A 211,907-nucleotide genomic window follows, 5' to 3' on the forward strand; every position below is an offset into this window, starting at 1 on the left:
ACCTGAAAGCAAGATGAGCGCCACAACCCCATAGTCACTTTTGACAGGACTTAACCATCCATGGGTCCTTTACTTTTTTTTCTTCCTTCATGCCACCCCAGAATAAGGGGCAAGCTGGGCTATGCACAGCGCACCCCCATCCTGATACTGGCCAGCGTGGGAAGCCCCCGCCGCAGATCCAACCCCGAACCAGTGTGGGGACAGGGTAAAGGCTTTCATAGGGGTCTTCATCCCCTCCTTGAGGGCTCGATCCTGACAATGCGGCTTTGCATGGGTCTTCCCTGCAGCGAAGGTGGTTGCAAAGAAAAGAGGCACATTGAAGAATGAGCATTGAACCTTCCAGCTGGTGAGTGGAGGATTCAATCCTGCTGGCGTCTGCTTCCCAAGTTCGTTCCTTGCTGGGAAGGAACTGACAGCCTCAGACCACTCTGGGCAACCTGATCTATTCCAGGCTGATCTGGGGCTTTGTCTCAACCCAACTCGGCCCAAGGCCCAGATCACACTCCATTGGCCTGATTCAGCTCCAGCTTAGGCCCAAATCACTGTACAGTCCTGGTGGCAATCACTCAATGAAAGTAAAGGGGTATGCTTCATGGTTGAGAAGGGATTCGAACGCAGGTCTCTTCACTTCTAGTCGAACCGCTTGGCCACAATGGCTCTTTACACTGAAAAGTCTGTGTGCCGTTGTGGTTAGAGTAAGGTAAAGGTAAAGGGACCCCTGACCATTAGGTCCAGTCGTGACCGACTCTGGGGTTGCGAACCAGAGCAGTGCACGGAAACGCCATTTACCTTCCCGCCAGAGTGGTACCTATTTATCTACTTGCACTTTGACGTGCTTTCGAACTGCTAGGTTGGCAGGAGCTGGGACCGAGCAACGGGAGCTCACCCTGTCGTGGGGATTCGAACCGCCGACCTTCTGATTGGCAAGTCCTAGGCTCTGTGGTTTAACCCACAGTGCCACCCGCGTCCCATGGTTAGAGTAGTAGAATGGCTTTATGAAAATCAGTTTTATTTTATATTTTACATTGATAGTCAGCCCTTCACCACGTGGTCCCAGGGCCAAAATAACTAACCAAAATACAACAGAAAACATGGGAGAATGTCTCATTTTTCCAGTCTTCAATTCAGTTCTCATGAATTCAGCATTGGCTTGCGATTCTTTTAAAATATATATTTATTGACTTTTCAAAAATACAACTTCAAGGAAGTCTAGAGAACGTACAGATCAGAAAAAGAAAAACAGTAACTATGTGAAGTGCAAATTCAGATTAAATCATCAGCGTTGGAAAATAAAGCATTTCCCCCCCTTTAAAAGTCCTCCTGAAAATCCACCACCATTTCAGTGTCAATTCCTGCTAATATACCATTTTTGTTTTCAGTTTCCCGCAACGTGCATTTCTGTAAAACATTTTCCCATAACACAATGCATTTTTGGTATGTTGTTTTTACTAATATATATGATTACACACACTCTTTACCATAGGAAATGCATTTTTGAGGGGGGAGGGGGTGGCTAAATTCTTTTGAAAAGTTGGAAGTAAATGGGGAGAAAGAGAACATGGAACACAAGTATTTTAAACAGATGAAAAATAGGCCTTAAAGATATGCAGGATTGCAGCCCGAAATCAGTAAGGGACGTTCGCGAGAGAGTTTTGCTCCGCACGCCAATCCTACAGCCCCATCACGGCTGGATTCATTTTCTTTCACTGAGGGGAAAGATGGCAAATTGATACATAAAGCAAGCCGCAAGAGCTGCCGCTGACCTTGACAAGGAACCAAAATAAACCGGTTATCAACAACACAAAGCAATTTGAAATTTCGGGTTGGCCGGCTGCCTCCTTCCTTCCCAGAATGAATGAACTCAGTAGGGAATTTGCAAGTGAGTTAAAAAAGCAGATCGCAAGCTCTTTATAAGGAGTGGAAGAAAACAGTCTTCATCTATGGGCAGGTTGGGCTAAGATCAGTATGTGCTGAAAAGAAAATAGAAATCACTATGCTTGGGGGAGCTGGCAAGACGGGGCATCGAAGGACCCCTCCCACTAAGGCCAGACCACAGGACTTTTTTCTCCCGCTGAGCACCAAGGCAGGATTCTGCTATTCCAGTTGCCCCCACTCTGTTCATCAGGCTGCGTAGGAATGGGTGGGTCTGTCTGTTCTGGTTTCTCCTTCTTCTCCACGCTTACTTTCCGCTCCTCACTTTTCCACAGCACGTGGCCGGGGTTTCAATTTTTTAAAAGTAAAAAAAAAAATTGCTTCTGAAAAACGCCTCAGCGTTTATGCACAAATACATGCATGCTTCTCCTAAATAGACACATTTTCTGTGCAATTCTGCCACATTATTGCATACATTTTTTCCTAAGGAGATGCATGTTTATTTTATTTATTTACTGTCAGGGGTTCAGGAGCAGAGGCAAGGGCAAGGGAGGAAACAGAGAGCGAGGGGGAGGAGGCAGAAGAAAAGATGAGTGATGACGACGACCCGAGATCTCCGAGTCTTTCCAGTGAATCAGAAGATTCACAGAAAGGAGCACCAGTGGTCAGGGCAAGGGGGGAGCCTAGGGGGACACCCCAGGAAGATAGAGCCAGAGGGGACTCCGAGGAGAGCAGTTGGAAATCGGGACCAGCGTCACAGCCAGAGAGCAGGGAAGAGGAGGAGCGCCAGAGATCAAGCGCTGGCAGCTCGCAACAGGGGGGAGGGCACGAGTCAGGAGTGGCCACACCTCCATCGGGGAGCGAAGAAACGGTCAGACGGAAAGTGGAAGGTTGGGCGCGCGCGCCAAGTTCAAATGCACAGGAAAGTGACGCAGTAGGCAGCCAGGAAAGGGAGCCAGGTCCTAAAGCCCGGCGCAAGGAGACAGGGAGTTCCGGGGGGTCGGCGTCAGAAGAATCCCGGAAGGAAGAGACCCCGGGGGGCAGAGGGACCCAGAGGAGAGCAGTCAGGCGGAAAAGGTGGAGCAGGGCTAGGATATTAAGTTGGTGCACAAGGGGCGGAGACTCAGACGGAGCTTCGCCGATCTAGCCATTAGACGTAGAGTTGCACGCAGCAGCTTGGGAATGGAAACTGTAACTCAATAAAGACTTTTACTTAATGACCGCTGGCTAGCGTGATCCTCTGTGAGCTAGGATCTTGAAGCAGCTCTGACATTTACGTAAAAGTTTTCTATTCCTCCTTTCCTCTAAGGAGCTTAAGGCGGCACTCGTAGCACTCCTCCCCATTTTATCCTCACGACAGCACTGCAAGGCGGGTTCGGCTGAGAGTGAGTGAGGGGCCCCAGGTGAGCTTCATGTGGCTTAGGGGAGATTTGAACCCTGCTCTCCCAGGTCCTAATCCAACACTCTAACTTCAGGTTACAGACTCCGCTAACCCAGTAATAGTACCTCGGGTTAAGAACTTTGCTACAGGATAAGAACAGAAATCGTGCTCCGGTGGTGCAGCAGCAGCAGGAGGCCCCATTATCTAAAGTGGTGTTTCAGGTTAAGAACAGTTTCAGGTTAAGAACAGACCTCCAGAACGAATTAAATACTTAACCTGAGGTACCACTGTATTGTTATTGTTATTATTACTATGCTTACATAATACTTCTCCAGATGTTGGGGGTCTACTGCTGCCTTCTCCCATGACTGTTGGCTATAATGGGTAGCGTAATAATAATAATAATAATAATAATAATAATAATAATAATAATAATTTATTTTATTTATATCCCACCCTCCGCAGCCGAAGCCGGGCTCAGAGCGGCTAACAACAGTAAAATGATACAACATTCTAAAATCATTTCATTGTAAAATCAGTTCAAATCAGATTAATGGCAACCATTGGGCTAGAGTTCTGTGAGGATTGCCAAAGGAGGGGGTCAGGCTGTGCCCTGGCCAAAGGCCTGGTGGAACCAGGAACCAGTCCAAAAAGCATCTATATCTATTTTTATTTTATTGCATTGATATCCCACCTTTTTCTCAAAGGAGCTCAAGGTTCTGTCCCATCTCCATTTAATCCTCACAACAACCCTGTGAGGTAAGTCAGGCTGAGAGACAGTGACTGGCCCAAGGTCACTCAGTGAGCTTCATGGCTGAGTAGGGCTTTGAACCCAGATTTCCAAGGATGTAGTCTGACTCTCTAACCACTTCTTTCTTCTTCTTCTTTGGTGATCACTCGCAGCCGAGTAAGATTGTCTTCCATAAACACGGCTTTAACAATGAGTCCGTAAATGACTGTGGAGGCCAATTCTGGACCCACACGTCCTTCCACAGTGGGGACATTGGTTTCTGGGCAGGAGTCCATCACGGTGTGGATTTGCCAAGCGTGCCTTCCTCTTAGCACGTTTCTCCCTTGCGTTCTGAGTTCGAGTGTCTGGGACATTCGCAGGGAAACCAGAATGCTTGTTTACAAAGCTATTGTACTACCAACCTTACTGTATGCTTGTGAAACATGGACCACTTACAAACGCCACCTCCAACTTCTCAAAAAATTCCATCAATGGTGTCTCCGGAAAATCTTACACATTACTTGGGAAGACGGGTGAACTAATATCAGTGTACTGGATGAAGCAAAGATCACCAGTGTTGAAGCAATGATTCTTCAACGTCAACTTCATTGGACTGGTCATGTTGTGTGGATGCCTGATTATCATCTTCTAAAGCAACTACAGTGGTACCTCTGGTTACGTACTTAATTCGTTCCGGAGGTCCGTTCTTAACCTGAAACTGTTCTTAACCTGAAGCACCACTTTAGCTAATGGGGCCTCCCGCTGCTGCTGCGCCACCACCACGTGATTTCTGTTCCCATCCTGAAGCAAAGTTCTTAACCTGAGGTACTATTTTTGGGTTAGCGGAGTCTGTAACCTGAAGCATATGTAACCTGAAGCGTATGTAACCCAAGGTACCACTGTACTCTATTCCAAACTTAAAAATGGAAAGCATAATGCTGGTGGTCAACAAAAGAGGTTTAAAGACTGTCTCAAGGCAAATATTTAAAATTGTAGTATAAACACCGACAACTGGGAAACACTGGCCTGTGAGCGCTCCAGTTGGAGAACAGCCTTCTAACCACTACACCACACTAGCTCAACATGGCCTACCCCTGCCGTCCTACAACCACCTGAGTATTCACTCTGGATGTGAGCCCAATAACGTCCGGCAGGCCAGCGGCTTTCAGGTTGGAAGGATTCTGGCTCGATAAACCTTCACACCCCCGGAAAGCACCCTCCAAATGTTTCGATGTCACTTCTCAAAATGCAGGAGTCCTGTTCCCCCTTTGTACCTGGCCCTTCTAAGCGGCAGCCCACATCTCTTCGCAACCTCTTTCTTTCGGAGCGGTTATCAGTTTTATTTCTCCAAAGGGGGAGTTGTTTGGGCTGACGTGGAATGGACCCGGTAACACATTGTACCATTCTCCCTCCCTGCCTCCCTGCTTGCAAGCTTGGTATTCCGAGTACCTTATCTGAGCAGAAAGAAAGTCCACGGCGGGAGAGAGGCAGGGCAAGAGGGGAACTGGAGAGACGGGGCTGGCCTCCCCTTTCCGTATCTGCTTAACAAGCAAGAGAAGCAGAGAACTGGGCAGACTCATTCCGATCTGTTTCCCTTTTGATTAGAGCCTGTCAGCCCATCAGTCAGTCCATCAGTCTATCAGTCACACAGTACAGTGTGTGATGGCCTGGGATTCAGACTCAGATGCTGAACCTGAGGGATCCCAGCCTGCACAGGATTCCCCGCCTCCAGAACCAGCTGAGCCGTGGCTGGGGCATGAGCCTGAAGGGTCCTCACCTGTGCTGGGTCCTCAGGTGCAGGCATCAGCTGAGTTTGCTCTGGCTCCTGAATCATAGAATCATAGAATCATAGAATCATAGAATCATAGAATCATAGAGTTGGAAGAGACCACAAGGGCCATCGAGTCCAACCCCCTGCCAAGCAGGAAACACCATCAGAGCACTCCTGACATATGGTTGTCAAGCCTCTGCTTAAAGACCTCCAAAGCAGGAGACTCCACCACACTCCTTGGCAGCAAATTCCACTGTCAAACAGCTCTTACTGTCAGGAAGTTCTTCCTAATGTTTAGGTGGAATCTTCTTTCTTGTAGTTTGGATCCATTGCTCCGTGTCCGCTTCTCTGGAGCAGCAGAAAACAACCTTTCTCCCTCCTCTATGTGACATCCTTTTATATATTTGAACATGGCTATCATATCACCCCTTAACCTCCTCTTCTCCAGGCTAAACATGCCCAGCTCCCTTAGCCGTTCCTCATAAGGCATCGTTTCCAGGCCTTGGACCATTTTGGTTGCCCTCCTCTGGACACGTTCTGAGGTGATGGAGGACCCATTGCCTGCAGGTGCTCCACTCTCAGCCCCATCAGGGGAGGCTGAGGTTGCCTCTGGGTCCGGTAACCCTCCAGCCTCTCGTGACCTACAGAGGCTCAGGGCAGAGAGGCAGAGGGAACTAAGTTCCCACAGGAGGAGTGCTCACCTCCAGGCCAGGGGAGGCGAGTCACCAGAGGATTGAGGCCGCCCTATGCCTTGGGGCAGATGAAAGCCGGCCAGCCCCAGTCCCAAGTTGCAGGAGCAACATTGTTGGTCGCTAGTTCCTGCCTGAGCCCTGTCCTGCTTTCCTGCCTGAGCTCCTGACCCGCCCTGGCTCCCTGCTTGCTTGCCTGTTCCTGACTTCGCCCGACTCCCTGCCCTGCACCCAGCTTTAGCTACTACGGACTGCCTCCATGTTGCACCTTTGACCATGGACCGGACTTGGACCTTGCCTCTCGGGTAACCCACGAGAGCAACACACAGTGGTACCTCAGGTTAAGAACTTAATTTGTTCTGGAGGTCCGTTCTTAACCTGAAACTGTTCTTAACCTGAGGTACCACTTTAGCTAATGGGGCCTCCCGCTGCCGCAGCGCAATTTCTGTTCTCCTCCTGAAGCAAAGTTCTTATCCTGAGGTGCTATTTATGGGTTAGCAGAGTCTGTAACCTGAAGCGTCTGTAACCCGAGGTACCACTGTACAGGGAAGTCATCTAATTGGCTTGACAGACTCCCCATCTGAGGTTTCGAAACAGGTTGCAATGGTGGGAGTAGAGTCTAGTCCAAGCAATTTCTGATCTTGTTCTACTGCCTCTCGCGAGCCAGGAAAAAAGAGTACAGGATAAAAGGAATGAAATGCTTCATGTTCAGCTGGCTAGCTATCAAAGACGATGTAGGGAAGTCAGAGTGAACAAAGACAGGGCAGGGTTAGCAGAGGTGGTTCCAAAAAGCCGGCCCTACCATTGGGCGGAAGGAAGTAGTCACCTCAGGCAAATGGGCCTTGAACTTTGAGGTCTTTTGGCCACCAGGATAGAAAAAAGCGAGGGCCCTTACCAGAGAAGAACGGCAAATGAAACTATTGGACTACGCCGAAATGGCAAAACTGACCATAAAGCTCAGGAACCAGGACGATCAAAACTTTAATAAGGAATGGGGGAAATATACAATTTTCCTTAAAGACTACTGTACGCAGATGAAAACATTAGCGTGATTGTAATAACACTTGTAATGTAACGAGAAGTATGGATACAATGGAGTTATAAGAAACACACACTTGGATTACAGTGGTAACTCGGGTTAAGTACTTAATTCGTTCCGGAGGTCTGTACTTAACCTGAAACTGTTCTTAACCTGAAGCACCACTTTAGCTAATGGGGCCTCCCGCTGCTGCCGGGCTGCCGGAGCACGATTTCTGTTCTCAACCTGAAGCAAAGTACTTAACTTGAAGCACTATTTCTGGGTTAGCGGAGTCTGTAACCTGAAGCGTATGTAACCTGAAGTGTATGTAACTCGAGGTAAAGGTAAAGGGACCCTGACCATTAGGTCCAGTTGTGACCGACTCTGGGGTTGTAGTGCTCATCTCGCTTTATTGGCCATGGGAGCCGGTGTACAGCTTCCAGGTCATGTGGCCAGCATGACTAAGCCACTTCTGGCAAACCAGAGCAGCTCACAGAGACACCGTTTACCTTCCCGCCAGAGCGGTACCCATTTATCTACTTGCACTTTGATGTGCTTTTGAACTGCTAGGTTGGCAGGAGCAGGGACCGAGCAACAGGAGCTCACCCTGTCGTGGGGATTCGAACCACCGACCTTCTGATCGGCAAGTCCTAGGCTCTGTGGTTTAACCCACAGCGCCACATGCGTCCCTAGACCCATTGAAAATAATGAACCTGAGTTGGTTAACTTCAATGAGTCTACTCTGAGTTCTAGCACGGGCTACACCCCATATCTTTCCCCTTTCTTTCTTCGCTTCCGCTGGGCCTCAGAAGAGCAGAGAGTTAATCCGAAAGATTCCTTTCTCCCTATGAAACACTGCTTCATTAAAGTGATTTTAAATGCATGCTTCACAAACCTGGTTGACCTTTCCAGCTATTTGATCATTTTATTAATCCTAAAAGCTTGAAAGGATCAGTCCAGGGGAAACGGATCTCAAAATCAAAGACCGTTGCCAAAAGAAGGGGCCTGACCTTTTTCCAGGGTGGGCAGGAGAGTTTTGCAACCAAGAAAAATGCCACCTATTTGGGGGACATCGTTCATCTGCAGCCGCCCAAAGATCTCGGAGGAAGGCATGACGTTGGCCCCTGAAATAGCCTGAGGCAGGAATTCACTCAGGCAATAATAGAATATTCTGTCTTTCCTGGTAGCAAGCTTCCCTCTGCCCCAGCCATAATAAAAGAGCTGCAACTGAGATACGACGAGTACTAAGCCTCACAGCAGAAATTAGTGGGCCGTGAAGAAGATAAAATTAAAGAATTCAATTAACAGAGCCAAATCTGGATAACTGCGGACTCATATGTGGGGTTGCCAACTTGAATAAAATATTAGGGGGGCCCAGGTATGCCCTGCGCCACAAAACCGAGCCCATAGACCATTTGAATGGCAATGCCCATTAGCTTTGTGGGTGGGGGGCTGGCCCCCTCAAATATTTTATGGTAGGGAGGGCACTCAGTCCCTAGGACTTGGCTCCTATGCTCTCATGTTTCTGAAGGGAGAGCAGCCATGGCTTGTTTGTCCCAGAGTTATCTTTGTGGTAGGGATGAGGAACCTGTGGCCTTCTAGACATTGTTGGCTGGAGCTGATCGGATGTCAGAGACTAGTATGACTCTGAAGAGGGAGGAATGCCATCACAGACAGAGCAGCCTTTAACAGAGGAAGAAGGGGAAGATTTATCCCCCCCCCTTACTTCAACATTCCCAGAAGCAGAGAGACCAGCAGATTCAGAGGCCATACAGTTGGGGAAAGAGTTGTACAGTTTTGAGATAGTAGCTAGGCAACCAGGAGGGAGAGAGGGTTGTATTAGCCCTGTCCCTTTCTCTCTCAGTAAAGGTTGTCCACTGGGACAACTACGACTGGGGTTTGAACCCTAACTGAAATGAATCTAGATATTCAGTATCCTCCAAGAAGCTTGAGGCTGAATTACTCTCTCAAACCACTACAGTACTCTTATTTATCAAAAGAGAGGCTTTTTCCAGGGGTGGAAACAGCATCACTTCTTGAGTGTTCAGACCCCTGGGATCTCACTTGTGGGGTGCCCTACGGTTCCGTCCTCTCCCCCTTGCTTTTTAACATCTATATGAAGCCGCTGGGAGAGATCATCAAGGGGTTGGGCTGGGTGTTCATCAGTATGCAGATGATACCCAGCTCAACCTCTCCTTTAAATCACAACCATGAAGGCAGTGAAGGTCCTGTGTGAGTGTCTGCAGGTGGTTGGAGGATGGATAGTGGCTAATTGTTTGAGGTTGAATCATGACAAGACAGAAGTATGGTTTGGGGGGGGACAGGTGTGGAGGACTCCCTGGTCCTGAATGGGGTAACTTTGCCCCTGAAGGACCAGGTGCGCAGCCTGGGAGTCATTTTGGACTCACAGCTGTCCATGGAGGCGCAGGTCAATTCTGTGTCCAAGGCAGCTGTCTACCAGCTCCATCTGGTACACAGGCTGAGACCCATCTGCCCGCAGACTATCTCGCCAGAGTGGTGCATGCTCTGGTTATCTTGGACTACTGCAATGCTCTCTACATGGGGCTACCTTTGAAGGTGACCCAGAAACTACAACTAATCCAGAATGCGGCAGCTAGACTGGTGACTGGGAGTGGCCGCAGAGACCATATAACACCGGTCCTGAAAGACCTACACTGGCTCCCGGTACGTTTCGGAGCACAATTCAAAGTGCTAGTGCTGACATTTAAAGCCCTAAACCAGAAGGAGCATCTCCACCCCCATCGTTCAGCCTGGACACTGAGGCAGAGACGTGAGAGGGCATCAGAGGATGGGGGGAGGAAAGAGGGACAGAGGCCAGTGTTGCCCACAGCACCCCTGACCGTCATTCAAGTCACCCCAGGGTGCCACGGCACAGGGGTTGAAAACCACTGCTGTAATCAGTTGGACCACTGCAAGCATTTTGTCTATGTTCTCAGGGCACATAAATGCTCTTTTATAAGATGATTTGGCCCATGTGAGAGGCTCCCATACTGTGGCTTGTCCCCATGGATTAATCTATGGGACTGCAATAATAACACTCTTGTTATTTTGGTTGTACAGTGGTACCTCAGGTTACAAACGCTTCAGGTTACACACTCCGCTAACCCAGAAATAGTGCTTCAGGTTAAGAACTTTGCTTCAGGATGAGAACAGAAATTGTGCTCCCATGGCGCAGCAGCAGCAGGAGGCCCCATTAGCTAAAGTGGTGCTTCAGGTTAAGAACAGTTTCAGGTTAAGAACGGACCTGCGGAACGAATTAAATTCTTAATCCAAGGTACATGCATCCAGGCCATTTTTCGGTCCTCTCCTTCTTGCTTCTCCCAAACAGAACTGCAGTTTCTCTAGATGCATTATTCATCTCCAGTTATTGGAAATGGGCTGCAAATCCCCCCCCCTTTTGGTCTTGATGTATAAACTTTGCCTAACAACAGCGGAGGGTTATATTCCTGGAAGATCTCTCTCTTGATTATTTATTATTTAGACTATTTTGGTTCCAGTGTCTCACCAGTGCAAGCAAATTGAAGAGAAAATCCTTCTCCAAAGCGATTTCCTTCCTTCCTTTGCTCAGATAAGAGATCTTACCCAACGGCTCCACGCCGAGGTTTCGGTTGTGTGTGCAAATGTACCGAAACGTGACTGCTAACTTGATCAATAGTTCAAAAAGCAGGGGATTCTTCTGTTAGAAATTATTTCCATCGGTTGATAGTCATATTTAAAACATAACTCAGATGCATATGGTGAGAGCGACACAAAGAGATTTAGTAATTCATTCATCCCTCTTACCATTCCAAGGTTCTGCTTATCCCAACAACAATATTTACTCAGGCAGATAATAAGGCTTCAATGTAAGTTGACTTTATTACCTTCAGTGACGTGAAAGGATCGGTTGCCGGGTGACCTTGCATCTAGTTGGTGTTTTTTTATTATCCTAGACCATATATCTATATAATCTAGAATAGCTCTGAGAGCAGAGAGGAGGAGCTAACCTGTTGAATTACTTCTGATTTGGGAAGTTGCCCTCCAGGGAAAAAAACAGAATCTGATTTTTATTGTTGTTTTGTTTTTTAAAATGCCAGTCTTCAGAATAAGATCAGAGAGGGGTTTGTGCAGGCAACAAGATCAATCCACCTCTGAGAGGGAAATACATACTCTCCCTTGCTCACATGTTGCGTGCTCCTTAACAAACCTATGAAGCGTGATTTGAAAATCTAGGATTAGACCAAGAGGACTTAGGAGGAGGGAAAGAAACCACCACAACAACCCTCTGAGCTACTTAACAGAAGTAGCTCAGTTCAGCTGTCCTACTCGGCTGGAGAAGCACTTGTTTTGTCTCCTGGGGGGCCCACTTTGATGTTTACACTGGAAATCCAAGCTTTTAAAATCAAGAGAGCATGGAGGAAAAGGAAGACACCGGAGCTTTGGAAAACAGAAACGTTCTCAATGGCCCTCTGTACAAGGTGGGGGAAATTATGCATTTATTTCTTTTAATTTGGCAACAGAAGACTCCAGATAAGGACAGGAGGGGGCAGTGAGGGGGGGGGGCTGGAGCCTGCTCGCTCAAAATTGTGTACAAAGTCAGGGAGGTGAGGAACAAAAGAGGGGGACCAAGGAATCTTGAGTTGGGAATGCTGTGACTTAGAGAGAGGTAAACAGCAGAGTTTTGTTTTATTTGCTGTACTCTAAACTATATATATATTTTAAAACGTACACTTTGGAAGCAAGCCGTTCAATCAGAGCCCGGCAGTCTGACTGCGTATATACAACCTCTGAACAAAATAGTGTAAACAGTGCTATTTTAAATAAAAATAAAAACCCACAGAGTAATAAAACTTTAGAAGGCAAGGGAAACTGTAAAAGTAAATGCTGAAGTTGCTGTCACATTTGTGGCAGGGTTATCTTGGAAGAAGGAGCAATATTTCTGTAATTGTGGGTTTGGGTGATTTCTTTAGAATTTTCTTCAGAATTTATGTACTATTTTGTTGCATTTCAGCCCTGCCCAACAAATCATTTGATGTAAAACTGAAGTTCTAACCCCACAGTCAATTTTAAGGATCAAATACATGCCTTGGAGCTTCAAGTAACTCTGAGATTTATAGCTCATTGTTTGATTGTAGGAAGAGACTGTGACAGAGAAGTGGGATATTTGCCCGAATCCAAACCTTCAACAAAATTTAACAAAACTGTTTTTAGGTGTCATTTTTCTTTTAGTCCCGAACTTTGTTCCACTGTATCTCAGGGTAGTCTAAGAACCGAATAAAGGGTGTGGTGTCAGAAAAAAACCATGTACTTCCCCAGATCCATGGGGCAATTCTTATAACCACATGTTTACTCTCATTTACCTTCGCTCAGACCAGAAAAAACATCCTAGTGGTAAAAATGAACAGATTTCTTGGGGTGTTGTTGTTGTCTCAGGTGCTTTGTGAACATTTTGTTTCTGTGTAAGTCAGGGGTCAGCAACCTTTTTAAGCCGTGGGCCGGTCAACCGTACCTCAGACCATGTGAGGGGCCGGACTCTATTTTTTTTTTTTGGAGGGGGAGAACAAATTCCTATGCCCCACAAATAACCCAGAGATGCATTTAACTACTTATCAAACCTTTATTAGGCATTGTGCAAATAAAACCATAAAAGAGGAAATAACATATAAAAGCTTTGAAATATATATAAAAGGCAGCAGTTGGCTACATACATATATATATATATATACATATAAAATCAGTGGTTTTCGTTGTTAACCTGCTCCTTGGAGGACTGCTGCCAAAAACTCGGCTACCCCCGCCGTTACCCTTTGGTCGACGTCGGATAGGCAGAATCCCACACATTCACCTTGCTGGGGTTCCAGACCACCCAAAAGGGGGGACAGCACGCGTTGACGTGGGATACTGTACAATGGGCAATGGAAGAGAATATGCTCTACAGTGTCCGGGACATTCATAGAACATCTGCAGAATCTCTTGTTTCTAGGAATGTTTTGATATCTTCCCCTGACAAATGCTGAGGGAAAAACATTCAAACGGGCCAGCATAAAAGCCCTACGTTGGGCTGGGATTATTAATTTAGTGACGTAATTGGCTCTGCTGTCTAGGATATTTAAATCATAGAATATGGGGGAGCAAATTTTGTTTACAGCTGCCATAATATTTTGTCTCTCGACATCCTTTAGTCTAGTTAGGATATTATGGAAAATGTATTGCTCATTAGAATTGTACAGGGGCTCCAGCTCGATGCCTAAAGATTCAATCTTTTTTTCGAGGTACTGATACCATCTTGATTTATAGGAGTCTTTGAGCAAATCAGCGAGCAGACTTGATGGAGGGCAGCGAAAATGGCAGCGTAACCAGTACTTTATTGAGGTGGACCATGCCCAATATTCCATTGTGTGTATGCCTATTTCTGCACACATTGTTTCATATTTGATCACAGCTGGGAGTCCAAGAATACGTCTCAGAAAGCTGGAGTGAATCTTTTTTAAATCACTGTTATATGCTTGGACCCATAGCGGGATTCCATAGAATATCTGGGATTGCACTTTTGTTTGAAATATCTGATTGGCCGCAGGAATAAATTGATTACCTTTCTGATAATAAAAACGGGCAACTGCTGATGAGGTACACTTTGCCTGTTTTATGGCATTTGTGCGATGATTTGCCCACCCTAAATTGCTCTGGAATAAGATTCCCAGATACCTATAGATTTTCACTTGTTGGATTTCTTGCCCTCTTATTTTCCATTTCTCTAATTTCCAACCATTCGAGAAGACCAAAATTTTTGTCTTCTCATAATTTATAGAGAGTTTGTTACATTCGCAGTAAAGGATCAGAGAAGATATAAGACGTTTCAGACCCAAGCTCGTTAATGATAGTAGGACAGCATCGTCTGCGTATAATAAGAGAGGAACTGGTTTCTGATTAAGTTTAGGGGCATGTGATTCTATTTTTTGGAGGTGATCTGGCAAGTCTGATAAAAATAAATTAAATAGAAAGGGAGCGAGAATACACCCTTGTTTTACCCCTTTCGAGTTTGGGATGTCTGATGAAAGGTGACCTTTGGTGTTAAGTTTGACTTGACAGGTATTGGAAGAGTATAGATTTTGTATTAGAATCAATAAGCGTTGATCAATTTTTAATTCTGCGAGTTTCCTCCACAGCTTTGGGCGGTCAATTGAGTCGAATGCACCACGAAAGTCTACAAAAGCAGCATATATCTTAGATTGCCTTTGGGATCTATATTTTTCAACCAAATGCATAAGTATAAGGCAGTGGTCTAATGTAGAGCAACCTTTGGAGAAACCTATTTGTTCTTTCCCTGGTAAATTTAGATTTTTCATCCAGGTAAGAAGTTTAGATGAAAGGTGCTTGGCGTAGATTTTCCCTATCACTGATAATAGGCTTATCGGTCTGTAATTCCTTGGTTCTTTTGGGTCACCGTTTTTAAAGATTGGGATAATTATTGATCTTAACCATATCTCAGGTATGATCCCATATTTATCTATGAGAGTAAACAATTGAGCTAAGGGTTCTGCCCACCAATCTATATAGGTCTTGAATAATTCTATTGGTAGACCATCTGGCCCAGGAGATTTCCCCGATTTGAAATTTTTAACTATCTCTCTAATTTCCTCTTCTTCTACCCTTGGCCACTCCTGGAGTTTATTGATTTTATTTTTAGTGGTCTCATTTCCTTTGAGTTCACTGTGTAGATTGTTAAATACAGATGTGAAGTATTGGGACCATTTGGATTCTGCAATTGGTGGTAGAGTTAGTTGGTTTTCGGCTTTCAATCCTCCGTACACCAGGTTCCAGAACGCTTTGTTGTTTTTACTCTGAATTGAGTCGAGTAATTGTAGCCATTTTTGGGTTGCATATTTCTGTTTCTTTTCGGCCAGAATGTAATGGTATTGTCTTTTTTCATCAAGATAAGAGGGCTCTAGTTTAGCGCGATTATTTTTAAATGTTTGGCGCAGCTTTCTTTTTAGCTGGAAACATTCATCATCAAACCAAGGGCTAGCGCTATGTTTAAGTACCCAAACTTTAGGTGGAGTACTAAGCTCTACAAACATTTGGAAGATTTCATTATAAATTTTCGGAATATCACTGTAGGGATTAGTGGTCTTTAAGTTGGATAATACTTGTTTTCTCAGGTTGGCTGTAAGTTTTTGCCCCACTGCTGCACTCATTTCCTGGGACCATTTTAATTGGGTCATTTGTTTGTATTGAGAAGGTTCTATGATATTGTACTTGGTTATTTTGGTTTCGTCCTTTAAGTTAATAGACAGCAATAATGGCTGATGGTCGCTTTCAGTACGCGTTCCAATTTTGAGGTCCATGATTGAGTTTATAATATTATAAGGGACAAGAATATAGTCGATGACACTGCATCCTCGGGGGGAGAAGTATGTAAACTCCCCGCTTCTATCGCCTTTTGTTGAACCGTTCACAATCTGCAAATTAAAGTTGTTACATAATTCAAGTAGGCGTAAGCCTTCGTTGTTTACAACCCTATCTCTGGAGAATCGTCCTATTTTCAGGGCATGTGCGATATCATTATCAGTATTCCAATTTAGTTTGCTACATAGTTGTTCATTGTTGGTTCCCGCTCTGGCATTAAAATCACCTGCTATTATCAGTGAGGCATTTGGGTATTTATCGATCAAATTTTCTATATAAAAGGTTAGTTGTGACCAATTTTCACTGCTGCTGTTGTTTTTGGTTGGGGGGATTTAAAATAAAAGCACACATTCTACTCATGTAAAAACACGCCGATTCCCGAACTGTCCATGGGCCGGATTTAGAAGGCGATTGGGCCAGATCCGGCCCCTGGGCCTTAGTTTGCCTGCCTCTGGTATAAGTGGATGAACTTAAGGGGCACTGTTTACTCTTCTTGTGCAAGCAACAATTTCCTATGCGTCTCTCTCTCTCTCCATGTAATTTCATCCCTGAAAGTCTGTGTTAGCAAACCTCTTTCTGTACGGGTAATCCCAATGACGTCGGTGAAACTACTTCAGAGTTATAGGGTTTGAAGACACCGGATTAAGGAACCATCATCAGGAGGGCAGCTGGATTGTACCTGTTTATTCAACGGTGCTGGCTTTGTGTGTGCGTCGCCTTGGGTTGTGTAACTAGAATTGCCACCTGCCTGGTTGCAAAACTGCAAGTAGCCGTTCAAAATGTGCATGTGAGTTCAGCGATGTTGCATCTCAAAAGAATTAGTGACCGGTTCCTCCTTGTACGTACCTTTGGGAGAGATGGTCAGCCTGGCGTTCTGTGTTTCTGCCAAATCCTTTTTCTGTGCTTGGCTGTGCTCCTAATCTAATCCGGCTGCTTATAACAGCCGTGTCCTCAGCTCACCTTTGAGTGGCAATTTTGACAGCTAGTTAAAAAGAGAAACACACCAAAAGGTGGCGTGTGAAAAGAACCCCTCCCCGAATTATTTCCTATGTGAGAGACAATTGACAAATTGCCGGTTTGGGACAGGTTAAAGTGTTTCTGTTAATCTCATCCTGTTACATGACTTGAAAAGATTGAGTTTGCAAGAACATATGGTCTTGTCCAGGGGTTTTATTTCTTGTTCCCCTGTAAAATAATAATAATAATAATAATAATAATAATAATAATAATAATAATAATAATAATAATAATAATAGTAGTAGTAGTAGTCATAATTTATTGCTGAATGAAATGCTATAACTGCAAAGATGTGGGGCTAGTTATGCATTGATCCCCCAGGTATAGCAGTTCAATAATACAGTGGTACCTCAGGTTACAGACGCTTCGACGCTTCAGGTTACAGACTCCGTTAACCCAGAAATAGTACCTCAGGTTAAGAACTTTGCTTCAGGGTGAGAACAGATATTGCGTGGTGGCGAAGCGGCGGCAGCAGGAGGCCCCATTAGCTAAAGTGGTACCTCAGGTTAAGAACAGTTTCAGGTTAAGAACGGACTTCCAGAATGAATTAAGTTCTTAACCTGAGGTACCACCGTACTGTGTGTGTTGTACTTCTTGGAAGTAAAACTGGTGTTTCCTGAAGACAGCACTAGAAACAATGTTTATTTCCTCTTGGGTATCCAAGTTTTTCTCTCATAAGCAATGTGATCCAGCATCCACAACTTGAACGTAATGGCTAAGGGTGATCAAGTCTCTGGCTTCAGATGACGCCTCAGCCGTGAACTTGGCGAGGGACTGTAATTATAGGCACATTTAGGACTCCACATTTCTTATTGCCCCATGCTTTCTAGGCATGGGTCTGAGTGGTTTTGACTTTACCCATTGCTTTCCCCCAGAAAACCCGATTGCTATTTGTTCTGATTCAGTGCTAAACTGCAGGTTTGCCCAGGGGAAATCAACAAGGCAAATGGAAGTATTAAAGAGCCCTAAACTGGGAGGACAATGATGACAGGATGAATTTGTCAGTTCTCCCACTGACAGCCTAAGGTGACACCACGAAGGTGAAGACGATGCTGTCAACTGGGCTGCTGTCGGTCCAAACTATGTTAATTGCTGCTTCGAAATGAGCTTTGACGTATTTTAATTATTGTTTTAATTATTGTTTTTAACTAGTTTGTTTCTGCTACCTTGCATTTTATAATGTTGCTCTTAAATATTGTCAGCCGCTTTGAATCCCAGCATGGGAGAAAGGTGGGCTATAAATATGTTTTAAAGTAATAATTTCAGTTTCTCTCGTTTTCTATATTTTTACAATCTTTAGTTTGGTTCTCTCCATCAGCATTCCCCTCACCCCCAAGTCCTCAGGAAAATTCCTTAGCATTTAACATCTCCCCTTTAACATACATGTTTTCACAAGCAATTTCCCCAAATATAATTCAATTTTTTGTATGCTATTTTCGCTTCAGTGAACACTTCCCCGACTCGTGCATTTTTGTACCCATTACTTAGTTGGAAAATTGCGGTGCCAAATCTGGAGAAGCACAAATTTCAAAGGATGGTGTCTGCGTTGTTTTGAAAACCGTAGGTTAGGCTGGTTTGCATTAAAATGAGAATCAAATCAAATTTCACCCCTAGTCTCGAATAATCCCCACTGAATTCATTGGGGCTACTGTGTCAGTAGGCTTCAGTTTGTGCTCTTCAGTTTGTGATTCGGACAAGCTGTTGTTCTTCTAGCCATTACTGCTACATAGAGGGCCAACAGTTTAGATATCAGCGGGGATGTGTGTGAATGGGATTCTGATTGAGGTTTAAATTAGGGTGCGGTTTTGCAGATGTGTGCTTGGACATGTGCGAAAGAGAGAGATTTCAGATTGGGGGAGGCACAATTCAAGGTTCAAAGGCCTGCTGTTAACATATTCTGCCCTGCTAGCTGAAACTAGTGGAAGCAGAACTTCATCTTCATAAATACTGAAGGCGCTTGTAGATTGTTTAGATAAGAGAGTTAGTGATTAACCTCCTGAAATATCTGATCCTGAAGAATAACAAACAAAATGCAGTTCCATTTCCATGGCTTACCGGAGAATTAATGGTTTAGATGTCCAACTGCGATGTTTTGATATGGATTTCAAAGCAGACACCTCCCCCAACATCCTCTCCCACCCATGATTGAGACCTTGGCACAGGGACAGTCAACGTGGAGCTCTCCAGTGTTGCTGGACTGCCGCTATCAGCATCCCTAACCCTTGGCAGTGCTATCTAGGGGTGATGGGAGCTGTAGTCAACAACACCTAGAGAGCACCCCCTTGTCTATCCCTGCCTTAGAACTTGATGGGGCCTACTGAACAGCTCAGCACTGCAATACCTCAAAGACCTCTTTCCATATGAACCCTGATATCATCTTCTGAGGCCCTCCTCCATGTGAGGTCTGGAGGGTGGCAACACGAGAACAGGGCCTTCTCTGCAGTGGCTCCCCATCTGTGGAATGATCTCCCCAGGGAAGTTTGCCTGGCGCCTTCATTAGACACCTTTAGACACCAGGCAAAAATATTCCTTTTCAACCAGGCCTGTGGCTGATTGACATCCAATGCCATTTTAAAATGTGTTGGGTGTGTATGTGTAATATTGGATTGCCCTTGTTTTTCTTTTTAATGTGCATTTTGTGTTTTTATATTGTGATTTTATGTTGTGAACAGCCCCCAGTACCTGTGGCTATAGGGCAATATACAAATTTAATCAATCAATCAATCAATCAATCAATTAATGATATTGAAAACCGTGCCAATCCCTCTTTGTACAGTCCTATCCAATATTCTGCCTCTCTCGGTCATGCAACAGTAAAATGGAATATTTTACACAGTTCACCTCCACAATGTTTCACAACACCTTTCATCCGGGTTAATGTCCAACTCCTCCTCAGGTACTTTTATCAAGGTTTTCAATCTTTTTCATTGATTTGGTTCTTAATTTGACAATGCTGAAAGGCACCTATTAAACAGAGCTTGCAAAACAGAGCTTTTCATAGCTTGCTGTGTATGTTGCTCCTTTCTGTAAGGGTTGTGTTTTCTCATGAACGTCTTAGGCCTGGTTTGGATAAAATGTTAAACCATCATTTAGCATTAAAGGAACGAACCTGCTTGAACCCTAGATGTAGGGGCTCTCTTCCCTTAATCCAGGCATAGGCAAACTTGGCCCTCCAGCTGTTTTGGGACTACAACCCCCATCATCCCTGACCACTGGTCCTGTTAGCTAGGGATGATGGGAGCTGTAGTCCCAAAACATCTGGAGGGCCGAGTTTGCCTATGCCTGCCTTAATCCCACACAAAAACGAGGTGGAGATGGGAAACATCCACTTCCTCATTTCAACTAATCACAGTTTCTAGTATGTCTAACACAAGAACGGTGGTTAGTCTAAACTACAGTCTATTGAAACATGTATACAGGGCTGCCTTCAGATGGTTTGGGGGTTGCATAACTCCATACCCTCCAATATTTCTCCGATGGAAATAGGGACATCCTAAGGAGAAGCGGGACATTCCGGGGTCAAATCAGAAACCGGGACGGCTTCTGTAAATTTGGGACTTTACCAGGAAAAAGGGGACACCTGAAGGGTCTGATTAGCAACCCCTGGGTTGTGATATAACAACTGCAAGTCTGACCTAGCTGTGCCCCAGAGATTCTGGTACCAGCTCCAGGTGGATGCAAGCTCTGCACAGCCTTGACACAACGTTCTCCACATTCCTGTGCTATCCAGCCAGCCAAGGATTCGTGGCTCTGAATCTTCTTTGCATTTGAAAGATGATGCCCCGACCCCCATGAAAATATCCACAGTGGGGCCTTTAAAAAAAAGAACTGAATTGATGTTAGCGTTCTGTTCCACAGTTGTTTGAAACGTCTGCTTTTTGTGTTTGAAAGGATGAGGTAGCTTGGCCCCTTGAGAGCAGAGCCCAGAGCAAACAAGGTGATCTCACCCAAGAATACACAAGGCTACACTGACCTTCTGATCGGCAAGCCCCAAAGGCTCCGTGGGTTAGACCACAGCGCCACCTGCGTCCCTTTTTGGGGGTTCAGGTTGTTGAGTTTTTTCAGGCAGGAGGTAAAATGTTGAGCTTTTTTAAGGGGAGCCACAGTTGTTCAGCTTCTTTGGGGGGAGCCAGTGATCTACCACAGACGTCCAGTGATCCACCTGTTGGACATGCCTGGAGATGAACGATGGTCGACGGCTGGCAAACCTTTATTGTCCACTGATTGTCTCCGTTGCAAGCTGTTGGGGACAATTACAGGAAGCAATGGTTGCATCAACTGTATTGTCCTGATGCAATTGTGCGTGGCTTTCCCTTTTGAGAGTGTCACCAATCTCAAAAAGCCTTGGCAGCTTCTGAAAGCGTTAAGACAGATGGCTCATCTGTTTGGACACAGCCATGTGGCAGCTTGGAATGGGTGTGTGTCCAGGGCACATAGATTGCCTTACCTCGTTCCTTATGTACAATGAATCCTTGCATTGTAAGGTTGCTATCTTAGGGCTGACAAACGTCCGGATTTTCCAGGACATTACCAGGATTTCAAAGGCGGAATTGGCGTCGGCGGGTGGGTGGGGATTTCCAAAAGGCAACACTTTGTCCTTAGGCAAATATATATATATTGTAAGCTGCCCAGAGTCTCAGGGGGACAACCCAGTCGGATGGATGGGGTATAAATAGTAAAATGATGGTGAAAGAATAGGATGTCCCTATTTTCATCGGAAAAATGTTGATTATGAGCTACAATTCCAGAGTGGCTTAACGGTCAGTTCCTCTTCCCAGGGAATTTTGGGATTTGTAGCTATTCGTGAGCAGAGAAATTGGTGGGAACATATCCCTGAGGTTCTCCAGAAGATGAAATTCTCCAACGATTTCTTGGAGATGGGTACGGACTGCCTCTTCGCAGTGGCACAACTTTTTCACTTCTCCCTGAAGTTCCCCCCTTCTCTTTTTCCATTTCTGTTGCTTCAAGTGGCAGCAGCAACAACTATCTTGGCAGCCTCAATTTACATCTTTTCCTTTTTTTATATCATCTTTATTAGTTTAACACATAAACATATATACATAGATAACAAGTCATACAAAGGAAAAGCGAAGAAAGAAAGGAAAAAAAGAAAAGAAAATACAGTGTATTACAATTAAATAAAAAGTTATGAACGTAAAACTTCCAATCATTCTCATTATACTGCTTATATTGTCTATGTTTTCTCGCACAGATTTATATAAGTCCATATTATTCTTGTATAGTCTGGTAAGATATCTGTCAGAGCTGCCCGAGGTCCCAGCTCACAAAGGACCAACGCCAGTTTGTTGTTATATACAAAAGTCTTTATTGAAGTCCAGTTTTGCTTTCACAGCCGCAGCATGCAGCTCTACGTCTGAAACTCTAGACCGCTGAAGCTCCGTCTGAATCTCCTCCCCCCAGACACCAGTTTAAGACTCTAGCCTTGCTCCACCTCTTCCTTTGCTCTTTCCTCCTCTGGCTCCGCCTGTCAGCAGGGGTCTCGCCCTTCCTAGACTCTTCTGACGCTGAGTCCCCTGAGTCTTCCCCCTGCCTCCGGCGGGCTTTAGGACCTGGTTCCCAATCCGGGTTTTCTGCTGTCCCACGCGCCTGTACCTTCGAACTTGGCGCGCGCGCCCAGCCGGCAACCTTCCTCCTGACCGTTACACTGCTCCTGTTACTGCTTCCCCCTTCGGGGAGGCTAGCTGGGCCTGACCTCCCCTCCGTTCCCCCACTCTCCGTTAGAGGCGTGGTCAGCCCTGACTCATCTTCTCTCCCTGCTGGAGGAGACGCTGGCCCTGCCCCATGGGACTCTTCCCCCCCACTACGCTCTGGTGGGGAAGCTGGTCCTGATTTCCAGCTGCTGCTTTGGGAGTCCCTGCTGGCCCCTTGTTTCTGGTGTGTCCCCCCTGGGACCCCCCTTGCCCTGACCATCGGCGCCTCCTTCTGGGAATCTTCCGATCCGCTGGAGAAGCTCATGGAATCTCTCGGGTCACTGCCATACTCCCCTACGCTGCCCTCAGATTCTTCCCCTTCGCTCTCCATTTCCTCTCTCCCCTGTGCCTCTGTTCCTGAGCCCCTGACAATATCTAATATACTTTTTGCTTACAAGTATCAATCTAGTTCTGCAAGTATATTGTTGTTTGTACAATACAATTTTAGATATTCCTTAAATACGTTCCATTCTCCATATACTTTCTGGTTTGAAACTCCTCTGACTCTTCCCGTCAGTTTTGCTAGTTGTAGGTACTCTATCATGAGGGTCTGCCACTGTTATTGTTGGTAGTGTTTCATTTTTCCAGTTTCTTGCCACTATTGTTCTTGCTGCTATGATGGCATACATAAACAATGGTCTTATACTTTGTTTTAATTCTGTTGATAGTGGCAGTTGCAACAAATATCTTGGCAGCCTGGACACCAATTTACATTTTTTCCAATGCCCTGGACTTAAGATAATTCTGGAGCATAGTGGGGAGAGAGGCAGTCACCCACCCCTCCAAAATAGTGGAAAATATTTGCAAGGAAGTTGCAGCTTTGCAAATAAAATCCTGCAAAGTGGCCTTCTTTTTCTTTTCTTTCAATTTCATTTATGATTTTCAATTTTACAAGTTTTCCGCCTTCGCAGTCACAATATATTTAATATCAACTTCCCTCCCTTCACCTTCCATGGTTCAGTTCGTTTATCCTTTACTGCTGCATATTCTAAATATTCCATTTTCTGGTCTCTAGGAACTTCCAAATTGGATATTCCTATGAGAAAGGCTTCTAGTCTTTTAACAAAGGACCTTCTGAACATTTTTTTCATCTCATTGTACAGCGGTACCTCGGGTTAAGTATTTAATTCGTTCTGGAGGTCCATTCTTAACCTGAAACTGTTCTTAACCTGAAGCACCACTGTAGCTAATGGGGCCTCCTGCTGCCGCTGCGCCGCCGGAGCCCGATTTCTGTTCTCATCCTGAAACAAAGTTCTTAACCCAAGGTACTATTTCTGGGTTAGTGGAGTCTGTAACCTGAAGCGTATGTAACCTGAAGCGTATGTAACCTGAGGTACCACTGTATATCATCTCCCAGAAGCCCTTAGCCATTTTGCATGTCCACCACATATGGTAGAAAGTACCTTCCTTCTCTTTAGATTTCCAACATGCGTCTGATTCTGATTTATACATCTCAAAGTGGCCTTTTTTTAAGGGGATGAAAACAAGAAAAACACCAGAAATGCTCTCAGAAAAATGCCATCTAAGAAATTTCAGCTCAGCTCTAATTATAGAGCACTCAAGATGTCCTGGGGTGCTCTTCGCTAGAATCATAAAATCACAGAATTGTATGGTTGGAAGAGATCCACAAGGGTCATCGAATCCAACCACCTAAAAGGCAGACTCACAGCTGAAGAATCCTTGACATATGACCATCCAACCTCTGTTTAAAAAAATCCTGCGAAGGAGAGTCCATCTGAGGTAGGCTGTTCCACTGTTGAACAGCTCTTACTGTCAGAAAGTTCTTCCTGATGAGAACATGTTTCAAATAAAAACAACAATGCCGAGGTGCTTAAAAAAAATTAATCAGCTGCACAGATTTGGCTCTCACACACAAAAAGCCCAAGGAATGTCATTTGGCTCGAGATCAAGCATGGAAAGTTCCAATAAAAGAAAAAGGAATTTGTCTAGGGAAACCGTCAGCGAAGGGAACCAGAAGTGGACACACACACACACAAACACACACACTGATTCATAAGGGAGATTTAGAGCTTGCAGTAAACCCAGAATCCTTGCAAAAATGAATGGTGCGAAAATGCTCATGTCTTCGGATCTAACAATGGAATCCCAGGTTTTGTTGCCATTCCAGTTTGTCTGGTTGGTGGCTATTCATAATCTAGGCATGGGGAGGCTGTGGCCGTTCAAATGTTGGACTGCAACTCCCCTCAGCCCTGATCATTGGCCATGCTGGCTGGGGCTGATGGGAGATAGAGTCCAACCCCCCCCCCAGTATCCCACCTTTCTGCCAAGAAGCTCAAGGTGGTGTGGATGACTCTCCCCCTCCCCATTTTATCCTCACAACAGCCCTGTGAGGTAGAATAGGCAGGGAGACTATGATTGGCCCCAGGTTACCCAGTTAATGTTGTAGCTAAAGTGGGGACTCAAACCCAGGTCTCCTTTGTCCAACACTCTAACCACTACACCACATTGCCTGTCAAATTTGATCATCTAGCTCATGGGTAGGCAAATTAAGGCTCAGGGGCCAGATCCGCCCAATTGCCTTCTCAGTCCGTCCCGTGGACTGTCCGGGAATCAGCGTGTTTTTATATGAGTAGAACGGATCCTTTTATTTAAAATGCATCTCTGGGTATTTGTGGGGCCTGCCTGGTGTTTTTATACGAGTAGAATGTGTCTTTTTATTTAAAATGCATCTCTGGGTATTTGTGGGGCCTGCCTGGTGTTTTTACATGAGTAGAATGTGTCTTTTTATTTAAAATGCATCTCTGGGTTATTTGTGGGGCATAGGAATTCACTCATTCCCCCCTCCCCTAAAATATAGTCCACCCCCCCCCAAGGTCTGTGGGACAGTGGACCAGCTGCCTGCTGAAAAACTTTGCTGACCCTTGATCTAGCTGTTAGGGGAGAATAATCTACTTTAATGGTCTGGAATTGTGGGTCACTTTTTGGATTGAACATCAAAGCATTTCCACTTTCTCGTTTAAAACTGGCAACCTTTTTTGTATAAAAAAAGCCTATCCATGCTTGTAGATTATTAGTTACATAACAATTTTTCTTCCAATTTGCTAATGTGTTCCTAAAAACTGAAGAAACAGCAGAAATAGCTCTGCCCCATGCTCCCTGTTGCTGTATTTAGAATACTGCATGAAGTCTCTTCAGCTACATCAGGTTGTTGCAGGATCAGACCCTGCCCCACAGCATAATGCTATCCTATGGGACCCTGCCATGGTCAACCCTCCCTTAGGGCCCTTAGTGGAGCTTGCCTGCATGCGACAGCCATGATTTCCTCCCATAATGTCCCAGAAGTTGAATTGAGTTCTGGGTCATCATGGTGGGGAAAACATAGCTGTCAAAAGAATATGGGATGGCTGCCATGCTTTCCTCACCACAGTTTGCATGCATTGATTCACTTTCTGGGAGGCTGTCACAGGTCTGTTATAGGAGCGCGCCCGTCAGTAATCATGCAGTTCAAAGATGGAGTGAACTCTTTAGTAGCAGAAACACAACCTCCACATACTTGGTTGAGTGTCAGGCCTAATAGGCAGAGCAGCTCATTCCTGGTGGTCTTACCCCATGATAAGGTAAAGGGACCTCTGACCATTAGGTCCCGTCATGACCGACTCTGGGGTTGCGGCGCTCATCTCGCTTTATTGGCCGAGGGAGCCAGCGTACAGCTTCCGGGTCATGTGGCCAGCATGACTAAGCCGCTTCTGGCGAACCAGAGCAGCGCACGGAAACACCGTTTACCTTCCTGCCAGAGCAGTACCTATTTATCTACTTGCACTTTGACGTGCTTTCAAACTGCTAGGTTGGCAGGAGCAGAGACCAAGCAAAGAGAGCTCACCCCATCGCAGGGATTCGAACTGCCGACCTTCTGATCGGCAAGTCCTAGGCTCTGTGGTTTAACCCACAGCGCCACCCGCATCCCTCCTCCATGATAGGTAAAGGTAAAAGGCAAAGGACCCCTGGACAGTTAAGTCCATTCAAAGGTGACTATGGGGTAGCGGCATTCATCTCGCTTTCAGGCCGAGGGAGACAGCTTTTGACCACAGACAGCTTTCCAGGTCATGTGGCCAGCAGGACTAAACCGCTTCTGGCAGAACGTAACACCGTGACGGAAACCAGAGCGCACGGAAACGCTGTTTACCTTCCCACTGCAGCGGTACCTGTTTATCTACTTGCACTGACATGCTTTTGAACTGCTGGGTTGGCAGGAGCTGGGGCAGAGTAAAGGGAGCTCACTCTGTCGTGGGGATTTGAACCACCAACTTTCCGATCGGCAAGCCCAAGAGGCTCAGTGGTTTAGACCACAGCGCCAACCATGTCCCCCTCCATAATCAGTTGCCGAGAATGAAAGCCCCTGCCTCTTCTCCAGGGCTTTTCCTGAGCAATCAGAGACTACGCCGACATGAAGCCAACCTCTCCTCTGCCCTTTTCATTCCTCTTCTGGTTCTGGGAGACAAGGGGAGGGGAGATTGTTGCAGCAGGAGGGGAGATACCTGCAACTCTTCAGCAGCCTGACTCACCTCTGCTTTTTTGCTTCTGTCTCTGCATCTGAATCTGGACTGCTCTCTGTTACAGACTCTCCCAGCTCACTAAGCCCTGTGACCTCTTCATCTTCTGGCACCTCCTTTCCCCAGTCTTCTCCCTCTCTCCTCTCATCCCTGTGTCCTGAGCCGCCTTCTCTTGGTGGCTCCCCAGCTGGTTCCTCCCACCAATCCTCTGTGTCCAACCAGTCCATGACAGAGGCGTTGTCAAAAATAAAGATGGCGGCTGGCTGGTTATTTTGGGGTCTGTCTGTTGTGAAAGAAGGCCCTAGGCAGACATCTGTGGTGAGCCCTGGGCAGCTGCCTGTGGATGCCAGTGTCCAGTGTTGGCTTTGCACTGTTGCAATGTTCTCTAGTGCAAAGTCTTGTGCGCTAGTGGACAGGTGACTTTTAGTGTTGTGCAACCGATGAACCCAGCATACCTCTTGCGCTGGCAGAAACTTTTTGCACAGACTTACCAGCAGGCTGTTTATGCACCCTCTTGTGCAACAAACTGCCTCTTTCCATATGAACCAATCTGGACCCCGAGACCCTCTTCTGAGGCCCTTCTTTGTGTGCCCCCTCCTCGAGAGGTGTGGAGGGTTTGCAGCACAAGAACGGGGCCTTCTCTGCAGTGGCCCCCCCGTCTGTGGAATGCTCTCCCCAGAGAAGTTCGCCGGGCGCCTTCTTTATATACCTTTAGGCACCAGGCAAAAACGTTCCTTTTTAACCAGGCCTTTGGTTGATCTGTTTGACATCCTATAACCTTTTAAAATGTGGCTGGTGTTTTTTTTGGGGGTTGAGGTTTCTTGGGTTGTTGTTTTCATTCTGATTATATATGTTGTGATCTTTTCTGTGAACCGCCCTGAGACCTCCGGGTATAGGGCGGTATATAAACTCAACTAATAACAATTATTATTATTATTATTATTATTATTATTATTATTATTATTATTATTAAAAAAGTATACCGCTAAGTGAGTTAGTGCTGCATTGGTTATAGCCCACTGAGTTCTTATCCTTTAAGATCCAGGAGCTTTTCTCAGGTCAGACCTGAGTTTCTCAATAAGTGAGAAATCTTGGGGTTTTTTAGGCAGATTTCACAGTGGATGTTAACTTGTTTCCCTGTGCTCTTTGGCCCTCTAGATTCAGAGAACTTTTCCAGATCCATGTGGCATCAGATTGTGTTAGTTTTGTGTGTGCTTCATGACTGTGTGTGTGTGTGTGTAAGTGTAAGTAACCCCTTTGCCCCACCGCAGGAGTCCCTTGAAGTAGGGAACAGAATGAACCGCTTCACCCCTAGCAATTTTCTCCCTGGTAGATTATTAGGCAGCAGAGATCTGTGCTCTGTGGCTTTTGGGGAGGTTATGTTGCAAGCTGAGTGTGTTAGTTGCATAACCCTTTGGATTTAGGAGGCATAACCAAAACTGTCATTTTGCTTTTGCTGACAAAATAAGATTGCCGTTCTACTAAACTTTGTTCCGTTACAAGAACAGTGGGCAGATGCATGCTCCAATTGCTCCCATTTAGCAGGGGCGGCCCCTAGTTTCTGGTATTCCAACCCCTGCAGGTTACTTTTTTCAAGAGGTACTCAAAAGTACACACTACCAGCACCTCTTTTTGTTGTTGTTAAAAAGTTGGGCTCTTACTACAACATGGTGAGTACTGGCAACCCATTTTTCTAGGGGGGGAAAGCAGTGCTAGTCCCAGTTTTTTTTTTCTTTTGGGGAGATGTCAAATGTTTCTTTTAAAATTGGTGGTTAGTGTCAGTTCCTAGAGATCGCTCTGTGCTGAACTCTGCTACAAGAGGGCACAAGTCCTCAACGGATGGGTCAGGATCTACTAGTGAGTTGCGGCCTGATCCATGGTGGGTCACCACAACAGCAAAGGTGTGGCGATCTGTCGTGGAACAATCCCACTGAAAAAGTTAACAGTGGTTTACCCAGACCTTGTCGCTGCTTGCGAAGGGTCCCCCATGACAATTCAAGCTTCAGTGTCCCCCAAAATATAACCATAGGCGCCGACTCCATGGGGCCTGAGGGGGCCCGAGCCCCCTCAAAAAATCGTTTGGGGGGGCTCTGCCCCCCCAATAATCTCGGGCGCCCCTCCAGCAGAGCGCCGCCGTCCCCCGCCTCCTCCCCACCTGCTCCCTCGCCAGCCAGCCAGCCAGCCAGCCGCGCGCCCTAGCCGGAGAGCCCCGGCCGTCCCCGTTGCGCAATCGGCTGGATCTCCCTTCAGCAGGCCGTGCTCACAACTCGGCCCAGGGACCCCCCAGCAGCGGATCTCCGGCCCAGCTGAAGAATCCGGCAACAAGCCCCCTCCTCCCCAATCGCTCCGCCGAAATACGCTCCAAAACCCCCCAGATAGGCCGCCGGCCGCCAAGTCTCGTGGCGCCCTGAGCGAGGGTCTCTCCCCAACACCAACACCTCGAACTGTGTTCTCCCGGCTACCCGAGCGAACCAGCGGCAGGACCCCGGTATGGGCCCCCCCAATATTTTTTATAAGTCGGCGCCCCTGTATAAGTCTGCCACTGGGTCAGGGAAAGCCTGGCAGGAATTCAACAGGTTCAGCTTTTCTGCCCATGAAAAGAAAACCGCTCAGCGTGTTCTAGGCTTTGCTGGAAAATATTGTAAAATATTCAGGTGCTTTATTTCCTGCCTTCGATAATGACATGCCACTAGACGGCCTGTGTTTGGAGGGTGGTGGGAAAAAGTTATTAGAGGCTTCAGTTTCCACTCCCACCACCCTTGTGGATACAGTTCACACTTTATTCGCCTCTCCTCACACGTATACATCACCCGTGGTGGTAAATCTCAGCAGCCCCTGGCTGAAATTTAAACGTGCTAAGTGAATGCATCACAATAATGGCACAGTTAGAACCCAAGAAGCTTAGTTTTGCTACAGAAGCCGAAGCTGGTGTGCATCGCATATTCTCTTAGGACAAGGAGAAGCCGTTCAGAAAGAACGAACCTCGCAAAAATAAGTACAGTGGTACCTCAGGTTACATACGCTTCAGGTTGCATACGCTTCAGGTTACAGACTCCGCGAACCCAGAAATATTACCTCAGGTTAAGAACTTTGCTTCAGGATGAGAACAGAAATTGTGCTCCGGCAGCACGGCAGCAGCAGGAGGACCCATTAGCTAAAGTGGTGCTTCAGGTTAAGAACAGTTTCAGGTTAAGTATGGACCTCCGGAATGAATTAAGTACTTAACCTGAGGTACCACTGTATAGGAATCGAGGGCGCCTTGGCACAGTGCAATGCGAGCCCAATTCTCCCTTATGAAGAAGGACGGTTGTTTCATGGTAGAGCCCCTGTTCTGCAAGCAGTTCGACCCCTGGTATCTCCAGGCAGGGCTGTGGAAGACCCCTGTCTGTAACCCTGGAGAGCTGCTGCCAGTCAGTGCAAGCACAACTGGGCTAGATGGACCAGCTTTCTATGTCCCCTTGTTTGTACGCAGATTCACAGCTGACTCGAGGATTCCCTAAGAAGGTCCTTTGAAGACGCAGCGGCTGGTCCTCAGTAAGGCCAGCAGCGCCCATCCCACGATCCATTCACGTTACAGTGGTGCCTCGGGTTAAGCCAGAGACTTGATCACCCTTAGCCATTACGTCGAAGTTGTGGATGCTGAATTGCATTGCTTATGAGAGAAAAACTTGGATACCCAAGAGGAAATAAACATTGTTTCTAGTGCTGTCTTCAGGAAACACCAGCTTTAATTCCAAGAAGTACAACACACACAGTACAGTGGTACCTCAGGTTAAGAATTTAATTCATTCTGGAGATCCGTTCTTAACCTGAAACTGTTCTTAACTTGAGGTACCACTTTAGCTAATGGGGCCTCCCGCTGCCACCGCGCCGCCGCCACACAATTTTTGTTCTCATCCTGAAGCAAAGTTCTTAACCCGAGGTACTATTTCTGGGTTAGCGGAGTCTGTAACCTGAAGCGTCTGTAACCTGAAGCGTCTGTAACCCGAGGTACCACTGTACTAAACATCTTCAGGGCTAGGAAGCGAATGCCTTAAAGGGGTTAACTCAACATGCCACATGTCGCAACATCAGCCTCTCCCACCCTTCCCTTCGAATTAAGCTTTAATTATATGGTTCTCAGAGAAAGTACTTGCCTCCAAAACCTTTCCATCTGTGCTTGGTCTCATTTCAAGGCACTTGCTATGTTCACTGGCCTGCATGAGGTAGGCTGACCACTTATGCGTCGCTGAAAAAGAAGGTCCGGATTTGCATAAAATTTGTGTGCATATATATATATATATATATATATATATATATATATATATATGCAGGTTTTGGTGTCTTCGGGTGTCTTCCCGTGTAAGAGTTGGGGTGTCTAGGCGACGTTTCGACGAGGTCTCACTCGTCATCTTCAGGCTGGTGCTTTCGGCTTCTTGTTACTGGAACAGAGCAGGATCTCAGTGTTTGAGTTCCTATAAATACTGTTGAGGGGGTGTGGTGTATAGCCTCCAACGTTCTGGGCAGAGAGGAAGTTCCCAGGTTAGTGTGCCTTTTCTTCTTTTGTTCGTTAATTACTTGAGGGATATCTTGAGTGATTTCTTGAGTGATATTCTGAGTACCACTTAGGAGGGTCATTAGGTGTGGATTAGTTGCTAAAGCTTTCGTGTCTTGACCTCTTGAGCTTGTGAAGAGTTTTTCTGAGAAGATGGCTGTACTGCAAATAGAAACACCCTCACAACATGAACAAGCGTGACGACACGTCCCGCCTGCCAGACATCTGGAAATTAGCCCTCCCCACAAAAACCGACACCAGAACCAGAGGCACACAGAACGCCATCTCCAATCAACCACACCAGACCCAAACCCAGACCCTCTCCACAGATAAATTACAGACACCATCCAGTAGCCAAACCATAGTGGCACCTCCGGATGCTGCACCCCCCTGCAATCCCTACACAGATCTGGCTGGCACAGGGCACAAAACCACAGCTCGCCCCTATACACGAAGCCAAGCCAGAGCACAACTATTTGCAGTACAGCCATCTTCTCAGAAAAACTCTTCACAAGCTCAAGAGGTCAAGACACGAAAGCTTTAGCAACTAATCCACACCTAATGACCCTCCTAAGTGGTACTCAGAATATCACTCAAGAAATCACTCAAGATATCCCTCAAGTAATTAACGAACAAAAGAAGAAAAGGCACACTAACCTGGGAACTTCCTCTCTGCCCAGAACGTTGGAGGCTATACACCACACCCCCTCAACAGTATTTATAGGAACTCAAACACTGAGATCCTGCTCTGTTCCAGTAACAAGAAGCCGAAAGCACCAGCCTGAAGATGACGAGTGAGACCTCGTCGAAACGTCGCCTAGACACCCCAACTCTTACACGGGAAGACACCCGAAGACACCAAAACCTGCATTCCTGTACCCGTGAAAATCTACGAAAGCAAATATATATATATATATATATATGCAAATTTAGGAATGATTATTGCAATTTAAAGATAAACACAAGACATTTTACCCAGATGCTTACTGGAAGTGCAACAGCAGACATCATTTGGTGTATAACTTAAGGGTTAGTTCTGTTACCGTTAATGTCCGCTAGCCAAGAGGGCTATGGAGTAGAGATGTCGCTCAGAAACCAGGCAGAGTAGCCTGATCTTCACAGAGGCAGGACGCGCCCTGATTGGCCGTGCATTTATGAGGGAGTTTTTCCAATGTATGTTTGGCTGAATGTCTCCCTGCTATTTACAAAGCCTGAAGCAAGCAAGAAAAAGCCCTTTGTTCCTTTCTCCTCAGACTAGACATGCTTTTATTCAGTTTTCCTCAGGAAAGCGTTATCGGGCTTTCTTTTCTCTCTGGGCTCATTCCGCATTCTTTAAGCGACTTTGATAACAATGCCAGCTGTTGATGGGCAACTTCAAGGCTCTCCCTTCTCATAACTCTTTATCTTTAAACTGCATTCTGAACCAAGCAGTCCTTCAGACAGGGGATGCCTTCAGACGGAGGACTATCTCAAAATAAAGCATTGTACTCTGTAAACTGAGGCACGTGGGCACCCAGCTATGCAGGTGTCTGACCTTGACGCTCTAGCAATCAGTAGCCCAGGAAGCTGTGCATTTTTAAAAATGTGACCAGGGTGCAATGAAAGCTTAAATGGGTTTTCTCTGTGGCCTGGAAGGCAAAGTAGTTCTCTCAACTGCCCACGTTCCAGAAGGTGTAGAAGCAGTGATCACATTTTATTGATTTCTATTGTAAGCTATCTTGGTGATCCTTTGGGGAGGCAGGAGAGAAATCAAATCAGTAGCTTCTACTCTAGACTGAGGCCCCATCTGTACTACACATTCAAAGCGGTTCCACACCACTTTAAACAGTCATGCCCTGGGGACCGCAGTTTGTTAAGGGTGTAGAGCAAGGCTGTTTTTCAGCCGGAACTTGCCGGAAGTCAGTTCTGGCACCTGTCAGTTGGGCGCCATGGCCATTCTAAGAGAAAGAAGGAGGTGTTTTCGGTGAGTTCTGGCACCTCTTTTTCCAGAAAAATAGCACTGGCGTTGAGTATTGTTAAGGTAAAGGTAAAGGGACCCCTGACCATCAGGTCCAGTCGTGGCTGACTCTGGGGTTGTGGTGCTCATCTCGCTTTACTGGCCGAGGGAGCTGGCATACAGCTTCCGGGTCATGTGCCAGCATGACTAAGCCGCTTCTGGTGAACCAGAGCAGCACACGGAAACACCATTTACCTTCCTGCCGGAGCAGTACCTATTTATCTACTTGCACTTTGACGTGCTTTCGAACTGCTAGGTTGGCAGGAGCAGGGACCGAGCAACAGGAGCTCACCCCGTTGCAGGGATTCGAACCGCCAACCTTCTGATTGGCAAGTCCTAGGCTCTGTGGTTTAACCCACAGCGCCACCCGTGAGTATTGTTAGGAGACCTCTATTCCCCTCACATAGCTACAGTTCCAGAGTGGTTTAACAACCAACCCTCTGTGAGGGGAATAGGAGATCTCTCCCAGCACCCTTAACATACTACAGTTCCCAGGATTCTTTGTGGGAAGCCACAGCTGTTTAAAGTGGTATGGGACTGCTTTAAATGGATAGTGCACATGGGGCCTGGCTGAGGTCCAGCTAACAAAGTCTGGGAGTTTTCTTTGCCTTTGGATTGACACCACTTTCAGCTTCAAATGTGCACAAAGTTCAGACATAATGTCTCGAGCCCCTGTTCGGTTTACAAGTTTGGCTTGCTCTGTATTTACTAATGTTCTGCTCTTTCTGTCCTTTCTCCCTCCTTCTCCTCCCCGTTGTCTTGCATACCTGTACTTTGTCCCCAGCAAAAGCGGGCAGAATTCTTTTGAACTTCTTAACTCTGTAGGAAAAACAACCTCCTTACTGTCCTTGGGAGAAAGGTCTATGCATGATAATACATTTCTGGAGCCGTTTAAAGCACTAGAACTTTTTCCCGCCCCTCCTTCGATGCAATGTGGTGTTTGTGAGCACATGCGGTGCTCTTGAGGTCTTCCCCTGGTCCCCACCACTCACGGCTCCCTTGGTCATGAGATGGGGAATGTGGCTACCTTTTAATCTCTTGAAAAGGTGTTGTTGTCGTCATCATCATAATCATCAATAACACTGGTCAACAACAAATTTGTTGTTTGCATTTTTTCAGTTGATTTAGGACGAATCTGATGCGCTGAATCCAAAAATCACATTGGTTTTGCTCAATCAGGTCAGGTTTTTGAGCTATGGCCACATGTCTTTTTTTACGTTTTTGTTCACATGTATGCTTGTGTGGAGCATTTTAGAAGAAGTTGGTGAGGGTAAAATGCCATGTTGAATAATTGTTTTGATTGGAAATGATTATTTTAATGACAAGAAGTATTCAGGTCCGATAGTTCTGGGTGATTATGTCGAAAAGGGATCAGTTTGAAGTCATAAAACCTCGAAATCTTCCATAAATTGGTGTGGCAAAGCATAAAGTTGCTTACCATGCTTATTTTGGTATTAAACTTGGTGACCAGGATAAAGCTTGGGCGCCACACATGGTGTGCAAGGCATGCACCGATACTCTACGTGGGTGGACCAATGGCAAGAGGAGTCTGAACTTTGGAATTCCCATGGTTTGGAGGGAGCCGACAAACCATGTCACTGACTGCTACTTCTGCGCTGTTGATGTGACTAGGATCAACAGAAAGAACCGGAGCAGCCTCAAGTATCCTGATCTTCAATCAGCACGTCGTCCTGTAGCTCATTGTGATGAAATTCCAGTGCCTATCTTCGGAGAACTTCCTGACATTAGTGACGAAGATGCCTCCAGTGTTGAAGGACATAAAGAAGTGGTTCTTGAAGATGATGCTCCACATCCATTTTCCCAAAAGGAGTTGAATGATCTAGTTCGTGACCTCAGCTTGTCAAAGGACTCTGCCGAACTGTTGGCATCCAGATTGAAGAAAAAAACCTCCTCTCTAACAGTGCTCGCATCAGCTTCTTCCGCAACAGGCATCAAGAGTACCTCCATTTTTTCTCGGAAGAGAAGGACTTGGTGTACTGTGCAGATATTGCAAAGAAAGGAACGTCATCAACGACCCTCTGGTGTACAGAGACAGGATACTCTTCCCACCGCTGCACATCAAGCTCGGCTTAATCAAGCAGTTCACCAAGGCTCTGGACAAGGATGGTGACTGCTTCACTTACTTGTGCCAGGCTTTTCCAGGATTGATCATGGAGAAGTTGAAAGCTGGCATCTTTGACGGTCCTCAGATCCGTCAGCTCATCAGAGATCCAGAGTTCGGAAACTCAATGAACAAAGTGGAACTGGAAGCGTGGAAGGCATTTGTTCTGGTAGTGAAGAACTTTCTTGGCAACAATAAGGCCAGAAACTACGCAGAACTTGTCAACAACATGCTCACTGCTTTCAGAAACCTGGGCTGCAACATGAGCGTCAAGATGCACTACCTATTTTCACATATGGACTGGTTTCCTGAGAACCTGGGTTCAATGAGTGACGAGCAGGGGGAGAGATTCCATCAGGACATGAAAGAGATGGAGACCAGGTATCAGGGTCGCTGGGACGCAGTCATGATGGCTGACTACTGTTGGACTCTGAAGAGAGACCTCCCTGCCACTGAACATTCCAGGAGTTCCAAGAAACGGAAGTTCAAGCCCTGAAGTTTGAAAAATGGTGAAGCAACATGCAATTTACGTGTACTTACCTTTATCAATGCCCACCATTCAGTTTACAGTAAACCTGACCTGATGGAGAGAAACGGATGCCATTTCCGGATTCAGCCGTGCAAAAATACCCTAAATCAGTTGTAGAAATCTAGACAACATTCAAAAAGTAAAAAATTGTTGCCCAGTGTAATAATATACTGCCCATCTGACTAGGTTGCCCTAGCCCAGGGGTCAGCAAACTTTTTTCAGCCATGGGCCGGTCCACCGTCCCTCAGACCATGTGGTAGGCCGGACTATATTTTTTTGGGGGGAAATGAACAAATTCCCATGCCCCACAAATAACCCAGAGATGCATTTGAAATAAAAGCACACATTCTACTCATGTAAAAACATGCTGATTCCTGGACCGTCCATGGGCCGGATTTAGAAGGCAGTTGGGCCGGATCCGGCCCCTGGGACTTAGGTTGCCTACCCCTGCCCTAGCCACTCTGGTTGGCTCCCAACAAAATATTAAAACCACAGTAAAACATCAACCATCAAAAACTTCCCTGAAGTTCTAAAAATCAAAACATTGTTTATCTTTTTTGACATCTGATGGGAGGGCATTCCACAGGGCGGGTGCCACTACCGAGAAGGACCTCTGCCTGGTTCCCTGTAGTTTCATGTCTCACAGTGAGGGAACCGCCAGAAGGCCCTCGGAGCTGGATCTCAAATGTCCGAGCTGGATGATGGAGGTGGAGACACTCCTTTGGGTATACTGAACCGAGGCCGTTTAGGGCTTTAAAGGTCAGCACCAACACTTTGAATTGTGCTCGGAAACGTACTGGGAGCCGATGTAGGCTTTTTTAGGACTGGTGTTATATGGTCCCGGTGGCTGCTACCAGTCACCCATTTAGCTGCCGCATTCTGGATGAGTTGTAGTGTCTTAGTCACCTTCAAAGCTAGTCCCACATTGCAGTAGTCCAAGTGGGAGATAATCAGACATCGAGCTGAAGGAGGAAGTTGGAAGCATGCCACTCTTTCCTACTTCCTGTTCCGGCTCTATGTGCTTTTCAAGGCTCAGGTCCATTCTCCCTTGGGAAATCAAAAATGTGTGCATGTTTTATCTCTCTCTGGATGGGGCTAATTTGGGGGCAATGGGAGAAAAGTGTCCAGAGGAGAACCCATGGCATTTTCTCAAAAATCCAAATTTGCTCACGGGCCTAAAAAGTTTGCCACCCGCTTCTTTAAATCTTCTGATATCCCCTGCATGCCCTACAATGCCAGTATTTTCACTGCCTTCTATAAAGAAGGTAAATAATTATCCCTTTCCTTTACAACTTTATTGGATAGGGACAAGAAAGAAATTAAATTTTGGCAAGCATTTAGGGTACACAGAGGCTGCAGTCCTAAACACACGTACTAAGGAGTGAGCGTCATGGAACACAGTAGGATTTACTTCTGAGTAAACATGCAAAGAAATGTGCTGTATATATGATTCTGTATATATGATTAAAGGCAGCAAAGCAGGGGGATTAGTGAGGCGGCATGAGTTTATAGTAAGTAGATGACAGGAGTAAACAGAGTAGTTTGCATCAACGAAATCAAAAGCTTTATGGCATACTTTAATTATGAGACTCCAGAGTGAATTCATGTGTGTGTGTTTTAAAATACATTTTCGGGATGTGGTTTATATAAACTAATTGCATGGGATATAGTCTTCTGAAACTGTGTAGAAATGATTATTTCTGTAGAAGGGAGTCCCGGATTTGGGGTGTCTTCAACCAGTGCTTTTTCCTGGGGGTTCTCAAGAGTACATAGTACCAACACCCTTTTTTCTAGAAGAAAAGCACTCCCTTCAACTATTGCTGGACCCAGCAGAATGTTGCTATGTTGTAGAGATGAGTGAATCAGTGTATTTCCAATTCTTGTCATTTTCATATGTATAAATTTCACTGCATCCCATTTCCAACATCAAGCTGTGGTTTGTTTGTTTGTTTTAAAGCAGCGGATTTTGCATTTAAAACTCGATTTTTCCTAAAACCTATTTTGATAGGGTTTCAGAGCCAAGAGTTGGCTCAGAACATTCAGGAAGAGCTAAAACTGCTAGATAACTGAATCCTAATCCTCACGTTAGTCCAGGAAGTGAAGGTTAGGTCAGTCCATACTGGAAATGCACACAGATGAAATGCTTTAAGTATCGTGACCCTCCACAGGCTATAAAATAAATACTGTGTACATAAATAAAAGGGCTGGTACCCATTGCGTTCTTTCTGGGGGTACTCAATGGTACCTAGTACCGGCACATCCCCCAAAGTGTGGCACTTACTGTAACAATGGTGATTCCTGGCACCTTTCTTTCTTTCTTTCTTTCTTTCTTTCTTTCTTTCTTTCTTTCTTTCTTTCTTTCTAAAGCACTGCTGGTATCAGAACAGGAGCTCTCCATGCTGCAACATTTTGTTGCAGGTCTCATATGATCCAGGTTGGAATGTACAGGAACCCCGTCTCTTAAAGTGACTACGGACTGTGTTAAGGAATTGCATTTACTCTTAAAACTTCATGTGCTTTTTGTTTTAAACTGCTTTTAATATTGTATTTTTAAATTGCTGTGATCTGTCCTGGGACCTTGAGCTTTTATTTATTTGTTTAGCCCCTCCTCTAAAGAGCTCAAGATGACATATATATATATTATATGAATGAATCTCTGCAAAACAAAATCCCAAAGCAAGTTAACAACAAAAACATATATAAAAACAATTTCAATACAGGTTGGGAGAAAAAGCTCCACTTCAAAGGCTTGTTTGAAAATGGAAGGTCTTATCAAAAGATAATAGAGTCAACTCCTATCTGATATGTGAAAGGAATTCCAAAGGGTGGTTGTCCCATTTCTTATTTTATTTTTAAATAATCCTCACAACTATCCTTCAAAGTAGACTATATTGGTTACCTTTTCTGATCCAGAATCCAGCTTGAACCCCAACCTGCAACACAGAATCCACTTAGCAGTGCAAAAATAAAATATATTATGTCGTTGTCTTTTGCCTTTTCTTTCTAAGGTGACTCCTGTTCATTTGGTTAGAAAGCAGGCTATGGAGGCACATGACGCAGGAACCTTGTTGAAGCTAAGCAGGCCTGGCTCTGGTCTGAGCCCTGGAAGGGAGACTCCCTGGGAACTCTGCCCCCTTGAGTTCCACAGAAGAAATGCAGGATGGAAATCGAATCAATCCTAATTTCAAGTTATTAATTATGTGTGCATGCATTAAAGCAGACTTGGCCCTCCAGCTGTTTTGGGACAACACCTCCCATCATCCCTAGATAACAGGACCAGTGGTCAGGGATGATGGGAATTGCAGTCCCAAAACAGCTGGAGGCCAAGTTGGCCATGCCTGCATTAAAGGATTCATACCCTGCCTTTATAGTATTAAAAAACCACTTGGGGAAGCTCACAGTTTTACTGTTCTGTATAACAACATAATGCATAGGAGAGGGAGGGTTGGTTCTGTTGGAAAACCAGTGGGACAGTGATTTGCTCAAGGCCACCCTGATGAGTTTCCTGTCCGAGGAAGACGTCTGAAACTGTGATCTAAACTCATCCAGTTCCAATGCTTTAAGAAGGAGGCGGGGAATCTGGGACTCTCCAGAGGCTGTTGGACTCCAATGCCCATCATCTTTTTTAAAAATAATAATAATTTTGTTATTAGATTTTCCACAATGATAACACAAACCACAAAGCAAAATGATACACAAAAACAGAAGAAAAAAGGGAACAATAAACAGATAAACAATAACAACGAAATTAATTCTTCACAAATCCAACCTTTTAAACATCTTGGTTGACTTCCTCAAATCCCTCCCTTCTGAGTTTCCTTGTAACTAAAAGTAACAGCTTTCCAATATCATTCTTAAACTAAAACAATTTCCAATTATAGTCCATCTTATTCACTTTCCTTAACATTCTAAATCCCATTTATTTAATTATAACTTAGTTTAATCCTAGGCCTATTTGTTTCTTTCAAGTAATTTCTAATTTTCTATATTACGTTTATTCAAATAGTCCTTAAATTTCCTCCAGTCCTCTTGAAACTCCTTTCTGGTCGCGGATTCTTCCAGTCACGTCAACTAGCTCCGAAAAGTCCATCATCTCCAACGCCCATCATCCTTGGCCATCAGCCATGCTTTGCTGGGGCTGATGGGAGCTGTAGCCCAGCAGCAAGTAGAGGCCACACGTTCTTCACTGGTTGCTCTATCCTGATCGGCGCAGCTCTTCTCCTTTGCCCTGGATAACACCCCTTCTTTCTGCATTGTTTGTTCCACTTTCCTTTTCCTTAAATGCAGCCTATTACAGCTTTGGATTTCAATGGGTTGTCCTGCACTTCATCAGCGTTTGTGTACACTATAATTATGCAGGTTTCCCCAGGGAACATAACCACAAGTACCTATCGCTATCACTAATCAAAACATTCAGGTAGGTGGCAATTATCCCTGGGAAAAGAACAGTAAACCCAGGAAGGTTAAATTTAGAGGACATTTCTAACCACTTCAGAAGATGCCGGATGAAATTGGCAACTTTCCTGTCGACTGCTGGGCACTTGCTGAGCTGTCGGAACAGTGTGTGTTGTGTTGCCTGCCCTGCCCTGGGCTCCCCATGCTGACCTGTTGGCCTCAGGTGTGGAGGGTAGGGGCAGAGGACGAATTTGCATTTCACTTTGTGTTTTAACTCACCAAGTCCGCAATTCCTGAAGCACGTGAGCTAGCGCAACAGTTATCCTTTGGAATTTGCATTTCTCTGAATTTTGTAATTCTCATGCAAAATGTGTATACTAGGGAAAAGTGTGCATGGGTATATTACAGAAAAGAAAATGGAAAAATGCATTCTATTAGGGTGGTTTGTGTGTGTGCAAAAATATGTATATTAAGCAAAATTGCAGAGAACTGTTCCGTATTGTGTAGGAATCGGGCCTTTAGTTGTGCCAGCACCTATCTTCTGGAATACCGTCGGAAAAGTGATTGTTTTAAAAACAAAACAAAGTGATTCCTTTTAAAAACAAAACAAAACTGAAGCCTTTAAATAGAGATCATTATTCCAAACTATCTATGTATTGGATTCATTTCTATGGTTTTTATATAAGTTTGATGTGCAAATTTCTCCCAGTCTACACATTTTTGTGTGCCATTTCACCTAATATACACACATCTGCGAAGTATATCTCCCCTAATATTTATATTCTCCTTAACATGTATTATACTCTGTACACTAATATACTCCTTATTAAGTGCATATCACCTTTTCATTTGCACATCACATGACTTAGATGGAGGACTGCACTGCAAAATCTGGAGATGCGTGGATTTCTAAAGAAGGGTGTATTTTGGTTCACGTAGCGTTTCAGAAAGCATAAATTCATATTCAGACTGAATCATATTTCTTTCCCCATCCCCAAGAGTCTGCTTTGTGCTTTGTGTTAGCTGCCACTACTTATGTGTTTATTTTCTTGTTTTCGGTTTTAATCACATGACGGGTTTTCTTTTGGCCTGTGGCTAAGAGAAAAGGACCCAGCCCTTTTAATACAATCTTGCTTCACATCTGCCTCTTTCAAAGAGGAGTCATGAGTGCCGAAGGGAGGAGAGCTTCTAAATGGGTGCGATGACACATAGCTCCACTTCTCCTTTACATCTGTAGGTGTGGCATGGGATGTGCTGGACCGTTTTCTTGCCTCGGTAATGGACTGGATGAGAGCCAACAAACTGAAGCTCAATCCAGATTAAGGCAGAGGCACTGTTAGTAGGGGGTTCCCTAGACCAGATGCGTGGGAGGTTGCCTGCTCTTGCTTGGTTTACGCTTCCTCTGAAGGAGCAAGTCCATAGCTTGGGGTTATTTTGGGATCCCTTGTTGCCCCTTCCTTGAGGATCAGGTGACCTCAGTGGCATAGAGTGCCTTCCATCAGCTTAGGTTGGTGGCCACTTTTGGACAGGGATAGCCTAACTTCTGTCACTGTGGTAACCTCCAGGTTAAAGGTAAAGGTAAAGGGACCCGTGACCGTTAGGTCCAGTCGTGACCGACTCTGGGGTTGCGGCACTCATCTCGCTTTATTGGCCGAGGGAGCTGGGGTACAGCTTCCAGGTCATGTGGCCAGCATGACTAAGCCGCTTCTGGCAAACCAGAGCAGCGAATGGAAACGCTGTTTACCTTCCCTCTGGAGTGGTACCTATTTATCCACTTGCACTTTGACGTGTTTTGGAACTGCTAGGTTGGGAGGAGCAGGGACCGAGCAACGGGATTTCACCCCATCGCGTGGATTCGAACCACCGACCTTCTGATCGGCAAGTCCTATGCTCTGTGGTTTAACCTTAACCTCCAGGTTAGATTACTGCAATGTGACGTATGTGTGGCTGCCACTGAAGACCGTTTGGTAACTTCAGCTGGTGCAGAATTTAGTGGCCAGGTTGCTCACCGGGGCAAAATGGTTTGAGCATATAACTCCAATCCTGGCTGACTGCACTGGCTGCCAATTAGCTTTTAATACAAAGTGCTGCTTTTGACATAATAAAGCCCTAAACAGCTCAGGACTGCAAAACCTCATAGACCGCATCTCCCTATATCAGTGGTGGCCAAACTTGGCCCTCCAGCTGTTTTGGGACTACAACAACAACAACAACAACAACAACAACAACAATAATATAGCTAACAGGACCAGTGGTCAGGGATGATGGGAATTGTAGTCCCCAAACAGCTGGAGGGTTTGGCCACCACTGCCCTATATGAACCAACCTGGAACCTGTGATCATCATCTGAGGACCTTCTTTGTGTGCCTCCTCCACTAGAGGCCTGGAAGGTGACAACTTTTCTGGGCCTTTTCTGTGGTGGCTCCCTTCTTGAGGAACACTGGCCCCAAAGAAGCTCTTCCGGCACCTTCATTACATAGCTTTATAGATGGCCAGGCAAAAACATCCCTCTTCTCCCAGGTCTCTGGGCAATTAATCAATATGCAGCCTTTTAAACCGGGAGAGGTGGTATTTTGTTTATTATGGTACTCATTTTTGTGTTTTTATATTGTAAACCACCCTGTGATCTTTGGATGAAGGGCAGTATAGATAATAAAAATAAAAAATAATCTGGAATAATTGAATGAAGGAATTGAGCCTACAAAATCAAGGGACCAAGAGGTGGGTGGTGGTTGCCAACTTGCCAGAAACGCAAACAAACAACACCCAGCCTGGTTTGCTCCCAGGGAGGCAGGCCTTTTGTTAGGGGGGGGGGGACAGAACCTCAGTTAGCTATGTATTTTTACTAATTTTATTGATTTGCCCCTCCCTGGCTATACCCATATCTGCTCAAGTGCCTTTTAAGGAGCAACTTGATCTGTAGAGATCAGCAAGTAAACAGAACGTAAGAGGCCTGCTGGCTCAGCGTAAAGGCAGTGTGTTCTCCTAGTGGCAAATCAGATGTCTATGGGAAGCCCATAAACGGGATCCTTCCCTCTTGCGATTCCCAGGAATTGGTTTTCAGAGGTATAGCGCCACTGACAGTGAAGGCACAACACAGCCACTGTGCCTAGCAGCCACTGAGAAGTCTTATCCAACATGAATTTGTCGAATCCTCTCCCAAACCAAACCAAGTTGGTAGTCATCACTGCCACCAGCGAAGTAGGGAACCTCCAGACAATTCTGGACTCCAGTTCCCATCATCCCTGACCACTGGACAGGTTGGCTGGGATTGATGGGACCTGGAGTCCAACAACATTTGGAGGGTGTCAGGTTCCCCATCCCCAAGTAAAGCTTTTTACACTGGCAATCTCTGCCAATTAAGCTGTTTTAAAAAGGCCAGGGGGCTCGTGTATGTGTATGTAGATATATATGAAAATCTGGCAATACTATTCCACACCCCTAAAAATTATATTTTAAAAAATATTATTGCTGCAGGCTGCAAAACAGCAACATCCTATAAGTCGCAGCGAATTTAACCTGGTTTACTCCCAAGTATTCAGAGTATTGAAACCAGTAGTGCAGTGAGACAATTCTAAACTCTGGATTTCTTTTTTTTGGGGGGTGTGTCTTTAGATCAGGGGTGGGGAACCTCAGGTCTGGGGGCCAAAGGCCACTTCTCTGTCTTTTGAGACTCTTCCTAGGCCACAGCCCTTTCTGGCTTTGTAGCGGGGGTGTTTTTTGCCTGGCTGGAATTTGTCCTTGAACTCCAATCATGCCTCTTGCTTCCTGGGTTGGAGGGTCCAGAGGGTTGTGGAAATGTGTGTCAAAACCAGCCTATTATAAGAAGCTAAAATTGGCACCCATTGCCCCCTCCCACTGGCATACAACCCTCAGAAGGTTCCCCTCAAGGGAATGTGGCCCCAGAAAGAAAGAAATTTCTCCAACTCCTGCTGCAATAACTGCTAAGATGTAAGAACATTTCTGCTTCCGCAGGCCTATGACTGGCTATGTTTTCCTGCATTTCATGGTGGTTACGTGTTTCAGATGGGTTTTTATTGTTAATGGTATTTTTATTACAGACGTACTCACTGCCTGGGGCTCATTTGAGAGGAAGAGCAGGATAGCGATGCGACAAAAGTTTCTTTTATTTTTTATTACCCACCCTTCACCCCAAGCTCCAGGGCAGGTTACAACACCCAAGCACAATACTAGAAACTGTTTAAAACAATTATACCACCTTAGAATCAAAGAAATGTAGCGTTGGAAGGGACCCTGAGGATCATCTAGTCCAACCCCCTGCAAAGCAGTTTTCCCGTACAGGATTGAACCTGCAACCTTGGGGTTATCAGCACCACACTCTAACCAACTGAGCTATCCAAGCTCAGTCTTCTTCCAGTTTTCTTTATTTCTATCCCTTCCTTCTTTTTCTCTTTCTCTTCTCTCTCTTTAACTTTTGTTTTCCTTTGGTGTCCTCTGCTCTGGGCCATTCTGAGCGTCCACAGAGGAAAGCAATGGTTGATGAAGGACCCTGAGTGAGAGGCAGGGAAGGGAAAAGACGTCTGCAGACTGAGAGAAGAAAGGAAAGCTGCCAGGTGAGAGCTGGGAGGGTCTACCACTTTCTGTGTCAGGCAAAGGCAGACCCTCCAAGTGTCCCTATTTTCCAGGGGCAGTCCCGGATTTGCAAAAGCTGTCCCGGGTCCTCATTTGATCCTGGAATGTCCCACTTTTCCTGAGGACCATAGCTGTCAACCTTCCCTTTTTTTTGCGGGAAATTCCCTTATTCCAGCGCCATTTCCCACTCCTATCCCGGATTGTTAGATATCCCGTAGACTATCCCCGCGACAGGTGAGGCTGCTGATCCCTTATTTTCGAGGCTGCTGATCCCTTATTTTCAAATCTGAAAGTTGACAGCTATGCTGAGGAGGTCCCTATTTTCACTGGCGAAACGTTGGAGGGGATGGAGTTATGTGACCCCAGAGCGAAGGAGTAAACAACCTTTCGAAGCCATCTGAAGGCAGAACTGCTTCAGGTTAGACTCCACTGACCCAGAAATAGTACCTCGGGTTAAGAACTTTGCATCAGGATGAGAACAGAAATCGTGCTCCAGTGGCTGGCGGCAGCAGGAGGCCCCATTAGCTAAAGTGGTGCTTCAGGTTAAGAACAGTTTCAGGTTAAGAACGGACCTCCGGAACGAATTAAGTTCTTAACCCGAGGTACCACTGTATAGGGAAGTAGTTTTTTACGCTTATGGTTTTTTAAAAAAATATTTTTATATATGTTAAAAGGTGCCCAGAGGGCTGGAGAAGCCCAGTCAGATGGGTGGGGTATAAATGAACCCAAAATTATGGAATAGGACGGCCCTATTTTCATGGGAGAAATGTTGGAGGGTATGGAAGGGTTAAGCGCTCACCCTGGCCATTTGATCCGCACTGATTTCAAGCGCGGATTTCAACAGCCAGGGCCTGCTGCTCGCTCCGCTGAGCGGGGTCAGGATGGGGACCCCCGGGCGTTTACCCCAGCAGCCCTGCCCCGGGGGCAACCGATCCCCGCCCTCCTACAGGCCGTGCGTAAAAACCTCTCCAGCAGGGCCAGCTCCGCCTCCGCTTCCTGCGCTTTGCTTTGCGCGCCAGAGGGCCGGCCGGCCGGCCGGACAGCCAGCCCACCCACCCACCCCCAGGCCGGGCAGGCAGGCAGGCTGCCGATCCGTAGCAGCAACGGCGGAGGCGCGGGCAGGAGCGAGTGCAGAAGGAGGAGCCGCGCAAGGAGCCGGTTTGAAGTTCGCTCCTTCGCCGCCAGCCGCGCGCGCCGCGCCACATTGGCCCTCTCCGTTCATTTGCATTGACGCCAGTAAAGGCTGGAGGTCAGCGCTGGCGGGGGCTTTTATTGGCTGCGACGCGGCGGAGCCTGCCGGGGCTGTCAAACTCCCGGGCAGATCTTCTTCTTTTTTTCCTCCCCTTCCTTTTTTTCTTCTTTCCTCCCTCCTTTTCTTCTTTTTCTTCCTGGAGGTGTTTGGTTCTTACCGGAGGGAGGGTGCTGAAAAGGGTGAGATCGTGCAAGCCGGGAAGCCTCGCTCGCTACTGGGGAGGAGAAGGCGAGGCGAGTGCGCGGCTGGGCTGCGGAATCGGCGGCAGCTGCAAAGATTTCGCCGGGAGCGCCGCCGAGAGAAGCAGCAGAAGAGGGAAAAAGAAGAGGCGAGCAGCCCCCACGCCCCTGGGATTTTTTAAAAAAATATATTAGAAAAAGAACCCTCTCCGCTTCCCTCCTTTCTCGCCATTTTAATTCATTCCACGCAGATCGGAACTCCCCGCTCTCCTTTTTCTGCTTTCATTTTTCACTCCTTTTTTTTTAAAAGGGGGGGGGGAGCGCGCGCTCCGTTTTGGCGCAGAATAAAAGCCACATTTCAAAAACACACACAACCAAAATGGAAACGGAGGAGGAGACCTCGGCTACCGGCTGGAGAATCTCGGGTTTTTTTTCTTCCTTGTGAAAAACTTAACCTCTGTGTTTGTTACAATTCCTGCTGCTCTTCTGGGGGAAGGGAAGAGAAGAGGAAGACGGAGAAATCCTCGCTCCTCTCCTGGGCTTGACCCTGCCCCTGCTCCACCCCCCCCCCCCGCGCGCGCCTTCTCCCAAGGGTGCAGTTATTAAGATGCTCTCCATTTCTACGGGTCTGCTTTTGCATCGGCGCTCGTGCCTCGGGTTGATGCGCTCCGTTTGCAAGCTTCCCTCTCGCCTCTTTTTGGGGTGTGTGTATTTGGGATAAAGGGGGTTCTCGGTGCCCCTTGAATGGAAGGCCGTTGCTGGGTTGAAAGAAGCGCCTTCTTTTTTAACCCTAACCTTCCAGGAAGAAGAGTTAGTCCGGAAGAGAAGCCCTTTCCGAAGAAAAGAGAGGAAGTAACGTGTGAATGTCCGTAACGCGTTTCCAGGTTTTCAAGCGCAGCTGTTGCGAAAGAGGTGGTGGAGGAAGAGGAGGGGGAAGCGTTTGGCTAGGAATGTGAATTTGATGGGCCCTTCATGAGGTTCCCACGATAACATCAGAGGGGGCTTTATTCGCCCCCACCCCCCGTCCAGGAAGCCCCACTTGGGAACTGATTTATTTTAATCTTTTGGGTGGAAGGCAATATCCGACCCACTTGTGGGGGGCCTGGAGGCGGGGGGGGGGGCTTGGGGTGTGGAAGGGTAGGGCTGGGGGGGAGAGCCCCCACCTACTTCGATGTAATTTGCAATACACTAGGAATACAAACGTGGGGGGAAATACTTCTCTCTTTTTTTGGAGGTTTTAAGGAGGGAGCCGAGAATTAGTACATTCTGGCATGGATCTGGCTTCTAATTAAACAGGAAGACTGAGGAGGGGGGCTGGGGATTTCCCCCAATTTTCTATCTCTCTGCCCCCCCTCTTTCAACTGACTTTTTTTTGGTGGTGGTGGGGTTTGCCAGTTAAACGCTGCTCCCTCCAGTCCTTCTTTTTAACCCGCTTTCTGAGGTTGAGATCATCAAGACAATCAGTTTTGTAGGGTCAAAAAGAAGAAGGGAGGGAAAGCCCCTCCGCGCGCCCCCCACCCCAATTTCTCATCCGCCACCAGCCATGCGCCTTTGGGTTTGGGGTTTCTGCCTAAGGAACAGCTGACGATGTGGAGTGAAGCCGTGGATCAGGAACCAGATACGAACTATTAAGAGAAAGGAGTCACCAAGGAGCCCGTTTTCCCAAGAGTAAAAGAGGAAAGGGGGAAAAGAGAAAAAGGAGACGAGGTAATCTTGAGCACTAGCGGCTTGAAACCGCCACCATGGGCTGCGCTCCCAGCATCCACATCTCAGACAGCAGGGTGGTTTATCACAGTAGCAAAGAGACGGAGGACTCGAACTCGTCGTCGCAGCAGCAGCAGCAGCAACAACAACAGCAAGGCAACCCTGTGTCTGGATTATTCATTAAATCTTCCAACACCTCGACGTACAAGTTGAGGACTAATCCTTCCAAGAAAGACAAACAGGACAACATGGAGGGAGAGTCTCGCACCAGCAGATCCAGTGTTAAGGTAATGGAAAAAGTCGAGTCGTTTGGTGGAAGGGGGACGCCTTGTGGGTTCCTGTACTTTTCTCTTATTGATAGATATATCGAACAGGATATTGGCCCGTCTGTGGAGTTGGTTTAGGTTGGTTGGGGACCTGTTTATCTGAAAATGGCTACTTTAGCGGAGTTATTTATCTCCCCCCCCCATTCATCCTTTTGCAAACAGAATTAAGTTTTAAGGGTTACACTCTCTGCCCTGTAGCAAGAGGTGCAGAAAATCTATCTATCTATATATGCCAATTTTATATTGTTTGAACTTTCTTGGGCCTGCATGTGTCTAGTAGTGTAAGAATGTCACAGTAGCAAAGCTATTCTTATTTTATCCCTGCCACCCCCTGGCCCCTTTTAAGTTACCAAGTTTTTGTGGATTTAAGCAAAAGTTTGTTTTTAAACCCCTCCTCCCCGACCTGAAACATAATGGATTAGAACTGTTGATTTAAGACACTGATTTTTTTCACACGCAAACGAACACAGAGGACGCTGGCCTTCTGAACTTTTGCAAGGATTTGTGAGCGTTCGTGTGCAGACCAGGAACAAAATTCACCAAGGTTAACTATAAAGGTGGTCAGAAGGGGAAACCTGTAAAAACCCGGTTGGATTTTTGCAATAAATGTGTGGTTGCCTATTGTAAGATGTTCCAGGTGAATTCACTATGTAGAATTTACAAGCAAGTTTGTTTAGGATTAGGGTAATCAAAACCACAAAGGTCATCCCACAAGAACCGAAAGACAAAAAGGCACTAGGAATATTGACTCAACTAAGAAAATAAATATTTTTAAGGATCAAAATAGACGTACTAATGCCTGCCCTGTTCAAGGTTTACAGCCCAGTTAAACTGCTATGCTCAAAATAATAAAATGAATTATACTAAAGCTTGAAATATTGATTTCAGTGAATACTTGATTTCAGTGAAACCTTATTATTCACTTTTTAAAAGCTTATTTAATATATACCTCACCTTTTCGCCAAAGTGCTCAGGGTGGCGTATACAGCTGTGTCCCATTTTTATACCTGCAACAGCCCTGACAGGTAGATCAGGTAAAGAAACTGGCCTCAACTCAGGCCTAGGGGAAACGGTGATCTAAACTAAGCAGATATTAGAACTTGGTTGTATTTGAGCTAAACTGAGCAGCCTGGGTGCTGCATTGAACTGGATTTAACGTGTGAATGAAGATGCAAACTGTCTTAATTTCAACTGCTTCAAGCTGTTTGCTGAAGTCTAGGTGGTTTGTTTACCAGGCAATTCTGTAGGGACCATTTGCTGTCAACATCCCCTTGTGTGTTTTCATACTTTAGGGTATTCTGTTGCAATGATCAGTTGCAATAAAACAAATCAAGAGCTAGAGATGTCCGTGAAATTACGTACTGATTTTAATTCTAGGTGTGCATACTAGGAAGGGAGGAAGAAGGTGGTAAGCTTAGATTATGAAACCTAAATGCAGTGCTTTTTTCTTAATTTTTTTTTTAAGGGGTACTCTCATTTTCCTCCTCATATTGAAATACTGCCCATCAATGAGGCCAGACTTAGATTCACAAAATGTTTAGGGGTATGTGTACCGCTGCGTCCCCCCAGGAAAAAAAGCATTGTCTAAATGTAAAGCCTGTTGCTTTTTCCCATGTAGGACGAGCCAGGTGGCTGGTTTTATGTTGAGCAAAGTGTGTGTGTGTGGAATGGCTAAAATCCTCATGCCCAGCTCCTCTCCTGCAGTGTTCAAAATTTCCCAGGCACCAGGTGCATTTAGCTACTGGTGTGGGACCAGTTGCGACTACATGGAGATTTCTGGGTACTTGGTTGGTGGTCACTAGGGGTGCCAACTTGAATAAAACGGGGGGGGGGTGTCCTAGGTAAGCCCTGCCTTTCATAATCGACCACACGACACAATTTAAATGGCAATGCTCATCAACGGGGGGGGGGGGGCAGCTCCCTCAAATATTTTTTTTTGGGGGGGGGGACTAAAGCACCTAGGCCTCTAGGAGTTGACTCCTATGGCAACCACAGTTTTAAAACCTCTGCCTTTCGATTTCCACTGTGTGTTTTTCTCCCTCTTGCATACCGGGCCAAGTGAATTGTTGGCCACAGTCAAGCAATGTTGTTGAGATCATAGAATTGAGCCTTGGAAAGGGACATCTTGTCATTTAGTCCAATCCCCTGGCGAGTAGACATTCCGTTGCGGCTCTCACAACCTAGGTTTAAGGTGCTCTTTGGCACCTAGCTTGTATATCTTGAGTTTCTAAGACTGCTCTGCTGTACGTAATCAAAACTGAAGCCCCACCCCTCCACTGCCAAAACCAGCTTTAAAGTAAAGGTAAAGGGACCCCTGACCATTAGGTCTAGTCGTGGCTGACTCTGGGGTTGCGGCGCTCATCTTGCTTTATTAGCCGAGGGAACTGGCATACAGCTTCCGGGTCATGTGGCCAGCATGACTAAGCTGCTTCTGGCGAACCAGAGCAGCACATGGAAACACTGTTTATCTTCCCGCCGGAGTGGTACCTATTTATCTACTTGCACTGGCGTGCTTTCAAACTGCTAGGTGGGCAGGAGCTGGGACCGAGCAAAGGGAGCTCACCCTGTCACGGGGATTCGAACCGCCGACCTTCTGATCAGCAAGCCCTAGGCTCTGTGGTTTAACCCACAGCGCCACCCACATCCCTAGCGTTAAAGTACGTAAAGCAAAAAACATTAGGTGATCCAGTCTCAGGGATCACGCTTCCATGGAATTAAGTTCCGATTAAATCAGTGTGGATTTGTTGTGACTTTTAAGCAAGGCTCTGATCCGCTGCAACTGAGTAAACCCCATCAAACACAGTTGTACTTGCTTCTGAGTAAATGTGTAGGGCCAGAGCGGCAATCCTCTATGCCAATGAGGTTGATCAGAACTTAAGCCTAAGATTCATGTGTTGCAAACTCTGATCTTGGCATGTGAAAGGGTCAATATTTTTTTCTTATTCATTTGTTTATTTATTGAGGGGATAAAATAGTTCTCAGGCTTCTTGCGAGATCGCTAAGGATTTGTGTGGCATCTCTTAGCATTTTTGCTTTTCATGGCTGGTCACTGAGTGATCACGAGAAGCTCTTAACGGAGAAGTAATATAGTTGTGTGTAGGTGACTTTTGAAATGTATTTTTGTCTCAGTTTTACTCACTTTTCCTATAAGCCTTCAAATATATGAAGAAAGAAGAAAAGATAGCAAATATTGATATATGACAGACATACAGTTGAGTGAGCAATGGGTGGGGTGGACTTATATATTATAAACGTTGCATAAAACATCTTTATCTCTTGTACTATTTCCAAGTCGAATGGTGAAATTGCAACCACTGTGGTAAATGAAATCAAATTAGGTATACGACCCCAAAACTCTGAAATGTGTGTTTAATTCTCACCCGCCACCTCTCTTATTCAGTATAGGATTGAGGATTTAACCGTTTTAAAGATTGCAAAGATCACCAGGGCAGATGCGCACCACACATTTAAAGCATATCACTCCACAGCAAATGGCTTTCCTCTAAAGTATCATGGGAAATGTGGTTTGCTATCTCACTGGGAATTGTAGTTCACTGAAACTATAGTCTCCATGATTATTTGGGTAGGTGGGGGGTGGTCATGTGCACTTAATGTGCTTTAAATGTGTGGTGTGAATTAGCAGAGACTGTAATCTTGCAGTAAAATTTAGAAGGGGCTCTCTGGTTGATTTCAGTCTGAATTCAAGATACTACTTCTTAATGGATTTAAGGCAGAGATAGGGAACCTAGTCAGGGATGATGGGGGATGTAGTTCACCAGAGGTTGCAGGTTCGATCCCCGAATGGGACAATTTACATACTCCTATATTGCAGGGGGTTGGATTAGATGATCCACTCTACAATTTTACGATTCTATGACTACCGTATTTACGCGAATCTGATGCGCCATCAAATCTAATGCGTGCCTCAGTTTTCAAAACCTTGAAACCAAGAAGGTATTTGCCATGCCAGCGGTGTTTTTCAAGTTTGCAATCGAATCTGATGCGCCATCATATCTAATGCGCACCCTAATTTTTGCAATGTGATTTGGCCAAAAAAAGGTGCGCATTACATTCGAGTAAATATGGTATGTCTATATCTATATATGCTGCCTGATGAATTGGGAGCACCTTTTAAATAAGATGGGACGCGGGTGGTGCTGTGGGTTAAACCACAGAGCCTAGGACTTGCTGATCAGAAGGTTGGCGGTTTGAATCCCCGTAACGGGTTGAGCTCTCATTGCTCGGTCCCTGCTCCTGCCAACCTAGCAGTTCGAAAGCACGCCAAAGTGCAAGTAGATAAATAGGTACCGCTCCGGCGGGAAGGAAAACGGCGTTTCTTTGTGCTGCTCTGGTTCTCCAGAAGTGGCTTAGTCATGCTGGCCACATGACCCAGAAGCTATACGCCGGCTCCCTTGGCCAATAAAGCAAGATGAGCGCTGCAACCCCAGATTCGGTCACGACTGGACCTAATGGTCAGGGGTCCCTTTACCTCTACCTTTAAATAAGATTGGTTAATTGATTAAACCTTGAATCTCCAGAGATGATACCTCATGTCGGTTCTTTGACGAGAACAAGCAAGGCTAACATACTCTACTCCTTTCCTCTCCTCTCTTTAAACAGAATGGGTTTTACTCATGAGCTAAGTAGGAGAGTGTGGGCTTTATTTATTTATGAATGGTGCATAAAATGAGTTTGCTCTTTATTCTGTACTGCATTCACGTTGTGCTCCTTTTCGCTGCAGTTGACATATAATGTACACGACGGTGTCTAACTTGACTGCATGCATCAGTGAAAGGAGTCGCAGCCTCATCTCCTGCTGTTTGCCATGTCACCAACAGCTGAAAAGTAAAAAAGAACAAAGGGTCTTGTGGCACCTGAAAGACGGGACAAATTTATTGTGCCATGAGCTTTCGTGGGGAACCAGCACAATGATTTGGCTTTAAAACCTGGCAGAACCCGTGCAATAACTTGAGCCATAAAAAGAGAAGGAGTGCATAAATAACATATGTGAGCCAGGGATTGTGACTTATTCTGTATCTATTAATTTGATGTGTCTGTTGTCAGAGAATCTATCCCAGACCAAATGGAAGGGTGGCTGTGTTTTTTAAATGCACATTGTCATTGCAATATGAATGCTGTTCCATGTAACTTCATAACCTTTATTTTATTTCATTTTTAAAAAGCTCATAATATTAATACTCTAATAGCAAGGCCTATTATTATTAATATTTCGCCGTGAACGGCCGGGAACCAAAATGTCAAGTGTGGGGTCAGGAAGGCGTCCTCTCTGTCTGAGCGCTCGTCCATAGACCGGCCTGCGGAGGGCCCTCCCCAACATGACGATATCTAACCTATTTAATTATTTTTAAAAATAAATAATTATTTTTTTAAAAAAATAATTTATTTTAAAAAATAAAATCATTCAAGGTTAACAAGGAACAGCTTATTTGGGTTTGGTCCATGCATCAGTCAAGTTTCTACAGTGGTACCTCAGGTTACACACGCTTCAGGCTACATACACTTCAGGTTGCAGACTCCGCTAACCCAGAAATAGTGCTTCAGGTTAAGAACTTTGCTTCAGGATGAGAACAGAAATCATGCTCTGGTGGTGCAGCGGCAACAGGAGGCCCCATTAGCTAAAGTGGTGTTTCAGGTTAAGAACGGACCTCCAGAACGAATTAAGTACTTAACCCAAGGTACCACTGTATTTTAATACACAGAAAAAAATGGGTCTGCAGAGTCTCAAGCGGCATCTTTTTCCCCTGTCACCTGCTACCTGACTCTTCCGACTTGCCGCGTCAAAGACTGAACCTGGGACCTTGCGCATATATAAAGCAGGCACTCTGCCACTTCGACAGCCTTCCTGCTGCAATCGTCTGTTCTCTTGACACATGGTGAAATCCAAATGGCACACATTAGACCGCCAGGTGTGTAAATGTCTTTGGCACTGTCGTTCTTGGCATCGTGAAAGCCAGGTTAGACTGGATCGACGTGATCTGGCTCCCCAGTCAAATATATATTTCCCCACTAAAGTGCAGTCTTTTATTTTACCTTCGCGCTGGCTATAAAGATTCAATTTAATTATTACTGCATTTCTATCCCACATTTTGGCGCTGTGGTCTAAACCACAGAGCCTAGGGCTTGCCGATCAGAAGGTCAGCAGTTAGAATCCCCGCGACGGGGTGAGCTCCCGTTGCTCGGTCCCTGCTCCTGCCAACCTAGCAGTTTGAAAGCACATCAAAGTGCAAGTAGATAAATAGGTACCGCTCTGGCGGGAAGGTAAACGGTGTTTCCGTGCGCTGCTCTGGTTCGCCAGAAGCGGCTTAGTCATGCTGGCCACATGACCCGGAAGCTGTATGCCGGCTCCCTCAGCCAATAAAGTGAGATGAGCACCGCAACCCCAGAGTCGTCCATGACTGGACCTAATGGTCAGGGGTCCCTTTACCCTTATCCCACATTTTACTCCAGGGAGCTCAAGGGGGCAGAATGGCTTCTGTCCCTCCTCGTTTCATCCCCACAACAAGCCTGCAAAGTAGGTTAGGCTGAGAGGCAACGACTGGCCCAAAGTCACCCTGTGACCTTTGTGGCCATGTGGGGATTTGGTTTCCTAGTCCAACACTCCTGCTACTGGCTCTCTAGTGTGGTAAAACCAAAAGAACAGCTATCTAGCAAAGATGTGAGGAAGCTGCTTTCAGATTACAGTGGTAACTCGGGTTACATACGCTTCAGGTTACAGACTCTGCTAACCCAGAAATAGTTCCTCGGGTTAAGAACTTTACCTCAGGATGAGAACAGAAACCGTGTTCTGGTGGTGCGGCAGCAGCAGGAGGCCCCATTAGCTAAAGTGGTGCTTCAGGTTAAGAACAGTTTCAGGTTAAGAACGGATCTCCGGAAAGAATTAAGTACTTAACCCAAGGTACCACTGTACCTGTTTTTGTGAGCATTCATTCTGATTTGTTTGTAGGGAGGTGTGACAAAGTTATACGTCTCCACCCTTTGTGTCGCATTTCCCGTCATTTCCTTGATCCCAAGAAGTCCAATTTCTTCCCTTTTTTCGGGTGAGGGAACACATCTGTCATGCAAAAGTTCCGAACCAACTTTAATTGTGGGACCTGAGTTCACTAGCATGTGATGCAATTCTCCATTCTCGTCCACGAATGGTTGTGGGTCGGGCTTCCTCGCTGGTCTGAGCAAGCAAGCCGCTTCCTATCCCTGTTGTCAGAAATCCCGTAAATTAAATCATGCATTCTGTGATGTCATAGAATCATAGAATCATAGAGTTGGAAGAGACCACAAGGGCCATCGAGTCCAACCCCCTGCCAAGTAGGAAACACCATCAGAGCACTCCTGACATATGGTTGTCAAGCCTCTGCTTAATGACCTCCAAAGAAGGAGACTCCACCACACTCCTTGGCAGCAAATTCCACTGTCGAACAGCTCTTACTGTCAGGAAGTTCTTCCTAATGTTTAGGTGGAATCTTCTTTCTTGTAGTTTGGATCCATTGCTCCGTGTCCATGTGCCTGATAGTGGTGGTCCAGGTGGCTGAAAGTTAGGTCAGGTACAAGGCAACTTTCGATGTTCTTACAGAATTGCATGATGACTGAAATCCTGATGGTATGTCCGTATGCAGTCTTCATAAATTTGACTCATTACCAGGGCGAATGGGATGCCTCACACCTACTTACCCCCAATGTTATTTTAATTTGAACTGTGGGATTTTGGGATTGGTAGGCACAGAGTTAATTACTTGGGCATGACAACAAAAGTGGCAAAAATGGGTGGCAGATTCACTAATAAAATAAATCCCAGTGTCACCAGGACTGCAGGTGTAAAGGTGATACGTGGAGAGGCTGGGTGCGCTTGTCTTTATATAGCACCAATGAAAAGTGTAGCAAACTTTGCTGAGATTCAGTGTTAGACTCTAAGATCCCTTTAAACCCTGTGCTCATCTAGCTCCGCCTCCTGACAATGGGACATAATTGGTGACGGTTCAGCCTCTGTTTAAAAACCTTCGGAGGCTGTCTGCTCTTTCACTGAACTGCTCATACTATCAGAAACTTCCTCTTAATGCTTAGCTGAAATTCTTTCCTTGTCGTCTGAAATGCTGTGGCAGGGATGGATGGGAATTGCACGTCAAAGTATCTAGAGGTCGTCAGATCAGTATCAGCTGATGTAAGCAGTCCATAGCAAGGATATGAACCAGGGCCAATTTTTGCCAACCTGTTGCCTTCCAGGTGTATTTTGGGGGCTGATGGGAGTTGTAGTCCAGTAACATCTGGAAGGCAAAGCCTGGTTTGCAGCATTCAGATTAACCACACACACACACACACACACACACACAAAATATGCCACTCCTTTTTGAAAAATGGATCAAACAGGCAGTGTTCGAAACTCCCATTGTTCTAGGTGCCTTTTGCAACAGGGAATTTCATTAGCGCGAGCCGTTTCTCATCTCTGGGCGTAGTGCTGCGTCTAAAATTTCAGATTAAAACTGCAGAGTGGAAGGAAAGGAGAACCTTTTTCTGCCTCCCCACTTCCAGCTACAGTGGTACCTCGGGTTAAGTACTTAATTCGTTCCGGAGGTCCGTTCTTAACCTGAAACTGTTCTTAACCTGAAGCACCACTTTAGCTAAAGGGGCCTCCTGCTGCTGCCGCTGGGCCGCTGGAGCCCGATTTCTGTTCTCATCCTGAAGCAAAGTTATTAATCCAAGGTACTATTTCTGGGTTAGCGGAGTCTGTAACCTGAAGCGTATGTAACCTGAAGAGTATGTAACCCGAGGTACCACTGTACTCTCTGAAGACTGGAGAAGAGACCCTCTTAAGAATATTAGGGGGGTGGGCAGGGGAAGTACTGAAAAAATGAACATAATATTTTAGCTACAGTCCATTCATTTTCAGCTTTGTATTCTTGTTATTAAAAAAAAGTGCCTAGACATTCCATTGTTGCGCCCATCACCTAGGTTTAAGAGGCCCTTTAGCTCCTAGCTTTCATATCTCAGTTTCTAACACTGCAAACAGGTGGTTCTGGTGATGGGTAGAACCTCTAGATTCCGTCCTTTGAACTGATAAGGTCCTTCCTTTGAAACTCTCAGCGGACGCTATAAACAATGGCTAGGCTCTGACTGCACAGCTGAGAGGCAGCAATGCTTCTGAATACCAGTTGGTGGAAACCACAGGAGAGCTGCTCTTGAGTTCGAATGCTGCTTGCAGGCTTCCCACAGACCTCCCTCAGCATGGTGGGCTGGATGGGCCTCTGGCCTGATCCAAAAGGGGCTCTCTTTCTGTTCATTTTGGGGCGGGAGAATCTATGACACACTCGACTCTTTCTATTTCCACATCAGCCACCCTCCCTTTTCTTGACTGTGGTTGTTTTGTCCTTGCAGCCGATGTCATTGCTCTGAACCCTTCTCAGCCTTTCCCTCCCATTTCCATTGACGTCAATCATCTTGCACAAAGATTTGGCTTCCCACAATGAGACATTCTAAATTTTCCCCAGTGCTCCTGCTGCCTGTCTCTAAGGCCAAAATGTTTTGCTACGAGAGATGACAGCTTTTTTTATTGCATTTTTGGTTGACCATAGTGCAGAGAGAGTTCCCCGCCCCCCACTTATATTGACCTGAAGTAAACATTTTATTTTTTTTAATTTATCCGAAGAAATATGCGAAGCTATAAGGCAGAGATGTTGCTTGTGAGGGGCTTCATTCAGATAACACTTCATCACATGTCCCTGACATCTCCTTACCTGATAATTTCCATGTTACGTGTGATTTTTCATGGGATATAAAATCCTCTTCTGGAAATCCATGTTGATTGCTTCTGGGGGAAATCCATTTACAACCATGTTAACCTAGGAAATTGTGGTGATTTTGTGCTGTGATTTCCCCATGGTTTTCGTGGATCGTGCCATGTGATGAAATCTGGGGTGATATTCCTCATACAGTCCTCTCCTGCCTTTTTCATGAGTAAATCAGAGGGGAACAGAAGCATGCGGGTGGATAAAGGGGAGCGACATGTCCGATGGCATCAGTTGCTGTGTCACACCCCGTCCACTGGTGTGAATTAAATTTAGCTTGACATGGTGATATATTGACCATAGTGCAACATAGTGCAATGCAGCGTAAAAGGAACGCTGGAAGCCAGGACAGAAGTGCGAGTGTAACCAGGAAAACTAACATAACAATACCTATGTCTGAAAATCAGGGTGGGGGACCCATGGCCTTCCAGATTCCCCCCCCAAATATCTTTATTGAAACTTAACATGTATACATAATAACCAAAATTCCCAATGATTCCCTCACATAAAATATAATATCGAAATTACAACAGTTGCATAATTATACACTTATAAAACCCATCACCCACCCTCTACTTCCCTCCACAGCAATTAGACTTCTTTATATTTCTTTCTATCTTTCCCCCCTTGCATTCTATAATAAATTATTTTTGTTAAATTCTTATTTTACTTTGTTATGTTATTGCTTACATTTTTTATTCTAAGCCTATTAACATGTCATTTTTAGAACAATATTTTGACATATAATCTTTGAAATACTTCCACTCCTTTCTTAACTTTTGATTTGATTGATATCTGATAATTGAAGCTAATTTTGCCAATTCTATATACTCACTTAATTTACAAATCCTCTCTTCCTTTGTTGGTATGTCCTGAGATTTCCATTTAGTAGCAATCACTACCTTGGCAGCTGTTGTTGCATATAAAAAGATTGTTTTTTTCATATGTGATATGTCTTTGCCCATGGCCTTCCAGATGTTGTTAGACTCCAACTCCCATCAGCCTCAGCGAGCATTTGCCAATAGCCAGGAATGATGGGAGTTTTAGTTGAGTAGCATTTGTTTCATTTATGAATCGCTTCCCATGAAATGTCCCAAAGTGATCGACAATAAAACAATTAAAAGCATGCATATTTCAAATCTGATAAAGATGCAGGCCGCAAGACTCCACAGGTGTCACAGGAGCGCGCCGGTCAATAACCACGCAGTTCAAAGGTGGAGTTATTAGCAAAACACGAGCTCCAAAGCAGAGGTCAGCAACCTAAGGCCCATGGGCTGGTTCTGGCCCATAAGCTTCCTGGAACCGGCCCACAGCCGTTCTGTGGATTAGCGTGGGGATTCTGTGTGTCCCCCCCCCCGCAGCGCCATTTCCCCCCTCACTGCGGGGACCGACTTCCGGGTTGGAAGACCGCTGGAAATAGCGTGTGTGCACGCGCACGGGTGCTCCTCACCCAGAGTACGCATGTGTACACGCTATTTCCGGCTCACTTCCAGGATGGAGAAGCGCCTGTGCACATGCGCACACGCATAGCTTGAGAGCGCGCACACGCTCTGGCCCATCGAGAGATCTGCCGAGGATTGGACCGGACTGGCCTCAGAAAACGTTGCCGACCCCTGCTCCAAAGACTTGGTTGAGTGTCAGGCCTAAGGAGTGGAGCAGATCATTCCCAGTGGTCTTCCTTCATCGTTCAGCCCGGACACAGATCCAGTGCTGAGGGCCTTCTGGCGGTTCCCTCATTTTGAGAAGTGAGGTTACAGGGAACCAGACAGAGGGCCTTCTCGGTAGTGGCACCCGCCCTGTGGAACGCACTCCCATCAGATGTGAAGGAAATAAGCAGCTATCTTATTTTTAAAAGACATCTGAAGGCAGCCCTGTTTAGGGAGGTTTTTCATATTTAATGCTGTATTGTTTTTAACACTCGATTGGGAGCTGCCCAGAGTGGCTGGGGAAACTCAGCCAGATGGGCGGGGTTGTTGTTTAGTCGTTTAGTCGTGTCCGACTCTTCGTGACCCCATGGACCAGAGCACGCCAGGCATTCCTGTCTTCCACTGCCTCCCGCAGTTTGGTCAGACTCATGTTTTTAGCTTCGAGAACACTGTCCAACCATCTCGTCCTCTGTCGTCCCCTTCTCCTTGTTCTCTCCTTCTTTCCCAACATCAGGGTCTTTTCCAGGGAGTCTTCTCTTCTCATGAGGTGGCCAAAGTATTGGAGCCTCAGCTTTAGGATCTGTCCTTCCAGTGAGCACTCAGGGCTGATTTCCTTCAGAATGGATAGGTTGGATCTTCTTGCAGTCCATGGGACTCTCAAGAGTCTCCTCCAGCACCATAATTCAAAAGCATCAATTCTTTGGTGATCAGCCTTCTTTATGGTCCAGCTCTCACTTCCATACATCACTACTGGGAAAACCATGGCTTTAACTATACGGACCTTTGTTGGCAATGTGATGTCTCTGCTTTTTAAGATGCTGTCTAGGTTTGTCATTGCTTTTCTCCCAAGAAGCAGGCGTCCTTTAATTTCATGACTGCTGTCACCATCTGCAGTAATCATGGAGCCCATGTATAAATAAATAATAATAATAATAATAATAATAATAATAATTATTATTATTATTATTATTATTATTATTATTAATAATAATAACATCAGTTCCAGAGCCTGAGACACCTACCCACAGCTGTCTACGTCCTCCCCTCTCCAGGGCTTTCCCCACACAATTGGAACCTGTGTGCAGCCAACCTCTCCTCCCTCTTCATGCCTCTTCTAGTTCCGAGAGACCAGTGGCTTGTCGTAGCAGGAGGAGGAGACACCCATGACTCTTCATCAGCCTGACTCATTCCTTTCTCTTGACTTCCCTCCTCCTCCCATTCACCTGCTTCAGCTTCTGCCTCTGATTCTGAACTCCTCTCTGCCATAGACTCTCCCCGGTCACTAAGCACTGTTACCTCTTTCCCCCAGTTTTCTCCCTCTTCTGCCTCTGACCGCTAATCATTGTCTCTGCGCCTTCCTCCTTTGGTGATTCCCCTGCTGGTTCCTCCCAGCATTCCTCTGCGTCCAAGCAGTCCATGACAAAAGGCTCGTTGAAGGAGGAAGGTTTTCAGTAGGTTCCAGAAAAGATGATAGTGATAGTGTTTTTCTGTCTTGTAATGAGAAGGCGATTCAAAGCTTAGGGACTGCCACACTAATGACCCCATTCCTATTTTGTACAGGAAAGATGTCTAGAGGTGATGGTATGTGCTAGAAACTCTCTCCTGCAGAGTGTAGTGATTGGATGGATATATAAGGGGTGTTATGGTCGTTTATTGGATTGATATATAAGGGGTGTTATGATATATATTGGATGGATATATAAGGGGTGTTATGGTCGTTTTATTGTTGTTAGCCGCCCTGAGCCCGGCTTCGGCTGGGGAGGGCAGGATATAAATAAAATTTATTATTATTTATTATTATTAGATATTCTGGGCCAAGCCCTATAAGGTTTTGCCCTTTGGTGCCTACATGTTGAACTTAGCCTGGTGGCTAATAATAATAATAATAATAATAATAATAATAATAATAATAATTATACCCTGCCCATCTGGCTGGGTTTCCCCAGCCACTCTGGGTGGCTCCTAACAGAATATTAAAAACACGATAAAACATCAAACATTAAAAACTTCCCAAAACAAGGCTGCCTTCAGATGTCTTCTAAAAGTAAGGTAGTTGTTTATTTCCTTGACATCTGACGGGAGGCTGTTCCACAGGGCAGGCGCCACCATCGAGAAGGCCCTCTGCCTGGTTCCCTGTAGCTTCACTTCTCGCAGGGAGAGAACCGCCAGAAGGCCCTCGGAGCTGGACCTCAGTGTCCAGGCTGAATGATAGGGGTGGAGGCACTCCTTCTGGTTTAGGGCTTTAAAGGTCAGCACCAACACTTTGAACTGTGGTCAGAAACATACCAGGAGCCAATGTAGGTCTTTCAGGACCGGTGTTATATGGTCTCGGTGGCAGCTGCCAGTCACCAGTCTAGTTGCCACATTCTGGATTAGTTGCAGTTTCCAGGTCACCTTCAAAGGTTGCCCCACGTAGAGTGCATTGCAGTAGTCCAAGCGGGAGATAACTAGAGCATGCACCACTCTGGCAAGACAGCCATTACAACATCTGGAGGGCCACCAGTTCCCCATCCCTGTAATAAAGAAGAGCTCCTCTTGAACCCATAGGACCCTCTCACCAAGAAGGCTTCTCTTAAACCTCTGTAGCTGCAATCCAACTTACCTGGGAATAAGCCCCGTTTAAATCTGTGGGGCTCACATCCGAGGAAATATGCATAAGATTACACTGCAAATGACGCGTAGTAAAAGCCTAACATTGAGGTTGACGAAATTTATTCCTACCGGTCTTGGCTATTTGGACTTTCCTGTCTCCCTCTGTTTGGGAAAAGTGTTGTGGAATGGAACATTTCCCCACTACTGTGTTTTTATGTGGAAAATGTGCCACTTTTAGAAATGGTTTGTTTAATAAAAACATTAACATTATATTGAGCACAATATAATTCAAGTTGGGAAACCGGGATGAATGCGGCGGCGGCGGCGAAATCTAAAAATTAACTTTGTAATTAGTTGTTTAACAAGTGCGTATATTTATGAGCTTCAGGCTCACTGCGACAAAGTACGTTGATTCCTCATTTCTCCCCTCCCCCAATCTAAAGGATGGCTGAGGTTGTGTACACACAGCGTTTTATTCTGGACTGAATGGAGGCTGAGTACTTGAGTTGAGAGTCTGTGACCTGGGCTGGAAGCAGGCGGAAGCCCAAGAGTGAGAAAAATGCTTGATTTCTGTTTCAATCCAAGGCTGTGGCTATGGGAGAGTCAAGACCTCTTCTGGGATGTTAATGCTGTGAGCCCTTGCATTGTAGGCTCAGGTTGTATATATGAGTAAATAAACCAAATATCAGAAAGACACAACATTCTCCGCTGTCTTAGCAAACCAAACTCTGGGTAAGTGTTTGGAACCCCTGGAATCTTGCACTACTTGGAAATTGGGGTGGCATGCAATAATATTTAAGAGTGTTCCCATAAAACTGATTTCCAAGTAAAACAGGGATGAGGAGTGTGTGACCCCCCCAATCAGTGTTTCCCAAACTCCAGCTGTTTTTGGACTACAACTCCCATCATCCCTAGCTAGCAGAGCCAGTGGTCAGGGACGATGGGAATTGTAGTCCCAGGTGGAGACCCAATTTTGGGAAACAGATGTTGCTGGACTCCAGGCTCCAGCAGCAGATAGCATGAACTATGATCAGGGATGATGGGAACTGTAATTCAACAACATCTGGAGGACCACGGGTCCCTCATCCCTGACATAATTTTTTGAATTAGTTTTGAGTAGAACATGTAAACCGCAGGAAGTGCACTTCATTGCTTTTTTGGGTAATCACAAATGTCACTTCAACAATTTCAGGCTATTGAAACAGTTCCAGATGTTTATGCAGTGTGTCAAATGAACACGACATACTTTTTGAAGCTTTGTTTGCTTCGTGTAAGTCTAACGCGATAAATCTGCCCTCCGCTGATTTAGGTCAGTGGAAAACTTTAAAGGAATGTTTCCAAAAAGCCCACATTACAGGGCAGAGGGCTGGTGGTGGATGGTTTTACGTTTGTTGTACCGAGTGTGATGGAATCACCGAATCACTACCCCATACCAGAGAAAGTGGCTGGTTTGGACTGTCAAGTTAGCTGAGATAGCCTGCTCACACGTGCCCCTTGTGAAATTTGTGATTAGACCAAGATCAGTTCATACAACTGAGAAGCAACCGAGAAACTATGCTACTAACTGCACTTTGTTATTTCTGTTGCATGCAGCGTTAAAATGTGAAATCAGCATGTTATGCTTCGTGCTCAGGGGAATATTATGATGGGAAAATATTCATTTTATGTGAAACCTCAGGTCTGAAAAATAACACACACCCCCTCCAAAAGGAAGTATTGTAGAAGAAGCCTGAGCACACTTTTAGATACTAAGTCCCATTGAACTTAATGGGTCTTGCTTCTGAATAACCTTCCAGTGGTACCTTGGTTCTCTAGCGGCTTAGTTGTCAAACAAATTGGCTCCTGAATGCCGCAAACCCGGAAGTAAGTGTTCCGGTTTGCAAACATTTTTAGAAGCTGAACGTCCGACGCTGCTTCCGCTTGAGTGCAGGAAGCTCCTGCAGCCAATCGGAAGCCGCGCCTTGGTTTTCGAACAGTTTCGGGAGTTGAATGGACTCCTGGAACAGATTAAGCTTAAGAACCAAGGTACGACTGTATTGCCTGACACTGAATGTCTGGCAATTCATTTCATGGCTCTAAACTAGTTAGTGATAGGGGTTAATTTTGACTCAGTTCACATTTCAGGGTGAACCTGCCTAATTTGTACTTTCTGAAACAATATGAGAAACAGCCATCCTTCACAATTTGTGCTTTTGCAATATATTTCTCCAGTAATGTAACATGCCCCAAAATAGGTGTACGAGGGCAAAATGTCCACAAAAACGTATACATTAGAGAAAAGAATGTATAGCAAGCCCACAACTTACGCATATCAAAGTTGTGCACATTTGGGGGTGGGGGGGTGGGCGTCAGGGATAAAAAGATTTTGACAATCCCACCTGCCGTTGAACCCCAATGCATTTTGACTATATACGATTTTGGCTTTAGGCGCTATCCTCAGAAACATAACCCCCATGTCAGTTGTGGGCTTATTGTACAAAAATGAATTGGAAAGTAGGAAATTGCTGTGCAAAAAAAGGTGCATATTAGGAGCATTGCACTAAAATGATGTTCAGTTTTACAAGGACTGTAAAAAAGAAGCCAAGTCATAGCAACGGCATGATTTGAAAAATAAGGAGACACGACAAACCAAAATGCACAGAATCGCCCACAACTAGCTCCATTTGTAATAAAATGATTATTACAGACCCTGAGATCAGCATCTGAGACCCATTTTTGTGTGCCTTCTCCACAAGAGGTCCGGAAGCTGGCAACATGAGAACGGACCTTTTCTTTTCTTTTTTCAAAAAGTACATAATTATTTCTTCACTAAACATTGTGAGACATAAATAAAAGACAGAAAGAGAGAAGCAGGGCCTTTTCTGTGGTGGCTCCCCATTTGCGGAATGCCCGCCCGGGGGAGGCTCGCCTGACACCTTCGTTACAGATCTTTAGGTGCCAAGCAAAAACATTCCTCTTCTCCCAGGCCATTGGCTAATTAAACAATCTAAGGCCTTTTAACTGTGTGTGTGTGTGATTGCTTGTTACTGTGGTATGTATTTTTGTGTTTTTATATTGTAAACTGCCTTGTGACCTTCTGATGGAGAGCGGCTTATAAATTTAATAAATGAATGAATAAAACGAATAAATGAGGCTGGGATTGTATGCACACTCACTTGGGATTTTTCTCTTGAGCTTAGTAAAGCATACTTTTGAGCGTATCTGATTGGGCTAAATGTTTTGCTCCTTTGAAACCACTTCTTCCCACGTTCGTTTTAAATGCTGATTTCTCAGCCTCATCTAAGCTGCAGTTATTTCGATGAAGCAATTGGCTGTACTTTGGCCTAACGAGCTAAGGGTACTTGTAACAAGTAAACACTACAGGATTGAATCCACTTCCCTCAATACGCAACACAACCAAAAAGGCTGTATCTTCTTTTCACTTACACACCCCAAATCCCGACACTAACATTGAGATTGGTTCTCTAGGAAAAAAAATTAATAGCTGTGGAGAAGAAAAAAGTTATTGGGGGGGAAAGTTTGCATTAGGTTTTCTGTCTTTTGTGGAATGAAAATATAATAGAGAATCAGAATATTCAAAAGTGCTTTTTTATTATTATAAAAAAGTATTGGTTTGGGCACCAGTGCTGCTTCTGTGTGTGAGTGTGTACAGACACATCTTGTAGCAAGCTGTGATTTCTGCCCCACTCTCTCCAAAGCTGTGTAGAAAATCTGTCAGTTATGATCGCATGTTACAGCTTCCCGAAGGTATTTCCTTCAGTTCTTGCAAGGCCTAAACTATCCATTAACTTTGTTGAACTTCTGCCAGAAAAGACTTCGCTCTGTGATATCTTCTCTCTGTGTGTTTGTGTGATATGGTGTAATAAAACGTACTTGGTGAAGAATTGTTAAAAGCATCTTTGATTTGCTGCTTATTTGCAAAGGAAAACTAAGTCAAGCAAAAAACGCATTATTATTTAATTCAATATGGATTGATTCAGTTTTAATGGTAAAGAACAACTGCTCCTATCCTAATGGGTTTCCAGGTGGTGGCAGCGCCTATAGAAATGTGGTTGTAAATATGGGCTTGGTCTGGTGGATGGGTGGCTGCGAGTCTACTGTCTTTTCCTTTGGCAACTACTTCCTCCAGGATTGTTTGAGGGGAAAGGCCATAGTTTAAAAACTTCCCTATACCAGGATGCCTTCAGATATCTTCGAAAGGTTGACTAGTTACCTATCTCCTTGGCTCAAGGGTCACAAACTCCATCCCCTGCAACATTTATCCAATGGAAATAGGGATGTTCTAAGGCAGGCATAGGCAAACTGGGCCCTCCAGATGTTTTGGGACTACAATTCCCATCATCCCTGACCACTGGTCCTGTTAGCTAGGGATGATGGGAGTTGTAGTCCCAAAACAACTGGAGGGCCGAGTTTGCTTATGCCTGTCCTAAGGAAAAGCGGGGCATTCTGGGATCAATTCAGAAACTGGGATGGCTTCTGTAAATCCAGGACTGTCCCTGGAAAATAGGGACACTTGGAAGGTTTCCATGTGTCCCTGGCAAATTTCAGACCAGCAGGTTGTACAGGCCTCCTGTACAGGTTGTTGTCTCAGCCACACTTCAAATGAAGAAAATGAGCAGTAAATTGATTTTTTGTTTTTTTGCATTCCCTGATGCTCCTTTAACTAGAAGGAATGAATGGAGCTTTTATTCATTTTACACACGAAAATACCCTCCCTTCACTATTGGGTCACTTATTTCCATGTCAGGAGGAGCATATTGAAGGACGCATTCTGTTTGTCTTCCAACACCACTTGAATTCAGTGGGGCTTCTTAGTCTCAGTGCACGTAGGCAAGCTCTAACGATGAGTGAGTTATGTAAATAAGGCGCATCATAAAACAATTTGCATATCTATTTATGTAGAGCGTGCACTTGCATTGCAGAGAACTAATGTGGAAAGCATTCATAGTAGGAGCCTGTGCCATGACAGGGGTCAAACGGTTGGACAAAAGGAAATCTGTGTGATAGTCCATTTTGAGTGGGTTCCACCAGCATCCCTAAACCAGGCTAGGCTCTTGGTCCATCTATCCTTGTCCTATCTAATCTGACTGGCAGCAGTTCTCTAGGTGCTGCCCAGAGGTCTTTCATCACCTGTCACCTGGTTATCCTTCTCAGTGCTGTTTTTCTAGAAAAAGAGATGTCAGAACTCACCATGAACGTCTCCCTTGTTCTCTTATAATGGCAATGGTGCCTACCTGAGAGGTGCTGGAACTGAGTTCCAGTGAGTTCCAGCTGAAAAAACCCCTGATTATTATATAGTTAATTATTTGCATACAGTGGTACCTCTGGTTGCGAACGGGATCCGTTCTGGAGGCCCGTTTGCAACATGAAAAGAACGCAACCCGCAGTGGCGCGTTTGCGCATGCGCGGGTTGCGATTCGCCACTTCTGTGCATGCGCATGATGTCATTTTGCGCTTCTGCGCATGCACGAGCATCAAAACCCGGAAGTAACCCTTTCCAGTACTTCCGGGTCGCCACGGGATGTAACCTGAAAGAACGTAACATGAAGCGGACGTAACATGAGGTATGACTGTATTTTATCGTGCAAACTGTCCTGGAACCAATTCTGGTTATGGGTGGTATTTATTTATGCTCTTTCTTTCTTTCTTTTACTTCTAGCCCACCCTTCACCAAATATTCCCAGGGTGGGTTACAGAAACGTCGCCATTGAAATAAGTACAGTGTACAGTAAATTCGTAAGATAAAACCACAAAACCACCCACGGGCAGAAAGTAGCAAAACAGCAGCAGAGAACAGCAGTGCAGGAGAAGAGAAGACATCCACTCAGCCAAAGCCCTGGGTAAAAAAGTGTGCCTTGACCAACTGTCAGAAAACATATAATGAATGTGTAGGACACTCATTCCATAACCCGGAAGCCACCACAGAGGAGATTCCATTTTGAAGAAAGAAAACGAAGATAGCAAGCTAATAACGGTTCTTAACTTTCCTTTGCTTGCATAGAGATAGAGATAGATAGAAATAGAGTGTCTTGTGTGCATCTCATTGTGTTAATTCTGAAATACAAATATTTATTTTAAACTGGAGATGGCAGGGATTTAATCTGGGAGCTGACTTTCGCTGCCACTGAGCTGTGTGGCCCTTTCTGCCTGGACAGCTTTGTTGTGTGCACCTCTCCTTGACCACAACAAGGTAATGGGACGTGGGTGGCGCTGTGGTCTAAACTACTCAGCCTCTTGGGCTTGCCATTCGGAAGGTCGGCCGTTCGAATCCCCACAACGGGGTGAGCTCCTGTTGCTCTGTCCCAGCTCCTGCCAACCTAGCAGGTCGAAAGCACGCCAGTGCAAGTAGATAAATAGGCACTGCTCTAGCGGGAAGGTAAATGGCGTTTCCATGTGCTCTGGTTTCCATCATTGTGTTCCGTTGCACCAGAAGCGGTTTAGTCTTGCTGGCCACATGTCCCGGAAAGCTGTCTGTGTACAAACGCCGGCTCCCTCGGCTGAAAGCAAGATGAGCACTGCAGCCCCATAGTCGACTTTGACTGGACGTATCCGTCTAGGGGTCCTTTACCTTTTTACCTTTAGCTGACCACAGCACTCCAATGCAGGTGTGCAAACTCTGCATAACTGGAAGGACTGCCCCGGTGAAACCAGCAGTAGTCATTTGTTGTGTGGGTTGGGGAGGTGGCGAGTTGCCAAGGGAGAACACGTGGCGATTTGGTCAATGTAACATGTACATTCTTGGCAACTGGTACGGGCAGGACACAGTATTCTCCTGTGTCAGTTGAGAGTGAGGCTGCCTGGACAGTTGCGGCTGGAATTGACTGATTTATTATGGCTCTCTTTTCCTTGTTCAGTTTTGGGGAAATAAGCAGCCTTGGCACATCATAAATTCTGGCTGATAGGAACATTTGCTGAAGCTGAAGAGGACGTAGTTAAATAGCAAAATCTGAAGCGTGCATTCTTCCAGATCTTCCTTCTCTGCTGTGAGCTGAACTTTTGGTCTCAAATTAAAACTCCCAGGATCCTCCCCACCCCCTTTCTTTTTCCCTTGGAAAAATCTGCATAGCTGTGTCACTCTCCGTTATATGAAAGTTTTGTGTTGTTGTTTTTTATTATAAATGAGACATTTTTGGCTTTTGCATGTGCCCCGTCTGTTTCTAATGAAAAAAAGAAAAACCTGTTTAACAACATTGCTTCTTATTTGAGTTCATCGATGGATGTGAGCTTTATTTTAGTCTTTTGACAACTAAATCTGCCTTGCAAATAAGTTTGCAAACTTTTTTTAGCCTCCTTTACAAAACAACAGCAGCTTGTCTGCCTAACATCCCATATGTAGTTACTTTGTGGCCTGAGAATGAGTGAGCCAACTTTTATCAAACTTCCTGTCTTGGTTGCCAGAATACAATTCTTTGCTCAGCATAGGTGAGTGGTTATTTAATAAACCTGAACTAAACGTCTTCTTTTAATTACCGTATTTTTCGCTCTATAACACGCACCTGACCATAACACGCACATCGTTTTTAGAGGAGGAAAACAAGGGGGGGGGATTCTGAATGAAACAGTGGATGTATCATTTTTGTGCTTCATGCTGTGGCCACAGACATGTGATCTGATGGTGAATTTGGGGTGACCCAATGCAAAAATGATCTGATGGTGAATTTGGGGTGACCCAATGCAAAAATCCTGAGAATCCCTGTGGATCCATGCTTTGTAACCATGTTTTTGCAGCATTGCAGCCCCAAGCAACAGCGGGTGCGTGATTTGGGGGGGGGGCAGGCTGTAGCCATGGACATGCTATGTGATCTGATGGTGAATTTGGGGTGCCCCAATGCAAAGATCCTGAGGATCCATGTGGATCCATGCTCTGTAACCATGTTTTTGCACCATTGCAGCACCAAGCAACAGTGGGTGCGTGATTTTGGGGGGGCAGGCTATAGCCATGGACATGCTATGTGATCTGATGGTGAATTTGGGGTGACCCAATGCAGAGATCCTGAGGATCCATGTGGATCCATGCTTTGTAACTGCATTTTAAGTGGGGAGGGAAGAAAAACACAGAAGGGACAAGGAGCACAAGAATGCAGGAGAGGAATTTAACGGGAGGGAGGAAAGAAAGAAAGAAAGAAAGAAAGAAAGGCAAAAGTCCCCCCACCCCACCCAAGCCAGCCCTCTCTCTCCCTCTCTCCCACCTGCATGTTTTCTGGCTGCCTGCGAGGAGCAGGGAGAGGAATTAGAAGGAATGACACTCTGCTTTCCCCTCTGCTTGCCTGGAGGGGAGGGGCTTTCCCTGCTCTTTGTTCCGTTTGAGCAAACACAGCAACGAAACAGAGAGGGTGGGCAGTAAGACCCTGAGGCAGAATGCAGGAAAGCAGCAACTTCCTCTTTTCAGGTTTCCCTTCTCCGACACACGATTTGATTTTTGACTGATTTTTGTTCCTGCGCTTGCCCTAGTCGGCTCCAGGGACCACACATTCGCTCAATAACACGCACAGACATTTCCCTTTCCTTTTTAGGAGAAAAAATCTGCGTGTTATAGAGAGAAAAATACGGTATTTGGCTGTGCCAGGAGGAAGAGAGGGGAGGGGCAGTGTGCAAGTTGAAGGCTCACTTCACAATAGACCATGGTGCCCATCACAATACACCGTGGTTTGTTGTGACATTCAAATTGGCCCCCTGTCTCTTCTGACAAGTAGTGGTGTATTTTCTTGAGTTTCAAAGCAGAGAACAAGTATTGAAAGTGGGGTTTAAATATTCTCTCTGTAGGCACAATTTTAGGCACACCGAAACCTGCTGAACATTATTCACTCCACCCCAAAGGTGTAAAAATATCTAACTAACTTCAGAATTTACAAACCACTTCTCAACAAATGTTTCTGAAGCAGTGTATACAAATATAAAAACAACATATAAAGTTTAAAAAAAGTATTTATAATGGTGTAAAAACAAATAAACAGATAATGAAATTATAAGATTCCATACGATGTACAATATAAAATGGCAGAGTCACTCTTTCAGGGAAAGCCGTTTAAAAAAATATAAGCCCATCACTAATTTCACCTGGAAGCTGATTCCATAGAGCTGGGATTGCACTTTCTAGCTTGTCAGACATCCCTCTGGGGCATGTTTCACAATGTCCCATCAGAGGGACACAATTGCCAGACAGAAGTACTGTGTATGGAATAAGGCAGTCCTTCATATAACCTGTTTAAGATATGACGGGCCAGGCAGTGGGTGTTCAGTATTCCCCTGAAGTAGACCAGATATCTTATATTATGGAGTCTGCTCCCTAAACCAGAAATGTCATGATCTGAGATCAAGACTTAGCCGAGTTAGAACTCTCTGTGTGCTCAGACCTTGGGTTGCCCTTTGGATTCGGAAAGAAAGAAATGGGCAACATCGCCCCCTGCAATGGGCAAGCAGCAGGGGCACCCACATTGACGGACCCCTGGCCAGGCCATGTGATGTGTCACATGACACATCACGTGATACTGCCCAGCGTGCAGAGGGCGATCTTCGCCCTCGCTCGTCCCAGCCCCCTCCTGGGCGGAGGTCTGGGCATGCGAAGGGATGTTGGCTCCCTCAATATTGGGGGGGGGGCTGAGCCCCCTGGGCCAAAATATCGAGGGGGCTGAAGCTCCTTTTGCCCCCTATACCCGGCGCCCCTGACAAGCAGTAAAACACCTCTGGATTGGCCAGACCTTTTAGGAGACATAGGAGGTGGGATTTTGGCTCCTGCGTCCATTTCTCTGATTCAAGAAGTCCAGGAACTCTAGGGAAGTTGTTGCTTCTTGAGTCAGGAAAGTTCATAGGAGAGCTGGAAGCTCCACCTCATCCGCTCCTTCCTGGCTCTCCGTCGGGCCCCGGTCCAGGCAGAGGCTCACATGTGCTTTCTCCTCATGCAGCAAGCCAAACATTTTGTTGGTGACTGCAAAGCTCTTGCCTGGCTCAACATCTCTGTGCTTGTGACCCTGGATGTGGTGAGAGGTGAGGGTGAATCCAAGAGTTTTGTTGATCTGCTGGTCCTGTTTCCCCTGCTCTTCCTTTGAAGAGACCACATATTCTAGGATTGGACAGGGTAGAGGCCTGACATTTGCCCGGTCCAACAGAGCAGGGTCTTTTTACCTGTTGCCCCTCAGACTTCTGTTTGAAGTCCAAACCACTGTCTTTGCGGAGATTCTGAGCTGAGGAATTCATCCTCTCTCACGAGATTCAGCTGTAGCTACCCACAGGCCTGTCCTGGCTGCAACAACGGAGCGATACCGCTGAGCCAATAACCATATCCCCACCCTAACAGAACTGCATGTTTACGCTGGTGAAATACTGTAACGTAATGAAAGAATAACAGGCAAGCATCTCATGTCGAAAGAGCACGCAGTGTCTCAACCTTGACATCACTTAATTTTGAAATTAGTTATTGCAGTTTCCGAAACCACTCTGGGCAAGGAAAACACAGATGACATCCTGTTCGTTTTTTTGTTTTGCTTTTACACCCACTTTAATATTGACCTTTCACTCCCTCCTGGGATGCAATAGAACTAACGTGAGGCTCCATTGCTCTTGCTCCAGAGATGGCCTTTCCCTCTCTTGTGCATTTTGTACAGCTTTCTGTCTCGTTCCTTTGTGCCGGTGATAATTAGAGATGGAGTTTTCTGAAAATGTCTGTGTCAAGTTGATCTGCACAGATGTTTTCTCATGTCTTTCCTGCTCTTTGATCTCAACAAGAAGCGAGTTTTTCTTCCTTTCTATAACTGGTTCTGCTAGAAGTACCATTCTATCATATTACATGCATTATTGCATGTATAATATTAGACCCATATTATACACACATACATTCTAGGTTTCCCAGTACAGAAACAGTTTCATAGATATAATGCATATGGCAGTGTAAAAATAAGTAAAGGTAAAGGTACCCCTACCCATCAGGGCCAGTCGTGACCGACTCTAGGGTTGCGTGCTCATCTCGCTCAAGAGGCCGGGAGCCAGCGCTGTCCGAAGACACTTCCAGGTCACGTGGCCAGCATAACGAAGCTGCTCTGGAGAGCCAGCGCAGTACACGGAATGCCGTTTACCTTCCCGCTAGAAAGCGGTCCCTATTTATCTACTTGCTCTTAGGGGTGCTTTCGAACTGCTAGGTGGGCAGGAGCTGGGACCGAACGACAGGAACTCACCCCACCGCGGGGATTCGAACCGCCGACCTTTCGATCAGCAAGTCCTAGGCTCTGTGGTTTAACCCACAGCGCCACCCGTGTCCCAGTGTAAAAATACTTGTGCATTAATACTTACAAAATTATGCAGCTGAAATATAGGACCACATGGGGCTTGAATCTTTTATATTTGTACTATATGTATTTTCTACATGTAATTTTGCACATTATTTGTGAGGCTTTTTTAAAAAATGCGACAAATGAGTAACTTAGGCATAAACGGATGTTTGAGGCAAGAAGCGAAAGGTAGCCTAATGCAAGCAAAGCTTGAGCAGGGTAGAACCACCAAATTCTATGTATAAATCCATTTAAAATGGATCCCTCCTTCATCCCTAGTGATAATTCATGACAATGTCTCCTCAGATATGCGAAACGAGGCACAAAAGAGGCAAAAAGAACATTTTAAGAAATGTCATTGTGCCGGAAGGTTTTAAAATCTTGCATTTTCCTGTCATTTTTAGAACGTGTTAAAAAGCAGTAAGAAGAATAATTAAATATCAGGAGCTTACCTCTTTCTTTCATTAAGAATGCAGTATTATTCAGAGCCTAGCTTTTTTCAAGATCGGTTTTCTCCCCCAAAATACAATGCATGCACTAATACCCCACATGTGATATATAAGTGATGAAATTTAATTGAATGCAGGAATCCTTATAGCATCCGTGCATTCAACAGAGTTCTTCTGAAGTTGCTGGTGCCCATTTCACAAGCCTTAGCCAAATGGCGTATCTCAGGGGAGGACAGCAAATAGATTGGGCAGATCGAACGGTAAAGCTCTGAGTGACTTGAAGCAGACTGAGGAATTAAGGCGACGGGGTGGGGAGGAATGGTAAAAAAAAAGAGGTCAAAAGGAAAGGAAATGCAGAAAAGTGCAGACAGTGATGATTACCATAATAAGAGGGACCATTCATAAAAATAACAGTAGTGGCTAACACAGACATCCTGGCTTGGGTAAGCTTCTTGCATTGAAATTCCTTTATTTGAGAATGGCATGGCCACCTTAAGGTCGGTGAGAGAGTGTCACGGATAAAATTTCTCCTCTACGTATTTGTAGCCTCCCCATTTTAAAGCTATCTAAGCTTCAGACCATCCCAGTATCATTTGGCAGCAGATTTCTCGAGCTAACCTCACTTTGCATGCTGAAAGGATTTTTTGGGGTGTTTACTCATTTTTTGTGGCACTGCCTTAAAACAGGACATCCATCTTTCGTCTTTCTTTCTTTCTTTCTTTCTTTCTTTCTTTCTTTCTTTCTTTCTTTCTTTCTACTTTGAATGAAACTCAGACTGCTGGTTAGAATTGTGTTTCATTTGTGTCTCTCCTGTGCCTGCCTTTCCTTAGATGTAGGCTGAGATAAATGCCATTAAACGTGACACTTGTTTTCTTCTAGACAACTGCTTTTGACAGATTTCATAGGGAACTCTTAATGAGTGTTTGTAACGCTGGCTTTTCAAAACATTTTTTAACAGCCACATTAGTAGCAATAACGTAGAATGAATGCCTGCTATTCTGACTATTGATTTCTACCAATATCTGTTGATAGACGTGGAAATGGACAGTCTGTAGTGTTGCACAACCCCCCCCCCCCAACAATTATGATTTTTAGGGTTGTTGAATACAAACCAGTTCTTTCCAAACTCTGTGTTAGGACAAGGTAGTGTGTCATGTGAACTCTCCCCACGTTCTTCCTGGGCCTGGAAAGGGGTTAGTTTAACCTCCGGTTTGCTAGTAAAACTGAATTACTGTGTCGTGAAATGATCCATGTATAAAAAGTGTGTCACCAGCATGAAAAGTTTGGAAAGCTCTGATATAGACAGTTCAGCATGTTCTTTCCGTTGAGAATACTGTGATTCATCCCTAGGGATGTAAGCAAGCATTTTTTCTGTTGCATGCGGCTCTGTTTCCATTCCCCTGCAGCTCACCTTCCACCAAAACTGACTTCATTCGTCTTGCTGTCTGCTGCGGCAAAATTTATTGCATAAATCCTCATGTTATTCCACCCCTTTCATTCAGTGCAAATGAAGCACTGTGTAATGTGGGATGTGTGTAATCAATCGTCTAACATTTGTGAACTGAAAGGAACTACAGTGGTACCTTGGGTTACATACGCTTCAGGTTACACACTCCGCTAACCCAGAAATAGTGCTTCAGGTTAAGAACTTTGTTTCAGGATAAGTACAGAAATCAGGCTCCGGCAGCGCGGCAGCAGCAGGAGGCCCCATTACCTAAAGTGGTGCTTCAGGTTAAGGACAGTTTCAGGTTAAGAACGGACCTCTGGAACGAATTAAGTACTTAGCCCGAGGTACCACTGTATCATGAATACTGATTGTGTTCACTGGATTGATTTCCTTTTTTTATATTAAATCTTTATTGGTTTAAAATACAAAGAGACAAGCATACAAACATATAACGAAAGTAAGTATTTCAGATTTAAATACAAAAGAAAAGAAAGGGGGGGGGGAGAAAGGAAAATTTTGAAACAAAGACAAAAAAAGATTTTTTTAAAAAAGACCAAAGATTTATACAACATTATAACGTATCAATTTTTCAAAAAATTTTTTTGCAAATCAATTGTAATCAATTGTCTAACATTTGTGAACCGAAAGGAACTACCATTAATACGGATTGTGTTCACTGGATTGATTTCCACTGTGGACATAGGATGAATGAATGAACATTGGCAATTTTTGCCCTGTTTCCTTTTCCACTGGAATTCTCCAGCAACTCTGTTATCCCTTCTGAATCATGTGCCACCAACTATGGCTGAATGTGTCACACTTGTTATGCTCTCCCAGCTTCCCAAGGTATTGAGACGTTTCAGGCCAAGTTGCTGTGTACATGGATAGGGCCTGCTTCCTAGCTGAGGAAAAAGAGCGCTGGAGATATTCTACCCTGACTGTTGGCCATGCTGACTGGGATAGAAGATGAAGTCCAACAACATCTAGAGGTCACTAGACTGGAGAAGACTGAATTAGGTGGACTTTGCTCTCCTCCTCCCTCTAGGGCATTATATCCATTTCAAAGTAACTCAGGTACCGTATTTTTCGCTCTATAAGACGCACCAGACCATAAGACGCACCTAGTTTTTGGAGGAGGAAAACAAGGGGGGAAATATTCTGAATCTCAGAAGCCAGAACAGCAAGAGGGATTGCTGCGCAGCGAAAGCAGCGATCCCTGTTGCTGTTCTGGCTTCTGGGATAGCTGCACAGCCTGCATTCGCTCCATAAGACGCACACACATTTCCCCTTACTTTTTAGGAGGGAAAAAGTGAATCTTATAGAGCAAAAAATACGGTAACTGCATTTTAGGACTGTAGAAACATTTTGTCTCTAGCGGTGGTGGTGCTCTTCTTACTGGATTTCTCTGCTCCAGCACTGCTCAGAGAAACAAACATAACAAACTACAAGAATGTTTAACTTTTGAATGATGCTAAAATAGTCAAGGCCACTTGAGGGGTTGTCTGCCTAGTAAACGATAACAGGCTTCGGTGCAAGGATTCCTTGAATTTGTTGCAAAACCACAGCACATTTAGACTAAATTTAAAGTCATCTTGGATGCTTACTGAACTGGTATAGCGTCGTGGCTAAGGCGCTACTGGCGCATGAGGCATTTTGGGTTCAAATCCTGCCTTAACCATGAATCTGCTCGATGTTCTTAGGCAAGGAGCTTCCATTCAGCCTCAGCCACCCTCACCTGCAGCGCGAGTGACGCTGTGGTCTAAAGCACTGAGCCTCTTGGGCTTGCCCATCAGAAGGTCAGCGGTTTGAATCCCCACAATGGGGTGAGCTCCCGTTGCTCTGTACCAGCCCCTGCCAACCTAGCAGTTCGAAAGCACACCAGTGCAAGTAGATAAATAGGTACCGCTGTGGCGGGAAGGTAAATGGCATTTCCGTGCGCTCTGGTTTTCGCCACGGTGTTCCATTGCTCCAGAAACGGTTTAGTCCTGCTGGTCACATGACCCGGAAAGCTGTCTTTGGACAAATGCCGGCTGCCTCGGCCTGAAAGCGAGATGATCACCGCAACCCCATAGTCATCTTTGACTGGACTTAACCGTCCAGGGGCCCTTTACCTTTAAGAGTCTAATACTAGCATGAATCACAGCATGCCTGGGCTGTCTTATTGTACAGTGGTACCTCAGGTTAAGGACTTAGGGTAATTCATTCCAGAGGTCTGTACTTAACCTGAAACTGTTCTTAACCTGAAGCACCACTTTAGCTAATGGGGCCTCCCGCTGCTGCCATGCCGCCGGAGCACGATTTCTGTTCTTATCCTGAAGCAAAGTTCTTAACCCGAGGTAATATTTCTGGGTTAGTGGAGTCTGTAACCTGAAGCGTATGTAACCTGAAGCGTATGTAACCTGAGGTACCACTGTATTGTCTGCTTGCCCCCTATCGTTTCACTTGGAACTGCCACAGTCTTATAAATCATTAAGAATGGCTAGGACTGTAAGCTGCTTGCCATTTTCATTTCTCAGAATCGCTGCCATGTAGTAGTTGTACGCAAGTGTTCAGAAGAGAGGGAGAGCAGGGATGCACTTCCTGTTTCTCCACCCTCTCTCAGGCCCCCATTCCCTGGTCTGGGGTGGGAAGCACGGTGGATAGATGGAAGCTTTCTGTGCAATTTAGAAGGTCTTTGTAAATAAACCCTCCAAGCGGTTTACAAGGAGAATTTGCAATCAAGCAAATGTATAAATTGTATGAAATGTGTAAATTTTATTTATGAAATAAGTAAGGTCAGAATGAGGCCACTTCAAGGCTGTCAGCATTTTGCAGGAGAGATTCAAATGCATACTGGAAATGCAGCTTTGTGCAATTAAAGTGGGTTAAAGCGCTTCATTGCCCAAGATCAATACAGCGGTACCTCTGGTTAAGAACTTAATTTGTTCTGGAGGTCCGTTCTTAACCTGAAACTGTTCTTAACCTGAAGCACAACTTTAGCTAATGGGGCCTCCCGCCACCACTGCACGATTTCTGTTCTCATCCTGAAGCAAAGTCCTTAACCCGAGGTACTATTTCTGGGTTAGCGGAGTCTGTAACCTGAAGCGTCTGTAACCCGAGGTACCACTGTATATCGCCTTTAAAAACTAACTAACTAACAGAGAAGTTTTGCTGTTAGGAAAGTGGGGGGAAACCCCAGAAAAATGTGGAGCGAGTGAATGAATGGTTAACAAGAAGATGCATAAACACCGTATCAGCAAATCAGGAAGAATGTTCAGTGCTGTGTAACCTCCCTGCAAGCAAATTAGAAAATATGCTCAGAAAAGACCCGGCATAGTGTAATCTTGGCGTACATTTGGGGTGACTAGATCAAGACAATTGCTTGATAAACGGGTTGTCTGGAGTAGCCCTGACTGGACGGGTCTAGTGGTGATCCAGGGCGCTTGTGAGTAATTAAAATGGCAGGCCAATTGCATCACTGCTGCTACTGTTCGCAGGGTGGAGGGCAGGGAGACCAACAGGAAGTGGAGACAGAGCCAGTGATGGATGTAGCAACAGCCAATGGCAGGCATGGATCCATTGTTGGGGGTGGGCCTTGAGAGGGCCCAATCCGCTCCCCACTTTCACATCTGAATGTTGAACGGTTTGTCCAGAGTGTTCAAAATGTGGCTCGCAATCTTAGTTTGCAGCCAAGTTACCCCCCTTTACTTAAGACATGGTTTGATTCAGGTTGAAAGGCAAATTTAGGGTCACACCTTCCACGTTTCCCCCCCCCCAGTTATGTTTTCGTCTTTCTGAAGGAAGAATCAAACCAAGCAAGTTGTCTGCCCGACACTTGTTCTGAATGGACTTTGGAATCTCTGCTTCCAGCTGCAGAGCTTTTATTCCTACTTTCTCTCTGGAGCAAGGCAGTGTTGCCCTCTGGGATTAAGTTTTGGCCCAGGTGCCTGTTTGGAAAAGAACTGCATGACTTCTTGGCCTTTGCCTCCAATTATGAAGCCCTGTGGGAATCATGAGAGAACAGAAGAGTAAGCAAAATAATATTCAAATAAGATACTGGGAGTTTGAGGTCGCCTCCCCACGGCTCTCTGGGAGCCTTTGTGGCTCCTGGGCTCAAACTGTAAATGGGGAGAGTCTGATGTCGCAGCAATTTCCTAGCCAATCATAAACTTGCGACTCCTCCTTTATTTGGCAGTTTCTACAAACTTGGTCAAAGTAGAAAGATCATGGAAGCTGTTCAACAATTCCAGTTTCCCTCCCCCCCCCCATTTGAGGACCTTAATTTTTAGAAGCAGAGAAGTCGAGAAAATTCTGCTTTTGGGGTCAGCTCTGTTCAAATAACAGGTTTTGAAGTTTTACAAGTGGCTAGGTTGACAACAATATTCCTTAACAAATAAAGAAGTCATACAGTGCAGCTTTTGTGTTTTGCTTTTTGCAATGAAACGGCTTCCTTTTTCTAATCTGCTTATCACCAGATTCGAGGGATTTCATCTGGTAGGCACTAGCGCCATTCATACAGCAAGGAATTATATATTTCATAGAATTGTAGAGTTGGAAGGGAGCATGAGAATCATCAAGCCCAATGCAATGCTGGAAGCATTTTGCCCAATGTAGGCTCGAACCCACAGCCTTGTCAGGGATTGGACTCAAGAGGGTGAGATGGAGGAGGAGGAATGGTGGAGACAACAACAAAAACAACTTATTATTTCTACCCCGCCCATCTCGCTGGGTTTCCCCAGCCACTCTGGGTGGCTTCCAACAAAAGATTAAAAATACATTAAAACATCAGTCATTAAAAACTTCCCTAAACAGGGCTGTCTTCAGATGTCTTCTAAAAGTCAGATACAGTCATACCTCAGGATAAATACACTTCAGGATAAGTATTTTCGGGTAGTGCTCCGCGGGGACCCGGAGGTAATGGAGCGCGTTACTTCCAGGTTGCACTGCTCGTGCATGTGCAGACAGTCAAAATGATGTCATGGGCATGCGCGGAAGCGGTGAAACGCGACATGCGCAGATGTGCAAACGTGTCTTGTGTTCTGTTCAGGATGTGAACGGGGCTCCAGAACGGATCCCGTTCGCATCCCAAGGTACCACTGTAGTTGTTTATTTCCTTGACATCTGGTGGGAGGGCATTCCACAGGGTGGGTGCCACTACCGAGAAGGCCCTCTACCTGCTTCCCTGTAACTTGGCTTCTCACAGCGAGGGAACCGCCAGAAGGCCCTCGGAGCTGGACCTCAGCGTCCGGGTTGAACAATGGGGGTAGAGACGCTCCTTCAGGAGATCACCCCCTCTTTTCCTGACCCTGCAGGAGAAGAGAGATGCAACATTGAATTACAACAGGGGTTTGAGGAAAGTCACAGCTCAGAGACAGATGAACAGAAGAGTTGGGAATTGTTAGAAGAATGGGCAGAGCAGCCAGCTGACATGTCACTGGAGAGTCTTTCTATTATTATTTTTTTCAAAAATTTTATTGAGTTTCCAATTTTATATAACAACAATAAAGAAAAAATAAGAAAAGAAAAAAGAAAACATTACATTAACAAGAAAACAGACAGACAAACAAACGTTTGTCCTAACTGTTAAGTATCCATTTTTGTTACCATTGTTATATGACTTCCTCAAATCCCCCTAGCTGATTTTCCAAGTTATTCATTGTAGCAGTTTTCCAACGCTATTTTCCAATAATAGTTACTTAGGCATTTGACATCTTTCTTCCTTTTCATATTGACTTCAATGCATAATATTATGTAATTTAACATAGTAATCTCCTAGGCCAATCAGTTACTCACTAGTAGTTCTACTTATATTAACTTAACATATTTATTTAAATAGTCCTTAAATTTCTTCCATTCATCTTGATACTCCTCCTCCCTCTGATCGCGGATTCTTCTGGTTAGGTCGGCCAGCTCCAAAAATTCCATCATCTGGAGAGTCTTTCTAATCCTCCTTCTCCCAGAATTCAGCATTTGTTAAGAGTGCAGGAATAACGGATCAGAGACATTTGACCACAAGTGGCCACCGTAAAGGGAGATTCTGTTGCTCGAAAGGAGGAAGAGCCCAGTTTGGAGCAACGCCATTGTTAGGGCTTGCTGCGTTCTTTTGTCTCTCGCTATTATGATTGAATAAACTCATGAGAAAGGACTCTACCTTGTTTTCTCTGCTCTTGCTGCAACCGGGGGAGGAATAGCTTTCCCAGAGCCTTGGCAGGCCTTGAGATTAAGAGTCTCATGCGCTACCAGTAAAGCTATTGCTCTACTATTCATTTGTTATTTAATATATTTTTATACCGCATTTAAAAGTTAAAAATTGGTCAAGGTGGTTTAAAAAACGTGTTCTTTTATATACATGTATAATGAAGTTAGCTAAAATGGTATTAAAACAATGTCAAATTAAAAATAAGTATCATAGTTTAAATCATAACTTTAAAATAAATATATATATATCAAACCAGCACCACTTAAGATCCCAGTGCACTTACGGGTTCTCCATTGTGGATTTGTGATCTTCACTCCCACTTTTCCTTCCCGTCTTGCTTAGTGTTGCATCTGCTGCCCCATTTAGGTTCCTGTTAAGGGAGGTTTTGTCATGGCCAATGGCTGGTACAATAAAGTTATTTGGATGTGGATTAGGGAGGTGAGAAGGCAGTGGTTTCTGTTCCAATCTGCTTTTGTCAGAATAAGCGCTGTTTTCATTCTGCTGCAGTTCAGTCTACATCCAGTACTACCTTATTTACCTTGCTGTCTGGCATTTAACATAATCTATCCAATTATTTCTTTAATTGATGTAAGTTAGAAATTTAATGTAATCATTGATGTTATTAATGGTGTAATTTATGTAATTATATGTGCAATTTATGTGAGTTGTGAATTTAATGCAATTAATGACGTAACTATTTCCATGCTATTCATTTCAACGTAAAGGAAATCTCAACCCAATGGAGTTGGGAGAGCATTAATTTAAATTTTAAAAAAACACAAGAATGTTGTAAGTGAATATCCATTGTATTCACTGAATATATTTCCATTTTGGACCTGTCTCAGCCTACAAGCCTGATGGTCAGGAAGAGATCAGTGTTGCCCAACAATATCTAAAGGACCACAGGTTATTCTTCCTAGCTACAGGATGAAAGCAGGAAAGAGAACTAAGCACATCAAGTATAATACGATCTAGTCTTGGCTCAGGAAGTTTTAGGTATTGATAAGGTGACCCATGCCTCTGGGTGAATCTGTCAGTCTCAGTTTCTCTGTTATTTCCTATTTTACGACTCCTGTTATCCACATTTCCAGATCCCTAAAAAATAAAATAAAAGACCTTATGCGAATTTCTCCTAACATACACATTTTTACAAAGCCATTTCCCATAACATAATGCATTTGTGTATGTTAGTTTCACTGTGTGCATTTTAATGCGTCCTTTACCATGGTATATACAGTGGTACCTCTACTTACGAACACGATCCGTTTCGGGGTGCCTTTTGCACCCCAAAAATTCTGTAAGTTGAGTGCCGCTAATGCGCGTGCACAAAGCGTGATAGAGCACTTCTGTGCATGCGCGCAGATCGCTTCTGCGCATGCGCAAAGTGCTCAGATTGCGTCTGTGTGAGCGCACGGTGAACCCGGAAGTAAACACTTCCAGGTTTGCTGCGTTCGTAACCTGAAAAACTGCAACGTGAAGCAAACGTAACATAAGGTATGACTGTACCTGCAAAGCACACTGCAAAATTCAGAAAATTGTAAATGTCGAACGACAGCCGTGTTTCGTTTTGCGAATCGTTTCACAAAGTGTGCGTTTGGTAGGTTCACCTATAAATGCAAACCGAATAGAATTTCTTCCCCTGTCTCCTCCTACGAACCTACAAGCAGTTCACCACCCAACTCAATGACAGCAGCTTAGAGGTTTTTAAAGGTTTCATCTGAAATTCAAGTTGCCCCAGAGGTTTGAAGTTTTCCCAGGCTCAAACAGAAGCTTCTTGGCATTTGAAGAAGCTGGTTTGTGTTAACGGAAAGCTTCCTTCGTGGAGGTAGGGATTTCAGACAGGCTCCCAAAGATGAAATAGCTGCTACTCCTCGAAAGCCAGCCATCCTGACAAGAAATGCAAGGTTTTCTGTCCCTTGTGAAATGTATAAAATGGCTGCAGGCTGAATGCTCTTGTTTGTGTATGTGGCTGGTTTTAGTATGAGCCTGTGTACCTCAAGACTGTGTGTTCTGTGTCAATCTCGCACACATCTAACAAAAAATGGCATTCTGTAGCCAGACCCGGGTTTCTGATGAGTCACTTGGCTGAGTGGAAAGCCAAGATATGTACCCTTCAGCGACATGAAAAGCCACAGATATTTTGCGGCAGAAAAGGAGGGATCTTTCCCTCGATGTACAGTAAGTGTTGCAATTTGGGAGCCTTTGTAAATATACGGTGCAATCCTTGACTTTCCTTGGCCTTAAATAGAGTAAGGCCCATGCCAATGAGATGCCTCAATAAGTCAGTCATTATTCTTCAAAGCTGCAGCATGAGAGAAAATACGTCCGACTTTGAAAGGATCTTTTTCATTGAGAAGGCGGCCTTCTTAAGCTAGGAATTTCTGGAAGGTGAAAAGTGTCTGAAACCATTTTTTGACAATCCAGTCCAATATATTCTAGGGTGGGCAGCCTCCCTCCTCCTGCGTTGAGTGCTGAAGAACTTGTGGTTGGACGACAACTCCCATTAGCTTCAGCCTGGTCCTGCTAGCTAGGGATGATGGGAGTTGTAGTCCAACAACAGCCAAAGACCCACGTTTGAGAAACATTGAGCATGTGGGAACCCTTTGGAAGGTTCAGATGTTGGCTAGAACAAAAACCTGGTTCCTATAGACTTGAGAAGAGTCTAATATGATGGCTCCGACCTGGTGGAATGCTCTGTCCCAAGAGGCCAGGGCTCTGCAGGATTTAACTTCCTTCCGCAGGGCCTGTAAGACAGAGCTATTCTGCCTGGCTTTCAATTTGAACATAGCCTGATCTTTTATTCGGCCTAGGACCCTTGTACCTATGGGACCACCTCTCCTGGTATGCCCCGCAGAGGACCTTAAGGTCCATGAATAATAATAGTTTAGAGGTCCCAGGCCCTAAGGAAGTCAGATTATCCTCCACCAGGGCCAGGGCCTTCTCAGTGATGGCCCCGACCTGGTGGAATGCTCTGTCCCATGAGACCAGGGCCCTGCAGGATTTAACTTCCTTCTTCAGGGCCTGTAAGACAGAGCTATTTCGCCTGGTTTTCAATTTGAACTTAGCCTGATCTTTTATTCCCCTTCCTTCCTTCCCTCCCCCTCCCCTTTTTATGAAGATTACCCCCTCTGGGATCCCACAGCTAATTTTCCCCTGGTCTCCACGCTGGCCCAAATAGGACTAACTTAGCCAGCTAGCCCTGGTGATCATCTAATGTTCATTGGATGGATTTCCCCCCTAATTTGATTTTTCAATTCTGAATTTATTGTTATTCATGTTTCATACTGTATTTTATGCTGTTTTTTGTTGCATCAATTAAGTGTTTTAAATTTGTTGTTAGCCGCCCTGAGCACGGCTTTCTGAACCGGGAAGGGCAGGGTATAAATAAAAATTTAGTATTTATTATTATTATTAATATGGACCAGTGACTTGCAGGACCAGGCATTGGACTTCCCATGCCCCAACCCGTATTGAGAGACCAAGGAGGCTGGTTTTGGGTCAAAACAGGCCACAACTTTATTGAATACCAATGAAAGAGGTTTGGCTTGGGCATGGGGCAATCTAAATACTTCCGGCCTGCTAGTGCCCCCTTCGCCCATCCGGGATGGCTCAGCCAGGTTGAATTTCCCCTTTGGGGCCCCAGGGAAGCCGCCTCCATCCTGCGATGCTGCCACACGTGAAAGGGTGAGCGGGTTTGTGGAGTGTAGAAGCATCAGCGAGTATCAGCATCCAGCACCTGTTTGGTCAGTGAAGCCAACCACCATTTTAACTTGGCTTCTGTGCCCAATGTGGCTTCATTATGGAGCATTTTAAGAAAGGTAAAACTCAGAGGCACAACAGGGCCTGACTCAATTCACGGCGGTTCCTGCCAGAAAAGGGCCCACTGCAAGGCTTGGGTATCTGTAACATACATTGTGTGGACTGGCGGAGTCCCCCCAACCCCAGGCGACCCCCGAGCGGAATAATGACTCAAGACAACATGCTATGAGATAAAAATTGGCCACAATTTTATTAAGTTTCAGATTTAGGGAGACCTTGGCTCAGGCATTGGGCGTTTATCCCTCCCAGTCCACAGCCAGGGATCTGGGAGACACAGTGGCGTAGCGTGGGTTGTCAGCACCCGGGGCAAGGCAAGTAATTTGTGCCCCCTAACCCGGTAGGGGCAGAGAGCTGCGAGTGTGAGCGCGCCCCCCCAGATGTTGCGCCCGGTGCGGCCGGCCCCCCTGCACCCCCCACGCTACGCCACTGGGGAGACATCAGGGTTATCCAGAATGTGTGGGGAGAGGGTTGGCTCTGGAAAATGTATGTTTAAGCAGAGAGGCTGCCCCCCATTTTGCTGCAACGCATGGGAGACCACTGACAAGCTATCGGCGCATGGCCAATGGCTCCCCTCAAACAACCCCTTTAACGAGGAACCCTGGGATCGCCGCCGCAGGGGGGGCGTGGGTCACCGCTTCAGGCCCCCCCCCATTTAGGGAAGATAGACTAAAGGATTCTGCCCAAGGCCTGAAACCGCCAAAGTTGTGACGTTTTGCTACGGGGAAGGCAAAACCTACCAGTGCAGGGAAATTCCTTCCCAGTCAACCAATGATGTAGCAGCGCCCGTGTACCTGTGGAGAAGAGGTTAATCTGAAAAGGAAGACTTAACTGAGGGAGGGGAGGATGGGAGAAACTCTGGAGCTGACTGAGGACTCCTAGGTAAGTTACACCCTCGATTGTGTTGCTAGGGTGGTCCCAGCCTACCTGGCCAGCTCCCCTGGCAATGCCCCCCCCCCCGCCAGGATTGGTTAACTGAGGTTAGGTGGGAACCTCCAGGTATCCAGCGTGGGATTGGGCAAAGCCAGGTTGTATTTTAGGGAGCCGCATAGGATAGAGGGGGGCTGTGCGCGACCACGCAAAAAACACCCCCATTTGATGTGGGGAACGCTCATTGCTGCTTTGCCCAATGTGGCCTCATTATGGAGCATTATAAGAAAGGTAAAACTCAGAGGCTTAGCTGGCAGCTTTCCCCCTTTTTAAGGGAAATTCCCTTATTCCGAATAGGATTCCTCGCAAGAAAAGGGAAAGGTTGACAGCTATGCTCAGAGGGAGGCACAACAGGGCCTGACTCAATTCATGGTGCTTCCTACCAGAAAGGGGCCCACTACAAGCCTGGGGAATCTGTATACTATAACCAAAACAGCATTATTATTATTTTTAATGGACAAATGCACACTTAATTCTCAGTCACACGGATGTGAAACTTACTCTGAGCAAGGCGTGCAGCCGCAGTGTCAAATGCAGGCTAGCTCTTTAAAGCGAAACATAGCAGTAGCGTGTTCAGAGTTTATTCCCAAGCTTGTTTGTTTATATTTTAATTTGAAACTCCAAGTATTCTTTTAAAATGTTGACTGCAACATTTTAATAATTGGGAAGGAGACTAGCTAGATAAACACAGAGCTTTTTTATCGAGGATTCCTCTCTGCCAATGCCAAGCTGTGGATGCACATCGTGTCAACTGGCTGATGAATAGAGCCCTTGCTCTGGGTGAGGTCCAGTTGGAAATATTTGAGGTTTTGAAAGCCGTCCAAGTCCTGGAAGGCTTTTATATCTTAGTTCACTGGCAGGCTGACTTATACTGGGAGGGGAGGTGGGGATGGAGCATAGTATGACCCAGCACTTCTGTCTCCTTGCATTTTAATCTTGGTGCTTTTAAATTTTAGTTTCGTCAGCAATGTACTTTCTCTAAAACGGTTCTGTTGTGTTTGGAAATCCAAGCAGAATGGAACTCCACAGCCCCTGTGCATTTATGCACATGGGCTTAACCTGATTATTTTGCATGACTTTATATGGGAATTTTTGACACAATTTATTCTGATTTTGTTAGCCACTGGGGAGTGAGGGAATTGCCCTGCCTTCTGAAAATCTTATTTAGCAGTCTCTCGGGTTGCTGTGGTTTCCATAGGCATTGCTGTCACACTTTCAAGCATACCTTCATGAGGCCCTGGAAACTTGCTTGGGGAGGGAAACCCCTACAAAATATGTAAGCAGATACTGGCTGCATTCAGACGTAATGGCAAACCACAATTTAGTGTTACGCGCAGTAGCAGCAGCAGCAGGAGGAGGAGCAGGAGCAGGCCTCGGACTCTTGTTTTCCCCCGGGACACAAGAGGAGAATAGAAGCTTCTGGTTCATTCATGAGAAACCATAGTCTGGAATTGCCTACAAACCAGAGCTCCTGAGCACAGCAGAAGTTTTTAATCTCCCATCATGCACAGAGAAAGGTGGGGGGAGCGTATACATTGCTGCTTGTGCATGTTATGGCAAACCATAGTTTGCTCCAACATCTGAACCATTGTCTGAAACAGAATTCTATGCCTGATACAGTGGTACCTCGGGTTACATACGCTTCAGGTTACATATGCTTCAGGTTACAGACTCCGCTAACCCAGAAATAGTACCTCGGGTTAAGAACTTTGCTTCAGGATGAGAACAGAAATCGAGTGGCGGCGGCAGCAATGGGAGGCCCCATTAGCTAAAGTGGTGCTTCAGGTTAAGAACGGACCTCTGGAACGAATTAAGTACTTAACCACTGTACTGCAGTCTGGTGTTTTTCCCCACCTGAGCTTGCATGAAATCTTGGATTGATTGATTGATTTAATATGACTGGGTTGCCCCAGCCACTTTGGGCAGCTCCCAACAAAATATTAAAAATGCAATAAAACATCAACTGTTAAAAACTCCCTGAACAGGGCTGCCTTCAGATGTCTTCTGAAAGTCAAATCTGTTTATCTGTTTGACATCTGATGGGAGGGCATTTCACAGGGCAGGGAAGGCCCTCTGCCTGGTTCCCTGTAGCGTCACATCTCACAGTGAGGGAACCGCCAAAAGGCCCTGGGAGCTGGACCTCAGTGTCTGAGCTGGACGATAAGAGGTGGAGATGCTCCTTCAGGTATACAGGCCTACATTCAGCCCTGGGGATATTTGGAGAAGACCTAGTTCTGACATAACATTTTGAACCTCCAGATATTGTTGGGCAATGGTTAGGGATGGTGAAAATGGTAGTTTAGCAACATCTGGATGGCCATTCTCACTCCAATCTAGAAGGAAAATATGAAGCTGTTTATATCAAATCTGACGGTTGGTCTGTCTAGCGCAGGCTTGTCTTCTGTGTGCCTGATGGAGGCACTCTGTGGTCTCAGGTAAAAGTCTTTCTCATAGAATCATAGAATCATAGAGTTGGAAGAGACCACAAGGGCCATCGAGTCCAACCCCCTGCCAAGCAGGAAACACCATCAGAGCACTCCTGACATATGGTTGTCAAGCCTCTGCTTAAAGACCTCCAAAGAAGGAGACTCCACCACACTCCTTGGCAGCAAATTCCACTGTCGGACAGCTCTTACTGTCAGGAAGTTCTTCCTAATGTTTAGGTGGAATCTTCTTTCTTGTAGTTTGGCTCCATTGCTCCGTGTCCGCTTCTCTGGAGCAGCAGAAAACAACCTTTCTCCCTCCTCTATGTGACATCCTTTTATATATTTGAAGATGGCTATCATATCACCCCTTAACCTCCTCTTCTCCAGGCTAAACATGCCCAGCTCCCTTCTCACCACCTGCTCTGTTAAAGTAGACAGTTTGGGAATTAAACTGGACACCACCTTCATTTGTTTTGCCGCTGAGCTGTGGGCCCTCTCAAAATGGGCTGACTTTTGTGGATTTCTGCAGACCTGGATGCTTGTTTTTTGGCTTCTAAGAGTTCAGTGCGGGCAACTTGTTTCCAGGCAGCCACATGAATGGCATCTGCCCCAAATCATGGGATTTTTCTATGAAGCAATTAAGCAAAGGACCCCTTTGGGCAAGACCATGTGTTTGCATGTGTATGCATTCAAGCAAATAGTTTCAGAAGCAGTTCCACCAATGCAAAAATGCCACCTTGGAACTGGCCCAACCAGAAGATCTGTGCTTCGGGGGAAATATTTTTGAAATCTTAGAAGATGTTTACTTAAAAGTCTAAATATGAGCAAGTTATAATGGGGGAGTTTGTAGCTGTTTAATAGTGGCATGGATACTGTCACTTTGTAAGGTGACAGTTAGACCAACTGACCTTTTAAACTGTGTTTGTGGGGTTATTGTTTGCTATTATGGGATGTTTTGTGGGTTTTTGTAACCAACCCCGTGATCCTTGGATGAAGGGCGGTACAGACATTTAATAGTAATAATTCTATATGTTGTTTTTACTAATATATGCCTTGTGTGCATGCTATCCCATAATATACACATATTTGTACATGCTCTTAGGTTGGAGAACTCCATCACAAGATTCAGAAGGATAGTTGTGTTTCGGAAAGCAAAATTAGGTAGGCTAATTTCTTCCCAATCATGACCATTATTTCTGTTATCCGTGTTCTGGTGTGAGTACAGTGGTACCTCAGGTTACAGACCCTTCAGGTTACAGACGCTTCAGGTTACAGACTCCGCTAATGCAGAAATAGTACCTCGGGTAAAGAACTTTGCTTCAGAATGAGAACAGAAATCACACGGCAGTGGCAGGGCGGCAGTGGGAGGCCCCATTAGCTAAAGCGGTACCTCAGGTTAAGAACAGTTTCAGGTTAAGAACGGACCTCCAGAATGAATTAAGTTCTTAACCTGAGGTACCACTGGTCTCCTCCTCTCCTGGGATTTTTCCAAGCAACCTCAGACAGCATCTATGTGCAGCCTCATGCTGCTCTGCCCTTTTCAGCCCTCTTCTGGTTCTGGGAGATCAGCGAAGAGGGGAGCTTGTTACAGCAGGAATGGGAGACACCCATGACTCTTTACTAGCCTGACTCCATTCTGCCTCTGCTTCAGCTTCTGCCTTTGATTCTGGACTTCTCTCTGCCACCGACTCTCCCAGCTCACTAAGCCCTGTACCCTCTTCAGCTTTTGACACCTCCTCTTCCCCCTCTCTTCCCTCTGACAACCCATCGTTGTCCCACCACCGATCCCCAGGCTCTGAGCCTTCTTCACTTGGTGGTTCACCAGCTGGTTCCTCCCACCATTCCTCTGCTTCCAACCATTCCATGACAGCCAAGATAGTTTATACAGTCGTACCTTGGTTCTCGAATGGAATCTGTTGGGCTTCCAAAAACGTTTGAAAACCAAGGCGTGGCTTCCAATTGGCTGCAGGAGCTTCCTGCACTCAACTGGAAGATGTGTCGGATGTTCGGCTTCCAAAAAACGTTCGCAAACCTTGAACACTCATTTCCGGGTTTGCGGTGTTGGGGAGCCAAAATGTTTGAGTCGCAAGGTGTTCGAGAACCAAGGTATGACTGTATTGGGGAAAACAGTCTTTTGGGTGCTTGTTTCCATTCTGTTATCCATGCAGCTTTAGAGCAGTGTTGGGGAACCTGTGGCCTTCCAAATGTTGTTGGACTACAACTCCCATCACCCCTTGCTATTTATCATGGCGCTGGGGTGTGCTCTTTTATCTATGGATTTTTTAAAAAAATATTTGTGTTACACATGGAATTATCTTTAGTTGTTCTTGCGAATGGGGTTGTTTTTAGTTGCTCTTATTGTCGAGTTGTTGTTCTTACTGTGCAATCACTTCGAGATGTTGTATGGGAGGGAATTCATAAGCGGAATCAAATAAATAAATATTCAGTGGGTTGAATGGCATTCCTCAGCTTTTATCCTGGAACCTCGAGAACAGTCCAGACAGTTGGATATTAAACCAATAAAACACTCAGAGCAACTGTAGAAGACAGAAGTAAGTTTAACAAAACATGGGTTTGGGTTCAAATGTGTGCTGGGGTTGCCTTGATCCAGATGAGTGTGAAGAAGAAAAGGCTTTGAGATCCTTGTGGGTTGGAAGACCAGTAACGCTGGACAAATTTCTCTGAGTGACATGTCTGAGCTGTCACATTGCTGCCAATGTTCTTCTCCAATGTGCAATGCTAGGGGAGGGCTTTTGGTAGACTCTAGGGCAGAGGTGGACTGGCTGCAGTCTGACATGTTTGTATTTTTACTAGGATTCCTGTGGTCTACTGAATTGGATGTACAAAGCAAGAGTGCAAACTGAGGCTCTCTCCACTATGGGGAAGATAAATCTGTCTATCTCCAGGCTTGGTCACCCACGCGTGTGTTCGCCCCTAAATCTGCCCCATCTCGTTTCTGCATAATAAGCCGAGAACCATAGAGATGCGCATCTAAGTTGTATTTAAGCATGCGTTTCCAAGCACACTTCGGTCCCTTCCGCATATAAAATCTGTGGGGCTCAGAGCTCTCGCTGCAGTGACTGGTGGGGCGTGAGAGCAACTTGAGGGAAATCCAACCCAAGACCCTCAGCTACAGGTTCAGCCAGTGACCTGCCAAACCCGCAGGAATCCTCTCTGGGGTCAACTGCAACTCCCCTCAGGTCCTCTCTGTGTTGTCCTTCCTCAGACCCATGTGCAGGTCAAAGTTCTAAGTGTGTTTTCTTGTTGATGCTGTTCTGAATTCTGTTGCAGTCATCCTCCCCCACAAAATAGGTAAAGGTAAAGGGACCACATCGTGATCTTTTCCGCCTGCTGTAACAACCGTAACATGCTGTGCCAGCTGCTGTACAATTCCTAACTGAATCAAGATGGAACTTCTAGTAAAAGGCAAAGGGACCCCTGACCATTAGGTCCAGTCATGGACGATTCTGGGGTTGCGGCGCTCATCTCGCTTTATTGGCTGAGGGAGCAGGCGTACAGCTTCCGGGTCATGTGGCCAGCATGACTAAGCCGCTTCCGGTGAACCAGAGCAGCGCATGGAAACACTGTTTACCTTTCCGCCGGAGCGGTACCTATTTATCTACTTCAGTGTTTCCCAACCTTTTTTGGGCAAAGGCACACTTGTTTCATGAAGAAGCAGGCGTCTTTTAATTTCATGGCTGCTGTCACCATCTGCAGTGGTCATGGAGCCCAAAAAAGTAAAATCTCTCACTGCCTCCATTCCCCTTCTATTTGCCAGGAGGTGATGGGCCCAGTGGCCATGATCTTAGTTTTTTTGATGTTGCGCTTCAGACCATATTTTGTGCTCTCCTCTTTCACCCTCATTAAAAGGTTCTTTAATTCCTCCTCACTTTCTGCCATCAAGGTTGTGTCATCTGCATATCTGAGGTTGTTGATATTTCTTCCAGCAATCTTAATTCCGGCTAGGGATTCATCCAGCCCAGCCTTGCGCATGATGAATTCTGCACATAAGTTAAATAAGCAGGGAGACAATATACAGCCTTGTCGTACTCCTTTCCCAGTTTTGAACCAGTTTGTTCTATATCCAGTTCTAACTGATACTGAGCTAGATGGACCAATTGACTCATTCAATATAAGGTGGCCTCCTGTGCCCTGCGCCCAGGCAGCAAGCTGGCCTGCAGCAGTTTGTGATGCCCCTGTTGGGTTTGTGTGGAAGAATAACTGATCAAAGTAGTACCTCCATGACTCTGGAAAATCACTGCCAGCCAGTGTGGCCAATACTGAGCTGGATGCATCAATGTTCTGACTGCGTTCCTTTGTATTGCTGCGTCTTCGCAAAATTGAAAAAGCTCTACAGCTCCACCCATAAATTGTTGGTACGCTAAGCTGTGGGAGATAGCAGCAGCTGAGAAGTTTACCCATCAGCCAAGAGCTGTCAAAGGGCTAGCGGAATGACTTGAATCATTATTTTGTGGAAAAGGAAACAACAAAATTCACCCCTCGCCAAACTCTAAAAAGTCTACCACAGTTTGGAAACATGGACAGTGGGAAAAGGTCCCAAAGAGAAAATGGGAATTGTACAGTGGTGCCTCGCAAGACGAAATTAATTCGTTCCGCAAGTCTCTTCGTCTTGCGGTTTTTTCGTCTTGCGATGCACGGTTTCCCATAGGAATGCATTGAAAATCAATTAATGCGTTCCTAGGGAAACCGCCTTCAGACCAGGTCCGGGGACAGTCTGTCCCCGGACCTCTTCTGAAGGCTGGGGGGGGGGACAAGGGCTTTTCTTCTCACCCCCAGCATTTAAAAAAACCCTGGGACAGCGGAGGACTTCTCCGCTGTCCGGGCGATCTTAAAATGCTGGCGGGCGGCATTTTAAAATCGCCCCGGACAGCGGAGGACTTCTCCGCTGTCCGGGGCGATTTAAAAGCCCCTGGGAAGGCAGGCAGGGGGGGGGACAAAGACTTTCGCCCCCCGCCCGCCTTCAGAAGGTGTTCCCACCCCCCCCGCCCGGCTTCGCAGCAGCGCTACGAAGCCCGGCGGCTGGGGCAGGTGCTCCCGCCCCCCCACCCTGCTTCGGAGCAGCGTTCCGAAGCGGGGTGGCTGGGGCAGGTGTTCCCACCCCCCGCCCGGCTTCGCAGCAGCGCTACGAAGCCCGGCGGCTGGGGCAGGTGTTCCCACCCCCCGCCCGGCTTCGCAGCAGCGCTACGAAGCCCGGCGGTTGGGGCAGGTGCTCCCGCCCCCCCACCCTGCTTCGTAGCAGCGTTCCGAAGCGGGGTGGCTGGGGCAGGTGTTCCCACCCCCCCGCCCGGCTTCGGAGCATGGGGAGATCGCTTCTCCCCACCGCCCCTTTCTTCAAAAGAGGTCCGGGGGCAGCGGGAAGCGCTCCCGCTGCCCCGGACCTCTTTTGAAGCAAGCGGCTGCGGAGAGAAGCGATCTCCCCGCAGCCGCTTGCTTCAAAAGAGGTCCGGGGGCAGCGGGAGCGCTTCCCGCTGCCCCCGGACCTCTTTTGAAGAAAGGGGCGGTGGGGAGAAGCGATCTCCCGGCCGCCCCTTGCTTCAAAAGAGAAGACCCGCTGTCCCCGGGGCAAGCTTCGTTTTTCGAAGCAAGCCCATAGGGAAATTCGTCTTGCGAGGCAACTCGAAAACGAAAAAACCTTTCGTTTTGCGAGTTTTTCGTCTCGCGAGGCGTTCGTCTTGCGGGGTACCACTTTAGTTTGTTATGGATGCTAGGGAAACCAAAGTTTCCATTCTTCTTTTTTGGAAGTCATTGTGTTGAATGTGCTTTAAGGATCTGCTGACTGCATTAGAATCTTGCATTTTCTGGGATTATTTTTAGGGGGAGGGGTGTACTTTAAACTCTGTTGCATTTCTACCCCAGCTGCATAAACTGAGACATGAAAAACACTTCTTTCGCTGTGTGTACAGCCTCTTTGCGTGAGTCTGAAACAATCTGGGAAATCTTCCATTAATATAATTTCCTTCCCATTATGTCTTCCTGCTGTTTGAAGTTGCTTTACGATCCTGGCTTGTCCTGAAGCTCTTAGCTGGAGTTTCCCAGTTTGGACACAATGGGAAGCTGTAGTTAATGGAGGACTTCCTGCTATTTTGTTTGCTGACTCACAAGAAGACAGACTGTAGGGGCTGCAGACTCAGGCAAATGCCTTAGTAAGTTTATTAAACTAAGATATGGTTGCCCTCAGAGTAGAAAAGGGCAAATCTGTCAATTTCAGTTTTCTCAGTTCCTCATTTTCCCATTCTTCAGTCCTCCACACTTCCACATTAGTTTGGATTTATTTTTTTAAGTCCTCACAAAAATTCACCAGAAGTTTCATAGGAATTTCTCCTAATATACACATTTTTGTATGTAATTTTGCCTTATATGTCCTCCACTTAAAGATGCATTTTGTACATAATTTACCCAAGTATATGCATCTTTGTACTTATTATTTGCCTGGAGAACTGCACTGCAAACTTTGGAGAAGTCTGAATTTTGAAGGATGCCTTATGTTTTGCCCATGTATTGTTTTTGGAAACAACGATCAGGTTGGTTCACCCTTAGATTCGGACTGAATTGAAATTCTCACCCATCATTTCACGTGCCACACAGCCACACATTTAAAGGACCACATCTTCCCAGACTAGGGATGGAAAATAACTTTGGTTCTGTTTGTGTTTGAAGCCAAACTGAACAAGTTTGCACTTTGTTAAAAAAAAGTATGCAAATGTGTATTTTTAAAAATCCACAAACTGCTGCAAAACGTGGAGAACTGAATTTCAGGTTGGAAAATGAGAAACTAACAGAACGGAAATAGAAAGATCTTTCTTTCCCTATCCCAGATGAATGTTTCTGTCTAACCATGGTCTCCTTGAACCTGCCCTCTCCCGGGCAGAGATGAGGAACCTGTAACCATCCAGATGTTCTTGAACATCAGCTCCCGTCAGCTGCCATGGCTTTGCTGGCAGAGGCTGAGTTCCAAAACATCTGGAAGTGTACCAAGCTGGTAGAGATAGACATAACAGCTATATATTCCTTTGTCCTTCTTGGCTTAATTTCCTGAGAGTTTGCATAAATTTCAGTATAGTTCTCATTTCCTTTACTACAGTTCTGTATTGTGTTTGAATTTTCGTTCCCATTCGTTTTTTCTTGAGTGCTGTAAAGGGATTGGCTGTAGCCCACACATAAAGAGTGAGAGGAAACTGTCTGAAGATGCAGAATCTGTTCTTTGGAGATGAACAGGAGCTTTGAAAGACCCGATAGTAAATTATTAATATTAGCAGGAGGAGATTGATACAGTAATGGATTTCTCACGCCTTTGTTCGTAATGCGTGAGCCTCTGCTAAGTGGCATTATGCATGTCCAATCTGTGCTGCTACTGTTTCCAAGAATTTTCTGCTTCTTGGCTCGAGTCTGGTTTCTCTTTATAAAAGAGTTAGTGAATGAGATCAGACAGTGATGAATGCAGATTGGATGTGTTTCCAGAACTCTTAAGGCCCATGGAAGAAATGAATGCTTTGCAGATACAGTTGTACCTGGGATCCCGAACGCATTGCGAGTCGAACGTTTTGGCTCCTAAACACTGCATACCCGGAAGTGAGTGTTCTGCTTTGCGAACGTTCTTTGGAACCCGAACATCCAACGGGGCTTCTGCGGCTTCCAATTGGCTGCAGGAGCTTCCTGCAGCCAATCAGTAGCTGTGCTTTGGTTTCCGAATGTTTTGGAAGTCGAACGGACTTCTGGAACGGATTCCGTTCGACTTCCAAGGTATAACTGTACTTCGTACCGGTTTTGTTCTTGCCTGACGATGATTAGATTTATAGCTCCACCCTTCAACCCAAAGGTTACCTGGTTGGCACACACAATCTCTTAAAATGCACACATAAACCATGAAACTGACAATATGCATAAAACCAAAATAAAAGATCACTTTCAGAACTTAGTTGCTTAGATTTTTTTCTGAGGCCCCCTTTTTCAGGTATGCCCCCCGAGAGAGGCTCAAAGGGGGGTGACAAGGAAGAGTGTCTTCTCAGCTGTGGTTCCCCATTTGAGAAATGCTCTTCCTGTTGAGGCCCACCTGTCACCTTTGTTGACATCTTTTGGGCACATCTTTTTGTTACAGGTAAATGTGTATTTTGCCCCCAGGCTTTTGATAGATTAAGATGTTGTTGTTTTGTTGCTAGCGTGTTGTCAAAGCTTCCTGTGGCTATTAATGGGGCTTATTTTGCTCTGCTTTACAGTATAATGCAGGGGTTGGCAAACTAAGCCCCGTGGGCTGGATAAGGCCCGAGGGGCTCTTTAATCCGGCCTGAGGACCCTGCCCCACCCGGTCAGTGCCCACGCTAAACCGGCGCAGTGACTGACTTCTGCAACGGGCGCCAGGGGGCTTCAGATTGGCTCCAGGAAGCTCCTGCAGCCAATCTGAAGCCGCGGACGCCTCTGGGCAGGCAGCAATGCTGGCCAATCCAAAGCCTCAACGCCTGCGTGCTGAGGAAACCCGGCACGGTTTTGGATTGGCTCCAGGAAGCTCCTGCAGCCAATCGAAAGCTGTGGACGCCTCTGGGCGGGCGGCGACACTGGCCAATTAAAACCGTGCCGGATTTCCTCAGCGCGTGGGGGGCGAGGTTTCGGATTGGCCAGCGTCACAGCCATGGATGGAGAGGATGGTGGGTGCACCGTGGGGCTTTGGCCAGAGCTTGGCATGCCTACTGGCCTAATGCCTGGCACCTGGGGAAGCTCTCCCAGAAGCAAGAGCCATCGCCACCGCCACCGGCTCCCAACCGCCGCCAGAGGAGATAGCAAAGCAGGGGGGTGGGGAGGGGCTGGAGGAGAGAGAGAAGCCCCTTTCCGCCGGTGTGTGTGTGCATGTGTGAGTGTGTGGTCTGGCCCACCAGAAGATTTGAGGGACAGTGAGCCAGCCCGCAGGTAGAAAAGTTTGCTGACCCCTGGGATAAGGTAATTTTCACTCTATAAGACGCACTTTTCCCCTTCTAAAAAGTAAGGGGAAATATGTGTGCCTCTTATGGAGCGAATGCAGGCTGCACGGCTAAGCCAGAAGCCAGAACAGCGAGAGGGATCGCTGCGCAGCGCTCCCTATTGCTGTTCTAGCTTAAGGCTTAGCTGTGCGAAGCCTCTGCAGGGCACGGGGAGCCTTCATCCTGCTGCCCTGAGGAGGCTTCATGCGGCTATCCCAGAAGCCGGAACAGTGAGAAGGATCGCTGCGCAGCGCTCCCTCTTGCTGTTCTAGCTTCTGGCTTAGCCCCTCTGTCCCTTCCCCCTCCTCCTGGAAAAGCCCCCAAGAGTCACACTCCCTTTCATTAGCCGCGCTCCCTGAGGAGGGAGAAGGGCAGCCCGTCAGTGATGGGTTGCCCTTCTCCTTCCTCGGGGAAAAGCCCGCAAGCGCCACACACATGCTCTGCGCGGCTCGTGAAAGGGAGCGCTGAGCAGAGCCTGGGATGCCTACAGGTTCTGCTCAGCGCTCCCTTTAAATAATATTTTTTTTCTTGCATTCTCCCTCTGAAAACTAGGTGCATCTTATGGTCAGGTGCGCCTTTATGGAGCGAAAAATATGGTATTTACATTTTAAACGTGTGAGTCACTTGGAGTTCTTAATGAAACAAGTGACTAACGAGTCTAATAAATGGCAGCAATTGGAAATGAGATCAGACTTTATGTACTGGATCTTGTGCACATCACCCCTCACATTGTCTTGAATTGGGGTGTCTAAATGCAGAAGAGGACAGACTATTTAATAGTTTGGTGGAAGATGGAATTTCAACAGCTTTTGCTGCCATTTGGCCCTTTTACTCAATTTTTGAAGGGACAATGTCACTGTGCAGAGTTAGTCTGTCTTTGACTGCAGCGAAGAGCTGCACTGCAAATTTAAAATTAATTATGTAACAGATTGTTTCAGACTTTATTTCATATTTGACTGACTTATTTAAAGAACTCGCTGAGAGATGTTATAATCTGTAATAGCTTCTCTCTTACAGAGGAGAAAGCTGTATAAAATTATTTCCTTCCAAATGTAGAGTGAACTTGACCTCGGAATAATTAGTATTGCTTGTCAGTCGCCAAAAAGAACATTTGCAGTCTGGTTTGCTTGTGAATAAGATTTTGTCTTGATTTCACAGTGAAGTTTCACACACGTCTGCAACTTAGTACTTAGACCAATAACACATTGCCTCAGTTTTCCATGAGATTTCACTGTGCACATGAGCTGAGGATAAGGAAGAGCGAATCTCCCAGTTTCTCATTTTTCTAATCTTCAGTCTGCTATATATTTTGGAAAGTGGTTTGTCTGTTCATCTGTCCTCCACAGGTTCAGCTGCCTAGGTGGTTGTCGTTGATATTTGGACACGGACTGACATTCTGAATTGAGATGGTGGACCAATATTTCACTTTGCCATGCCTTTGCCCATTTTTTATTTTTTGGCATAGGTTCAGCCACCTCTTGAGATATTGTTGCCTAAATTGGCATTGAGCACCCCAAGGTTGGGGCAGCAGCCTTCATTGATGTTTGCACACCAGACACCAAGATGGTGGACCGAAATGTGAATTTGGTGTGACATCACCTGATTTTGGTGTGATGGGCCCAAACTCACAAATTACACTATCCATTTAAAAATTACAATATTTCATGGTTTCTACAAATTTCCAGGCAGCACTGGGTACTCCCTGCAAGTTCTCCATACCTGTGCATCACTTAATGATGAAAATTCTTCAGCATCCTTAGCACAAATTTCTCCTAATAGACACATTTATGAAGGCCATTTTAACTAATGTACACTTTTTTTGCAAACCAATTTTGTATAATATAATGCATTACTTAACTGAAGAACTGCAATGCTAAATCATCTTGCTGAAGAGTATTCCTTCAACTTGATTTAGGGAATAATAAAATGTTTAGGTTTTTTTGAACCAATGTAATATACGGATGATGGCAGTACTTGCTACCAATCCTGCACATATTTGCTGAACTATCCTTCCTCACCACACCCAGTTCTCACTTCAGTGCAAACCTATTTAATTCACTCTATTCGAAACAGAACGTGAACTGAAATTCAACTACCCTTCAAGGTTAATGATTTTGCAATGTGGTTTTCCAATCAAAATGGTGATATTAGAGGAAAGTATGGACAAAAAAATGTGTAAATTAGTGAAATTAACAAACAAAAATGCATTATATTGAGGGCATTACAAAAATACTAATACAGTGGTACCTCGGGTTAAGAACTTAATTCGTTCCGGAGGTCCGTTCTTAACCTGAAACTGTTCTTAACCTGAAGCACCACTTTAGGTAAAGGGGCCTCCCGCTGCCGCCGCGATGCCAGAGCACAATTTCTGTTCTCATCCTGAATCAAAGTTCTTAACCTGAAGCACTATTTCTGAGTTAGCGGAGTCTGTAACCTGAAGCGTCTGTAACCTGAAGCGTATGTAACCCGAGGTACCACTGTATAGTAAGAATTGTACATGCAAAGACGTGCAAATTTTCATTCAGGCTTCAAAAACACACCCCAAAACCAGTTGCAAGCTGAAGCAGAAATAGTGGGGTCTGAATTTAAGATTGGAAAAATGAGACAACAACAACCTCCATATAAAAATACTGTTGGGTTTTGGCTTTTTAAAAATAGTTGTCCCATATTTCCATATATCATATGATGTTGGCCAAAGTGCTTATTTGGAACCTATCTTGTTGTATTTAACAGCTTATCTTATGATAAGTGGATGACCAGAAGTAAACAGTGAATTAAAGCCTTCAGATATCTGAGGCATCTTGATTTGCTTGCTAGGTTAGCAAATTCAAATTAAGCAGCAATAAACTATGGTTTGTTTCACTGGCAGACGAACAAACTGCAAAAACCACGAAACTCTCACCCCCCCTTTTTTAAATGATGAGAGAATTTTTGCCTGCTGCTTAAGGCAAGTATTGCATTATGTTTTCTGCCAGGGATGACTCAGCTTTTTCAATAGCGCTAAGCTGTGCAACAGAATGCTGCGGTACAGAACACTCCTTTTTCAGGTTGCCAGCCGGCCAGCTCTGCCCTCTCACAGGAGACTCCATTCCATTCTCCCTCTCTGGTTTTCCACCTTGCCCCCCCCCCCAACTAACAGTCAGGCGGCATTCTATGCTCACTCAAACTTCACAGTTCCTGTGGGACTATTTTTTCAGGCCTCCCCTCCGCACTTATAGGATTTTAGTTATAAAGACTATTTTGTTACTTCTGCAAACATAGGGGTTCCCTCAGTTCTACTCTTGCACATTAATGGTGCCCTTTCTATTTATTTTACATATTTATAACCAAGGTGCACCATAAAAACCTAATATTACATAACACGGATACAGGTTGCTTGGTACAAAATTCACATTCCAAAGGCCTGTTTGAGCAATACTGTAAAGAGGTACTTTGGTTCTCAAACTTAATCCCATCTGAAAGTCCGTTCCAAAACCAAAGTGTTCCAAAACCAAAGCGCACTTTCCCATAGAAAGTAATGCAAAACGGATTAATCCATTCCAGACTTTTAAAAACAACCCCTAAAACAGCAATTTAACATGATTTTTACTATCTAACGAGACCATTGATCCATAAAATGAAAGCAATAATCAATGCACTGTACAGTGGTACCTCGCAAGACGAATGCCTCGCAAGACAAAAAACTCGCTAGACGAAAGGTTTTTCCGTTTTCGATTTGCCTTGCAAGACGAAATTTCCCTATGGGCTTGCTTCGCAAGACGAAAACGTCTCGCGGCTTTGTTTCCTTTGTCTAAAAACAAAGACATGTTTTGTTTATAAAGTTAATTTATTTTCCCTTCAATTTTTGAACTGCTCTTTACAGTATGTGTGACTTTAAAGAGCAGATAATAAACTGTTGTTGTACCAAATTTGGCTTTGTTTCGACTTTTTTTGACCATAGGAACGCATTAATTGATTTTCAATGCATTCCTATGGGATTTCGTGATTCACAAGACGAAAAATTCGCTAGACGACAAAAATTGCGGAACGAATTAATTTCGTCTTGCGGGGCACCACTGTACTATAAAAGAAATAAGACAGTATTGTAGATGATAAAAATCAAAATTAGTTCTTTTTCTTACCTGCACTGATGATTGTTTGGATGGGGGGCTTTTATCCATTTCCGCAGCCACACCATCAATCAATCAGTAGCTGAACTGGGTTCCACACAGTCACAAAAACAAATTAACCAAAAAAGCTTCAAAAACGCAAAATAAATAGCAAAAGTGCCAAACTCAATCTGTTCCGGAAGTCCGTTAGACTTCCAAAATGTTCAAAAACCAAGGAGCAGCTTCTGACTGGTGCAGGAGCCCTTGAAACAATAGCCAACAGCCGCGTCGGATATTCAGCTTCTGAAAAATGTTCGAAAACTGGAACACTTACTTCCAGGTTTTCGTCATTTGAGAACCAAGGTACCACTGCACATCTCTGCTGCTTCTATAGGCTGCATGGAATAGAGATGCTCACTGGTGGGTTATGTGGCTCACATCTGGCTAATTTTCCAGGCTAATTTCCCATGAAATCATTCAGCCACCTCTAACATTCATAGCTGGTTTCTCTACCATTGAGGGACCCTGGTTTCTAGGTGCTGATATGCATTCCTTTAGGTGAGTTTCCCTGGAACAGGAATGAACGTGTTGTCAAGGCAGCACCAGGGAACGTGTATCACCATTGTTCATTTGGCATTTGCTTCTTGTGAACAAAGAGCCAAGCGTGGCCTCTCTAGCTACCACCTTGGAAATAGACTGTAGTTTGAACTAGAGAGAGAGAGAGAGAGAGAGAGAGAGAGAGAGAGAGAGAGAAATACCACTTTTCTGCATTGCTTTTGCTTGTGAATTGATAAATCGGAACCCATCTGCCTAAACTTTAAACCGGGGTAGGGAACCTCTAGCTTGCATGTGAAAAGATTCCTGCATTGCCGATGGTTGGATTAGATGACCCTCGTTGTCCCTCTAAAGTTCTACGATTCTACGCAGGAAGCGGGTGGCGCTGTGGTCTAAACCACTGAGCCTCTTGGGCTTGCCGATCGGAAGGTCAGCGGTTCAAATCCCCACAACGGGGTGAGCTCCTGTTGCTCTGTCCCAGCTCCTGCCAACCTAGCAGTTCGAAAGCACACCAGTGCAAGTAGATAAATAGGTACCACTCCGGCGGGAAGGTAAATGGCGTTTCCGTGCGCTCTGGCTTCTGTCTCAGTCCTCAATGCACCAGTAGCAGTTTAGTCCTGCTGGCCACATGGCCCATAAAGCTGTCTGTCGAAAAACGTCGGCTTCCTCGGTCTGAAAGCAAGATGAGCGCCCCAACCCCAGAGTCGCTTTTGACGGGACTTAACTGTCCAGGGGTCCTTTGCCTTTACCTCTACCTTTACCTTTTACGATTCTAAGAAATAGAAATAGCAAAGTGAAATAGAAATAGCAAAATGAAATAGCAAAGTGGCTCACAAAGCATAGGGCTGCCAATCCCCCTTGTACTGAGGTTCCCAAGCTTGGGAAACTCCTCTCAAAAGATTTTGATGGATAAGCAGGACAGCCCACCTGCCAGTCACGTGATGTCATAATGACATCATGCAATAGTCTGGCTTGACCCACCCACCTGTGAAAGTTGGTCACCTCTGGAGCCAAACAAGGGTTCCCACCTAAAGCTTTCCGCAAGGGTGAGGGAATTCGATCCTGCTCAGTTTGGCCGCTTGTGTCAGTTCCCCTCAGGGAACTGACATACACAGTGGATAATTTTAGAAAGTAGGATTTAACAGCCTACTTTGATGATGGGAAAGATTGTTCAGTCCTGCTTGGTCACCATCTCTGCCCTCACCAGGGACCAATTTCGGCAGGTGGTTGGTTTGGCCTGCCTGTCAAAGTAGGCCCACAGGGGATGGAGTGGGGAGATCTGACCTGCCAGGTCAATAAGAATGGTTGTAAAGGTAAAGGGACCCCTGACCATTAGGTCCAGTCGTGAGCGACTCTGGTTGCGGCGTTCATCACGCTTTATTGGCCGAGGGAGCCGGCGTACGCCTTCCGGGTCATGTGGCCAGCATGACTAAGCCACTTCTGTCGAACCAGAGCAGCACATGGAAACACCGTTTACCTTCCCGCTGGAGTGGTACCTATTTATCTACTTGCACTTTGACATGCTTTCGAACTGCTAGTTTGGCAGGAGCAGGGACCAAGCAACAGGAGCTCACCCTGTCGTGGGGATTCGAAGCGCCGACCTTCTGATCGGCAAGTCCTAGGCTCTTTGGTTTAACCCACAGCGCCACCCGCGTCCCTATGGTTAGGACGTCCCTATTCCCCTCACAGAGCTACAATTCCAGGGTTCCCTGGGAAGAGGGATTAACTGAGAATTGTAGCTCTGTGAGGGGAATAGGGGTCTCCTCAGACGATCATGAGCCAAGAAAGGAAAGAAGATTGTGGCAGCTGCTTATCCATTCGAGGCAGGCTCCCAACTGTACTTCCCTTGATCAGTCTTGCAATAAAAGTTTACAGCTCTTGTGTATTTGCCACAAAGCCGCTAGCTAAAAAGAGGAATAAGGATTCGGAGCTGAACAGGAAAGTAATTTTCAAATTAACAAACCACCCTCCGTATTCTTGCATGCATTTTAGACGCTTCAGTGTTTAATGCCACCTCCTGCTCTTTAACACTGAGAATTGTTTTTCCATACATCATAGAAAGGATTCCTCTTTCTTTCTCTCTTTCAAAAATTTTAACGGATGATGTTTTCGTCAAAACAATTGGGCAATGTTCTTGTGGCAATGCCAGCTGTATTACCACAGGAAGAGCTGTGTCCTCTGGAAATATCACCAGAAGCACAGAACCCGCAGTATTCTCTAAAAAAAAACTGCAAAGAATAACACACAGTCATCTCCAGTGACATAGGCTGTTTATGCACCATATATTTAAAAGCAGATTTAAAGCCAATTATATTTGTTTCTTTGTTTATTAAATTTCTATAGTCCTTCATCCAAGGACCACATGGTGATTTACAGTGTAAAAACAGAAAAATGCATAATGTAGTAGCAAACAAAACAATAATACCCTCCACAGTTTAAAAGGCCTTAGATTGCTTACTTAGCCAAAGGCCTGGGAGATGAGGTACTGAAAGACAGGTAATGAAGGCGCCAGGTGAGCTTCCCTGGGGAGAACATTCCACAAATGGGGAGCCACCACAGAAAAGGCCCTTTCTTGTCTTGCCACCCTCCGGACCACTTGCAGGGGAGGCACACCGAGAAGGGTCTCAGGTGATGATTACAGGATCCTGATCGTTTCAAATGGGGAGAGGTGGTCCTGGAGGTATTGCGGTCCTGAAGCACATGACTTCCTCCAAAGAATTCTGGGAACTGTACTTTATCCATTGTGGAGCTACAATTCGCAGTACCTTTAACAAGCTACAGCTCCCAGGATTCTTTGGGGGAATAATCATTCACTTTAGATGCATCTTAGAGGCATGGTGCGTACATAGCCTTACGTTTTGGGTTTCTTTAGTTTTGCCTTGCGGGGAGCAGGTATTCCAAAATTCTCTTTAAATCGCTGTTTTTTCTCCCCCCACCCAATTACGTTTTTTTTACCAAAATTTGTGATGATTTGGAAATCGGGTGAAAGGGTTTCCCTGGCTTGTATACATCCATGGTAGGGTGTTTTGTTCTGTTTTGGGTTTGTTTTTGTAGGGAGAAGGTTTTGCTGTCCAGCTCACAGCTAGGACATCTGCACTGAATGAGGACCACCTCACCAAATAAACTTACATTTGCTTTATGACTTTATAATATCCTGCCACCGTCATCACAGAGGTGTCTGTGGAGGGGATATATTGATTGAAAATGTAACTGTACCATAATCTTTGAATACATGTGTGTGTGTGTGTGTGTGTGTGTGTTTGTTTTTTAAAAAAACATTTGCTTTGCATCTAGGAAGTACGAACCTTTTACAATGTTACCCCACCACACACACACACACACACACACACACACACACACACACACAATGAGTAAACTTGTTTTTATAAATATAATGCAGAGCAACCTTATTTTGGCCCACTCTTAAACTGCTATGTAGGATAAAAAGGTAAATGTAAAGGGACCCCTGGCCATTAGGTCCAGTCGTGGCCGACTCTGGGGTTGCGGCGCTCATCTCGCTTTATTGGCCGAGAGAGCCGGCGTACAGCTTCTGGGTCATGTGACCAGCATGACTAAGCTGCTTCTGGCGAACCAGAGCAGCACACGGAAAAGCCGTTTACCTTCCCACTGGAGGGGTACCTATTTATCTACTTGCACTTTGATGTACTTTCAAACTGCTAGGTTGGCAGGAGCTGGGACCGAGCAACAGGAGCTTACTCTGTCACGGGGATTCGAACCGCTGAACTTCTGATTGGCAAGTCCCAGGCTCTGTGGTTTAACCCACAGTGCCACCCGTGTCCCTGCTATGTAGGATAATCAGGGGCAATTAATTACCATTAGACCTTATTGATTTGCTTCTTAACTTCCTAATTATAAAATCATCTGTACTTAGATACCTGCCTTCATGGTTCCAACCCCCAGCAATGCTCAACTATATCATATATGACATCATCCAACCTCTACTTAAGAACCTCCAAGGAAGGAGAGTCTACCACCTGTAGGATAGATAGTAGCTGGGTGGTCCATAAAATATTGTGTTAGACTGTACAGCCGTAATGAACACTAGCTTTCTTCCTGTTAAAGCTGCTGCTGCTCTTGTCATTAATTACATTATTTCCTTCCAACGAGGAGTTAACAGTGTTTATTGCAGTGAGGAGAACAGAGAGTCTCTGGGGCGGATGCATCCCAGGGCTCCAGCTGATGCTGTAGGCCATTGGAGGACAGTTGAAATGGTACCCAAAGAGCATCTTCTAGATACAAAATCTCTCCAGGGCCCACTTGTGTTATTGGTAACGGGAGAGACGCAACCAGATTTCCACTAGTCAGACTTGCAGGTTTCAAGAGAACAGTGAAAGATATCCATGGAAGAAGATATCAATGGAACACTCATCTGGAAAATAATATGGTGTCCCCCCCCCCCCCGGTTGAGAGCCTATGGGGGAGAATCAGCAACCGAAGGCTCATGGGGCAAACTTGGTTCCCTAAGCCTTCTCTAGTTTTCCTTCCAGTGGTTGATAGAAGAAGCGAGAGATGTTTTGTGGAAAGGTTTGGGCTGGTCCACTTTGCTGTCTGAAGTGGGGCGACAAATAGCACCCCCCCCCCCAAAAAAGCCCCGAAGGCCAGCCAAGTTATTTTGATATCTCATGCTGAGTATCCCACAGGTAGGGGTTTGTGCAACTCCCAAGCCATAAATATATGCAACAATAATAAATCAAATAATCATTTGCTTGCCCTTTTATGACACCCAAATCAGCTTCCTAATGGTAGGGTCTACCCTGAGAACGATGGGGAAATGAATGGAAAATGCTTGAGTCCTCTAATGCATCTTTTGTAAAACCAGTTGCTGACCAAGGCTATAGAAGTTATAGCATCTTAATTCATTTCTTAGGCTTGGGTGCAATTAAATGTGAGAAGGCAGTTTGTAAGCTCCAAAAGTGGCCTAGTTGCTCAAACAAGCAGTAAGCTTAACCTGGAAACCCTTATAAGAACACCATAAGACTCCTGCAGGATCAGTCTAATGACCCATCTAGCTCTGTGTTTCCCAAACCTAGATCTGCAGCTGTTGTTGGACTACAACTCCCATCATCCCTAGCTAGCAGGACCAGTGGTCAAGGATGATGGGAGTTGTAGTCCAGCCACAGCTAGAGACCCAAGTTTGGGAGAAAGTGACCTAGCCAGAGCATCAGTTTCTCATAGTAACCAACCCCATACCTATGGGAAGTCTGCAAACAGGACTTGATCAAAACCATACATGCCCTACTAGTGATTCCTAGCAAGCAGCATTCAGAGGCCTATTGCTTCCAGCTGTGGAGGTCAAGCAGCAGAGGGAACCATGGATAGCCTCTGCCTCCTCCATGAATTAGCCTAATCTTCTTCAAGGGTGCCATGGGAAGGATGGAGAACCTGTGGCTAATGGCCATGCCATAGCTGTCAACCGTCCCTTATTTGGTGGGAAACTCCCTTATCCCAGCGCCGTGTCCCGCTGCTGTCCCTTATTGATGATGTCCCTTAAATTTCCCGGGTTTCAAAGGAAGCAGCTCCTCTCCTTCCCTCCCTGCTGGCCAGGGAGGAGGGAGGCTCCAACTGTGTTGCTTGGTTGCCCGGCCCGCCCCCCTCCTGCTGCCTCTTACCAGCCTCGGCCCCTGGGAGCCCCTCCCCGCCAGGACTGGCGGGAGCCTCGGGCCCTTCCGCCACCATCCTCCTCGCGGCTGCCAAACTGAGCGTCTCTGCCTGGGGTAGCATCTTCGTAGCTTGGACTTGGTTTTGCGCGAAAAGTGGTTGCTGCTTGTAGTTATTTAATTGCAGTGTTTCATCAGCTGGTGTCTTGAGCAGCAACCTCTGGAAGTGAAGGGCTAAAAACCGGCGCTGCTCTCCAAAATTATCTGGTCCCTTTTAACTCCGTATCTCAGGTGGTTGACTAAAATCCCTTATTTTGGTTGCTGATCCCTTATTTTCGAGGCTGCTGGTCCCTTATTTTCAAATCTGTAAGTTGACAGCTATGGGCCACGCTGGCTGGAGCTGATGGGAGTTGGAGTCTGACCCAGCAACATCGGAAGAGTCGCAGGTTTTCTGCCACTGCTTTACAGAGCTCTTGGTTATCACATCAACTCTTTTGGCTCAGAGGCTTCCTTTGTAGGTGTGGCTGATATCCTTACCGTTCCCCTCTTTGACCAGATGTGGAAGGTGGCGCACAGGTCAAAACCCCACCCAGGTTCAAGATCCAGTCTGGGCTTTAGTACTGACAATACACGGGCATTGTATTCACAAATTCCTTGCACCGACGAGTGAGCAATACCTTCTTTTGCAGTGCAGGCCTTCAAAATGCACCACGAGCTGAAGATTTGGGCTAGTGTGCTGTGTTCATTGCAGGATATAGGCTGTCATTATGCTGCAATCCAAAGCTCCCTTTGTTTTGCTCTGCCTGGTGGTTACCGGAACAAGCGCCAAACTGATTTGTGGGGATCTGGAGAGCTCTGTTCAGCCAGACTGGAATTTATTTTCTTTCTTAGCCCAGATCGTGGGGCAGTCAGAAGCCCTCTCTTATATCTATGTGTATTTATAACTGGGTCCTCTCCTGCTTGTTTGCTTTGCACATGCAATTGTATCTGGCAGCCTAAGTTTGCTGGAGCTGTGGTTAGGCTTGAAAAAGCAACTCCAGGTCTTTAAATCTCCGACAAATGTCCACTTCGAAGTGTACCACACTTTGCTTTTTTTCAGTGCCGACTTTTCTGTTGCTCCATGTCCGGATGTTATTTAGCAGACCTTAGATTGGATCCACTTAAGCAAATGAAGCAAAACAAAAAATTAGCTACAAATTTAGTCATGCCCCCATCCTGAAGCAAAGTTCTTAACCCGAGGTACTATTTCTGGGTTAGCAGAGTCTGTAACCTGAAGCATATGTAACCCGAGGTACCACTGTATTCTACAACCCTGTGGGAAGCGCTACATTCAGATAGCACAGAGGTCGGCAACCTAAGGCCCATGGGCCAGAAGCGGCCCATGAGCCGCCACTGAACTGAGCTGCCCACTCGGCGAGTCCCTGCACACTGCGCTAAACCGGTGCAGCACGGCGTGGGGACTCTCTTCCATGGCTCCGGAAATGGCTTCTGCACATGCCCAAAGGCTTGAAATCGTGGCTGCACATGTCCGCGGCACCAGAAATTGCTTCTGCGCATGCCCAGATGCCAGAAATCACACCTGCGCAGGAGCGATTTTCGGCATCTGGGCATGCGCAGAAGCAATTTCCGGCGCCATGGACATGCCCAGACTTGATTTCTGGTGCCGCGCTGTGCTGGCCCGGCCTACGGAGGATCTCCGCAGGAGTAATCCGGCCCATGCCCAGTAAGCCTTGCTGACCCCTGAGAGAGCACTTCAAATGACCAGGCAGTTCAGCAATATGGTGGGGCGTGTGTGTTTTGGAGTGGGGCTGGGGGCTTATTAAGTGATTCTCCATATGAGATTGGGATGTTGGAAGTGGAGGACATGCATGAAATGTCAGAGGATCTGCAGACCTGATAAAAGTCAGTTCTCTTGGGGTTATTTCCAGCATTTTCTAGAGCTGAGGACAGGTGTTGGAAACAGCACCCACAGCCCCCCCCCCCCATTTTGCATCAGAAAGCTGTGCTGGAGAATCTGGCTCCTTCTTCTTCTTGGATGGCCACCAAAACAACTTGGATGGCAAAACAAAAGCCGCCTCCTTAGTGCCTTGATCAGGATGCGGCTGATTACATCTCTGCTTGGTCAGGTTCAATCATTTCGATAAACAAATTGCTTCAATTGGGCAGCTATTCTGCGATGATAATAATAAAAAAGTCTTGCAAGGGCTGCATTTATAACTCTGCAGAGAACTGAGCCTGCTTGCCAAGCCGATTGCTTCATTTTCTCTGGCATTTTATAATCGGGATAATGAGCCACCTTAATAACAAGCAAATTATGTTAAAGGGGAACGGCAGCCGCGTTTGTATAACCAGGGTAAATCAGCAACTTAAGCCGTTGCCTAAAAAAACCATTGCAGGGTACACATTAAAAAGGCTTTGGGACATTAGAATCATTGGCAATCTGTTAAAATTTCCTTTTGTTTTTTGGTTGCTCAACTAGGAATCCTTCCTCACTCCCCTCCACCAACTGAAGCATTTAACACAGAGCTGGTTGTGTTGATCTAGGATCTTGCAGATCTTGATCTGGGCCATGGTGAGGGTGGGTTCAGTGAGTTCATCATCATCATCATACCTGGAGTTAAAAAAAAACCTTCCAGTGTTGCATAATTCCCTTACCCACACTGCAAAGCTTGTGTTCGTGGTTGTGGCATCACAGATGTATCAGGTCAGGAGCAGTGGCAGAAGTAGAAATGCAACAACTGTTTAATTGCGCTCTTGCACAGAGAATGCAAGATGGGGTGGATCTGGGATCCGTTGTAGAACGGACTGAACTGCTTCAGATTCTAGCAGTGTGGAACTACATTTTTGAATGACCCACAACCTGAAAATCAAACCAAACACCTTCCTGCAAGGAGAACACTAACACAACAGGGAGTTTTGCTAGCTTTCTCCTTTCTAGGAACTATGCCACTCTGGCGGAATATTGAAACATAGTATCTCCCAGCTGTTGCCTTAAGTCAGAGCTTTCCAAACTGTGTGTCACGGCATGTGTGTCAGTTGCGGTGTGTCACGCGAACGCTCCCTGTGCTCCTCCCAAGGCTGGAAAGGGGATAGTTTAACCACCAGCTTGCTAGTACAGTGATACCTCAGGTTACATATGCTTCAGGTTACATGCGCTTCAGGTTACAGACTCCGCTAACCCAGAAATAGTACCTTGGGTTAAGAACTTTGCTTCAGGATGAGAACAGAAATCATGCTCTGGCGGCACGGCGGCAGCAGGAGCCCCATTAGCTGAAGTGGTGCTTCAGGTTAAGAACAGTTTCAGGTTAAGAACGGACCTCCAGAATGAATTACCACTGTAGAACTGAATTACTGTGTCGCGAAGTGATACATATCTAAAAAGTGTGTTGACGACATGAAAAGTTTGGAAAGCTCTGCCTTAAGTGCTTACATTCTACCTTGCCACCTGTTTCTGCTAAATTCCATAGTTATGCCCTGTGTGAATAAGTACTTTCTTTCATCTTGTCTGAATCTTCCAACATTCAGCCTCGTTGGATGGCTCCACGTTCTACTGTTGAGGTAGAAAGGAAAAAGGTAAAGGACCCCTGGACGGTTAAGTCCAGTGAAAGGTGACTATGGGGTTGCGGCGCTCATCTCGCTTTCAGGCCGAGGGAGCCGGCGTTTGTCCACAGACAGCTTTCCAGGTCATGTGGCCAACAGGACTAAACCGCTTCTGGTGCAACAGAAGCGTGGAAACAGATTTCTGTGACGGAAATCAGAGCGCATGGAAACACCATTTACCTTCCTGCCACAGTTGTACCTATTTATCTACTTGCACTGGTGTGCTTTCGAACTGCTAGGTTGGCAGGAGCTGGGACAGAGGAATGGGAGCTCACCCTGTCGCAGTGATTCGAACCGCTGATCGGCAAGCTCAAGAGGCCCAGTTGTTTAGACCACAGTGTCACCCGCATCCACCCCTTTTACCATTGAGGAGGGGGGACTTCTCTCTAGCCACTGTCTTCATGCCATGCATAATTTTTATACTTCTGTCATGCCACTGCTTACTTGTTTTTTCCCCTCTAAGCAAAAGATCTCCAAATGTTGTAATCTTTCTTCACAAGGGAGCAGCTGCAGACCCCCTCCTTTTTGGTTCCCTGTTTCTGGACCTTTTTTCAGCTCTACAATATCCCCCCCCCCCAATTTTTTTCTTTTTTCACTCAAAACTCACAGGCTGACTTTCCAAATTGCCTTGTTAAGCCAGGGCCGAGTTGCAGGGTGTCTGTCTTTTATTTTCTAACTGTACTAAAAGGAAGACGAGAGCCAAAGTCAATATTTTTTATGACCTGTTTAATGCCAAACATCAGCCCAGGAGGCCTGCTCCCCCAACCCTGCTCCATATTTCCTTCCAAGTCAGAGGTTTAGATTAAGACCGCGCTGCTCGCAGTATACCACATCTGCGCTGTAAGTTAATGCATGTCTTGCTCCGAGCAGCTGAGTTCACTGAATTTTACTCCAGGGTAAAGTATAAGGCCTTGCTCTGTATGGTTTGGCACATCGCTCCTTTTAGATTAGTTTTCCCTTTCCCTCCACCGTGAAGTGTTCTAAGGCTTACTATTTCTGATAGTTGTGACAAACCAATAAGCTCTATGCATATATTAAAGCGGGGTGTTTTTTAACAGGAAGTGACTATTTTATGTCTGTTTGATTTTTGTGCATATTTCAGCAGCCAACAAGCCTGTTCAAGCCAAAAATGAGTGATGGCTGCTAGTTTAGGGAAGTTTTTAATATTTAAATGCTGTACTGTTTTTAACATTTGATTGGGAGCCGCCCAGAGTGGCTGGGGAGACTCAGCCAGATGGGTGGGGTATAAATAATAAATAAATAATAATAATAATAATAATAATAATAATAATAATAATAATAATAATAATAATTATTATTATTATTATCATTATTATTTTATATTAAGGGTCGCGGGTGGCGCTGTGGGTTAAACCACAGAGCCTAGGACTTGCCGATCAGAAGGTCGGCGGTTTGAATCCCCGTGACGGGGTGAGCTCCCATTGCTCGATCCCTGCTCCTGCCAACCTAGCACTTCGAAAGCACGTCAAGTGCAAGTAGATAAATAGGTACCGCTCCGGTGGGAAGGTAAACGACGTTTCCGTGTGCTGCTCTGGTTCGCCAGAAGCGGCTTAGTCAGGCTGGCCACATGATCCGGAAGCTGTCTGCGGACAAACGCCAGCTCCCTCGGCCTATAGAGCGAGATGAGTGCGCAACCCCAGAGTCGGTCACGACTGGACCTAATGGTCAGGGTTCCCTTTACCCTTTACTTTTTATTATTATATTATTATATAGTGTGTGAAGATAAACTCATTAAATAACCACAGGATCCCGGGAGTCTTATTTGTAAAAGAGGGTCTCGCTGCATCTCTGCATGATTCAGTGTTCTGGCCTTGCTCTCCTTTGCTTGTCTCCTTGGGAGCAGGTGCTTGTGCACACGCATTTTTCCTGGCACATCGTTGCACATTGCTCTGAACAGATTGCTCACAATGCAGAACGGCAGCCTCCTGCCTTCTGAGGCTGCTTCCCGTTGCCTCTCTGCACGAGTGAGAGCCCAGAGCAGTAATGCAGGAAACACTCCCTGATCTAATTTGTGAAGATACATGGGGCCGGCTTTAGGTCCTGGGGAACCTCAGCAAAGGGTCCTTCGGTGTCTCCCCCTTGTGGCTGAAGAGGGGGGCTGCAGAGCTCTTACGGAAGCAGCATTTTAATTTACCACCGTGGCGCAAACTCTGGGGCATCGTGGGAAACCAAAATGCTGCAGGGCATTCTGGGAATTGCAGTGATGGCTTCCTAGCACAGCTGCCTGCTGCTCAGATCAGAGCACTGGTGAAAATGGGGAGTGGGACCCTACTGGGGTACTGAGGCTGTAGCAGCTGCCTGGAGAGGCTGTCTGTCAGTGCTTGGCTGGTAGAAGCACAAATGGTTTTCCCTCCTACAAATGGTGTAAGGATAATCCTTACTTTTTCATAATCTTAGAAAAGGAAGCACTTCTCTTTCACCTCACAAGGTGTTCAGTGTGAACAGTGTCTTCACACTGAACACAGGTACAAGAAGTTCTCTACACATGTACAAAGGTTTTTGTGCAGGGTAGATTTGATTTAAATCACTAGTTAGTAAGACTTGTGTTAATTTTTTTTTTTTTTTACAGAAAGACTCATTCTTGCTGGTATAATCTTAATATTTACAACCAGAGGAAGGTTTCGTTTTTGGAATAATACATTTTCAGAGTAGTTTTTACAGTGATATCAAAAATTACTGATTTGGTTATACTATTAGAAATACATTGACAGATAATTATGAAATTATTGTGAGGTTTAATAAGTTAACTGTTTATATTTGGACAACTTTTCTGCTGTACTTTATTGGAAGGAGAAAAACAATCATTTCTTTAATAACAATTTAAACAATTTATTTAACTGAAACAATAACATTGTAGCATATGTATCCATGTTTGTTAACTGATGTGGTTAAACAATTTTTTAAAAAAACAACCTTAGACTGAATTTTAGCGCACATGGAAAACTTAAAACAAATCCTTATTTCCTGATGAATAGCCTTTGGACTATAATGTAACTTAAATAGAAAAATATCTTTAGAAAAATTTTCCCCCAAAAGCATTTTATTTTAAAAATCCAATTTAATTTTTTTTAAAAAATCATTTTTTAAAAAAATAATTGATTTTTATGCACCCTGGTTTTGTGTGAAAGAATGTATACTTGTTGATTCGTTCTGATCCACTATTTGTGTGCCCAGGTACACAGAGTATACACTTGTTGATGATCATATGTGAACAACTGTACAAGTGTACAGCTCAATTCTTTAGCTTGCTCACACTGAACACAAGTGTTCATTGGAAAGAATGTACATATGTTTGTTTATACAGCTGAACTAGTGTGCACAAGAGCTGTACACATTGACTGTATCATGTGAACGCCCCTGGTGTCTTCTGTCACAAGTTTGGAAAACACTAGAGCAGTTTGATCGCTGAGAGTACAGTGGTACCTTGGTTCTCAAACTTAATCCATTCCAGGAGTCCGTTCGACTCCTGAAACTGTTCAGAAACCAAGTCGCAGCTTCTGATTAGCTGCAGGAGCTTCCTGCACTCAGTTGGAAGCTGTGTCAGATGTTTGGCTTCCGAAAAACGTTCAAAAACCAGAACACTTACTTCTGGGTTTGTGGCATTTGGGAGCCTATTTGTTCGACAACTAAGCCGTTTGAGAACCAAGGTACCACTGTCTGTGGTGAAGATTAGGCTTGGGTCTCTCACATTTACCCCAAAGGATATCTTCCTTATGAGTACAGTGGTACCTCTGGATATGAACGGGATCCGTTCCGGAGTCCCGTTTGCATCCTGAAGTAAACGTAAAATGCGACTGCACGTGTCGTGTTTCACCACTTCCGCGCATGCGTGTGACATTTTGAGCATCTGCGCATGCGTGAGCGGCAAAACCCGGAAGTAACACGCTCCGTTACTTCCGGGTCGCCGCGGAGCTCAACCCGAAAATATTCACCCCGAAGATAGGGCCACATGGAGTTAGTCCACAGGTCACATGAAGGCCACAGGTCCACACCCCCCCACTCCCAAAGTAAAGGCATTTTTATTTTGGGAACTGATTTGCCTCGCTAAAGGCTACATTTAGCTGTTCCCATTCAGTTCTACTGTGTCCTTGAGATTTGTCTGCTTCACAAAAGAGAATTCCAGCACATTTGGTATAAGAGCTTTTATCACAAGATGACGTCAATGTAGAAGAAATATATTAGCCTCCAAATCTGCTGTAAAAAGTGAATAGATCCATAATAAACCTTTGGGTGTGTGGGTGTGTAAGGAGGGGTAGAATTGGGGGGTGAATGCAAGCAAAGAGTGATACAAAAGCCTTGACAATCCATATTTCAAAAAGTGAAATGTATTATCTTAATTTAGATGCGTTAATTTTAGGCGCACTTTCAGCACTGCTGAGGCTTAATTTGCGTCATCAGGGATCTTCAAGGTGATTGACGCAGGATTGTTGCCTTCTTGATGAAAGGACCCTTGGCTACCAGAATTTTTTAATTTTGGGGGTGAGGTGCATTCTACAAGCACACAGCTTTGTCTGCTACCTCAGGTCACAATTTTTGTACCCCAGATTAAATTCCTGAGAACGGATCGCACAGAAGTAGGAGGGCTGACTTCTGGTTTCGGGAAGCACTTGGGCACAAGGTGCCAGTGGGCCCCTTTGCCCCCTTTCCAAGGGACACGGGTGGCGCTGTGGTCTCTGGGGCTTGCCGATCAGAAGGTCGGTGGTTCGAATCCCCGCGACAGGGTGAGCTCCCGTTGCTCTGTCCCAGCGCCTACCAACCTAGCAATTCAAAAGTGCAAGTAGATAAATAGGTACTGCTTCGGAGGAAAGGTAAATGGCGTTTCCGTGCGCTCTGATTTCCGTCATGGTGCTCCGTTGCACCGGAAGCAGTTTAGTCATGCTGGCCACATGACCCGGAAAGCTGTCTGTAGATAAACACCGGCTCCCTTGGCCTGAAAGCAAAATGAGTGCTGCAACCCCATAGCCGCCTTTGACTGGACTTAACCGTCTAGGAGTCCTTTGCCTTTTACCTTTGTCCCCTTCCTTTCCCTTTTCAAACCACACTCCTCCTCCACTCTTGGCACGACACCTTACCATTTGTTCCCTGGTCCTTTAAGTTCTCAAATATTTCTATTCTCCCTCCTTTCAGCTGGTAATATTTATTTATTTATTGTTGCATTTACAGTGGTACCTCGGTTTAAGAACAGTCCAGTTTAATGATTCAATTTACAAACTCTGCAAAACCGGAAATAATGTCCCGGTTTGAGAACCTTACCTTGGTCTATGAACGGAAGCCGAATGGTGGAAGGGCACCGATGGTGGGAGGCCTCATGAGGGAAAGCATGCCTCAGTTTAAGAACAGTTTCTTTTAAGAATGGACTTCCAGAACAGATTAAGTCCATAAACCGAGGTACCACTGTATATCCCACTCTTTTTCTCTGTGGTTTACAGTGTTCTCCCCCTTCTTATTTAATCCCTGCGACAACCCTGTGAGGTAGGTTAGGCTGAGAGGCAGCGACTGGCCCAAGGTCACCCAGTGTGCTTTGTAGCCGAGTGGGGATTTGAACCCAGGTCTCCCAAGTCCTGGTCAGACTCTCTAACCACTGCACCACACTGTCACTTGCTTGCCTTTTCGTCTCCTTCGGAGCTCCCTTTTTAGGGTGCTGACTTTCATCCGCCTGGTGTTTATATTTCTATATATTTCCTTGAATCAGTAGGGAGTACTGACATAAATAAATTTTCATATGTAGGATGCTGAATACACTGGTACATCAAGTTACAAATGCCTCAGGTTACAAACGCTTCAGGTTACAAACTCCGCTAACCTGGAAGAGTTACCTCGAGTTGAGAACTTTGCCCCAGGATGAGAATGCAAATCATGTGCTGGCGGCACAGCAGCAGCAAGAGGCCCCATTAGCGAAAGCACGCTTCTAGTTAAGAACAGTTTCAAGTTAAGAACGGACCTCCGGAATGAATTGAGTTCATAACTAGAGAAACCACTGTACAGTGGTACCTCTGGTTACATACTTAATTAGTTCCGGACGTCCGTTCTTAACCTGAAACTGTTCTTAACCTGAAGCACCACTTTAGCTAATGGGGCCTCCCGCTGCTGCCGCCACGCTGCCGGAGCACAATTTCTGTTCTCATCCTGAAGCAAAGTTCTTAACCTAAGGTACTATTTCTGGGTTAGCGGAGTCTGTAACCTGAAGTGTATGTACCCTGAAGCATATGTAACCCGAGGTACCACTGTATAGGTGACTCCCCATTTACGCTGGGTTACAATCCAGGCCCCTGCATGCATACACGAAATCGCATAAAATGGCGAGCGCCCTGCAGAGTACTGCTGGCTCTCTGAGGAGACCAGTCCCAAAGCCTGAAGAAGGTCTCCTTGTGAGCCAGGGGGGGCAGTTGGGCTTTGTTGAGCTGCTCAGCCTCCCCGCCTAGAAGCTGATATGCGGGGTACTGCAGCAGCAGCAGCTGTTGTTTACCTGTTTTTCAGCTTAGAGAACCCTGTTGCCCCTCCAGCTTGCGCAGAGACCCTCCCCAGAGCCCCTTTTTGGGCTCTGGAGAGGGTGTCCACACAACCAGGAGGGCTTACCCGGGTGCTCCCTATTTCTGGGTGCCACAAAGTATTTTGTTAAGGATGTTTTTACCTAGGTTGTTCGTAAAGCTCCCTGAAGGTGCTGAAACCAACTCTGAAAATATCCCCTAACTGCAAATCCTCTCTGAAGAAAGGAATTAAAAAACCAACCAGCCCCAAAACCTAGGTTGTCTCCTGATGAAAACAGGGAATGTCCACGAAATGTAAACCAGGAACAGGACTTTGTCAGTGATTCATTTACACCAGTGATTCTCAAACTACAAGAGGGGCTCAAGTGCATCTCTGTTGGTAGATGAGCAATGACGTTGTCCTAAGAGATGAAAGAAAGGTGAAAGAAATGCTTCTGTCATTCTTAAAAATGTACTGTGCAGTGGTGCCTCGGTTATATACGCTTCAGGTTACATACGCTTCAGGTTACAGACTCTGCTAACCCAGAAATAGTACCTCGGGTTAAGAACTTTGCTTCAGGATGAGAACAGAAATCGTGTTCCGGCAGCACGGCAGCAGCAGGAGGCCCCATTAGCTAAAGTGGTGCTTCAGGTTAAGAACAGTTTCAGGTTAAGAACGGACCTCCAGAACCAATTAAGTACTAAACCTGAGGTACCACTGTATTGTGTGTGCCTCCCACTTTTAACCCAGAGGAAATCCTTCTCAAATGTCATTTGTTGATGATGAAATAGGAAGGTGCCTTATACTGATCCAGACAGTTTGTCCATCTTGTTTGGTATTGTCTATGCTAGTAGGGATTTCAGACTGTGGGCATTACTGACCCTACTTGGAAATGCACTTCTTGTCCATGATCAATTCTGGCACCTATTTTTCTAGAAAAATAGCACTGGTTTATGTTACTATTATTATTTTTAACTTTTATTTATACTTTTCAAATATATACATTTCACTGATTTGACATTCATTTTGACATTTTAAAACTTCACTTCCTTCCTCCTCTTTCTGCGGTTCCTTAAATTTATTTTCACTATCTTCTGCATATGCAAATTAACTTAACTCACTCATTTATTTGACACACGCACGCACGCACGCGCACACACACACACACACTTATATAGCTGCAGGTTATTAGAATAATCCTGCCAGTGTTTTTATCTGTTTACAATTTATCTGTAAATATTTGATAAGCCATTTCCATTCTTTTATAAAAAGTTTGTTATCTTGATTTCTTATTCTTCCGGTAATTTTCACCATTTCTGCGTATTCCGTAAGTTTTTGTATCCACTCTTCCTTTACTGGGACTACTTCTTCTTTCCATTTTGGGGCAAGTAACATTCTTGCCACTGTAGTTGCGTACATAAATAAATTTCTATACAACTTGGGTAGCTCTATCCCTAGATTTCCCAGTAATTCTGGGAATTACTGGTTTATGTTATTAGGTGATATCCAGGATTCAAAGTAGACTTGCTGCAATCAGAAACAGTAGGTCCACTCTGTGGCTTATTTGGACATCCATTAATAATATTAATACTAATGTATTCTACCATATTGCTACTAATTTACCATAATGATCATAAATAACAACAACAATATCATCTAATAGAAAGATCTATACCTTTTTGTAAAAAATGAAATCATTCCTCAGCTATTTTAGACACACATTCTCGCTGGATGACCCTGTTCCTTAAAATTATACAAAAGCAATAAAAGGAAATGACATATATAGATAAAAAATGGATAGGTCCATAACAGGAGCTTTCTTCACTTTGAATACACTATTCATTTCTACAAAAAGATCAGTGCTGGGTTTTGGTTTTTTTAAAAGGGAGTCTTCTAATTTAAGAGTCTACAGCCATATGTCACAATCTCTGTGGAAACAAAGATGGCCACTGTGATGAAATTGCACGAGCAACACACTCCTCTTTGTGGGGAAACATATGGTAGGTGCAGCTAATCCTAGCAGGCTGAGCTCTCTCCCACCCCTCGTTCTTTTCGTATTGGAAAAATATTTCTTTGCAACATACATTTGCTTCTGAAGTGGAAATTTTGGAGCATGCTCTAAAAGGTTGGATTTCAGCTGATAGCTTGTGGGGCTGGCTCTAAAGATGACCAGATCTGTCAATTTTGGTTTCCCGCCATTTCTCGTTTTTCCATTCTTAAATTCAGTTCTCCATATTTCTGCAGCGATCTGCAATTTTTGTTTGAAACCATACTGAGGTGGATGGAAACCCAGCCAGATGGGCGGGTTACAAATAATAAATTGTTGTTGTTGTTATTTCTGACTTAGTATAACGCAGCTTCCTATGTTCGGGTCCAGAATCTGAATCTTGAAGTTGCAGTAAATCAGCAAGGATGGTTGAGTCCCAAATGTTTCGTGACAGCAGTTGTGTAAAGAATCCTCAACCTGCAAAAACTCAAATGTAGATTGGTATGTGCAGGTTATCCCACTGTACGTGCATCAAATGATGCAATACTTCATTGGTCCCACTTCCTGGACCACTGTTATGAACTTGGCTGGAGTTCATAGAATCACAGAACTATAGTGTTGGAAGGGACGCCACGCTTTATCTTGTCCAACTCCATGCAATGCAAGTAGACCTTGGGTTTTTAGTGGTGATGGTGGAGAATAAGCAGATCTCATAAGAACTCGCAAGAGCTCTAACTCATATTGTAGAAGCATTGGGGAAAGTATTTGCCCTCTTCTCTGAGTGGTTTTCTTTCCTTTTAGATGTATGCATAATATTCTACAGTGGTACCTCGGGTTACATACGCTTCAGGTTACATACGCTTCAGGTTACAGACTCTGCTAACCCCGAAATAGTACCTCGGGTTAAGAACTTTGCTTCAGGATGAGAACAGAAATCGTGCTCCGGTGGCGTGGCAGCAGCAGGAGGCCCCATTAGCTAAAGGGGTGCTTCAGTTAAGAACAGTTTCAGGTTAAGAACGGACCTCCGGAATGAATTAAGTACTTAACCTGAGGTACCACTGTACCTCATAAGGTTGAGTGTTGAGTTGAAAATATGCAGTCTGTTCTTCCTCACATTCGCTCAGGGACTCACCACTGTGGTCTCACAACTGCTAGGGTTGGGCAGAGCCAGAGTCAAAAATGAGCAGAGCATCGGAGGTCAGTTTTGCATAGTTGGTGACTTTCTTTCACACTCAGGAATCCCTCTTCCTTCTCCATCCAAGGCCAGCAAGAAGCAGAGGTGGATCTACTATGAAACTAATGAAGGTTTAGCTTCTGGTCCCCTGATCCATGAGGGGCTTCAAAAGCAACAGTAGACCACATGGCTTTGAAAATTTGAATCTAGTAGACCAGGCACCCCCAAGCTGAGCCCTCCAGATGTTTTGGGACTACAACTCCCATCATCCCTAGCTAACAGGACCAGTGGTCAGGGATGATGGGAATTGTAGTCCCAAAACATCTGGAGGGCCGAGTTTGGGGGTGCCTGTAGTAGATCCAATTAAGTCTCAAATTAATTAATTTTTCCCCTATATATTTCAACAAGTTTGAGAGTCAGTAGCACAGACGTTGTAAAGGATTTTGTAAACAACACTACTGAAGAAGATAACAATGGCTACCCAAACCTCATTGCTGGTTATGAAGGCCTCCCGTGGCAGTTCAGGCTTCATCAGAGCCTCAAAAATGTAGGTCCGCCACTGGCAAGAAGCTCTATCAGAGTTTGAGGACCAATTCCCGCCATGTGAAAGCATTCAAGGTGGTCCAAAAGAAGGCTAATGAGTAGGGCTGCCATACCTCCTTGATGTTTTGGACATATCCAGGATTAATTCATCGGAAATAGCGCCCAGACGGAATTTCCAAAAATGTCTGGGGAAACCCGGGCGAATCTGGTACGCAGGCTGAGACCCTACCTGCCTGCGGACTGACTCGCCAGAGTGGTGCATGCTCTAGTTATCTCCCGCTTGGACTACTGCAATGCACTCTACGTGGGGCTACCTTTGAAGGTGACCCGGAAATTGCAATTAACCCAGAATGCGGCAGCTAGACTGGTGACTGGGAGTGGCTGCCGGGACCACATAACACCGGTCCTGAGAGATCTGCATTGGCTCCCAGTATGTTTCCGAGCACAATTCAAAGTGTTGGTGCTGAGCTTTAAAGCCCTAAATGACCTCAGTCTTGTATACCTGAAGGAGCATCTCCACCCCCATCATCCAGCCCGGACACTGAGATCAAGCGCCGAGGGCCTTCTGGTGGTTCCCTCATTGCGAGAAGTGAGGTTACAGGGAACCAGACAGAGGGCCTTCTCGGTAGTGGCACCTGCCCTGTGGAACGCCCTCCCTTCAGATGTGAAGGAAATAAGCAGCTATCTTCTTTTTAAAAGACATCTGAAGGCAGCCCTGTTTAGGGAAGTTTTTAATATTGAATGCTGTATTGTTTTTAAGACTTGATTGGAAGCCGCCCAGAGTGGCTGGGGAAACTCAGCCATATGGGCTGGGTATAAATAAATTATTATTATTATTATTATTATTATTATTATTATTATTATTATTATTATTATTATTATTATTATTATTATTATGGAACTGTTGATTTTTTGGGAAATTTAGCTAAAAACTTCATTTTTTGGAGATTTTGTGGCAGCAACTTTTGTGTCCGGATTTTCACTTTTTGAAATACTAATGAGGAGTGTGTAACGTGGGGAGAATTCCCATCTAGAGAGCTCTGGAGGGCTGGATTTGCTGTCTGGACCTACCGTATTTTTCGCTCTATAACACGCATCAGACCATAACTCGCACGTAGTTTTAAGAGGAGGAAAACAAGAAAAAAAATATTCTAAACGAAATAGTGGATATATGATTTTTGTGGTTCATGCTGTGGCCACAGACATGTGATCTGACAGTGAGTTTGGAGTAGCCCAATGCAAAAATCCTGAGGATCCATGTGGATCCATGCTTTGTAACCACGGAGGAGGGAAGGAAGGGGAACCATGGATCCTCTGCTCACGACTGCAGCAGATCCCCCCCGCCACCCGCAGGCATTCGCTCCATAACACGCACAGACATTTCCCCTTACTTTCTAGGAGGAAAAAAGTGAGTGTTATGGTGCAAAAAATACGGTAAGTTGCCCCACTCCAATACGGAAGTTGACTTTCACACCAAACCCAGCAAATACCCCACAGTAACCATGGTGGTTCCTCGAGTCTGTTGCTCTTAGGAAGCTGTTTATTCCATGCTGACGTCTGCTCACCCTACGATGTCATCAAATTTCCTGTTTTTGAGGGGTCCTCCCCCACCTTCTGCTAGGGCAGTGTTTCAGGGAGCTGTGCTAAAAACAAGAGACATTCAGAAATTAGAACATGTGGTTAAATGCAGCGTAGCTAAGTAAATAAAGTAGGTGTTCAGCGGTGAACGGTTAGATCTCTGCTCACCATGGGAAAACTGACAGCTTTAAACGTTGAATGGAGTCGTTTCTTTTTCTGTTAGGTTTTTTTTTCTTTTTTAAAGAAAGATCCACACTTGTGTCGTTTGGTTTGGTTTTTAAACACAAAATCTTGTCATCTTTTTCTTCTGTTTCTCTTTCGTAGAGAAAAACAACACAGGGCACTGAGATTTCCTTTTCCTCCTCCGATTTTGAACATGCGGAAAGTATTCTCAAAATAGTTCCTTTGCAATGATACTTTGCAATTTCTTTGCAATTATAGCTTTGCTATTTTATGTGCTCCATTAAGGGGAAAAAAAGATTTTTAAGAAAGAAAATGTCTTTAAAGTAACCTTGGAGTGTTATAAAGTAACCTTGGAGTGTTATCTAACACTTCATAGGTTGAGCAAAATTAGCATCCAAAATATGCATTTTCTGGAGATGTAAAAAGCAGATTATATGCATATATAATGGAACTGCATAAAAATAAATAAATAAAAATAAAATCTTTCTGGGCTGCAGTTTTGAATGAAATGCAGAAAATGACAGGTTGCACATTATCCAGAAACCCCAAAACAATTCTTCTCTGTGTGCTTCAATCTGAAGTTTTAAATGTTCAGTCTTCAAAGGTTAGCAACTCCTGACAACAGCAAAAGTTTGTATAGTTCAGCAATGGAAAAGTAAACATCCCTCAACAATTACAGAATGGCTGAGGAAAACTTAAGGGAATGTTATGATGGTGAAACGGACCTACATCTGTCACACCATTAAATATAACTAGCAAACCAACGTTAATGTGAAAGAGGAGCCTTTTTCGTTCAATTCAGAGTTACATAGATAAAATAGCTTATTAATTTGACACACTATCATTATGGAGAGACTCATTTCTCAATTTTTCTCATTCTCCTTTTTCACTTTTTAGATTTTGTTTCATATTCTATATTAGTAGATTGTAATATTTAAAATTTGAAAGTATAAATAAATTCAAATACATCTGGAGGGTTACAGTTTCCCCATCCCTGCTATGCAACTTTTCTGCCTTATCCATGTAGTATATCAATATTCAGATACATACATCATGTCATCCTGAACTCTTCCATAGCGGCCATGCCGATTTTGCCCATGTACGTAGTCTTTTTGCATGTGCTGATGAAGAAACCAGGTAACTTTCCATCAACTATAGCTTCCCATTTTGGCTGAATCAGGAAACTATAGTTGCTTCAGAACATTCCAAGGGACGCGGGTGGTGCTGTGGGTTAAACCACAAAGCCTAGGACTTGCCGATCAGAAGGTCGAGGGTTCAAATCCCCGCGATGGCGTGAGCTCCCGTTGCTCAGTCCCTGCTCCTGCCCACCTAGCAGTTCGAAAGCACATCAAAGTGCAAGTAGATAAATAGGTTCTGCTCCGGCGGGAAGGTAAACGGCATTTCCGTGTGCTGCTCTGATTCGCCAGAAGCGGCTTAGTCATGCTGGCCACATGACCCGGATACTGTACACCGGCTCCCTCGGCCAATAAAGTGAGATGAGCACCACAACCCCAGAGTCGGTCACAACTGGACCTAATGGTCAGGGGTCCCTTTACCTTTTACAGAACATTCCATCATCTTAAATCATGCCTTGAAGTTTTAATATTCTGACTTATTCTGAAGCTACTAACCATGGCTTCCTGGTTTGATCAATACTTAACTGAATTCTTTGCTGGGCCACCAAAAAAAAAAAAGGAATAAACACTGGGGTCCATGTATGAGCAAAAGGCTTGTTCCTTTCTTGGCTTATTAAGCCAAGATTGAATCATAAGTAAAATGCTGAGAGAGAGATGCCGTATACATGGAAGTTTGGTGCAGAGAATGGCTTAATCTCAAACCTTTGATCCCCGCCGGACACATCTGCTCTTCCAGAACAGATGTAGACCATACAAGCGGCTTATTTGAATACTTAGCCAAAATATATTATTTTTATTATTGTTGTAGCAATGAAAGCCTGGGAAAAGAGACGAAAGTGCTCAAGTGATCCACTGTTTGTTTGGTCTCTGAAACAGAGGACAGAATGAGCAGAGCAGAACAGCTAATCACATCGTTGTGAATGTGGGAAGAACATTTCTCTTGGGTGAGCAAGTTGTACAGACCAGTGAAACAGAACAATAGACATTTTGCAGGTGATTGATTAAAAAAAGAAAACAGAATTCTGGGGTAGTTATGGTAACATCCTATGCCGTGCTCTCCAGGGATGGGCATACATGTCAATTTTTATTTCTCTCAGGTTCTCTTAAATCCTTGTGAAAATTCCTCAGTGAGTTTCTCTGGATATTCTCTATACATTTTTACAAAGTGATTTGCCCCCGAAAACAGTGCATAATGTTATCAGCCTTACCAATAATTCGTCTTGTTCTACTACACAATCATCTCAGGGCAATGTACAGTAAAAATAGTTTTGTTTATTTTTTAAGGTAAAGGGACCCCTGACCGTTAGGTCCAGTCATGGCCGACTCTGGGGTTGCGGCATTCATCTCGCTTTATTGGCCGAGGGAGCCAGTGTACAGCTTCCGGGTCATGTGGCCAGCATGACTACGCCGCTTTTGGCGAACCAGAGCAGCGCACGGAAACACCGTTTACCTTCCCGCCACAGCGGTTCCTATTTATCTACTTGCACTTTGACGTGCTTTCAAACTGCTAGGTTGGCAGGAGCAGGGACCGAGCAACGGGAGCTCACTCTGTCACAGGGATTCGAACCGCCAACCTTCTGATTGGCAAGCCCTAGGCTCTGTGTTATTTCCACTATTATATGCATTTAAACTCGTTTGGTGTTTTTTTTACCCTAGTACTTGCATTTTTGTACTTGGCTGGAGAACTGCACTGCAAAATTTGGAGAAGTGCACGTTTCAAAGGACAGCTTTTGTTTTGCATTTTGTTTTGGAAAGTTTAAATTAGGTACGTTTGCCATTAAAAGGAAACTTATTCAATTCCCTCCCCCCCCACCATACCAAGTATCTCTTAATACTAAAAAGAGGTGTGTGATATCCCATCTGTCAAAGTGATAGGAGGACTGTGTTTGATCAGAAAGCATGCTGGAGAAAATAGAAGGACTTCTTCCCTGAGTAGCAAGCCCATTCACTTCTCGATAAAGTCCTATGGCTCTTCTATGGATGTCTGAATTGCTTCTCCAATGAAATGGCAGCTGAGTTAATTCTAGCATTTTTGTGAAGTTCATAATAATACTGCCTTTGTGTAGGTACTAATCACAAGGCTGGGCTTGGCAGTTGTGGGGAGGCAATTAATTTTATCTCCGAAACATGTATGTACTGGGGAAGTCCCCGAGTATGTGAACATTATTTTTAATTTTGGTTGTTCCCATTTTCCTTCTGAACTGACAGGCACTCAACCACCTGGATTTGCTATTTTTTGCTTAGCATTTACACCATGCTGCCCACGACCTGGTGCCTTGCATATGCCGTAAGAGTACAACTCCCATTGGTTAAGATTTGAACTTGCTTTGAAGTTCACCTACTTACTGTCGCTGTTACACTGCTGTTTGTGTAGGATGAAGGCTGTCAGTTGGGTAAGAAGGCCCTTAAAATCCACCTGATCCTTTATATCCCTGCCTAGTCACTGAGATACCGGAGAGAGTTGCTGCTAGTGGTCTCCCATGGCTCAGATGTGTGGCTGATATCCAACAGGAGCCGTGTGTTCAGTATTGTAGGCCCAATTTTGTGAAACTCTCTTCCAGTTGAGGTCACCTTAGGTGCTTACTGAAGAATTGTTTTATTCCAACAGGCACTGTAGATGAATTCTGATTTTATTATTTTAACTGAGTTTTATTTGCGCACGCCACTTAGAATCATAGAATCATAGAGTTGGAAGAGACCACAAGGGCCATCGAGTCCAACCCCCTGCCAAGCAGGAAACACCATCAGAGCACTCCTGACATATGGTTGTCAAGCCTCTGCTTAAAGACCTCCAAAGAAGGAGACTCCACCACACTCCTTGGCAGCAAATTCCACTGTCGAACAGCTCTTACTGTCAGGAAGTTCTTCCTAATGTTTCTCCCTCCTTTCTCCCTCCCTTTCTCCCTCCTCTATATGACATCCTTTTATATATTTGAACATGGCTATCATATCACCCCTTAACCTCCTCTTCTCCAGGCTAAACATGCCCAGCTCCCTTAGCCGTTCCTCATAAGGCATCATTTCCAGGCCTTTGACCATTTTGGTTGCCCTCCTCTGGACACGTTCCAGTTTGTCAGTGTCCTTCTTGAACTGTGGTGCCCAGAACTGGACACAGTACTCCAGGTGAGGTCTGACCAGAGCAGAATACAGTGGCACTATTACTTCCCTTGATCTAGATGCTATACTCCTATACTCCTAATCACTTAGAGATGATTGCAATTCTGCAATATATGCATTGTCAGAAGATGCAAATAAATAAATAAAATCAGAATATTGGGTTGTGCTTTAAGGTATTCTGGCAGTGATATATTTCTTTTTTTCTTAAAAAAAGTGTGTGTTTGTGTTGATCGTATCAGGGAGAGGGAACAACTCTCTTGTTTTCAGGCTTCTCTTCTTCCCTGAGGGGGGCTTCCTCAGAGATGAGCCAGCTGCGCAGTGAGCCTCTGGGGCCCAGCTCCATCCCTCATCTTGCGATTCAGCTGTTCCCTGGATACAGACCAGAATGAGTTCCTACAAGGAAACGGTTCTTCTGCCATACTGATTATGCTCCGTGAGGATCAGATAGTAGTTTGAGGGAGGAAACAACCTCTTGTTTGGTTGGCGTACTGGGTTGAATGTGTCGGAAGCTTGTGGTTTTCCTCCTCAGATGCCTTGTAGAGAGGGGGAACCATCGCTCTGCAGCACAGGAAATACAGTGGTACCTCAGGTTACATACGCTTCAGGTTAAAGACTCCACTAACCCAGAAATAGTACTTCGGGTTAAGAACTTTGCTTCAGGATGAGAACAGAAATCGTGCTCTGGCTGTGCGGCAGCAGCAGGAGGCCCCATTAGCTAAAGTGGTGCTTCAGGTTAAGAACAGTTTCAGGTTAAGTACAGACCTCCGGAACGAATTAAATACTTAACCTGAGGTACCACAGTACTTGCATGTAGGAGGCGCCTGGCATCAATCGCTAGCATTTCCAGTTAAAAGAATCTGGAGAAAAACCCTTCTCTGCTTAAGACACCGGACAGCCACTTCCTGCCAGCCAGTGGATGCTGGTCTATTCGAGCAGACAGGACTATGTCCCTCTGACTTCAGCCTGCCCTCAGCCAACTACCACCTGTCTACGTTCTTTCTTGCAACATGCTCTGGGCTAGAACTGCCAGCCAGCTTTTGTCCTCCTTTGCTCCTTGTGCAACTCAGCAGGGAGGAGGATGTGAGAGGATGGAATTTAGTCGGCTCCGTCAGTCATTGGCTCTGACACTGCCTATCATTGGCTCTGGCTCCGCCTACTGTCGGTCTCCCTGCCATCTTCCATTTCCAGTGGGCACGAGCCAGAGTAGACAAGATTGGGAGAGTATAACAGCAACTGGACTCTAGCCACATTCAGACCATAAATTTAAAGCACTACGGTACTGCTTTAAACAGGGACACGGGTGGCACTGTGGGTTAAGCCACAGAGCCTAGGACTTGCCGATCAGAAGGGTGGCGGTTCGAATCCCCGCAACGGGGTGAGCTCCCGTTGTTCGGTCCCTGCTCCTGCCAACCTAGCAGTTTGAAAGCACGTCAAAGTGCAAGTAGATAAATAGGTACTGCTCCGGCGGGAAGGTAAACGGCATTTCCGTGCGCTGCTCTCTTCTCCAGAAGCGGCTTAGTCATGCTGGCCACATGACCCGGAAGCTGTACGCTGGCTCCCTTGCCCAATAAAGCGAGATGACCTCCGCAACCCCAGAGTCAGCCACAACTGGACCTAATGGTCAGGGGTCCCTTTACCTTTACCTTTACTACTTTAAACAGCCATGGCTTCCCCCAAAGGATTCTGGGAGCTATACTTTATTACAGGTCCTGAGAGTTGATAGGAGACCACTGTTCCCCTCCCAGGGATGCGGGTGGCACTGTGGTCTAAACCACTGAGCCCCTTGGGCTTGCCGATCAGAAGGTTGGTGGTTCGAATCTCCGCAATGGGGTGAGCTCCCATTGCTCTGTCCCATCTGCTGCCAACCTAGCAGTTTGAAATCACACCAGTGCAAGTAGATAAATAGGTACCGCTGCGGTGGGAAGGTAAATAGCATTTCTGTGTGCTCTGGTTTCTATCAGTGTTCTGTTGCGCCAGAAGCAGTTTAGTCAAGCTGTCTGTGGACAAACGCCGGCTCCCTCATCTTGAAAGCGAGATGAGCAACCCCATAGTCACCTTTGACTGGACGTAACCATCCAGAGTTCCGTTACCTTCGACCTTTTTCTTCCCCTCCCAGAGTTCCAGTTTGCAGACATCCTTGTGAAAAGGGACTGGCTGTTCAACCACTCTGGGAACCATGGTTATGGAAGGGGAATGGGACCTCCTAGCAACTCTCAGCGTTCTTAACAAACTGCAGTTCCCATAATTCCCGTATTTTTTGCTCTATAAGACTCACTTTTTCCCTCCTAAAAAGTAAGGGGAAATGTGTGTGCGTCTTATGGAGCGAATGCAGGCTGTGCAGCTGTCCCAGAAGCCAGAACAGGAAGAGGGGTCGCTGCTTTCACTGCGTAGCGATCCCTCTTGCTGTTCTGGCTTCTGAGATTCAGAATATTTTTTTTCTTGTTTTCCTCCTCCAAAAACTAGGTGCGTCTTGTGGTCTGGTGCGTCTTATAGAGCGAAAAATACGGGTATTTCTGGGAAGCCACAGCTCTTTAAAGTCATGTAGTGTGAATGTGGCCACTAGTGTTTTTTTAATTGTGCACCCTCAAATTTTAAAAATCGGGCCTTCGGTACCTGGTACCCAACTGGGTATTTTTGGGATCACAACCCCCATTATCTGTGACCCAACGAATGACCTTCTGGTTAGGACCGATTGGAGTGGTAACATCTGGAAGTCACCAAGTGAGGAGAGACTGCTTTAAGCGCGCATGAAGTTTTAAATAGGAGTCTGACCTTTCTCATGCATTTTACTTGTGGTGTGGCCTTCATCTCACTTGCATGAGCACGTGGCGCTGGTAAACATATCCTCATGTATATATAGGGAAGTTTCCATTCCAGTGACGCATGTGGCCGGTGGGAACTGATGCTAAGAAGCAGCCATCCCCTAGGATGAGGACGGGGGACATATTCACTGACCCTGCAGAACGCACTGCTGAAGTGTGCTATCACATGGAAACATTTCCACATGATCTAAGTTTAAGGCGTAGAGAAATGTGTGGCTCTCCAATGTTGCTGGAGACCATCAGCCCCAGCTAAGCGTGGCTAGCGGTTAGGGATGATGGGCGGTGCAACCCCGCAACATCTTGGGAAGACCACGGGTTTCTCATCCCTGAAGGAAAAGGACCTTTAGCATGGAGTGGAGCGCATTAGAGGACTCTTGGTCTTTAGCGGAGTTTATTTATTAAGCACGATTGCTGCCAGCGGGGTTGTTGTATGACATGTTTTCCTTGCTCATGGTTTGTTTACTCAAAACGAGAACTCCCAGGAGGAAGCAGATCTTCCGAGAGCTCAGTTGCCATAGATGCTGCTCCTTCTGTGAGGCAGCTTCTTCATAAGGATGGCAGCATATAGGCTATGGATATATTTCTGTTTATTTTGCTTTTAAAGAGACATTAGCTCTCTTCTTGAGATCATTTACAATTTAATCAACCAACCAACCAACCTTGCCATTAGTTGTTAAAATTGGGCCTTTAGTCTTTTTGCCGTCTTTCCCTGGGATAATAAAGCACAAGAACCAAAAGAGGTTTTTAAAAAATGAACCAATGTGCCCTTAACATTCTGATTAGCTGATTCAAACCTGGCCTCACTAACTGAAATGGACTCTGCCTATTTATTTATTTATTCAATTTCTAAACCACACTTTATCATATATTATCCCAGGACAGTTTTACCCACAAAAGTGTACACTTTAAAAACGATAACTTTTTTAAAAAAACATTGCAAAACATTGTATAGTCGTACCTTGGATCCTGAACGCCCAAGAACTCAGACGTTTTGGCTCCCGAACGCTGCAAACCCAGAAGTAGTTGTTTCGGTTTGCGAACGTTCTTTTGGAACCCTAATGTCCGACGGGGCTTCTGCGGCTTCTGATTGGCTGCAGGAATTTCCTTCAGCCAATCAGAAGCCGCGATTTGGTTTTCAAATGTTTTGGAAGTCGAACGGACTTCTGTAACAGATTCCGTTCGACTTCCAAGGTATGACTGTAGAGTACAGTACAGCAGGTGAACAATAACAGATTAGTCAATTACAGTGTTATTTAAGTAACTTGTCAAATGTAAATCAATTAAAACCTGCAGCTCTGGTAAGTTGGTTTAAGGTGATCAACTCTGCTCTACCGTAGCCTCAGAGTAAACCTGTCAAATAACAGGTGTGCGAGAGCAATTGTTCCTTCAGCAATGAATTAAAATAATGCGTAAATTGAATTTGAAAAGAGCAAGTTTCTGAGAACACAAAATAGTGTTTGTGGCTGTTTAAAATTCTATTATTCCAGATAATATTTTTTTGGCTTTCAGAAAGACCATATCGCTGTCAAAGGAGGAAGACTGATAGAATCACCTTCCTTATGTTTTTATAATCTAGAATCATAGTTGTGCTGCATAGCTACTATGCCTTTAAAGCACATTTGAATCACATGGTTTTCCTCAAAGAATTCTGAACCCTGTAGCTTGTTAAGGGCTGTTGGGAATTCGAACTCTCTGAGGGATAAACTACCGCGCCCAGAATTCTTTGAGGGAAAGAATGTGCTTTGGATGTGCTTTCAAGGCAATGTGTACACAACCTTGGTCTTAATAATCTGGAATCAATAGGCTTCAAAAATAACCTAGCCACCCCCTCCCCCAGCTGATACAGAAAGCCCATTTTTACAACATCTCTGCTAGGTGGCCATTATGACTCTGCTTAGATACCTCTCTTGAAGAAGAGTTTTCCAGCTGCTTGGGATTGTAAACTAATTGGCCCTAAAACTGTTGGGTCTAAACCAGTGGTGGCCAAACTCGGCCCTCCATGTGTTTTGGGACTACAATTCCCATCATCCCTGACCACTGGTCCTGTTAGCTAGGGATAATGGGAATTGTAGTCTCAAAACATCTTGAGGGCCGAGTTTGGCCACCACTGGTCTAAACCAAAGGTGAGGCTTTTTTTCATTCAACCTTACAGAGGTGGGGGAGATTCCAGATCACCTGGAAGATGAAGGCCATATCCACACAAGATATTTAAAGCACTTTGATACCACTTTAACCTTCCACCAAAGAATCTGGCTATCTATTTTTTTTTTTAAATGCTGTTTATTAAGACAAAAGAATTTTTTTTAAAAAAATACACACACACAAAAAAAAACAAAATTACAAAAAAGAAAAAAAGAAAAAAAACATAAAAAGTGAAAGGGAAAAAAAACCATTTTTTTTTCAAATTCTCCAAATTTCATTATCTTCTTTCCCTGACCTCCTCCCCTTCCCATCTCTTGTATCTTGATTAGTAATTGTCCCAGCAAATCCTTTCCATAGTTCATAATATTTTATCATTATGTTATCTTTCTCATTTTATCTTATCAAAACAACCTTAAAGATTAAAACTTAAATCTTTTTTATCAATTTCTCAAAACCAACTCTTTTACCAGATTTTTTAAATATTTTAGCCAGAGCCAAATAATTTCATTTCAGCATTTTCCCAACATTCATAAAACTTTTCTAATAATAGTAATAGTAATATTAAAGAAAGTTCAGTCCAATCTTCTTCCAGCTTCCCCTCCCCCCGGTCCCGGGATTGTCAGTCTTTTTTCCCCATTAGTCTAGCACATTAACCTGGTGAGAATCTGGCTATCTATTAAGGGTGGAGACTTGTTAGGAGATTCCTGTTCCCCGAGTTCCCGGGGAAAAGGGACTGACCGTTAAACCACTCGAGGAATTGTAGCTCTGTAAGAGCCTAGGGCTTGCCGATCAGAAGGTTGGCGGTTCGAATCCCCGTGACAGGGTGAGCTCCCGTTGTTCAGTCCCAACTCCTGCCCACCTAGCAGTTTGAAAGCACGTCAAAGTGCAAGTGGATAAATAGGTACCGCTCTGGCGGGAAGGTAAACGGCGTTTCCATGTGCTGCTCTGGTTCGCCAGAAGTGGCTTAAGTCATGCTGGCCACATGACCCAGAAGCTGTACGCCGGCTCCCTCGGCCAATAAAGCGAGATGAGCGTGCAACCCCAGAGTCGTCCGTGACTGGACCTAATGGTCAGGGGTACCTTTACCTTTACTTTTAAGAGGAATACGGGTCCTCTCACAACTCTAAGCACCGTTAGCAAACTCTTGGGTTCTTTAGGGGGAAGCTGTGACTATTTAAAACGGTATCATAGTTCTTTCAGTGTGTATTGTGAAGGTGTGTATTGTGAAGGTGAGACCACCCCAGCCAAATTGCTGTCTCCTTTTTGCTCTCACTTCACAATACAGGCAAGAATATTATAATCCAAATTCTCCCTTCTACATGCTGCCTGGTGACTGTCACACATGATTATCCGCCTGCGTCACCACTGCTGACTTCTGAAAGTGTTGCAATGAATGCAGCAGGCCTTGAAATCCTGGCCCTGTGTGTGTGTGGAGGCACATTTGGACATGAGAGTCGCTGCCTGCCTTCGAGACAAGGACAGCTTTCTAATATAGAACAAAGACTACACGTATTTGTCTGGCTCGCTGGCAACTCTTGGCCTGCTGCAGTGCGTCCGTTTGTGTGCCAGGTCTCCTGTTTTGCTCGCTCTCTCCCACCCCACCCCTTCCTGCTTGTTGCAGAATTGGATTGGGTGATGCAAGAACTATTTGCATAACTACATTATAAAGGAACTGGTGGTGCTGGAAGTTTTCCTGAAAAGATCTTAGTAGTCAGAAAGAACCTGTTGATGTAGTGAAACAGGTGTTCTTCAGCCATGGCTCTTCCCCCCCAAAGAACCCTGGGAAGTGTAGTTTAAGGGTGCTGAGCATTACAGGTATTCCCTTTGCAGAGTTAACAAATTTCAAAGTTACGTAACGATCAGTCTTCTTCCCAGGGAACTCTGGGTATTGTACCTCTGTAGCGGGGGCAATGGGGATCTCCGGACAGCACCCATAACAAGCTACGGTTTGCCGATTATCTGGGGAAACCCACGACTGTTCAAGTGGTATAATATTGCTGTAAACTTATGGTGTGTATTTAGCCTAAGAAAGCCTCGTTTTCAAAGTACAGTGGTACCTCCGGTTGCGGACGGGATCCACTCAGGAGCTCTGGTCGGATCCTGAGGTTTCCGTAACTGGAGGAACCCTTTCTGCACATGCGCAGGTGGTAAAAATCTGGAAATATACCGGTACTTCTGGGTTTGCTGCTTACGTATCCCGAAGTTTACGTAACCGGAGGGATACGTAAGCGGAGGTACAACTGCACAGTGGTACCTTGGAAGTTGAACAGAATCCATTCCATGTTTGTTTGACTTCCAAAACATTTGGAAACCAAGGTACGGCTTCCTATTGGCTGCAGGCAGCTCCTGCAGCTAATCGTAAGTCGCAGAAGCCACGTCAGTTGTTTGGCTTCCAGAAAAAAAACGTTCACAAACCAGAACACTCACTTCCAGGTTTGTAGCTTTCGGGAGCCAAAACATTTGACTCGCAAGGCGTTTGGCTTTCAAGGTGCGACTGTACATTGAAAGTACTATGATACCACTTTAAACAGTCATGGCTTCCCCCAGACAGTCCTGAGAACTGGGACAGCCTGTCTTGCTTCACTACCTGAGGTGAAACTGGAATGTGCTGCTGCCACCACCTCTAAAGAAGCTTTGCTTACCTTTTCAGCCGTGAGTTCCAGGTTCTGGGGAGATCTTATGGGGTGCAATCTTGCCACAAAGGATCTCACCAGAAGCCACCACTTCTCACTTCTCTGGTGGTAGGAGTGCCTCCGCTTGATATTTCATTGCCCGAAGCGGGTGCCTCATGGGCAGGACAGTTCCCTGCTGAAAACTGTAGATTGTTAAGGGTGTGAGACTCTTAGGTGTGAGACTCCTTAAGGGGAGTGAAAGGTGGGATATCAAGTCCAAACTCCTCTTCTTCTTCGGGTTGCTATGAGACCCCAATTCCTCTCATGGAGCTACAATTCTTGGGGAGAAGGATTGATTGTTAAAACTCTCTAAGAATTGTGGTTCTGTGAGGACCAGCACTCTGATCCTGCACCCTGGCTCATCTGGAACACTGCTGGTTTATTCTGGGCTCAGTCATCAGAATTTAAATTTGTGTAATTTAAGCTGGCATAAGTCACCAAAAAGGTTGGGATGGGGCAAGGAGAGACACCTATAACCAAACCCTATTCATCTTGGGCACGTAACTCTGGGCCCAATCATTAAAGCATGCGCCCACACTCACATGCCACACGAGAGGCTCCTAAATGGAGTTTGGGATAGGTGTAATTTCGATTGGCATGAATTATGCCAGCCTACATTGCACCAGCTTTCTATAGTTAGGGTTGATCTGTTAATTTGAGCTGGATTTTCAGAGACCCGTCTTTAACAAATAACCGACAGCATTCAGTATGATTTATTTGAGAGCTCTTACCTTTGTCCCTTTTTAATCTGGAGAGTAAAAGTCAAAACATCTTAGGGACTCTTTGTTCCTTGGCTGTTCCAACTTCTGATTACCCTTGGCTCCAAATTGCCGCAGGAGTATGAGCAAGGAGCTGGTTTGTACTCTTCTTTACACTACTCTATATCAACAGAAAGCTGTAAACCCATCAGTGTTAATTGCGCTGCTGTGGTTTACCCGCTGTTGTAAATGAGGTGAGAAGCCAGATCAGGAACTGTAAAGTGCTCAGTGTATAGCAGCAGTAGTATTTGAAAACAAGCCAGAAACAGTGTATTACTTTGACTGATGCTTTGTGTATGGCTATAAAAAACACACACACAAACCCGTAATGAAATAAGATACTCTCAAGGATTATTCTGTGAGCTTGGTGGTGGTTCCGTTAAATGCTTGCGATGACAAAAATAACAACCCAGATTTCAGTATCTTTTAGGCATTCCTTCGTAGTTCAGTGGTAGAACAAATATATTGCAGGCAGGCAGAAGGTCCATGGCTTCTCCAGGTAGTATGGTCTCATATGTTCCTCTTAACAGAAGACAGCCCTCTGTCTCAGGGATGGCGAGCCTGATGTTGCCGAACTTCAACACCCATCATCCCTGACCGCTTGGCCATATTGGCTTGGGTGGCTGGGAGCGGAAGTCCAACAACATCTTGAGGGACATTGATCCCCCATTCTTGCTATTCTATGAAGGGCTGTAAGAGGACAGTTCTCTCTTTGAAAGGTTACCTGGTTTAAAGATGGCTTAAAGATAAAGAACCATAAGAAAGGAGGAGAGCAGTGGCTGACTTTTTAATCTCCCACGGTGTCTTGGAGCGACTCTGTCTTGGGGCATTATGGGAAATGTACATGGTGGTGTCCCAACTCAGCAGCTTTGTTGTTACCCAGCACTGCCCCCTGGGGCACATGAATATACGTGGGGGTCCCATCAAAAGTCAACTTCTGTATCTTTTTCTCCCCCCTGCTCCAAAAAAATCTAAATGTCCCCTCAGTCAAGATGGCAGACTGAATCATTCCAGAGTTTACTGACAGGGACACCTCAAAAGATATTGTCACACCATTTGGTGTGATGGTTGCTGAGCTGGAGGAGGCGGCTTGGGTCTATATTTGTATAACAGCGGACTCCAGTAGGTATTCTCTGTAACGTATCCATGCTTATATATCACATTTGCAGAATTCCATATCCCCTCCAGCAGTTTCAAATACCAGGAGATATGTTATTTGCTAAGTTTAAAAACACACACACATTGGAAAGAATCCTAAAATAGACAGGGCCAAAGGAGTGTGACTGATCGGAATCAAAGGGCAAACAAACTAGACACTGACCTGGCATAACCCACAAAAGCACTTCAGGTTTCTCCTCTGTGCCATGAGTCATTCCATGTCACTCAGTCAGAGCGCAAGCTCCTGGAGGAGGAAAAATTCAGCTAATGGTTTCTCTTTCCACAGAATAAAAGCCTTCAACAAGCTTGCTCGTAGGATCCTTAATAAGTAGGGGGGGGGTGCATGAAGGATGGAAAAGTCAACGTTGTTGTGGGGAAAATACGTGACATGGTAAGGAAGTGGGAACAGACCAAAAGGGTTGATGTGCTAGCAATTCTGGAAAAGTCTCCTCCCAGACCAGAAATCCTTTAGGTGAAGATTCCAAGACTCAAACCTGGACCTTCAGACATAGAAGGTATTCCTCAGTTTAGGGCTGGCTAAAAGTTCCCCAAAGTAAGTTCCCTTTTAAAGTAAGGAGCAAAATAAAACTCCACTCATTGCATGGGGCAAATTTTGAAAACTGGGGGCTGGGGAGATGGGACGACGCTGACCACAGCTCACTGGCCTTTTCCCCAAACCAGTTTGATGAGGCACCATTTTGAATTCCCTAGAATGTGCCACGTAGGGTGATTCTGAGGATTTCAAAATAGCCATTGGCAACATGGATGAGTCGGAAGGTGCACTGTTGAGTTTTGGAAACGCAAAGACACCTCTTCTCTAGGAACTAGAGCTGGCATGGGGCTGGGGATCCCTTCTATGGGCGGCAGAACTCTGTATCTTCTTGTGTTGCTCCTCTTGGGTGCATGAGCTGCCAAGGAGCGTCCTAGGGCTCCTCCAGATTTATTGACCATTCATCCTTATTTGCTTGCACAAAGCTTATGCAGAAATTAGACCATGTCCTGCCTTTGCATACACACCATACATTTAATGCACCTTTCTAGCTTCCCCCAAGGAAGCCTAGGAACTGTATTTTGTTCAGGGTGCTGGGAATTGTAGCTCTGTGTGAGGGGTAAACTACAGTTGCCAGGATTCTATACAGGAATCCATGTGCTTCAAATGTATGGTGCATGGGTAGGCAAACTAAGGCCCCGGGGCCCGGATCCGGCCCAATCACCTTCTCAATCCGGCCCACGGCCGGTCCAGGAATCAGCGTGTTTTGACATGAGTAGAATGTGTCCTTTTATTTAAAATGCATCTCTGGGTTATTTGTGAGGCATAGGAATTCGTTCATTTTTTCCCTTCAAAATATAGTCTGGGCCCCCACAAGTTCTGAGAGACAGTGGACCGGCCCCCTGCTGAAAAAGTTTGCTGGCCCCTGGTATGGTGCATACACAGACTTTATGGACCATTCATTCTGATCTGCCTGTGAGAAGGTTATATAATAATGAACATTCATCCTGATTTCATCTGATTTGTTTGTGTGGTGGACGGTTACATGTATTGCCATGAGGCGTTTGTCCCACACTGTTTAGTGTGTTTACACATCATTTTCCCTAAGTTTAAAAAAACCCAAAAGACAAACAAACCATGTTTTTAAAAATAAAAATAAAAGTAGATTTGTTGCACCAGAATGCTTTAATCCGCTTTGATTGCACAAACCAAAATTTCCGGTATGCAATTGCAGCCCTACCACATAATACTGGCAGTCTGGAGATGACTCAAGACAACAGGCTAAGCACACCCATTGACCAGGCCAGCTCAGCTTGGCATCTTAGAAATGAATTAGCAACAAGGCAAAACCAGAGCAAGCCTGCAAAACCAGTCACTGTTGAATTCAAATGTCAGACAGACCAAATATAAACTCAGATACATAAGTATTTTGGGGAGGTTCTGCTGTAGATAGGGGACCGATATTGTAGAGCAACAAAGATTTCAGAAAATTTCACTGGTCAGAAACGATGTTGCATCAAAAGAGTACAGTATCCTTATGCCAAATTGGCTGACTTTGCCAATCTGGTAACGCAAGTTGTGTTTTTGTTTTAAAGCATCATCACATAAGGAAAAGTTATAGGGACCCCTGACCATTAGGTCCAGTTGTGGCCGACTCTGGGGTTGCGGCACTCATCTCACTTTATTGGCCGAGGGAGCTGGCGTACAGCTTCCGGGTCATGTGGCCAGCATGACTAAGCCGCTTCTGGCGAAACCAGAGCAGCGCATGGAAACGCCGTTTACCTTCCCGCCACAGCGGTACCTATTTATCTACTTGCACTTTGATGTGCTTTCGAACTGCTAGGTTGGCAGGAGCAGGGACTGAGCAACGGGAGCTCACCCCGTTGTGCGGATTCGAACCGCCGACCTTCTAATCAGCAAGCCCTAGGCTCAGTGGTTTAACCCACATCGCCACCCGTGTCCCATCATAGTTAACATCATTTAGGTCAAGTCGTGTCTCCTGTTTCCGGGTCTCTTTCACAGGAAGTGATTGGCTAACTCAGCCCCCCTTTGTGTTAGGCAGGGGTAATAAAACATTTATTTCACAACCTTTAGATCAGCAGCAAACTCATCTTCCTGCAGGAATAAAAGAAATGGAGAGTTTTGTTGTCGTCTGAACAAAAACTGCTTTGGGGATTGTTGTTGCACTGCAAAGCCTTGCTGTGAATTCAGCAATAGTTGTGTGTGTAGAGGAGCAAGGAGTTTGGAAGCCAGCTTTCTAAGCATAACTTTTTGAGCATAACTGGTGACAATTGCTGCGATTTTAAAGGTAGCAGCTAGAAAAGGTTTGTCAGAGTACTGAAAGGAAATTCCTTAAAGAGTTAAGTTCAATCCAAATAACTTTATTGTGCTAGCCATTGGCCATGACAAATCTGAATAAAAAATAAATAGAAGCAAAAGGGATGCCGTGCTACAAATACAGTCGTACCTTGGATCTCAAACACCCTGACTCCTGAACAAATCGACTGCCGAACGATTGAAACCCGGAAGTGAGTGTTCTGGTTTTCGAACGTTCTTTTGGAACCCGAACATCCAACGGGGCATCTGCGGCTTCCGATTGGCTGCAGGAGCTTCCTGCAGCCAGTCGGAAGCCGTGCTTTGGTTTCTGAACATTTTGGAAATTGAACGGAGTTCCGGAAGGGATTCCGTTCGACTTCCAAGGTACGACTGTCATAGTCTCTCTTTAGATCTTTGCGTTTCTCTTACAGTTCACTGCTATATTGTCCAGTTGGCAACATATCTGACACCACATCTGTCAACTATGGCACTTAAGTAGGCTCTCACTGTCCATGCACCATACATTTAAATTACATTTAAAGCACATGGCTTCCCCCAAAGGTTCTTGGGAACTATAGTTCACCCTCTCACATATCTACAGTTTCCAGCACCTTAAAAAAACCAACAACTATAGGCTGCATCATGCTGCAGGGTTGACCCTGACTAGGAATGAGTGAACGTGTCAGTATCGGTTTCACTAATTTTTCCACTCTTAAAGTCAATTCTCGACACTCCACATCTTTCATTGGGGGAAAAAACCCATGGAAATCCTGCATATGTATTCTCATAAACGTTACTTGGCTAGAGAATCGCATTGTAAATGTGAAAGAAGTGCAAACCAATTTTGGGTTCTCATATTGTTTTGGAAATTGTGAATTTTCTTTCAGTGCTAACTGAATCTAATTTCTCCGCCGTCCTTAGAGCCCTGACCATCCTTCAAACCACTTTGTGCTTTACACATGAAAGAGAGTAAATTACACCCAAACAGGAGAAATAGCTTAGTTTCCTCAATTTAGACAAGGAACAGAATCCATTCTTTTTTCTTTTGCCACAGAATTGAGGTCACCTTTGTGCAGGTTTTTATTTTAAATACGAAGTGTGCACAGCCCCGTGAATGCTTTTCTCCTTTTTCCTTCCTCATGACTTTTGCTGACTTCCCTACCCATCTTGCCACTCCCCTTTCTCTTTTGGAGCTTTGGTTTAAATTTAAAATTAAATGGGTGATATCCAAAGTAATAAATTAAAGGGCATCTGAGGAGTCTTAAGGACTGAGCTTCGAAGCAGTAGAGCCATGGAGAAACCATGTAATTTTCAAAGGCCTTTATGTGGCGTGTGGGGTAGGCTGCTGGCTCTTTAAAATTACTCACTGGAAGAAATTCTGGATGGCTGAGGATTAAATCTGATCATAAAGTGTGGTTTTACTGTGAAGAATAACATTGTAAAAATGCCACTTTCATAGTCATCAGAATCTGTTCATTATGTGTGTGTGTGTGCACGCGTGTAAAGACATCTGTTAACAGCCAGGCCAAAATACTTTTCTACAGTTTCGTTTTCAAAGAAGAAGAAGAAGAAGAGTTTGGATTTGATATCCCGCCTTTCACTCCCTTTAGGGAGTCTCAAAGCGGCTCACATTCTCCTTTTCCCTTCCTCCCCCACAACAAACACTCTGTGAGGTGAGTGGGGCTGAGAGACTTCAGAGAAGTGAGACTGGCCCAAGGTCACCCAGCAGCTGCATGTGGAGGAGCGGAGAAGCGAACACGGTTCCCCAGATTACGAGACTACCGCTCTTAACCACTACACCACACTGGCTCTCTTTAAACAGAGCTAAAAGGCAAATATTCCTAGCCTAGGCCAGTTTGCTGCCTGAGGTAGATTGTGCTCCCTCAGGGTGACCATAGACTCAGCTACCTTAGTCAAAAAGCAACATTTTGAATGTGTTATAAACATGCAACACCAGATGGCGCTGGAGAGTAAAAGAAAATTCAATGCGATTTTCCATAGCGGGTTTTCCCCCCTTTCATTATCACAGTTTAATTTTTGACTTATTTATAGGGTCGTTCCCCCCCCCCCCAAAATGATGGGCAGATCCACCCCATGTTGCCTTTCTTACACAGAGCAGTCCTCTGGTTGCAATGCTTGTGACTTTTTAGTTTAGAGAAAAGGCAAGAATTGACATGATACGAAAGAAATTTATAAAATCGTGCGTGAAAGTAAAACAAAATTATGCGTGGCGTGAATCGGAAAAATGGTGGGGTTTTTTCTCCCTCTCTTATAACGCTAGAACTCCCTGTTCAGGGAAGTTTTTAACATGTAATGCTGTACTGTTTTTAACACTTGATTGGGAGCCGCCCAGAGTGGCTGGGGAAACTCAGCCAGATGGGCGGGGTATAAATAATAAATTATTATTATTATTATTATTATTATTATTATTATTATTATTATTATTATTGACACCCAACAAAGTTGAAACATTGGAAGATTCAGGGCAGATAAAAGAAAGGGCAGTTAAACTATGAAACTCCCGCAGGAGGCAGCTATAGTCACCAACTTGGCTGACTTTAAAAAGAGAATTTGACAGATTCATGGATGATCAAGGGCTGCTAACCCTCATAGCTATGTTCTGCCTCTATGGTCAGAGGCAGTAATGTTCCTGAATACCAGTTGCTAGAAACCACAGGAGAGGAAAATGCTCTTGTGCGCAAGTACGGCTTGCAGGTTTCCTCGGTCATCTGGTAAGCCACTGTGACAACAGGATAATGGACTAGATGGGCCACAGGCCTGATCCAGCAGACTCTTTAAAAAAAAAACCCAGAATGGAATGGAATGATTTATTAGAATCCTTTTAGCAGGAAAAAAAAATCACACACTGCTATTTCTTCGAACCCCATCATGTGATAAGCCACCAAAGTTACAGATAGGTAGCCGTGTTGGTCTGCCATAGTCAAAATAAAAAAATTCCTTCCAGTAGCACCTTAAAGACCAACTAAGTTAGTTCTTGGTATGAGCTTTCGTGTCCATGCACACTTCTTCAGATACACTGAAACAGAAGTTGCCAGATCCTTCTATATAGTGCCTTTTCCTGTAAGACTTATTGCAGTCGTTAAGAGTCGTCAACAGGCTCATCTCAGCTATCTGCCAATCTCCCATTCCCACCACCCTTCTGAGTAATACCCCTCCCCACCTTCTCACTATATAGAAGGATCTGGCAACTTATTTTTCGGTGTATCTGAAGAAGTGTGCATGCACACGAAAGCTCATACCAAGAACTAACTTAGTTGGTCTTTAAGGTGCTACTGGAAGGAATTTTTTTATTTTAAGCCACCAAAGGTTCTCATTACCTGATAAAACCATTTTGCATATATTCTGTCAGCCCTTCCTTCCCCACAAATCCATTTATAGCCGTGATTTTATTAGCAGCAAAATTTTCTTACCATGAATCCCATCTTGGTGCAAAATGTTTACCAAGGGCCAAGACTTTAATGGAGCTCTTGCAAATAGTTTTTCTTTTTCTTTTGAACTACAGTGGTACCTCTGGATGCGAACGGGATCCGTTCCGGAGCCCCGTTCACATCCTGAAGCGAACGCAACCAGAGTCTGCTTGTGAGCGGGTTGCGATTCGCCACTTCTGTGCATGTGCGAGACGTCATTTTGAGCGTCTGCGCATGCGCAAGCGGGGCGAAACCCGGAAGTAACGCGTTCCATTACTTCCGGGTCGCCGCGGAGTGTAACCTGAAAACGCTCAACCCAAAGCTACTTCAACCCAAGGTATGACTGTACAGTGGTACCTCAGGTTACATACGCTTCAGGTTACATACGCTTCAGGTTACAGACTCTGCTAACCCAGAAATAGTACCTCGAGTTAAGAACTTTGCTTCAGGATGAGAACAGAAATCGTGCTCTGGCGGCGCGGCAGCAGCGGGAGGCCCCATTAGCTAAAGTGGTGCTTCAGGTTAAGAACAGTTTCAGGTTAAGAACGGACCTCCAGAACGAATTAAGTACTTAACCCGAGGTACCACTGTATTGTTGTTTTGAGTCAGAAGAAAATAAAGGGGAATAGGAAGGACTGGGCATTCTCTCTTTACAATGGTGAGAATACCTAGCTCTTTCTTTACCAGCAGGCTCTTCTTGAAAGACTGTCAGAAGCACAGGAGTAACCTTTCTGCAGGGCCGGCCCACCTGTGAGGCAAGCTGAAGCAGCTGCCTTGGGCAGTGGAATTCTGTGGGTTGGCACTCCACTTGCACTTTCGGCCACTACTGGGGCCGTGTGGTGGCTTTTTCTTCCGGCGAGATCTTGCAGAACTCTTGTGAGATCTCATGGAGCTCCATAATGTCTCACCAGAAGAAGCCATGATCACTGCCGCCACATGACCCTGATAGGCAAGGCAGTGGGGGAATGGCACCTGCCCGTTTTCCCTCAGGCGGCGAAATGGGATGGGGCCCTGGTTTAAAGGGAAAGAAGGGAGAGTGGGGAGAGCAGTGGCTTGAAGTTGTCCACAGTGGGCCATTGTGGTACCCTTCAGAGCAGTGCTCTTTTTCTAGAAAAAGAGGTGCCGCAAATCACCACGAATGCCTCCCTCTTGTATGGCAAGGTCCTGACCCCCCCCCCCAACGAGGTTGAATAAGACACCTGACGCTTTGAATAAACACTCACAAACTTTTTATTGATACAGTGGTGCCTCGCAAGATGAAAAGAATCCGTTCTGTGATTCTCTTCGTCTAGCGGTTTTTTCGTCTTGCGAAGCAAGCCCATTGAAGGATTAGCCCTATTAGCGGCTTCTAGCAGCTTATCTGCTGATCGGATCAGCTGATAAGCGGCTTAGCGGCTTAGAAAAGGGGGGGGGAGGGGAAAAACCCAGCAGGAACTCGCAAGACATTGTCGTCTTGCGAAGCAAGCCCATAGGAAATTCGTTTTGCGAAGCACCTCCAAAACGGAAAACTCTTTCGTCTAGCGAGTTTTCCGTCTTGCGAGGCATTCGTCTTGCAGGGCACCACTGTAATAACCAGTTAGACAAATTAAGGATTTATACAATTTTGTAACATGCAGAGAATAGCATTTATAGTGAAACAAGAGATTGGAACTGAGGGAAGTGGGGGTGGTGGTGAGGAGGGGGGTGTTGTTTAATGGGAGGAGAATGGGGGGATGATGTGGTTTAAGATAATATGTTCTGTCTAAATTCCTAATTAAAAAATTCTTAAAAAAAGAATAAGACACTTGACAACAGTATTTTAGGTCAATGGGCTAAAAAAGGCCACAACTTTATTGGTCACAGATTGTGAGCAGTATTGGCTTAGGCATTGGACCTAACCGACTATATCTGATTCCTGCCCGTCTGTGCAGAGTCCAGGAAGGGTTAACCACCGATAGGGGTCGTGCCTTAGGCCCCAGCCTCCCCAGGCTTCGGACAGGGCCACCCCACCCCCCGGAATCCTTTAACGCAGTGGTTCTCAACCTGTGGGTCCCCAGATGTTGTTGGACTACAACTCCCACCATCCCTGAGCTGTGGCCTTGCTAGCTAGGGGTGATGGGAGTTGTAGTTCAACAACATCTGGGGACCCACAGGTTGAGAAAGGCTGCTTTAATGGAATACCCTTCAATGTGCAGGGGAGGTGATGGCGCTACCTCCCCTCCTCTCTTCTCCTCTTCTTCCAATGCCTAACCGCCCAGCTGGAAGAGCGAAAAGGGGCGAGGCTCCCGCTGCGTCCTGTTTAAATCAAGCAGGCCACACCCCCAGAGCTTGGTTGCCTGGGCAGTGATGCAGCTGGGAATCCCCCCCCCCCAATCGCGCAGGGCTGACCACACCCCTGTGCATGTGAAGGGGTCGTGAGTGCCCGCAGCTCCTAAGGCGGGAGTGGCTTTCTCCTAGAACGGCGATGGCACCCCCCTGAGAGGTGCCTGAATTGAGTTCCAGCGTGTTCCCTCCTGAAAAAATGCCCTGCTCCAGAGCATCAAAGAGCAAATCCAAATTGTAAATCAAACCCTTTGTTTACTCTGTTTGGAAGTGCTTGTGTATCCTTTACTTTTTTTTAAAAAAAAAAGTCACTACAGTAGTACCTCAGGTTACGGACGCTTCAGGTTACAGACGCTTCGGGTTACAGACTCCGCTAACCCAGAAATAGTATCTCGGGTTAAGAACTTTGCTTCAGGATGAGAACAGAAATCGCGTGGTGGCGGCACGGAGGCAGCAGGAGGCCCCATTAGCTAAAGTGGTGCTTCAGGTTAAGAACAGTTTCAGGTTAAGAACGGACCTCCGGAACGAATTAAGTTCTTAACCCAGGGTACCACTGTATTCAGAAAGTTCTCATCCAAACAGTGGAGTGCTGTTGCTGAGAGTGCAGAGCACGTTTGCAAGAAATGGCAAATAAAAATGCCTTGGAGATCCATCAGTTCATTTGTCACCTTGTCATTTCTACGCTGGTGGTGAATTCCCATATGCGGTCTGACATATAATGCCTACACTGTTTCTCTGAAATGGGGGGGGGGGGCGTTCCCCCATCTCTTTTCCTGCCAGGAAAATATGGAAATTTTTCTTCTCTGCCCACATGCAGTATAGAATTGTTTAAAATGCCCATCTTCTTGTTTCTAGGCAGTGGGAACAGATGTGCAGTTTGGGCCTATGAGACTCCACCAAGATCAACTTCAGGTAAGACGTGCCAACCAAAAATCTTGTTTATTTCCCACATATATAAACTGCAAACGCTGCCCAAGGCTGCTCATAGCAGGTCACAATGACAACAAACAGACCAAGGCCAAATAGCAGTGCATGGAACTGTGAAACTGAAAACTATCCTAACGTTGAGCTATTGTGGCCAGATGGTCAGAGCAGCTAGTGGTTAGAGCACCAGATTAAAACTGAGGAGACCTTGGTTCCAATTTCCCACACACTACCCTTCACCACTGCAACCCGATTGCTCGCTTGCCTCTTGCTCAAAAATTTAACATATATACTTCAATACAATTCAAATTTGTATTTTCTCAATTTCCTGCCCCATTTTCATGATATTTTAATTTCTCCCCCTCTGTTGCACATGGCATTCTGTTTCTTATACCAACACATCAATACTGCATTCTCTAATTCCTTCTGTTGCTTATAATTAAAATCCTCCTTGCTATATAATATTTCCTCAAATAGTTTGAAAAGGGCTTCCATTCTTCCACGAAACAGTCCATGTTAGATTCTCTTATTCTGACGGTTAACTTTGCCAATTCTGCATAATCCACCACCTTATCCATTCTTCTTTGGTGTGAACTACTTCTTCCTTCTGTTTCTGTGTGTAGAGAATCCTAGCTGTTGTTGTTACACAACCAACAAAAATGTTCTGAATTGTTTCTGGTGAGTGCCGGTCATGGGCGCCTGTCATATTTCAACAGGGATGCTTTTTTGCAAAACAGGGGCAGCCATAGCAAAGCCCCTGCTCCGAGTTACTGCAGAGTGAGCTTCTGAGATCTTTGAAACTTTTAGGAGACGCTCTCTCAAAGAAAAGGGATAAGGCAGTCTCTGAAGTTACCTGCTCTTGAGCTGTGTATGTTCATTCAGAAACTTTGCCAAAAGTCTGCTGCAGGCTTCCATGTTTCTGCTTGGTGGGAGGGATTTGGTTGGGTACCAAAATGCTCTTCCTTCATCCGATTTGTCCTAAATTTGCTTCACTAAATATAGCTTAAAGTGCAGCGTGATTCCGGGTGGGGTTTTCTTTCAACAAAGAGTTTTCCCCCCAATTGCCCTCGGAAGCTATAAATGGAAGCCGGGCTTTAAATAAATTCAAAGTCCCTCTCTCTTTCTCTTATAAAATTATGCATTAAATACAAACGGGGAGATTTAGTGAAAGGCATTCCGCTGAACCTAATCTAAAGGGTAAGCGCCATTGGAATGCCTGGAATTGCTCAGAAGGGTAAACCGAAGTATTACAAGGGACCGTATTTAATTACAATTGCTAGATGTCGAAGGTTTTTAAGGGGGGAAGTGGAGAGCAGCCATAGGTGCATGAGAAAGTCAGTTCAGTTAACATTTAAACCTTCCGCATCTGCACTTTCAGAAAAAGCCCACAAACCAAAACACTGCCATCCTTTGGAATTTGCATTTCTCTGAATTTTGCAGCTCAGTTGGACTATATAAACCATACCGGACTCTGCTTTCATCATCTGAGGTCCTTCTTCGTGTGCCTCCTCCACGTGAGGTCTGGAGGGCGGAAACAGGAGAACAGGCCTTCTCTGTAGTGGCTCCCCATTTGTAGAATTTTCTTCCCAGAGAGGTTCATTATATATTTTTAAGTACCAGGCAAAAACCAGGTCTATGGCTGATTAATATTCTACAGCCTTTGCAATGTTTCTGTGGGGAGTGTGTGTGTGTGTGTTAGTGTTTTGCTGTTTTGTTTTTAATTATTTACTTGTTTTCCTCCTGTATTTTATTCTGTGAACTGCCCTGAGATCTTACGATGAAGGGCGAGATATAAAATGAAACAAAATGATATATAAAAGGAAAGACGAGGAAAAACTAAGACCCGGAAGGCCAGGGTTCAAATCCCCACAGAGCCACGAAGCCTTGGCCAGTCACTGTCTTTTAAGCCCAACCTACCTCACAGGGTTGCTGTGCAGATAAAATGGGGAGGAGAACTATGTCTGCCACCTTGAGCTCATTGGAGGAAAGATGGGAAAGAAATGTAGCTCACTTTACAATGAAATCCTGGAGCTGTGAATGAGTTAGTTAAGCCTGTGAATCTTTTATCCTCCAATTGCTTATGCTCTCTCTTTTCCTCTTTCTCTCTCTCTCTCTCTGTGATGTGATATATAGTCGTACCTTGGAAGTCAAACAGCTTAGTTCTGGAATGTTTTGGCTCCTGAAAGTCGCAAACCCGGAGGTGACTGTTCCAGATTGCAAACTATTTTTGGAAGCCGAACATCTGACGAGGCTTCCGCAGCTTCCGATTGGCTACGGGAACTTTCTGCAGCCAATCAGAAGCTGCTCTTTGGTTTTCGAATATTTTGGAAGCCGAACTGACTTCCAGAACGGATTCCATTCGACTTCCAAGGTACGACTGTATATATGTGTTTGTGTAAAATGAAAAACGCTCACTCCCCTTCTCTTTTCCTTGAGCCTAGGTACTTCTAGTGTTTGCCAAAGAAGACAACCAGAGTAATGGATTCTGCTGGGCATGTGAGAAAGCTGGATTTCGGTGTAACATTGCCAGGACGCCGGAATCTGCCCTGGAGTGCTTTCTGGAGAAACACCACGAAATCATCATTATTGATCATAGGCATTCAAAATATTTTGATGCAGAAGCTCTATGCAGGTAAGTGCTCTGCCCTAGGTGCTTGGTGTGTGTGTGTGTGTGTGTGTGTGTGTGTGAATGTGTGAATATATTGATACATTTCAGCTCCAAGTTTAATAACCTTCAAGACTGGACTACTACAATGCACTCTATGTGGGGCTTCCCTTGGGCTTGATCCAGAAGCTGCAACATGATTTCTGACAGGACTGAGACGTTGTCAGCATACAGTAACACCTCTGCTCAGAGATCTGCAATGGTTGCCAATTTGCTACTGGTCTACGTTCAAGGTGTTACTACTAGTATAGTATAGTATAGTATAGTATAGTATAGTATAGTATAGTAAGGGACACGGGTGGTGCTGTGGTCTAAACCACTGAGCATCTTGGGCAGTTCGAATCCCGGAGACAGGGTGAGCTCCTGTTGCTCTGTCCCAGCTCCTGCCAACCTAGCAGTTCGAAAGCACACCAGTGCAAGTAGATGAATAGGTACCGCTCCAGCGGGAAGGTAAACAGTGTTTCCATGCACTCTGGCTTCTGCCACAGTGTTCTGTTGCACCAGAAGTGGTTTAGTCCTGCTAGCCACATGTGAGGGGATGATTAGCTGCTTGTGCGTAAAAGCGTACTCCCTCAGAGTTTGTGCGGCTCCACAAACCTCTGTGCGTGACAGAGCTCCTCAGACATGTCTGCTCTAGTCACTCGTAGAGTCTGACAGTGGCTGCCGGCGGAAGCGCTTCCAGCAAAGAAGCTCCTTGACGGAAACGCGTCTCCTGGATTCACGGCGTGACAGTTTCCGGCGAGGCATGGGTCTCCCCACGGGCGCCTCAGATACTTCCCCGCTGTTCTCACTGGAAGCGTCTCTGAGCCCTCCCTCCCGCTCGCATTCCCTCAGAGATTCACTCCTCCCCCTGCTGGTTCCTGCCTCAGCTGTTGAGTCTCTTCCTTCCTCCCTGAGCCCCTCCGCCTGTTCCTCCGATGGCAGTTCCCTGACATCCACCTCCCCTCCAGGGCCCCCCTCACCCCCTCCCATTTCCTCTCCTCTGGGAGATGAAGGGTAAAAACCCCGAAAAGAATCTTCTTCATCTTCAGACGTCTCGAACAATTCCCTCCATCGATCACCGTCCTGGCTCGCTGAATCCTCCTCCTCCTCGGAATCTGTGAACCCCTCCAACTCCTCTTCTTCGTCGGTGGTGGCAAAGTATTTCCTCCGGAACCTCGCTACGGGCTGAGGTTTACGTGGGAACCTCTGATGAAAAGTTTCTATTAAAACTTCGTCATTGACATCCTCTGCCCTAACCCAGGTGTTTTCCGACTCCGGTTCCCCTTCCCACATTACCAAATACTCTACTTGATCTCCCTTCCACCTGGAATCGAGGATCTCCTCAACCTGGTAGCTGTGTTCCTTCTCCTCCATTGCTGGCCCCCTAGTGACCCTCCCTTCTCTGTCTCCTTTATACGGTGACAGCAACGACCTGTGGAAAACTGGGTGCAGCTTCATGTGGTTCGGTAACCGGAGTCTGAAAGCCACTGGGTTGACCTGCTGCGTGACTTCAAATGGACCCAGCCTTTTGGGTCTTAACTTCTTACAACCCCCTTTGAATGGTAACCCTTTGGTTGACAGCCACACCTGGTCCCCCACCCTAATGGTTTCACCTTCCCTTCTGTTTTTGTCTGCCTGCCTCTTATATTCCTCCTTAGCCCTGTTTAAGTTAAGTTGGAGCTGGCGATGGATCGCTTCCATTTCTTCAACAAACTGTTCTGCAGCTGGAACGCTCCAGTTCTCCCCTTCCCCCCCTGGGAAGGCTCGGGGATGGCACCCGTGATTAGCCAAAAAGGGGCTCATTCCCGTGGACACGTTCTCTGCATTGTTGTAGGCAAATTCTGCCAACGCCAGCTTCTCCACCCAATCATTTTCTCTGTCATTCACATAACACCTCAAATACTGCTGGAGGACACCATTAGCTCTTTCCGCCTGCCCGTTGGTTTCTGGATGACGGGCAGTTGAGAAATTAACTTCAACATGCAGTAAGCTCATGAGCTTCCTCCAGAACCTGGAAGTAAATTGTTTCCCTCGGTCTGAAACCACCCTCAAGGGGGCGCCATGCAACCTAAACACATTTTCTACAAACAATTTAGCGGTTTCTTCTGCTGTGACCGCATGTGAGCATGCTATGAAATGGGCCATTTTAGTTAACAGGTCTACCACAACCATGATGGCTGTTTTCCCTCTAGACCTCGGCAGATCAGTCATGAAATCTATTGCCACTGTTTCCCATGGTCTTTCAGGTGTGGGTAGTGGTTCTAATAAACCTGCCGGTGCCCGCCTCTCCCCCTTGGCTCGTTGGCATTGGTCACACCCTCTCACATACTCCCGCACATCTTCCCTGACCTTGGGCCACCAAAATTCCCTGGTAACCAGCCACATGGTTTTGTGTTGCCCAAAATGCCCTGCTGTGGGGCTATCGTGCAGTTGCTTGAGTACCTTCTCCCTTAATTCCCCTTCAGGTATATATAACGCTCCCTTGTAGTACAACGCCCCGTTTCTCTCCTCAAAACCCCCGGGTTTGTCTCCCTCCCTCCTGAGACCCCTGAGTTTGTCCTGGGCGTATTCATCATGCACTGTTCCCTCTACCAATTCCCTTTGCCCCACCAATACCGCCCCACACACCCAGCGGTCTTCTGGAATGACATGTGTCTCTTCGGGTGCCCCCTCCCCCTCCAAATATTCGGGTTTGCGTGAGAGAGCGTCCGCCCTAACGTTCTCTGGGCCTGGCACGTAACATATCTCAAAGTTAAATTTGGAGAACTCCTGGGCCCATCTCAACTGCCGTTGGTTGAGCACTCGCGCAGTTCTCCAGTACTCTAGATTCTTATGGTCCGTGCACACTTGCACCTTATGTTGTGCCCCAATTAGCAGGTGCCTCCATCTCCGGAAAGCCTCATGAATAGCAAGAAGCTCCCGGTCGTACACCGTGTAGTTCCTCTCGGATTTGTTCAGCTTTCGCGAAAAGAAGGCACACGGTCGCCACTCTGACTCCTCCTTCTCCGGCTGCAGAAGAAGCACCGCCCCTATGGCTCTGTCAGATGCGTCTGTTTCGACCCTCAGCCTTTTTTGTAAATCCACATGCAGAAGTTGTTCTTCAGAGGCGAAGGCCCTTTTCAGTTCCTCAAACGCTCGTCCCGCCTCCGCCGTCCAAACAAACTTCTTTTTACTGCTGAGACAGTCCGTAATGGGCGCCGTCAGGTGGGCGAAGTTTCGGATGAACTTACGATAAAAGTTCCCAAACCCTAGGAACCTCTGCACATCCTTCTTGGTTTTGGGTGTTTTCCATTCCAGCACTGCCTGAACCTTGCCGGGATCCATGGCCAATCCCTTGTCTGACAGGAGGTACCCCAGGAATTCCACCTCCTTGGTATGAAACTGACACTTCTCCAGTTTCACCCACAGCCTGTTGGCTCGCAGCCTGCTCAACACTTCTCTGACGTCTCTCACATGTTGCTCCTCATTCTCCGAATACACCAACACATCATCTAGGAAGGCGACGCAATTCTTGTAGAGCAAAGGACCCAGTACGTGGTTCATAAACGCTTGAAAACACGCTGAGCCTGCTTGTAATCCAAAAGGCATAACGAGATATTCAAATGCCCCCAAAGGTGTGAACATGGTGGTTTTCCATTCATCCCCTTTCCTTATACGTATCAGGTTGTACGCCCCCCTTAGATCCAGCTTTGTAAAAATCTTTCCCTTCCGCACCCTGGTCAAAATATCATCAATCCTGGGCATAGGGAAAGCCACTGGTTCTGTCACTGCATTTAACAGCCTAAAATCACATACAAGTCTCGGCTTGTTCGTGTTTTTTTTATCCACAAAGAACACTGGGCTACCTCCCGCTGCTTTGGACTCTCTGATGAAACCTCTCTTCAGGTTCTTGTCAATGAACTCTCGCAACTCCTGCATTTCTCTGTCTGACATGGCATACAACTTGCCTACAGGAAGCTGTGCTCCAGGGAGTAAATTGATCTGGCAATCAAAGGGTCTATGCGGGGGTAGTTGGTCAGCTTCCTTCTCGCTGAACACGTCGCTGAGATCTGCATACTGTGGTGGTACCTTCACCTTCTCCATTACTTCAGTCCCTGCTAGGGTGGCTTGGGCCCCTGCTGAACCCTTTTCCCCTTTGCAGTGTTCTAAGCAATGTGCCGAACCAAAGGAAACCACTCTTTGATGCCAGCCCACCAGCGGATCATGTAGCGCTAGCCAGCTCATTCCCAAAATAATGGGAGCGCCTCCCAAGGTGGCCACATTAAATGCTATCAGTTCTGTGTGCCTTGCCACCCTCATTATCATTGGGACGGTCTGCAAGCTGACTCCTCCTCCCAACAACTCCCTGCCATCGATCGTGGTCACCTGCAGGGGGTTGCTTAAAGGGATAGTCTGTATCTGGTGTTCAGCAGCAAACTCCTTGCTCATAAAATTGCAGGAGCTGCCTGAGTCCAACAGCGCCTTTATTTTTAGGGGGTGTCCATTTTGCAGCTCTAGCGACACTTCAATCACTAGAGCAGGTTGAGGTGCTTCTGGCACGGGCACTTTCACTGCTCTTTGGCCTGGCTGCAGTGCCCCGACTGTGGCAACCAGGCGTTGGCTTTTACCTGCTCTGTTTCTCCCTGCTCTCCTCCCTCAACAGCTCCCACCATCCCTTGCCATTCCTTCCTCTGGGGGCAGACTCTGGCAAAGTGGCCTGGCTGTTGGCAGAGGTAGCATTTCCGGGCGCCCTTTCCCTCCTTCTTAACCCCCTCACTGGGTTTTGAAAATGCGCGCGCGCGCGCTGTTCCGATTTCCATCGGCTCTGCAGGCGGGAAAGCTGGCTCAGGAATGTCTGGAATGCGGAACTCCTTCCAACGTTCCCCTCTCCCTTCCCGCCTCTCCAAGGCTCTTGCCTCCTGGCGCGCTCCTATGGTCAGCGCAGATTTGGTCAGCTGATCCATAGACACCGCCCTGGGGCTCCGGGACAGTTCATCTTTCACAGCCGAAGAAAGACCTTCTTCAAATAACATCTGAATGGGTGCCGCCGATAAATCCCAACCCAATCTGTGTACCAGCATGGTAAATTCAGTCCAGTACTCACGGACAGATCGGCTTCCCTGCTTGCAAGCCATTAGCTGCCTGCGCACCACCCCTTCCTCAATATCGCTGGAAAACATGATATCCATTGCACGAAAGAACTTCATCGTGTCCTTTAGTACGTCATTGTGCGTTGCCATCAGGGGCCGAACCCAGTCCCTCGCCCCCCTCTCAAGATGCCCAATCACGAAAGCAACTCGTGATTCCTCATCAGGGAATTCATCAAACTGCACATTAAGTGCATATTGCATCTCTGTCCTAAAGGCATGGTAATCCTTGGGGTCCCCCCCAAACTTCTGCACCAATCCTGGTACCTTTCTGGGGAACTGAGTGGCTCTCCCCTTCTTGTCTGCATCCTGAGCCCTTCTCTCCTCCAGCCTCGCCGTCTGCAGCGCCAGTTGGACCTCCAACGCTCGGTATCTGTCTTCCAAGCTTGGACCAGTCCCAACCCCTGCTCCTCCGGTGCCGGCTGGGTCGCTCATGATGCTTTCTCCTGCACAGGCAGCGTACAGAGACTGTCAGACTGCTGTGAGGGGATGATTAGCTGCTTGTGCGTAAAAGCGTACTCCCTCAGAGTTTGTGCGGCTCCACAAACCTCTGTGCGTGACAGAGCTCCTCAGACATGTCTGCTCTAGTCACTCGTAGAGTCTGACAGTGGCTGCCGGCGGAAGCGCTTCCAGCAAAGAAGCTCCTTGACGGAAACGCGTCTCCTGGATTCACGGCGTGACAGTTTCCGGCGAGGCATGGGTCTCCCCACGGGCGCCTCAGATACTTCCCCGCTGTTCTCACTGGAAGCGTCTCTGAGCCCTCCCTCCCGCTCGCATTCCCTCAGAGATTCACTCCTCCCCCTGCTGGTTCCTGCCTCAGCTGTTGAGTCTCTTCCTTCCTCCCTGAGCCCCTCCGCCTGTTCCTCCGATGGCAGTTCCCTGACACCACATGACCCGGAAAGCTGTCTGTGGACAAACACCAGCTCCCTCAGTCTGAAAGCGAGATGAGCGCCGTAACCCCATAGTCGACTTTGACTGGACTTAACTGTCCAGGGGTCCTTCACCTTTAACTTAGTATAATGTATTTTTATATTATGATTTTTTTCTGCCTATGCTGTTTGGGTATATTAATGTTAAACTGTCTAAAACTGTTGTTGAAATAAATTTAAATTAGCAATCTTCATTTTCAAATATGTGATTATGTTTTGATGATATTTGATCTTTTTATTATGAATTAGTGGCTTTTATGACAGTTGTGCTAATTGGGGCTGATTGGAATTGCTTTCCAAGTTATCTGGAGGAAACCAAGTTGAGGAAAGCTTTTCCAATCAATAGTTAAGATTCAGTTTGGGGGGCTTTTTTATTTAAACATCTGTTAACAGAAACAAAATAAACACTGTCGTGCTTACTTCAATATGTATTGTGGAATTTATTGTTCTGATTTCCTTCCTTGTTTTTAAAGGTCCATTAGAACAAGAAAGCCGTCCGAAAACACTGTTATCATTGGTGTAGTGAGGAGGTAAATAAGAATTCCCATAATGTTTTTTATGTTCACATGTAAAATAATACTTGAATGCAAAGTTTGCGGTTGTAAGCCTATAGTTCTGAAAACCAGTGTGGCCTACAACACTAATCACACTTACTGTTTGTAGCATGTGTTTTTTTACAGCTATGGTTGTAATAATGTTCTTTCAGACTTGCAGAAGGGAAGCAGGTTGCGCATTTTTAGATATATATGTAGATTTAAAAAACATGAAGTTCCCATGGAATCCAGTAGGAGTTATGCCTATGTGACCTTTGCTGGAGTACGGCCGTGACAGACATCCCATGCACTTTATTTGCAAAGTGTCCTTTGACAGCAGACTGCAGATGCTAACATTTTTAGCTGGGAGGAAAATAAATGTCTGACATCTGTCCATTCTTCCTCTCCTTTTAAGGCATGCAGATCGTGAAGAATCCTCAATATTACCCTTCATTTCTGCTGGCTTCACGAGGGTAAGTATGGCATTTGAAGTTGATATTTGTAGCCCATCTATATTTAGTTGACCTCTGAATACTGATAGTCTCAATTCATTTTGTGAATGCCCTGGAATATAGATACCTGTTTGCTCCTACTTTGGGGACAAACCATACTTTTCCGTATAGAACACTCCCCCTAATTTTGGGGATTCAAATGTAAGAAAATGGGGGGAGGGGGCCCAGAGTTGTTGAGCTTTTTTACGGTGGGGGTGTGTGTCATAAAATCACCAGACTGACAAATGCTGACTATCGCTTGCATCGCAGAAGCGGCAGCCGTTCCAAAGCAACAATTGCCGCGGTGACCAATCACCCACCCACCCACCCAATGCAGCAGCCAATCCAATCAAGCGCTTCACACAGCCACCAATCACCAACAAAATCACCGATGACAAGCTCCTGCTCGAGCCTGCAACCAATGACCCGTCTCCCACAACGCACTGTCCATGTATAAGACACCCCTGCCTTTTTAAACATTATTTTACAGTAAAAAAATCCTTGTCTTATACACGGAAAAGTACGGTGTGTGTGTGTACACACACACACACACACACACTTATTGAGGGCACTTATATACTGCTTTATCATTAGCCTTTCGAAGTGGTGTACATAAAAACAAACCATGCAGAGAGTAAAACAGTAAAAGCCACCCTAGATGTCCGCTGGGATAAGAAAGTCCTTCTCATGCCTGGATAGCGCATTCCGACTGAAGTTGAAAAATGTCCCCATATTCATCGAAAAAAATCTGGTAACCTTAGTCTAGGACAAAGGAAGTGAGGTGAGGCAATAAACAGGGGTCAGCAAATATTTTCCAGCAGGGGGCTGGTCCACTGTCCCTCAGACCTTGTGGGGGTCCGGGCTATATTTTTTTGGGGGGGGATAATGAATTCCTGTGCCCCACAAATAACCCAGAGATGCATTTTAAATAAAAGCACACATTCTACTCATGTAAAAACACACTGATTCCCAGACTGTCTGGATCCGGCCCGATCGCCTTCTCAATCCAGCCCGTGGACGGTCCGGGAATCAGCGTGTTTTTACATGAGTAGAATGTGTCCTTTTATTTAAAATGCATCTCTGGGTTATTTGTGGGGCATTGTAATTCGTTCATTTTTTATTTTTATTTTTCAAAATATATCCGGCCCCCCCACAAGGTCTGAGGGACAGTGGACTGGCCCCTTGCTGAAAAAGTTTGCTGACACCTGGAGCAAATGAATGCTGACAACTTTTTGCATGCCATCCTATATGCCAAGTAAATAACAAGTAGGGCATGCGGCAAAATGTTGCAGTATATTCCCCTCCCCATAAAAGTAGTTCTTCCTCTCAGAGCTCCTGCCAGCATGCATAAAAGTTGTATACAAAAATGCAATATATTGGAGGGGGTTGCTTTGCAAAAGCATGTCTGTTAGTCAGAGCTGCAAACAAAAATAGGTTTATTAGGAGAAATCTGCACTAAAATGCTTCTGGATTTTAATTGGGATAATTCCCCCCCCTAAAGCACAAATTTCTGCATAAATGTGGAGAACTGAATTTAAGACTGGAAAAATGAGAAATTTGGGGAACTAAAATTTGGCAGATTTCTCTATCCCTAGCTGCTATATAGGCTCATTGAACCTAAGTGGAAGTCTCAATGGGACTTATTTTTTTGTAGACGTGTTTGCCTTGTTAGGTAACTGCTGCCAGCATTGACTGATACACCACTAAATATATTAACAAGCATGAGAAGTGTGTGCATGCGCCCAATGACATTCTATCCCATATCCAGTAAGTGTTGTATATCTGCCCTTGTCAGTAACCTGTTCATAGTTGAGCAGACATCTGGGCAGGTGTGGGGTGCAGAATGTCTTTCCTCAGGAAATAATTTGCTATTTGCAAGTAATTTGCTAGCTAAATCACATCTCTATTTAGAGATAATCAATGCAGACATTGCACTTTTTTTCTTTTTAAACAGAGATATGTAGAAAATCCCAACATCATGGCCTGTTACAACGAACTCATTCAGCTGGAATTTGGAGAAGTGCGGGCACAATTCAAACTAAGGTAATTTTACCTAAGTTAAACATCATTAGCATACAGTGGTGTAGCATACTGTGTCATTCCAGATGTTACCATCCTTCTTGGCATGAGAACCGGAGCAAGATGGTTTGAGCATATGAAACCAATCCTAGACTACACTGGCTACCAATTAGTTTCCGGGCCCAATTCAAAGTGCTGGTTTTGACCTATAAAGGTTTAAATGGCTCAGGACCACAATACCTCACGGTCTTCCTATTTCCATATGAACCTACCCGGACCCTGAGATCATCTTCTGAGGCCCTTCTTCATGTGCCTCCTCCACCTGAGGTCCGGAGGGTGGCAACATGAGAACAGGCCTTCTCTGCTTTGGCCCCCCATCTGTGGAATTCTCTCCCCAGGGATGTTCACCTGGTGCCTTCATTATACACCTTTAGGTGCCAGGCAGAAACGTTCCTTTTTAACCAAGCCTTTTGTTAATTTGGGTTGTTGTTTTTATTTTGATTATATACTCTGTGGTTTTATATTTTGATTTTGTTCTGTGAACCTCCCGGAGACCTCCAGGTACAGTCAAACCTTGGGCTGAAGTAGCTTCGGGTTGAGCGTTTTCGGTTTACGCTCCGCGGCGACCCGGAGGTAACGGAACACGTTACTTCCGGGTTTCGCTGCATGCACAGACGCTCAAAATGACATCATGCGTGGAAGCAGCAAATCACAAGCCGTGCAGACACGGGTTGTGTTCGCTTCAGGATGCAAACGGGGCTCCGGAACGGATTACATTCGCATCCAGAGGTACTACTGTATAGGGCTGTATATAAATTCAATAATTAAAACGAAAATAAAAAACCCCCTGTGTGTGGAAGCTAACCTGTTGGTAAGAAGAGATCATTTCCCTAAGAAAGAAGAGGCTTTTGGGTCCAGCCAGTGACCCACATGGTCTAGCATCTGTGTGCTCTGATTTCCGTCACGGTGTGTGGCCACATGACCTGGAAAGCTGTCTGTGGACAAACGCCGGCTCCCTCTTTTTAGGAGGGAAAAGGTGTGTCTTATAGGGCGAAAAATACGGTATGTCACGAGCAGCCACAGCATCTGCTGCCCTGCCGTATTAGAACCTTGAGGTCCATTCGGAAGGTGAGCGAGATGGATCGGAAATGATGTTGGGGAGAAGACACTTGGGAGGACAGGATTCGTAGCGAAGTTAGTGGGAGCCTAGAATTAAGAAGTTCCATCTTGATTCAGTTAGGAATTTACAGCAGCTGGCACAGCATGTTACGGATGTTACAGCAGGCGGAAAAGATCACGACGTGGTCTGCCGAGACCCTCGGCAGTTTCCAAGTGGTCAGTGAGGGGCAAAGTTTGGGAACGGATGGTAGAGCTGAAATAAATAAATGAATAAATGTTCTCACCAGGCTTTTACCCTCTCTCTGTTTCCTTCTCTTTTTTCCTGTTGTCTCTCAGATGTTACATTTTAAAGTGTAAGCCCCTGGGGACAAAGACCTGCTCTCTGGTAGTTTGAAATGCAGTGAGTTTACTGATGACACACACTCTCTGTATAAATAAGTTAGCCTCTATACAGGTCAACTTTCTCTTTTTGCTGGGCTTGGCAAAAAGCCAAGTGGTCCGTCTAACTTCCTACTACTGTTCTTCAAAGCAGAATCGTCTCTCTTGAATGTATTGCTCTGAGGTGGTGGTGGGTTTTTTTGGTCATTTATAGCCCTCAAAATTGCAAGCCGTGAAATTCGAATCTAATGAGTCCACTCCTTTCTTTCCTTTGCAGGGCTTGTAATTCAATCTTTACAGCGTTAGAGAAAAGTCAAGAAGCCATTGAGATTACAAGTGAAGACCATGTAATACAGGTTTGTTCTGGGTACTTTTACGAGTGTCAAATGCTGCTCCAAGGCCTTGTGTGACTCAGTTCCAGTTCACGGTGTTATAGCCATGTTATTGTATTGTAAATACGGTAAACTCACCATTTATGCGGGGGCTACATTTTGGAGATTGAGCCTAAAGCCAAAATAGTGTATAGTCAAAACCCATTGGGTTCAGTGGTGGGTGGGATTGTCAATGCCGTTTCCACCTCTTTTTAATTTGTTATAAAACTGAATGTGCACAAGTTAAATGTGCATAAGTTGCAGAGCTACTGAATAGAGGTTGGTATCCAGTGCTAATCAGACCCATTTAAGTTAATGGACCTGCCTTAGGGGTTTTTTTTAATTGTTCCTTTGAAGCCATGCCTGTACCCACCCTGTAGACCTGACATTGCATATGACACCAGATGCAGTAGGCTGGGTTGATATGGCCGCCCCCCTTGTATAGAGGAAGTACTGATTTAGAAATGCACAGCAAAATTTAAAATCTGCCGGCCGACGACCATGCCTTTCCTTTTGGTTTGACTGGAGTGCTTTATTTAAATCTCGCAGTACGTAAACCCTGCGTTTGAAACCGTGATGGGCTATCAGAAAGGCGAATTAATAGGAAAGGAACTAACAGAAGTGCCTACAAATGAAAAAAAAGCTGATTTCCTTGACACTATTAATTCTTGCATCAAGATAGAAAAGGTAAGCGCATGCCTTGGTTTGGCACCTGAGCGGTGAACCTGACGGGGTGGTGTTTTAGGACTGGGCTGCTCAGTCAAGGAGCTAACTCTGAGGCCTTTGGGAAGTCACGATCTCTAGCCCCATTTATTTGACAAAGCTGCTGTGAACATAAAATGCATCGGCCCCACGGAAACTGATCTGCATCGCATGCAAATGCAATAAATAAATAAGATAGGATGAGCATACATGCCTGTTGAAGTAACAATAATAATACTTTATTATTTATACCTCGCCCATCTGGCTGGGTTTCCCCAGCCACTCTGGGCGGCTCCCAATCGAATATCAAAAACCCAATACAACATTAAACATTAAAAACTTCCCTAAACATGGCTGCCTTCAGATGTCTTTTAAAAGTAGGATAGTTGCTTATTTCCTTGATATCTAATGGGAGGGCGTTCCGGAGGGCAGGCGCCACTACCAAGAAGGCCCTTCTTTGCCTGGTTCCCTGTAACTTCACTTCTCGCAGGGAGGGAACTGCCAGAAAGCCCTTAGACCTGGACCTCAGTGTCCGGGCTGGACGATGGGGGTGGAGACGCTCCTTCAGGTACACTGAAGTGGTATACTGTTGCTGTAAATGCACGGTGCAGATTGCACCCTAGACAACTCAACAGGTTCAACCAAGTGCAAATGATTTCGCCGGCCTCTCCTGCGCCTTCCAACATGCGAACAGAGCATTCATCCCCTGAAACGATAGGTATGTGGCACGTTCCCTTAGAGACAGCCTTGCCCCTCCTAGGACACCAAACAAAGTTTAAGTAGCCACGGAGGAGGGAGATAAGCCGTTGCTGTGTGGGCACGAAAGGCTGGCAGATGGGTTGCCGCTTCAAAGACATGCGTACGTCACAGCTTACATGCTGCCCTGTGTGAGTCAGGTGAGATGAATGGGCAGCGGTGGGTGCCACATTCAGAAGTCCCAAGCCATTGATGCTGCATTTGATGAAGATGCTGCAGTGAATCAGAGGCCCTACGGACATTAATGCATGCAGGAGTGGAAGGAAGAGAGAAATGAGTCATGGTGTGCCTGCATCAAAAGCCCAGTCTGGAAAGGAAACGCTGTGGTTGCCGTTTGCATCTGGCCGTGAACGTGTGCCACAGCGTTCCCAGGAGGACTTTCAAATATGTCAAGTGGGGGGGGGAGAGAGAGCGAGCTAAAATGGCAGGTGTTTTTTGCACCGACTGAAATTGCATTTGATTACAACTCTTTTTATTTGTTTACATTGTTAATACACCGCCTCCAGAAACAAGAACATTTATCTTTTCAGGTTAAAATAACTAATTTTACAACAAGGAAAAAATGCAGCGTGATCTTAAAGCAACTTCATTTGTTTGTTTGTTTGTTTGTTTGTTTGTTTGTTTGTTCAGCTTACGTTAGGCCCCATCTGCGTTATACCTTTAAAGCAGTAGCAAACCACTTTAAACAGTCCTGGCCGCCACCCCATAGAATCCTGGGAGCTGTTGTTCATTCAGGGTTCTGAGAATTGTCAGGTCACCTGTTTTCTCCTCACAAAGCAACATTTCCAGAGTGCTCTCAGAATCAATCCGTCTTCCCAGGGAACGCTGGGAACTGCAGCTCTGTGAGGGGAGAAGGAGATATCCTAACAGTTCCCAGGATGCAGAGTGGTAAATACATCAACAATAGAGGGTTTTTAAAAATAAAAACAGTTTTAAACATTCTAAAAAGTGATCTCAGAAATGCCAGGAACAATGTTTTTCAGGTATCACATGCCCATATAAAGCAAGAATACAGTCAAACCTCAGTTGTTGAACGTAATCTGTTCCAGAAGCCTGTTCGGCTTCCAAAACATTCAACAACTGAGGTGCAGTTTCTGATTAGTTGCAAGAGCTTCCTCATTCGGAAGCCGCGTTGGACGTTCGGCTTCCAAAAAGCTTTCGAAAACCGAAACATTTACTTCCGGGTTTTTGGCGTTCAGGAGTCGAAACGTTCCAAAACGGAGCTGTTCAGGAACTGAGGTTTGACTGTATTTTTAAATTTATCCTGAAAGTCAGTAATGAGGGAGGCAGGCAGACACCACTAGTTCCACAAATGGGGAACTGCCACTGAAAAGGCCCTGTCACAGGTAAACACCAAGCTGAGAGAGAAATAAAACTCCAACCAAGTAGAGGAAGCAGAGAATAAAACTCATGAAAGCTAAAGCAGGCCTAAAAGCTGAGTTTAAAAGGCCCGGACGAAGGACGAGGGAGGCTTGGCCTGGTGCAAAAGAACATTCACACCTGTGGCCCTCCAAATACTTGTTGGGACTACAGCACCCATACGCCCTGACCATTGTGCTTCTATGGACATAAAGGGGCCAGAACCCTCAAAAGAGGTCGATGAAGGCTTAGTAGGATTGTGACTCTCATGATAAATGCCTTTTTTGATGTGGCGGGTTGCCCACGGAATCCTTCCACCAGCAGCTGCTTTGCCTGTGCCTCCTGTCACGAAGCTCAGATGCGATTATCTGGGGTGAAATTGGCAAATCTGCGCGCGAAATCGGTGAGCATGGCTGTTTGGCGTGCTCAGATCGGATCGTGGTAGCGACCTCTCCTTGGTCATAAAACGAGGAGCTCAAGCTTTCTTTAAATATATGTGGACCTTTTTTTTGTGGGGCCACGATTCAGATTTAGGGCCAAATGAAGCGTGCCGCTTAGTGTTTTAGCAGTCTTCCTTTTCTTTTTAAAGAAAGGACTAGCTAGGAGAGGCAGGGAGACAACCCTAACCCTCACCCTTTCCTCATCCACTGCCACCCGTCATACTGTGAGGCTCAGACAAAAAAAGTCTCTTTGTGAGGTGAGGCAATAAGAGATTCAGGCTGGCTTCAGTGCAAGGTTGCGGCAGATTCAAAGTACAGCAGAGCTCAGACTGGGTTCAGGGCTCAAGATGTGTTAGAAGAGCAACACATAACTCTGACGTTGCTTCAGCAAGGAAAAAAGACAGAGCCCAGTACACAAGAAGTCACATCAGCTGAATTACTAGCCCTGGGGAGCCACTGGGCTTGCAGGGTGGGCCTTCAGCAATGGAGTCCTCCGAGTCTAAGGAAGGCAGTGCCACATCCTCAGGCTGGAGGCCTCTGTGGGTTTGTCTGATATCAGCAGGCAAGAAAAGGACACGGGTGGCGCCGTGGGTTAAACCACAGAGCCTAGGACTTGCCGATCAGAAGGTCGGCGGTTCGAATCCCCACGACGGGGTGAGCTCCCGTCGCTCGGTCCCTGCTCCTGCCAATCTAGCAGTTCGAAAGCATGTCAACGTGCAAGTAGATAAATAGGTACCTCTCCAGCGGAAAGGTAAACGGCGTTTCCGTGCGCTGCTCTGGTTTGCCAGAAGCGGCTTAGTCATGCTGGCCACATGACCCGGAAGCTGTACGCCGGCTCCCTCGGCCAATAAAGTGAGATGAGCGCCGCAACCCCAGAATCAGTCACGACTGGACCTAATGGTCAGGGGTCCCGTTACCTTTACCTTTAAGGCAAGAAAAGCCTTCCTTCCCCTCTTGCTTCAGAACCCTTGATCTCCTGACAAACTGGAATGAAAATGTGGGGAACAGAACTTCAGAATGGAAAACGGAGAGGAACCGAAAATTACAGATTATCCCATCCCATAAGAGCAGCTCACTGTGGAGCTAGTTATTTGTTGGTTGATTTGCTTGCCGCCCATCTTGACTGGGTTGCCCCCGGCACTCTGGGTAGCTCCCAGCAAAGAAATAGCAAAAGCACAACCCAACATCAAACCCTAAAAACTTCCCTGATGTCTTTTAAAAATCACATAGTTGTTTATCTGATTGAGATCTGCTGGGAGGGCGTTCCACACGGAGGGCGCCACTACCGAGAAGGCCCTCTGCCTGGTTCCCTGTAACCTCGCTTCTCACAGTGAGGGAACCACCAGAAGGCCCTTGGAGCTGGACATCAGTGTCTGGGCTGAACGATGGGGTGGAGGCACAGTTGCCTTTTAGAGGCATTAAAAATAATAATCAAAGGCCCCATGTGCCCTGTACATTTAAAACAGTATCATACCACTTTAAACAGTCATGGCCTCCCCCCAAAAATCATGGGAACTGTGGTTTGATAAGGATGTTGAGTTGTTTAACAGTCAACCCCTCTTCTCAGGGAACTCGGAATCATAGCTCCATGAGGGGAACAGGGCTCTACTAACATCTCTCAGCACCTCTAACAGCCTACAGCTTCCCAGATTCTTTTAAAGTGGTATGAAGCTGCTTTAAATGTATTGTGCAGATGGGGCCTAAAGGCACAAATCTGAAGTCTTATGTGAAAATAGTTTCAATGAGAAAGAGAGAGAAAACTTGGGGGATTTGTCCGTGAGCTCCTAAGTCGAATGTCATCTTTACTTGACCTTGATTCCCATCTGCAGGAATGGCAAGGAACCTACTACACTAAGAAGAAAAATGGAGAGAGTATACAACAAAATGTGAAGATCATACCTGTCATTGGACAGGGAGGGTAAGCCTCGAAATCAAAACTGAATTTTGATATTGTCGTTGTCGTCTTAAAACGAACTACTCATAATTGTGGAGAATGGCTTGCTATGAAGTGCATGATCAGGAATCCTGAGGACTTTAGCCATTTTTTAAAATAAAGTTTGTAGTCCTCATGGTGAAGGTTCAGACAATAGAATGAGACTTCCTCTGGTCAGGTTTCTCGTCTACCTCCCATTGCAAAAAGCAGAGTCAGACCACTGGTCCATCTGGCTCTGTTTTGTCTACTTGGATGGGCAGCGACTCTCCAGGGTATCAGTCTTTTCCCACCCCTACTTGGAAAAACCAGGACTTGAACCTGGGACCTTGTGTGGCCAAGGCAAATACTTTGCTACTGAGCTATGGTCCTTCCCCGAGGCTCCTGCTCCTGCAGTGTTCCTTTAACCTGGGGTGGCTCACCTGGAATTCTCCAGGTGCTTCATAGACTCCGCCTCCCATCATCCCTGACTCTTGACCACTCCAGCTGGGGCTAATAGGAGTTGGAGGCCAACAACATCTGGCTTAACACAGGCTAGCCACCTCTGCTGCAACCCACCAAACTAGGATAGACATTTTAGGCTAAAATGTATTTTTAAAAATAAATAAATAATCAGATCTTAAGAGAATCGAAATCTAAGAAGCCAAAATATATAACTTGTCCCGTTGCTTGTCTTTCTTTTACAGAAAAATTAGACACTATGTGTCACTTAGTAGACCATGCAATGACAACAGTAAGGTAAGCAGAACAGGTATTCCAGCTTAACTAGAAGTGGGGAAGGGATGCGTGATAGGAAGGGCGAGGAAATGTTTCGGCCCTCTGTGGGCCAGTTCTTTATCTTCCTCCATCCCTGCAGGCCAACTTTGACAGGTGTATAAAGTCACCCACCTCTGATTTCATGATGATGGCTGGGGACTTAGAGGTGGGTAGTCTCACCCATCTGTCAAAGGTGATCTGTGGGGCAGAGGGAGGGGGTCTGTGTCTCCAGTGTGTTCCCCACAGGTGAAGCAGCACCTTCTAGGACTGAACCCTCCTCTCACCAGCTGATAAGCGAAGGGTTCAATCCTGCTAGGTGCAGGGGTCTGCTTCACAGGATTGAACTGGAGCCATGAGCCAACTGGGAACCCTTGGCAGGCCAGATTTGGCCCAGAGGCTCGAGGTTCCTAACCCCTGCAGCAAAGGTTGATCCTATTGTTCTGGCTAATTTCTCCCCCCCCCTTTTTTTTTTTTTACTTGCAGGCTGAAAGGGTCTGTGAACGTGTCCAAGCTGAGTCCCAGACAGGTACGGCACTGCAAGTTTTGTTACGAGAAAATCTCTCGCATTTTAGTAACAACAGCTCAGCCTATTGCCATCCACCAAAACATTCCTTCATAGTAAAAGGCATAACCCGAAACTCATTTTAGAAATGCGTTTACTTGAGGCAGTTAAGAGAAATGATTAAAAACAGAAAGAAAGTACACTGTCTGATCTAAAACTCCTAAGGCATTTGCACAGCGCTGGTAAGGACACCAACATAGGTCAAATGCTTGTTGAAACAAGTAAGGGCTTAGCAGTTGTATAGTGTCGGGGTTGGCACCCTTCATCCCTAGACCTAATTTCAAAAAATCCCACAAGTGATCAGTTCAGATGTCTGACCAAAGCAATCCTTCTTTCTCATATCAGCCCACTGTGGGGATTGGGGGGGGGCAGTGCAGATGTAGCAACAGATGTGACCCAGATGTGCACAGTTGCATACACTTCAGCTGAGCAAACGTCAGAGGACAAAAGCAGCTAAGTTGGGTGTGGAGGTGAGCGGCGTGGCCTGGGGAGATTCCCAAGGGCCATATAGGGGCTTCTGGGGGCCACATTTGGCTCCCAGGCCTGAGGTGCTCTACACCTACTCTAGAAGGCCATGTGCTACCATGTTGTTGCTGTTGTTGTTGACCTAATCTCACCTCAAGGCCCCAGGGCATGTTCCAACATCAAAACAAAATATAAAAACAGTTTAAAACAACTCAGAGGTCCAGCTCCAAGGGCCTTCTGGCAGTTCCCTCCATGCAAGAAGCGAGGTTGCAGGGAACCAGGTAGAGGGCCTTCTCGGGAGTGGCACCCACCCTGTGGAATGCCCTCCCACCCGATGTCAAGGAAATAAACAACTATCTGACTTTTAGAAGACATCTGAAGGCAGCCCTGCTTAGGGAAGTTTTTAATGTTTGATGTTTTATCATGTTTTTAATATTCCGTTGGGAGCTGCCCAGAGTGGCTGGGGAGACCCAGCCAGATGGGCAGGGTATAAATAATAAATTATGTTATTATTATAACTTGAAATAATAGGAATAGGGTGGGTCCTAAAAATAAACACCTTGTGTGAAAAGCCAGGCTAAAATACAATAACCTGTTAAACAATAAAAGCTTCCCTAAACAGGGCTGCCTTCAGATGTCTTCTAAAAGACTTCTAAGCCCTACTTAGAATCACACAATTGTAGAGTTGGCAGGGACCCTGAGAGTCATCTAGTCCATCCCCTTGCAATGCTTGGAGATGGCAGGGATTGAACCTGGGACTATCTGCAAGCAAAGCAGATGAGATGCCACTGAAGTGCGAGTCCTTCCCCAGAGGTTAGCATTTTGCATGTGAAGGGGGCACTGAGCATCTCTGCTAGGCAGGCTCAAGCACAGAGTACACCACACTAGGCAATCCATAATATTTGCAGAGCAATGAAACAGTTCTCTGGGAAGGAGACTAAATAACAGGCCAACTATCTGCACCAGGCAGCTGTGCTTCAAAGCGAACAAGGAATCAGGGCAACCTTGACTGTTTAGTGGGCTTGTAGGAGAAGGAGATTCCAGTTTCATTTCCTACTCCTTGGGAACAGTAGCTGATACAGCTTCCTAAATCTAGATTTAAATGTGTCAAGGACGGAGTCTTGAGTGTTGTCGTGGCTGGGGTGGAAATCTCCCAAGGATATGTTTACGTGGGTTCCTCTGCAACGGTCACAGGTGTTTGGGAATCCACAAGGCACAACTTGCTATAGCGTTGAGGTAGAACAAAACAGCAGATTTTGCTCCCTGTCAAAGTTCAGCTGACTGTCACCAATTGGATTTATTGATTTATCGTTAACTGTTGTTGGGAGTAACATTGAGGCATCCCAGAATACGGTTTGAAGTAGGGGCTAGGCAGTTCTTCCTTGGCAAGGAGTTCCAGCGCTTGAGAGCAGTACGTTTCCGAGCACAATTCAAAGTGTTGGTGCTGACCTTTAAAGCCCTAAATGGCCTCAGCCCAGTGTACCTGAAGGAGTGTCTCCATCCCCATCATTCAGCCCGGACACTGAGGTCCAGCGCCTAGGGCCTTCCGGTGGTTCACTCACTGCAAGAAGCAAAGTTACAGGGAACCAGGCAGAGGGCATTCTTGGTAGTGGCACCCGCCCTGTGGAACGCCCTCCCATCAAATGTCAAAGAAATAAACAACTATCTGACTTTTGGAAGACATCTGAAGGCAGCCCTGTTTAGGGAAGTTTTAAATGACTGATGTTTTGATGTATTTTTAATATTCTGTTGGAAGCCGCCCAGAGTGGCTGGGGAAACTCTGCCAGATGGGTGGGGTATAAATGATTTTATTATCATTATCATCATCATCATCATCATCTGAGAAGGCTCTCTCACCTTCCTAAATGGGGACGTCCTTTTTCACAGCTGCAATTTCTTGCCTCTACAGATATCCAGAGCTGCAGGCACAAAGACAGGCGGAAAGGCTCTTTAGATGTCAGATCAACCACTTCTCGGGGCAGTGATGGTATGTTACATGAGCCCATCTGTTTCCAATGTGCGGGAGGATCGTGCCGTTGCTTATGTAGCCAAAACTGAACCACCCCCGTAGAAAAGAGGAGTCTCAACAAGCTTGAGAGAACCCCAAGGTTTGCAGAAGTACAGTAACATCTGGGGAGGGGATCTTTTGGGTAAGAGAAACCCCAACAACAGCCCAATTCAGTCTCCTTACTGGCTGCTTGCAGGAAGAAATACAACAGAGGGGGCACAAAATGGAATGGAGCAAGTGGAACCAAATGCAAACTTTTATTGCAGGTCCCATTTGTCATTATTGGTATTAATATTATTTTATTTGTTTATATCCCACTATATCATAGAATTGTTGAGTTGGAAGGGATCCCAAGGGTCATCTAGTCCAACCCCCTGCAGTGCAGGAATACGCAGCTTTCCCATACAGGGATTGAACCTTACCGTTACCAGCACCACACTCAAACCACCCCAGAACCAGGATTCATGACAGCTCAGAAAAATTAAAGCAAATACAGAGAAAAGAGCCATAGCTTAAAAAAAACTTATAAAAATATTAAAAAGGGGTTAAACTGTTTATGGAATGGAAACAACATAAGACCATATCTGTTAACATGCAGAAGGGGGAAAATACAGAAAAGAGCCCTTTCCTTAAAAGCAGTCAGTTCCCACAAAGCCTGCCAGAATACAACAGTCTTCCGCCTGCTGGTGGAAGGACAGCAAGGAGGGAGCCAGTCTGGCCTCTCGGAGAAGGGAGTTCCGAAGTCTGGGAGGAGCCACTGAGAAGGCCCTCTCCCACATTCCCCTTAAATGTGCCTGCGAAGAGAGAAGGGTGTGGGGAGAATATGATCCTTCAGATATTTAAAATATTTGTAATTGCTTTATAAATTTGGCACCTTTATACCCAAAACAAACATTCTGTTTGTGAGCTTCAAGTTCTCTCATTTCCCCCCTCTCACCTCATTTTTTCAGTTCCTGTGAAACATGATCATCTAATTTTGAAAAAATAATAATATATATGTTGAAGAAAATGGAAAAATTGGGTTATCATGACATCTCAATGCAGCCTCTTTGAGGAAGGCAGTAAAACATACAAGCTTTTATGCTGTAGGTTGCTGGGTGTGTGTGTGTGTTATGTACTTTATGTGCCTTTGATGCTAAATGTTAATAATATGTTAATATTGTTTCTATTGCATGTAAGCTGCTTTGGAGACCTTCTGGTTCAAAGAAGAAGAAGCTTGTGATAGGTTAACATTGTCCACTAATTTTATTCCACTTTATTCTGCATAGGCAGTTCACAGAGAAGGCATTCCTCTATGGCCAGAATACATTCCATGACTATTGAAGCACCCATTACCAAGGTGAGACACTACCGTTTGAGTTTATTGAGATCCAGTGGCTTCATTTTCCCCTAGGAATTTGCCTTTTCCCCTTACAAAACTACCATGCTCCTACACAGGCCCCCCACATATTAGCATGGGTTTACATGGGGAAAATGTTCTGCTATGTGCAACCAAAGGCCACACAGAAGTAATAGGAAACCATGGTGTCCTGTCCTGGTCCAGACAATGAACCCATGTAGCATGATGGAGGAAAACAGGCCTGTAGTTGCAGGACCAAGGACAGCTCCAAATGAGCAACATGCTCTGAGGGCTGGAGGCGAACTAAGGCCTTTTGAGCCTCTGTTCTCCAAAACATCTCTCTTATGCTCTGTCCTCTTGGTTGGAGAACTGCAGGCTCAGGGCAACCCTTTGGCCTGAAAGTGGACATTTCTCCTTTACTCTCTAGCTTGGTGCGCTGCCTGCACCATTGGACCAGCGCCATAATGTAGGAGACACACAGTTCCTTAGACTCTGGGGAAGGGGGCTGTGGGCATACTTAGTGTTAGGAGACCCTGAACGTGGTCTTCAGTGGGCCACTGCCAGCCTTCAGTGCACCCTGATAATCAGCACCAACCTCAGAGCCAAGCACCTCATCCAGATATTCAAAGGATGGCCTTGGAACTCCCCCTCCTTCTCCTCCAGCTCCAAGACCAGGACCAGGACACATGGTTTTTTTTTGCTACAGACAAGAACAAGCCTACATGAGCCACACACTCGTGTCTTCTATTACAAGTGCAAAATGAACTACTTTTGCAGTTATATTTTTTGTTACCACAAGTTTGTGAGAACTCAGTTTTCTGCTGTGCTGACCGCTAATATTTTCTGACCACAAGCAAGGACTTTGGCTGTAATATTTATACAAACATGGATCAATGTGGTTAACTGGTTTAATGAGACAAGTCGGTTTCAAAAACTGACGTTATGACAAACAATCATTAAGATGAAACACACTTTGTCTGAGTTTTGGCATAACGCTAAACTGATGTTATTTAAAAATGGAAGGGAAAGTTTCTGATCTTGTGGGTGAATCAGAGGAGAGCAGAAAACACTGGGATTGATTCAAATAACTAAACCAGCATGCCCTAATGTGATGACCTCAATATATTTTGGACTACCGCTCTCATAAACCCTGCCCATTGGCCATATTGACTGGGGCTGATGGGAGTTGTAGTCCAAAACATCTAGAGGGTTCCATTTTGGGGGGAAGGGATACTTGTCTAAACCATAGTTTAGCATTACGTCTGAATGAGGTCACTATAGCCAATATGGAGCTAGATGACCAATCGTCTCTGACTCTAACACAGCTTCCTATGTTCCTGTGCTTTTGACAGTCAAATCTGACTTCTTGAATTGCTTGTTGAAATCTTTCCTTCAACCTAGGTAATAAATATTATCAATGCTGCACAAGAAAGTAGTCCCATGCCGGTTGCTGAAGCCTTAGATCGAGTTCTTGAGATCTTGAGGACCACTGAATTGTATTCTCCACAACTTGGGACGAAAGATGAAGACCCACATACGAGTGACCTTGTTGGAGGTTTGATGACAGTAAGTAGAATCTGCTTCTTGATTAATGTTGTCTGAACCTTAAGTGTGGTGGGATATGGTATTTTTTATTTTTTTAAAAACATTATATTATGGGGAACCCTGGGGTGCCTCAGAAATCCTTTGGAACTTCTTCAACTAAGACAGTCATGAGAGATAAAATTCGTGGCAGATAAAAAACACATGACAGTGAGGCCCAACACATGACTGAAGAGCCTAACCAGGTTAACTGTCATGGCTTTCTCACAAGGGAACCTTGGGGAGGTGGCTTGGCGGGTCGTGGTTAGGGGAGATTACCCAGCAACCTCACAAAACTACAGTATCCAGGATTCTCTGGGGGAGGTAATGACAGTTAAGCTGGTGTGAAATGGGGTTTCAGTTTTTAATGCAGATGTATCCTTTATTGTTTGGTTGTTAGTAAAGGTAAAGGGCCCCCTGACCATTAGGTCCAGTTGTGGCCGACTCTGGTGTTGCGGCGCTCATCTCACTTTATTGGCCGAGGGAGCCGGCGTGCAGCTTCCGGGTCACGTGGCCAGCATGACTAAGCCGCTTCTGGTGAACCAGAGCAGCGCACGGAAATGCCGTTTACCTTCCCGCCAGAGCGGTACCTATTTATCTACTTGTACTTTGACATGCTTTCAAACTGCTAGGTTGGCAGGAGCAGGGACCGTGCAACGGGAGCTCACCCCGTGGCAGGGATTCGAACCACCGACCTTCTGATCAGCAAGTCCTAGGCTCTGTAGTTTAACTCACAGTGAATGAATAAATATTTTTTTAGCATGGGTTCTTTTCAAATGTGTTCACACGTAAGTTGGTGGGGTCCCGTTTCTGCATTAATCCATGATATTTTTGATATATTTTTTTAAAAAAACAACATGCATGTAAAGTTGCGTTTGAAGATTTCTTTTTGAACACATCTTCTCATAAAATACACATTTCTTGATGAATTTTCTCTGGAAAAATGCGTTTTGAAATGTGTTTTGATACGTTATTTGAGCTGAGGACTGTGTCCAAAGATTAAGGAAGTGTGAAAGCCGGTGGGTAACAATGTCAAGCATGTCTCCTCAGAAGTAAAACCTACTGAATTCAGTGGGGCTTTCTCCCAAGTAAGTGGGGCTGGGTTTGCAGCTTTGGTTCCAACCTGCACTGTTAGTCTTGGGGTGTTGGGGTGCGCACAAAGAATTACGTCAGCTCACACCAGAATGCGCTAAGATTGAATTTCGCAGGCTTCTCTAGTGAAACAAGGGTTTCATAAGAGAGAGGACTGGCTTTCAGTGAGTGAGGAGTGCATTCATGTTAAGTGTGTTAATGGATAACAAAGTGCTCAAGAAACTGTTTTTCATGGTGGTGGATCAAGTCTACCCCCCTTGTTGATTCTGGAAGGTGCACAAGAGCTTTGTTTTGCAGTCATGTGCTTTTGGAGGAAGTGTCAAGCAGCTGTTAAGAGCCAGGCAGCTGTCCCCTCTTAAGTCACAACGCTCCAGACTAATTGATTTATTGTTCTTAAAATAGAAGCCAGATGCAGACAGACCAGCTGCAGCGTCCTGCAGCTTGAGTGTATTACCTTTGCACTCAGCTTGAAGTCTGAAGGTTGGGTGCACGTGTCGTTAAGGTCCCTTTGAAATCGATGGGGCTTGTGTTAGTCACGACGCATAAAAGCCCCAGTGATTTCAGTGGGCCTAGAGTGCAGAAGCAACTCATCTGGTGGGGTTCAAACCACAATGCTAGTTTCTAGGCTGCCTCATCCCTTGCCCAGTCCCGCTGTCAGGAATTTCACACAAGGGCCAAGCTCCTTGAGCCACAGTGTGACTCTGGGGAGAAGGCGTTGTTTCAGTAAGCATGGCAGCGCTGTGGTCTGAACCACTGAGCCTCTTGGGCTTGCTGATCAGAAGGTCGGTGGTTCGAATCCCCATGATGGGGTGAACTCCCATTGCTCTGTCCCAACTCCTGCCAACCTAGCAGTTTGAAAGTACACCAGTGCAAGTAGATAAATAGGTACCACTGCAGCGGGAAGGTAAAACGGCATTTCCGTGCACTCTAGTTTCCATCACAGTGTTCCGTTTCACCAGAAGTGGTTTAGCCCTTCTGGCCACATGACACAGAAAGCTGTCTGTGGACGAACACCGTCTCCCTCGGCCTGAAAGCGAGATGAGTGCTGCAACCCCATAGTCGCCTTTGACTGGACTTAACCATCCTTGGGTCCTTTACCTTTACCTAAGCATGGCTAAGTCCGTTTGCAGCTTTAAAGCTTAAATTCAACATTAGGGATGGAAGGATCTGACCATTTGGGTTCTCTTGGTTCCTCATTTTTCCCTGTCTTCAATTTAGTTCTCTACATTCCGCAGCCACTTTTTGAAAAAAAAATCCTCATGCCTTCAACATTTTAGCACAAATTTCTCCTAATGGACACATTCTTGTATGCAGTTTTGACTAATGTCTGCATCTTTGCAAGCAATTTCTCCTAATGTAAAGCATTTTTGTATGTCTTTTTCACTAATACGTTCATTTTTAATGCACACTTTCCCCTAATACATGCATTTTTCTAAACATTGTGTGGTTGGAGAACTCCCTTGCAAAATCTGGATAAGTCTGAATTTCGAAAGATGGCTGTGTTTTGGCTCTCATATTGTTTCAGAAAGTGCAGATCTCATAAATTCAGCTTCCTCCCTCCCCAGCATCTTATATTGTACCCATAAGTCAACTGATGATGAGCATACCTCTTTTAGGACCAGTGAAATATGGCCAATTCAGCCAGAATGACTGCTCCACTCCATGGGTTGCATCCGACAAAGGTTTACACAAAATAGCTCCATTAAAATTGAGGTCATGTCTACTTATTTCATTGGATCTACTCTGAGTAGGGCTAAGATGGAATATAACCTAGTACTCCAAGCACTTTCTTCCCCATGTGCATCTGGAACAGTAAATTTATATATAATAATTCCCCCCCATTTGCTGTTTTCAACTCTTTCTTAAATAGGATGGCCTACGAAGATTATCAGGGAATGAGTATATATTATCAGCAAAACGTAAGTCTTCTCATCGCAAAGTATGCATTTTCTTTATCTGTTCTAGAATTGGTGACTTTTATAAAATACATTTTATAAACTTTTATAAAATACAACCAAATATTATTTTAAACAAAGAATTTGTGTAGTTTATTGTACAGTGGTACCTCGGGATGCAAACGGGATCCGTTCCGGAGCCCCGTTCACAGCCTGAATGGAACGTAAGACGCAATGGCACGTGCGCAGGTCGTGTTTTGCCACTTCCGCGCATGCGTGTGATGTCATTTTGAGCATCTGCGCATGCGCGAGCGGCAAAACCCAGAAATAACGCACTCCGTTACTTCCGGATTGCCGCGGAGCGCAACCCGAAAGCGCTCAACCTGAAGGACATTCAACTCGAGGTATGACTGTGCAATTACTGCTATAACTAACAATTAGGGAAGTGGTTGCACACAATGAGCTTATTCCAGAAAGCCTATGGACGCTTTATCAGTTAAATCTGTATTGGTTTATTCATTCATTCATTACTTCTGAAGCACCTGTGCTGAGATTAAAAGTGATTTGCAGGCTCACAATCTGTAGATAGGAGACAAAACTTGAAAGGCACCCATTTTTGAGGGTTGCATAATCTCAGCTGTTTACAAAGTATACACCAGGGGCTGCCAACATGGTGCCCCTGAATGTTGTGGCTGCCTTGTAATCTTCCCCTGCTGCCCACATGGGCTCTTAGATCTCCACTCCCTTCCCCCTTCTCCCTTGAAAAATACATAGAGAAGGAAGTTGCAAGAGGGACACTCTTTCCCACTTCCTCTTTCAACTCTTATGTGATTTTTACCCAGACCCATTGGAAAAGTGGGATTTGTGCGCACTATCTGTTTCTGTCTCTTGGCGGGGTTGGGTTGCAGGGAGCTGATCTAGGGAAACACAGAGGGAAATTCTCAGAGGGGTTGGAGCTCACGACACTCACTCCAAAAAACCAGTTGTGCTCAGAGGTCCAGAAATAGTTGGCAGCCCCTGAAAACCTCGCAGTCCTGAGCTCTTCTGGCTGACAGACAGATACAGAGGTTGCTTCCTGTCAACTCTGTGGTCTGAAGACAGCCAGCAGCTGGAGGGTGGAGGGAGCAGAGTTCCCTGCAGATGTGCCTTCTCTGTTTGTTGGATGGGGTCAAGTTTGCCTTCCTCTTTCTCTCAGGGTTTTTTCATTTATTTATAGGAAGTAGGAGGTGCAGCCTTTGATCCCCAAGCTGATGCCAGAGGCCAGTTCATGCTTTATAATTTCCTCCCACTGTCTTGTTTTCTCCCATAGAAACTCATCAGGTCCCAGGCAGTTTAATTTCGCCCATCTCCCTTAATGACATACCACCAAGGATAGCAGAAGCAATGGAAAACGAGGAATACTGGGACTTCAACATCTTTGAATTGGAAGCAGCAACCCATAAAAGGTTTGTTGTCAAGCAAGTAAAACAAAAAGAACAGTGTTTCCCAAACTTGGGTCTCCAGCTGTTTTTGAACTACAACTTCTATCATCCCTAGTTGGCAGGACCAGTGGTCATGGTTGATGGGGATTGTGGGACCCAAGTGTGGGAAACACTGTTCTAAACTGCTTTGCAGTCTGAAAATAAGTAATCTGAAACATAAAAAAGTGATGCTCGATGTGACTTTTAAAACCCTGGCCAACCTAGTCCCAAAGAAGTAAGGGGAGAACATTTGCTGTGCTGAGACCCTGTTTTTCCTCTGTTTCCCATCCAGAATAGACACTTCCTGCCTTGGCTTAATTTAATGTGCTAGAGATATGTTGTCAAAGGCTGAGGCTGCCCAAGATGCTCTGGCGCTTGAGGCAGAAATCCAAGCTGGCATCTCCCTAGTTCACCCTGGTGGCAGGAATACAGCAATAAACTTTTTACAGTGTTTAAGATTTTCCAGCTGAGGCAGGCAATCTCACTCTGCTTAATGGGAGCTCAGCGCTTGACCCAGGGCTATCTGATAGCATCCTATAGGCCAGATTTAGCCTGCAGGACCTTAGTAGTTAGTGCCTACCCTAAAGTTTCATTTATAAGCCCTTTGCCAGTCGTAGCGCAATGGAAGTTTTATTTCAAGATAGTTGCATTATTTTTGAGACTAAGACTGTATTCATGCAGCAACTTATTCCATTTCTCCAACACCTCCCTAACTGTTCATGTCTGCATTATATTTCAGTTTTCACATGATGTAAAAGCCACTTCTGGAAAACTTGTGAAATGTAGTGCGTGTTTAGCACTCATTTCCATATCACTGGATTCCAGAAAAAATCCATTTGTAGCCCCCTCAACCTGGAAAATTACAGGAGTAAAGTGATGAAATTTGGGGCATTATACCAGCATGTAGTTTTTTCCTGCTGTTTTCATGGAGGAACAGAAACACACATGTGCAGAAAACACAGGAGAATAGCGACATTGTCCAGTGACATCCATTGCTGTTTTGCAGCGCACCCACTGCTATCAGTGAAATTTCGTGCATCATGCTGGTATCTCATTCAAAAAGCTGCAGTTCCACAACAGAACAGGTACTGCAATGGGTAAGGAATGTGAGAAAACAAGACGGAAGCCCTAATATTACAGTCAGGAAAACTAAGACAGTCTTCCCCACGTCTGAATAAAATGTACATGAACAGCAATAGTTCTCTGGCTATTTCTGCCTTTAGACAACAGCTGGACAGAGGCTGCTCTCGTGTTCTGATTTCACTTCTCACAGCCTGAATAGCAGCTGTTGGGGAATCACAAGTCAGAAGAATGCTCTTTTGCTCAGATCCTGCTTTAAGGTGTCTCATTGGCCACTTTGGGAACAGGATCCTTGAGAGTAGACAGGCCATCAGCCTGATCCTGCAGGGTTCTCTTTATGTTACCATCCCCAGCTTTTACCATTCTGATAATGTTGACGGCCATTCTCCTTTCAGGGCAATTTCGTTGATCTTCTTTCTTTCTGTTTCTCTTCCCACCCCACCCCTTCAGGCCTTTAGTTTACCTTGGTCTCAAAATGTTTGCCCGCTTTCGGATCTGCGAGTTCCTCAATTGCTCAGAGTCGACCCTGCGATCATGGCTGCAAGTCATCGAAGCCAACTATCATTCGTCCAACTCCTACCACAACTCGACTCACTCTGCTGATGTGCTGCACGCCACGGCCTATTTCCTTTCCAAGGAAAGGGTCAAAGTAAGGACAGGTTCTCAGGAGAGAGGTGGAAGGAAGGGGGAGCAGTGGTGGCTGGTGACCATGGGGCTGGTGGGGCGGAAGGCAGGCAACCCACCCGTAGGCGGAGGCAGAGCTAACAACAGACAGAGGCAGAGCTATCTAATTCCAGTTTCCCCTCCATCCCGACTTCCACAAGGGAAGACGTAAGGAGAAGGCAGCTGACAGGCAGAGCCACCACCCCGGGCTAGATGTAAGTCAGAAGACAAGCAGGTGTGGGGAGCAGATTGAGGTTGGTGGGGCAGCACCCCACTTGCCCTGATGTGCCAGTCTTCACTGATAGGAAACCATCAGACGCTGGAGTCTGGTGTAGGTCAACAATAAAGCATCCAATATCAGCAAAGTTAACTCCTTATTCAAAGAAACAAAACAGCTCAGTCCTGGTGGTCACAGCAACCCTTCCCAGTGGGTCTTGCCCCAATGAGGCAGTTGCGAGAACTGCCTTCCCTCTGCTCTCGTAAGACTCCTCCTTTCCCAGGTCCTTCCTTAGCAACCTGAGGCTCCTTCGTCTTGTATCTTGTTGCTCTGCTCTCTTCGTTTTCTCTGCTCTGCATGTTCTGGGAGACCAGCAGGGAGAGGAGCTGGTTGCAGCAAGAGGGGAAGACTCCCTGGACTCTTCAGCGGCCTGTCTTATCTCTGTCTCCTAGCCTCGCTCCTCTCCTAGCCTCTGAGTCTGGGCTGCCCTCTGCCACAGCCTCTTCCCGCTCACTAAACCCTGTTGCATCTTCAGCTTCTGACACCTCCTCTTTCCAGGCTGCTCCCTCGGATCACGCATTGTGGTCCTACCACCAGTCCCCGAAGCCTTCTTCCCTTGGGGGTTCCCCAGCTAGTGCCTTCTTCCACTGCTCTGCACCCAACCAGTCCATTACAAGAAGAGACCAGACCAGTTTGTGCACCTAGCTCAGAATCGGCTGGTAGTGACTCTCTAGGGTCTCGGGCTGAGAAGGGGCCTCCCCATCATCTGTTATTTGGTTCTTCTGATTGGAGATACCAACTTTGACATGCAAAGCCCCAGTGTTGCATAATTCACATACGTATGCACACATGCACACTAGACAGCTTGCGTTCTTCATAATAATAATAATAATAATAATAATAATAATAATAATAATAATAATTTTTTCATTTATATCCCGCCCTCCCCAGCCGAAGCCAGGCTCAGAGCGGCTAACAGCAATAAAAGTAACACAGCATTCTAAAATCAATATTCTAAAATCAATTCAAAATCAAATGGCAACCACGGGGCCAGAGATCTACGAGGATCACCAAAGAAGGGGATCGGACTGTGCCTTGGCCAAAGGCCTGGTGGAACAGCTCTGTCTTGCAGGCCCTGCGGAAGGATGTCAAGTCCCGCAGGGCCCTAGTCTCTTGTGACAGAGCGTTCCACCAGATCGGGGCCACAGCCAAAAAAGCCCTGGCTCTGGTTGAGGCCAGCCTAACCTCTCTGTGGTCCAGGACCTCCAAAATATTTTTATTTGCAGACCGTAAGGTCCTCCGCGGGGCATACTAGGAGAGGCAGTCCCGTAGGTACGAGGGTCCTAGGCCGTATAGGGCTTTAAAGGTAAACCAGTACCTTAGACGTGATCCTCCACTGGGAGCCAGTGCAGCTGGTATAGCACCGGGTGAATGTGATCCCGTGGCGAGGACCCCATAATGAGTCTTGCTGCAGCATTCTGCACCCGCTGGAGTTTCTGGGTCAGTCTCAAGGGCAGCCCCACGTAGAGCGAGTTATAATAGTCAAGTCTGGAGGTGACCGTCGTGTGGATCACAGTGGCTAGGTCAGGGTGAGAGAGGTAAGGAGCCAACTGCTTAGCTTGGTGGAGATGAAAAAATGCTGCCTTTGTTATAGCTTTTGACATGGTTTTGACACTGTAAGAACACCAGAGGAGCATGTTGGAGGAGGCTATTGGCCCATCTAATCCAGCAATCTGTCCTCACAGCAACCACTAGGATGCCTATGGGAAACCTGCAAGCAGGACCTGCCACATGAACACTCTCCCCTCTTGTGGTTTCCACCAACAGGCAGACAGAGGGATACTGCCTCTGACAGTGGAGGAAGAGCATAGCTATGCAGTTAGGAGCCACAAACAGCCCTATCTTCCATCAATTTGTCCAAATCTCTTTTAATGCCATCCTAGCTCATGGGCAGGGATGCGGGTGGTGCTGTGGGTTAAACCACAGAGCCTAGGGCTTGCCGATCAGAAGTTTGGCGGTTCGAATCGGAACAAATTAAGTAACCTGAGGTACCACTGTAGGTACTGCTCTGGCGGGAAGGTAAACAGCATTTCCATGTGCTGCTCTGGTTTGCCAGAAGTGGCTCAGTCATGCTGGCCACATGACCCGGAAGCTGTACGCCGGCTCCCTCGGCCAGTAAAGCGAGATGAGCAGAGTCGGCCACAACTGGACCTAATGGTCAGGGGTCCCTTTACCTTTTTAAAGAAAAGTGGGACATTCTGGGATCAAATCAGAAACTGGGACAGCTTCTATAAATCCTGGACTGTCCCTGGAAAATAGGGACAGGTGGAAGGTCTGAGAGCTACATTTCTCAGAGTGGTTTAGCAACCAGCCCCTCTTCCCAAGGAACTTTAGGAACCGTAGCTCTGTGAGGGGGGAAAGGGGTCTCCTGATAACTCTCAGCACCCTTAGCAAACTAAAGTTTCTAGGATTTTGGGGGGGAAGCAATCATAGAATCATAGAGTTGGAATAGACCACAAGGGCCATCGAGTCCAACCCCCTGCCAAGCAGGAAACACCATCAGAGCACTCCTGACATATGGTTGTCAAGCCTCTGCTTAAAGACCTCCAAAGTAGGAGACTCCACCACACTCCTTGGCAGCAAATTCCACTGTCGAACAGCTCTTACTGTCAGGAAGTTCTTCCTAATGTTTAGGTGGAATCTTCTTTCTTGTAGTTTGGATCCATTGCTCCATGTCCGCTTCTCTGGAGCAGCAGAAAACAACCTTTCTCCCTCCTCTATGTGACATCCTTTTATATATTTGAACATGGCTATCATATCACCCCTTAACCGCCTCTTCTCCAGGCTAAACATGCCCAGCTCCCTTAGCTGTTCCTCATAAGGCATCGTTTCCAGACCTTTGACCATTTTGGTTGCCCTCCTCTGGACACGTTCCAGTTTGTCAATGACTAAATCTCTTCTAAACAGCCTTGTGTGGAAAGGCTAAGTCGGTTAGAAGTAAGCATTTCCCCTACGACTTAGCTTTCTGCAAGCTGGGAGAGTTTGACATAAAAGTAGAAACATTCATTCTAGATGCAGGATAAGCCCAGTGGTCTCTTGGGAACCTTACTAAACATCCTTCTCATCTTTGTCTTCCTCCCCCCCCCCCCCCAGCAAACCTTGGATCCCATTGATGAAGTTGCTGCTCTGATTGCTGCCACTGTTCATGACGTGGATCATCCGGGCCGAACAAATTCCTTCCTGTGCAATGCAGGAAGTGAGCTGGCCATTTTGTACAACGACACAGCAGTGTTGGAGAGCCATCATGCCGCCTTGGCCTTCCAGATCACCACACGGGACGATAAATGCAATATTTTTAAAAACATGGAGAGGTGAGTTTTCAAAACGGGGGATCTGCCTGGCTTAGGCTATAGTCTCTACATACCTTGAAGTGATGTTTTCGAAAAGGAAACGCACCAGACAAAAAATGGCATTGTAGGGTGATGTACATATTGGAGGTCTACTAGGAAGGGTTGTGAAACAGCTCGCTAAGATCTCATAAACCTAAGGGCTGATTCAGATGGTCAGGAAAAGCACTTGGGTACAGACCTTTAGGGGCTATGCCACTCCCTAATGAAGGTGGGGATCACATATTTTCCCAGTGAAAAACACTGCCACCCTTGCCTGCATGTGGAAAGCTAGAACACCAGGAAAAGGGTTCTCCCCATGTGCTAACTTCCCACATGCAAGGAAAATTTGATATGGCGAGAGAGGCATTCACACATATTCTGGAGTTCTGTAGCCTTGAGAAGTCTCCTTCATTGATAGCTCACATTTAAGCAGCAAAATTTAGTTTTAGATTTATCAATTTTATAGTTTTCGAGTCATCCACTAAAATTCTAGTGGATGGATCAAAAGGGGTCAATTTCAGGAGCATTTGAATTTGAATTACTGGCGCTGTTGTTCTGGTTCTGTTGTTGAAATAGGGTTTAAAAATAAAAAAACTATCCGGAGAATTAGTTAGAATGCAGTTCCTTTTAAAGTCAAATCAGTTGGTTAAGTGGTTCAAAATGCAAAGGATTAACAGACTGAAATTTTTTTAATTGGTTGACAGCTCTAGTAAACTATAAAGCTCTGCGTGTTGTTCGGATTGTTCCCAAGTTTCCAATCAGAAACCTTTTCAGTCAGAATCTAGACAAGATGGCCTTGAGCCCATGCATATCCCACACGTCCCTTCTTTACGCAGGAATGAATACCGAACCCTCCGGCAGGCTATTATCGACATGGTCCTGGCCACAGAAATGACCAAGCACTTTGAGCACGTCAACAAGTTTGTCAACAGCATCAACAAGCCGCTGGCAGCGCTTGAAGAGAACGGGGTAAGAGGCTCTCCGGGGAAGGCAGGGAGATGCGAAAGCTGCAAGTGGATGTTAATTTATTACTTAATTTGGGAGCTAATTGGCCTGCAAATTTCACGCTGCTTCCTGAGGAGCAGAATGACATCTAGGCAAATCCATTCTCCTATACATCTTTCAGGATTTTCCCTATTTCTAGCCCAAGAGCCAGTGTATTATTATTATTATTATTATTATTATTATTATTATTATTATTATTATTACAGTGGTACCTCGGGTTACATACGCTTCAGGTTACAGACTCCGCTAACCCAGAAATAGTGTCTCGGGTTAAGAACTTTGCTTCAGGATGAGAACAGAAATCGTGCTCCGGCGGCATGATAGCAGCAGGAGGCCCCATTAGCTAAAGTGGTGCTTCAGGTTAAGAACAGTTTCAGGTTAAGAACGGACCTCCAGAATGAATTAAGTACTTAACCCAAGGTACCACTGTATTATTATGCAAAACAAATGTTGTTTTTTAAGAGAGAGAGAGAGAGAGAGAGAGAGAGAGAGAGAGAGAGAGAGAGAGAACTGGTACAGTTTCCAGGGGACTTTACTGCATCCTAGAATGAAGGTGGTTTGCGCCCCACTCAAAACCATGCCCACGGGGTTATGCCCCCACCATTGCTTCGCCCCTGTCCCACCCTTCTTGGCATGAGAGCAAAAGGACACTGCCGCTGAATGACCCATCTAGTCCAGCATCCTGGAAGTAGGTTTGTGAATGGCCCTTATCTAAATGGCCATGTATTAGCTTGTGGAAAGCTAGCCTGTTGGTAAGAAGAGATCTTTTCCCTAAGAAAGAAGGGGCTGCTGGGTGGCCCATCTGGTCTGACGTCCTCTACTCCCAGGGGTCAGGCAGATGCCTAAGATGCACGACTTCAGTACAACAGCTTTTCCTCTCTTTGAGATTCCCAACAACTGGGATTCAGAGACATACTCTGCCAGTGGAGATGGAATATAGCCATTGTGGTTAGTAGGTAAAGGTAAAGGACCCAAGGATGGTTAAGTCCAGTCAAAGGTGACTATGGGGTTGTGGCGCTCATCTCGCTTTCAGGCCAAGGGAGACGGCGTTTGTCCACAGGCAGCTTTCTGGATCATGTGGCTAGCAGGACTAAACTGCTTCTGGCGCAACAGAACACTGTGATGGAAACTAGAGCACACAGAAACACTGTTTACTTTCCCACCACAGTGGTACCTATTTATCTACTTGCGCTGGTGTGCTTTCGAACTGCTAGGTTGGCAGGAGCTCGGACAGAGCAACGGGAGCTCACCCTGTTGTGGGAATTCGAACCGCTGACCTTCCGATCGGCAAGCCCAAGAGGCTTAGAGGTTTAGTCCACAGCTCCAGCGATGGCCTTATTCCTCCATGAATCTGCCTAACCCTCTTTTAAAGCCATCCAAGTCGGTGGCTACCAGTAATTTCATCGTTTTAACTATGCACCCTATAAAGAAGTGCTTTATTTTATGTCCCCTGAATTTTCCAACATTCAGCTTCAGTGGACATCCCTGAATTCTAGTATCATGGGAGAGGGGGGAAAACTTCTCTTCCTCCAGGGCCGTGAATAATTTTTGCACACTTCCATCATGTTGCCTCTTGTCCTTTAGAGAGAGCTGTAAGTTTCACCTTTCCTCCATATATAAAACGTTTTTTTGTATGCACACATTTTAAAAGGGTAAGGGTACGACGCAGCCGTTGGATAAGGGCAAATAAATCACATTTGCTGCTGGGTTTTTCGTGGCTTTTTTTTTTTAAAAAAAAAGTTTTATTTTATTTTCTGCACCACATTCTCTTATAAGTGCCGTTTTAGGTCTCTCCTCGCTTTGCAGTTGCCCTTTTCATTTATTCACACCTCCATCTGTCTTCCTTGCAAAGCGGTTGAGAGGAACAGTTTCGGGATTTTGAGAGCAGAGATTTGGCACCTCCCAACAAATAACCTGCCAGTTCCAATGGGTTGGTTTTGTTGTGGTTTGACAACTCACACACACAAACACCGTGCACCCGCCACCAAAGGAAAGCACTTTCTCCTTGCAGTTAAAAAGGACATATGTGCTACTAAAGGACGAAAAAGCTGGAAACTGAAGTCCCCGGCTACTCTGCTCGTCCCTTAATGTGTTTACTTTTACATTGTGGGTTGGAGGCTTCCTCCGAGTCTGCTGCCCTTTGTACACAACTGTGCAGGAGGTGGCTGTTTTTAGCTTCTTCACAAAGGGCTCCTTTGAGCTTCCCTTGAAATCTTTCCATTCATTCAGCGAGAAGTTGGATGAGGGCCAAGTATTTTGAAGTCAGCGCAACGAGAACTGAAGCCCCAGTTCCTTTGGTCATCTCAGCAGTTGGTCCTTGATGAACAATGGGGGTCCCATTGAAGCGCCATTTGGAAACTTGATCAAATGGCAGTGCCGCGCAGAGGGCCAGACTCTGAATGGCTGGGCTCTTCCACGCAGGATCAAAGACTTTTTCAGTGGCTAAATTGGCCAAAAACAGCTGCCTTTCCTAATTCCATACTCATTGGCTTCATTTATAAATACAAGATGGGTGACACCTGGCTTGAGAGCAGTACATGTGAAAAGGATCTAGGAGTCTTGGTTGACCACAAACTTGACATGAGCCAACAGTGTGACGCAGCAGCTAAAAAAGCCAATGCAATTCTGGGCTGCATCAATAGGAGTATAGCATCTAGATCAAGGGAAGTAATAGTGCCACTGTATTCTGCTCTGGTCAGACCTCACCTGGAGTACTGTGTCCAGTTCTGGGCACCACAGTTCAAGAAGGACACTGACAAACTGGAACGTGTCCAGAGGAGGGCAACCAAAATGGTCAAAGGCCTGGAAACGATGCCTTATGAGGAACGGCTAAGGGAGCTGGGCATGTTTAGCCTGGAGAAGAGGAGGTTAAGGGGTAATATGATAGCCATGTTCAAATATATAAAAGGATGTCACATAGAGGAGGGAGAAAGGTTGTTTTCTGCTGCTCCAGAGAAGCGGACATGGAGCAATGGATCCAAACTACAAGAAAGAAGATTCCACCTAAACATTAGGAAGAACTTCCTGACAGTAAGAGCTGTTTGACAGTGGAATTTGCTGCCAAGGAGTGTGGTGGAGTCTCCTACTTTGGAGGTCTTTAAGCAGAGGCTTGACAACCATATGTCAGGAGTGCTCTGATGGTGTTTCCTGCTTGGCAGGGGGTTGGACTCGATGGCCCTTGTGGTCTCTTCCAACTCTATGATTCTATGATTCTATTTGAAATCACACTTTCCCCCCATAAGCTTTCATGGATAAGAGTAGGGGTGAAAGCCATCCTTTAACCATTTGAATTTATGAAAGGGGAGGGAAAATATGGGGGGGGGGAGTAGTTGGCAAATGAAGTTTGGATGATCGGGGGAGGGTAGATGTTTGATTGACAGTGATTGACATAACTCTTAACATATGTTTTTACTTTTTTAATGTTTCAGATAGTTGTTTTCTACTGTCTATTTTATTATCTAAGCCACCATGAGTTTTATTACAATCAAAGGATGCAGGTGGCGCTGTGGTCTAAACCAGTGAGCCTCTTGGGCTTGCCGGTCAGAAGGTTGGTAGTTCAAATCCCCACAATGGGGTGAGCTCCCATTGCTCTCTGCCAGCTCCTGCCAACCTAGCAGTTCAAAAGCACACCAGTGCAAGTAGATAAATAGGCACTGCAGCAGCGGGAAGGTAAATGGCGTTTCCGTACGCTCTGGTTTCCGCCATGGTGTTCTGTTGCACCAGAAGTGGTTCAGTCATGCTGGCCACATCACCCGGAAAGCTGTCTGTGGACAAACGCCGGCTCCCTTGGCCTGAAAGTGAGATGAGCACCGCAACCCCATAGTCGCCTTTGACTGGACTTAACCGTCCAGGGGTCCTTTACCTTTTTACCTTAATTACAATCAAGCAGTATATCAAGCTTGTGAAATAAATAAATTAAAACTAATAATAATAGTTTATATGCCATGCATCAGACTGGGTTGCCCCAGCCACTCTGGGTGGCGTCCAACAAATTAAAACACAATACATCAAACATTGAAAACTTCCCTGAAAGTTTCATGACGTCTTGAGCTTACTGTTCATGTCCCTCAATACTCATGTGTGTGAAAGTGTGTTCATGCATCCGAAGCAGATTTTGATCCTTTAAAGCTGCTATGAATCTGTTCATGTTTAAGGTTCCCACAAGATTCTTTGTTTATACGTGATGCCTTTGAAGTTCCTGCACAGATGCTGATGGTACATTTTTGTCAACTTTTCGATAAGGGTGCAAACGGAGATAGCGATTCCATCAAAACCGTCCTCACGTCTCCCGAAAACCGGATCCTGATCAAGCGCATGCTAATTAAGTGTGCTGATGTTTCCAACCCATGTCGGCCCCTGGAGCAGTGTGTCGAGTGGGCAGGCCGCATCTCTGAGGAATATTTTGCACAGGTGGGTGAGATACGGCCAGCTGGAGAAATTTCAGCTGAGAAAAAGAGAGAGAGAGAAAATTCAACAGTGCTTAGTTTGTTTTTGGTTGTTAGTTTGTTAATTTCAATATCGTTTTGTGGATTAGGAGTGCTGTAATGCTTTGTGAATTTTATAATAACTTTATAACACGGCTTTTCTTGTGGCTGTGCTGTTTAATCTATTTTTAAGTTGTTTAGTTAATAGTGTTCTATAGAAGGTGGTTGTTTTATGGATGATTTGTTAATTGTTTTATATAATTTGTGTTGCAATTGTGATGTTCTACTCTGTTATTATTTATTGTATGAAAGCCTTTTTGTGACACGTGTGAGTGGCATAGAAATTGATTGATTGAATGAATGAATGTTGATACACAATACATGATTTTCATAGGAGGTTAAGGGTATGTGGAGGTGGATGTGTCTTTCTCCCCCTTCATTTCTGACCCTAGCTCAGTATAATATCCTCCATGTTCTGAAATCACCCCCAAATGAAAGCAGTCAATCTATGTGTACTCTCAGACCAGGTCACAACCACAACCCATCTTAAGATTCTGCAACTTTCTAAGATTATGCAATAATCTTGATTTTTCATACTGCTTCAGGTGCTGATTTCTTTAGCCAAGAGAACATATTATAAATGCTCAAATAAATAAATAAATAAATAATAAAAAGTTGAGAGCTCATTAACAATAACAGACAAAACAGTCATAACAATGGGTTTCTTTTGGGCGGGGGGTGTTTTTCAGACAGATGACGAGAAAAGGCAAGGGTTGCCTGTTGTGATGCCTGTTTTTGACCGGAATACTTGTAGCATCCCCAAATCTCAAATATCCTTCATTGATTATTTCATCACCGACATGTTTGATGCTTGGGATGGTAAGTAACCTCTTATCCTCTTCACAGCTGCTCAGTAGGCAATCCAGAATACTATTAAGATTTGCTTAGAATAACAAGACTGTGTTGAAAATCTGTGAATTAATTGAAACCAAAGAAGAGGCCTCTAGCATGCAGTGCTCAGAGCCATTGGACACTGTAGTGGTTCTAGGGGTTGCTCGTGCGTAAGCCGGTGCAAACACCTGGCTGGGTTGCCTGAGTGAACCTTTTCTGTCCAGACAGCCACTCACCCGTGGCTGTCTCAATCGCTGGCAGAATCCGTCAGTGGGCGTTTCTTGAACTTCTTCGAGCAAAGAAGCTCTTTGACGCCCAGTCTCCTCCTACTCTCCCTGCGCGGAAGCCTTCTGCGCAAGGAGGGTGTAGGCAGCGGAGGAGCTCTACTCTCCCCGCTGGTCCCCGGCAAGGAGTCATGGGACCGCCTCGCCGCTTCCCCCATCTGCCCCCCTTCTCCACTGGTGCTATGCTGATTCTCTTCCCCAGAAGATGGGCTGCCTCTCCCAATCCCGGGACACTCTCTGGAATCCCTCTGGATCTTGCTCTCTCCCTCCGGCACTGATGGCAGTTCCCTGACAGACACCTTCCCCATCTGTCTTATTACGCAGGAACGTAAGCACTTTGTTTCCTTTCTCCTCCAGCCTTTGCAGACCTTCCAAATCTGCTGCAGCATCTAGACAACAACTTCAAATACTGGAAGGGGCTGGATGACAGGAAGCTACGAACCCTCCGACCGCCCCCCGAATAGCAACTGGGCCTCTTGGTGCTGTGAACATTGCCCATCCGGAGGCGTTCCTACAAACTTGCATTTGAGAATGCATTTTCGGATTTGTTTGGGTCTCTTCAGTATTACAGCAAGGCCTTCCTGTACACAGCTTCGGAGAACTTGAGCGTTCTAAGAATGTCTTGAGGTCAGCAGTGGACTCTTGGAAACCTCCCACCTAGGGACTCTGTGTTGAGTGAGCCTTTCAAGTTGAATTACACTGGACTGCTGCGATGTCTGTACTGAAGAGGGTTTGAAAGCGAACCTTTTTTTGGTTTTGTCTCACATTTTTGGCATTCTCTTCATGCCAGATTTCCAAAGCTTGAAGATAGCCTCCTCCTCATAAAAGAGACAATTTTAACACATTAATCGGATCTACAAGTGAAGGTGAATGTCTCCATCGGTGGTAATGTCTCAACAGTTATGAGGATACTTTTCAATGAGCACTTAAAGGAAGAAAAAAAACCCAGTTACATTGAACAATATTTGACATGCAAACCCTTTATGAAGGATTTTTTTGGGGGGGACTTCTGAAAAATGGACATAGCTCTATTTTTTCGCATTGCAGAAGGCGCAATCATTCACTTCTGAGCACTACTGAGAGCCAGGTCTCTTTAAAATGAGTTTAGTAGCAAATGTAAACAAACGAACCCACCCAACCTGCAAATCTTTTGAAGCTGATCGTTAGACATCTTTGATTAAAATATGTTTTATTTATTTTGTTAGATGTTCAATATTTTCTATGAATTTATAAAGACTTTAAAAGCCAAAGCCAACTTTAGATGCATTACAGATTTACATGATTCATACTCGTTACGCATTTTATTTTCATAATACAAAACGCCGTACAATGAGGATACATTTTTATTGCACTGTAAGGATAGATGTGTATGTTGAAATATTGTTCAATTTTATGTTAATTAAAATAAGTTTTTATCAAAGGTCTTATTGGAGAGCCGTCAAACGAAATGACATTGGTCATATAACTTGTACTGTGACTGTAGCTGGAACTCCCCAACACTGGAGTTGGGACAGTGATCCTCAAAGCCCTGGTTTAGTAGTAAAACCAAAAGCAACAGACTCAAAGTGCCCCCATCATTCAGCCCAGACACTGAGGTCCAGCTCTGAGGGCCTTCTGGCGATTTCCTCCCTGTGAGAAGTGAGGTTACAGGGAACCAGGCAAAGGGCCTTCTCGGTGGTGGCGCCCGCCCTGTGGAATGCCCTCCCACCAGATGTCAAGGAAATAAACAACTTCTGACTTTTGGAATACATCTGAAGGCAGCCCTGTTTAGGGAAGCTTTTAATGTTTTAACACCCAGACATCGTGTTTTTTATATTCTATTGGGAGCCGCCCAGAGTGGCTGGGAGAACCCAGCCAGATGGGTGGGGTATAAATGATAAATTATTATTATTATAGGTCAAACCCTGTTATCTCCAGGTGTTCTGAACCCCTGGTCTACCTGGCAGCAAGTCAGTATGCCAGGTTCAAAGTTTGAGGGTCAATCCGCCCAAGTGAAGTCCAAAGCCCAACGCCTGTGAGGGTCAGGAAAGGAGGTTCAGGGCCAATCCAAGTAGCAAAGTCCAGCAGTCAGGATACAATCCAAAGTCAAAGCCAAAGCACAGCCCTGGGGAGGTCCAGGAACGTCCAAGTCAAGGCCTATCAACATGGGCAGTTGAGCAGACACAATGCCTCAGCTCTGCTGCCTTTTCTACTTTGCATTCTGATTGCAGCATCTGGGCTTGAGGAGACATCATCATCATCAAATCTTTTATTGGCATTACATACAAACATCCAAAACAAATCAGTACAGAATTTCCACTTCCCCAGTGGCGCAAAACATTTGCTAGAAGAAAGGAGGCAGAGCAGTCTATCGTCACATCTCTAGGTCTCCAGGGAGATCAGATGTCTGCAGTGTATTCTGACGACGAAAAACCAAATAGAGATATTTAGCCACTAACTTGGTGGGCTCCTGATCATTCCCCAGTAATAGAAAATGTATGACTTCCGACTCTGGTTTCCATTTGGGGATACAGAGTTGATCTAGAAATTGCTGGCAGAGATCAGCATATAGTTTACAATTGAGAACCGTATGTGGTTTCCACCAGGTGGTCTTCACATGGGCAAGTTCTTTCCCCTTCCACCCTGCCGGAGAACCGTCCCCAAAGGAGGTTTGATGGATTTGAATTAAACCTGGCCAGCGACAATGCCCTTCTTTCTTGAGGGTTAAGCAGAAATTCAAGGTAATTGTGGTTAGTTTCATGTGCCCAAGAAAGTTGAAAATAAAGAGGGGAACATGTTTTCTCTGCTGCTACTGTTAGTTCTCGGCGTTCAATATCCCACAACCTAGTTTTTATTATAGCCTTGACAGATGGTAGGGACATCGATGGCAAAAGTTCCACTGACAGCCCGAGTTGCTGTACCTTCTTGTTAAACTGTTGTTGAGGAGACATGTGACTTTCTCCTGTTTTGAGCCTATTCTAGCTGAGGAATCACAGAGCTAGTGATTCCCACCTGGCCAGCTAAGGAACTGGGTTGTGGGCCCTTGGCTGCTTCAGCCTTCTGGATTGCCTCACCTGCTGCTCCCTTTGCCCCAGAGCCTGTCATGATCATGAAGACAGGGACCCCCCTGGTGATGGGGACTGGTGCTCTGATTCCTGTGTACTGGCCCCCAGCCCCTCGTCATCCTCCGTCACCCTGTAAATACTTCCAACACCAACCTCTCCCAAACCCCAGCTTGCTCCAGTGTCCCAGTCCCAGTTACACCCCTCGCCGGAATCTTATTCCTCTTCCTCCCTGTTATCCTGCCAGTTCATGACGCCAGGTAAATGGACACGGTGGTGGCAAATACCTTTTGCAGCAGACCAGGGCTACAAACTTTGCCATCAATACCTTCAGAGGTATACAAAATGCACAGTGAACAGACGATAGACTTTCCAAACTGTATAGTAGATACGGTTTCAATCTGCCATATCTTTTCCTGTCCAAGTTTCATTTGAGAAGAAGAAAAGGGACATCCCAGTGCACTCAGCACAATTCTCCATAATTTGGGTGTCTCTGGTGCAGGGGAAATGTTCCCAGGTGGAATGTGCTTCAATATGTATTTTTCCCACCCACTGTGCTGGAGAAGAAAACTAAAATAGCAATTTTAAAAAAAAAATGTTTTAATTCCCCAGTGGTTTGTAAACTTTCCATCCCTTTGACATTTGGAGGAAGCATTCTGGAAGATAGCAGAAGAAGTATGTTTAAACGTATATCTTACAAAGTGTCAAACATTTTAGCCTATTCCTCTGAAACATTTTCTTTTATTTATTTTTATGCCATTCCATAGACCTCTGAAATTAAATCCTTTCTTGGGGGTGGGGGTTTAAAATACACCATGGAGATGCTTGTTTCTTTGTTCTCAAAATGTCAAAGTGTCTTCTGACCCAGCCTGACTTTTTGCTAATGTTTGTTTATTCTTAATCTCCATTCCTTGGGTGAAAAATATACAGGAAATGCAGTTTGATTACGTCAAGGCGCCCATTGTGGTGAGAAAGCCAAAAACTTCCCATCTCTCTAGAAGTTAATGTATATTAATAGCACCTAAATGCAAAGGGAGATCTGGGTTTTATAGATACCCAAACAGAAGGGTTTTGGGGGGAGAATATATTTCCATTCCTCATTATTTCCCTTCCCCCATGGCTATATTTTAGCTTGGGAGATGCTAAAACAGATTTTAACCAATTTATTGGTTAGATTAATCAAATGTTACGCCTTTAAATTGATTTGTTTAAAAAAATTAAAAACCCTGATTATTCAGAGCATCTTATACAATCCATGGGGTTTTTTATGGATATATAAAAATCTAATTGTTTTGATCTTACCTTATAAATTGGTCAACACAGGTTCCTATGAAAAGCAACTCTCTCTCTGGAAGCTGAGCCACCTTTTGGGAGCTACCCAGAGTGGCTGGGGCAACACAGCCAGATGAGCAAGATACTACTACTACTAATAATAATAATTAATAAATTTTGTTGTTGTTGTTTTGGCAGTGCCATTCTCCAGCCAAGTAATGGGCACATACATGCATCAACTAGGGTAAAGTGTGCATTAAAGCATGAGTGAAATCAACAGGCAAAACTGCATTACGTTAAGGAAAATGACTTTGCAAAAAAAATAAGGTGCAAAATTTCATACAAAAACGTGCACGCTAGGAGAAATTGGTGCTTAAATGCTGATGGATTTTAATGAGGGCATTTTTTAAAACAAAGAGATCACAAACTCGTGGACATGAACTTAAGACTGGAAAAATAAAAAAGGGAGACAAACTGAAATTGACACATTTTCCCATCCCCAAAAGCTAAGGGCCCTCAGGCCCCTTATAACCTGGAAAAAGCCGTGTGTGCAAACTGGGCATTCCTGAGCTCTTTCTCAGACTTTCCTGGACTGTGCAGTGTGAGACTGAAGCCCCGAGAAAACTAGAAACTGCATGACCTCCCCGTCTTCTTGATCTGCCCCTGGAGACAGTGAGGTGGCTATATAAAGCTTGCAAATGATTTGTTTTCCAGGCAATGTGACATCATTTCCCTGAGCAAATTAATCTGTTAGAGCCTTTTTGTGACACATGAGCTCATTTGGGCGACGGAATGAAAGGATCCTGTCATTTCTACATTAGCCAAATGATTGCTTACTGGTCCTCCTCCTCCCGACATCAAAAAGTATGAGATGGGATTGAAAAACATGGAGAAGAACAAGTAGCCCGGGTTTTTTGGACAGTGGCGGGGTGTGTGTGTATGTCATTGGAGAGACGGCTAATATTTTAATATCAAAGGATCAAAAGTTTATTTCTTGGTACAAATCCCTAAGGGGCTTAGTTGCAAGCATGCAACTTTCGTGATATTGTGATATAGGAAAGGTAGGTCTGATATATACTGAATTCCCTCATATTTTCACTGCGTCATTACTGTTTTTACCCTCTTTGAATGCTGACCAGCGCATGTGACCAGGGTGATTTTCAGCAACACCAATGCACAGTCATTTTGTTATAACTTTGAGTACTCCATCACAGTTATACATACTCCCTATTTAGCTTAAAGTTAAGAGAGTTATAAATCCATCAAAAGGATTATAAATCCATTGGAATCAATGGGCTTAAACAGCCTTGAATACAGATTGGCTTGTCTAACCCACTGGTGTCTTCTCTCCCCCCCGCCCCCAATAATAATTTTTATTGGGTTTTACAAATTTAAAATTATAATAATACCGCAACACATCCACAATTAGAAGATTCCTCCAAATCTCTGGACTTCCCACCTTCTCTTCCATGGTTTCTGTTGTTAAACTTTTCCTACGGCATCTTTTTTCAATAACCCAAGTTTTTTTATAACTCTATTATATCCATAGCTCTCGCTACATTACAAGCGTTCTTGCAATCCTGTTAATATTTTCAATTGTTTACAGTGGTCTCCAAGGTAAATTATAATTTTTTCTCATTCCTTATTTAAGTTTTGGTTTCCAGGTTCCTGAGCTTTCCAGTCAGTTTTGCCATTTCAGCATAGTCCAGTAATTTAATTTGCCATTCTTCTCTGGTGGGGACATAAACTTCTTTCCATCTCTGGGCTAACAACATCCATGCAGTTGTCGTTGCATACATAAAAAGTCTTTTCTGCTCCCTTGGAATGTCAGCACCTACAATTCCTAATAGAAAAGCCTCTGGGTTTGTTTGTTTTTAATAAAAGTTATTTAAAACATTTTTTTTCAATTCATTATATATCATTTCCCAGAATGTTTTGATTACCTTACACGTCCACCACATATGATGAAAGGTGCCTTCTTTTTACACTGGTGTCTTCTCTAGCAGGAGTTCTGCGGAGTACCAGGCATGGGATCTCTTCATACTCTTATTCCTGAGATTCTTTTAACCTGAGATGCTGAGGTCTGAACCTGTTGTTAAGTTGTGGGTGAACATATCAGACGACCCAGCGATTCTTCAAACAGCTCTTGTTTATTCACAGGCCAGAACAGAACTGAACTGAAGGGTTCAGCCAACCTGCTTATATAGAGCTCCACTACAACGCAACAGTAACCACTTTCTGTAACTATCCAATCACTGAACGTCACTTTCAATCCCTTATTTGCATACGTGGACCTGAGTGAAAACTATCTACAGTATCCCCCTGCTGGCCCAAGGTGAGAACTTCAGTACATAACACCTGTGACTTTCTGTTTGCCAAGCATGTGCTCTACCACCGATAGCCTAATGGTGACAGGCAAGCGAGAAGCTTTTTATAGCAGGGGTTATTGGCACCCATCTGTCTTGAGAGACACTGGGGTGCATCTCTAGAGGTGAAGTCAAACTGCTACATTAGCAGCACCGAAGTGATCTCACTGGGGCACAAGTTTGGGCAGAGGGTATGGAGGTCCTCTGCTGCCCGGACTAGGCCTCTCTGATGTCCAAAAGACAACAGAGCAAGACCAACTTGGCTGCAGGAGTTGCTGGAAGGAGGCGTACAAGGAACCACCCAGCCATCTTAGGGGCTCTGCTCTGGATTTGTTTAAGTCTTGCTCCTTAGGTTTTTCTTCTCCCTAAGGTAAGGTAAAAGGTAAAGGACCCCTGGACGGTTAAGTCCGGTCAAAGGCGACTATGGGCTTGCGACGCTCCTCTCGCTTTCAGGCCAAGGGAGCTGGCGTTTGTCCACAGACAGCTTTCCGGATCATGTGGCTAGCAGGACTAAACCGCTTCTGACGCAACAGAACACAGTGACAGAGGCCAGAGCGCACGGAAATGCCATTTACCTTCCCTCCACAGTGGTACCTATTTATCTACTTGCACTTTAACGTGCTTTTGAACTGCTAGGTTGGCTGGAGCTGGGACAGAGCACTGGGAGCTCACCCCTTCGCTGGGATTCGAACCGCTGACCTTCTGATCAGCAAGCCCAAGAGGCTCAGTGGTTTAGATCACAGCGCCACCTGAAGATGTCCTGTGAGGCAGTGGAAGTTTAGGATCAGACAGGGAGGAAGGAGGGGAAACGCAAACTCAGAAGCCAGTTCTTAACCAGCTGGGATGGAAACAGTGTTTAGGTAGCCTGGGGAAATTTAATGAGCAACCTTTAACTTATGCTTATAATGAATGCAGAGTTGATTCAGATGAGAAATGCAGACACTTGTAAAAGTGTGTTAAGTGGGAAGCACTGTACGCATGAGGAGAATTCACCCTGGCATTGTTGTCGCAGAGACTGATATCTTGGAGAGCTGCTGTCAGTTAGTGCAGGCAGCACTGAGCCTAAATCGATGATAGTGATTTAAATTTGTATACTGCCCTCCATCCGTAGATCTCAAGGCAGTTCACAACATAAAAATGCAATATAAAAACTACAAAATAAGAACAATAGCAAACCAATGAACTCGCCTCCCACAACACATTTAAAAGGGCATCAGATGTCAATCAGCCAAAGTCTTAGTTGAAGAAGAACATTCTATCCTGATGTCTAAAGTTGTATAATGAAGGTGCCAGCCAAACCTCTCTGCGGATTGTTGTTGTTGTTTAGTCGTTTAGTCGTGTCCAACTCTTTGTGACCCCATGGACCAGAGCACAACAGGCACTCCTGTCTTCCACTGCCTCCCGCAGTTTGGTCAGACTCATGTTTGTAGCTTCGAGAACACTGTCCAACCATCTTGTCCTCTGTCGTCCCCTTCTCCTTGTGCCCTCAATCTTTCCCAACATCAGGGTCTTTTCCAGGGAGTCTTCTCTTCTCATGAGGTGGCCAAAGTATTGGAGCCTCAGCTTCAGGATCTGTCCTTCCAGTGAGCACTCAGGGCTGATTTCCTTAAGAATGGATAGGTTTGATCTTCTTGTAGTCCATGGGACTCTCAAGAGTCTCCTCCAGCACCATAATTCAAAAGCATCAATTCTTCGGCGATCAGCCTTCTTGATGGTCCAGCTCTCACTTCCATACATCTCTACTGGGAAAACCATAGCTTTAACTATACGGACCTTTGCTGGCAAGGTGATGTCTCTGCTTTTTAAAATGCTGTCTATGTTTGTCATTGTTTTTCTCCCAAAGAAGCAGGTGTTTTTTAATTTCGTGACTGCTGTCACCATCTGCAGTGATCATGGAGCCCACGAAAGTAAAATCTCTCACTGCCTCCATTTCTTCCCCTTCTATTTGCCAGGAGGTGATGGGCCCAGTGGCCATGATCTTAGTTTTTTTATGTTGAGCTTCAGACCATATTTTGCACTCTCCTCTCTCTGCGGATACCCTTCCACAAATGGAGAGCCATTGCAGAAAAGGTCTGTTTTCATGTTGTGTTGCCACCATTCAGACATCTTGTGCAGGAGGCACAGGAAGTAAAGACCCCAGATGATGTGTAATTGGTCCAACTTGGTATAAGTCAGCTCCCATGTTTAAACTTTCAGGCTTCCTGTAGGCATCTAGTTGGCCATTGTGTGAACAGGATCCTAGGCTAGACGGGTCATTGGCCGGATCCAGGAATGCTCTTTTTATGTTCCTAAAGGCTCACAATGTTTGCATGTGAGTTCCTATCTCTCTGCCTGTGAAATAAAAGCACATTCCTTCCACACCCCGGAGTCGAACTTTTATAAGAACTTTTGCATGAGCGGAAAGTGTGTCGCAAAAAGGACTTGGAAAGCCCAGGGAATTGGAGGCTGCGAGTTGTGGACTGTACTGGAGAGCGTCTCCAAACAAATATGAAATAATCCCAGCTGATTCATCATCTTGGGTGGGTGGGAGAAAGCAGGAGAGCAAAGAGGAATACAGTCCAAACTAAACTGTTTGATAAAAAAATATATACTTTGAACCACATCTGAGTCCAAGCCTAAGCTAATTAAACATCTGTGACATATTTAATACCGACTCAGTAAACATTGACAGTGTGGAGTGTATTCATGAGACTTTGCAGTACCGCTTAGACAGTAGAAAGGTCAAACACTGTGCATTAAGCACTTGCAACACAAACGCACTGGCCCCATTTGCCCTATACATTTACATGCTGATAGCTTCCTCCAAAAACCCTGGGAACTGTAGCTTGTTATGGGTGCTGATAGTTGTTAATAGGACCCCCCCCCAATTCTTTTTACCAAACTGCAATTCCCAGAGTGGTTTAGCTATCAATCCCTCTTCACAGAGAATTTTTATATGCAGTTTTGACTGATGTACACATTTTTTGCACACACTAACCCCCCCTAACATAATGCATTTTTGAGACTTATTTTTACTAATCTTTGTAACTTTATATGCATTTTTGTACACATAACTTGGCTGGAGAACTGCATTGCAAACTTCAAAGAAGGGCAAATTTAGAAAAAGGGATCCCAAAGAATCATGGGAATTGTAGATTTGTAAACTGCAGTTCCCAGAATTCTTGGTGGTGAGCCCAGTGCTTTAGAGATACAGTGTGTGTGTGTGCAACCTTATTTTATTGTCTTATTTATTAAATTTATATTCTGCCCTTCCATCCCAAAGGGATCCCCAAGTCTGATTTAAGATCACTGGGCACACTGGGCAAAATGTGGTTTCACACTTCTTCTCTTTTATACAGGGAGATAAGCTCTGGATCGAAGCTGCGCTTTAATTTTCTCAAGTTAGCGGAGGGCAAGCTTGTCCAATGTCTCTGGTTCTCCACCTGCTGTTGGTCTCTGAAGAGAGACATACAGTGCTTGGCATTTGCCTCCTGACGTTCTGAGCTTGCAAATGTCAAAACTGAATAACGCTTGTGTTTTGATTACCCCAAGGACTGATTCACAAAGCCAGCGAGACAAAAGGGTCGCTTCAAAACGACAAGCATAAAACTTTCAGAGCCACACATTAACAAGAGGCGTGCGTTCACGTGATAATAAAGCTATCAGTTCTGTGTCAGATGCTCACTTAGCCAGGTTATTACATGACATTTGTAAGTAGTACCTGATTAATATGCCCAGAAGGGGAGGAAACGCCCCTTGAAATGGCATTCCCTGCACTTACGACGTGACAGACTAGTATCAGTGCGGCATCATAAACAGAGATGCCATGTCACATTTCAATTTGAAGATAGGAAGTGAGAAACTTGAGCACAGACCCTCCAAGTGTCCTTGTTTTCCAGACACAGTCCTGGATTTAAAGAAGCCATTCCAGTTTCTGAACTGATCCCAGAATGCCCTGCTTTTCTTTAAAGGTAAAGGGACCCCTGACCATAAGGTCCAGTCGTGGCCAACTCTGGGGTTGCGGTGCTCATCTCGCTTTATTGGCCGAGGGAGCCGGCGTACAGCTTCCGGGTCATGTGGCCAGCGTGACTAAGCTGCTTCTGGTGAACCAGAGCAGTGCACGGAAACGCTGTTTACCTTCCTGCCAGAGCGGTACCTATTTATCTACTTGCACTTTGACATGATTTTGAACAGCTAGGTGGGCAGGAGCAGGGACCGAGCAACAGGAGCTCACCCCGTCGCGGGGATTCGAACCGCCGACCTTCTGATTGGCAATCCTAGGCTCTGTGGTTTAACCCACAGTGCCACCTGCGTCCATCCTGCTTTACTTTAAAGGTAAAGGTACCCCTGCCCATACGGGCCAGTCGTGTCCGACTCTAGGGTTGTGCGCCCATCTCACTTAAGAGGCCGGGGGCCAGCGCTGTCCGGAGACACTCCCGGGTCACGTGCCAGCGTGACAAAGCTCCTCTGGCGAGCCAGCACCAGCACAGCACACGGAAACGCCGTTTACCTTCCCGCTATAAAGCGGTACCTATTTATCTACTTGCACTTAAGAGTGCTTTCGAACTGCTAGGTGGGCAGGAGCTGGGACCAAAAGACGGGAGCTCACCCCGCCGCGGGGATTCGAACCGCCGACCATGCGATCGGCAAGTCCTAGGTACTGAGGTTTTACCCGCAGCGCCACCCGCGTCCCCTTGCTTTACTTTAGGACATCCCTATTTTCATTGGAGAAATATTGTCGGGCATGTGAGTGAACTTTTCAATAAAGTCCAAAAAGCTACTCTTGATTTCTTAAAAACTGCAATGGCTTAACTCGCGGGTGGAAAAACCTCGGGCCTGAAGCCCAAATGTGGCCCTCAGAGCCTTTCTACCTGGCCCTTGGAGCACTTCCCAGGCCACACGCCTCACTGGCCTTCCTATGAACCCCAAGTGTGTTTGCCTGACTGGTAAAGGTAAAGGACCCCTGGACAGTTAAGTCCAGTAAAAGGCGACTATGGGGTTGCGGTGCTTATCTCGCTTTCAGGCCGAGGGAGCCGGCATTTGTCCACAGACAGCTTTCCAGGTCATGTAACCAGCAAGACTAAACTGCTTCTGTTGCAACGCGACACTGTGATCAAAACCAGAGTGCACAGAAACGCCATTTGCCTTCCTGCCACAGTGCTTTTTTCTGGGGGGGACGCAGGGGTACGCATACCCCTAAAGATCCTATGAATGTAAGTTTGGTCTCATTGAGGGGCATTATTTCAATATGAGTAGGAAAATGAGAGTAAAGTGGTACCTCAGGTTAAGAGCTTAATTCGTTCTGGACGTCCGTTCCTAACCTGGAACTGTTCTTAACCTGAGGCACCACTTTAGCTAATGGGGCCTCCTGCTGCCGCCACGCGATTTCTGTTCTCATCCTGAAGCACAGTTCTTAACCTGAGGTACTATTTCTGGGTTAGCAGAGTCTGTAAGCTGAAGCGTCTGTAAGCTGAAGCATCTGTAACCTGAGGTACCACTGTACCGCTAAACATTTCTTTTTAGGAAAAAAAAAGCACTGGCGCTACCTATTTATCTACTTGCACTGGTGTGCTTTTGAATTGCTAGGTTGGGACAGAGCAATGGGAGCTCACCCCGTTGCGGGGATTCGAACCGCCGACCTTCTGATCGGCAAGCCCAAGAGGCTCAGTGGTTTAGAGCCCAGCACCACCCGCGTCCCTTTGCCTGGCTGCTTTGTGACCTTGAGCTCTGACCTTGCTTGTCTGGAGGGAGAATTGAATGGGTGTCATTGAAGGCAGTGCACCTTTTAATACCATCCGCTGGGAACTGCAAGCAGGAAGAGGTCTGTTGCACTCAGGTGCCCAATTTGATGCCCGTGACTTGCCACTAGGAGGTTGGCCACTATGAGAATAGATTGCTGGACTAGAAGGGCATGATCCAGCAGGGCTTCTCTAATGCTCTTGAGTATTCATTTTTTTAAACTTGTTTGGCTTGGCCTTGCAATGACCAACACACATTTCAAACATGTATCTGACTACTTGCATATCATTTAGCTTTATTTTATTTATTTATTGACTTTTATTACATCCGTACACTGCCCAGCTTTAAGGTTCAGGTTTAAGGCTAAAGAAATGACCCCCAACCCAGACAACAGGTTATAAGTGTCAAATCTGGTAGGTGTTTGCTGTGCTATAAGAGCGTGCACCACATGTGCTGTTGATTGTAAGTCACAGATGAGCTAAGAAGGCATTTAAGCTCAGCTTCTTGCAAGAGCTTTTTCCCATCCGAAGGGTTGTTTCTGAGAATACTCAAAGGATTGCTTGAGGCTTAGTGGAATTGGCTAGCACCAAGGTGTTTCTCTTAAGCGGTGGACACTTCCATGTATGGAAACGGGAGAGCTGCCACCTTTTCTTGCATGGGATGGGGTGTTTTCCAAGAACAAAGTTCAAGTTTTGGCAGGATCATGGTGCAAAAGTTCAGCCATCTCTTCACTTGAAGTTCAGCCCATGAAATCTGGTGGAGAACCCCAGGTTTTGCAGTAGAAGTAGGGGGGGAATGCAGAAGAAGGAAAAATATACCTAGGCAGTGATGTCCCCCCCCAATAATAATAATAATAATAATAATAATAATAATAATAATAATGAGGATCTTAGTCCAGTTCAAGGTTCCTACACCCTACTATTGCAATAAAAGTTCCCATTTGAACCAATGGAAACAAAATTGCAATGCACATAGCACACATGCCTCCCAAAAATACAGTGGTACCTCAGGTTACATACGCTTCAGGTTACAGACTCCACTAACCCAAAAATAGTGCTTCAGGTTAAGAACTTTGCTTCAGGATAAGAACAGAAATCGTGCTCCGGCGGCGTGGCGGCAGCAGGAGGCCCCATTAGCTAAAGTGGTCTTCAGGTTAAGAACGGACCTCCGGAACAAATTAAGTACTTAACCTGAGGTACCACTGTATCTGGATTAGGACAATAGTAGAGGACAAAGGATTAAAGCCCCAGTTATGACCTTCCAAAGTAGGATCCTTTTGGCAAATTAAGTAGGATCCAACTCTCCTAGAACAGGGGTACTAACATGGTGCTGTCCTGATGTTGTTGGACTACAGCGCCCATCATCCCTTTTGGCCATGCTGGCTGGAGCTAATGGAAGTTGTAGTCCACCATATTGAGGGCATCACTTGGCCTACAACCCCTGAACGACCCTGTTCCTCTACCATTTGATTTAGGAGGACCCTGTTGTTTTCTTAATTGACGAACCACCTTCCACATCTGTCTCAGGGCAATATACATGAAAACAACTAAAGACAGGTGTCAGGGGTTCAGGAGCAGAGGCAAGGGCAAGGGAGGAAACAGAGAGCGAGGGGGAGGAGGCAGAAGAAAAGATGAGTGATGACGACGACCCGAGATCTCCGAGTCTTTCCAGTGAATCAGAAGATTCACAGAAAGGAGCACCAGTGGTCAGGGCAAGGGGGGAGCCTAGGGGGACACCCCAGGAAGATAGGGCCAGAGGGGACTCCGAGGAGAGCAGTTGGAAATCGGGACCAGCGTCACAGCCAGAGAGCAGGGAAGAGGAAGAGCGCCAGAGATCAAGCGCTGGCAGCTCGCAACAGGGGGGAGGGCACGAGTCAGGAGTGGCCACACCTCCATCGGGGAGCGAAGAAACGGTCAGACGGAAAGTGGAAGGTTGGGCGCGCGTGCCAAGTTCAAATGCACAGGAAAGTGACGCAGTAGGCAGCCAGGAAAGGGAGCCAGGTCCTAAAGCCCGGCGCAAGGAGACAGGGAGTTCCGGGGGGTCGGCGTCAGAAGAATCCCGGAAGGAAGAGACCCCGGGGGGCAGAGGGACCCAGAGGAGAGCAGTCAGGCGGAAAAGGTGGAGCAGGGCTAGGATATTAAGTTGGTGCACAAGGGGCGGAGACTCAGACGGAGCTTCGCCGATCTAGCCATTAGACGTAGAGTTGCACGCAGCAGCTTGGGAATGGAAACTGTAACTCAATAAAGACTTTTACTTAATGACCGCTGGCTAGCGTGATCCTCTGTGAGCTAGGATCTTGAAGCAGCTCTGGCAGTAAGCTCCGTCTCCTCATTGTGGGCATCTACAGCCTCGAGGAGAGGAGAGAAGCAGGTGCCCACTAGCTAGCTCACGAACGGCAGACAACATGACGGCTGAGCAGCAGATAGAGGAACTCAGAAAAGCAGTGTCACAACTGAATGCTGAGGCTCTCGCATCCAGGAAGAGAGAGGAGGAGGCAGCTGCCGCCTGCAGGGATCTCCAGGTCAGGTTGGACATGCTTACGAAGCACGGGCAACTGACACCCAAACAGGAGGGAATTGGGTTGGCGAGACGAACAGGCGGTCTGGTCTCTCACTTCGATGGGAACCTGCAGCAGTACCCCAACTTTAGAGCAGATGTAATGTGCGCACTGGAACTGCTGAAAAGAGACTTTAGAGATGAGCAAGAGAAGGTGGGGTTCATCATGTCCCATTTGCATGGGGAAGCTAAAGCATGGCTGCGCAATTTGTGGAGGGATAAGGATCCAGCGCTCCAAAATGCGGATGCCTTTATTAAAGCGATGGATGGGTGTTTCTTATCAAGCATTGACGTGGATCTTGCTAGGCAGCAGATACATGGACTGAAACAAGGGAGGGCCAGCGTAAGGCAGTATCATGCCCGCTTTTTCGCTTTGGTCAGTGCTCTGGAATGGGACAGGGATTCGGCTCCTGTAAGAGACCTGTTTTGGGAGGGATTGCACGGCTCTGTTAAAGATGAAATTGCGAGGGGGGAGAGACCCCGGACCACGCAGGAGATCGTTCAGAGGGCGCTAGCTGTGGGGGTGCGGCTGGAAGAACGTCCGTGGAGCAAGGACGAAGGGCGTGGAGGGCGCGAACCAGCCAGGGGCTCCTCCTTCCTTCCCAGAGAAGCAGCGCGTGCGCAATCCACGCCTCCGTCTGGAGGAGGGACGGAACCTATGGAGGTTGGAAGTGCAAGGGCTCAATCAGCAGCCAGAGCCCTAGCACCGACAACAGTGAAAGCGAAGCCTCCTAGAGGGAACAGGAAGTGTTACATCTGCGAGGATCCAGGGCATATGGCGAAAGAGTGTCCCCGGAGGCTCCACAAGCACACTGCAGCCTCAGCAATGGTAACTGCAGCAACGCAACAAGGAGGACCACAGCAGGGAAACGACGATGTCTGGCTGGAGGAAGAGGCAATGGGGCCCAGCCAGACGTGTCAGTGAAGAAGTCCTCGGAAATTTCACAGCCCATGGACCCCCTCCCGCCCAAACCAGTAGTGAGGCTCACCGCATCGCTCCAGCTGCCCAATGGAATCACCATGGAAGTGCCGCTCACCATTGACTCGGGAAGCAATGCGGACTTTATAGGGCAGGACTTTGTAGACCGGCACGCTATACAGTTGCTGCCGGCCACGCTGCCCCTGCAGGTGGTCACGGTGGATGGCAGGGAGCTGCTAGGGGGGCAAGTGGTGAAGCAGACGCCACCAATGGTGATGCGCCTTGGGAATAACAAGGAAATCATCAGCTTCAACGTCACTCAACTATCGGACACGCCCATTGTATTGGGCATGAGTTGGCTGGACAAGCACAGCCCAATGCTGGCTTGGTACCAGAGGCAGCTGACCTTCGGCTCTTCCTTTTGTGCTGAACACTGCATCGTTCCCCGGCAGGAAGGAGAGGAAGAGGAGTCACAGCTGCTGCTAGGCACGCTGCAAGCGATTCCCCACAAGTACGCAGAATTTTTGGAGGTTTTCTGCGAGAAGGAGGCAGACAGGCTGCCCCCCCACAGACCATATGACTGCAAAATTGACCTGCTGCCGGGGGCGGCGCTGCCTAAAGGGAAGCTGTATTCCATGTCTGAGGACGAACTGCAGGAACTCAAAGAGTTCATAGATCATAATTTGGAGCGCGGTTTCATCCGGGAGTCCAAGGCAGCGGGGGGCAGTCCGGTATTCTTTGTTAAGAAGCGGGACACGCCCCAAAAAAGACTTGTGGTGGACTATCGCATCTTAAACAGTGTGACCAAGCCATCGGACTTCCCCATGCCCCGAATCGACGACCTCCTCGCAAAGGTACGGAAGGGCTGCGTGTTCACCAAGTTAGACCTGCGAGGGGCGTACAACCTCATTCGCATGCGGGAAGGGGATGAGTGGAAGACGGCCATGTTCACGCCTCTGGGCACCTACGAATATAGAGTTATGCCTTTTGGATTGCAAAATGGCTCCCACGTTTTTCAAGCGTTCATGCATCACGTGTTAGCAGGGCTCCTCTACAAGACGTGCGTCTGTTTCTTAGATGACATCCTGATCTTTTCGGAATCGCAGCAGGAGCATGACAGACACGTCAAAGAAGTGCTAAGCAGGCTACAGCAGCATAGGCTCTACGCCAAGCTGGAGAAGTGCCAATTCGACGTGAAGGAGGTGGATTTTCTGGGCTACAAGTTGTCTGACAAGGGGCTCGCCATGGACAGCGCCAAGGTTCGAGCGGTGTTGGACTGGAAGAGCCCACGCAACCGGAAGGAGGTCCAACGGTTTGTCGGCTTCGCGAACTTCTATCGCAAGTTTATCAAAGGCTTCGCTATGCAGACAGCGGCCATCACGGACACGCTTAGCTCCAAGAAAAAGAAGTTCATCTGGACAGAGCAGGCGGAGCAGTCCTTTCAGGCACTCAAGCGTCTCTTCGCGTCGGAAGAGCAGCTGCTGCATGTCGACCCCAGCAGGCCGATGAGGGTGGAGACAGACGCCTCGGACAGAGCCGTGGGAGCAGTCCTGCTGCAGAAAGACCCGCAGGGGGTTTGGCGGCCGGGAGCGTTTTACTCCAGGAAGCTCAGCAAGTCCGAACAGAACTACACCATCTGGGACAGGGTGTTGCTGGCCATTCATGCAGCATTCAAAGCATGGAGACACTTCCTGATCGGCGCCAAGCACACGGTGCAGGTCTGCACGGACCACAAGAATCTGGAGCACTGGCGCACGGCACAGTTCCTGAACCAAAGGCAGATACGTTGGGCTGAGTTCTTTGCGAACTTCAACTTCCGAATAGAGTATGTCCCGGGGGACACCAACATCATGGCGGACGCTCTCTCTCGTAAGCCACAATATCTGGAGGACGCCAAGCCAGCGGCCGCCATGCACATCTTCGCACCAACAGTGTGGGCGTGCGCTGCGGCAACAGTGGACCTGGAGGCGGTGCGGCGAGCGTTGCAGGATGACTCCTTCGCGCAAGCGAAGATGGCAGAGGTGCACAGGGGCACGGCAGCAACCGACGAGTTCCAGCTGCGAGATGGATTGCTCATCCGTAAAGGAGCCATCTACGTGCCGGGAGACGAACTTCGCGCCAAGGTACTGCAGCAGCTGCACGACGCGCCCACTGCTGGGCACTTTGGCAAGGAGAAGATGGTGGAATTAGTCGCCAGGGACTTCTGGTGGCCCGGAATGAGAGGGGAGGTCGCGGACTACGTGGCGAGGTGTGACACCTGCCAGAGGGCCAAACCGGTGCACAAACCGCCGGCCGGACTGTTGGAACCGCTGCAAACTCCGGTCGAACCATGGGAGAGAGTGGCCCTGGACTTTGTCACGGATCTGCCCAGCTCGAGGGGCAAGACGGCCGTGCTGGTGGTGGTGGACTTGTTCTCCAAGATGGCACATTTCATTCCGTGTGCCAAGGTGGCCACGGCGGAGCAAACCGCCAAACTGTTCATAGACCACGTGTTCAAGGTTCACGGTCTGCCACGGTCTATTCTGTCCGACCGGGGGCGACAGTTCATCTCGAATTTCTGGCAGAAGCTGATGGGCTTCCTGAACGTCAAGATCAACCTGGCGTCGGCGAGACACCCGCAGACCAACGGGCAGGCGGAGCGGGTCAATGCCATCATGCAGCAGTACCTGAGATGTTATGCGAATCAACAGCCTGCGACGTGGGTGGATTACCTGCCGCTCGCCGAGTTTGCCTACAACAACACGAAGCACGTGTCCACGGGGGTCACGCCGTTCTTCGCTAACAACGGGAGGCACCCCAGAACCTTCCCGGGACTGGAAAGGATGGGGGAGGGGGAGCCGCAGACAGCAGATGCGTTCGCGTCGGAATTGCAGGAGGTCCACGATCAGCTGCGGCGACACCTGGAGCTGGCCAAACATGCATACAAGGTGCAAGCGGACAAACACAGAAGGGTTGGCGAAGAGATCCATGTGGGAGACTGGGTCTGGTTAGCAGCCCACGCAGTGCCGGCCAGGTCGTTGGCCAAGAAAAAGCTGGGGCATAAGCAACTGGGGCCCTACCAAGTCGAAGAGCAGGTCAACCCGGTGGCTTTCAGGCTGGCGCTTCCGGAGGGTTCCAGAATGCATCCGGTGTTCCACAGATCGGTGCTCACTCCCTACAAGGCACCGCACAGGTTTCAGGAACCCGGAACGGCACCGAGTCCGCTCAGAGAAGGAACCGGGCACGCGGGAGTGGCACAGAAGGAACGCATCAACGAAGTCACGGAGATTTTGGACTCCAGATGGGGGGAAGAAGGGGTAGAATACCTTCTCGCCAAGGAGGGCACCCCGGCCAGTGCGAACAGCTGGGTGCCGGGCTACGCCTTGGACGAACCTCTGCTCAAAGACGAGTTTCATGCCCTTTTCCCACATAGACCAATGCCAGCAGACTTTTTCGACGACTGGCTTTTCACGCCAACGCTTTCTGCCAGCACGTTCCGGGGGTTCGACTCGGACGAGGACCCGATACGAGACGCCCGTTCCACGGAGGGGTCACCCTCGGGATCTGCCTCAGAACCCTCGTATTGGTGGGACGATAGACCAGAGGAGCAGTGGCGCAAGAAGTGGCTGGAAGGTCCAGGACGAGCAACGCCGCCAGGAGGAAGTGAGGGAGAGACGGACATGGACGTTTTCGGGGACGACCCTGGTTTCGAGCACGGCGGCACAGAGATGGAAGCGGAGGTGACCGTCGTCGACGAGAGCAGGGAGGCAGAACCGGGAGACTTCAGATGGAGGCCCGCCACGGGAAGCGAACTGTATCCGACGTTCGTCCCTCTGACACAGCAGCACCCAGTTCCCGCACCGGAAGGAGGGGAGGGGGGAACGGGGGGCTTCGAGGGGGGGATGGATGTCAGGGGTTCAGGAGCAGAGGCAAGGGCAAGGGAGGAAACAGAGAGCGAGGGGGAGGAGGCAGAAGAAAAGATGAGTGATGACGACGACCCGAGATCTCCGAGTCTTTCCAGTGAATCAGAAGATTCACAGAAAGGAGCACCAGTGGTCAGGGCAAGGGGGGAGCCTAGGGGGACACCCCAGGAAGATAGGGCCAGAGGGGACTCCGAGGAGAGCAGTTGGAAATCGGGACCAGCGTCACAGCCAGAGAGCAGGGAAGAGGAAGAGCGCCAGAGATCAAGCGCTGGCAGCTCGCAACAGGGGGGAGGGCACGAGTCAGGAGTGGCCACACCTCCATCGGGGAGCGAAGAAACGGTCAGACGGAAAGTGGAAGGTTGGGCGCGCGCGCCAAGTTCAAATGCACAGGAAAGTGACGCAGTAGGCAGCCAGGAAAGGGAGCCAGGTCCTAAAGCCCGGCGCAAGGAGACAGGGAGTTCTGGGGGGTCGGCGTCAGAAGAATCCCGGAAGGAAGAGACCCCGGGGGGCAGAGGGACCCAGAGGAGAGCAGTCAGGCGGAAAAGGTGGAGCAGGGCTAGGATATTAAGTTGGTGCACAAGGGGCGGAGACTCAGACGGAGCTTCGCCGATCTAGCCATTAGACGTAGAGTTGCACGCAGCAGCTTGGGAATGGAAACTGTAACTCAATAAAGACTTTTACTTAATGACCGCTGGCTAGCGTGATCCTCTGTGAGCTAGGATCTTGAAGCAGCTCTGACAACAGGTTTAAAAACGGTACCAAAAATAACAGTCCAAGATAATAATAATAATAATACAGTATTATTTAAAAATAATACAGAACAAACACCTCAGGAAGAGATCTGGAAGATCTCGTTGAGGAAAACAGTCTCCAGTTGTTTCTGGAAAGTGGAGATTGTGGTTGACAATTGTATCTCAACAGGAACGAGGGCAGCTGCATTGAAACCCCTGCCCCGAGTCATTGTAAAATGGGTTTCTGGTGATTGATTTGACTGCTTCAACTTTTTTAGTCCTTCAAACTATGCGTTTCAGTTAATTTGCTGTTTTTCCTGCATTTTAATGTTCTGTTGTGTAAGCCGCTCTGGGTTCTTTCTTTCTTTCTTTCTTTCTTTCTTTCTTTCTTTCTTTCTTTCTTTCTTTCTTATGACATGTGAAATAAATAACTCAGTCTGTGGGACCTCTGGCCCTCCATATGCCATGGGACTCCAACTTCCATCAGCTCCCACCAGCATAGCCAATGGTCAGGGATGATGGGTGCTGTAGTACAGCTAGGAAGGGGAGCACCCATCAATTTCAATTTCTCCCCATTTCCAATCTTAAATTCAGTTCTCCACATGGCCACATCAGTTTACTTTTTTTTTTTAAGACAGCATGAAGGTTCATCTGATTTCCTCCAATGTACATACAGTGGTACCTCGGGTTACATACGCTTCAGGTTACATACACTTCAGGTTACAGATTCTGCTAACCCAGAAATATTACCTCAGGTTAAGAACTTTGCTTCAGGATGAGAACAGAAATCGTGCTCCGGCGGCACGGCAGCAGCAGGAGGCCCCATTAGCTAAAGTGGTGCTTCAGGTTAAGAACAGTTTCAGGTTAAGAACGAACCTCCGGAACAAATTAAGTACTTAACCCGAGGTACCACTGTATTTCTGCCTAATATGCTTATTTTTGCAAAGCAACATTCCCTAACACGATGCATTTCTGTACATTATTTTCACGAATAGATGGGTTTTTATGCGCACTTTATATGGATTTTTGTTCACGACGCTTGGTTGGAGACCTGCATTGTAAAATTCGGAGGTGTGTGGAATTTGAAGTATATCTGTTCACATATTGTCTTGCAAAGTGCAAATTATGTAGGTTCACCTTGAAGCGTGAAATTAATTGACTCTCTCCCCATGCCTAAATAAAGCAACATCTGGAGGACCATAAATCAATTAAACTATGTACCTACTGAACATCAAGTTTGGCCTTAAATCAATCTTAGAACAAGCTTCATCAACCTGGAGTCATCCAAGTGCTTTAGACTGCAGCTAGCATTTCTGGGGGAGAAGGGAAGAATTACACAACACTTTGGTCATTCTTTGAGGCCTGCCAGCTTTATTAGTGTTGAATTTGTTCAACAGCAACAAGATGAAGTCTTCTCATGTCACTTCCGCTACTACCCTCTAGTGGTGAATTTTAGCCTTGGCACTTTAAATTACAAATACAAGCTGGAAAACAAGCTAAATAACAAATCCTGCAAAATATTGGATAACTCTGAGGCAACGAAGGGCTTCGTATTCCTGAAATGTCACACATTTGTCATTGTTTGTTTGGTTGGCTTGCGTAGGCTTTGCAAAATTCAGATTGCACCAAAGTACAAGACTCAAGTCAAAAGACCTGAAGCCTTTTTCTTAGGTATCATGGGTAAAAAATAAATAGATAAAAGGACCCCTGGAAGGTTAAGTCCAGCCAAAGGCGACTATGGGGTTGTGGCACTCTTCTTGCTTTCAGGCCAAGGGAGTCGATGTTTGTCCACAGATAGCTTTCCGGGTCATGTAGCCAGCATGACTAAACTACATCTGGTACAACGGAACACCGTGACGGAAACCAGAGCACAAGGAAACACCGTTTACCTTCCCGCCACAGTGGTACCTATTTATCTACTTGCACTGGTGTGCTTTCGAACTGCTAGGTTGGCAGGAGCTGGGACAGAACAAAGGGAGCTCACCCCTGTGGACAAACGCTGGCTCCCTTGGCCTGAAAGTGAGATGAGTGCCACAATCCCATAGTCCAGGGGTCCTTTACCTTACCTTTTACCCTTTTACTTATGGGGTGTGTCCTAACCACGCATCTGTGATCAATGAAGAAACATTCATTCATCAAAAGCCATTAAATAAGCATCTTCAGCTACT

The 211,907-nt window shown here is 45.8% G+C and overlaps 1 protein-coding gene and 1 long non-coding RNA gene across 5 annotated transcripts; one reads left to right on the forward strand and one right to left on the reverse strand.

Moving 5' to 3' along the window:
• Nucleotides 1–11,570: 11,570 nt before the first annotated feature.
• Nucleotides 11,571–193,833, forward strand: PDE8A (phosphodiesterase 8A). Of its 4 annotated transcripts, XM_081170012.1 has the most exons (24): nt 47,834–48,697; nt 147,255–147,311; nt 149,765–149,955; nt 156,499–156,555; nt 156,974–157,031; nt 159,004–159,092; nt 160,843–160,921; nt 161,486–161,623; nt 166,023–166,111; nt 166,810–166,861; nt 167,363–167,405; nt 169,816–169,893; nt 171,183–171,253; nt 172,655–172,819; nt 175,797–175,845; nt 177,131–177,266; nt 178,812–179,010; nt 182,395–182,612; nt 183,467–183,599; nt 187,878–188,045; nt 188,809–188,938; nt 189,592–191,954; nt 192,888–192,950; nt 193,746–193,833. In XM_081170012.1, exons 1-22 carry the CDS (start codon nt 48,449–48,451, stop codon nt 189,696–189,698), a joined length of 2,556 nt encoding a protein of 851 aa, XP_081026138.1. In that variant the 5' UTR covers nt 47,834–48,448; the 3' UTR covers nt 189,699–191,954; nt 192,888–192,950; nt 193,746–193,833. The 4 variants fall into 4 exon arrangements, with proteins under 4 accessions (XP_081026139.1, XP_081026138.1, XP_081026137.1 ...); XM_081170011.1 differs by lacking the exon at nt 192,888–192,950; XM_081170013.1 differs by lacking the exons at nt 47,834–48,697; nt 192,888–192,950; nt 193,746–193,833 and adding an exon at nt 11,571–11,939 and having other exon boundaries at nt 189,592–190,654.
• Nucleotides 119,800–124,312, reverse strand: LOC308573314. Its single transcript, XR_014002026.1, has 3 exons — nt 124,045–124,312; nt 123,864–123,941; nt 119,800–121,058 (listed from the first exon to the last, which is right to left on the reverse strand). It is a non-coding gene; the product is annotated as an uncharacterized lncRNA (long non-coding RNA).
• Nucleotides 193,834–211,907: the final 18,074 nt, after the last annotated feature.

Source organism: Podarcis bocagei (assembly GCF_964188305.1).
Source record: "Podarcis bocagei genome assembly, chromosome: 14".
Taxonomy (NCBI): domain Eukaryota; kingdom Metazoa; phylum Chordata; class Lepidosauria; order Squamata; family Lacertidae; genus Podarcis; species Podarcis bocagei.

Bases quoted from the DNA above. Each gene is read 5' to 3' on its own strand.
- PDE8A (XM_081170012.1), top strand. From the start codon at position 48,449: ATGGGCTGCGCTCCCAGCATCCACATCTCAGACAGCAGGGTGGTTTAT. The intron at 157,032-159,003 runs GTAAGTATGGCA...CTTTTTAAACAG, and splicing joins TTTCTGCTGGCTTCACGAGG to AGATATGTAGAAAATCCCAA. The intron at 182,613-183,466 runs GTGAGTTTTCAA...TTCTTTACGCAG, and splicing joins ATTTTTAAAAACATGGAGAG to GAATGAATACCGAACCCTCC.